The sequence below is a fragment of the Xenopus laevis genome, chromosome 5L (assembly GCF_017654675.1).
Source record: "Xenopus laevis strain J_2021 chromosome 5L, Xenopus_laevis_v10.1, whole genome shotgun sequence".
NCBI classification, from domain to species: domain Eukaryota; kingdom Metazoa; phylum Chordata; class Amphibia; order Anura; family Pipidae; genus Xenopus; species Xenopus laevis.
This window is the reverse complement of record NC_054379.1, coordinates 108,443,934-108,684,060: the sequence shown is the minus strand read 5'-3', so window position 1 is coordinate 108,684,060 and position 240,127 is coordinate 108,443,934. Positions and strand designations below refer to the sequence as shown.

The following is a 240,127-nucleotide window of genomic DNA, read 5'->3' as shown; positions in this document are numbered from 1 at the left end:
ATTGCATTTGCTGTTAAATCCATAAACATTTTGTCAACCCACATGGCAGATCAATGATATATAGGTTATTTAACTCAGGGGTTCCCAACCTTTTTTGGACAGGAGACCGGTGCCAAAAAGTTTTTTTTTGCGAGGACCGGGGAGGTGGGGTCGGGGATGTTGTTGGCTGGGTCAGCGGGGTTGGGAGTGGGGTCAGCGGGGGCAGGTTTGGGTCGGCGGGGGTTGAGGGAGGGGTCGGCAGGGGTCATGACAAGGTGGCGGGGGTCAGGTGGGGTCGGCAGCAAAATTGGATGTGCTGGTATACAATTTTGGTGCACTGGGCTCGGCGCCCAGTGAGGGAGTGTCCGCGGCCCGCTTTTGGCCCGCGGCCCGGAGGTTGGGAACCCCTGATTTAACTACTAATGATTCACAGTGTTTAGATCACTTCTAACAAGTATTTGTGACCCTAGGACCTTCTTACTTCAAAGACTCAGAGGCTTAAAGGGGACCAGTTACTAATCCAAATCTTTTTCCATGGTATTAGTCAAACCAAATAAACTTAAATTATTTAAAGTGTGTTTCCTTCAGTCTTGGAATTCACAGTCACACAAAGCAGACAGCCACAATTTAGTGGATACTGCTATTAAGGCAAGCTTTGCATCTTCCCAAAATCTTGTTCATGTGCCAGAGTGAGAGACCTGATACTCATGCCCATGCACTGGCTACACAATTATAGGAAGTGAGGAGGGAGGGGGATTTTATGGAGGACATTGACTTTTGTCCTCTATCCCTAAGGCATAGAGGAGGGGCAGGTAATATATGATTGACAGCTACGATTTTAAATACCTTTATAACAGGTTTGGGTGCTTTATTTAAAAAAAGAATAGGTATATCATTTTTCATTTGAAAAGGACTTTTATTAAACAAATTCGATGAACAGACAGCACCACACTTGAGATAAATTCTTAAAAGGCCTTTATTCCAAAAGGGCTTATTTCAGGATAAACAAATAGCAGCGACGTTTCAGGCTCACAATCGCCTTTTTTCAAGCTACTGGATGCAAATTAGTGCAAGCATTTTATACCTTCTGACACACCGCCATCTAGTGGCTAATCAAAATATCAAGACACAGCTTTGTGTTAGCATAGGACGGGGCCACGTTGGAACCAATTGCCGTTCCCCTTATCTGAAGAAAGAAATCATTTTGAACCATACATAAGCACTGTAATATGAAATTTTTTTGGGCACCATCCATCGATACATCATGCATCAGTTCGAGGTGGACAGCCTCCACACCCCCATCATGTGGGATGGAGGTGTAGAGACTCTCCACATCAAGTGTGACCAAGAGCGCCCCCTCTGGAATTATTCCAATATTTTTTATTTTACTCAAAAAGTCGCATGTATCTTTAAGATAGGACCTATGTTGTAAGACATATGTATTGATCAGGCGGTCCACAAAAATAGATAAGGGTGAGAGCACCGAATCTGTACAGGACATTATTGGTCGACCTGGTGGAGACTCCAGTCTTTTATGTATTTTGGGCAACGCATAAAAGACTGGAGTAACTGGATTATCCTTTTTCAGAAATCTGGCCAACTGTGTGTCTATGACCTTAAGGTCCAATGCCTCACACACCAAATTATGAACTTTGTTCTGGATATCAAACAGCGGATCATGATTAAGGGGTTTATAAGTGCTAGTATCCGACAACTGTCGTTTAACTTCCTGCATATAAGCCACTTTATCCATTATAACGATTGCTCCCCCTTTATCCGCAGGTTTGATAACCAGCTCCTCATTTTGACTCAGTTCCCGCAGTGCCCTGTATTCAGTGGAACTCAAATTATACGGATATACATGAAAATCACCCTTCCTATATTGACTTTCAAGTGTTGCAACTAGTGATGGGCGAATTTGTGCTGTTTCGCTTCGCAGAAAAATTACCGAATTTCGCGCGAAATTCGCGAAACGGCGCCTCGTATTTGACGCCGGCGGCCGTTTTTTCGACGCCGGCACCCGTTTTTGACGCCGGCGCCCGTTTTTTCTCCGCGGGCGTTTCGCGATTTTTTTTCCGCGGCGTTTCGCGAATTTATTCGCTGGCGGCGAATCACGCAAATTCGCCGTGAATTCGCGCCTGGCGAATAAATTCGCCCATCACTAGTTGCAACATCTCTTGTAACATTAGTTATAAAAGCATCAATAAAAACATTGTCAACAGTGGGGATATACTGGCTCAAAGGACTTTTATTATACATATTTCTATGTCTCGGTGACAGGTCCCTTTTAAACTTTTCGATCCCAATAGGGTAATCCTTTTGATTTGGTAATTCTAAAAGAACAAAACAAGATCATTACCAAAACCCATTTCAGATCAGTAGATAGTAGATCAGTAGATAGCAATTCTTCAATTTTTACTAATAGTCACCATATTAAATATCCCCGTTTCTGCCTACCGAAAGTTCGTTAGTACACTTATGCTTAGGTCAATTGGAATAGGGTGGGTACATATAATTCATATATATATATGTTTTTATTAGAGATATGGCCACGTATTATTAAAAATGTTCAAGGAAACAAAATAAAGGCAAAAGAGATCCTCTATTGTCCTAGACATGAGCCCACCTTAAAACAAGTGTAGCATGCCCTTCTAATGGTTAAAAAAATAAAAACACTTTTAACACACAGTTATAACTTTTAAATACAATCCCACTTTAAAATATCAAAAAGCAGCGTTTTTTTTATCATTTTTATAACACTTTAGCATAAAGGATATGATGTCACTGACATAAGATTGAGGAGTATGTTGCTTCATCTTATCAGTTTGCCAGGTCTAAGCTGGCGAAGGGAACTCTGGCGAAATGGGTAGCGTTATGGAAAATTTTCATTTTAATGAATTTACTGAGTAACAATCATTTGCCGTAACAAAAATGCCTTGTGCCTTATCTATAACCCGATCCATAACCCGCTGACCATCAAGAAAGAGAAAGTGCTGTTGCTGTAAACAGGAAGTGGCATCATCAGAAGTGGAGGTGGAGGAAGAAAAAAAAGTTCTAAATATGTGAAAAGGAATAAAATTTGCTATAGATAAGGCCCATGACCCAACCTGCATACCCACCAACCAGAATCTTTACCCACACCCAAAAGTCTTACCCACAAACCTGCAGATTACCCTCTTTTTTTGGGGTAACCTGCGGGTACACATTCCACTGCAGGACTCTACTTCAGGGTTCCCACAGTACCCTGTGTCAATCACTGCAGCACAATTGTGGCAAAATAATATGGTGCAAATGCCTGCTTATATAGTCCCCACATAATGACATCCTGAAGGACATTGTCAATTATGCAAAACATATTATGCAGAATATAAATGCCATGCTTAAAGGAATTGTTCAGTGTAAAAATAAAAACTGGGTAAATAGATAGTAAAACATGTTTCTAATATAGTTAGTTAGCCAAAAATGTAACGTATAAAGGCTGGAGTGATTTGATGTATAACAAGTCAGTCAGGACACTACTTCCTGCTTTTCAGCTCCCTTGGTTTACACTGACTGGTTACCCTGGCTACCAGGCAGTAACCAATCAGAGACTTGAGGGGAGGCCACATGGGTCATATCTGTTGCTTTTGAATCTGTGCTGAATGCTGAGGATCAATTGCAAACACACTACCATGTGGCCCCCCTTCAAGTCGCTGACTAACTCAGAGTTATAGAGCTGAAAAGCAGGAAGTTGGATTCTGGCTGTTTTATTAGACATCCAGTCACTCCAGCCTTTATATATTACATTTTTGGCTAACTAACTATATTAGAAACATTTTTTATTTTGCACAGCCTATCTATTTACCCAGTTTTTTTTCACACTGAACTATTCCTTTAAATTAAAACCTACAGTGGTGAAAGTTATTTGTTCTGCAAAGGCTCACCTTGGGGATTTCTGAGTTAACAGGATCTTCTCTAAAGAGCATTCAAATATTACCTGTTATATTGCCCATTATCAACCCTCATTGTTAGTACTGGAGCCCCTTGCGTAATAAAACTGGTTAAAGTGGTCATGCAAGCCTACTGAACTATACAGAACAATAGTAGCCAAAAAAGTACAGCTATTAAGGATCAGTGGTGTAACTAGATGTTACTGGGCCCAACAGCAAAATAATTTGAGGGCTCCCAAAATATCCAGAGGTTGTCCTGTTTTACCAATATATAGTTAAGGAAATATCCTTTTTTTTTGTGATTTGTTATTCCTTATTCTTCTCCCTGCAGCAAAGCTTGTCAGTGCTATGTTGAGTGTGATGGGAGAACGAGGAAGTATCTTGAATTAACAATACAGTAGTAACTGTGTGCTACATTAAGAAACATTGAAGCATATATATAGGATTTCACTTGAATTACCTTTAAAATACAGTATACTGAGATTATGGATTATTGTCAGCATTCAAATCTACATCCACATTACTAAATACGCACTTGATGAGTACCCAGATATTTAGCATATTATGCACAGTTCCCTGTATCCCTCAGTTGTATTCTTACGGGATTCTGAATAAAGAAAAAGTGGAAGAAAAGGATCGCTCTGTGGTGCTCGCGCAGAAGTACTGGGCCAGGGTATCAGGTAAGTGATAATAATCACTGGGGAGGGGGTTCTAAAATTTAGCCAGTGATTGACAGTTTCCTTCTCCTTTAATTCAAATAATGCTTTCTGAAATATGCTTGCATTTATGTTGCATTACCTAGAATTAATTGATTTTGTTACCAGAACAAATTCTAATTCACTAATGAGGGCTAAACATTGGTAGCTGCTTAAAGTTGTATCAATCACCAGACATAAGCATAATAATTGTGCCAGTGGAGGCTTTTTGTAACATCATGTCATTATGGGCATCAGGTGGGCAGTACACTGGCATATAACACACCCTCTAATTGTGCACAGATCTAGTATCTGGAATCCTCAAAACCTGGGGTTTTCCTAAAAAAGGATCTTTTTGTAATATAAATCTCCATACCCACTGGGACACTAGGGGTCCACCCAAAAACCTTAGACCAGGGGCCCACCAAAAAACCTAGACCAGAGGGCCCACTCTCAGTACAATTATTCTTCCTTTCCTTACTAAAACTCTATTCTCCTAGTCTCTTTTCTTTACATACTATAATCCATTATTCAATCTATTTAGTTTCTTTTTCTCAAAGAAATAGGAAATGACCATGGAATAGGCCAAAGTTTTAGCAGCATTGAGGCCCCACTGACACCTGGACCCACCGGGACTTTTCATGGTATACCAGTGCCAGGCTGACACTGACCATACCTTAAGTCTGCTAAAAAAACAATAAACATTAAATAAACTCAATGGATATATTTATCAAAGAGTGAAGTTAGAGATCGCTACAGTCCTCTAGAGTGAAATTCCGCAACTCTCCATTAATTTCTATAATATTTTGAAAGGCGTATTTATCAAAGGATTAACTTTCACTTTCACCAATTGATAAATACTTTTTTAAAATCCCATAGAAATTAATGTGGTGGAATTTCACTCTAGAGGACTTTGGCGATATCTAACTTCACTTTTTGATAAATATACCCCAATACGTTTGTCTTGCTCCCAATTGGGATTCGTGCAGTTTAGATAGGATTGAGTCAGTGATGTAACTATAGAGGAAGTGTGCCCAAAAGCAATGCCCCTTACTGTTCATTAAAAAAAGTACCTGCTCACAGAGTCTGGCTGCGCTTTGCAACTAGCACCAGATTGGAAATCTAGCACTAGTCACATAACCCATAAGTATATGTAAAAAGCAGAATACCAATGCTTATTACAACTCCAAATACACCCCACTTTACAACCCTTAAATAGTACAGCCTTGCATGATAGGTTAATTCAAAACATGGGTTGAAACATAACCCAGGGTTGCGAGAGAACCTTTGGGCAATAGTACCATGTATCTCATGAACTCCTGTTAAAGGCAAAATCTGATAACACTTTCTAGAAAAGTCAGGGATGGACAATTTTATAGAGGTATCCAAGTAGCACTCCCAGGAATTGGCTTTGAGACCCATAGCTAGAGTCAGCCCCAAAAACCTTTTTAATTTCATTGATATAAGTGGGATGCCACGTCTGAGCTTAAGCATTTGGGCATAGAGAGGCCATGCACTGTGCAGCAGCCTCTTCAACGGATTAAAAACCCTTTGCCATCAAAATATATACAGACTAATATATTTACCCTAGTCTAAAGAGCCCACAATCAGTGACAAAAAAGAAAATCACATAATCAGTGAGTTTATGGTATCATAAGTAGCGAGAAAAAGGTTTGCAAAGACATATTACTTGTTTTTTGTAAATTCTTTATTTGTCAAACATTATTTAGTTGGGGTACAGCAATAAAAAAGGGATTAGGGGAAGTAAAAATAAGCAATTGTACACATATATCTGATCAAGTATGAAGCCATTTCGGTTGGCAACAAGTTACAGTATATATGAAAGTGGGTTTCATATAACAACTGTAATCTTACAGCATGTAAATAATTGCAATTGGTCAGCACTGACTAAACTTTAATTGATTAATTGCAGGTGCACGTACGTGTAGCGTTGTTCACTTCAACTCGATAATATAATTCAAATAGAAGTCACAACACCATCAGTGGAAGTAAAGTATACTTATAAAGCCTTTTATTGATTACACAGCTTGGATCTCCAATAAGCTAGTTGGAGATCCAAGCCGTGTAATCAATAAAGGCGTTTTAAGTAGACTTCCACTGGTGGTGCTGTGACTTCTATTGGAATCTTACAGCATGTAAACACAATACATTAAAGGAACAGTCACATAAAAAATTAAAGTGTTTTAAAGTAATAAAAATATAATGCAGTGTTGCCCTGCACCGGTAAAACTGATCTGTTTGCTTCAGAAACACTACTTTTGTTTACATAACTAAGCTGCTGTGTAGCAATGGTGGTAGCTATTCAAAGGCTCCAGTTATACAACAGAACATAATGGTATTATATATAAACCTGTGCCATATAGCCTTTTTTCAATTTCCACCATTGCTACAAAGCAGGTTGTTTATATGAACTATAGTAGTGTTTCTGAAGCAAACACATCAGTTTTACCAGTGCAGGGCAACATTACATGATATTTTCATTACTTTAAAATACTTTAATCTTTTGGTGTGTAGAAATGCTACTATAAATGCTATAATAGAAATGCTACAAAATACTGTAGTGAGAAGTGCCTGTTGGAAGCACTATAGTTATTCACCAGTAAACATCAAAACAAAACTTAAATTTAGCTTTCTTTGTTTATTAGATCAGAAATTGGTAACAAATCATCATAACAAATAATACAATATCTTTAAAAGATACATGAAGTGCCTTAAAAGTTTATGGGGAATCCTTCTGAAAAATGTCACATTCAATTTATGCTACTTGTCATGCTCCAGCACTTAGAGGTAGATTATTTATTTTTGCAGAGCAGGGATACGTTCTAAATCTGACATGGGTGGACTTTGTATTTTCACTTACATATTACCTTGGATCACAGTGACCTAGATCTACATTAAGCTCTACAAGGTAGGAATCACAGGCCTATGATATGTTCAGTAAGATTCACTTATTAATAATGTGTTCAGGTTTCCCCCAAAAAACAGTTCTAAATATCTTTAGCTTCTGCTGTTGCATTGTCTCTGAAGAACAAGGCATATAAGTAATAAACATGAACTGCATTAAGGTTACATTCTCATGCCCGGGGCAAGATGGTTTAAACTGAAGGCAGGAAGTCTGATACAGAAGCTCATATGTACACAACAGAAGGAAATAAATGCAGTGTTTCTTTTGACAGAGGACTCAAAGCAGCATTACTTGGAGGGTTTACTAGTATATTTATATATACCTTTCTGATAAGGCTTACTTAGTTTTAACCTTTCCTTCTCCTTTAATGCTGTAAGCTCAGTAGCAGAATGTCTTTGCAACAAAGCTTTCATGAGCAAAGGTTTAGGCAGTATGCTGATTTAAGGAGACTGGCTATTGTTGATCTTGAGGACAAATACTTTATTATATAATTTAATATACTATTTGTAGGATATTTTCCGCATTTCCTTCAATGTGACTGTTATTTTCTGTCCAGGAAAGGTTTCGCTTAAGAATTCTTGTACCTAAAATAAAACACAGACACATTATGTAATTTATTTATAGCCTATAACGTCCAAATAAATAGGAAATATTTATCTATTCCTTACCTGTTGAATAATTTTATTTTGTATGTTGCTATCATTTGTAGAGTAGGTCATTGATAAAAACATGCTGCTGGAGTCTGCAATAAAGAATAAAAAATCATTTAAACTGGAATATATGTGTTTTTTTAATTTACTTTTTATCAATTAAATGCCAACAAAAAGTGTAAATATTTCACTTGTGCTGGACTGTTATTTGTATGAAAACATTTTTACTAGACTTTGCTAAATGTATCACTTTCTTTTACCTAAACTGTATTCCAATCCTAGTAGTATTGCCTACCAACTAGGTATTTCACTCTGGCCATATCTAATGTAGCTTACTCCAGGGAGGTGCTAATTACACCGTGTGGCGTAGTGCAGATTTTCAGATGATGGGGGGGATTCATGGCATTATAATAGAGTTGCCATAATTACAACATTCCCTGTTCAAACCAGACACATATGAAAACAAGAATAGGATGCCATGCAATAATGAAAATATTACACCAAATCCTAAATCTAAAAAATGTCTAGTAATCTAATAGTCTATAGTCTGTAAGTCTATAAACTAGAAGTTGTATGTAGTATAGTGTCAGTGGTTAGGCTCTAACTAGATTTAGAGACTTTTATTTTTCACCAATATTTCTTGTTTTCTAATGTTATTTATGTGCAAATATTAGCTGTTGTAAATTAATATATAGCATTTAAGAATACATCAATGTAAAGAAAATCACAATGCATAAAGCTGAAAATGAAGTTATAATATCATGCGTGGATGAAATGAGTTCAGAGTGAAGACACAGGATAAGGAAAGGGGACAGAGAACTATAGTTCTTAACACTATAGGTAGTGTTTATTAATGTCCAGATGCAAGTTCTAGAGCATGGTTTGGAAAATCACACCCCTTGTTGCTGTACATTGCACCTCTTGTTATCAGCCGGACACTTTGAAAGCTTTGCTATAGGCACCTTGCACATGGTGGGGCTCACTAACTTCTGTGTCTATGACCCCCTAGGGTGTGTCCAAGTGAATGTCCACATAGAATTTGGGCAGCACTATATTCATGGAAGAGGCAAAAGTATCTGTGCTCGATTCTGGAACAAAAACCATGAACCTATGGACACTGATACATTGTTGTATTTTTCTCTCTGCCCCATGCTTTATAAACAGGGTACCATATGTTAAATTAAAAATGATATATCCTTTCAAATCTAAGGGGTATATTTATCAAAGAGTGAAGTTAATAGTGAAGTTCCGCCACTAGAGTGAAATCCCGCCACTTCCCATTCATTTCTATGGGGTTTTTAAAATCCCATAGAAATGAATGGAGAGCTGCGGAATTTCACTCTAGTGGCGGAACTTCACTCTTTGATAAATTTACCAATAAATGTGTAGCACTATGCAAACTATGCAAGTACATAATCAAAGGTAACTACAAAAAAAATCAACAAATTATTTGAATTTTGTGTCAGTGAACTGAAACTCTAAAGTGAGTTACTGAAAGTGCATTTAGTTAAAGAGACATCACTGGATACTACTATTTCTGACTAAATTAACCATAATATGTGTGTTTTTTAAATATATTAAAGAAAAGAGACCGTAAGTTTTGCTAGGGTAGAGATTAGTGATGAGCACGTTTTTTCACAAGTCATGGATACATGGCGAAATTCAAGAGGCCAAGACTAAATTGACGCCAAGACAAAAAAGTTGCCAAAAGAAAAAAACGCCCATTGACTTTAATGCATTTGGACAAAAAAATTCGCTATATACGAAAAAACTCCCACTGACTTTAATTCATTTGGCACAAGAAAAAACACCCATTGATTTAAATGCATTTGGAGCAAGAAAAATTGTGCACATTTCAAAATTTTGTTTTACAGTTTTGCTAATTTTTTCACAGTTTCTTAAATTTTCAGTCTAAATGAAATGTGACTGATTCACTCATCACTAGTAGAGACTGTATGCAAAACAATCTTTGCAAAACACTGCAGAATATGTGGGACTATATGATAATTATAGCGATAACTGCAAATGTCAATGGAAGGAAGCAGCAACAACAATGTACTTAACAGAAATATTAGCTTGATCAGGCTAACAGGACCGGACTTCTAGTTTACAGAATGTGTTCCCAGTTACAGTCTCTGGTTAAAACTTTTGAAACTGCAGTATTTAACACTTTCACATATTCTAAATGTGTTAGTTAAATATTCTTAACAAGTAAAGAATAAAAATAAAATTCAAGAACTGGCCATATTAAATAAGAAGAACATTTTTATCTGTAGTCACTAGAACATTCAACTTGCCTGTTGTTGTTGAGTTTGCAATTTTCTGGCCATTCATGTTCCCAGCTGTGGCAAAGACTGTGAATGTATAATAATTTCCAGGTATCAGTTGATCCACAAGGGAAAAATTGGTATTCACTGTTATTGGTTCCTTCCGTGGAGTGCCTGAGACTTGGATGATATAGGAACTGATATTTCCTAATGGAATAGGCCAGCTTAGATACACTGAGGTGGTAGAGACGCTGCCTATGTTCAAGCTTGTAATTGCTGAAGGAACTGGGAAATAAAAGAATCATGCATTTTAGTACAGATTGTGATTATTGCCATGTATTTATAAAGCACAAACATATTGCCCAGTGTTGTACAATACTAAAATGGGATGAAACAGAATTATTTTAAAAAAGCCATGAAAGGTGTTTTATACATCTATGCCTGAATACCTAATCTTCTCTTTTAAAGGCAATGATTAAATGACTGCCTTTGTCTGTTTTATTCTTCTTAGATTAAGCACAAAACAAAAACTGTGGTACTGTGTTAGCCAGTAGCAAAAATAGGTATTTTGCCTGACAAATCGGCCTTGGTGCTCCGAAAGCTTGCAATGTATTTTTATTGTTAGCCATAAAAAGTATCACTTCTACAATACTTTTTGTATTTGTTTTTGTTTTTTATTTATTATTCTTAGAGAACCTGATTTAAACACAAAGACAAGGGAAATCATTTACAAAGGTATCATTCTCACTCTCATGATGCATAATAGCCAGTTCTATCCCATCTTACTCAAATACTAATTTTAAAGTCTCTTTAACAAAAACCATAGATAGCAATGCATATACATATACAGCGCATATAAGGGTTCATTTGCAAAACCGATTATTACGCAAAATTCCATTTACATGCACAAATCACTTATTTTACCCACAATGCAGTGTTTTCCCTAAAATGTTAACTTAACTGCAGTCACGCACTAAATTGCATCTATCACATTCATTTGTGAATCCTAGCAGTTGCTGTTCACAGTTGGTACAACATTACTCTCTCAACAACAAGAAAAAGAGTTAACACTAGGATGTGATGGAATCGATTTCAGGGCTCCCTGCTGACACCGTTTGGGGGAATGTTTCTTCAGACAGGTTGACCAACAAGCACATAGACATTGCATGGGTGGCTATCCAAGGTGGACTACTCCTGAGAACCAACATGTATGCCAGTAACCTGTGCAGATACTGGCATTGCCCATGGCACATCATCCATTTTTGAACAATTTTTGGGATTTCCCATTTGCACAGGCTGTGCTTGATGCCTTGGAACATGCCCAGTTTGTCACCATGCGGTGTTGTATGGACTGTTTCAGGGCACCCATATGAAAAAGGACAATCCTGGAAGCCTGGCACCTATACTGTTTTTAGGAGGTTTTGTGGGTTTTCGGAATTACCTTATTTTAAGGCGAGAGAGGATGACATTGCAGGACTTCTGCAGGCTTATTATAAGAGTCTACAACATCAGAGTCAACCTTGAGGAAGAAGAGGACTAAACACCCTCGCCTTCTCCCACCTTCCCCTCACTGCACTTTTATGTGGAAAAAAAACTGTGGCCTAGTGTATTCCACTACCCTTTCCCCACTCACCACTCCCCCATAACTTTTTCCTCTACTCTGTAGTTTTCCTTTACTCTGTAGTTTGTAGTTTTACTTTAATTGCAAAGAATTGCATATTACGAAAAAACTCTATGGGGGAAATGTAATAAAATTCACAAAATTCAAAAACTTTGCGAATAAAAATGTGCATGTCGCAATGTTCTATTCTTCAGTAGGCTTTTATTTAATTGGCAATCTTAATTGCGCATTGTGAACCTTTAACACTTGCTCTGAAGTTTCATTAAATATTTTGTCAGAAAAAATGTTTGCAAAATGTTATTACATACACTGCGCAAACTATAAAATTGGCAATTGCTATCCTACTGTCCCACTGTCAATATTACATCCCCCCTATGTGCATAGATTCCTGTAAAGTCTTTGTTTTATATTTTTTTAATAAATAGTAAAGTATATTTTCTCAATTAGAAAAAAAAATTGCTTTTTTAATATACTTACTTGTAAATGTTGAATTCTGTGTGTTTGTACCATTCAGATTCCCATTTGTAACAAAGACCACAAATGTGTAAAAATTTCCAGGTGTCAACTTATCCCCAATGAAAGAATTTGTATTCACTCTCATTGGTTCCTTTGATGGCGTCCCTAAGACTTGGATGATATAGGAACTAATATTGCCTAATGGAATAGCCCAGCTTAGAGACACTGAAGTGGTGGTGACGTTGTCTATGATCAAACTTGAAACTGCTGAAGGAACTGGAAGATAAAAGAACCATACATTTTAGTACAAACTGAACATTTGGTCTAGTCTGTCAGGCACTGGAAATGGATTATTTTAAAACACCAAAAAAGAAGTACAAATTTTACTTTAAAGGACAGAAAAAGGTAAAACACTGAGGGGTGCCAATATGTTATTCACTGAGCAATATTTTTTCCCAGGCCTATGCATCTCTTATTTAAAGATAAACAGCCCCAGGAAAACACAGCACCCCATTTGTTTATAATAGAAAAGGGCCACGGGGGGGGGGGTAAAAAATAATGACCTCTTGTGCTTTTAACATTATTCCTGTGCTTTAAATTCAATAATTAAACTGCTGCCTCATCTGCTTTATTATTCTTGGAGAATGGCATATTGTAGTTTATTAATCAAACTTGATTACAACAAAAAGACAATGGAAACCACCCTTGCCTTCTCCCACCCTCCCCTCACTGCACTTGAATGTGGAAAATAAAGCTGTGGCCTAGTGTATTCCACTACCCTTTCCCCACTCATCACTCCCCCATCCCTTTTTCCTCTTCTCTGTAGTTTTATTATTGTAAACAATTGCATATTATAAAAAAACTCTATGGGGGAAATGTAATAAAAAAGACAATGGAAACCACTTAAAAAGGTGTAAGTCTCCCAACACATAATCAAAGGTAACTAAAGAAAAAACAGCTTATTACAGCTTAAAACAGTCCTTATTTAGTCAATGAATAAAAAAACAAAATTCTTAATAACACCTGATTTAACTAAATTTCTACTGTAGTTCACAGAATGTATTCCCAGCTCACCAAGTCTCAGGTTAATGAGGCTGCAACAATAAACAGACTTGTACTCTGATAAACTTTAATCACTCTTTACTGTTGTACTGCAAGTTGGAGTGATATCACCCCCTCCCTTCCCCCCCCCCAGCAGCCAAACAAAAGAACAATGGGAAGGTAAACAGATAGCAGCTCCCTAACACAAGATAACAGTAGGGATAGGTGAATTTTTTTCGCCTCGTTTCGCCGAAAAAAGGACGCCCATAGACTTGTATGGCGGCGTGCATCAAAAAAAAAAAAGACGCGCGTCAAAACAATTTCGTCTGCGACATTTTGCCGGCCGCAAATTTTTGGCGAAACAAAACGGGTCAAATTCGCCCATCCCTAGATGACAGCTGCCTGGTAGATCTAAGAACACCACTCAATAGTAAAAACCCATGTCCCACTGAGACACATTCAGTTACATTGAGAAAGAAAAACAGCAGCCTGCCAGAAAGCATTTCTCTCCTCAAGTGCAGGCACAAGTCACATGACTGGGGGCAGCTGGGAAATTGACAAAATGTCTAGCCCTTGTCAGATTTCAAAATTGAATATAAAATCATCTGTTTACTCTTTTAAAAAATGGATTTCAGTGCAGAATTCTACTGGAGTAGCACTATTAACTGATGTGTTTTGAAAAAAACATGTTTTTTCCGATGACAGGATCCCTTTAAATGTATGTTTTCATGACAGTTCTCTTTTCACAAGTGGAGTAACAGCCTTGATAGTATTCCCACATTTTACCTTGAAGTGAGGTACCCAGCTGTACCCAGGAAGAAATGGGGTGCAGTCCCAGTATTAAAGATTTTGCTCACTTGGGGGTTGTCTAACATATTGTCACCCACACCCCAGTAATTTTAAAGGACTAAATCCTAAAAATAAACATGTGTAGAAATGCCATATTTTATACCATATACTGAACTTATTGAACCAGACTAAAGGTTCAGCATATCTTTAGTATTAATTATCCAGGCCTTTAAAATTGTCACAGCAGTTTCTCATCTTGGATTTTGTTAGGCTTGTCAGTGATACACACATGCTCAGTGTTCTTTGAGCAGCTGTTGAGAAGCTTAGAGGTCATGCAACCAATCAAGCAGAAAATTAGGTTTTCCTGTCAAATAAACTAATGCTACAGGGCTGATTATTAAATTCTGATGCTATTTGTGCTGTTTCTGGACCTCCATGTACCAATAATCTGAATTATTTACTAATCAGCCTTATATTATATTTATATTGTAAAAAAAATCATTTGCATGAAGCACTCACAGCATACAAGAAAAAATATTTATTATTCCATTAGGTTACCAAAGACCGCCAATAAACTCACAAATCGAATGTTTTCTAATTTACGAAAAAACTTGAATGTAAATCACTTGAATCAGTGTAATTGGGGTGAAAAACTCAAAGACTCAATTTGATCAAGTTTTCGGCAGAAAAAAATGTGAGTCGATTGATAACGTTTTCAAATGAAAACCATCGAAAAAACCTGAACACCATGAAGGCTACAGACATTTTCAAGTGGTTCAAGGAACCTATGCCATTGACTTCTACATGACCATGACAGGTTTTCTGAAAACTACTCTTGAAAACTCAAATCTTTTGTGGAAAAAACAACCTTTAATAAATAACCTCTATAATGTACAAAATTTCTGCCCTGCTTCTTTAGTTAAGTTATAGTTCTCCTTTTACATTATTCTTCTCCTTTAGATCAGTAATGAAATGACTGCCTTTGTCTGTTTTTATTCTTAGAGAATGGCATAAACTGTAGTTTTACTTCTCAAATCTGATTTTAACAGACAATGGAACTCATTTATGAAGGTGTAATTCTCCTGATGCATAATTTCAGTTCTATCACATCTCATTGTAAGACCCATTTTAAAGTCAATGGACCAGACACCATAAAGAAGGTATATAAGGGCTCATTTATGAACACAGGTTATTGTGTAAAAGTTTGATTTACATGCACAAATCACTGTATTTTACCCATAATTTACATGTACAAATCACTTTATTTTACCCACAACACTATGTTGTGTCTACTACATTTATTTGTGAATCCCATGTGTTGCTGTTCACATTTTCAGAGTGGGTAAGGCATTTCTTTCTCATCACCAACAGAAAGAACTACTGATAAGTAGCACCCATGATGCAATGCACTTGGGGAACCATGTAAATATTGCCTGGTCCAGGCTGGCAATAGTTCCTGGGTTCGCTATTATCCATATGTATAGTTACTTATAATGAATCTGAACAGGCTGAAGGGATGCATTGTCACTTGATTTGCTGCAAAGCTCCTAAAACCTCCAAATACTAGAGCAAATAGTTGCCTAGATTTATTAAGCATCAATACAGTTTAAAAAGTGGTAGCCATGATTACTTATAGGTAAAAAGTTACATTGAAGCATATTTTATGTATTTTGAAGGAGTTTCCAAATACTATCTAAATTATGCAAATCTTTTTCTCATATGCACTTTACATTTGAAACTGTCTATATTTAAGGATGTTTTTAGGTACAGTAACTAGACCTTTTTTTTTAAATATACTTACATGTAGCTGTAGAACTCTGTATGTATGTACCATTTTTATTCCCATTAGTAACAAAGACCACAAATGTGTAATAATTTCCAGGTATCAGCTGATCCACAAAGAAAGAATTTGTATACACGCTCAGTTCTTTTGTTGGAGTCCCTAAGACTTGGATGAAATAGGAACTGATTTTTCCTAATGGAATAGGCCAGCTTAGAGACACTGAAGTGGTGGTGACATTGTCTATGATCAGCCTTGCAATTGTTGAAGGAACTGGAAGATAAAAGAATCATTCATTTAAGTACAAACCAAACTTTTTTTTTGTATGATAGATGGGGGATAAATGTTAAATGGGGGAAGGGGGTACAAAAAGAAAGAAGAGGTGGTGGGAGCAATATATAGTACCAAATATAAAATGCAAGCATCCTAATTCTTAACATAGTTATAACTAGCCATCCAAAATGCTTTACCAGCTACACAATATCTATATATCAACAAAACAGTAAATTAATTTTAAATAAATTTGTGTACTAATGGTACATTCAGGAAAGACCACTTATGATCAGTGACCTTAAGGTACATTTGCTAAGCTTTGCTAAGGGCAAATTTAGAACCTTTACTAAGATCCAAATGGCTACGGTAAATTTTAATAATGGGTGTGAATTATGTAGTATCTTGTGATGTATTTTATCTATGCAGGGTAAGTGAAGCAAATGTGTAGCAGTGGATTGTTGTTCAATTTCTACTCAATCTTTATTATACAAATGATAGGACCAATCAATCATCCTGTTTAGAATTGCCACTTTGAGATATCGTACACAATCCAGGAGAGCTAGGCCTCCTTCCCCCTTTTTCCTGTGCAATACAGAGGTTTTAATTCTTGGGGGGGGGGGATGGCTAGTCCAGATTAATTTGGTAATAGCAGATTGGAAGGTCTGGAATCATGTGCTGGGTTAAAGCAAGGGAATACACTGTAACAAATATAAAAAACAAGGCATTACATTTATTTTTATAACATTGATCCTGGATATTGGCTGTTTGGGCCACTTCTGTCGTCCCTTATTTAATTTTATGTATAGGATCTTCCAGTTAGTGTCAACCCATTCATCATAATCTTTAGTGATAAAAATTCTCAGGAAAGTCAAGTGTCTATTCATCCAGCTGTATGGGACATTTTGAGAAAGTCCCTGGATTGTAAATGGGGAGATTGAGATATTTAAGGCTAAGGATTTACTATAATTAATCTTAAATTTGCTACTCTCGCCAAATATGTCAAGTCGTTTATTAAGGTTTGGGATCATCTGTGTATGCAGCAACTTTGTATTGTCTGTTCCTTATGCTGACCCCAGAAATGTTTGGTTGTAAGCAAACCTTTTAATAAAGGGCTCGAGAGCCATGACAAATAATGTGGGTGAAAGAGGGCAGCCCTGTTGGGTGCCGCTTTTGTTTTTTATATAGTCTGAAAGCATTCACTAGTCTGAAAGCATTTACTCTCACATGTGCCACAGAACTATGATACAAAGATTTTATCCACTTACAAATTCATTCTCAAAACCCATATTTAGTGAGACAGTTTAACATACAGTATATGCCCAATTGACCCTGCATCTTAGCACCAGTTGATAGTAACATGAGGGGAATTTTCTTTAGCACATAGTGTAATTATTGCCATGTATTTATAAAGCACCAACATATTCCCCAGTGCTGTACAATACTAAAATGTGATAAAACAGCATCATTTTAAAAAGCCATGAAAGGTGTTTTATGCCTGAATACTCATTCTTCTCTTTTAAAGGAATTGTTCAGTATAAAAACAAAACTAGTAAATAGATAGGCTGTGCAAAATAAAAAATGTTTCCAATATAGTTAGTTAGCCAAAGATGTAATGTATAAAGGCTGGAGTGATTGGATGTCTAACATAATAGCCTGAACACTACTTCCTGCTTTTCAGCTCTCTTGGTTTCCATTGACTGGTTACCCTGGTGACCAAGCAGTAACCAAACAGTAACTTGAGGGGGACCACATGGGCCGTAACTGTTGCTTTTGAATCTTAACTGCTTGCTGAGGATCAATTGCAAACTCATTGAACAGTTATGTCCCATGTGGCCCCCTTAAGGTTGCTGACTTTCACAGAGTTCCCTCAAGTCACTGATTGGTTACTGCCTGGTAACCAATCAGTGGAAACCAGGGAGCTGCAAAGGAAGGAAGGAGTGTTCTGTTATGTTACACATCCAGTCCTCCAGCCTTTATACATTACATTTTTGGCTAACAAACTATATCAGAAAAAATATTTACTTTGCACAGCCTATCTTTTTACCCAGTTTTTATTTTTTTTACAGAACAATTACTTTAAACAGTGCATATAAGTGTTGTTTTGCAAAACCGATTATTGTGCAAAATTCCCTTTATTTTACCCACAATGCAGTGTTTTCTCTAGAATTTTAACATAACTGCAAGAAAAGGACAATCCTGGAAGCCTGGCACCTATAAACTGTTTTAAGGAGGTTTTGTGGATTTTAGGAATTACCTTATTCTAAGATGAGAGAGGATGACATTTCAGCACTTCTGCAGGCTTATTATAAGAGTCTACAACATCAGAGGCAGCCTTGAGGAAGAAGAGGACTAAACACACTCGCCTTCTCCCACCCTCCCCTCACTGCACTTTTATATGGGAAATAAAGCTGTGGTCTAGTGTATTCCACTACCCTTTCCCCACTTACCACTCCCCCATCCCCTTTTCCTCTCCTCTGTAGCTTTATTATTGTAAACAATTGCATATTACAAAAAACTCTATGGGGGAAATGTAATAACATTTGCAAGTGCAAAACTTTGCGAATAAAAATTTTCATGTCACAATGTACTATTCTTTGTTATGCTTTTATTGCATTGCCAATTTTAATTGCTTATTGTGAACCTTTAACACCTGCTCTGAAGTTTCAATTAAATATTTTGTCACAAAAAAACGGTTTGTGAATGTAAAATTTTATTACATACACTGCGCACTATTGCAAACTATGAATTTCGCAATCACTATCCTACTGTCACATGAGGGGCAATGTGTTCGCAAGGTGTTCGCAAAGGCAAAATGAGAACATTTATTCTCATAGCAAACGTATTGCAAACGATTTTTGCATTACCGACCAATTTTACATCCCCCCTATCTGCATAGATTCCTGTAAAGTCTTTGTTTTGTATTTTTTAATGAATAATAAAGTATAATTTCTCAATTAAACAGAGCTCTTTTTGATATACTTACATGTAAATGTTGAATTCTGTGTGTTTGTACCATTCAGATTCCCATTTGTAACAAAGACCACAAATGTGTAAAAATTTCCAGGTGTCAACTTATCCACAAGGAAAGAATTTGTATTCACTCTCACTGGTTCCATTGATGGCGTCCCTAAGATTCGGATAATATAGGAACTAATATTGCCTAATGGAATAGGCCAGCTTAGAGACACTGAAGTGGTGGTGACGTTGTCTATGATCAAGCTTGCAACTGCTGAAGGAACTGGAAGATAAAAGAACCATACATTTTAGTACAAACTGAACATTTGGACTAGTCTGTCAGGCAGTGGAAATGGATTATTTTAAACCACAAAAAGAACATATTTTACTTTGACGTAGCAATATTTTCTAGCTTTTCTGTTGTAATTTTCTGTTAACAAGGACATAAATAGGTATAAACACTAAAAACTCTGGGCTCTCTGCCAAAAAGCCACTTATTTTAAGGGCAGAGACACACTGGCAGATTCAGGGAGATTATTCGCCGGGCGACAAACTGTGAAAACTTTAGGGGACTTCGAAAAACGAAGGGCTCCAAGTGTGTTCCCACCAGCGATTTTCATTCTAGCCATTGTCATGTATTTATAAAGCTCCAACATATTCCACAACCCTGTACAATACTAAAATGGGACGAAGTTTGTATAAAATGTATGTTTTCATGACAGTTCTCTTTTCACCAGTGGACTAGAGGAACTGCCTTGATATTAGTCCCACATTTTACTTTGAAGTGAGGATACTTTTGTAGCTGTTCCCAGCTGTACCCAGGAAGAAATGGGGTGCAGACCCAGTATTAAAGATTTTGCTCACTTGGTGGTTGTCTAACATATTATAAACCACACTCCAGTATTTTTAAAGGACTGAATCCTAAAAATAAACATGGCTAGAAATGCCATATTGTATACCATATACTGAACTTATTCAGTGGCACACACATGCTCAGTGTTCTTTGAGCAGCTGTTGAGAAGCTAAGCTAAGAGACCTTTTTTTAAAATATATATTTACATGTAGCTGTAGAATTCTGTATGTATGTACCATTCTTATTCCCATTTGTAACAAAGACCACAAATGTGTAAAAATGTCCAGGTATCAGATGATCCACAAAGAAAGAATTTATATTTATAATGATTTCCTTCTCTGGAGTCCCTAAGACTTGGATGATATAGGAACTGATATTTCCTAATGGAATAGGCCAGCTTAGTGACACTGAAGTGGTGGTGACACTGTCTATGATAAGGCTTGCAATTGTTGAAGGAACTGTGCAATATAGAGGGTTTTTTTTGGGGGGGGTGACTATCCTACAGTCACATGAGGGGCAAGGTGTTCGCAAAGGCAAATGTATCACTTTGTGAACATTTATTCTCATAGCAAACGTATTGCGAATGGTTTTTGTGTTAACAACCAATATTACATTCCCCCTATGTGCATAGATTCCTGTAAAGTCTTTGTTTTGTATTTTTTTCAATAAATAATAAAGTATATTTTCTCAATTAAAAAAACAGAGCTTTTTTTAATATACCATATATACTCGTGTATAAGCCGACCCGTGTATAAGCCGAGGTACCTAATTTACCTAAGAAAACTGGAAAAATTTATTGACTCGTGTATAAGCCTAGGGGCTGATTGAAAATCAATCTGTACCTGCACCCACTGAATAACAATGAAAGGTAGGCCTGCCCACAGTTTAAAAAAAAAAATTGTAAGCACACCAGTCACAGTAAAATAACTTATAACTCAACCAGGGGCAGAGAGATGGAGAGATGCAGCAACTACATACGAGGCTCCTTCTGCGGCCCCAACAGTGTGCAGGAGTCCTGATGCGCTATGGGAGAGGGAGGTGTGTTGGGGCCGCAGAAGGAGCCTCGTATCCGGTGAGGGATTGGCTACAGTATCCGGTGAGGGATTGGCTACAGTGTGTGCGTATGACCCGCGTATAAGCCGAGGTCGAGTTTTTCAGCACATTTTGGGTGCTGAAAAACTCGGCTTATACGCGAGTATATACGGTACTTACATGTAAATGTTGAATTCTGTGTGTTTGTACCATTCAGATTCCCATTTGTAACAAAGACCACAAATGTGTAAAAATTTCCAGGTGTCAACTTATCCACAAGGAAAGAATTTGTATTCACTCTCACTGATTCCTTTGATGGAGTCCCTAAGATTCGCATGATATAGGAACTAATATTGCCTAATGGAATAGGCCAGTTTAGAGACACTGAAGTGGTGGTGACGTTGTCTATGATCAAGCTTGCAACTACTGAAGGAACTGGAAGATAAAAGAACCATACATTTTAGTACAAACTGAACATTTGGTCTAGTCTGTCAGGCACTGGAAATGGAAATTTTACTTTGAAGTAGCAATATTTTCTAGCATTTCTGTTGTAATTTTCTGTTAACAAGGACATAAATAGGTAAAAACACACATGCTCAGTGTTCTTTGAGCAGCTGTTAAGAAGCTAAACTTAGAGGTCATGCAACCCATCAAGCAGAAAATGAGGTTTGCCTGTCAAATAAACTAATGCTACAAGGCTGATTATTAAATTCTGATGGTAATTGTGCTGTTTCTGGACCTCCATGTACCAATAAAATGAATTATTTACTAATCAGCCTTATATTATATTTATATTGTAAAATAATTAATTTGCAAAAGCACTCACAGCATACAAGAAAAAATGTTTACTATTCCATTAGGTTACCAAACACCTATTTTAAAGTCAATGGACCAGACACCATAAAGAAGGTATATAAAGGCTCATTTATGAACACAGGTTATTGTGTAAAAGTTTAATTTACATGCGCAAATCACTTTATTTTACCCACAACACTATGTTGTGTCTACTACATTTATTTGTGAATCCCGTGTGTTGCTGTTCACATTTTCAGATTTGGTAAGGCATTTCTTTCTCAGCACCAACGGAAAGCAATAGCACCACTGATCAGTAGCACCCATGATGCAACTCACTTGGGGAACCATGTAAATATTGCCCAGTCCAGGCTGGCAATAGTTCCTGGGTTCGCTATTATCCATATGTACAGTTACTTATAATGAATCTGAACAGGCTGAAGGGATGCATTGTCACTTGATTTGCTGCAAACTTCTGAAACGTCCAAGTACTACAGAAAATAGTTGCCTTGGTTTATTAAGCATCAATACAGTTTAAAAAGTGGTAGCCATGATAACTTATTGGTAGTGATGGGCGAATTTATTCGCCAGGCGCGAATTCGCACGATTTGCCGCCAGTGAATAAATTCGCGAAACGCCTGCGAAAATTCGCAGCGCCGGTTTTTGACGCCGGCGTCCGCTTTTTCGGAAAAATTTTTTTTTGACTCCAGCAAATTTTTTCCGCTAATTTTCGCGGGCGTTTCGCGAATTTGTTCGTCTCGAAAACGAGACGCCGGCGTCATTTCGCGAATTTTTCGCTGTTTCGCGAATTTCGCGCAAAATTTGCGAATTTTTCGTCTAAGCAAAACGGCGCAAATTCGCCCATCACTACTTATTGGTAAAAAGATACATTCAAGCATATTTTATGTATTTTAAGGAGTTTCCAAATACTATCTAAATTATGCAACTTTTTTCTCATATGCACTTTACATTGGAAACTGTCTATATTTAAAAACATTTTTAGGTGCAGTACCTTTTTTTAAAAAAATATACTTACATGTAGCTGTAGAACTCTGTATGTATGTACCATTTTTATTCCCATTAGTAACAAAGACCACAAATGTGTAATAATTTCCAGGTATCAGCTGATCCACAAAGAAAGAATTTGTATACACCCTCAGTTCTTTTGATGGAGTCCCTAAGACTTGGAAGAAATAGGAACTGATATTTCCTAATGGAATAGGCCAGCTTAGAGACACTGAATTGGTGGTGACATTGTCTATGATCAGCCTTGCAATTGTTGAAGGAACTGGAAGATAAAAGAATCATGCATTTTCGAGAGTCATGACAAATAATGTGGGTGAAAGAGGGCAGCCCTGCTGGGTGCGCTTTTGATTTTGATGTAGTCTGAAAGCATTCACTAGTCTGAAAGCATTTACTCTCACATGTGCCACAGGACTATGATACAAAGATTTTATCCACTTACAGATTCATTCTCAAAACCCATATTTAGTGAGACAGTTAAACATACAGTATATGCCCAATTGACCCTGCATCTTAGCATCAGTTGATAGTAACATGAGGGGAATTTTCTTTAGTACATAGTGTAATTATTGTCATGTATTTATAAAGCACCAACATATTCCCCAGTGCTGTACAATACTAAAATGTGATAAAACAGCATCATTTTAAAAAGCCATGAAATGTGTTTTATGCCTGAATACTCATTCTTCTCTTTTAAATGAATTGTTCAGTATAAAAATAAAACTGGGTAAATAGATAGGCTGTGCAAAATAAAAAATGTTTCCAATATAGTTAGTTAGCCACAAATGTCATGTATAAAGGCTGGAGTGATTTGATAATAGCCTGAACACTACTTCCTGCTTTTCAGCTCTCTTGGTTTCCATTGACTGGTTACCCTGGTGACCAAGCAGTAACCAAACATGGGCCGTAACTGTTGCTTTTGAATTTTAACTGCTTGCTGAGGATCAATTGCAAACTCATTGAACAGTCATGTCCCATGTGTCCCCCTTACAGTTGCTGACTTTCACAGAGTTAGAGAGCTGAAAAGCAGGAAGTTGTGTTCTATTCTGTTCTGTTACACATTGAGTAACTTAAGCCTTCATATATTACATTTTTGCCTAACTAACTATATTAGATACATTTTTATTTTGCACAGCCTATCTATTTACCCAGTTTTTATTGTGTCTTACATAACAGAACAGAACACTACTTCCTGCTTGTCAGCTCTCTAACCCTGGGTTAGTCAGTGACACATGGGACATAACTATTAAGTGAGTTCGCAATTGATCCTTAGCATTCAGCTCAGATTCAAAAGCAACAGATATGACCCATGTGGCCTCCCCTCAAGTCATTGATTGGTTACTGCCTGGTAACCAATCAGTGGAAACCAGGGATCTGCAAAGGAAGGAGTGTTCTGTTATATTACACATACAGTCCTCCAGCCTTTATACAGTACATTTTTGCCTAACTATATCAGAAACATTTTTTATTTTGCACACCCTATCTTTTTACCCAGTTTTTATTTTTTTACTGAACAATTACTTAAAACAGTGCATATAAGCGTTGATTTGCAAAACTGATTATTGTGCAAAATTCACTTTATTTTACCCACAATGCAGTGTTTTCTCTAGAATTTTAACTTAACTGCAAGAAAAGGACAATCCTGGAAGCCTGACACCTATAAACTATTTTACCGAGGTTTTGTGGATTTTAGGAATTACCTTATTCTAAGATGAGAGAGGATGACATTTCAGGACTTCTGCAGGCTTATTATAAGAGTCTACAACATCAGAGGCAGCCTTGAGGAAGAAGAGGACTAAATTTGCCTTCTCCCACCCTCCCTTCACTGCACTTTTATATGGGAAATAAAGCTGTGGTCTAGTGTATTCCACTACCCTTTCCCCACTTACCACTCCCCCATACCCTTTTCCTCTCCTCTGTAGCTTTATTATTGTAAACAATTGCATATACAATTGCATACAATTGTATATGCAATACAATTGCATACAAAAAACTCTATGGGGGAAATGTAATAACATTTGCAAGTGTAAAACTTGAATAAAAAAAAAAGAATAAAAATTCGCATGTCACAATGTACTATTCTTTATTAGGCTTTTATTGCATTGCCAATTTGAATTGCTCATTGCAAACCTTTAACACCTGCTCTGAAGTTTCATTAAATATTTTGTCACAAAAAAATGTTTTGCGAATGCAAAATATTATTACATACACTGCACACTATTGCAAACTATAAAATTCGCAATCACTATCCTACTGTCACATGAGGGGCAAGGTGTTTGCAAAGGCAAAATGTATCACTTTGAGAACATTTATTCTCATAGCAAACATATTGCGAATGATTTTTACATTACCGACCAATTTTACATCCCCCTATGTGCATAGATTCCTATAAAGTCTTTGTTTAATGAATAATAAAGTATATTTTCTCAATTAAAAAATCAGAGCTTTTTTTAATATACTTACATATAAATGTTGAATTCTGTGTGTTTGTACCATTCAGATTTCCATTTGTAACAAAGACAACAAATGTGTAAAAATTTCCAGGTGTCAAATTATCCACAAGGAAAGAATTTGTATTCACTCTCATTGGTTCCTTTGATGGCGTCCCTAAGACTTGGATGATATAGGAACTAATATTGCCTAATGGAATAGGCCATCTTAGAGATACTGAAGTGGTGGTGATGTTGTCTATGATCAAGCTTGCAACTGCTGAGGGAACTGGATGATAAAAGAACCATACATTTTAGTACAAACTGAACATTTGGACTAGTCTGCCAGGCAGTGGAAATGGATTATTTTAAAACACCACAAAAAGAACATATTTTACTTTGAAGTAGCAATATTTTCTAGCTTTTCTGTTGTAATTTTCTGTTAACAAGGACATAAATAGGTATAAACACTAAAAACTCTGGGCTCTCTGCCAAAAAGCCACTTATTTTAAGGGCAGAGACACACTGGCAGATTCAGGGAGATTATTCGCCGGGCGACAAACTGTGAAAACTTTAAGGGACTTCGAAAAACGAAGGGCTCCAAGTGTGTTCCCACCAGCGATTTTCATTCTAGCCTGCGGAAGGCAGGGGAAGGCAGTTGGGGGAGATTAGTTGCCCCAAACTGCTGAGCTGTCAAAATCGTGACTGACCCACAGAAAACAGGACAGTTGGGAGGTATGTCATTGTCATGTATTTATAAAGCTCCAACATATTCCACAACCCTATACAATACTAAAATGGGACGAAGTTTGTATAAAATGTATGTTTTCATGACAGTTCTCTTTTCACCAGTGGATTAGAGGAACTGCCTTGATATTAGTCCCACATTTTACTTTGAAGTGAGGATACTTTTGTAGCTGTTCCCAGCTGTACCCAGGAAGAAATGGGGTGCAGACCCAGTATTAAAGATTTTGCTCACTTGGTGGTTGTCTAACATATTATAAACCACACTCCAGTATTTTTAAAGGACTGAATCCTAAAAATAAACATGGCTAGAAATGCCATATTGTATACCATATACTGAACTTATTGAACCAGACTAAAGGTTCAGCATATCTTTAGTAATTATTATCCAGTCCTTTAAAGTTGTCACAGCAGTTTCTCATCTTGGATTTTGCTAGGCTTGTCAGTGGCACACACATGCTCAGTGTTCTTTGAGCAGCTGTTGAGAAGCTAAGCTTAGAGGTCATGCAACCCATTAAGCAGAAAATGAGGTTTGCCTGTCAAATAAACTAATGCTACAGGGCTGATTATTCAATTTGGATGCTAATTGTGCTGTGTCTGGACCTCCATGTATCAATAACCTGAATTATTTACTAATCAGCCTTATATTATATTTATATTGTAAAATAAATCATTTGCGAAAGCACTCACAGCATACAAGAAAAAATATTTATTATTCCATTAGGTTACCAAAGACACTGACCCGTTTCATCCATTTTTGGGCCGTCGTTAGGATGCATCTGAGATTGTTGTCAATAATAGACAGCAGCACAGAGCATATGCATTGAGTCAGCAGATGGGGAGCTACTGGGGAATATTTGGAGGCAAACAGTGGTTCCTTTGGGCTGGTATAGACACCCAAATCATACACGGTTATTTATCAAAAGTCGAGTTTGTGAGGTTTATGAGGTTTTTTTATACAGCCAATAAAATCACAACTCAAATGTTTTCTAATTTATGAAAAAACTTGAATGTAAAACACTAAAATCAGTGTAATCGGGGTGAATAAGTCAAATACCCAAATTGATCAAGTTTTCGGCAGAAAAAAACGTACATTTATCGAATTGATTGAGTTTTCAAATGAAAACCACAGAAAAAATCCTGAACACCATGAAGGCTACAAACATCTTCAAATGGTTCAAGGAACCTCTGCCATTGACTTTTATATGACCTTGACAGGTTTTAGCTGGAGTATTCCAACTAAGGGGTATAATAAATCTCAAAAAATGTTAGTTTCTTTTTTACCCCAAAATTAGAGTTTTTCTGCAAACTACTCTTGAAAACTCAAATTTTTCAGGGAAAAAACAACTTAACCTTTAATTAATAACCCCTATAATGTACAAAATTTCTGCCCTGCTTCTTTAGTTAAGTTATAGTTCTCCTTTTACATTATTCTTCTCCTTTTAAATCAACAATGAAATGGCTGCCTTTGTCTGTTTTTATTTTTAGAGATGGCATAAACTGTAGTTTTACTACGCAAATCTGATTTAAACAGACAATGGAACTCATTTATAAAGGTGTAATTCTTTTGACAAATAATTGGTCAGTTCTATCACATCTCATTGTAAGACCTATTTTAAAGTCAATGGACCAGACACCATAAAGAAGGTATATAATGGCTCATTTATGAACACAGGTTACTGTGTAAAAGTTCGTTTTACATGCACAAATCACTTTATTTTACCCACAACACTATGTTGTGTCTACTACATTTATTAGTGAATCCCATGCATTGCTGTTCACATTTTCAGAGTGGGTAAAGCATTTCTTTCTCAGCACCAACAGAAAGCATTAGCACCACTGGTCAGTAGCACCCATGATGCAACTCACTTGGGGAACCATGTAAATATTGCATGGTCCAGGCTGGCAATAGTTCCTGGGTTTGCTATTATCCATATGTATAGTTACTTATAATTAATCTGAACAGGCTGAATGGATACATTGTCACTTTATTTGCTGTAAAGCTCTTGATAACTGATTGTGGTAGCAATGATTACTTATAGGTAAAAAGTTGCATTCAACCTCATATTTTATGTATTTTAAGGAGTTTCCAAATACTTACTAAAGTATGCAAATCTTGTTCTCATGTGCACTTTAAATTGGAAACTTCCTATATTTAAGGACATTTTGCGGTGCATTAACTAGACCTTTTTTTAAAATATATATTTACATGTAGCTGTAGAATTCTGTATGTATGTACCATTCTTATTCCCATTTGTAACAAAGACCACAAATGTGTAAAAATGTCCAGGTATCAGATGATCCACAAAGAAAGAATTTATATTTATAATGATTTCCTTCTCTGGAGTCCCTAAGACTTGGATGATATAGGAACTGATATTTCCTAATGGAATAGGCCAGCTTAGAGACACTGAATTGGTGGTGACACTGTCTATGATAAGGCTTGTAATTGTTGAAGGAACTGTGCAATATAGAGGGTTTTTTTGGGGGGGGTGACTATCCTACTGTCACATGAGGGGCAAGGTGTTCGCAAAGGCAAATGTATCACTTTGTGAACATTTATTCTCATAGCAAACTTATTGCGAATGGTTTTTGCGTTAACAACCAATATTACATTCCCCCTATGTGCATAGATTCCTGTAAAGTCTTTTTTTAATATACTTACATGTAAATGTTGAATTCTGTGTGTTTGTACCATTCAGATTCCCATTTGTAACAAAGACCACAAATGTGTAAAAATTTCCAGGTGTCAACTTATCCACAAGGAAAGAATTTGTATTCACTCTCACTGATTCCTTTGATGGAGTCCCTAAGATTCGGATGATATAGGAACTAATATTGCCTAATGGAATAGCCCAGCTTAGAGATACTGAAGTGGTGGTGACATTGTCTATGATCAAGCTTGCAACTGCTGAAGGAACTGGAAGATAAAAGAACCATACATTTTAGTACAAACTGAACATTTGGTCTAGTCTGTCAGGCACTGGAAATGGAAATTTTACTTTAAAGTAGCAATATTTTCTAGCTTTTCTGTTGTAATTTTCTGTTAACAAGGACATAAATAGGTAAAAACACTAAAAACTCTGGTTTCTCTGCCAAAAAGCCTCTTATTTTATGGGTAGAGACACACTGGCAGATTCAGAGAGATTAGTTGCCCAGCAACAAACTGTGAAAAAATGGGGTTCAGACCCAGTGTTAAAGATTTTGCTCACTTGGTGGTTGTCTAACATATTATAAACCACACTCCAGTATTTTTAAAGGACTGAATCCTAAAAATAAATATGGCTAGAAATGCCATATTGTATATCCTATACTGAACTTATTCAGTGGCACACACATGCTCAGTGTTCTTTGAGCAGCTGTTGAGAAGCTAAGCTTAGAGACCTTTTTTTAAAATATATATTTACATGTAGCTGTAGAATTCTGTATGTATGTACCATTCTTATTCCCATTTGTAACAAAGACCACAAATGTGTAAAAATGTCCAGGTATCAGATGATCCACAAAGAAAGAATTTATATTTATAATGATTTCCTTCTCTGGAGTCCCTAAGACTTGGATGATATAGGAACTGATATTTCCTAATGGAATAGGCCAGCTTAGTGACACTGAAGTGGTGGTGACACTGTCTATGATAAGGCTTGCAATTGTTGAAGGAACTGTGCAATATAGAGGTTTTTTTGGGGGGGGGTGGGTGACTATCCTACTGTCACATGAGGGGCAAGGTGTTCGCAAAGGCAAATGTATCACTTTGTGAAAATTTATTCTCATAGCAAACGTATTGCGAATGGTTTTTGCGTTAACAACCAATATTACATTCCCCCTATGTGCATAGATTCCTGTAAAGTCGTTGTTTTGTATTTTTTTTAATAAATGATAAAGTATATTTTCTCAATTAAAAAAACAGAGCTTTTTTAATATACTTACATGTAAATGTTGAATTCTGTGTGTTTGTACCATTCAGATTCCCATTTGTAACAAAGACCACAAATGTGTAAAAATTTCCAGGTGTCAACTTATCCACAAGGAATGAATTTGTATTCACTCTCACTGATTCCTTTGATGGAGTCCCTAAGATTCGGATGATATAGGAACTAATATTGCCTAATGGAATAGGCCAGTTTAGAGACACTGAAGTGGTGGTGACGTTGTCTATGATCAAGCTTGCAACTGCTGAAGGAACTGGAAGATAAAAGAACCATACATTTTAGTACAAACTGAACATTTGGTCTAGTCTGTCAGGCACTGGAAATGGAAATTTTACTTTAAAGTAGCAATATTTTCTAGCTTTTCTGTTGTAATTTTCTGTTAACAAGGACATAAATAGGTAAAAACACACATGCTCAGTGTTCTTTGAGCAGCTGTTAAGAAGCTAAACTTAGAGGTCATGCAACCCATCAAGCAGAAAATGAGGTTTGCCTGTCAAATAAACTAATGCTACAAGGCTGATTATTAAATTCTGATGGTAATTGTGCTGTTTCTGGACCTCCATGTACCAATAACCTGAATTATTTACTAATCAGCCTTATATTATATTTATATTGTAAAATAATTAATTTGCAAAAGCACTCACAGCATACAAGAACAAATGTTTACTATTCCATTAGGTTACCAAACACCTACAGTATTTTAAAGTCAATGGACCAGACACCATAAAGAAGGTATATAAGGGCTCATTTATGAACACAGGTTATTGTGTAAAAGTTTAATTTACATGCGCAAATCACTTTATTTTACCCACAACACTATGTTGTGTCTACTACATTAATTTGTGAATCCCGTGTGTTGCTGTTCACATTTTCAGAGTGGGTAAGGCATTTCTTTCTCAGCACCAACAGAAAGCAATAGCGCCACTGATCAGTAGCACCCATGATGCAACTCACTTGGGGAACCATGTAAATATTGCCCAGTCAAGGCTGGCAATAGTTCCTGGGTTCGCTATTATCCATATGTACAGTTACTTATAATGAATCTGAACAGGCTGAAGGGATGCATTGTCACTTGATTTGCTGCAAACTTCTGAAACCTCCAAGTACTACAGCAAATAGTTGCCTTGGTTTATTAAGCATCAATACAGTTTAAAAAGTGGTAGCCATGATAACTTTTTGGTAAAAAGATACATTCAAGCATATTTTATGTATTTTAAGAAATTTTCCAAATACTATCTAAATTATGCAACTTTTTTCTCATATGCACTTTACATTGGAAACTGTCTATATTTAAGAACATTTTTAGGTGCAGTACCTTTTTTTTTAAAAAATATACTTACATGTAGCTGTAGAACTCTGTATGTATGTACCATTTTTATTCCCATTAGTAACAAAGACCACAAATGTGTAATAATTTCCAGGTATCAGCTGATCCACAAAGAAAGAATTTGTATACACCCTCAGTTCTTTTGATGGAGTCCCTAAGACTTGGAAGAAATAGGAACTGATATTTCCTAATGGAATAGGCCAGCTTAGAGACACTGAAGTGGTGGTGACATTGTCTATGATCAGCCTTGCAATTGTTGAAGGAACTGGAAGATAAAAGAATCATGCATTTTCGAGAGTCATGACAAATAATGTGGGTGAAAGAGGGCAGCCCTGCTGGGTGCGCTTTTGATTTTGATGTAGTCTGAAAGCATTCACTAGTCTGAAAGCATTTACTCTCACATGTGCCACAGGACTATGATACAAAGATTTTATCCACTTACAGATTCATTCTCAAAACATATTCCCTAGTGCTGTACAATACTAAAATGTGATAAAATCATTTTAAAAAGCCATGAAATGTGTTTTATGCCTGAATACTCATTCTTCTCTTTTAAAGGAATTGTTCAGTATGAAAATAAAACTGGGTAAATAGATAGGCTGTGCAAAATAAAATATGTTTTCAATATAGTTAGTTAGCCACAAATGTCATGTATAAAGGCTGGAGTGATTGGCTAATAGCCTGAACCCTACTTCCTGCTTTTCAGCTCTCTTGGTTTCCATTGACTGGTTACCCTGGTGACCAAGCAGTAACCAAACACATGGGCCGTAACTGTTGCTTTTGAATCTTAACTGCTTGCTGAGGATCAATTGCAAACTCATTGAACAGTCATGTCCCATGTGTCCCCCTTACAGTTGCTGACTTTCACAGAGTTAGAGAGCTGAAAAGCAGGAAGTTGTGTTCTATTCTGTTCTGTTACACATTGAGTAACTTAAGCCTTCATATATTACATTTTTGCCTAATTAACTATATTAGATACATTTTTTATTTTGCACAGCCTATCTACTTACCCAGTTTTTATTGTGTCTTACATAACAGAACAGAACACTACTTCCTGCTTGTCAGCTCTCTAACCCTGAGTTACTCAGTGACACATGGTACATAACTATTCAGTGAGTTCGCAATTGATCCTTAGCATTCAGCTCAGATTCAAAAGCAACAGATATGACCCATGTGGCCTCCCCTCAAGTCATTGATTGGTTACTGCCTGGTAACCAATCAGTGGAAACCAGGGAGCTGCAAAGGAATGAAGGAATGATTTTGCTCACTTGGTGGTTGTCTAACATATTATAAACCACACTCCAGTATTTTTAAAGGACTGAATCCTAAAAATAAACATGGCTAGAAATGCCATATTGTATACCATATACCGAACTTATTGAACCAGACTAAAGGTTCAGCATATCTTTAGTAATAATTATCCAGTCCTTTAAAGTTGTCACAGCAGTTTCTCATCTTGGATTTTGCTAGGCTTGTCAGTGACACACACATGCTCAGTGTTCTTTGAGCAGCTGTTGAGAAGCTAAGCTTAGAGGTCATGCAACCCATTAAAGGAGAAGGAAAGGTTAAAACTAAGTAAGCCTTATCAGAAAGGTCCATCTAAATATACCAGTAAACCCCCAAAGTAATGTTGCTCTGAGTCCCCTGTCAAAAGAAACACAGCATTTCTTTACTTCTATTGTGTACACATGGGCTTCTGTATCAGACTTCCTGCCTTCAGCTTAAACCTCATTGCCCTGGGCAAGAGCATGCTCAGTTTGCTCCTCTCCCCCCACCCCTCCCTTCTCTACTGTAATCTGAGCCCAGAGCAGGGAGAGACTCAGGCAGGAAGTGATGTCACACCACATTAATACTGAAGCTCCTATTCTAAACAAACAGAGAGTTTCTAGAGCTTTTTACTCAGGTATGGTAAAATATTCTACAGAATAAATATAGCATTCTAGCTTGCACTATTGCAGCAGCTAATCTATTGGCAATAAAATGCCTCCGTAGCATTCCTTCTCCTTTAAGCAGAAAATGAGGTTTGCCTGTCAAATAAACTAATGCTACAGGGCTGATTATTCAATTTGGATGCTAATTGTGCTGTGTCTGGACCTCCATGTATCAATAACCTGAATTATTTACTAATCAGCCTTATATTATATTTATATTGTAAAATAAATCATTTGCAAAAGCACTCACAGCATACAAGAAAAAATATTTATTATTCCATTAGGTTACCAAAGACACTGACCCATTTCATCCATTTTTGGGCCATCGTCAGGATGCATCTGAGATTGTTGTCAATAATAGACAGCAGCACAGAGCATATGCATTGAGTCAGCAGATGGGGAGCTACTGGGGAATATTTGGAGGCAAACAGTGGTTCCTTTGGGCTGGTATAGACACCCAAATCATACACGGTTATTTATCAAAAGTCGAGTTTGTGAGGTTTATGAGGTTTTTTTATACAGCCAATCAAATCACAACTCAAATGTTTTCTAATTTATGAAAAAACTTGAATGTAAAACACTTAAATCAGTGTTATCGTGGTGAATAAGTCAAATACCCAAATTGATCAAGTTTTCGGCAGAAAAAAACGTACATTTATCGAATTGATTGAGTTTTCAAATGAAAACCACAGAAAAAATCCTGAACACCATGAAGGCTACAAACATCTTCAAATGGTTCAAGGAACCTCTGCCATTGACTTTTATATGACCTTGACAGGTTTTAGCTGGAGTATTTCCAACTAAGGGGTATAATAAATCTCAAAAAATGTTAGTTTCTTTTTTACCCCAAAATTAGAGTTTTTCTGCAAACTACTCTTGAAAACTCAAATTTTTCAGGGAAAAAACAACTTAACCTTTAATTAATAACCCCTATAATGTACAAAATTTCTGCCCTGCTTCTTTAGTTAAGTTATAGTTCTCCTTTTACATTATTCTTCTCCTTTTAAATCAACAATGAAATGGCTGCCTTTGTCTGTTTTTATTTTTAGAGATGGCATAAACTGTAGTTTTACTACGCAAATCTGATTTAAACAGACAATGGAACTCATTTATAAAGGTGTAATTCTTTTGACAAATAATTGGTCAGTTCTATCACATCTCATTGTAAGACCTATTTTAAAGTCAATGGACCAGACACCATAAAGAAGGCATATAATGGCTCATTTATGAACACAGGTTACTGTGTAAAAGTTCGTTTTACATGCACAAATCACTTTATTTTACCCACAACACTATGTTGTGTCTACTACATTTATTAGTGAATCCCATGCATTGCTGTTCACATTTTCAGAGTGGGTAAAGCATTTCTTTCTCAGCACCAACAGAAAGCATTAGCACCACTGGTCAGTAGCACCCATGATGCAACTCACTTGGGGAACCATGTAAATATTGCATGGTCCAGGCTGGCAATAGTTCCTGGGTTTGCTATTATCCATATGTATAGTTACTTATAATTAATCTGAACAGGCTGAAGGGATACGTTGTCACTTGATTTGCTGTAAAGCTCTTGATAACTGATTGTTGTAGCAATGATTACTTATAGGTAAAAAGTTGCATTCAACCTCATATTTTATGTATTTTAAGGAGTTTCCAAATACTTACTAAAGTATGCAAATCTTGTTCTCATGTGCACTTTAAATTGGAAACTTCCTATATTTAAGGACATTTTGAGGTGCATTAACTAGACCTTTTTTTAAAATATATATTTACATGTAGCTATAGAATTCTGTATGTATGTACCATTCTTATTCCCAAGTGTAACAAAGACCACAAATGTGTAAAAATGTCCAGGTATCAGATGATCCACAAAGAAAGAATTTATATTTATAATGATTTCCTTCTCTGGAGTCCCTAAGACTTGGATGATATAGGAACTGATATTTCCTAATGGAATAGGCCAGCTTAGAGACACTGAAGTGGTGGTGACACTGTCTATGATAAGGCTTGTAATTGTTGAAGGAACTGTGCAATATAGAGGGTTTTTTTGGGGGGGGTGACTATCCTACTGTCACATGAGGGGCAAGGTGTTCGCAAAGGCAAATGTACCACTTTGTGAACATTTATTCTCATATCAAACGTATTGCGAATGGTTTTTGCGTTAACAACCAATATTACATTCCCCCTATGTGCATAGATTCCTGTAAAGTCTTTTTTTAATATACTTACATGTAAATGTTGAATTCTGTGTGTTTGTACCATTCAGATTCCCATTTGTAACAAAGACCACAAATGTGTAAAAATTTCCAGGTGTCAACTTATCCACAAGGAAAGAATTTGTATTCACTCTCACTGATTCCTTTGATGGAGTCCCTAAGATTCGGATGATATAGGAACTAATATTGCCTAATGGAATAGCCCAGCTTAGAGATACTGAAGTGGTGGTGACATTGTCTATGATCAAACTTGCAACTGCTGAAGGAACTGGAAGATAAAAGAACCATACATTTTAGTACAAACTGAACATTTGGTCTAGTCTGTCAGGCACTGGAAATGGAAATTTTACTTTAAAGTAGCAATATTTTCTAGCTTTTCTGTTGTAATTTTCTGTTAACAAGGACATAAATAGGTAAAAACACTAAAAACTCTGGTTTCTCTGCCAAAAAGCCTCTTATTTTATGGGTAGAGACACACTGGCAGATTCAGAGAGATTAGTTGCCCAGCAACAAACTGTGAAAAAATGGGGTTCAGACCCAGTATTAAAGATTTTGCTCACTTGGTGGTTGTCTAACATATTATAAACCACACTCCAGTATTTTTAAAGGACTGAATCCTAAAAATAAATATGGCTAGAAATGCCATATTGTATATCCTATACTGAACTTATTCAGTGGCACACACATGCTCAGTGTTCTTTGAGCAGCTGTTGAGAAGCTAAGCTTAGAGACCTTTTTTTAAAATATATATTTACATGTAGCTGTAGAATTCTGTATGTATGTACCATTCTTATTCCCATTTGTAACAAAGACCACAAATGTGTAAAAATGTCCAGGTATCAGATGATCCACAAAGAAAGAATTTATATTTATAATGATTTCCTTCTCTGGAGTCCCTAAGACTTGGATGATATAGGAACTGATATTTCCTAATGGAATAGGCCAGCTTAGTGACACTGAAGTGGTGGTGACACTGTCTATGATAAGGCTTGCAATTGTTGAAGGAACTGTGCAATATAGAGGTTTTTTTGGGGGGGGGTGGGTGACTATCCTACTGTCACATGAGGGGCAAGGTGTTCGCAAAGGCAAATGTATCACTTTGTGAAAATTTATTCTCATAGCAAACGTATTGCGAATGGTTTTTGCGTTAACAACCAATATTACATTCCCCCTATGTGCATAGATTCCTGTAAAGTCGTTGTTTTGTATTTTTTTTAATAAATGATAAAGTATATTTTCTCAATTAAAAAAACAGAGCTTTTTTAATATACTTACATGTAAATGTTGAATTCTGTGTGTTTGTACCATTCAGATTCCCATTTGTAACAAAGACCACAAATGTGTAAAAATTTCCAGGTGTCAACTTATCCACAAGGAATGAATTTGTATTCACTCTCACTGATTCCTTTGATGGAGTCCCTAAGATTCGGATGATATAGGAACTAATATTGCCTAATGGAATAGGCCAGTTTAGAGACACTGAAGTGGTGGTGACGTTGTCTATGATCAAGCTTGCAACTGCTGAAGGAACTGGAAGATAAAAGAACCATACATTTTAGTACAAACTGAACATTTGGTCTAGTCTGTCAGGCACTGGAAATGGAAATTTTACTTTAAAGTAGCAATATTTTCTAGCTTTTCTGTTGTAATTTTCTGTTAACAAGGACATAAATAGGTAAAAACACACATGCTCAGTGTTCTTTGAGCAGCTGTTAAGAAGCTAAACTTAGAGGTCATGCAACCCATCAAGCAGAAAATGAGGTTTGCCTGTCAAATAAACTAATGCTACAAGGCTGATTATTAAATTCTGATGGTAATTGTGCTGTTTCTGGACCTCCATGTACCAATAACCTGAATTATTTACTAATCAGCCTTATATTATATTTATATTGTAAAATAATTAATTTGCAAAAGCACTCACAGCATACAAGAACAAATGTTTACTATTCCATTAGGTTACCAAACACCTACAGTATTTTAAAGTCAATGGACCAGACACCATAAAGAAGGTATATAAGGGCTCATTTATGAACACAGGTTATTGTGTAAAAGTTTAATTTACATGCGCAAATCACTTTATTTTACCCACAACACTATGTTGTGTCTACTACATTAATTTGTGAATCCCGTGTGTTGCTGTTCACATTTTCAGAGTGGGTAAGGCATTTCTTTCTCAGCACCAACAGAAAGCAATAGCGCCACTGATCAGTAGCACCCATGATGCAACTCACTTGGGGAACCATGTAAATATTGCCCAGTCAAGGCTGGCAATAGTTCCTGGGTTCGCTATTATCCATATGTACAGTTACTTATAATGAATCTGAACAGGCTGAAGGGATGCATTGTCACTTGATTTGCTGCAAACTTCTGAAACCTCCAAGTACTACAGCAAATAGTTGCCTTGGTTTATTAAGCATCAATACAGTTTAAAAAGTGGTAGCCATGATAACTTTTTGGTAAAAAGATACATTCAAGCATATTTTATGTATTTTAAGAAATTTTCCAAATACTATCTAAATTATGCAACTTTTTTCTCATATGCACTTTACATTGGAAACTGTCTATATTTAAGAACATTTTTAGGTGCAGTACCTTTTTTTTTAAAAAAATATACTTACATGTAGCTGTAGAACTCTGTATGTATGTACCATTTTTATTCCCATTAGTAACAAAGACCACAAATGTGTAATAATTTCCAGGTATCAGCTGATCCACAAAGAAAGAATTTGTATACACCCTCAGTTCTTTTGATGGAGTCCCTAAGACTTGGAAGAAATAGGAACTGATATTTCCTAATGGAATAGGCCAGCTTAGAGACACTGAAGTGGTGGTGACATTGTCTATGATCAGCCTTGCAATTGTTGAAGGAACTGGAAGATAAAAGAATCATGCATTTTCGAGAGTCATGACAAATAATGTGGGTGAAAGAGGGCAGCCCTGCTGGGTGCGCTTTTGATTTTGATGTAGTCTGAAAGCATTCACTAGTCTGAAAGCATTTACTCTCACATGTGCCACAGGACTATGATACAAAGATTTTATCCACTTACAGATTCATTCTCAAAACATATTCCCTAGTGCTGTACAATACTAAAATGTGATAAAATCATTTTAAAAAGCCATGAAATGTGTTTTATGCCTGAATACTCATTCTTCTCTTTTAAAGGAATTGTTCAGTATGAAAATAAAACTGGGTAAATAGATAGGCTGTGCAAAATAAAATATGTTTTCAATATAGTTAGTTAGCCACAAATGTCATGTATAAAGGCTGGAGTGATTGGCTAATAGCCTGAACCCTACTTCCTGCTTTTCAGCTCTCTTGGTTTCCATTGACTGGTTACCCTGGTGACCAAGCAGTAACCAAACACATGGGCCGTAACTGTTGCTTTTGAATCTTAACTGCTTGCTGAGGATCAATTGCAAACTCATTGAACAGTCATGTCCCATGTGTCCCCCTTACAGTTGCTGACTTTCACAGAGTTAGAGAGCTGAAAAGCAGGAAGTTGTGTTCTATTCTGTTCTGTTACACATTGAGTAACTTAAGCCTTCATATATTACATTTTTGCCTAATTAACTATATTAGATACATTTTTTATTTTGCACAGCCTATCTACTTACCCAGTTTTTATTGTGTCTTACATAACAGAACAGAACACTACTTCCTGCTTGTCAGCTCTCTAACCCTGAGTTACTCAGTGACACATGGTACATAACTATTCAGTGAGTTCGCAATTGATCCTTAGCATTCAGCTCAGATTCAAAAGCAACAGATATGACCCATGTGGCCTCCCCTCAAGTCATTGATTGGTTACTGCCTGGTAACCAATCAGTGGAAACCAGGGAGCTGCAAAGGAATGAAGGAATGATTTTGCTCACTTGGTGGTTGTCTAACATATTATAAACCACACTCCAGTATTTTTAAAGGACTGAATCCTAAAAATAAACATGGCTAGAAATGCCATATTGTATACCATATACCGAACTTATTGAACCAGACTAAAGGTTCAGCATATCTTTAGTAATAATTATCCAGTCCTTTAAAGTTGTCACAGCAGTTTCTCATCTTGGATTTTGCTAGGCTTGTCAGTGACACACACATGCTCAGTGTTCTTTGAGCAGCTGTTGAGAAGCTAAGCTTAGAGGTCATGCAACCCATTAAAGGAGAAGGAAAGGTTAAAACTAAGTAAGCCTTATCAGAAAGGTCCATCTAAATATACCAGTAAACCCCCAAAGTAATGTTGCTCTGAGTCCCCTGTCAAAAGAAACACAGCATTTCTTTACTTCTATTGTGTACACATGGGCTTCTGTATCAGACTTCCTGCCTTCAGCTTAAACCTCATTGCCCTGGGCAAGAGCATGCTCAGTTTGCTCCTCTCCCCCCACCCCTCCCTTCTCTACTGTAATCTGAGCCCAGAGCAGGGAGAGACTCAGGCAGGAAGTGATGTCACACCACATTAATACTGAAGCTCCTATTCTAAACAAACAGAGAGTTTCTAGAGCTTTTTACTCAGGTATGGTAAAATATTCTACAGAATAAATATAGCATTCTAGCTTGCACTATTGCAGCAGCTAATCTATTGGCAATAAAATGCCTCCGTAGCATTCCTTCTCCTTTAAGCAGAAAATGAGGTTTGCCTGTCAAATAAACTAATGCTACAGGGCTGATTATTCAATTTGGATGCTAATTGTGCTGTGTCTGGACCTCCATGTATCAATAACCTGAATTATTTACTAATCAGCCTTATATTATATTTATATTGTAAAATAAATCATTTGCAAAAGCACTCACAGCATACAAGAAAAAATATTTATTATTCCATTAGGTTACCAAAGACACTGACCCATTTCATCCATTTTTGGGCCATCGTCAGGATGCATCTGAGATTGTTGTCAATAATAGACAGCAGCACAGAGCATATGCATTGAGTCAGCAGATGGGGAGCTACTGGGGAATATTTGGAGGCAAACAGTGGTTCCTTTGGGCTGGTATAGACACCCAAATCATACACGGTTATTTATCAAAAGTCGAGTTTGTGAGGTTTATGAGGTTTTTTTATACAGCCAATCAAATCACAACTCAAATGTTTTCTAATTTATGAAAAAACTTGAATGTAAAACACTTAAATCAGTGTTATCGTGGTGAATAAGTCAAATACCCAAATTGATCAAGTTTTCGGCAGAAAAAAACGTACATTTATCGAATTGATTGAGTTTTCAAATGAAAACCACAGAAAAAATCCTGAACACCATGAAGGCTACAAACATCTTCAAATGGTTCAAGGAACCTCTGCCATTGACTTTTATATGACCTTGACAGGTTTTAGCTGGAGTATTTCCAACTAAGGGGTATAATAAATCTCAAAAAATGTTAGTTTCTTTTTTACCCCAAAATTAGAGTTTTTCTGCAAACTACTCTTGAAAACTCAAATTTTTCAGGGAAAAAACAACTTAACCTTTAATTAATAACCCCTATAATGTACAAAATTTCTGCCCTGCTTCTTTAGTTAAGTTATAGTTCTCCTTTTACATTATTCTTCTCCTTTTAAATCAACAATGAAATGGCTGCCTTTGTCTGTTTTTATTTTTAGAGATGGCATAAACTGTAGTTTTACTACGCAAATCTGATTTAAACAGACAATGGAACTCATTTATAAAGGTGTAATTCTTTTGACAAATAATTGGTCAGTTCTATCACATCTCATTGTAAGACCTATTTTAAAGTCAATGGACCAGACACCATAAAGAAGGCATATAATGGCTCATTTATGAACACAGGTTACTGTGTAAAAGTTCGTTTTACATGCACAAATCACTTTATTTTACCCACAACACTATGTTGTGTCTACTACATTTATTAGTGAATCCCATGCATTGCTGTTCACATTTTCAGAGTGGGTAAAGCATTTCTTTCTCAGCACCAACAGAAAGCATTAGCACCACTGGTCAGTAGCACCCATGATGCAACTCACTTGGGGAACCATGTAAATATTGCATGGTCCAGGCTGGCAATAGTTCCTGGGTTTGCTATTATCCATATGTATAGTTACTTATAATTAATCTGAACAGGCTGAAGGGATACGTTGTCACTTGATTTGCTGTAAAGCTCTTGATAACTGATTGTTGTAGCAATGATTACTTATAGGTAAAAAGTTGCATTCAACCTCATATTTTATGTATTTTAAGGAGTTTCCAAATACTTACTAAAGTATGCAAATCTTGTTCTCATGTGCACTTTAAATTGGAAACTTCCTATATTTAAGGACATTTTGAGGTGCATTAACTAGACCTTTTTTTAAAATATATATTTACATGTAGCTATAGAATTCTGTATGTATGTACCATTCTTATTCCCAAGTGTAACAAAGACCACAAATGTGTAAAAATGTCCAGGTATCAGATGATCCACAAAGAAAGAATTTATATTTATAATGATTTCCTTCTCTGGAGTCCCTAAGACTTGGATGATATAGGAACTGATATTTCCTAATGGAATAGGCCAGCTTAGAGACACTGAAGTGGTGGTGACACTGTCTATGATAAGGCTTGTAATTGTTGAAGGAACTGTGCAATATAGAGGGGTTTTTTTGGGGGGGGTGACTATCCTACTGTCACATGAGGGGCAAGGTGTTCGCAAAGGCAAATGTACCACTTTGTGAACATTTATTCTCATATCAAACGTATTGCGAATGGTTTTTGCGTTAACAACCAATATTACATTCCCCCTATGTGCATAGATTCCTGTAAAGTCTTTTTTTAATATACTTACATGTAAATGTTGAATTCTGTGTGTTTGTACCATTCAGATTCCCATTTGTAACAAAGACCACAAATGTGTAAAAATTTCCAGGTGTCAAATTATCCACAAGGAATGAATTTGTATTCACTCTCACTGATTCCTTTGATGGAGTCCCTAAGATTCGGATGATATAGGAACTAATATTGCCTAATGGAATAGGCCAGTTTAGAGACACTGAAGTGGTGGTGACGTTGTCTATGATCAAGCTTGCAACTGCTGAAGGAACTGGAAGATAAAAGAACCATACATTTTAGTACAAACTGAACATTTGGTCTAGTCTGTCAGGCACTGGAAATGGAAATTTTACTTTAAAGTAGCAATATTTTCTAGCTTTTCTGTTGTAATTTTCTGTTAACAAGGACATAAATAGGTAAAAACACACATGCTCAGTGTTCTTTGAGCAGCTGTTAAGAAGCTAAACTTAGAGGTCATGCAACCCATCAAGCAGAAAATGAGGTTTGCCTGTCAAATAAACTAATGCTACAAGGCTGATTATTAAATTCTGATGGTAATTGTGCTGTTTCTGGACCTCCATGTACCAATAACCTGAATTATTTACTAATCAGCCTTATATTATATTTATATTGTAAAATAATTAATTTGCAAAAGCACTCACAGCATACAAGAACAAATGTTTACTATTCCATTAGGTTACCAAACACCTACAGTATTTTAAAGTCAATGGACCAGACACCATAAAGAAGGTATATAAGGGCTCATTTATGAACACAGGTTATTGTGTAAAAGTTTAATTTACATGCGCAAATCACTTTATTTTACCCACAACACTATGTGTGTCTACTACATTCATTTGTGAATCCCGTGTGTTGCTGTTCACATTTTCAGATTTGGTAAGGCATTTCTTTCTCAGCACCAACAGAAAGCAATAGCACCACTGATCAGTAGCACCCATGATGCAACTCACTTGGGGAACCATGTAAATATTGCCCAGTCCAGGCTGGCAATAGTTCCTGGGTTCGCTATTATCCATATGTACAGTTACTTATAATGAATCTGAACAGGGTGAAGGGATGCATTGTCACTTGATTTGCTGCAAACTTCTGAAACCTCCAAGTACTACAGCAAATAGTTGCCTTGGTTTATTAAGCATCAATACAGTTTAAAAAGTGGTAGCCATGATAACTTTTTGATAAAAAGATACATTCAAGCATATTTTATGTATTTTAAGAAATTTTCCAAATACTATCTAAATTATGCACCTTTTTTCTCATATGCACTTTACATTGGAAACTGTCTATATTTAAGAACATTTTTAGGTGCAGTACCTTTTTTTTAAAAAAATATACTTACATGTAGCTGTAGAACTCTGTATGTATGTACCATTTTTATTCCCATTAGTAACAAAGACCACAAATGTGTAATAATTTCCAGGTATCAGCTGATCCACAAAGAAAGAATTTGTATACACCCTCAGTTCTTTTGATGGAGTCCCTAAGACTTGGAAGAAATAGGAACTGATATTTCCTAATGGAATAGGCCAGCTTAGAGACACTGAAGTGGTGGTGACATTGTCTATGATCAGCCTTGCAATTGTTGAAGGAACTGGAAGATAAAAGAATCATGCATTTTCGAGAGTCATGACAAATAATGTGGGTGAAAGAGGGCAGCCCTGCTGGGTGCGCTTTTGATTTTGATGTAGTCTGAAAGCATTCACTAGTCTGAAAGCATTTACTCTCACATGTGCCACAGGACTATGATACAAAGATTTTATCCACTTACAGATTCATTCTCAAAACCCATATTTAGTGAGACAGTTAAACATACAGTATATGCCCAATTGACCCTGCATCTTAGCATCAGTTGATAGTAACATGAGGGGAATTTTGTTTAGTACATAGTGTAATTATTGTCATGTATTTATAAAGCACCAACATATTCCCTAGTGCTGTACAATACTAAAATGTGATAAAATCATTTTAAAAAGCCATGAAATGTGTTTTATGCCTGAATACTCATTCTTCTCTTTTAAAGGAATTGTTCAGTATGAAAATAAAACTGGGTAAATAGATAGGCTGTGCAAAATAAAATATGTTTTCAATATAGTTAGTTAGCCACAAATGTCATGTATAAAGGCTGGAGTGATTGGCTAATAGCCTGAACCCTACTTCCTGCTTTTCAGCTCTCTTGGTTTCCATTGACTGGTTACCCTGGTGACCAAGCAGTAACCAAACACATGGGCCGTAACTGTTGCTTTTGAATCTTAACTGCTTGCTGAGGATCAATTGCAAACTCATTGAACAGTCATGTCCCATGTGTCCCCCTTACAGTTGCTGACTTTCACAGAGTTAGAGAGCTGAAAAGCAGGAAGTTGCGTTCTATTCTGTTCTGTTACACATTGAGTAACTTAAGCCTTCATATATTACATTTTTGCCTAATTAACTATATTAGATACATTTTTTATTTTGCACAGCCTATCTACTTACCCAGTTTTTATTGTGTCTTACATAACAGAACAGAACACTACTTCCTGCTTGTCAGCTCTCTAACCCTGAGTTACTCAGTGACACATGGTACATAACTATTCAGTGAGTTCGCAATTGATCCTTAGCATTCAGCTCAGATTCAAAAGCAACAGATATGACCCATGTGGCCTCCCCTCAAGTCATTGATTGGTTACTGCCTGGTAACCAATCAGTGGAAACCAGGGAGCTGCAAAGGAATGAAGGAGTGTTCTGTTATATTACACATCCAGTCCTCCAGCCTTTATACAGTACATTTTTGCCTAACTATATCAGAAACATTTTTTATTTTGCACACCCTATCTTTTTACCCAGTTTTTATTTTTTTACTGAACAATTACTTAAAACAGTGCATATAAGTGTTGATTTGCAAAACTGATTATTGTGCAAAATTCACTTTATTTTACCCACAATGCAGTGTTTTCTCTAGAATTTTAACTTAACTGCAAGAAAAGGACAATCCTGACACCTATAAACTATTTTACGGAGGTTTGTGGATTTTAGGAATTACCTTATTCTAAGATGAGAGAGGATGACATTTCAGGACTTCTGCAGACTTATTATAAGAGTCTACAACTTCAGAGGCAGCCTTGAGGAAGAAGAGGACTAAACTTGCCTTCTCCCACCCTCCCTTCACTGCACTTTTATATGGGAAATAAAGCTGTGGTCTAGTGTATACCACTACCCTTTCCCCACTTACCACTCCCCCATACCCTTTTCCTCTCCTCTGTAGCTTTATTATTGTAAACAATTGCATATACAATTGCATACAATTGTATATGCAATACAATTGCATACAAAAAACTCTATGGGGGAAATGTAATAACATTTGCAAGTGCAAAACTTGAATAAAAAAAAAGAATAAAAATTTGCATGTCACAATGTACTATTCTTTATTAGGCTTTTATTGAATTGCCAATTTGAATTGCTCATTGCAAACCTTTAACACCTGCTCTGAAGTTTGCGAATGCAAAATATTATTACATACACTGCACACTATTGCAAACTATAAAATTCGCAATCACTATCCTACTGTCACATGAGGGGCAAGGTGTTTGCAAAGGCAAAATGTATCACTTTGAGAACATTTATTCTCATAACAAACATATTGCGAATGATTTTTACATTACCAACCAATTTTACATCCCCCCTATGTGCATAGATTCCTGTAAAGTCTTTGTTTAATGAATAATAAAGTATATTTTCTCAATTAAAAAAACAGAGCTTTTTTTAATATACTTACATGTAAATGTTGAATTCTGTATGTTTGTACCATTCAGATTTCCATTTGTAACAAAGACAACAAATGTGTAAAAATTTCCAGGTGTCAAATTATCCACAAGGAAAGAATTTGTATTCACTCTCATTGGTTCCTTTGATGGCGTCCCTAAGACTTGGATGATATAGGAACTAATATTGCCTAATGGAATAGGCCAGTTTAGAGATACTGAAGTGGTGGTGATGTTGTCTATAATCAAGCTTGCAACTGCTGAGGGAACTGGAAGATAAAAGAACCATACATTTTAGTACAAACTGAACATTTGGACTAGTCTGCCAGGCAGTGGAAATGGATTATTTTAAAACACCACAAAAATAACATATTTTACTTTGGAGTAGCAATATTTTCTAGCTTTTCTGTTGTAATTTTCTGTTAACAAGGACATAAATAGGTATAAACACTAAAAACTCTGGGCTCTCTGCCAAAAAGCCACTTATTTTAAGGGCAGAGACACACTGGCAGATTCAGGGAGATTATTCGCCGGGCGACAAACTGTGAAAACTTTAGGGGACTTCAAAAAACGAAGGGCTCCAAGTGTGTTCCCACCAGCGATTTTCATTCTAGCCTGCGGAAGGCAGGGGAAGGCAGTTGGGGGAGATTAGTTGCCCCAAACTGCTGAGCTGTCAAAATCGTGACTGACCCACAGAAAACAGGACAGTTGGGAGGTATGTCATTGTCCTGTATTTATAAAGCTCCAACATATTCCACAACCCTGTACAATACTAAAATGGGACGAAGTTTGTATAAAATGTATGTTTTCATAACAGTTCTCTTTTCACCAGTGGATTAGAGGAACTGCCTTGATATTAGTCCCACATTTTACTTTGAAGTGAGGATACTTTTGTAGCTGTTCCCAGCTGTACCCAGGAAGAAATGGGGTGCAGACCCAGTATTAAAGATTTTGCTCACTTGGTGGTTGTCTAACATATTATAAACCACACTCCAGTATTTTTAAAGGACTGAATCCTAAAAATAAACATGGCTAGAAATGCCATATTGTATACCATATACCGAACTTATTGAACCAGACTAAAGGTTCAGCATATCTTTAGTAATAATTATCCAGTCCTCTGGATTTTGCTAGGCTTGTCAGTGGCACACACATGCTCAGTGTTCTTTGAGCAGCTGTTGAGAAGCTAAGCTTAGAGGTCATGCAACCCATTAAAGGAGAAGGAAAGGTTAAAACTAAGTAAGCCTTATCAGAAAGGTCCATCTAAATATACCAGTAAACCCCCAAAGTAATGTTGCTCTGAGTCCCCTGTCAAAAGAAACACAGCATTTCTTTACTTCTATTGTGTACACATGGGCTTCTGTATCAGACTTCCTGCCTTCAGCTTAAACCTCATTGCCCTGGGCAAGAGCATGCTCAGTTTGCTCCTCTCCCCCCACCCCTCCCTTCTCTACTGTAATCTGAGCCCAGAGCAGGGAGAGACTCAGGCAGGAAGTGATGTCACACCACATTAATACTGAAGCTCCTATTCTAAACAAACAGAGAGTTTCTAGAGCTTTTTACTCAGGTATGGTAAAATATTCTACAGAATAAATATAGCATTCTAGCTTGCACTATTGCAGCAGCTAATCTATTGCCAATAAAATGCCTCCGTAGCATTCCTTCTCCTTTAAGCAGAAAATGAGGTTTGCCTGTCAAATAAACTAATGCTACAGGGCTGATTATTCAATTTGGATGCTAATTGTGCTGTGTCTGGACCTCCATGTATCAATAACCTGAATTATTTACTAATCAGCCTTATATTATATTTATATTGTAAAATAAATCATTTGCAAAAGCACTCACAGCATACAAGAAAAAATATTTATTATTCCATTAGGTTACCAAAGACACTGACCCGTTTCATCCATTTTTGGGCCGTCGTCAGGATGCATCTGAGATTGTTGTCAATAATAGACAGCAGCACAGAGCATATGCATTGAGTCAGCAGATGGGGAGCTACTGGGGAATATTTGGAGGCAAACAGTGGTTCCTTTGGGCTGGTATAGACACCCAAATCATACACGGTTATTTATCAAAAGTTGAGTTTGTGAGGTTTATGAGGTTTTTTTATGCAGCCAATAAAATCACAACTCAAATGTTTTCTAATTTATGAAAAAACTTGAATGTAAAACACTTAAATCAGTGTTATCAGGGTGAATAAGTCAAATACCCAAATTGATCAAGTTTTCGGCAGAAAAAAACATACATTTATCGAATTGATTGAGTTTTCAAATGAAAACCACAGAAGAAATCCTGAACACCATGAAGGCTACAAACATCTTCAAATGGTTCAAGGAACCTCTGCCATTGACTTTTATATGACCTTGACAGGTTTTAGCTGGAGTATTTCCAACTAAGGGGTATAATAAATCTCAAAAAATGTTAGTTTCTTTTTTACCCCAAAATTAGAGTTTTTCTGCAAACTACTCTTGAAAACTCAAATTTTTCAGGGAAAAAACAACTTAACCTTTAATTAATAACCCTTATAATGTACAAAATTTCTGCCCTGCTTCTTTAGTTAAGTTATAGTTCTCCTTTTACATTATTCTTCTCCTTTTAAATCAACAATGAAATGGCTGCCTTTGTCTGTTTTTATTTTTAGAGATGGCATAAACTGTAGTTTTACTAAGCAAATCTGATTTAAACAGACAATGGATCTCATTTATAAAGGTGTAATTCTTTTGACAAATAATTGGTCAGTTCTATCACATCTCATTGTAAGACCTATTTTAAAGTCAATGGACCAGACACCATAAAGAAGGTATATAATGGCTCATTTATGAACACAGGTTACTGTGTAAAAGTTCGTTTTACATGCACAAATCACTTTATTTTACCCACAACACTATGTTGTGTCTACTACATTTATTAGTGAATCCCATGCATTGCTGTTCACATTTTCAGAGTGGGTAAAGCATTTCTTTCTCAGCACCAACAGAAAGCATTAGCACCACTGGTCAGTAGCACCCATGATGCAACTCACTTGGGGAACCATGTAAATATTGCATGGTCCAGGCTGGCAATAGTTCCTGGGTTTGCTATTATCCATATGTATAGTTACTTATAATTAATCTGAACAGGCTGAAGGGATACGTTGTCACTTGATTTGCTGTAAAGCTCTTGATAACTGATTGTGGTAGCAATGATTACTTATGTAGGTAAAAAGTTGCATTCAACCTCATATTTTATGTATTTTAAGGAGTTTCCAAATACTTACTAAAGTATGCAAATCTTGTTCTCATGTGCACTTTAAATTGGAAACTTCCTATATTTAAGGACATTTTGAGGTGCATTAACTAGACCTTTTTTTAAAATATATATTTACATGTAGCTATAGAATTCTGTATGTATGTACCATTCTTATTCCCAAGTGTAACAAAGACCACAAATGTGTAAAAATGTCCAGGTATCAGATGATCCACAAAGAAAGAATTTATATTTATAATGATTTCCTTCTCTGGAGTCCCTAAGACTTGGATGATATAGGAACTGATATTTCCTAATGGAATAGGCCAGCTTAGAGACACTGAAGTGGTGGTGACACTGTCTATGATAAGGCTTGTAATTGTTGAAGGAACTGTGCAATATAGAGTGTTTTTTTTGGGGGGGTGACTATCCTACTGTCACATGAGGGGCAAGGTGTTCGCAAAGGCAAATGTACCACTTTGTGAACATTTATTCTCATAGCAAACTTATTGCGAATGGTTTTTGCGTTAACAACCAATATTACATTCCCCCTATGTGCATAGATTCCTGTAAAGTCTTTTTTTAATATACTTACATGTAAATGTTGAATTCTGTGTGTTTGTACCATTCAGATTCCCATTTGTAACAAAGACCACAAATGTGTAAAAATTTCCAGTTGTCAAATTATCCACAAGGAAATAATTTGTATTCACTCTCACTGATTCCTTTGATGGAGTCCCTAAGATTCGGATGATATAGGAACTAATATTGCCTAATGGAATAGCCCAGCTTAGAGATACTGAAGTGGTGGTGACATTGTCTATGATCAAGCTTGCAACTGCTGAAGGAACTGGAAGATAAAAGAACCATACATTTTAGTACAAACTGAACATTTGGTCTAGTCTGTCAGGCACTGGAAATGGAAATTTTACTTTAAAGTAGCAATATTTTCTAGCTTTTCTGTTGTAATTTTCTGTTAACAAGGACATAAATAGGTAAAAACACTAAAAACTCTGGGTTCTCTGCCAAAAAGCCTCTTATTTTATGGGTAGAGACACACTGGCAGATTCAGAGAGATTAGTTGCCCAGCAACAAACTGTGAAAAAATGGGGTTCAGACCCAGTATTAAAGATTTTGCTCACTTGGTGGTTGTCTAACATATTATAAACCACACTCCAGTATTTTTAAAGGACTGAATCCTAAAAATAAACATGGCTAGAAATGCCATATTGTATACCATATACTGAACTTATTGAACCAGACTAAAGGTTCAGCATATCTTTAGTAATAATTATCCAGTCCTTTAAAGTTGTCACAGCAGTTTCTCATCTTGGATTTTATTAGACTTGTCAGTGGCACACACATGCTCAGTGTTCTTTGAGCAGCTGTTGTGAAGCTAAGCTTAGAGGTCATGCAACCCATTAAGCAGAAAATGAGGTTTGCCTGTCAAATAAACTAATGCTACAGGGCTGATTATTCAATTTGGATGCTAATTGTGCTGTGTCTGGACCTCCATGTATCAATAACCTGAATTATTTACTAATCAGCCTTATATTATATTTATATTGTAAAATAAATCATTTGCAAAAGCACTCACAGCATACAAGAAAAAATATTTATTATTCCATTAGGTTACCAAAGACACTGACCCGTTTCATCCATTTTTGGGCCGTCGTCAGGATGCATCTGAGATTGTTGTCAATAATAGACAGCAGCACAGAGCATATGCATTGAGTCAGCAGATGGGGAGCTACTGGGGAATATTTGGAGGCAAACAGTGGTTCCTTTGGGCTGGTATAGACACCCAAATCATACACGGTTATTTATCAAAAGTCGAGTTTGTGAGGTTTATGAGGTTTTTTTATGCAGCCAATAAAATCACAACTCAAATGTTTTCTAATTTATGAAAAAACTTGAATGTAAAACACTTAAATCAGTGTTATCAGGGTGAATAAGTCAAATACCCAAATTGATCAAGTTTTCGGCAGAAAAAAACATACATTTATCGAATTGATTGAGTTTTCAAATGAAAACCACAGAAGAAATCCTGAACACCATGAAGGCTACAAACATCTTCAAATGGTTCAAGGAACCTCTGCCATTGACTTTTATATGACCTTGACAGGTTTTAGCTGGAGTATTTCCAACTAAGGGGTATAATAAATCTCAAAAAATGTTAGTTTCTTTTTTACCCCAAAATTAGAGTTTTTCTGCAAACTACTCTTGAAAACTCAAATTTTTCAGGGAAAAAACAACTTAACCTTTAATTAATAACCCTTATAATGTACAAAATTTCTGCCCTGCTTCTTTAGTTAAGTTATAGTTCTCCTTTTACATTATTCTTCTCCTTTTAAATCAACAATGAAATGGCTGCCTTTGTCTGTTTTTATTTTTAGAGATGGCATAAACTGTAGTTTTACTAAGCAAATCTGATTTAAACAGACAATGGATCTCATTTATAAAGGTGTAATTCTTTTGACAAATAATTGGTCAGTTCTATCACATCTCATTGTAAGACCTATTTTAAAGTCAATGGACCAGACACCATAAAGAAGGTATATAATGGCTCATTTATGAACACAGGTTACTGTGTAAAAGTTCGTTTTACATGCACAAATCACTTTATTTTACCCACAACACTATGTTGTGTCTACTACATTTATTAGTGAATCCCATGCATTGCTGTTCACATTTTCAGAGTGGGTAAAGCATTTCTTTCTCAGCACTAACAGAAAGCATTAGCACCACTGGTCAGTAGCACCCATGATGCAACTCACTTGGGGAACCATGTAAATATTGCCTGGTCCAGGCTGGCAATAGTTCCTGGGTTTGCTATTATCCATATGTATAGTTACTTATAATTAATCTGAACAGGCTGAAGGGATACGTTGTCACTTGATTTGCTGTAAAGCTCTTGATAACTGATTGTGGTAGCAATGATTACTTATAGGTAAAAAGTTGCATTCAACCTCATATTTTATGTATTTTAAGGAGTTTCCAAATACTTACTAAAGTATGCAAATCTTGTTCTCATGTGCACTTTAAATTGGAAACTTCCTATATTTAAGGACATTTTGAGGTGCATTAACTAGACCTTTTTTTAAAATATATATTTACATGTAGCTGTAGAATTCTGTATGTATGTACCATTCTTATTCCCATTTGTAACAAAGACCACAAATGTGTAAAAATGTCCAGGTATCAGATGATCCACAAAGAAAGAATTTATATTTATAATGATTTCCTTCTCTGGAGTCCCTAAGACTTGGATGATATAGGAACTGATATTTCCTAATGGAATAGGCCAGCTTAGTGACACTGAAGTGGTGGTGACACTGTCTATGATAAGGCTTGCAATTGTTGAAGGAACTGTGCAATATAGAGGGGTTTTTTTGGTGGGTGGGTGACTATCCTACTGTCACATGAGGGGCAAGGTGTTCGCAAAGGCAAATGTATCACTTTGTGAACATTTATTCTCATAGCAAACGTATTGCGAATGGTTTTTGCGTTAACAACCAATATTACATCCCCCCTATGTGCATAGATTCCTGTAAAGTCTTTGTTTTGTATTTTTTTTAATAAATAATAAAGTATATTTTCTCAATTAAAAAAACAGAGCTTTTTTTAATATACTTACATGTAAATGTTGAATTCTGTGTGTTTGTACCATTCAGATTCCCATTTGTAACAAAGACCACAAATGTGTAAAAATTTCCAGGTGTCAACTTATCCACAAGGAAAGAATTTGTATTCACTCTCACTGATTCCTTTGATGGAGTCCCTAAGATTCGGATGATATAGGAACTAATATTGCCTAATGGAAAAGGCCAGTTTAGAGACACTGAAGTGGTGGTGACACTGTCTATGATCAAGCTTGCAACTGCTGAAGGAACTGGAAGATAAAAGAACCATACATTTTAGTACAAACTGAACATTGGGTCTAGTCTGTCAGGCACTGGAAATGGAAATTTTACTTTAAAGTAGGAATATTTTCTAGCTTTTCTGTTGTAATTTTCTGTTAACAAGGACATAAATAGGTAAAAACACACATGCTCAGTGTTCTTTGAGCAGCTGTTAAGAAGCTAAACTTAGAGGTCATGCAACCCATCAAGCAGAAAATGAGGTTTGCCTGTCAAATAAACTAATGCTACAAGGCTAATTATTAAATTCTGATGGTAATTGTGCTGTTTCTGGACCTCCATGTACCAGTAACCTGAATTATTTACTAATCAGCCTTATATTATATTTATATTGTAAAATAATTAATTTGCAAAAGCACTCACAGCATACAAGAAAAAATGTTTACTATTCCATTAGGTTACCAAACAACTACAGTATTTTAAAGTCAATGGACCAGACACCATAAAGAAGGTATATAAGGGCTCATTTATGAACACAGGTTATTGTGTAAAAGTTTAATTTACATGCGCAAATCACTTTATTTTACCCACAACACTATGTTGTGTCTACTACATTCATTTGTGAATCCCGTGTGTTGCTGTTCACATTTTCAGATTTGGTAAGGCATTTCTTTCTCAGCACCAACAGAAAGCAATAGCACCAATGATCAGTAGCACCCATGATGCAACTCACTTGGGGAACCATGTAAATATTGCCCAGTCCAGGCTGGCAATAGTTCCTGGGTTCGCTATTATCCATATGTACAGTTACTTATAATGAATCTGAACAGGCTGAAGGGATGCATTGTCACTTGATTTGCTGCAAACTTCTGAAACCTCCAAGTACTACAGCAAATAGTTGCCTTGGTTTATTAAGCATCAATACAGTTTAAAAAGTGGTAGCCATGATAACTTATTGGTAAAAAGATACATTCAAGCATATTTTATGTATTTTAAGAAATTTTCCAAATACTATCTAAATTATGCACCTTTTTTCTCATATGCACTTTACATTGGAAACTGTCTATATTTAAGAACATTTTTAGGTGCAGTACCTTTTTTTAAAAAAATATACTTACATGTAGCTGTAGAACTCTGTATGTATGTACCATTTTTATTCCCATTAGTAACAAAGACCACAAATGTGTAATAATTTCCAGGTATCAGCTGATCCACAAAGAAAGAATTTGTATACACCCTCAGTTCTTTTGATGGAGTCCCTAAGACTTGGAAGAAATAGGAACTGATATTTCCTAATGGAATAGGCCAGCTTAGAGACACTGAAGTGGTGGTGACATTGTCTATGATCAGCCTTGCAATTGTTGAAGGAACTGGAAGATAAAAGAATCATGCATTTTCGAGAGTCATGACATATAATGTGGGTGAAAGAGGGCAGCCCTGCTGGGTGCGCTTTTGATTTTGATGTAGTCTGAAAGCATTCACTAGTCTGAAAGCATTTATTCTCACATGTGCCACAGGACTATGATACAAAGATTTTATCCACTTACAGATTCATTCTCAAAACCCATATTTAGTGAGACAGTTAAACATACAGTATATGCCCAATTGACCCTGCATCTTAGCATCAGTTGATAGTAACATGAGGGGAATTTTGTTTAGTACATAGTGTAATTATTGTCATGTATTTATAAAGCACCAACATATTCCCTAGTGCTGTACAATACTAAAATGTGATAAAATCATTTTAAAAAGCCATGAAATGTGTTTTATGCCTGAATACTCATTCTTCTCTTTTAAAGGAATTGTTCAGTATAAAAATAAAACTGGGTAAATAGATAGGCTGTGCAAAATAAAATATGTTTTCAATATAGTTAGTTAGCCACAAATGTCATGTATAAAGGCTGGAGTGATTGGCTAATAGCCTGAACACTACTTCCTGCTTTTCAGCTCTCTTGGTTTCCATTGACTGGTTACCCTGATGACCAAGCAGTAACCAAACAGTGATTTGAGGGGGGCCACATGGGCCGTAACTGTTGCTTTTGAATCTTAACTGCTTGCTGAGGATCAATTGCAAACTCATTGAACAGTCATGTCCCATGTGTCCCCTTTACAGTTGCTGACTTTCACAGAGTTAGAGAGCTGAAAAGCAGGAAGTTGTGTTCTATTCTGTTCTGTTACACATTGAGTAACTTAAGCCTTCATATATTACATTTTTGCCTAACTAACTATATTAGATACATTTTTTATTTTGCACAGCCTATCTATTTACCCAGTTTTTATTGTGTCTTACATAACAGAACAGAACACTACTTCCTGCTTGTCAGCTCTCTAACCCTGAGTTACTCAGTGACACATGGGACATAACTATTCAGTGAGTTCGCAATTGATCCTTAGCATTCAGCTCAGATTCAAAAGCAACAGATATGACCCATGTGGCCTCCCCTCAAGTCATTGATTGGTTACTGCCTGGTAACCAATCAGTGGAAACCAGGGAGCTGCAAAGGAATGAAGGAGTGTTCTGTTATATTACACATCCAGTCCTCCAGCCTTTATACAGTACATTTTTGCCTTACTATATCAGAAACATTTTTTATTTTGCACACCCTATCTTTTTACCCAGTTTTTATTTTTTTACTGAACAATTACTTAAAAGAGTGCATATAAGTGTTGATTTGCAAAACTGATTATTGTGCAAAATTCACTTTATTTTACCCACAATGCAGTGTTTTCTCTAGAATTTTAACTTAACTGCAAGAAAAGGACAATCCTGACACCTATAAACTATTTTACGGAGGTTTGTGGATTTAAGGAATTACCTTATTCTAAAATGAGAGAGGATGACATTTCAGGACTTCTGCAGGCTTATTATAAGAGTCTACAACATCAGAGGCAGCCTTGAGGAAGAAGAGGACTAAACTTGCCTTCTCCCACCCTCCCTTCACTGCACTTTTATATGGGAAATAAAGCTGTGGTCTAGTGTATTCCACTACCCTTTCCCCACTTACCACTCCCCCATCCCCTTTTCCTCTCATCTGTAGCTTTATTATTGTAAGCAATTGCATATACAATTGCATACAATTGTATATGCAATACAATTGCATGCAAAAAACTCTATGGGGGAAATGTAATAACATTTGCAAGTGCAAAACTTGAATAAAAAAAAGAGAATAAAAATTTGCATGTCACAATGTACTATTCTTTATTAGGCTTTTATTGCATTGCCAATTTGAATTGCTCTTTGCAAACCTTTAAAGGGCCAGTAACATAACAAGTTTTTTTTTTGAAAATTCGTTAATATACAACAACAAAAAAACACCAACACAAATTAAATTTTAAAATAGCAAAGCCTTTATTAAAAAACAACTTGCAGAATGTCCACTTCCTGTCCTCTTCAGAAACGCTGAAAAGGCGACCATCCATCCTGCAGCAATCGATTTCTCCTCCCTGGCTTTTCAAGTGACAGCATGCGGCTTCTTCTCCTCCTTGATTCGGGGCCCAGCAGATTCTCGATGAAGAAAGAAGACGACACCCTGGCTTCCGTGAGTTCGCTGTTGTGCAGGAGCAAGGAAGGGGGAAGGGTCGCTATTGTGCAGGAGCATGGCTGTCTGCTCAGGGGCAGCCATATGCGGGAACGGAGTCTCTGAAGGCACAAGGGAAATCCCCAGCCGGCCCCAGCCCTCCCCTCTGCCCTCTTCCCCAGCTCTGACGAGGAGCCATCGCTGGGGAAGCTGCGCACAATGCTGCCAGTAGAGACACATGCGCTCGTGCTCTATAGGCAGCTCTGGAATGTACCGCAGCCTCCCCAGAAATTTAAACTATGTTCCTTCATGGGGCAGACTCTGTTCCTGCGTATGACTGCCCCTGAGCAGACAGCCATGCTCCTGCACAACAGCGACCATTCCTTGCTCCTGCACAACAGCGAACCCACGGAAGCCAGGGTGTCGTCTTCTTTTTTCATCGAGAATCTGCTGGACTCCGAATCAAGGAGGAGAAGAAGCCGCATGCTGTCACTTGAAAAGCCAGGGAGGAGAAATCGATTGCTGCAGGATGGATGGTCGCCTTTTCGCCGTTTCTGAAGAGGACAGGAAGTGGACTTTCTGTAAGTTATTTTTTAATAAAGACTTTGCTATTTTCAAATTTAATTTGTGTTGGTGTTTTTTTTTTTTTGTTGTATATTAACGAATTTTCAAAAAAAAATTTTTTATGTTACTGGTCCTTTAACACCTGCTCTGAAGTTTCATTAAATATTTTGTCACAAAAAAACGGTTTGCGAATGCAAAATATTATTGCGTACACTGCGCACTATTGCAAACTATAAAATTCGCAATCACTACCCTACTGTCACATGATGGGCAAGGTGTTTGCAAAGGCAAAATGTATCACTTTGAGAACATTTATTCTCATAACAAACATATTGCGAATGATTTTTACATTACCAACCAATTTTACATCCCCCCTATGTGCATAGATTCCTGTAAAGTCTTTGTTTAATGAATAATAAAGTATATTTTCTCAATTAAAAAAACAGAGCTTTTTTTAATATACTTACATGTAAATGTTGAATTCTGTGTGTTTGTACCATTCAGATTTCCATTTGTAACAAAGACAACAAATGTGTAAAAATTTCCAGGTGTCAAATTATCCACAAGGAAAGAATTTGTATTCACTCTCACTGGTTCCTTTGATGGCGTCCCTAAGACTTGGATGATATAGGAACTAATATTGCCTAATGGAATAGGCCAGCTTAGAGATACTGAAGTGGTGGTGACGTTGTCTATGATCAAGCTTGCAACTGCTGAGGGAACTGGAAGACAAAAGAACATTTTAGTACAAACTGAACATTTGGACTAGTCTGCCAGGCAGTGGAAATGGATTCTTTTAAAACACCACAAAAAGAACATATTTTACTTTGAAGTAGCAATATTTTCTAGCTTTTCTGTTGTCATTTTCTGTTAACAAGGACATAAATAGGTATAAACACTAAAAACTCTGGGCTCTCTGCCAAAAAGCCACTTATTTTAGGGGCAGAGACACACTGGCAGATTCAGGGAGATTATTCGCCGGGCGACAAACTGTGAAAACTTTAGGGGACTTCAGAAAACGAATGGCTCCAAGTGTGTTCCCACCAGCAATTTTCATTCTAGCCTGCGGAAGGCAGGGCAGGGGAAGGCAGTTGGGGGAGATTAGTTGCCCCAAACTGCTGAGCTGTCAAAATCGTGACTGACCCACAGAAAACAGGACAGTTGGGAGGTATGTCATTGTCATGTATTTATAAAGCTCCAACATATTCCACAACCCTGTACAATACTAAAATGGGACGAAGTTTGTATAAAATTTATGTTTTCATGACAGTTCTCTTTTCACCAGTGGACTAGAGGAACTGCCTTGATACTAGTCCCACATTTTACTTTGAAGTGAGGATACTTTTGTAGCTGTTCCCAGCTGTACCCAGGAAGAAATTGGGTGCAGTCCCAATATTAAAGATTTTGCTCACTTGGTGGTTGTCTAACATACAGTATTATAATCCACACTCCAGTATTTTTAAAGGACTGAATCCTAAAAATAAACATGGCTAGAAATGCCATATTGTATACCATATACTGAACTTATTGAACCAGACAAAAGGTTCAGCATATCTTTAGTAATAATTATCCAGTCCTTTAAAGTTGTCACAGCAGTTTCTCATCTTGGATTTTATTAGGCTTGTCAGTGGCACACACATGCTCAGTGTTCTTTGAGCAGCTGTTGTGAAGCTAAGCTTAGAGGTCATGCAACCCATTAAGCAGAAAATGAGGTTTGCCTGTCAAATAATCTAATGCTACAGGGCTGATTATTCAATTTGGATGCTAAGGGCTCTTACACATGAGCGTTCCGACCTGCGCTCCCCTGCGTTTCGTTTTTTGGCGTTCAGCCGCAGGGGAACGTAGGAATAGACGCAAGTCATTATTTGAAATGGGGCTGTACTCACTCAGGCGCGTGTAGGCGCCGAAAGCAGGAAAAATGCAGCATGTTGCGTCTGAACCTGCGTTCGGCGCCTACACGCGCCTGAGTGAGTACAGCCCCATTTCAAATAATGACTTGGGTCTATTCCTGCGCTCCCCTGCGGCTGAACGCCAAAAAACGAAACGCAGGGGAGCGCAGGTCGGAACGCTCATGTGTAAGAGCCCTTATTGTGCTGTGTCTGGACCTCCATGTATCAGTAAGCTGAATTATTTACTAATCAGCCTTATATTATATTTATATTGTAAAACAAATCATTTGCAAAAGCACTCACAGCATACAAGAAAAAATATTTATTATTCCATTAGGTTACCAAAGACACTGACCCGTTTCATCCATTTTTGGGCCGTCGTTAGGATGCATCTGAGATTGTTGTCAATAATAGACAGCAGCACAGAGCATATGCATTGAGTCAGCAGATGGGGAGCTACTGGGGAATATTTGGAGGCAAACAGTGGTTCCTTTGGGCTGGTATAGACACCCAAATCATACACGGTTATTTATCAAAAGTCGAGTTTGTGAGGTTTATGAGGTTTTTTTTACACAGCCAATAAAATCACAACTAAAATGTTTTCTAATTTATGAAAAAACTTGAATGTAAAGCACCTAAATCAGTGTAATCGGGGTGAATAACTCAAATACCCAAATTGATCAAGTTTTCGGCAGAAAAAAACGTAAATTTATCGAATTGATTGAGTTTTCAAATGAAAAACCACAGAAAAAATCCTGAACACCATGAAGGCTACAAACATCTTCAAATGGTTCAAGGAACCTCTGCCATTGACTTTTATATGACCTTGACAGGTTTTAGCTGGAGTATTTCCAACTAAGGGGTATAATAAATCTCAAAAAATGTTAGTTTCTTTTTTTACCCAAAAATTAGAGTTTTTCTGAAAACTACTCTTGAAAACTCAAATTTTTCAGGGAAAAAACAACTTAACCTTTAATTAATAACCATTATAATGTACAAAATTTCTGCCCTGCTTCTTTAGTTAAGTTATAGTTCTCCTTTTACATTATTTTTCTCCTTTTCATCAACAATGGCATAAACTGATGGCATAAACTGTAGTTTTACTACGCAAATCTGATTTAAACATACAATGGAACTCATTTATAAAGGTGTAATTCTTTTGACACTTTGGGGCAAATTCACTAAAGTGCGAAGCGCCTAACGCTAGTGCAAATTCGCCAGTGTGACGTCATTTCGTTACTTCGCCGATTTACTAACAGGTGCTGGCGTAAATTCGCTAGCGAAGTGGACTAAGGGACTTAACTACATTAATTCACTAACTTGCGCATTTTACTGAACATTATCTCTTGCGCCAGACTTGCCTTCGACACCTCAGACCAGGCGAAGTGCAATAGAGTAGATAGGGATTGCTTCTAAAAAAACCTGACATTTTTTCTAAGTCCCAAAAAACGCTGGCATCTTTTCCTTTTTTAAGGGTGATAGTACAAGATTGTAAATTTTTTTGGGGTACCCTCCTTCCCCCCTACATTTCCTAACATATGGCACCTAAACTATACAGTGGCCACATGTGTAGGGCAATATAACAACTCTATTTTATTTTATGAAGCTTTCGCAGGCTTGTGTAGTGTAATGTATTTGCTGCTACATGTACGTCCATTGTAATTTAACTTGGTGCCGTATGCAAATTAGGCATCGCTAGCGTAACTGTGCTTTCCTTGACGAATTAACACTAGTGCAACTTCGCTACCTTTCGCTTCCCTGAGCGCAACTTCGGATTTTAGTGAATTAGCGGCGCCCTGGCGAAACTTCGCCTGGCGAAGTGCGGCAAAGTGGGGCAAAGCCTGCGCTAGCGTAACTCCACAGGTTAGTGAATTTGCCCCATAATTGGTCAGTTCTATCACGTCTCATTGTAAGACCTATTTTACAGTCAATGAACCAGACACCATAAAGAAGGTATATAATGGCTCATTTATGAACACAGGTTACTGTGTAAAAGTTAGTTTTACATGCACAAATCACTTTATTTTACCTACAACACTATGTTGTGTCTACTACATTTATTTGTGAATCCCATGTGTTGCTGTTCACATTTTCAGAGTGGGTAAGGCATTTCTTTCTCAGCACCAACAGAAAGCATTAGCACCACTGATCAGTAGCACCCATGATGCAACTCACTTGGGGAACCATGTAAATATTGCCTGGTCCAGGCTGGCAGTAGTTCCTGGGTTTGCTATTATCCATATGTATAGTTACTTATAATTAATCTGAACAGGCCGAAGGGATACTGTACATTGTCACTTGATTTGCTGTAAAGCTCTTGATAACTGATTGTGGTAGCAATGATTACTTATAGGTAAAAAGTTGCATTCAACCTCATATTTTATGTATTTTAAGGAGTTTACAAATACTTACTAAAGTATGCAAATCTTGTTCTCATGTGCACTTTAAATTGGAAACTTCCTATATTTAAGGACATTTTGAGGTGCATTAACTAGACCTTTTTTTTACATGTAGCTGTAGAATTCTGTATGTATGTACCATTCTTATTCCCATTTGTAACAAAGACCACAAATGTGTAAAAATGTCCAGGTATCAGATGATCCACAAAGAATTTATATTTATAATGATTTCCTTCTCTGGAATCCCTAAGACTTGGATGATATAGGAACTGATATTTCCTAATGGAATAGGCCAGCTTAGTGACACTGAAGTGGTGGTGACACTGTCTATGAATAGGCTTGCAATTGTTGAAGGAACTGTGCAATATAGAGGTTTTTTTTGGGGGGGTGACTATCCTACTGTCACATGAGGGGCAAGGTGTTCGCAAAGGCAAAATGTATAACTTTGTGAACATTTATTCTCATAGCAAACGTATTGCGAATGGTTTTTGCGTTAACAACCAATATTACATTCCCCCTATGTGCATAGAATCCTGTAAAGTCTTTGTTTTGTATTTATTTTAATAAATAATAAAGTATATTTTCTCAATCAAAAAACAGAGCTTTTTTTATTATACTTACATGTAAATGTTGAATTCTGTGTGTTTGTACCATTCAGATTCCCATTTGTAACAAAGACCACAAATGTGTAAAAATTTCCAGGTGTCAACTTATCCACAAGGAAAGAATTTGTATTCACTCTCACTGATTCATTTGATGGAGTCCCTAAGATTCGGATGATATAGGAACTAATATTGCCTAATGGAATAGGCCAGCTTAGAGACACTGAAGTGGTGGTGACGTTGTCTATGATCAAGCTTGCAACTGCTGAAGGAACTGGAAGATAAAAGAACCATACATTTTAGTACAAACTGAACATTTGGTCTAGTCTGTCAGGCACTAGAAATGGATTATTTTAAAACACCAAAAAAAGTAGTACAAATCTTACTTTGAAGTAGCAATATTTTCTAGCTTTTACTGTTGTAATTTTCTGTTAACAAGGACATAAATAGGTAAAAACACTAAAAACCCTGGGCTCTCTGCCAAAAAGCCTCTTATTTTAAGGGCAGAGATACACTGGCAGATTCAAGGAGATTAATCTGAACAGGCTGAAGGGATGCATTGTCACTTGATTTGCTCCTGAAACCTCCAAGTACTACAGCAAATAGTTGCCTTGATTTATTAAGCATCAATACAGTTAAAAAAGTGGTAGTGATGATTACTTATAGGTAAAGAGTTACATTCAAGCATATTTTATTTATTTTAAGGAGTTTCTTAATACTATCTAAATTATGCAAATCTTTTTCTCATATGCACTTTGGAAATCTACATTGGAAACTGCCTATATTTAACAACATTTTTAGGTGCAGTAACTAGACCTTTTTTAAATATACTTACATGTAGCTGTAGAACTCTGTATGTATGTACCATTTTTATTCCCATTAGTAACAAAGACCACAAATGTGTAATAATTTCCAGGTATCAGCTGATCCACAAAGGAAGAATTTGTATACACGCTCAGTTCTTTTGTTGGAGTCCCTAAGACTTGGATGATATAGGAAGTGATATTTCCTAATGGAATAGGCCAACTTAGAGACACTGAAGTGGTGGTGACATTGTCTATGATCAGCCTTGCAATTGTTGAAGGAACTGGAAGATAAAAGAATCATGAATTTTAGTACAAACCAAACTTTTTTTTGTATGATAGATGGGGGGTAAATGTTAAATGGGGGAAGGGGGTACAGAAAGAAGAAGAGGTGGTATACTAATGGTATATTCATGAAAGACCACTTACGTGACCTTAAGGTATATTTGCTAAGCTTTGCTCGCGGCGAATTTAGAACCTTTACTAAGATACAAAAAGGTAGATTTTAATAATGGGTGTGAATTATGTAATATTTTGTGATGTATTTTATCTATGCAGGGTAAGTGAAGCAAATGTGTAGTAGTGGATTGTTGTTCAATTTCTACCCAATCTTTATTATCTAAATGATAGGACCAATCAATCATCCTGTAAAGAATTGCCACTTTGGGATATTGTACACAATCCGGGACAGTTAGGCCTCCTTCCCCCTTTTTCCTGTGCAATATAGAGGTTTTAATTCTTGGGGGGAGGGGCTAGTCCAGATTAATTTGGTAATAGCAGATTGGAAGGTCTGTAACCATGTGCTGGGGTAAGGCAAGGGAATACACTGTAACAAATATAATAAACAAGGCATTACATTTATTTTTTATAACATTGATCCTGGGTATTGGCTATTTGAGCCACTTCTTTAGGTCCTTATTTAATTTTGTGTATAGGATCTTCCAGTTAGTATCAACCCATTCATCATAATCTTTAGTGATAAAAATTCTCAGGTAAGTCAAGTGTCTATTCATCCAGCTGTATGGAACGTTTTGAGAAAATCCGTGCATTGTAAATGGGTTGATCGAGATATTTAAGGTTAAGGATTTGTAACCTTAAAATTTCCAAAATATTTCAAGTAGTTTATTAAGGGTTGGCATCAGTTGATTTTTTTTTAACTTAGCATAATGAAGGATATTAATCAATTTGTTTGTATTATCCCTTGCTTCTCTCTCAGGTAGAAAAACCAGCCTGGCCAAGGCCAATTAAATATCCTAAAATAGCTTGTATTCTGGTAGCTGCTATTTTCGCTAGGAATTTCACATCCACATAATTAGTGAAATGCGCCTATAGCCTTCTTGGTCTGCCTGATTTTTGTTTAAGAGAAGGGATATACAGTATGGACTTCTAAAGAGTGGTATGAAAACTGGCCAATAGTCTGTAGCACATTGAAAGCATTTGTTATATAGGGAAAATGTAAATCTGCACATTCCTTATAATACAGGGTCATTAAACCGTTCAGTCCTGGACTTTTGCCAGATCGGGAGATCATCACTTTATAGACTTCCACTGAGAAAATATCTGCTTCCAGTTTTTGTGCCACCGATAATTGTGGTATTGGGACCTTGTTAAGAAACTCAGTGGTGGCTTCCGAGTGAAAAAGGCCCCTCTAATTTAGTTCTTTATATCTATGGAATTCTTGTGCCATTTGAGGGCTATGAAATAACTTTTCTCCTGTGTTATGTTTTCTGGTGACGTGAGATCTCAGAAGACAAGCTAATAATTTAACACATTTGTCACTATGCTCATAGAAACAATGTCTCATTCTCATAATAACCCTTTCTATAAATAGATTGTGGTATTTAGCCAGATTTTTACATAACGCAGCTACTTTTGAGGAGAGTACCAAAGTGAGGGGTAAATTTATAGACTATTTCAATCTGTTGGATTTCAGTTAATAACATACTATGTTTAGCTCTATAAGTGAAGCCCCATATGTTCCATTTAAAATTATATATCATTGTAAAGCTCAAAAGATAAACTTGTGTATTTGGAAAAGATCTACTGGTTATTACCAGACTGCACTGCAAAACACAGAATATGTTTGAATAATGATTATAGTGGTAAATGCAAATGCCGACAACAATAATGTTGTATGTGGCAGAGATATTAGTTTGACTATAGTGCATTAAGATATTTTTTTCAGCTTTCACATGGTTTCCCATTTATTTGGACACTCTCACGTTTTCAGAAACCATCATTTAGTCAATGACTTAAAAACAAGATCACAGAATGTGTTCCCAGTTCACAGTATCAGGCTAATACTTTTGATGCTGCAGTATTAAACACTTTAGCATATATCCTAATGTGTCAATTGTTAAACAAAAAAAAAAATTAATCTGAAGAACTATTAGAAGAGCAATATTACATGTAGTCACTAGAACTCTTTAAAATTTAACTTGCCTGCTGATGTAGAAGTATGTGTTTTTGCTCCATTCTTATTCCCAGCTGTGGCAAAGACTGTGAATGTATAATAATTCCCAGGTATCAGCTCATCCACAAGGGAAGAATTTGTATTCACTGTCAGTTGCTTTGATGGAGTTCCTGAGACTTGAACAATATATGAACTGATATTTCCTAATGGAATAGGCCAGCTTAGAGACACTGAAGTGGTGATGACACTGTCTATGATCAATCTTGCAATTGCTGAAGGAACTAAAAGATAGAAGAACCACGCAATTTCATTCATATTATTATTATTGGCAAGTATTTATAAAGCATTAACATATTCCCCCCTTTTTTACCATTAGACTAGAGGGACTGCCTACTGTACATAGGTCTAAATTTAACAAAACATAATAATTTTAAAAGGCCAAGAAATGTGTTACATGCGCTGTACATGATTATTCATTAGCTGATAGTAGCACCACATTTTACATTAAAGTCATGATATTTTTTACAGCTATTCAATAAACATGAACTGCCTGAGGGAGAAAGGGGGTGTTACCCTTAAAGATTTTTTTCACTTGGGGGTGCCAATATGTCACCCACTCCCCAGTACTTTTAACATTATTCTTCTACTTTAAAATCAGTATTGAAATGGCTGCCTTTGTCAACAGAGAATGGTGTAAACTGTAGTCTTACTTTTCAAACTTGATTTGAACACAAAGACAATGGAATTTATATATATAAAGGTATAATTCTCCTGATGCATAATTGACCAGTTCTAACACACTTCATTGTAAGACCTATTTTAAAGTCACTTGCACAAAATATGTTACACACATGGGGAGGTTATGGCTTTGGGTGGACCTTGTGACTGGGGCTGGCGGTCCCAGGGGATGTGGGGACCCCTGGGGGCAGCCCCGGTTGTCCGGGACCCCCCAGTCCAACGCTGTGCAGGCACACGCTAAGTTGACTGTTTACTTTTCAGAGTGCATAAGCCATTACTTTCTCAGTACCAACAAAGCATTAGCATCACTGGTCAGTAGCATCCCTGATAAAACTCATTTGTGGAACCATGCAAATTCAAGATTCAAGAAAACTCTAGTCAATACAACTACAGTATATACTTAAGGAAAACAGGAACTGTGAATGAGCCACTGAAGCAGTGCTAGCTGCAAAAAGTGTTTATTCCAACAACATGTTTCGGGCACACAGGCCCTTTATCAAGATAAAGGGCCTGTGTGCCCGAAACATGTTGTTGGAATAAACACTTTTTGCAGCTAGCACTGCTTCAGTGGCTCATTCACAGTTCCTGTTTTCCTTATGCATATTGCGATTACACCTGTGGCAGGGGTGTGTACTGGAGAATTGAGCCTATAATTAACCCACACTTAGCCACCTTTACTCGTTACAGTATATACTTGTTACAGTGTATTGAAATTCCGTTCCACTTAAGCCCCCAAGGTGCAAGATATCAAAACAATATACTGTATAATTAAGAAACATCTCAATAAATAAATAAATAGAGTGTCTAATGGTAATATTACAATATAAAAGAGTTACAATATTCTAAAAATTTGCCAGGAATATATGGTCTCTATTTACCACTGTAAATTTTCTTCCAGGCAACTACAAAATCTAATTCTCACAATAATTTTTCTTTATCTACGTACAACGCTCCTATTTGTACCATCCCTTTTTTGTTCAACTGTAATCTATACTCAATATGTCCAAAGTGACATGTGTATATTATACTGTTGATGATCATTTAACAATAAAGAAATACTACTGATTTCAGGATGGCAGTAGTTCCAAGGTTCACTAATATCCATACATGCAGTTACTTACAAAGAATGGTATGGGATCTGTTATCCAGTATGCTTGGGACCTGGGGTTTTCTGGATAATGGATCTTTCCATAACTTGGATCTTCATCATTTAAACATTAAAGGGGTTATTTATTAAAGTCCGGATGCTAAAAATTTTAGTTTTTTTACTGTAAAATCCAAAATTTTTAGTGGGAAAAAAACTAGAATTTTTCAAGAATAATTATACCCCAAGGATGGAAAAAGTTAAAATCTGAAAAGTCCCTATCCTATTTCTGTGGTCTGTGCTGGAATTAGCTTGAAAATCCAACTATTTTGGGCTTTTTGGGTAAAAATCTGAAAAATTCAAAAAAAATAAAAAAAATAGTATCATTCGGATTTTCGCTCAATTTTATTGAGTTTTCCCCCAATCTGATTAAACTGTGCTTTTTAATAATAAATAAAGGTCAAATCGTGGATTCTACTTTTGTCAGACTATTTTAAATAAAATAAGAAAAATTTGGATTTTAATAAATAACCCCCTTAATGAATAGGATTGTTTTGCCTCCAATAATGATTAATTATATCTTTTAATGTATAGTTTGGATCAAGTGCAAGGTACTGTTTTACTATTACAGAGAAAAAGAAAATAATTTTTAAACATTTAATTGTTTGGCTAAAATGAAGTCTGTGGGAGATGACCCTCCTGTAATTTGAGCTTCATGGATAACAGGTTTCTGTATAATGGATCCCAAACCATACCACACATTGGTGCAGCAACTATTCAGCTCGGGTCACTGATGGAAGCATCTAAGCAATTTGCTTATATTTAGAATCAAATAGAAACATAATTGTGGCAGAAATAGCAATACGATTAAAAAACAAAATGAAACACAACTGTCTATACTAAACAATTTTAGGTGCAGTAACTAGACCAGTTTTATTATACTTACATGTAAATGTAGAATACTGTGTGCTTGTACCATTCATTTTGTCATTTGTAACAAAGATCACAAATGTGTAATAATTTCCAGGTATCAGATTATCCAAAAGGGAAGAATTTGTATTCACTATCAGTTCTTTCGATGGAGTCCCTAAGACTCGGATGCAATAGGAACTGATGTTTCCTAATGGAATAGGCCAGCTTAGAGACACTGAATTGGTGGTGACATTGTCTATGATCAGGCTTGCAATTACTGGAAGAACTGAAAAATAAAAGAATAATGCATTTTAGTACAAACTGAACATTTTGACTGCTCAGTCAGCCTATGGACGTGAATCATTTTTTAAAAAAAAAAATCAAAGAAAGGCATTCCATAAAGCTTTATTGAACATTAGTAGAAAGGAGTACCACAGTTTACCCTGAAGTCGTGATGTTTTATATCTGGGTTTGTTCCAATTTTCTGTTTGAAGGACAAAAAATGTAAAAAGACTGAGATGGTGTCAGTTTGTTACCCACTTCCCAGTGAGCAATATTGCAACTTTTTCCTGAGGCCCAAGTGTGATATATTTGCATAAGTTGTGTTAATTTTTATAAAGTTAATTGCTTTTGAAAGGATATTAGAATGTTGAGGGTTTGGGCATAGTGAGAGAATAGTGTGTGAAGAATAAAGATGGTGACCTGATAAACCATGCACATCTTTTATAAATATATTTGGCAAAAACTTTAGTTTTACTACTCAAACTTTATCTAAACACAAATATAATTGGAATTGGAATGGAATTTATTAATGTGTAATTCTCTCAAGGAATTATTGGCCAGTTCTATCACACCTCACTGTAAGACCCATTTTAGAGACCCCATCGCTAGCAGCAACATTCAACAGCAGGGGCTTAACTTTGGGAGTCTGGGCAACCCTGCAAAAAAAAAAAATCCCCCCCCCTGCCAGTCCACTTTTACCCCTAGACTCTCATGTGGCCAGGGGTCTACTTCCTCTGTAGTTACACCACTGTTAAAGAGGGTCCATAAGGGTCATTAACATACAGAGATTATTGTATGGGGTTTACAAATGCAAATCACTTAATTATACCCAAAATACAGTGTTTCCTCTAGAAATCCAGCTCAAAGGGGAACCGTCACCTGAAAAAACTATTCCAAATCCTATTTTATCACATTAGTCAAGGGAAATAAACTTTAATTACCCTATATAAATTATTTGAATCTAGTTTTCTTTGCTCTGGAAATTCATAATTATAGCAAGCAGGCAGGAGCCATATTGTGGACACTGTTATTAAGGCAAGTCCTCCATCATCTCAGAAACTTGTTTGTGCACAAGAATAGGGGACCGGATGTCCATCCCCATGCCCTGGTCACACAATTAAATGGTAAAGAGAGCTGGGGAATGTGGGGAGAGTTGTGACATCTAGTAAGTGCTGAATGGAAAGTGAAAGTAATTGCCTGCCCCACCTCTATGCCTAAGGTATAGAGGAGGGGCAGGCAATATTTGATTGACAGCTGAGATTTTTAAATGAGTTTACAACTATGAATGATTTAATTAAAAAAAAGATTTTTGATTTCATGTTTAATATGAAAAGGACTTTTATTATACATCTTTTTATGTCTATGTGACAGGTCCACTTTAATTGCTGTCACATGCTAATTTGCATCTACTGCAACTTGTGAGGAGATGTTCTAGTACGCGTAAATGTGTGAAACCCACCAGCCTCAGATTTTCAGAGTTTATGACATTACTTCTTCAGAACCAATAAAATCTATTCAATGATGCAACTCTTTTAAGGAACCATGGAAATACTGTCCGGTCCAGCCGGCAATAGATTCAGGATTTCTTCACATAAATGTATGCAGTTACAATGAATCTAAACAGGCTGATGAGATGCATTGTTGCATGATTATGGGTGCAAGTACCTTTGTGAACAGCATCAAGGTATGCTCAACTTTGCCTCCAAAATAGCTATTTGCAGTTTCATTTGGATTTGTAAATGACCACTAAAACTTCTCAAGTACTAATATAAACAGTTTACTTTTTTTTTACTTTTTTTACAAATCAGTAACAATTGTTTATTCTTGGTAAAAAGTTCCAAGTTTATCCCCATATTTTATTTTCTGCGTGTCAACAATTTGTTCAGTGCATATAATTATCCAGATCTTCTTCCCAATATGCAATTTTCATTTTGAACAACGATTCGGAAGGGTGCCATTGCTCAGTAAAGAAACTCCAGCTTCTTCTGATACCAACATTTACTTAATTACTAAATAAAAATATCCTTGGCAACACTTAACTGAACAGCACTTCTGGTATACAGAATGTCTGCCCAGTTCAGCCTGTCTCAAGCTAATACTTTCTTAACTTCTGTATTGCAAATTTGCTTGCCACTCCAAAATGCATGTATAAAGTAGGTATCAGATTATCTGGAATGGGATTGGGATATAGGATTCTCTTGATAAGGACTATTTCTGAAATTTGAATCCCCATACCTTAAAGGGGTGGTTTACCTTTAAGTTAACTTTAGTTGTTATAGAATGACCAATGTTACGCAATATTTCAATTGGTCTTTGTTTTTTTTGTAGTTTTTTAATAATTTGCTTTCTTCTTCTGGGTCTTTCCAGCTTTCAAATGGGGATCACTGACCCCATCTAAAAACAAATGCTCTGTAAGGCTACAAATGCACTGTTATTGCTTTTTATTACTCATCTCTGTATTCAGGTCCTCTCCTATTTATAATTCAGTCTCTTATTCAAATCAATACATGGTTACTAGGTTAATTTGGACTCTAGCAACCAGATTGCAGAAATTGCATCCCGGAGAACTGCTAAATAAAAAAATCCACAGATAATAAAAAATTAAAATCAATTGCAAATTGTCTCAGAATATCACTCTCTACACCATACTAAGGGGCCGATTCACTAAGCTCGAGTGAAGGATTCGAATGAAAAAAATTCGAATTTCAAAGTATTTTTTGGGTACTTCGACCATCGAATTGGTTAAATTCGTTCGAATACGAACGAAATCGAACGAATCGAACGAAAAATCGTTCGACTATTCGACCATTCGATAGTCGAAGTACTTTCCCTTTAAAAAAAACTTTGACCCCCTACTTCGGCAGATAAAACCTACCGAAGTCAATGTTAGCCTATGGGGAAGGTCCCCATAGGTTTGCTAACCTTTTTTTGATCGAAGGATTTTCCTTCGATCGTTGGATTAAAATCCTTCGAATCGTTCGATTCGAAGGATTTAATCGTTCGATCGAACGAAAAATCCTTCGATCGATCGAACGAACGTTTAGCGCTAAATCCTTCGACTTCGATATTTGAAGTCGAAGGATTTCAATTCGAGGGTCGAATTTCGAAGTATTTTTAACTTCAAAATTCGACCCTTAATGAATCTGCCCCTAAATGTTTACTGAAAGGTGAACAACCTCTTTAAGTTTACTTAAAGCCATTTAAATATTTAATAAACACAATCAAATTATTTTGCTACTAATATGATTTTTGCAGCTTAGTTAGACTCAAGTGCAAGGTACTGTTTTATTATTTTAAACAAAAAGGACAAATATTAAAATATCACAATTATTTACTTTAAATGGTCTTCCTGTAATTCTCAGTTTTCGGGATGATAAGTTTACATTTTCATTCCATTCCTGCTAGGGTCATTGATGAAAAAGTGTAACTAATTTGCTTAGAATTATAAAATATAAATATAAAATATATTAAAATATAATTGTGTCTTGAATTACATCTTGAAAACAACAGTGAAAAAAGAAAATGACAAAATAACCATATTAGAAGAACATTATTAGTTGTAGCCACTACACCTTAACATTTAACTTACTTGTAAATGTAGAATTCACAGTTTTGATGCCATTAATGTTCCCAGCTGTTGCAAAGACTGTGAATGTATAATAATTTCCAGGTATCAGCTGATCCACAATGGAAGAATTTGTGTTCACTGTCAGTTGCTTTGATGGAGTCCCTGAGACTTGGATGATATAGAAACTGATATTTCCTAATGGAATAGGCCAACTTAGAGACACTGAAGTGGAGGTGACACGGTCTATGATCAAGTTTGTAATTGCTGAAGGAACTGGAAGATAAAAGAATTATCCACTTTAGTATATAGAAAGCATTTGATAGAAAGGTTTTCTTCCCATTTTCTGTTTAAAGGAAAACAAAAGTTAAGTACACTGAGGGGTTTCCTGATTTGAATTTACTCCCCATTGAGCAATACCACTCAGGGCTATGCATCTCTTCTATATAGATAAACTGCCCTAGGAAGCACAGCACACCATTTGTGTATTACAGTAAAGGTGCACTGTCATGTTGTTAAAATAGTAAGATAGTAAGTTAGGTTGAGAAAAGACACATGCCTATCATGATCAACCTTTTAAAGGAGAAACAAACCTGTACTAGAAAAAAACCTTACCCCCTACCATGCATTGACCAACCTCCCTCCTCCCCCACAGCCTAACTGCCCCACCCCGGGCCAATGCCCCTAATTTTTTACTTACCCCTCAGTGCAGATCTGGCCTCTGGAGTTCATAGTTGATCCTTTATACATTACAGTTTTGGCTAACTAACTATATTAGAAACATTTTTATTTTGCACAGTCTATCTATTCACCCAGTTTTTCATTTTTACACTGAACAATTCCTTTAACTTTATACTTTAAAGTAAATAATGAAATGTCTGCCTTAGATTTTTTCATTTAATTCTTAAAGAATGGCATAAACTGTAGTGTTATTACTCAAACTTGAAACAGAAAGACATTGGGACAGGTCATAACTGGACAGTTCTATCAGACCTCACTTTAATTTTAACGTTTCTAGACCAGACGTTATAGCAAGCAGCAATGCTAAAGAGGGTTCACTTATAAACATGGGTTCATTTATAAACACAGAGTATTGTTTACACTTAAATTTCCAAGGGAAATGCACAAATCATGTTTCTTTAACCACAGTGTATTTGGCAACAAGTTATGAAGTTTTACATTTCAGGTTCGGTGTCATTACTAGGCTCCTCAGGCCTTTCAGCTTAAGTTAGTGAAGCCTCATGTGAATTTTCTAACTCAGACTGGGTTTTGGGGTGAAAAACCTCAGCAATTTTTGTAAGTTGCAAATGGATTTTTGTAATGAATAAAAAACTTTGGCACCTTAAAAGCTGTTCAGCCAGCGAGGTGTAGTCACTAGATATCTTTAAAATGTAACTTACCTGTAAATGTAGTATTTTGTGTTTTTGTACCATTCATATTTCCATTTGTAGTAAAGATCATTAATGTGTAATAGTTTCCAGGTATCAGCTGATCCACAAAGGAAGAATTTGTATACACCCTCAGTTCGTTTGATGGAGTCCCTAAGACTTGGATGATATAGGAACTGATATTTCCTAATGGAATAGGCCAGCTTAGAGACACTGAATTGGTGGTGACATTGTCTATGATCAAGTATGACATTACTGGAGGAACTGGAAGATAAAACAAAAATGAATTTTAGTTCATACTGAGCATTATTCTTCCCCTGAGTGAGTAAGATTGCTTCTTGTTTACCAAAGTCGGTGCACCTCTTCTATAAAAACAATTACTAGCTCAGAGAGCACAGAATTAGGTGTGTTGTACTAGAGAAAAATGTTAGCAATCTGGCTCATTGAGGGGTAATTACCCATAATATTCCTGTAATGAATAGAGAGCTTTCCATTTTTACAATGGCATAAACTGTCATTTATTTTTAAAATTTGATTTACACATGACAATGTTTAAAGCTTACTTATAAGGGTGTTTTTTTCCCAAATGTATAATTTGCCAGTTCTATCACAGCCCAGTGTAAGAGCCAGTTGATACTAATGTGAATTGGTGATAGGAAAATCTACAAGTCACTTTGGCTTTCCAAAATCACTCAAAGTTTCATTGCAATGAAGTCCCTCCAGTGATTCACTTTATTGCTGGTTGGAAAGCCTTCAGAGGAGATTATTTATCTGCAGTAGAGAAGATTAATTATTGGAGGGATTAATCTCCTTGTTTGTCAGTGCTAGTGATGGGTGAATAAATTCGCCTGGCACGAATTTGCGGCAAATTCCCGTGTTTCACAACCGGCAAATAATTTTGTGAATCACCCTCGAAAATTCGCTGGTGAAAATTCCGATTCTGATTTTCACGATATATTCATGAAAAGGTTCAAATTGCTCGATTTTTTAGTGAAAACGTTCTAATTGCTCTATTTTTTCGTAATTTCATGATTTTTCGCAAATTTTTCGCCGTTTCGCGAATTTTTCGGCACAGTAAAATTTGAGAGATTTGCCCATCACTAGTCAGTTCCCTAATAGCAAGCAAAGAAATGTAAAGATACATGATCAAATATGAAAAATGTAAACCAGTGTTCTTTCGGTAAACAATTTAAAAAAAATGCAACTTCAAGAGGGAAAACTTCTAAGAATGAATTTTTGAGATGGAGTCATTTACATGCTTATACGGTATTTTAATGTAACTAAATTTTCTCATCTATTCACACTGCACATTATCCATTTCATTAATAAAAACAGTGATTTGCTCCTTTTTTACCAAAACTCATTCTACAGCCCTTCTGCAATGTATCTTAATGGCGTATCCTCACCGAAGCACTGAAAAATCTGTGAATAGCGCTATATGTGACGCTTGACCATATATACTGAATGATCCAACTGTGGCAATACCAATATGTATTGTGCACTGTGGCATTATAACACACTGTAATAAAAGTCAGCAACTGGAAAATATTTGCAGTGCAATGCAATACGCAGTATATGTAATAAAACTTCTTACTGAAAAAGTATGCCTTAAAAAGTGTGAAATGCTCAATTAAAATTTGCATTACAAAAACCATCTAAGGAAGAATATTACATTGAGAAATGCAAACATTTGTTATTACAGTATATGTGCAATTTTTTTCCTCTTTGTGAATTTTATTACATTTCCCCCTAAGTCATATGACCTAACTTTTACATTGTTGTGGAAAAATTGGCAAATAAATATTAATAGAAAAAAAACTATATGGCTTCTGTAATCGAAATATTAGTAGGTAGTGATTTTTATAAATAGAAGACCAAGTAAATGTAGAATGTCAACAGCAATGACATAAAAATTAAAATAAATACTTACTTGTGTACACTGAAATCTGACCTCCATAACCATGTAACACCTTATTCCCTTGGTAAGCAGATAACTGAATTATATATAGATTGCCTGGTATCAAATTTTCAAGCAAAATTTCATTAGTAGAATGTGATTTATTCCAGGGTGGTGAACCAATCACATTTATTGTATAGGATATGTTGGTCTCTGATAGAGCATCCCAAAACAGTTTCATGGAGTTAGTTGATATATTTGTACAGCTGAGAGTATCTGATACTGTGCAAGACAAAAATAAAGAATATTGACATTTTACTCTCTATGAACAAGAAACAATGTCCATATAATTTGGTTAGAATTTGTCAAACTAGGTAAAGCATGTGTCACTAGTTTTGAAGTAAAGCAGCAAATTTTATCCAGTTATCCAGATAACTGATTTTTTCGTAATAGTCTGGTTTAGTTTCCAATAATAATTAATTATATTTTAGTTTGGATCAAGTACAAGGTACTGTTTTATTATTACAGCGAAAAAGGAAATTATTTTTAAAAATAAAAGATTATTTGGATAAAATGGAGTCTATTCATTCGAAGCACCTACGCTGCTTAAAATGAAAGTTCTTTTCCTCTAGTCCAGTGCTGTTCAACTTCTGTGGTACTGAGGGCAGGAATTTTTCTGGCTTACATGGTGGAGGGCCGATAATGGAAGTCAAAGTTTACCACTCCCTATTTTAAATCACAACCACTTTAAGCCACACCCATGTTAACACAAGAACTTTTAAGTCCACATAAATGGTGGTAGCACATCAAAAAAACAAATGATTGGTGCTCACTGCAGGGATAGCACTCATCAATCATATGTGAAAAATGTAAGTCATATTAAAACATACTCTCAAATCCTTATGCTTCCTCCTCTCCTGTGGATAACACAGCAACCCCCCCATGCATGATTAACCCACCTTAGTGGCACCTTTACAATAATTTCCAAATGATAATAAACCCCTAGAACAAAGCCTACTAGGTTCATGTCTCACAGGTAGCATAGAGAAGGCAGAATAGGGCAGGCAGAGTATGGCACACACTGGCAGCACAGGGCAGGAAGAGTATGGCACACACAGGGAGCACAGGGCAGGCAGAGTAAGGCATACAGTGAGCATAGGACAGGCAGAGTATGGCACACACAGGGAGCATTGGGCAGGCAGAGTATGGCACACACAAGGAGAATAGAGCAGGCAGAGTATCGCACACAGAGGAAGCATAGGGCAGGTAAAGTATGGCACACACAGGGAGCATAGGACAGCCAGAGTATGGCAGACACAGGGAGCATAGGGCAGGCAGAGTATGGCACATACAGGGAGCAAAGGGCAGGCAGAGTAAGGCATACAGGGAGCATAGGACAGGCAGAGTATGGCACACACAAGGAGAATAGAGCAGGCAGAGCATCGCACACAGAGGAAGCATAGGGCAGGTAGAGTGTGGCACACACAGGGAGCATAGGACAGCCAGAATATGGCAGAAACAGGGAGCATAGAGCAGGCAGAGTATGGCACACACAGGGAGCATAGGGCATTCAGAGTTTGGCACACACAGGGAGCATAGGGCAGTCAGAGTATGGCACACACAGGGAGCATAGGGCAGGCAGAGTATGGCACACACAGGGAGAATAGGGCAGGCACAGTATGGCACACAAAGGGAGCATAGGACAGGCAGAGTATGGCACTCACAAGGAGAATAGAGCAGGCAGAGTATCGCACACAGAGGAAGCATAGGGCAGGTAGAGTGTGGCATACACAGGGAGCATAGGACAGCCAGAGTATGGCAGACACAGGGAGCATAGAGCAGGCAGAGTATGGCACACACAGGGAGCATAGGGTAGGCAGAGTATGGCACACACAGGGAGCATAGGGCAGGCAGAGTATGGCACACAAAGGGAGCATAGAGCAGGCAGAGTATGCATGCAAGGTGCATAGGGCAGGCAGAGTATGGCACACACAGGGAGCATAGGACATTCAGAGTTTGGCACACACAGGGAGCATAGGGCAGTCAGAGTATGGCACACACAGGGAGCATAGGGCAGGCAGAGTATGGCACACACAGGGAGCATAGGGCAGGCAGGGTATGGCACACAAAGGGAGCATAGGGCAGGCAGAGTATGGCACACACAGGGAGTATAGGGCAGGCAGAGTATGGCACACACAGGGAGCATAGGGCAGGCAGAGTATGGCACACAGGGAGCATAGGGAAGGCAAAAATACAGAAAGGTAGACCTATCAGGACCACTATAAGATCAACAGTTCACACTGTGCGACATAACGTGACACAATGGTGGTGCCCCTCCAGCAGTTTGCATGAAGTGTGAATAGGTGAACAATGTGAGCACTTTCAGTCTGCGAATGAATACAGGGTTTTAGGAGTGTGAACAATAGAGGTGTTAAAGGTGTGAACAATACAAGTCTGATTTTGAGGTGTAAACAATGCAGGCCTTTCCAGGAACCTATAAAGAGTACTGTATATATAATAAATGTCTAAGATACAGTGGTTCACCGAGAAATCCCCACACTCAAAAACTAAGGGGGACATGGAATACTAGGGCTTCCTCTCATGGAAAAAAATAATAACAAAGCAATGTGTCTCAATAGGAACCTATAATAAATAGAAGTGATAGTAATAAGGTTGTCAGTAAATCATATACTTTTATTCTACAGTAATAGCAAGTAGTGGCTGGCCAGCCTACTCAAATAATGATTCATGAAATATTATTAAAAAAACAGGGGTCTCTACTGAATATGCTTCTCCATATGAGCACTTTTTTTTTTTTTTTTTCAAATTTCTTTTTTTATTGCTTTTCAAACAAACATACATCCACATCACAAGTGCATCAGATTTTACAACGTCCATTCGTTATCTAGTATGCAAATATGACAAAGAATAGCTAGTTCAACGCATATGTCAGAAATATACTATGGACACAAATTGAATCATAAGCCTTTGCATAGAATGGAAAACGTCAGAATACCTGGATGTCAACTATCCTACAAACAAATAAAAGAACGTAATACCCATCAGCATTGTTGAAGATATTATTCCACCATTACTTCCCTGGCTAACTTGGGGGGGGGGGGTAAATCAAGGGGAAAGGGGGTTGTGGGTTCCCTGGGGATTAGTTAAATGACAGTCTAGAGCAGGCAGGTGCTCAGAGATCCAGGGTGACCAGATTTTCTTAAATTTGTTTGGGCAACCTCTCTGCAAATATAATAGTTGGTACGGAGGGACAGCATCATTGACCATCTGTATCCAATGGAGTTTTTGAGGGGGGAGAGCCGATTTCCACCTCATAGCAATGAGTCGTTTTGCCTGTATAAACAGGAAATTAAGGAGAGTCTGCTCTGCAGTGGCAGGGGTAGTGTCCTCAACTTGGTTTAACAGAACCGTTTCAGGGTTGAAAGGGACAATAAGCGCTAGGACAAGACCTATTTCCTCTATCACTTTTCCCCAAAATCTCCTTATTTTTGGGCAAAGCCACACCATATGTATGAAATTCGCTGGGGAGTGAGAGCATTTAGGACAAACGTCTGGTACATTAGGGTGTATGACATGGAGCCTATGGGGCGTCAAATAGGACCTATGAAGGAACCGAAACTGAATCATTTTATCTTTAGAGCTAACAAGTTTTGAACTATGCGATTCCAGAATAGTTTTCCACATATCAGTGGTGAGCTGCGGAACATCCTGTAGCCATTTGTGGTATAAGTTACTTAGTATAGGGTCCTTAGGGGTATTCAAAAGGGCATAAAATTGGGAGACTGGCTTGGCAAGATCTGGAGTAAATGCCAGGACCTCCAGTTTTTGGGGTGAAGTGTCTGGGCGGACTGGTCCGAACTGTGTAGTAATGGCCTGGCGCAGTTGCAAAAAACGGAAAAACATCTTATTAGGCATACTGAAAGTAAGTTTCAACTCGTCAAAAGTAAGCAATTCGCCCTGTGCCATGACTTGCCCTAGGTATTTTATGTTATACCGGGCCCAGATTGTAGGGTCCGGTATAGTCCGTAATTGTGGGAGTTGGGGGTTAAACCAAAGAGGCTGGTTAGGTGAGAATTGATTTTCATGCTTCGGACAAAGTTGTAAGGCAATTTTCCAAGTTCTGACCGTGGCTGTCATTAGTGGAGTGGGAGACTCGTAGTCTTTGCTGCCCCGGTACAACATATTTTTAAGAGCTTCATAAGAGCCAGCTATTTGGGCTTCTAGATTAGTAGTGGCGTTTTGAGTGGAGGGGACTATCCACCACCAGGCAGTAACCAGTTTGGTGGCAAGGTAGTAGAAATATAGGTTGGGTGCTGCCAGTCCTCCCGAGGCCACTGGGAGTTGCAAAGAGTGCATTGCGATTCTAGGAGTCGCTGCTGCCCAGTACAAGGAAGTAGTTAAGGAGGTCAATTTGCGAAAGAAGCTCTTAGGAATTACTATAGGGGCCTGCCGAAAAAGGTATGTGAACTTTGGGAGCATGACCATTTTAAATAGATTCACCCTACCTAATAGAGTTAAGGGGAGAGCGTTCCAAACTTTGGATTTGTTTTCCAGTGTTAGCAGTAGGGGGGTTAAGTTCAACTCAATAAATTTATCCAATTGGCGATGTATGTGCACCCCCAAATATTTAAATGTATCAACCCATTGTAGTCTCACTTGCACTCTCCGGTGATCAACTCGGAAGGAGTCTATGGGAAAGATAACTGATTTTGCCCAGTTTATTTTCAATCCGGAGTATGCGGTATGCCGGTCTATCACCGTTAGGGCAGACGTAAGGGCTTCATAAGGGTTCTCTAGAAATAGGATGGTGTCATCCGCATACATCGCCACTGTTTCAGTGATAGGGCCCAGTCTCAGCCCCTTGACACCCACCGTAGTTTTTAGTAACCAAGCCAAGGGCTCCATTGCCAGTGCAAAGAGTAGTGGGGAGAGGGGGCAACCCTGCCTTGTACCCCTACCGAGCGAAACCGATGCAGATACGTTGTGATTGGTTTTTATACAGGCTTTAGGAGCATGATATAAGGCATCAACCCACTTTATGAAATTGGGTCCTATACCCATTTTTGCCATGGTGACCCTGAGAAAGCTCCACTCAATAGAGTCGAAAGCCTTCTCGTTGTCAAGAGCGGCTAACACTCTATGCCCCGAGTTGTCATGTTGGACTGCTATATTTGTGAAAACACGCCTGACATTAATGTCTGTGGTGCGGCCCAGTACAAAACCCGTTCCATATGAGCACTTTAAATGCAAAATATACAGTATTTTATAGATGGGGATTGGTTTTCTCGTTAACTAAAGGTGACATTTTTGCTCACAGGAATTAAAATGTGTAAATTCTTCTGAAATGGGAATATGCAAATTAGGATTTGGACCTAATATTTTGTAGACAGATTATTTGAATTATTTGAAAACATCAAGTTATTTCTGAGATTTTTTATCCATTTTAGGATTTTGAAGCTTGTGCATGTGATTTCAGAGAATTTGAAGTAGTCACTACATATTATATTCAGTTTTACTTAATATTAAGTACAATTCCTTGGTAAAGATTAATGTCATCCAAAACAACTGCCTAGCTTGCACAACTGCTTACTACATTATAGATAATGCTTGTATGGGTTCTTCAGTGCATTTACATAATATAGACAGTAGACATGCTCAGCTGAAGAAATAAAACGCTACAGTCAGTCTCAATAGCAAAAATCATTGTAAATCAATCAAAGGACAATTTTCAAGATGATGTGACATAATTAGGAATTTCTGGTTCCATTGTTTTTCTGTTTTTCCGAAGGGTATTTTAAAGCTACCATAAAAATTCATATGTAGTTAAGGTACAATAACAAAACAATACAATAGAATGTAACTATATTGAAATACTTACACAAAGCCGAAAACTCAAACTTGCTTCCTTGCTGGGACCCAGCAACTGCAGAAATCCCCACTGTGTACTGATAACCAGTGTTTAAATTTGAAATATTTACTGATTCTGATTCCACATAAAGTTGTTGAGGCAAATCCCCTCTTACTTCTACTAGATATGATGTTCTGTTGCCTTCTGTTAGCTGCCAACTCACATATAATGAGCTGTTACTTAACTTATCTATTTTCATGATGTTGATGTTACCAGGTACTGGGGTTAGAAAAATATAAAATATTAGTCCAGAGAAAAATGGTTCATTCAATAAACTTTTTCATATATACATATCCCAAACATGTGAAGCTCTATATATATATATATATATATATATATATATATATATATATATATATATATATATATATATATATATATATATATATATATATATATATACACATTATATAATTTGTCATTCACATCAATCCCTCTTCCAGTATTCAATCCTGATGTCGCTCCTGTCTCCGTCGGCTTCATCTCTAAAAATGGCAGCGCCCATGACCCACGTGGGCTGACGCCAGCGCCATGACATCAGCGTGATTGCACGAACTTTGAATCACTGATTGGTTACTAAAATTGCCCGATGGTGTTAAATGAGCCCCACGGTTTTCAAATCATCCTTATCACTGGAAAAGCAGCCAGCATTAATATAAATGGATGGCTGGTACTAGCTGGGTTTAAAGGCACAGTCTTGTTTATTTTTAGGTGTATAAAACAATGGCAAATTCTTGTTCTTCAAACTATGAGTGTGGTTTATGAACAGGGCCCTCATGGCCCTCCCCCCATGGCCCAGACCTGCTACCCCGATCTGCCAGCCCCTAAAGAATGCGGTGCATGCCAGAGCACCGCATGCCAGCATTCGCACATGCGTGTGGGGGGGGCCCAGAAGTTTGGAACCCTGTGGGCCCCCAAAGCTCCAGTCTGACCCTGTGTATAAACATTCCATTCTTGAATTTGGATAAAACAAAGTCAGAAAACACTAGTGAGTACTGATGAGCGAATCTGACTCTTGTCGCTAAAAGATTTGCAAAATGGCAAAAAAGTTGTAAAATGCATTGAAGTCAATTACCATTTTTTTTTACTGCGTACTGAACATTTTTTTTACTAACTGCCTTTTTTATTCATGAAGTTTTTTTTTTCACAATCAGGTTTTTAATAAAAACAATGAAAATGCTTGCCAGGATGTAGGTGGCGAGATTTTTCATTTTTTAATGTCCTAAAAAAAGGTTACATTCAGTTCAAGATCATGTGCTTTTTGGTCACATGATTTTTAGTGACTTGCTTGTTCTGCTAGAGTAGATACAAATGCAAAATTATTTGCTTAGATTAAAATTATTATGGCAAGAAATTACAACAGAGATTACAAACAGCAGAGAAAAAGAAACTGAAGAGGTCCATGTTTCTAGGGCATTTCAACTGTAATCACTAGACCTCTTTAAAGGAGAACTAAACCCTAAAAATTAATATGGCTAAAAATGCCATATTTTATATAGTGAATTTATTATACCAGCCTAAACTTTCAGCTTCTCGATAGCAGCAATGATGTAGGACTTCAAACTTATCATAGGGGATTACCATCTTTGAAAGTGTCTGTGACATGCTCAGTGGGCTCTAAGCAGCTGTTGAGACGCTAAGCTTAGGGGTTGTTGCAAATTTAATATCAGAAAATGAGGTTTGTCTGTAATATAAACTGATGCTACAGGGCTGATAATTAAATGCTGATGCTAGTTGCACGGGTTTCCAGCAGCACAGAGCATGTGCTATAAGTCAGCAGAAAAACAGATGGGGAGCTACTGGGGCATCTTTGAAAACACAGATCTTCCCTGCTAAAGGGCTGTGGTTGTCTTGGGCTGGTACAGAAGCCCAAAACATAATGTACAACATTTCTACCCTACTTCTTTATTTAAGCTTTAGTTCTCCTTTAAAATTCTTACCCGTAAATGTAGAATTCTTTATCTTTGTGCCATTCAAATTCCCGACTGTGGCAAAGACTGTGAATGTGTATTTATTTCCAGGAATCAGCTGATCCACGAGTGATGCCTTTGTATTCACTATCAATTCCATTGAGGAAGAACCTAAGACTTGGATGATATAGGAACTGATATTTCCTAATGGAATGGGCCAGCTTAGAGACACCGAAGTGGTGGTGACATTGTCTATGATCAAGCTTACAATTGCTGAAGGATCTGGAAGACAAAAGAACCATACATTTTAGTATATACTGAGCATTTTGTTTCTCAGTCTTACCAAAAATACCTGGATTATTATAAACAAAATGCCACTCCAAAATGTATGTCCTCTACATAATATGCTTTGCCTTAAAATACAATTTAAAAACAATGGAGATAATGAAACTAAAAACTGGCTATACTAAAGGGCATTTTTAGGTGTAGTAACTATACCTTTTTAATATACTTACATATAAATGTGTAATTCTCTGTTTTTGTGCCATTCATGTTCCCAGCTCTGGCAAAAACCACAAATGCGTAATAATTCCCAGGTGTCAATTCATCCACATGGAAAGAATTTGCATACACTGTCAGTTCCTTTGATGGAGTCCCTAAGACTTGGATGATATAGGAACTGATATTTCCAAATGGAATAGGCCAGCTTAGAGAAACCAAAGTGGTGGTGACATTGTCTATGCTCAAAATTCCAAGTGCTGAAGGAACTGGAAAATAAAAGAACCATGCATTTAGCACATACAGAGGGTTTTGTCTTAGCAAGACAATAATATATGTATTGAAAAAACTCATAGAACTTCTCTTATACCTCTCTGTGTTAGGCATGTCCTACATTTTGTTTTCCAGAAATACAATAGAAAATGGGTATCAAATATCAAGTATTTTCTCTCATTTAGGTAATAAAATGCTTTGGGTCAAACTCATGTCCACCCACAGCTCTCTTGGACAGCCTGGGGAAGCAGTTAGCAAGATTTGAAGAATGGCAGGCTGGCACTAGAATTTTTTAAAATCTCCATTAAAGCCATTATATGGTTAGTAATGGGAAGGAATGTGATTTCAGGTTTTGGTGTAAAATCTACATACAATTTAATAATAATTTGAGGCACCAGAATTTCTCCTACTCCTAGATCCAGTGCATTCCATGCTCTTTAATATATTCTTCATTTCAAATATGCATATACGATATACTCTCTCTCTCTACCATGCATTGGTGAAGAGTCCATTAAAGAGTGACTTAAACAAGGAGATGTTGTGTTAGCTATAGGGAAGATAACCATTCCAGGTAGTGTAAGGCAAAAACATAACTAGAGGTAAGTACAGCCACAGTAAACTGCTTATCCTTTGTATCTCTAATTGGTCTAATTACAAGGCTGAGTAGAACCAAAATTCTGAATAAGTTAATGTAACTGTTTTTAGATGAAGATACCTCACAAGATGTTGGTGTACCTGATGACATTGGGACTAATGCATGTGTGTTTTGTTACAGGAGACTCAAAGCTCCCAGCACAGATTGCTCTACAAAACTATTTGCAACCACCATTTAGTCATTGACTGAGAAAAGGCTTTGGTGAGACCTGACTAAGCAGCAGCTATGTTTTATATAATGCATGTCTAATACCCAGTCTGAGATTCATTCATTGCAAGATTCCTTGTTAAACAATTGAACATATGCGGAGACGTGGCAAAGTTAGATGACCTACAGTAACTGAAAACTTCAAAATGCTTTTACGCTACATTGAAGACAATCACTGTTCTGCTTACATGAATATCAAAAGTGTAAATATTTGTATTATCCTTAGAATCTGATTAAAACCTTTTATTGCATACATTTAAATTCCATTAAAAAACAACAGACAAAATGAAAACGGAAGACTTGGCCATAATGGAAGAGCATTGTTAGGCATAGTCACAAGACCTTTTAAATATGCCAACCTGTATTTGTAGAATTCTGTGTTTTTGTACCATTCATATTCTCATTGGTAGCAAACACGGTGAATATGTAATAATTTCCAGGAATCAGCGGATTCAGAAGCAAAGAATTTGCATTCACTTTCAGTTCCTTCTGTGGAGTCCCCAATACTTGAATGATATATGAACTGATATTTCCTAATGGAATCAGCCAGCTTAGAGACACTGAATTGGTGGTGACATTGTCTATGATTAAGCCTGGAATAACTGGAAGAACTGGAAGATAAAAGAACCATGCATTTTAGTATATATAGATAGTGATGGGCGAATCAGACCCCAATTTGAAAAAAAGCAGAATTCTCCAAATGCATTGAAGTTAATGGGTGCTAGACTTTTTTTTTACTATACATAAGAGTCTATTTTTCTGTAATGAAACCTGTCAAAAAACTTTGCAAATCACTATATACTGAGTATTATGTTTGCTCTGCCTTAGAAAAACATGCATTTTAAAAAAGTATGTGCAGACAATTTGAAGTTTTTAATGATCTTTTTTGACAAACAACTATAATTAAAGAGAAAATTATCACCTACATGGATATTTTACTGAAAACAAGTGTGTATTCATTTCAGCTACATGAAAGCAGACACACATGCACAGCAAAATGAAACTGAAGAACTGGCCATATTAGGAAGGTCTTTTTAGATGTAGTCAGACTTCTTTAATATACTTACATGTAAATGTAGAATTTGAGGTTTTTGTGCTGTTTATATTTCCATTTGTATCAAACACTATGAATGTATAATAATTTCCAGGTATTAGCTGATCCACAAGGGAAGAATTTGTTTTCACTATGAGTTCCTTTGATGGAGTGCCTATGACTTGGATGATATAGGAACTGATATTTCCTAATGGAATAGGCCAGCTTAGAGACACCGAAGTGGTGGTGACATTGTCTATGATCAGGCTTGCAATTACTGGAAGAACTAGAAGATAACACAAAGGACATGCATTATTAGTACATTCAGAGCATTCTATCTGCTCTGTCATAGCTAAATTACCTAGAAAACCACAGAAAGTTGTTTTGCACAGCTCTGCCTGAATATTTACTAGATATTAGTACAATTTGTACACCCTAAGTAATGATGCTGGTACAGCAGTTTCTAATCCCATTCACTAAAGGGGAAGTAAAAGTGAAATCCCTGGGGGATGCCACGTTAGACACACCCCAGTAATTATAATCACTTAGCCAATACATGGGTTGGTGCTCCTGTTGACAGAAATTGCACTGGCCAGGGGAACTTCTAAGTGAGCATGACAGTTATGATGGGTGAACCTTAAGGGTTTCACTAAGTATAAACTTGGCAAAACTGCAAAAATTTTGAACAAAAAAAAAGTGACTATGCACCAGAGCATTACAGTATAGTATACTTCAATGAACAAAGGTGTTGTGCATGAGAGTGAACAAAATAAGTAATGGTCAAACTATAAATACACTCATATGATGAGCTAACCTTGAGGGTTTAATTTTGCATAAACTTGGCAAAACCACAAAATTTGCCAAGAGAATGTGGTTATGGCGTTTTTAGCTCTGCAATATATTATATATTGCCCTACATTGTTAGATAAGCTCCTTACCAGTTATCTAAATGATGAACAATATCTACAAAAGAATCATTTAGTTCTTTCTACTATGATATGACTGTTCTTCGTAAAATTATACAATTGAGATATACGTTCTCCAAGTTGCCCAGTTGCTGCATATCAGGTTGACCAAAATTCCCTTTTAATTTGCATTGGATTATGCAATGTAGTGAATAGAATTTTCTTGTCAAAGTGAAAACATATCTAGTTTGTCAGAAGGCATGTTAGATAATCTGAAGTCAGCACAAAGAAGAATCTGATGAGATCAAACTTGAGTGTTTTGGTCATCAGGCTAAATTCCATGTTTGACATAAGCTAAACACTACACACCATCACTACTGTGGAGCATGGTGATGCCAAATTCAAGCTGTAGGGATGCTTCTATGTAGCAGGCCCTGGAAGGCTTGTGAGGGTAGAATGAATAATGCAAAATACACTAAAATCCTGAAGATAATGGGTCCCTTGGGAGTAATATTTTTTGACCCCAAGCATAAAGTCAAAACTACACAGGAAGTTATTGTCCCAGAATGAGAACAGATCTCATAATTTCATTACCTAGTTGTGCAAAGATATTATAATGTGATAAAATATTACAAACCTGGACTCTAGCCAGTTTAAAGTAAATAAAATAGCTTTTGTCTTACTGGTTGCTCATGGAGGATTCACATGAACAACAGTACCAGGTAAGTATTAATATAGGTGAGTAATAAGCCTTGGAAAGGTTACCAATCCAGAGAACCAGGGGTTCAATGCAGTGAGTAGGAGCCTGGAGCTGACAAGCTGGCATGAGAATGTCTTGAGGTCAGGTGCAGTGGAATAGATCCGGGGCATCTAAAATAGCAAAGCCCAGTTGGGTAAAGAGGCAGAAGTTTGGCAGCAGAGCTGAGCAAGCCATAGTAGCAGAGAGGCTAAATAGAATCTTGATTGTGCTGATGTTGAATGTCAGATATATTAATCTTGATGCAAGAAAGGTTGTTGGGGGTTGGCAAAACTGACTGCATGGCAAAATTCTAGTGTCTTGAAAAAAAGGTTCATTCAACCATAATAACTAGAGGTAACTACACAAAAAACACAGAAAAATGCATCTCTGTCGACTGGTCAAAATAGACAACAAAATTGTTGATTGGAAACTGAAGAACCCTAATTCAGTGTTCTGATTCTTGATAAAAATGTAATAGTGAACTGAGACTCTACACTCCACTAGGGCAGAGACTGATGCATATAGAAATAATGATTAATTATTGTAATTTGGGGTGCACTGAATCAGTATTTTTATTTTGATAAATACTGAGTTTTCCACAAAAGATGCAGCCAAATCCTGAAACGAAATCCAAACACTAATTTGTATATCCATACTTTTAAAAAGCAAAAATTGCATCACTCAAAAATAAATCACATTCAGTTTTCCAGAGGTTTCAATTTACATGACTTTATGGGTTTGGATTTGGTTTGGCTAAACATGGAAGGACTATTTCTCAAAATTAAAATTTGTTGGCTGCCTGATCACAAGATGGGGATTAGTTGGCAACTTACTGTATACAATATGCCAAGTGCCACCAGTTCTACTGAATAGCCTGGGTGAACACCCAGCAAGAAGAGAACAGCTGACTGGTACTAGTAAGACACTTCTTTACATTTCCATTAAAGTTTCATATAGTTAGTAATTGGAAGCAATGAGATGTCAGCCAACCAACCATCTATGCAAGGAGACATTATTTCATGCATTTTTGGAGATGTGTCCATACTGTCAGCTTTCAACTCTAGTCTAGACCTTTTACCTGCTAACTTGTTAGTGAAACAATTAGGCAACTGCCCACACCTGGCCATTAAACAGCCTGTCAGTCTACTGTCCAACTGCTTTTGGTCCCTTGAAAAGTAGGGGATTAGATATAAAATATGTTGTTTATTTTACCCTTAAAGATGTCAGTCTGCATTTTCCTCCAAATTCATTATATAACTTCAACTACAATATTATTTGGTCAAAAAAAATTATAGAACAATAGGGGTCATATACACAAAAAAATAAAGTGCAATCTGGCCTGGATTTGTGGAAAGGCAACCAAGGCCCGGGCCTAGGGCAGCAGGATTTTAGGGGGCGACATGCTGCCCAACCACACCCTTATTGGTTCAAAAACACTGGGGATGTGCAGGAGATAAAATTGCTTTTTAAATTTCCTGTGCACCAATCCCCATTGTGGCAATGGGCCTAGGGATGCTCGATACAAATCCGGACCTGAGTGCCATTCAGATGAGCAAGTTTGGGAGGCACAGGAGGTACAGCCACAATGGAACCCTGTTCTTGTGCTGTGCTCTGTGAGGAGTAGAGTGCAGCATTCTCCAGAACAGGGTAAGGGATGGGGAGGTCATCAGAAGTCGCATGTACATTAGAGGTGTGCCTCAGGGGTAGTGAGGCAAACAAAGAAAAGATGGCGGTGGCAATGCAGTGGTTCAAGAATGGGGGAGAGGAGCATTTTTATTGAGTCTCATGGGTTCATTCTCATTTAAAAGGTAATTGTGGCAGATATTGTACTACAGTTTAAAAACAACAAAGAAAATGTAAATTGGCCATATTATTTTTAGTTGTAGTCACTAGGTCTCTTAAAGGTTCATTAATATATTTACCTGTAAATGTAGAATTCTGTGTTTTTGTGCCATTTATATTCCCATTTGTAGCAAACACCATGAATGTATAATAATGTCCAGGTATCAGCTGATCCACATGGGAAACATTTGTTTTCACTATGAGTTCCTTTGATGGAGTCCCTAAGACTTGAATGATATAGGAACTGATATTTCCTAATGGAATAGGCCAACTGAGAGACACCGAATTGGTGGTGACATTGTCAATGTTCATACTTGCAATTGCTGGAAGAACTGGAAAATAAAGAACCATGGATTTTAATAAAAATAAAGTATTTTGTCTACTTTGTTTTAGCCAATGTACAACAGCCTAGAATATTTAGAAAAAAAAACAACAAAAAGGTGTTTCACACAGCACGCAGAATTTGTTTATTATTTAACCCAAGTTAGTAGGTGGGGTCACTTCCCATCCACTGATAATAATTGGGCAAGCTAGGTGGCTAAACTGTTACCCAAGGCTGGTGCATCTCTTAAAAAAATGAATGCACCAGCACTGGCCCAGGACTCTGCTAACTTGGGGTGCCTAGAAAACTAGAACCCCTCAGTGCCATTATCTTTTCTTTTCCTTTAAAATGAACAATTAAAATACTGCCTTTCTTGTGATAATTTATTTACATATACAAACACAGAGGCTCATTTATAATGGTAGTGTTCTCCCAACAGGTAATCAGTTATCTTATAGGTGTGTATGATGCATTTCAAGGCCTGTTGCAAAACAGACACCATATTTAGCTAATAATCAAAGATCTCATACAGAGTCTTAGTTAAAGCGTTAGAGACTTTTGAAATAACCCTCTTCACATAACCCACACTGTAGTATTATATAAAGAACCTGATATCAATAAAATATTAACTTTAAAAATAATACTATTATTAAAGCTTCTCATAGAACCTCCCTGATACCTGTCTGTGTTACAGATTAGTTGTGATCATGTGCTAATGCCCATTTCCCTGAAGCATAGTATGATCTGGGCAACAAATTGAACCTCTGCAGTAATATAGGAAAATATAACAATTTACATTAACAATGTTGTATCTACTTTTGTAGTTTGTATGTTTACAGCCTTGCAGGTATGGCATATCACTAAGTGCAGAAATAGGTACACGTATGTGGAAATGAGAGAATATGATGTTGGTTCATGACCCATCAAATGATGATACTTTTATAGCTGTTTCTGCCTCCATTCATTGATTAAAATACAAACATTTAAAATGGCTGGAGCTGTCAATTTGTTAAGCTATTTACAGTGAGAAAAATTGCTTACTTTTTACTGCGGGCAAGTTGACTTCTTTAAAAAATAAACCAGACAAGGTACTTATGGAAAAAGGGGGGTCAGTTAATTTTTATAGAAGAGGTACAGTGGCCTAGGCAAAAAGTTTAGCAATTTTGGTTACTGAAGGATGCATGACAAACTGGCACCCCTTCAATGTTTTAAAATGTTTGTGTCTTTTAATGCAAATAATAAAAATCTTGCCTTCCCAGTTTTACTGTTCTGATATATGACTTTGTTCAACTCATTCAGCCATTTATGAACAAGTGGAAATGCAAGTTATTCTGTTGTTTTTGTTTCCAAATCTCTATACATATTATAATTTAATACTGTACATGAAATTAAACTGATATTTTTCATGTCCCATAAACCTAAATTACTTGAGCATGTCTCCTTATCTGTGCAGTAGATGATGTGCCAGCATTAAGACCAGGACAACCGTTTACTTATTACATAGGTACATGATTGAAATTTGTTTAAACCAAATGCATTTTATTTTTAGTAATGATAAGTGGATCTGTCCCATTGACAAAATGCGCCACAGGCTAAGTGTGTTTTTTCATGGCAACTCTTTTTTTTTCCACTGCAACTTTTTTGTGTGCGAAATACATTGAAATTTAGGGATGGTGTTTTGCATTGATGTTTCAGTGGCAACTTTTTTGTAGTGGCAAAAATACACTGGGGGTTATCTGCTTTTTGAAGACTTTTTTTTTCATGCTAAATGCATTGGGGTTAAAGGACGGTTTTGCGATGACAAAATGTGGAATTTAACCATGAATCCATAACTGGCAAAATAATTCAGCTCATCGCTAATATTGAACAATATTATTACTTTAAATAATTTTTATTCGCGTTCATTTTTATGCGCGTGCCGATTTTGACAAGTAACAATTTTTTTGTTGCGGTGGATTTTTTGCCGGAGAATATTTGCCGCAGTTTAGAGAATTTATTCGCGGGCTGTGAAATGCAGAATTTATTTGCTCAAATCCATGCCTGGCTAATTTATTCACCCGTCACTACTCTGGACTCTAAAGATTCTATATTGTTCATTTATTTTAAGATCCCTGATTGTTATAAAATGATTACTAATATAATATATATTATATAAAAGATTGTCATTGTTTCATAAAAATACCAGTTTTATTTAATAGGCATTTTAATAGGTTGAACAAACGGATTATATAAAGGTGTAATCACAGTCTCTTCTTTAAAGGAGACCTGTCACCCAAAAAAATATTCTAATTCCTATTTTATCATGATAGTCAAGCATAATTAACTTGAATTACACTGCATACATTATTTAAATCTTGTTTCCATCAGTCTGGGAACTCATAATTATAGCAAGCAGGCAGGAGGAATTTTGTGGACACTATTATTAAGACAAGCCTTGCATCATCTCAGAATCTTGTTTGTGCACCAGAATGGGGGACCTGATGTTTATCCCCATGCCCTGGCTACAAAATTAAATGGTGAAGAGAACGGGGGAATGTGGGGAGAGCAGTGACATCTAGGAAGTGCTGAATGGAAAGTCAAAGTAATTTCTAGCCCCTCCTCAATATTTGATTGACTGCTGAGATTTTTTTAAATGAGTTTACAACAGCTATGAACGGTTTAATTAAAAAAAGATATTGCATTTCATGTTTAATTTAAAGAGGACTTTTATTATACAGCTTTTTTATAAATTATAAAAATAAATTATTATTAGGATTGTTGAAATGATTCTTTTTCTCAAACAGATTTCACCTCTTGTGAGATCCAATATAGTTATGTATGCAGTGGATTAATTAAAAAGCACATTTTAATATTAATTATTGATAAAAGAAAATTAAAACAGAAGGTTCATATTTTGGATTCACCATTTTAAAAATGTTTAAAACATTAAATGTGCTATTTTACATCAAAGTAAGTTTAAACAGATTAATCAATGTGCTGAAATATAAATAACAATTAAAACAAAGGTCAAGTTAATTTGCATTTATCAATGGTGTATTATAGCTTAGCACTGTGATGCTTATATCAAATTGAAGTTTGCCTTTTCAAAGCAGTCAAATAGATTCAACAGATTTATGGACTGAACAGAGCACCTGACTGTTAGGAAAATGTTTCTGTAAGGCAGGTATGTTTTAATAACTTATTCCTATAATTTATGACAACATATGTCTGCTAGGAACCCCATTGGTTTTGATTACACGCTATGATGACTGTGTAAAAAAAAAACATGTTAGTAATGAACAATAGATGTTATGATGAAACATCATTAGATAGTATGACTGAAATCTTCAAAATGAATGTGAACCTCAAAACCGAATACTATATATTTGGAGACTGTTCTTCTAAATACAGTGATGCTAATTTTAAAATAATGTGCTTATCCTTAAACTCAGATTAAAATGTGGGAAATGAGAAAATAATTTAAAAACATTAGAAGAAAACAAACTGAAGAACTGCACATATTAGAAAGACCTTTTAGATGTACTCATTGGAGCTTTTTAACAGTTAATTTACCTGTTAATATAGATTTCTGTGTGTTCATATCATTCATGTCCCCAGCCTTGGCAAAGACCATGAATGTGTAATGACTATGAAGATTTTCATTCATCCAGGTCATAGTATATCTAGTATAGGTCAATCTAAAAACAACTGGACTTGCTGCTCGGATGAGTAGTGAAACGTCTTCATTGATTACTCAGCAAGTCCAGTTGTTTTTAGATTGACCTATACTAGATATGAATGTGTAATGATTTCCAAGAATCAGTCGATTCATAAGGAGTCAGTCTCTGCTGGGATTCAAACCAGGGACCTTTGGATTACTGGCTTGATGCCTTAACCGTTTGGCCAGGTGAGCAGCCTGTAGTGTTGCTCACTATATGTTACCTGGCCTCTGAAGCCCCAGCCCGGCTGCAGCCTGATTGTTCGCAGTCAGCCAATCAGGGCTGACTCTGCCCTATATAAGGTCAGCCCTCCTTGCCAGAGCATTTGGTTCCCATCCTAGCAGTGCGGCATTGTCCCTAGCTATGGGTTCCTGTTCTAACTTCCTTCCTATTCTGCCTTGCCTTATCTTGTCTTGTCTGAACCCTTCCCTGTCTTGTTCTGCCTAGCTCTGAACCTTGTCCTGTCTTGATCTGCCTTATAGTCCCCTTCCAGTTCTGTGCCAGTTCTGCTTTAAACTTGATATTTCCTTGCTTTAACCTGCTGTGACCTTGCCCTGCCTAGCTTGCCTTGCTTTTCTGTATCTTCTCTGCTCCTTACTTCTAACCTGATCTTGCCTTAACCTTATCCTGCCTTGACCTTGACCTGGCCTTGCCTTTCTAATTCCTACTTCCTGTCCCTGCCTTGTACCTTGTAACCCCTCATCTTGCTCATATTGCCCTGCCTTTTCCAGGCCTCTCCTGCTATCCGCTCCAGTCCTCTACTGTTATCTTCTCCAGTCCTCTCCTGCTTTCTGCTCCAGTCCTCTCATTATCCAGTCATTTCCTGCTATCTGTTCAAGTCTCCTCACGCTATCTAGTCCTTCAGTTCCCGATCTCAAGTCTGCTCCTGAGCTATACCTGCACCATCTTGTCCTATACTTCTACTCTGCTCCTGTCTCCTGATCTGATCTATGCCCGCAACGTCCTGTCCCATCCAGTCTGTTCCTGTCCTGACCTTTGCCCTCTTCATCCTGTCTAGTCCAGTACTGACCTTCGCCCTCTTAATTCTGTCTAGTCTAGTCCAGTCCTGACCTTCTCCCTCTCCTGTTCCGCTCTGCACCTGTTCCAGTCTGACTCAACGCCCTCTTCAACCTGTATCTGCCTTCCCTTTACGTGTTCCTTAGGCACATACAGCTCCTGCCTCAAGGACTCACCCTTCCCTCATCAGTCTCCACAGTACCCCCTGCCTAATTCTTGACAGAAGGGAAGCATTTGTATTTACCATTAGTTCCTTCATTGGAGTTGGATGATATAGGAGCTAATATTTCCTAATGGGATATGCCAGCTTAGAAACACTGAGTTAGTGGTGACTGTGTCTATAGCCAGGCTTACAATTACTGAAGGAACTGGAAGAAAAGTGAACCATGCATGTTAGCATAGGTAGCAGAAGATGGTTTTGGCTGGTGGGGGGCAGAATAAGGAGTATAGCGTAGCGTGCCATGGCAATATTTTTACCATGCCCCTTTTGGCCACTCCCTTTGGACTCCACCCACTTGTCCATGTGTTTTCACTGAATTTTCAGGAAAATCAAACCATAGCAGTGGGGGCAACATTTGCTTAAAGTCTGGCACTGCAGGCAGGGGGTATTAACACCACATGTATAATTTTAACTGAGAGTTGTGAATGCTGGCACTATAAGCACATTATGTGGAAAAAGGGGAAAACAATGCTGGCACCTAAAGTACATTACATGCAGATACTCAAAAGACATATAAAGGAGCAGTAGGTACTGCTCACCCAAGAACATAATATAGAGAACTTCAGGTACCGCAAGCACTATAAAGTACATTATATAGTAAGGAGTAGAGGGCATTGGCACACCAAATACATACATAGAAAGCAATGGACAATGGCACCACGAGCATAAAATACAGAGAATACTGGCAGTCAAAGCACAATATACAATAAAACAAAGTGGGTATAAGTACAAGAGTATATTATACAGTAAGGATCAGCGAGCACAGGTACTCCAAGCCTATTATAAGTTCTAGCACCTCCAAATGCACTAGCACAATAGCAATTTCATGTATATATACCCCCAGACTAATAGCTGAATGGCACAATGCCTATTCCATGTATACATACCTCCAGAATTCATAGCATAATGGCACAATGGCAATTCCATGCATAACTACCACCATAATTGATAGCAGAATGGCACAATGGCCATGTATAAATACCCCCAGACTAATAGCTAAATGGCACAATGCCTATTCCATGTATAAATACCTCCAGAATTCATAGCATAATGGCACAATGGCAATTCCATGCATAACTACCACCATAATTGATAGCAGAATGGCACAATGGTCATGTATAAATACCCCCAGACTAATAGCAGAATGGCACAGAGGAAATTTCATGTATGAATTCCCCCCAGACTAATAGCAGAATGGCACAGAGGAAATTTTATGTATGAATTCCCCCAGACTTATAGCTGAATGGCACAGAGGAAATTTCATGTATAATTACCCCCAGACTAATAGCTGAATGGCACAGAGGGCATTTCATGTATAAATACCCCCAGACTAATAGCTGAATAGCACAGATGATATTTTATGTATTAAAATCCCCAAATTAATAGCTGAATGGAACAGAAGTAATTTAATTTATAAAATACCCTAGACTAATAGCTGAATGACACAGATGCAATATCATGTGTAAATACCCAAGACTAATAGCTTAATGGAACAGAGGCAATTTCATGTATATGTAGGAGAGCTGTGTACACTCTGTCTTGATTTTGTGCAAGCAGGGAGTAGCCCCACCCTTTGTGAACTGACAGGAAGAGGGAGAGAGAGCTGCTGGGAATAAGGAAGTGCTGCTGGGAGATAGAATCAGCAGAGTACAAGTAAAGTGTACATACTCCCAGAGTTTGTGTGTGGGAACCCCAGTGGCAGAGATTTTTAAAAGATCCGATCGTTCATCATGAGACCACGACTATCTCAGAACGATTGTACAAATTGTCCATAAACTGAAAAGACCAATTTGCCAGGAAAACAAAGGTTAGCTGCCTGCTTGGCCCTGTAAACATAGATAGATAGCACTGGGACCGACAAAGATTTTTTAACCTGCCCAATCAATTTCCTGACAGATGTCAGCCGAAAAATGGTAAGATGTTCGATCCTTCGAATCCCACTAACCGCATGATAATTTCGGAATATTGGTCGGACTTCACTAAAATCGGTCGTTTGGCAAGAGAAATCTTTGCGTCTATGGGGACCTTAAGGCTGTTCCCATACTTCTGGGAACAAATGGCAGTGAAGTCCGGGCTACTTTTCACCCTTCAGTGACTGGCATAGGAGCTCCTATGAACACTGATAATAGTTCAAAGATTGCATGCAACAGCTTTGGAGTTACCTACAAGTATGGATTGTTACGCCATGTTGCTGGCAAAACTGTTGAGCTCCCTCTGGGGTCCATTAGGACTGTGAGAGCACTAACTGATTTAAAACCGGAGATGATGCAGGGCTACAGATGTGTGCTGGTTGAAAGTCCCCCAGAGGCTCTGGCCTAGAATGGAGGGCAAGTTGTTCCTGAGAGAAAGGAGTGGGGAAAGAAAATACCTCTGTTGTTCAAGTGACTATTCAAAATCTTTCTCCATATGCTGTGGTAATCTGACCTAAACAGGAGTTGGCATACTGCTACCCCGTGCATGAGATTTATGACTTTGTTGATGTTCAGTCCACTCCCGTATCTGCTTCTGTGTCAAATTTAGCATTGGATTTTGGGGATTCCCCTGTTTCTGAGGAGTGGAAGCAGAGACTGAGTAATGATTTACTAGCACGTAGACAAGTCTTTTCAACAGATGAAATGGATGTAGGGTGTGCTAAGAGTACACAGCATACCATCTACTTATCCAACCCCACTCCATTTAGGGAACGGCTGAGGAGAGTCCCTCCTAATGACCCAGATGATCTCCGGCACACTTTGCAGGAGATGAAGGGGCAAGGAATTATTGTTGATAGTCAGCACCCTATGCCTCCCCAATAGTCATTGTGAGGAAAAAGGATGGCTCAATACATTTGTGTGTGGACTATTGTACTTTAAAAAGATGCACGGTACCCAACCAGTATACCCTACCTCATATTGAGAAGACTCTGGAAGTCCTTAATGGTAGCAAATGGATTACTGTTATGGACCTACATTCTGGTTATTATGGCACCTGAGGATTAGGACAAGACTGCATTTATATGCCCCTTAGGATTTTATCAGTTTACCAGGATGCCCCAAGGTATTTGCCCCAATGTCTCTGCAGAAGGGATAGGAATGGATCCTGCCAAGATAGAAGTGGTGGCAACCTGGCCCAAACCCCAAAATGTCAGTGAGCTGAGATCATTTCTCGGTTTTGTGGTTACTACAGGTAGTTTGTAGAGGGGTATTTAAGAGTGGCTCACCCTTTAAATGAATTGCTGAAGCTTGCTAATGTGCACAGCTGCTAAAACTCATTTTGGTGATAGGTGGGGTTCAGTCTGTGAGGAGGCCATTGTTAAAGAAAAGACTGAAAGAAGCTCCTGTATTGGCTTATGCTGACCCTTACAGGCCATATATCCTCCATGTTGATGCCAGTTAAGAAGGATTGGGAGGTGTCCTTCACCAGAAATACTCAGAAGGGCTGTGGCCAGTGGCCTATATTAGTAGGAGTCGGACACCCAGTGAAAATAATTATCCTGTACATAAACTGGAATTCCTGGCTCTCAAGTGGGCCCTTGCAGACAAGTTGCATGACTACTTGTATGGAGTAGAGTTTGAAGTAATAACAGATAATAATCCTCTTGTATATATTTTGACTACTGTTAAACTTGATGCCACAGGACACTGATGGTCAGCGGCACTGTCAAACTACTCTTTTACCCTCAAGTTCAAACCAGGGCCTAAGAATATCGGAGCAGATGCCCTCTCTAGAGGACTGGGCCTGCCTGCCCTGGAAGATGAAGGGGAGTGGGAAGAGATACCTAGCCCAGGTATGAAGGCCTACTGTGCTATAGCTGCTGTAGTGGATGACAATGTGGCTTTTTCTGAGTTGAAAGTTGTGGATTCTGTTGGTGGAGGGCCGGAGTCTATACCACCTATGTACTGTTATTCAGTTGACCTAGTAAGTGGAGACTCCAAGTTCATCAGTCATAAGGACATGGTTCAAAGCCAGAAAACTAATCCTGTGATAGGGCCCCTATGGAGAGCTGTTAATGCCAGAAATCCTGCTTTGCTCAAGAAGAGTTTGCCAGGAGGGTATGAAATTTTCCAGCGTGACTGGGGGAAGTTCTGTGTGGAACAAGGACTGTTATACCTGGTGACATAATATCATAATGACCCTGGGAGGCGGCAGTTAGTGTTGCCCCATAAGTTCAGGAACATGGTGTTAAGGAGTCTGCATGATCACCATGGACATCTTGGAGTGGAGAAGACTTTTGGATTGGTCCAAGACCTCTTTTCCTGGCCTAGAATGAAAGATATGGTTACTAGTTACTGTAGAAAGTGCCTAAGATGTCTGCAAAGGAAGACACTTCCAGTCCTTCCATGCCCCCATGGGTCACCTGAAGAGTTCAGAGCCCATGGACTTAGTGTGTATGGATTTTCTTTGTTTTGAGAATGATTCAAGGGGCATCAGCAATGTGTTGGTAGTCACAGATCACTTTACCTGGTATGCTCAAGCTTTTCCCACCAAGGACCAAAAAGCCTCTACAGTAACCAAAGAGAGGAGAAATTTTTCATTCACTTTGGTTTTCCAAATAGACTACATTTTGATCAAGGCAGAGACTTTGAGAGCCGGCTCATTAAAGAGCTTTTGCAACTGAAAAAGAAAAGAGCAGAACTACTCCCTACAATCCTCAGGGAGATGCCCTCCCTGAAAGATTTAATAGAACATTTTTGGATATGCTATACTATGGAGGATAAAAGGAGCTTGAGTAAGCATGTGGAGGCTATGCTGCATGCCTATAACAGTACATGGCATGATAGCACTGGTTTCTCTCCATATTTCTTGATGTTTGGGAGGGAGCCACGGTTGCCCCTTGATATTCAGCTATGTGTATCTACAGATGGATTGAGACATCTGGACCACTTTCAGTATGCTTTCTGGTTCAGAGAAAGTTTGGCTACTGCCTACCACTTAGCTGAAGAGAATGTTAGCAAGTTGAATGCCAATAACAAAAGAAGGTTTGATCTTAAAGTCAAGTACAGAAAGTTGTTTCCATGTGACAAAGTGTTACTGAGGAATTTAGGATTTCCTGGGAAGCATAAACTGGCTGACTGCTGGAGACCTGAACTGTTTGATGTGGTGAGCAAGCTGCCTGGGATTCCTGTGTACACGATAAAAGGGCCAGAGAGTTGAGTAAAAGCCTGGAATAGGAATCACTTACTTCCTGTACCTCAAGTTAGTGATGTCTCTATGGGTGTTGACATTGAGGATCCAATGGAGGGTACATCTGACTTCCACAACACCACTGAAACTCCACCTCCAGTTCAACAGACCCCTCTGAATACGCAAAGGTCTAAACCTATTGAGAGTGACAGTGATGTAGCCAGAGTGACTCTCTTTTTTCTGATGATTGGTCTAATCCTGTCAGGGATAATTGGAATCCTGCATCCCCAGAGTTTGTACCGAGGACTGAGACTCACCAGAGGTCGTTGCCGAATGATGGAAATTCTTCTAATGAGGATTCATCTAGAGGACTACCCCAGAGAGAGGTGAGGAGGGGTGCAAGGGTATGACAGCCCCCACCTATACTGACTTATGATATACTGGGAAATCCTTCTTATGCAATGCATACTGGACTTTACAATGCCTGGGTGGGGGCAGTGTCCAATTTGGAAAATATGCTGCCAGTGTTTGCACCACCAGGACTATACTGTTATTGACTTGGTTTATATAATGAGCCTTGGTAAGTATACTGTTGAGTATGTTGCATGCAGTTCATTTTCAGCTAGTATCTATGTTAATAGGCACTGTGATCTAAAGTAGGCCCAGAAAATTTTAGTTAAAGTGTACCTGCTCTTCCATATAGGCACAGGACTCCTGTAGTGGCACACACAAATAAATGCATGCTAGATCTCATGCAGTAGCAGAAGAGGGCTATATATAAAATTCCCTAGATTAATAGCTGAATGACACAGACGTGATATCATGTATAAATACCCAAGACTAATAGATGAATAGCACAGAGGATATTCATAGCCCCCCCAAGTATGCACACAGCAAGATAAGCCACTTATTTTACATACCTTACATACATAGCGTACAGTACACACATAACTTACAGTACATACCTTTGTACCCCTTTGTTTCACATTCCATCTGCCCAAAAAGAGAATATAATGAGCAGACAAGGGATCATCGCCTGCCACCATGGCTAACCCCTGCAGGAATGACACCCAGGCAGCTCAGGGTGACCCCCAGGCATCTGTGGGACCCCAAAGAGCCGACATGCAAGGCTGTCACTTGAAGAAGCAGCAGCTCCCACTGACAAAAACCTTTTTATATATTATACTGTATATTATAAATATATCCTATAATATTATCAGACACTTTATTTTTTGATTATCTACTTTATCTATGTATCATCAATTCCATAAACATTGTATATCAAAGAGGAAATTGTATTTTAGCAACAGTACTGAGGGCAATGCTTGAATTAACAATGGCACAAAATCTAAATGCCTTTAGTATATTAAAGGATTGATAGTGCTCTGACTTTCCTACATAGATAATTATGATGATGATAAAGCTAAATATCAGTATTTGGTAAAATAAATTTGATATTATTCCCATGGATACTCACTTGTGTAGATAGATGTATTTACACTGTGTCCTCTCACATTACACTCTCCTACAGCAGCACTTACAATGAATATGTAAAAATTTCCCGGTGTTAAGCCATCAATAGTAGTAAAATTAGAAGTCACATATTTACTAAGGTTTGAATTTCCAAAGACTTCAATCAGAAAAGAACTAGAATTTCCTTCTGGTGGTTCCCACTTCAGAGTTATAGAACTTGTCGTGATTTTGTATGCAGTCAGGTCCTTTACTTCTCCAGGTTCTGAAACCAGTGAATTGTGTTAGGACAGAATTACAAGAAAATATGCAAGATAAGCATCCTGGGTTTGCATACGCAAAGATTAATGTATAGATAATTTAGAGAATGCAACCATCATAAAATACTTTCTTCTACACTGGAGCTTCAGCATATGTTACTTTGCCTTTCTTCATTGAGCTACTCACTTGTATAGGTAGATGTGTTGGCACTTTCTCCTTTTATGTCACTATCTCCAACCAAAGCAGTTACAATGAATGTGTAATAATTCCCAGGTATCAGCCCATCAATTGTTGTGTTGTTTAACGTAACATTTCTGCTAAAGGTTGCATTTTCCAGGATAAGGATCAGATAAGACCAGCAATTTCCCTCTGGTGGCTGCCAGCTCAAGGATACAGAAGTGGTACTGATGTTGTATATGGCCAGGTTCTGTACTCTTTCAGGTTCTGAAATTCATCAAAATATTGGTAATTAATAGCCCCAGTGCACACTCCATAGCTCATTTGAGGAATGCATCCTATAATATTATCAGAAACTTTATTTTTTATTATCTACTTTATCTATGTATCATCAATTCCATATACATTGTATATCAAAGAGGAAATTGTATTTTAGCAACAGTATGAGGGCAATGATTGAATTAACAATGGCACAAAATCTAAATGCCTTTAGTATATTAAAGGATTGATAGTGCTCTGACTTTCCTACATAGATAATTATGATGATGATAAAGGTAAATATCAGTATTTGGTAAAATAAATTTGATATTATTCCCATGGATACTCACTTGTGTAGATAGATGTATTTACACTGTGTCCTCTCACATTACGTTCTCCAACACCAGCACTTACAATGAATATGTAAAAATTTCCCGGTGTTAAGCCATCAATAGTAGTAAAATTAGAAGTCACATATTTACTAAGGTTTGAATTTTCAAAGACTTCAATCAGAAAAGAACTAGAATTTCCTTCTGGTGGTTCCCACTTCAGAGTTATAGAACTTGTCGTGATTTTGTATGCAGTCAGGTCCTTTACTTCTCCAGGTTCTGAAACCAGTGAATTGTGTTAGGACAGAATTACAAGAAAATATGCAAGATAAGCATCCTGGGTTTGCATACGCAAAGATTAATGTATAGATAATTTAGAGAATGCAACCATCATAAAATACTTTCTTCTACACTGGAGCTTCAGCATATGTTACTTTGCATTTCTTCATTGAGCTACTCACTTGTATAGGTAGATGTGTTGGCACTTTCTCCTTTTATGTCACTATCTCCAACCAAAGCAGTTACAATGAATGTGTAATAATTCCCAGGTATCAGCCCATCAATTGTTGTGTTGTTTAATGTAACATTTCTGCTAAAGGTTGCATTTTCCAGGATAAGGATCAGATAAGACCAGCAATTTCCCTCTGGTGGCTGCCAGCTCAAGGATACAGAAGTAGTACTGATGTTGTATATGGCCAGGTTCTGTACTCTTTCAGGTTCTGAAATTCATCAAAATATTGGTAATTAATAGCCCCAGTGCACACTCCATAGCTCATTTGAGGAATGCATCCTATAATATTATCAGAAACTTTATTTTTTATTATCTACTTTATCTATGTATCATCAATTCCATATACATTGTATATCAAAGAGGAAATTGTATTTTAGCAACAATACTGAGGGCAATGCTTGAATTAACATTGCCACAAAATCCGAATGATCTTCCTTTCTTGCCTTTAATATATTAAAGGATTGATAGTACTCTAACATTCCTACATAGTTTATTAGGATGATGATGATAAGGCCAAATACCAGTATTTGGTAAAATAAATGTACTATTATTCCCAGGGATACTCACTTGTGTAGGTAGATATATTTACACTGTCTCCTCTCACATTACGTTCTCCAACACCAGCACTTACAATGAATATGTAAAGAGTTCCCGGTGTTAAGCCATCAATAGTGGTAAAATTAGAAGTCACGTTTTTACTAAGGTTTGAATTTCCAAAGACTTCAATCAGAAAAGAACTAGAATTTCCTTCTGGTGGTTCCCACTTCAGAGTTATAGAACTTGTCGTGATTTTGTATGCAGTCAGGTCCTTTACTTCTCCAGGTTCTGAAACCAGTGAATTGTGTTAGGACAGAATTACAAGAAAATATGCAAGATAAGCATCCTGGGTTTGCATACGCAAAGATTAATGTATAGATAATTTAGAGAATGCAACCATCATAAAATACTTTCTTCTACACTGGAGCTTCAGCATATGTTACTTTGCCTTTCTTCATTGAGCTACTCACTTGTATAGGTAGATGTGTTGGCACTTTCTCCTTTTATGTCACTATCTCCAACCAAAGCAGTTACAATGAATGTGTAATAATTCCCAGGTATCAGCCCATCAATTGTTGTGTTGTTTAACGTAACATTTCTGCTAAAGGTTGCATTTTCCAGGATAAGGATCAGATAAGACCAGCAATTTCCCTCTGGTGGCTGCCAGCTCAAGGATACAGAAGTGGTACTGATGTTGTATATGGCCAGGTTCTGTACTCTTTCAGGTTCTGAAATTCATCAAAATATTGGTAATTAATAGCCCCAGTGCACACTCCATAGCTCATTTGAGGAATGCATCCTATAATATTATCAGAAACTTTATTTTTTATTATCTACTTTATCTATGTATCATCAATTCCATATACATTGTATATCAAAGAGGAAATTGTATTTTAGCAACAATACTGAGGGCAATGCTTGAATTAACATTGCCACAAAATCCGAATGATCTTCCTTTCTTGCCTTTAAAATATTAAAGGATTGATAGTACTCTAACATTCCTCATAGTTTATTAGGATGATGATGATAAGGCCAAAAACCAGTATTTGGTAAAATAAATGTACTATTATTCCCAGGGATACTCACTTGTGTAGGTAGATATATTTACACTGTCTCCTCTCACATTACGTTCTCCAACACCAGCACTTACAATGAATATGTAAAGAGTTCCCGGTGTTAAGCCATCAATAGTGGTAAAATTAGAAGTCACGTTTTTACTAAGGTTTGAATTTCCAAAGACTTCCATCAGAAAAGAACTAGAATTTCCTTCTGGTGGTTCCCACTTCAGAGTTACAGAACTTGTCGTGATGTTGTATGCAGTCAGGTCCTTTACTTCTCCTGGTTCTGAAACAGCGATTTGTGTTAGTGAAAAATTAAGTATACAAGATAGGGATCATAGGTTTAATACTAAAAGACTACAAGACAGATTTGTAAGAGAATACTGGTAACATGTAACACACATGGACATATCTCTGTGTTGCTCGGCTTCTCTGTGTAGCATTACTTACTTGTGTAGGTAGCTGTGCCTGCACTTTCTCCCTTTATGTCAGTATCTCCGACAAGGGCAATTACATTGAATGTGTAATAATTTCCTGGTGTCAAGCTATCAATTGTTGTGTCATTTAAGGTAACCTTTTTGCTAAAAGTTGAATTTTTCAGGATAAGGATCAGATAGGACCTGCTATTTCCTTCTGGTGGCTGCCAGCTTAGTGATACAGAAGTGGTACTGATGTTGTATATGGCCAGGTTCTGTACTCTTTCAGGTTCTGAAATTCATCAAAATATTGGTAATTAATAGCCCCAGTGCACACTCCATAGCTCATTTGAGGAATGCATCCTATAATATTATCAGAAACTTTATTTTTTATTATCTACTTTATCTATGTATCATCAATTCCATATACATTGTATATCAAAGAGGAAATTGTATTTTAGCAACAATACTGAGGGCAATGCTTGAATTAACATTGGCACAAAATCCAAATGATCTTCCTTTCTTGCCTTTAGTATATTAAAGGATTGATAGTACTCTGACATTCCGACATAGTTTATTAGGATGATGATGATAAGGCCAAATACCAGTAGTTGGTCAAATAAATGTACTATTATTCCCAGGGATACTCACTTGTGTAGGTAGATATATTTACACTGTCTCCTCTCACATTACGTTCTCCAACACCAGCACTTACAATGAATATGTAAAAATTTCCCGGTGTTAAGCCATCAATAGTGGTAAAATTAGAAGTCACGTTTTTACTAAGGTTTGAATTTCCAAAGACTTCAATCAGAAAAGAACTAGAATTTCCTTCTGGTGGTTCCCACTTCAGAGTTACAGAACTTGTTGTGATGTTGTATGCAGTCAGGTCCTTTACTTCTCCTGGTTCTGAAACCAATCAGCGATTTGTGTTAGGGAGAAATTAAATATACAAGATAGGGATCATAGGTTTAATACTAAAAGACTACAAGACAGATATGTTAGAGAATATTGGTAACATGTAACACACATGGACATATCTCTGTGTTGCTCGGTTTCTCTGTGTAGCATTACTTACTTGTGTAGGTAGCTGTGCCTGCAATTTCTCCCTTTATGTCAGTATCTCCGACAAGGGCAATTACATTGAATGTGTAATAATTTCCTGGTGTCAAGCTATCAATTGTTGTGTCATTTAAGGTAACCTTTTTGCTAAAAGTTGAATTTTCCAGGATAAGGATCAGATAGGACCTGCTATTTCCTTCTGGTGGCTGCCAGCTTAGTGATACAGAAGTGGTACTGATGTTGTATATGGCCAGGTTCTGTACTCTTTCAGGTTCTGAAATTCATCAAAATATTGGTAATTAATAGCCCCAGTGCACACTCCATAGCTCATTTGAGGAATGCATCCTATAATATTATCAGAAACTTTATTTTTTATTATCTACTTTATCTATGTATCATCAATTCCATATACATTGTATATCAAAGAGGAAATTGTATTTTAGCAACAATACTGAGGGCAATGCTTGAATTAACATTGGCACAAAATCCAAATGATCTTCCTTTCTTGCCTTTAGTATATTAAAGGATTGATAGTACTCTGACATTCCTACATAGTTTATTACGATGATGATAAGGCCAAATACCAGTAGTTGGTCAAATAAATGTACTATTATTCCCAGGGATACTCACTTGTGTAGGTAGATATATTTACACTGTCTCCTCTCACATTACGTTCTCCAACACCAGCACTTACAATAAATATGTAAAAATTTCCCGGTGTTAAGCCATCAATAGTGGTAAAATTAGAAGTCACGTTTTTACTAAGGTTTGAATTTCCAAAGACTTCAATCAGAAAAGAACTAGAATTTCCTTCTGGTGGTTCCCACTTCAGAGTTACAGAACTTGTCGTGATGTTGTATGCAGTCAGGTCCTTTACTTCTCCTGGTTCTGAAACCAATCAGCGATTTGTGTTAGTGAGAAATTAAATATACAAGATAGGGATCATAGGTTTAATACTAAAAGACTACAAGACAGATATGTTAGAGAATACTGGTAACATGTAACACACATGGACATATCTCTGTGTTGCTCGGTTTCTCTGTGTAGCATTACTTACTTGTGTAGGTAGCTGTGCCTGCACTTTCTCCCTTTATGTCACTATCTCCGACAAGGGCAATTACATTGAATGTGTAATAATTTCCTGGTGTCAAGCTATCAATTGTTGTGTCATTTAAGGTAACGTTTTTGCTAAAAGTTGAATTTTCCAGGATAAGGATCAGATAGGACCTGCTATTTCCTTCTGGTGGCTGCCAGCTTAGTGATACAGAAGTGGTACTGATGTTGTATATGGCCAGGTTCTGTACTCTTTCAGGTTCTGAAATGCATCAAAATATTGGTAATTAATAGCCCCAGTGCACACTCCATAGCTCATTTGAGGAATGCATCCTATAATATTATCAGAAACTTTATTTTTTATTATCTACTTTATCTATGTATCATCAATTCCATATACATTGTATATCAAAGAGGAAATTGTATTTTAGCAACAATACTGAGGGCAATGCTTGAATTAACATTGGCATAAAATCCAAATGATCTTCCTTTCTTACCTTTAGTATATTAAAGGATTGATAGTACTCTGACATTCCTACATAGTTTATTAGGATGATGATGACAAGGCCAAATACCAGTATTTGGTAAAATAAATGTACTATTATTCCCAGGGATACTCACTTGTGTGGGTAGATATATTTACACTGTCACCTCTCACATTACGTTCTCCAACACCAGCCCTTACAATGAATATGTAAAAATTTCCCGGTGTTAAGCCATCAATAGTGGTAAAATTAGAAGTCACGTTTTTACTAAGGTTTGAATTTCCAAAGACTTCAATCAGAAAAGAACTAGAATTTCCTCCTGGTGGTTCCCACTTCAGAGTTACAGAACTTGTCGTGATGTTGTATGCAGTCAGGTCCTTTACTTCTCCTGGTTCTGAAACCAATCAGCGATTTGTGTTAGGGAGAAATTAAGTATACAAGATAGGGTTCATAGGTTTAATACTAAAAGACTACAAGACAGATATGTTAGAGAATACTGGTAACATGTAACACACATGGACATATCTCTGTGTTGCTCGGTTTCTCTGTGTAGCATTACTTACTTGTGTAGGTAGCTGTGCCTGCACTTTCTCCCTTTATGTCACTATCTCCGACAAGGGCAATTACATTGAATGTGTAATAATTTCCTGGTGTCAAGCTATCAATTGTTGTGTCATTTAAGGTAACCTTTTTGCTAAAAGTTGAATTTTCCAGGATAAGGATCAGATAGGACCTGCTATTTCCTTCTGGTGGCTGCCAGCTCAAGGATACAGAAGTGGTACTGATGTTGTATATGGCCAGGTTTTGTACTTTTTCAGGTTCTGAAATTAATAAGAAAATTGGTTATAGTAATGCAATATTTGCTCACACTCCTGTACCTTAACAAAATATGATGTTTTCCTGATAAAGTAAAACAATGGAGATTGATGGCAACACACCCATCCAAACTCTTCAGCAGCTTGGAGGAATACATCCTATCATATAATCAGATATTTAATTCTTTATTATCTACTACTTTGTCCATGCAATACCCCACATAATGTTGGGGCCTCGAGCAGTCGCTTCCAACAAATTATTCTGTTTTTAAAACTTGACTGAGATAAGAACAGTGTTAGAAAATAATGAAATTCTTCAAGCTTCCAGGGTTACTCCCAGGGCCAGATTTAACAACATTCAACAAGTTTCTTTTTAATCGTAAACTCTTCATAGGTAACTTTTCAACTATATTAGAAATCAATTTGTTTTTAAAAATTAAACATAACTTGGATTGAAAATGATGCGTAGAATGTGCTCATGTAATGTCATTCAGTTGTTGTCTTTGTGAAATAATACAGTTGTGAGTTTTACATTTTTAACATATAAAAAGCACACATTCAAGATTTTTTCATTTCTATATTTTAAGATTTTTAGAGCAAAGGAAAAAACAAATTAATATTTTGATAAATCTGCCTTTAAAAATACATTACAGATATTTTAGAGACTACTAGTAACGTATAACACTTATTTAAAACATAGTCCCATGCCTATACTGCTTCCAACAAGAGCAGTTACAATGAATGTATAATAACCTCAGCCCTTCAATTGTTGCATTGTTTAAGGCAACTTTTCTGATAAAAGTTGAATTTTCCAGGATTTGGATCAGATAAGACCAATACTTTCCCTCTGGAGGCTGTCAGCTCAGGGATACAGAAGTGGTGCCGATGCTGTATATGGTCAGGTTCTGGACCTCTCCAGGCTCTGACATGGAATGCAAAGATTTTTCTCAAATGCTTTAGCTCTTATTTATATTAGTACACATTTATGAATAAATACTGACAGCGTTGTCCTACAGTTGTGTGATTTTTCTTTGATAGCTCATTCTTTGAATTGACTTTGTTTTCAATCAAAATGTTAATAAACGATAAGGGCGTTGTGTCCATAGAATTGTACACAAGATGAAGGTATTCAAAGTGTGCCAATAATTTGACTTGAATCAGTATTACATAGTAAGTAAGGTTGAAAAAAGACACACATCCATCAAGTTCAACCTTTATAGGGTTTTTCTTTTTGTTTTGTTTTTTTATTTGCCTAACTGCTAGTTGATCCAGAGGAAGGCAAAAAAAAAGCCACCTGAAGCTTCTCCAATTTGCCTCAGATGGGTACAAATTCCTTCCTGACTCCAAAATGGCAATCGGACTAGTCCCTGGATCAACTTGTACTATGAGCTATCTCCCATAACCCTGTATTCCGTCACTTGCTTAAAAGCAATCCAACCCCTACTTAAAGCCATCTAATGTATCAGCCTGTACAACTGGTTCAGGGAGAGAATTCCACATCTTCACAGCTCTCACTGTAAAAAAAACCCTTCTGAAAATTTAGGCGGAACCTCTTTTCTTCTAATCGGAATGATTAAAACATGTTTGTTGAGATTTAAAATAAAACAAGTTAAAACAGAGAGACATTTGCGTATACTCACTTGTGAATACAGTTATTCTAGAAGCATCTCCTTGTACATCAAGCCCAGTTATTGGCACAATCATAAATGTGTATAGATTTCCAGGTGTGAGTCCTTCAATTTTCACTGACTCTGAGTTTGTTGTCAGATTTTGCCATTCTGTATTTCCTGTCACCTCAATCTTATAGAAACTGAAATTGCCTACTGGCGGAAGCCATCTCAGATCCACAGAATGAGTAGATACATTCCCATATTGGGTATCGGTGACTGCATTTGGTCCTGAGGGAGAAATAAAATTCACACACATTTTAATGTCAATGAGAAGGACATTTGTGAGTGAAAACCTTAACAAAAAAAACCCCCTTTTATTTCCAACTTGTATGCACAGTAGCAGAAGCTACTGTGAAAAATGTTGAACACATTTGTTTTTAATTCCTATAGTTGTTGAACAATTTTCCACATATTGTTAAATGTCAACTGCCTGTAATCATTGGCACTAGCAATAAACTTTTCTTGTGGGGGTGTTAGCAATTTTGATTATTTTGTTTTGGGCGAAACTTTAACAATCTGTTTGTGAGCCGTGAGCATAAACTCTACGTAAACTCAAATTGCTCCCTGAATGTAGCCAAAGGTTTCATGTTTTATACTGCACTCAAAAAAATGTTTAAAGTCACAGTCTTAAATTTTAAGTTTCAGTTGCTTTGAAGATAAATAGTAAATCCTTCCCCTTGAGTTGGAGTACAGCAGAAGGCTAGCAAAATGCGGTATCTGTGAAAAGCTTGGGCACAAAAATACCGCCATATTCACTAGATTAGAAGTAACATGCATTTCTACTTCAATAGAAAATGAATTCCATCAGCAATAAAAAAAAAACTATGCACACCATCTTACTATGGATAGCTCTCAACTAAAGCAAATGACTGTCCTTTAGGCGGCAGTGGTGATTGGAGCTGCAGTCCAAAATAGCAGAGTTGAGGTCAGTTTGCATCTTTGATGTAAACTTTCAAAACACAAAATGACTTCATAGAAATTCATGGGAAACGTTACTTACTTGTATAGAGTGGGATTTCACCACCATAGCCATAAATTAACATGTTTTCTTTATAGGCCAAAATTTGTATCCTATAGAAATTTCCTGGTGTTAAGTCATCAATAAATACTGTTGCATTAGTCAAAGTGAGATATCTTGTTGGGGATCCATAAACAGAGATGTTATAAGAAATGTTCAGGGCTATAACAGGTTCCCATGTTATCAGCGCAGAGGTATTGGAAATATATGTAGCACTGATGTTCTGCGACACTAGAAAAATAAATGGCATAGGGAGAAAAGGATGATAGCATCCGTTCATGTATATAGCGTCATGTTTTCAGTCATGTCAGTAGATATGATGTAGGTTTTAGTATAGTTAAAAAAAAGCAGAGATATGACAGCATATGTTATTCCATGCCCTATACTTACAAAGTACTGAAACATCAGTGCTGGTTCCCTGTAGGTCATTCTCCCCAACAACAGCAGCAATTCTAACAGTGTACTGATTCTTGCTGGTTAGGTTTGTGATAATCAAAGACTCTGACATTATACGGAACATCTGAGATGGATCGCCCACCACTTCAACCAGGTAAGAGCTCCTGTTCCCTTCTGATAGAAGCCAGCTCACATTTATAGAGCTGGTGCTTACTTTATATACTTCTTTCAGGATGACACTACCAGGCCCTGCAAGCAAAATATGAATATATTCAATATGTTGTCACACAAAACACATAAGCACATCCAATATGCTCTATAAAACCATATATAGTATATCATACAAAGTACTAATTAAGAATTTTCAACTTCACATTACTTGGTTGCCAATACTGTACCATAACCACAAAACCCCTGTGATCTTAATTAAAAAAAACGGAGACACCTTTGGCTGTACCCCAAATTTATCACGTTATACATATCACACCCACCATGCCCACTTAACTCCCTTCTTCATCTCCATAAATCCCTTTCAAAAGGGACACCTAGGAAAGTCTTTAATAAATTAGATATATCTATCTTCTGGATTATAAAACAGCAAAACATCAATATCATTAAACTATTAAATCATGCCCACAGCAAATAAATTCAATTATACTGAAATGTAGCAAGCCCATGATACAATGTAGACTTGTTAAGATATCTAAAGAATGGGTTAAATAGCTGCTGAAATTGATGGCAAGGCTTACTGAGCTTATAGTGGAAAAATGAAAGGGGGGATGAATAAAACGTACAGTTCAGAAAAATATCAAATATGTTAAGAAAAACAAAAAGGAATCATTATTTCAGAGAAAAAATAACAACCATAAGATCTGTATGAACAATTTCTGCCTACTGTTACTCACTTGTACAGAAAGAACTATTTGCACTTTCTCCTTTGATATCACTATCTCCAACAAGAACCGTAACCTGGAAAATGTAACAATTTCCAGGCAATAGGCCATCAACTGTAGTAAACTCTGATGTGACTTTTCTGCCAAACGTTGAATTTCCAAGGATTTGGACCAGATAATACCAGTAGTTTCCCTCTGGTAGCTGCCAGGTTAGGGATATAGAAGTGGTACTGATGCTGTATGTGGTCAAGTTCTGGACCTCTGCAGGTTCTGAAATGGATCACAGAATTTTACTTAAATGTTTTATTTGTATTAGTACGCATTTATAAATAAATAAGGACAGCTTTGCCCTGTGCAGTAAGTTGAAAGAGATTTGATCCATAAGAGGCATTGCCTGTATTTCAAAAAAGAAATAATGTTTCGACAACAGCGCTGAAACTGGTGGCACGAAAAATAATCTCCCTTCGATGACTTCCGTATCTTGGAAGAATGGCAACATCCTGACATTCCTATATGGTTTATTATCATTATAAAAAGGACAATTTTCTTTAATCCCATACCCAGAGCAGTACTCTTTAGTACAAGCATATTGCTATGATTCCCAGGTATACTAACTTGTGTAGTTAGATGTATTTGTACTGTCTCCTCTCACATCACTTTCTCCAACGAGAGCAGTTACAATGAAGATGTAATAATTTCCTGGTGTTAAGCCATCAATAACAGTAAAATTAAAAGCCACATATTTGCTAAAGTTTGAAGTTCCCAGGATTTGGATCAAAAAAGAACTAGTATGTCCCTCTGGTGTTTCCCAGCTCAGAGAGATAGAGTTAGTTGTGACATTGGATGTGGACAGGTTCTTCACTTCTCCGGGTTCTAAAACCAATCAGTAAATTGTGTTAGGATAGAATTACAAGAAAAGTATGTACAGGTATTTTAGAGAATGTAACCATCATAAAATACTTTCTTCTACACTGGAGCTTCAGCCTATGATACTTTGCCTTTCTTCATTGAGCTACTCACTTGTATAGGTAGATGTGTTGGCACTTTCTCCTTTTATGTCATTAACTCCAACCAAAGCAGTTACAATGAATGTGTAATAATTCCCAGGTATCAGCCCATCAATTGTTGTGTTGTTTAACGTAACATTTCTGCTAAAGGTTGCATTTTCCAGGATAAGGATCAGATAGGACCTGCTATTTCCTTCTGGTGGCTGCCAGCTCAAGGATACAGAAGTGGTACTGATGTTGTATATGGCCAGGTTCTGTACTCTTTCAGGTTCTGAAATTCATCAAAATATTGGTAATTAATAGCCCCAGTGCACACTCCATAGCTCATTTGAGGAATGCATCCTATAATATTATCAGAAACTTTATTTTTTATTATCTACTTTATCTATGTATCATCAATTCCATATACATTGTATATCAAAGAGGAAATTGTATTTTAGCAACAATACTGAGGGCAATGCTTGAATTAACATTGGCACAAAATCCAAATGATCTTCCTTTCTTGCCTTTAGTATATTAAAGGATTGATAGTACTCTGACATTCCTACATAGTTTAAAGTGGACCTGTCACCTACACATAAAAAAACTGCATAATGAAAGTCCTTTCCAAATTAAATATGGAACCCCAAAAAATTTTTTCATTAAAACATCCATACCTGTTATAAAGGTGTTTAAATATCGAAACTGTCAATCAAATATTACCTGCCCCGCCTCTATGCCCGTGGCATAGAGGAGGGACAGTCAATTACTTTCACTTTCCATTCAGCACTTCCTACATGTCACTGCTCTCCCCACATTCCCCCTTCCCTCCTCAGTCTCTATAATTGTGTAGGGCACTGCACATGGACATTAGGTCCCTTATTCTGGTTCATACACAAGATTTTGGGGTGATACACAATTTCCCTTAATAGCCGTGTCCACAAAATGGCAGCTGCCTGCTTGCTGTGATTGTATAATTCTAAAACAGAAGGAAACAAAATTTAAATAATAAATACAGTGTAAGTAAAGTTTATTTTGCTCAATTAACATGATAGAAAAGAATTTGAAATTATTTCTTAGGGTGACAGGTCCCCTTTAAGGCTAAATAGGATAAGGCTAAATACCAGTGTTTGGTAAAATAAATGTACTATTATTCCCAGGGATACTCACTTGTGTAGGTAGATATATTTACACTGTCTCCTCTCACATTACGTTCTCCAACACCAGCACTTACAATGAATATGTAAAGATTTCCCGGTGTTAAGCCATCAATAGTGGTAAAATTAGAAGTCACGTTTTTACTAAGGTTTGAATTTCCAAAGACTTCAATCAGAAAAGAACTAGAATTTCCTTCTGGTGGTTCCCACTTCAGAGTTACAGAACTTGTCGTGATGTTGTATGCAGTCAGGTCCTTTACTTCTCCTGGTTCTGAAACCAATCAGCGATTTGTGTTAGTGAGAAATTAAGTATACAAGATAGGGATCATAGGTTTAATACTAAAAGACTACAAGACAGATATGTTAGAGAATATTGGTAACATGTAACACACATGGACATATCTCTGTGTTGCTCGGTTTCTCTGTGTAGCATTACTTACTTGTGTAGGTAGCTGTGCCTGCACTTTCTCCCTTTATGTCAGTATCTCCGACAAGGGCAATTACATTGAATGTGTAATAATTTCCTGGTGTCAAGCTTTCAATTGTTGTGTCATTTAAGGTAACCTTTTTGCTAAAAGTTGAATTTTCCAGGATAAGGATCAGATAGGACCTGCTATTTCCTTCTGGTGGCTGCCAGCTTAGTGATACAGAAGTGGTACTGATGTTGTATATGGCCAGGTTCTGTACTCTTTCAGGTTCTGAAATTCATCAAAATATTGGTAATTAATAGCCCCAGTGCACACTCCATAGCTCATTTGAGGAATGCATCCTATAATATTATCAGAAACTTTATTTTTTATTATCTACTTTATCTATGTATCATCAATTCCATATACATTGCATATCAAAGAGGAAATTGTATTTTAGCAACAATACTAAGGGCAATGCTTGAATTAACATTGGCACAAAATCCAAATGATCTTCCTTTCTTGCCTTTAGTATATTAAAGGATTGATAGTACTCTGACATTCCTACATAGTTTATTAGGATGATGATAAGGCTAAATACCAGTGTTTGGTAAAATAAATGTACTATTATTCCCAGGGATACTCACTTGTGTAGGTAGATATATTTACACTGTCTCCTCTCACATTACGTTCTCCAACACCAGCACTTACAATGAATATGTAAAGATTTCCCGGTGTTAAGCCATCAATAGTGGTAAAATTAGAAGTCACGTTTTTACTAAGGTTTGGATTTCCAAAGACTTCAATCAGAAAAGAACTAGAATTTCCTTCTGGTGGTTCCCACTTCAGAGTTACAGAACTTGTCGTGATGTTGTATGCAGTCAGGTCCTTTACTTCTCCTGGTTCTGAAACCAATCAGCGATTTGTGTTAGGGAGAAATTAAGTATACAAGATAGGGATCATAGGTTTAATACTAAAAGACTACAAGACAGATATGTTAGAGAATACTGGTAACATGTAACACACATGGACATATCTCTGTGTTGCTCGGTTTCTCTGTGTAGCATTACTTACTTGTGTAGGTAGCTGTGCCTGCACTTTCTCCCTTTATGTCACTATCTCCGACAAGGGCAATTACATTGAATGTGTAATAATTTCCTGGTGTCAAGCTATCAATTGTTGTGTCATTTAAGGTAACCTTTTTGCTAAAAGTTGAATTTTCCAGGATAAGGATCAGATAGGACCTGCTATTTCCTTCTGGTGGCTGCCAGCTCAAGGATACAGAAGTGGTACTGATGTTGTATATGGCCAGGTTTTGTACTTTTTCAGGTTCTGAAATTAATAAGAAAATTGGTTATAGTAATGCAATATTTGCTCACACTCCTGTACCTTAACAAAATATGATGTTTTCCTGATAAAGTAAAACAATGGAGATTGATGGCAACACACCCATCCAAACTCTTCAGCAGCTGGGAGGAATAAATCCTATCATATAATCAGATATTTAATTCTTTATTATCTACTACTTTGTCCATGCAATACCCCACATAATGTTGGGGCCTCGAGCAGTCGCTTCCAACAAATTATTCTTTTTTTAAAACTTGACTGAGATAAGAACAGTGTTAGAAAATAATGAAATTCTTCAAGCTTCCAGGGTTACTCCCAGGGCCAGATTTAACAACATTCAACAAGTTTCTTTTTAATCGAAGACTCTTCATAGGTAACTTTTCAACTATATTAGAAATCAATTTGTTTTTAAAAATTAAACATAACTTGGATTGAAAATGATGCGTAGAATGTGCTCATGTAATGTCATTCAGTTGTTGTCTTTGTGAAATAATACAGTTGTGAGTTTTACATTTTTAACATATAAAAAGCACACATTCAAGATTTTTTCATTTCTATATTTTAAGATTTTTAGAGCAAAGGAAAAAACAAATTAATATTTTGATAAATCTGCCTTTAAAAATACATTACAGATATTTTAGAGACTACTAGTAACGTATAACACTTATTTAAAACATAGTCCCATGCCTATACTGCTTCCAACAAGAGCAGTTACAATGAATGTATAATAACCTCAGCCCTTCAATTGTTGCATTGTTTAAGGCAACTTTTCTGATAAAAGTTGAATTTTCCAGGATTTGGATCAGATAAGACCAATACTTTCCCTCTGGAGGCTGTCAGCTCAGGGATACAGAAGTGGTGCCGATGCTGTATATGGTCAGGTTCTGGACCTCTCCAGGCTCTGACATGGAATGCAAAGATTTTTCTCAAATGCTTTAGCTCTTATTTATATTAGTACACATTTATGAATAAATACTGACAGCGTTGTCCTACAGTTGTGTGATTTTTCTTTGATAGCTCATTCTTTGAATTGACTTTGTTTTCAATCAAAATGTTAATAAACGATAAGGGCGTTGTGTCCATAGAATTGTACACAAGATGAAGGTATTCAAAGTGTGCCAATAATTTGACTTGAATCAGTATTACATAGTAAGTAAGGTTGAAAAAAGACACACATCCATCAAGTTCAACCTTTATAGGGTTTTTCTTTTTGTTTTGTTTTTTTATTTGCCTAACTGCTAGTTGATCCAGAGGAAGGCAAAAAAAAAAGCCACCTGAAGCTTCTCCAATTTGCCTCAGATGGGTACAAATTCCTTCCTGACTCCAAAATGGCAATCGGACTAGTCCCTGGATCAACTTGTACGATGAGCTATCTCCCATAACCCTGTATTCCGTCACTTGCTTAAAAGCAATCCAACCCCTACTTAAAGCCATCTAATGTATCAGCCTGTACAACTGGTTCAGGGAGAGAATTCCACATCTTCACAGCTCTCACTGTAAAAAAACCCTTCTGAAAATTTAGGCGGAACCTCTTTTCTTCTAATCGGAATGATTAAAACATGTTTGTTGAGATTTAAAATAAAACAAGTTAAAACAGAGAGACATTTGCGTATACTCACTTGTGAATACAGTTATTCTAGAAGCATCTCCTTGTACATCAAGCCCAGTTATTGGCACAATCATAAATGTGTATAGATTTCCAGGTGTGAGTCCTTCAATTTTCACTGACTCTGAGTTTGTTGTCAGATTTTGCCATTCTGTATTTCCTGTCACCTCAATCTTATAGAAACTGAAATTGCCTACTGGCGGAAGCCATCTCAGATCCACAGAATGAGTAGATACATTCCCATATTGGGTATCGGTGACTGCATTTGGTCCTGAGGGAGAAATAAAATTCACACACATTTTAATGTCAATGAGAAGGACATTTGTGAGTGAAAACCTTAAAAAAAAAAACCCTTTTATTTCCAACTTGTATGCACAGTAGCAGAAGCTACTGTGAAAAATGTTGAACACATTTGTTTTTAATTCCTATAGTTGTTGAACAATTTTCCACATATTGTTAAATGTCAACTGCCTGTAATCATTGGCACTAGCAATAAACTTTTCTTGTGGGGGTGTTAGCAATTTTGATTATTTTGTTTTGGGCGAAACTTTAACAATCTGTTTGTGAGCCGTGAGCATAAACTCTACGTAAACTCAAATTGCTCCCTGAATGTAACCAAAGGTTTCATGTTTTATACTGCACTCAAAAAAATGTTTAAAGTCACAGTCTTAAATTTTAAGTTTCAGTTGCTTTGAAGATAAATAGTAAATCCTTCCCCTTGAGTTGGAGTACAGCAGAAGGCTAGCAAAATGCGGTATCTGTGAAAAGCTTGGGCACAAAAATACCGCCATATTCACTAGATCAGAAGTAACATGCATTTCTACTTCAATAGAAAATGAATTCCATCAGCAATAAAAAAAAAACTATGCACACCATCTTACTATGGATAGCTCTCAACTAAAGCAAATGACTGTCCTGTAGGCGGCAGTGGTGATTGGAGCTGCAGTCCAAAATAGCAGAGTTGAGGTCAGTTTGCATCTTTGATGTAAACTTTCAAAACACAAAATGACTTCATAGAAATTCATGGGAAACGTTACTTACTTGTATAGAGTGGGATTTCACCACCATAGCCATAAATTAACATGTTTTCTTTATAGGCCAAAATTTGTATCCTATAGAAATTTCCTGGTGTTAAGTCATCAATAAATACTGTTGCATTAGTCAAAGTGAGATATCTTGTTGGGGATCCATAAACAGAGATGTTATAAGAAATGTTCAGGGCTATAACAGGTTCCCATGTTATCAGCGCAGAGGTATTGGAAATATATGTAGCACTGATGTTCTGCGACACTAGAAAAATAAATGGCATAGGGAGAAAAGGATGATAGCATCCGTTCATGTATATAGCGTCATGTTTTCAGTCATGTCAGTAGATATGATGTAGGTTTTAGTATAGTTAAAAAAAGCAGAGATATGACAGCATATGTTATTCCATGCCCTATACTTACAAAGTACTGAAACATCAGTGCTGGTTCCCTGTAGGTCATTCTCCCCAACAACAGCAGCAATTCTAACAGTGTACTGATTCTTGCTGGTTAGGTTTGTGATAATCAAAGACTCTGACATTATACGGAACATCTGAGATGGATCGCCCACCACTTCAACCAGGTAAGAGCTCCTGTTCCCTTCTGATAGAAGCCAGCTCACATTTATAGAGCTGGTGCTTACTTTATATACTTCTTTCAGGATGACACTACCAGGCCCTGCAAGCAAAATATGAATATATTCAATATGTTGTCACACAAAACACATAAGCACATCCAATATGCTCTATAAAACCATATATAGTATATCATACAAAGTACTAATTAAGAATTTTCAACTTCACATTACTTGGTTGCCAATACTGTACCATAACCACAAAACCCCTGTGATCTTAATTAAAAAAAATGGAGACACCTTTGGCTGTACCCCAAATTTATCACATTATACATATCACACCCACCATGCCCACTTAACTCCCTTCTTCATCTCCATAAATCCCTTTCAAAAGGGACACCTAGGAAAGTCTTTAATAAATTAGATATATCTATCTTCTGGATTATAAAACAGCAAAACATCAATATCATTAAACTATTAAATCATGCCCACAGCAAATAAATTCAATTATACTGAAATGTAGCAAGCCCATGATACAATGTAGACTTGTTAAGATATCTAAAGAATGGGTTAAATAGCTGCTGAAATTGATGGCAAGGCTTACTGAGCTTATAGTGGAAAAATTAAAGGGGGATGAATAAAACGTACAGTTCAGAAAAATATCAAATATGTTAAGAAAAACAAAAAGGAATCATTATTTCAGAGAAAAAATAACAACCATGAGATCTGTATGAACAATTTCTGCCTACTGTTACTCACTTGTACAGAAAGAACTATTTGCACTTTCTCCTTTGATATCACTATCTCCAACAAGAACCGTAACCTGGAAAATGTAACAATTTCCAGGCAATAGGCCATCAACTGTAGTAAACTCTGATGTGACTTTTCTGCCAAACGTTGAATTTCCAAGGATTTGGACCAGATAGGACCTGCTATTTCCTTCTGGTGGCTGCCAGCTTAGTGATACAGAAGTGGTACTGATGTTGTATATGGCCAGGTTCTGTACTCTTTCAGGTTCTGAAATTCATCAAAATATTGGTAATTAATAGCCCCAGTGCACACTCCATAGCTCATTTGAGGAATGCATCCTATAATATTATCAGAAACTTTATTTTTTATTATCTACTTTATCTATGTATCATCAATTCCATATACATTGTATATCAAAGAGGAAATTGTATTTTAGCAACAATACTGAGGGCAATGCTTGAATTAACATTGGCACAAAATCCAAATGATCTTCCTTTCTTGCCTTTAGTATATTAAAGGATTGATAGTACTCTGACATTCCTACATAGTTTATTAGGATGATGATGATAAGGCCAAATACCAGTATTTGGTAAAATAAATGTACTATTATTCCCAGGGATACTCACTTGTGTAGGTAGATATATTTACACTGTCTCCTCTCACATTACGTTCTCCAACACCAGCACTTACAATGAATATGTAAAAATTTCCCGGTGTTAAGCCATCAATAGTGGTAAAATTAGAAGTCACGTTTTTACTAAGGTTTGAATTTCCAAAGACTTCAATCAGAAAAGAACTAGAATTTCCTTCTGGTGGTTCCCACTTCAGAGTTACAGAACTTGTTGTGATGTTGTATGCAGTCAGGTCCTTTACTTCTCCTGGTTCTGAAACCAATCAGCGATTTGTGTTAGGGAGAAATTAAGTATACAAGATAGGGTTCATAGGTTTAATACTAAAAGACTACAAGACAGATATGTTAGAGAATACTGGTAACATGTAACACACATGGACATATCTCTGTGTTGCTCGGTTTCTCTGTGTAGCATTACTTACTTGTGTAGGTAGCTGTGCCTGCACTTTCTCCCTTTATGTCACTATCTCCGACAAGGGCAATTACATTGAATGTGTAATAATTTCCTGGTGTCAAGCTATCAATTGTTGTGTCATTTAAGGTAACCTTTTTGCTAAAAGTTGCATTTTCCAGGATAAGGATCAGATAGGACCTGCTATTTCCTTCTGGTGGCTGCCAGCTTAGTGATACAGAAGTGGTACTGATGTTGTATATGGCCAGGTTCTGTACTCTTTCAGGTTCTGAAATTCATCAAAATATTGGTAATTAATAGCCCCAGTGCACACTCCATAGCTCATTTGAGGAATGCATCCTATAATATTATCAGAAACTTTATTTTTTATTATCTACTTTATCTATGTATCATCAATTCCATATACATTGTATATCAAAGAGGAAATTGTATTTTAGCAACAATACTGAGGGCAATGCTTGAATTAACATTGGCACAAAATCCAAATGATCTTCCTTTCTTGCCTTTAGTATATTAAAGGATTGATAGTACTCTGACATTCCTACATAGTTTATTAGGATGATGATGATAAGGCTAAATACCAGTGTTTGGTAAAATAAATGTACTATTATTCCCAGGGATACTCACTTGTGTAGGTAGATATATTTACACTGTCTCCTCTCACATTACGTTCTCCAACACCAGCACTTACAATGAATATGTAAAGATTTCCCGGTGTTAAGCCATCAATAGTGGTAAAATTAGAAGTCACGTTTTTACTAAGGTTTGAATTTCCAAAGACTTCAATCAGAAAAGAACTAGAATTTCCTTCTGGTGGTTCCCACTTCAGAGTTACAGAACTTGTCGTGATGTTGTATGCAGTCAGGTCCTTTACTTCTCCTGGTTCTGAAACCATTTGTTAGGGAGAAATTGATCAGCGATTGTGTTAGGGAGAAATTAAGTATACAAGATAGGCATCATAGGTTTAATACTAAAAGACTACAAGACAGATATGTTAGAGAATACTGGTAACATGTAACACACATGGACATATCTCTGTGTTGCTCGGTTTCTCTGTGTAGCATTACTTACTTGTGTAGGTAGCTGTGCCTGCACTTTCTCCCTTTATGTCACTATCTCCGACAAGGGCAATTACATTGAATGTGTAATAATTTCCTGGTGTCAAGCTATCAATTGTTGTGTCATTTAAGGTAACCTTTTTGCTAAAAGTTGCATTTTCCAGGATAAGGATCAGATAGGACCTGCTATTTCCTTCTGGTGGCTGCCAGCTCAAGGATACAGAAGTGGTACTGATCTTGTATATGGCCAGGTTCTGTACTCTTTCAGGTTCTGAAATGCATCAAAATATTGGTAATTAATAGCCCCAGTGCACACTCCATAGCTCATTTGAGGAATGCATCCTATAATATTATCAGAAACTTTATTTTTTATTATCTACTTTATCTATGTATCATCAATTCCATATACATTGTATATCAAAGAGGAAATTGTATTTTAGCAACAATACTGAGGGCAATGCTTGAATTAACATTGGCACAAAATCCAAATGATCTTCCTTTCTTGCCTTTAGTATATTAAAGGATTGATAGTACTCTGACATTCCTACACAGTTTATTAGGATGATGATGATAAGGCCAAATACCAGTATTTGGTAAAATAAATGTACTATTATTCCCAGGGATACTCACTTGTGTGGGTAGATATATTTACACTGTCTCCTCTCACATTACGTTCTCCAACACCAGCACTTACAATGAATATGTAAAAATTTCCCGGTGTTAAGCCATCAATAGTGGTAAAATTAGAAGTCACGTTTTTACTAAGGTTTGAATTTCCAAAGACTTCAATCAGAAAAGAACTAGAATTTCCTTCTGGTGGTTCCCACTTCAGAGTTACAGAACTTGTTGTGATGTTGTATGCAGTCAGGTCCTTTACTTCTCCTGGTTCTGAAACCAATCAGCGATTTGTGTTAGGGAGAAATTAAGTATACAAGATAGGGTTCATAGGTTTAATACTAAAAGACTACAAGACAGATATGTTAGAGAATACTGGTAACATGTAACACACATGGACATATCTCTGTGTTGCTCGGCTTCTCTGTGTAGCATTACTTACTTGTGTAGGTAGCTGTGCCTGCACTTTCTCCCTTTATGTCACTATCTCCGACAAGGGCAATTACATTGAATGTGTAATAATTTCCTGGTGTCAAGCTATCAATTGTTGTGTCATTTAAGGTAACCTTTTTGCTAAAAGTTGCATTTTCCAGGATAAGGATCAGATAGGACCTGCTATTTCCTTCTGGTGGCTGCCAGCTTAGTGATACAGAAGTGGTACTGATGTTGTATATGGCCAGGTTCTGTACTCTTTCAGGTTCTGAAATTCATCAAAATATTGGTAATTAATAGCCCCAGTGCACACTCCATAGCTCATTTGAGGAATGCATCCTATAATATTATCAGAAACTTTATTTTTTATTATCTACTTTATCTATGTATCATCAATTCCATATACATTGTATATCAAAGAGGAAATTGTATTTTAGCAACAATACTGAGAGCAATGCTTGAATTAACATTGGCACAAAATCCAAATGATCTTCCTTTCTTGCCTTTAGTATATTAAAGGATTGATAGTACTCTGACATTCCTACATAGTTTATTAGGATGATGATAAGGCTAAATACCAGTGTTTGGTAAAATAAATGTACTATTATTCCCAGGGATACTCACTTGTGTAGGTAGATATATTTACACTGTCTCCTCTCACATTACGTTCTCCAACACCAGCACTTACAATGAATATGTAAAGATTTCCCGGTGTTAAGCCATCAATAGTGGTAACATTAGAAGTCACGTTTTTACTAAGGTTTGAATTTCCAAAGACTTCAATCAGAAAAGAACTAGAATTTCCTTCTGGTGGTTCCCACTTCAGAGTTACAGAACTTGTCGTGATGTTGTATGCAGTCAGGTCCTTTACTTCTCCTGGTTCTGAAACAGCGATTTGTGTTAGGGAGAAATTGATCAGCGATTGTGTTAGGGAGAAATTAAGTATACAAGATAGGCATCATAGGTTTAATACTAAAAGACTACAAGACAGATATGTTAGAGAATACTGGTAACATGTAACACACATGGACATATCTCTGTGTTGCTCGGTTTCTCTGTGTAGCATTACTTACTTGTGTAGGTAGCTGTGCCTGCACTTTCTCCCTTTATGTCACTATCTCCAACAAGGGCAATTACATTGAATGTGTAATAATTTCCTGGTGTCAAGCTATCAATTGTTGTGTCATTTAAGGTAACCTTTTTGCTAAAAGTTGAATTTTCCAGGATAAGGATCAGATAGGACCTGCTATTTCCTTCTGGTGGCTGCCAGCTCAAGGATACAGAAGTGGTACTGATGTTGTATATGGCCAGGTTTTGTACTTTTTCAGGTTCTGAAATTAATAAGAAAATTGGTTATAGTAATGCAATATTTGCTCACACTCCTGTACCGTAACAAAATATGATGTTTTCCTGATAAAGTAAAACAATGGAGATTGATGGCGACACACCCATCCAAACTCTTCAGCAGCTTGGAGGAATACATCCTATCATATAATCAGATATTTAATTCTTTATTATCTACTACTTTGTCCATGCAATACCCCACATAATGTTGGGGCCTCGAGCAGTCGCTTCCAACAAATTATTCTGTTTTTAAAACTTGACTGAGATAAGAACAGTGTTAGAAAATAATGAAATTCTTCAAGCTTCCAGGGTTACTCCCAGGGCCAGATTTAACAACATTCAACAAGTTTCTTTTTAATCGTAAACTCTTCATAGGTAACTTTTCAACTATATTAGAAATCAATTTGTTTTTAAAAATTAAACATAACTTGGATTGAAAATGATGCGTAGAATGTGCTCATGTAATGTCATTCAGTTGTTGTCTTTGTGAAATAATACAGTTGTGAGTTTTACATTTTTAACATATAAAAAGCACACATTCAAGATTTTTTCATTTCTATATTTTAAGATTTTTAGAGCAAAGGAAAAAACAAATTAATATTTTGATAAATCTGCCTTTAAAAATACATTACAGATATTTTAGAGACTACTAGTAACGTATAACACTTATTTAAAACATAGTCCCATGCCTATACTGCTTCCAACAAGAGCAGTTACAATGAATGTATAATAACCTCAGCCCTTCAATTGTTGCATTGTTTAAGGCAACTTTTCTGATAAAAGTTGAATTTTCCAGGATTTGGATCAGATAAGACCAATACTTTCCCTCTGGAGGCTGTCAGCTCAGGGATACAGAAGTGGTGCCGATGCTGTATATGGTCAGGTTCTGGACCTCTCCAGGCTCTGACATGGAATGCAAAGATTTTTCTCAAATGCTTTAGCTCTTATTTATATTAGTACACATTTATGAATAAATACTGACAGCGTTGTCCTACAGTTGTGTGATTTTTCTTTGATAGCTCATTCTTTGAATTGACTTTGTTTTCAATCAAAATGTTAATAAACGATAAGGGCGTTGTGTCCATAGAATTGTACACAAGATGAAGGTATTCAAAGTGTGCCAATAATTTGACTTGAATCAGTATTACATAGTAAGTAAGGTTGAAAAAAGACACACATCCATCAAGTTCAACCTTTATAGGGTTTTTCTTTTTGTTTTGTTTTTTTATTTGCCTAACTGCTAGTTGATCCAGAGGAAGGCAAAAAAAAAGCCACCTGAAGCTTCTCCAATTTGCCTCAGATGGGTACAAATTCCTTCCTGACTCCAAAATGGCAATCGGACTAGTTCCTGGATCAACTTGTACTATGAGCTATCTCTCATAACCCTGTATTCCCTCACTTGCTTAAAAGCAATCCAACCCCTACTTAAAGCCATCTAATGTATCAGCCTGTACAACTGGTTCAGGGAGAGAATTCCACATCTTCACAGCTCTCACTGTAAAAAAAACCCTTCTGAAAATTTAGGCAGAACCTCTTTTCTTCTAATCGGAATGGTTAAAACATGTTTGTTGAGATTTAAAATAAAACAAGTTAAAACAGAGAGACATTTGCGTATACTCACTTGTGAATACAGTTATTCTAGAAGCATCTCCTTGTACATCAAGCCCAGTTATTGGCACAATCATAAATGTGTATAGATTTCCAGGTGTGAGTCCTTCAATTTTCACTGACTCTGAGTTTGTTGTCAGATTTTGCCATTCTGTATTTCCTGTCACCTCAATCTTATAGAAACTGAAATTGCCTACTGGCGGAAGCCATCTCAGATCCACAGAATGAGTAGATACATTCCCATATTGGGTATCGGTGACTGCATTTGGTCCTGAGGGAGAAATAAAATTCACACACATTTTAATGTCAATGAAAAGGACATTTGTGAGTGAAAACCTTAACAAAAAAAACCCCCTTTTATTTCCAACTTGTATGCACAGTAGCAGAAGCTACTGTGAAAAATGTTGAACACATTTGTTTGTAATTCCTATAGTTGTTGAACAATTTTCCACATATTGTTAAATGTCAACTGCCTGTAATCATTGGCACTAGCAATAAACTTTTCTTGTGGGGGTGTTAGCAATTTTGATTATTTTGTTTTGGGCGAAACTTTAACAATCTGTTTGTGAGCCGTGAGCATAAACTCTACGTAAACTCAAATTGCTCCCTGAATGTAGCCAAAGGTTTCATGTTTTATACTGCACTCAAAAAAATGTTTAAAGTCACAGTCTTAAATTTTAAGTTTCAGTTGCTTTGAAGATAAATAGTAAATCCTTCCCCTTGAGTTGGAGTACAGCAGAGGGCTAGCAAAATGCGGTATCTGTGAAAAGCTTGGGCACAAAAATACCGCCATATTCACTAGATCAGAAGTAACATGCATTTCTACTTCAATAGAAAATGAATTCTATCAGCAATAAAAAAAAAACTATGCACACCATCTTACTATGGATAGCTCTCAACTAAAGCAAATGACTGTCCTTTAGGCGGCAGTGGTGATTGGAGCTGCAGTCCAAAATAGCAGAGTTGAGGTCAGTTTGCATCTTTGATGTAAACTTTCAAAACACAAAATGACTTCATAGAAATTCATGGGAAACGTTACTTACTTGTATAGAGTGGGATTTCACCACCATAGCCATAAATTAACATGTTTTCTTTATAGGCCAAAATTTGTATCCTATAGAAATTTCCTGGTGTTAAGTCATCAATAAATACTGTTGCATTAGTCAAAGTGAGATATCTTGTTGGGGATCCATAAACAGAGATGTTATAAGAAATGTTCAGGGCTATAACAGGTTCCCATGTTATCAGCGCAGAGGTATTGGAAATATATGTAGCACTGATGTTCTGCGACACTAGAAAAATAAATGGCATAGGGAGAAAAGGATGATAGCATCCGTTCATGTATATAGCGTCATGTTTTCAGTCATGTCAGTAGATATGATGTAGGTTTTAGTATAGTTAAAAAAAAGCAGAGATATGACAGCATATGTTATTCCACGCCCTATACTTACAAAGTACTGAAACATCAGTGCTGGTTCCCTGTAGGTCATTCTCCCCAACAACAGCAGCAATTCTAACAGTGTACTGATTCTTGCTGGTTAGGTTTGTGATAATCAAAGACTCTGACATTATACGGAACATCTGAGATGGATCGCCCACCACTTCAACCAGGTAAGAGCTCCTGTTCCCTTCTGATAGAAGCCAGCTCACATTTATAGAGCTGGTGCTTACTTTATATACTTCTTTCAGGATGACACTACCAGGCCCTGCAAGCAAAATATGAATATATTCAATATGTTGTCACACAAAACACATAAGCACATCCAATATGCTCTATAAAACCATATATAGTATATCATACAAAGTACTAATTAAGAATTTTCAACTTCACATTACTTGGTTGCCAATACTGTACCATAACCACAAAACCCCTGTGATCTTAATTAAAAAAAACGGAGACACCTTTGGCTGTACCCCAAATTTATCACGTTATACATATCACACCCACCATGCCCACTTAACTCCCTTCTTCATCTCCATAAATCCCTTTCAAAAGGGACACCTAGGAAAGTCTTTAATAAATTAGATATATCTATCTTCTGGATTATAAAACAGCAAAACATCAATATCATTAAACTATTAAATCATGCCCACAGCAAATAAATTCAATTACACTGAAATGTAGCAAGCCCATGATACAATGTAGACTTGTTAAGATATCTAAAGAATGGGTTAAATAGCTGCTGAAATTGATGGCAAGGCTTACTGAGCTTATAGTGGAAAAATTAAAGGGGGGATGAATAAAACGTACAGTTCAGAAAAATATCAAATATGTTAAGAAAAACAAAAAGGAATCATTATTTCAGAGAAAAAATAACAACCATAAGATCTGTATGAACAATTTCTGCCTACTGTTACTCACTTGTACAGAAAGAACTATTTGCACTTTCTCCTTTGATATCACTATCTCCAACAAGAACCGTAACCTGGAAAATGTAACAATTTCCAGGCAATAGGCCATCAACTGTAGTAAACTCTGATGTGACTTTTCTGCCAAACGTTGAATTTCCAAGGATTTGGACCAGATAATACCAGTAGTTTCCCTCTGGTAGCTGCCAGGTTAGGGATATAGAAGTGGTACTGATGCTGTATGTGGTCAAGTTCTGGACCTCTGCAGGTTCTGAAATGGATCACAGAATTTTACTTAAATGTTTTATTTGTATTAGTACGCATTTATAAATAAATAAGGACAGCTTTGCCCTGTGCAGTAAGTTGAAAGAGATTTGATCCATAAGAGGCATTGCCTGTATTTCAAAAAAGAAATAATGTTTCGACAACAGCGCTGAAACTGGTGGCACGAAAAATAATCTCCCTTCGATGACTTCCGTATCTTAGAAGAATGGCAACATCCTGACATTCCTATATGGTTTATTATCATTATAAAAAGGACAATTTTCTTTAATCCCATACCCAGAGCAGTACTCTTTAGTACAAGCATATTGATATGATTCCCAGGTATACTAACTTGTGTAGTTAGATGTATTTGTACTGTCTCCTCTCACATCACTTTCTCCAACGAGAGCAGTTACAATGAAGATGTAATAATTTCCTGGTGTTAAGCCATCAATAACAGTAAAATTAAAAGCCACATATTTGCTAAAGTTTGAAGTTCCCAGGATTTGGATCAAAAAAGAACTAGTATGTCCCTCTGGTGTTTCCCAGCTCAGAGAGATAGAGTTAGTTGTGACATTGGATGTGGACAGGTTCTTCACTTCTCCGGGTTCTAAAACCAATCAGTAAATTGTGTTAGGATAGAATTACAAGAAAAGTATGTACAGGTATTTTAGAGAATGTAACCATCATAAAATACTTTCTTCTACACTGGAGCTTCAGCCTATGATACTTTGCCTTTCTTCATTGAGCTACTCACTTGTATAGGTAGATGTGTTGGCACTTTCTCCTTTTATGTCATTAACTCCAACCAAAGCAGTTACAATGAATGTGTAATAATTCCCAGGTATCAGCCCATCAATTGTTGTGTTGTTTAACGTAACATTTCTGCTAAAGGTTGCATTTTCCAGGATAAGGATCAGATAGGACCTGCTATTTCCTTCTGGTGGCTGCCAGCTCAAGGATACAGAAGTGGTACTGATCTTGTATATGGCCAGGTTCTGTACTCTTTCAGGTTCTGAAATTCATCAAAATATTGGTAATTAATAGCCCCAGTGCACACTCCATAGCTCATTTGAGGAATGCATCCTATAATATTATCACAAACTTTATTTTTTATTATCTACTTTATCTATGTATCATCAATTCCATATACATTGTATATCAAAGAGGAAATTGTATTTTAGCAACAATACTGAGGGCAATGCTTGAATTAACATTGGCACAAAATCCAAATGATCTTCCTTTCTTGCCTTTAGTATATTAAAGGATTGATAGTACTCTGACATTCCTACATAGTTTAAGGCTAAATAGGATAAGGCTAAATACCAGTGTTTGGTAAAATAAATGTACTATTATTCCCAGGGATACTCACTTGTGTAGGTAGATATATTTATACTGTCTCCTCTCACATTACGTTCTCCAACACCAGCACTTACAATGAATATGTAAAGATTTCCCGGTGTTAAGCCATCAATAGTGGTAAAATTAGAAGTCACGTTTTTACTAAGGTTTGAATTTCCAAAGACTTCAATCAGAAAAGAACTAGAATTTCCTTCTGGTGGTTCCCACTTCAGAGTTACAGAACTTGTCGTGATGTTGTATGCAGTCAGGTCCTTTACTTCTCCTGGTTCTGAAACCAATCAGCAATTTGTGTTAGTGAGAAATTAAGTATACAAGATAGGGATCATAGGTTTAATACTTAAAGACTACAAGACAGATATGTTAGAGAATACTGGTAACATGTAACACACATGGACATATCTCTGTGTTGCTCGGTTTCTCTATGTAGCATTACTTACTTGTGTAGGTAGCTGTGCCTGCACTTTCTCCCTTTATGTCAGTATCTCCGACAAGGGCAATTACATTGAATGTGTAATAATTTCCTGGTGTCAAGCTTTCAATTGTTGTGTCATTTAAGGTAACCTTTTTGCTAAAAGTTGAATTTTCCAGGATAAGGATCAGATAGGACCTGCTATTTCCTTCTGGTGGCTGCCAGCTTAGTGATACAGAAGTGGTACTGATGTTGTATATGGCCAGGTTCTGTACTCTTTCAGGTTCTGAAATTCATCAAAATATTGGTAATTAATAGCCCCAGTGCACACTCCATAGCTCATTTGAGGAATGCATCCTATAATATTATCAGAAACTTTATTTTTTATTATCTACTTTTTCTATGTATCATCAATTCCATATACATTGCATATCAAAGAGGAAATTGTATTTTAGCAACAATACTGAGGGCAATGCTTGAATTAACATTGGCACAAAATCCAAATGATCTTCCTTTCTTGCCTTTAGTATATTAAAGGATTGATAGTACTCTGACATTCCTACATAGTTTATTAGGATGATGATAAGGCCAAATACCAGTAGTTGGTCAAATAAATGTACTATTATTCCCAGGGATACTCACTTGTGTAGGTAGATATATTTACACTGTCTCCTCTCACATTACGTTCTCCAACACCAGCACTTACAATGAATATGTAAAGATTTCCCGGTGTTAAGCCATCAATAGTGGTAAAATTAGAAGTCACGTTTTTACTAAGGTTTGAATTTCCAAAGACTTCAATCAGAAAAGAACTAGAATTTCCTTCTGGTGGTTCCCACTTCAGAGTTACAGAACTTGTCGTGATGTTGTATGCAGTCAGGTCCTTTACTTCTCCTGGTTCTGAAACCAATCAGCGATTTGTGTTAGGGAGAAATTAAGTATACAAGATAGGGATCATAGGTATAATACTAAAAGACTACAAGACAGATATGTTAGAGAATACTGGTAACATGTAACACACATGGACATATCTCTGTGTTGCTCGGTTTCTCTGTGTAGCATTACTTACTTGTGTAGGTAGCTGTGCCTGCACTTTCTCCCTTTATGTCACTATCTCCGACAAGGGCAATTACATTGAATGTGTAATAATTTCCTGGTGTCAAGCTATCAATTGTTGTGTCATTTAAGGTAACCTTTTTGCTAAAAGTTGAATTTTCCAGGATAAGGATCAGATAGGACCTGCTATTTCCTTCTGGTGGCTGCCAGCTCAAGGATACAGAAGTGGTACTGATGTTGTATATGGCCAGGTTCTTTACTTTTTCAGGTTCTGAAATTAATAAGAAAATTGGTTATAGTAATGCAATATTTGCTCACACTCCTGTACCGTAACAAAATATTATGTTTTCCTGATAAAGTAAAACAATGGAGATTGATGGCAACACACCCATCCAAACTCTTCAGCAGCTTGGAGGAATACATCCTATCATATAATCAGATATTTAATTCTTTATTATCTACTACTTTGTCCATGCAATACCCCACATAATGTTGGGGCCTCGAGCAGTCGCTTCCAACAAATTATTCTTTTTTTAAAACTTGACTGAGATAAGAACAGTGTTAGAAAATAATGAAATTCTTCAAGCTTCCAGGGTTACTCCCAGGGCCAGATTTAACAACATTCAACAAGTTTCTTTTTATTCGAAGACTCTTCATAGGTAACTTTTCAACTATATTAGAAATCAATTTGTTTTTAAAAATTAAACATAACTTGGATTGAAAATGATGCATAGAATGTGCTCATGTAATGTCATTCAGTTGTTGTCTATGTGAAATAATACAGTTGTGAGTTTTACATTTTTAACATATAAAAAGTACACATTCAAGATTTTTTCATTTCTATATTTTAAGATTGTTAGAGCAAAGGAAAAAACAAATTAATATTTTGATAAATCTGCCTTTAAAAATACATTACAGATATTTTAGAGACTACTAGTAACGTATAACACTTATTTAAAACATAGTCCCATGCCTATACTGCTTCCAACAAGAGCAGTTACAATGAATGTATAATAACCTCAGCCCTTCAATTGTTGCATTGTTTAAGGCAACTTTTCTGATAAAAGTTGAATTTTCCAGGATTTGGATCAGATAAGACCAACACTTTCCCTCTGGAGGCTGCCAGCTCAGGGATACAGAAGTGGTGCCGATGCTGTATATGGTCAGGTTCTGGACCTCTCCAGGCTCTGACATGGAATGCAAAGATTTTTCTCAAATGCTTTAGCTCTTATTTATATTAGTACACATTTATGAATAAATACTGACAGCGTTGTCCTACAGTTGTGGGATTTTTCTTTGATAGCTCATTCTTTGAATTGACTTTGTTTTCAATCAAAATGTTAATAAACGATAAGGGCGTTGTGTCCATAGAATTGTACACAAGATGAAGGTATTCAAAGTGTGCCAATAATTTGACTTGAATCAGTATTACATAGTAAGTAAAGTTGAAAAAAGACACACATCCATCAAGTTCAACCTTTATAGGGTTTTTCTTTTTGTTTTGTTTTTTTATTTGCCTAACTGCTAGTTGATCCAGAGGAAGGCAAAAAAAAAGCCACCTGAAGCTTCTTCAATTTGCCTCAGATGGGTACAAATTCCTTCCTGACTCCAAAATGCCATCTAATGTATCAGCCTGTACAACTGGTTCAGGGAGAGAATTCCACATCTTCACAGCTCTCACTGTAAAAAAAACCCTTCTGAAAATTTAGGTGGAACCTCTTTTCTTCTAATCGGAATGATTAAAACATGTTTGTTGAGATTTAAAATAAAACAAGTTAAAACAGAGAGACATTTGCGTATACTCACTTGTGAATACAGTTATTCTAGAAGCATCTCCTTGTACATCAAGCCCAGTTATTGGCACAATCATAAATGTGTATAGATTTCCAGGTGTGAGTCCTTCAATTTTCACTGACTCTGAGTTTGTTGTCAGATTTTGCCATTCTGTATTTCCTGTCACCTCAATCTTATAGAAACTGAAATTGCCTACTGGCGGAAGCCATCTCAGATCCACAGAATGAGTAGATACATTCCCATATTGGGTATCGGTGACTGCATTTGGTCCTGAGGGAGAAATAAAATTCACACACATTTTAATGTCAATGAGAAGGACATTTGTGAGTGAAAACCTTAACAAAAAAACCCCCTTTTATTTCCAACTTGTATGCACAGTAGCAGAAGCTACTGTGAAAAATGTTGAACACATTTGTTTGTAATTCCTATAGTTGTTGAACAATTTTCCACATATTGTTAAATGTCAACTGCCTGTAATCATTGGCACTAGCAATAAACTTTTCTTGTGGGGGTGTTAGCAATTTTGATTATTTTGTTTTGGGCGAAACTTTCATGTTTTATACTGCACTCAAAAAAATGTTTAAAGTCACAGTCTTAAATTTTAAGTTTCAGTTGCTTTGAAAATAAATAGTAAATCCTTCCCCTTGAGTTGGAGTACAGCAGAAGGCTAGCAAAATGCGGTATCTGTGAAAAGCTTGGGCACAAAAATACCGCCATATTCACTAGATTAGAAGTAACATGCATTTCTACTTCAATAGAAAATGAATTCCATCAGCAATAAAAAAAAAACTATGCACACCATCTTACTATGGATAGCTCTCAACTAAAGCAAATGACTGTCCTTTAGGTGGCAGTGGTGATTGGAGCTGCAGTCCAAAATAGCAGAGTTGAGGTCAGTTTGCATCTTTGATCTAAACTTTCAAAACACAAAATGACTTCATAGAAATTCATGGGAAACGTTACTTACTTGTATAGAGTGGGATTTCACCACCATAGCCATAAATTAACATGTTTTCTTTATAGGCCAAAATTTGTATCCTATAGAAATTTCCTGGTGTTAAGTCATCAATAAATACTGTTGCATTAGTCAAAGTGAGATATCTTGTTGGGGATCCATAAACAGAGATGTTATAAGAAATGTTCAGGGCTATAACAGGTTCCCATGTTATCAGCGCAGAGGTATTGGAAATATATGTAGCACTGATGTTCTGCGACACTAGAAAAATAAATGGCATAGGGAGAAAAGGATGATAGCATCCGTTCATGTATATAGCGTCATGTTTTCAGTCATGTCAGTAGATATGATGTAGGTTTTAGTATAGTTAAAAAAAAGCAGAGATATGACAGCATATGTTATTCCATGCCCTATACTTACAAAGTACTGAAACATCAGTGCTGGTTCCCTGTAGGTCATTCTCCCCAACAACAGCAGCAATTCTAACAGTGTACTGATTCTTGCTGGTTAGGTTTGTGATAATCAAAGACTCTGACATTATACGGAACATCTGAGATGGATCGCCCACCACTTCAACCAGGTAAGAGCTCCTGTTCCCTTCTGATAGAAGCCAGCTCACATTTATAGAGCTGGTGCTTACTTTATATACTTCTTTCAGGATGACACTACCAGGCCCTGCAAGCAAAATATGAATATATTCAATATGTTGTCACACAAAACACATAAGCACATCCAATATGCTCTATAAAACCATATATAGTATATCATACAAAGTACTAATTAAGAATTTTCAACTTCACATTACTTGGTTGCCAATACTGTACCATAACCACAAAACCCCTGTGATCTTAATTAAAAAAAACGGAGACACCTTTGGCTGTACCCCAAATTTATCACGTTATACATATCACACCCACCATGCCCACTTAACTCCCTTCTTCATCTCCATAAATCCCTTTCAAAAGGGACACCTAGGAAAGTCTTTAATAAATTAGATATATCTATCTTCTGGATTATAAAAAAGCAAAACATCAATATCATTAAACTATTAAATCATGCCCACAGCAAATAAATTCAATTATACTGAAATGTAGCAAGCCCATGATACAATGTAGACTTGTTAAGATATCTAAAGAATGGGTTAAATAGCTGCTGAAATTGATGGCAAGGCTTACTGAGCTTATAGTGGAAAAATGAAAGGGGGGATGAATAAAACGTACAGTTCAGAAAAATATCAAATATGTTAAGAAAAACAAAAAGGAATCATTATTTCAGAGAAAAAATAACAACCATAAGATCTGTATGAACAATTTCTGCCTACTGTTACTCACTTGTACAGAAAGAACTATTTGCACTTTCTCCTTTGATATCACTATCTCCAACAAGAACCGTAACCTGGAAAATGTAACAATTTCCAGGCAATAGGCCATCAACTGTAGTAAACTCTGATGTGACTTTTCTGCCAAACGTTGAATTTCCAAGGATTTGGACCAGATAATACCAGTAGTTTCCCTCTGGTAGCTGCCAGGTTAGGGATATAGAAGTGGTACTGATGCTGTATGTGGTCAAGTTCTGGACCTCTGCAGGTTCTGAAATGGATCACAGAATTTTACTTAAATGTTTTATTTGTATTAGTACGCATTTATAAATAAATAAGGACAGCTTTGCCCTGTGCAGTAAGTTGAAAGAGATTTGATCCATAAGAGGCATTGCCTGTATTTGAAAAAAGAAATAATGTTTCGACAACAGCGCTGAAACTGGTGGCACGAAAAATAATCTCCCTTCGATGACTTCCGTATTTTAGAAGAATGGCAACATCCTGACATTCCTATATGGTTTATTATCATTATAAAAAGGACAATTTTCTTTAATCCCATACCCAGAGCAGTACTCTTTAGTACAAGCATATTGATATGATTCCCAGGTATACTAACTTGTGTAGTTAGATGTATTTGTACTGTCTCCTCTCACATCACTTTCTCCAACGAGAGCAGTTACAATGAAGATGTAATAATTTCCTGGTGTTAAGCCATCAATAACAGTAAAATTAAAAGCCACATATTTGCTAAAGTTTGAAGTTCCCAGGATTTGGATCAAAAAAGAACTAGTATGTCCCTCTGGTATTTCCCAGCTCAGAGAGATAGAGTTAGTTGTGACATTGGATGTGGACAGGTTCTTCACTTCTCCGGGTTCTAAAACCAATCAGTGAATTGTGTTAGGATAGAATTACAAGAAAAGTATGTACAGGTATTTTAGAGAATGTAACCATAATAAAATACTTTCTTCTACACTGGAGCTTCAGCCTATGATACTTTGCCTTTCTTCATTGAGCTACTCACTTGTATAGGTAGATGTGTTGGCACTTTCTCCTTTTATGTCATTAACTCCAACCAAAGCAGTTACAATGAATGTGTAATAATTCCCAGGTATCAGCCCATGAATTGTTGTGTTGTTTAACGTAACATTTCTGCTAAAGGTTGCATTTTCCAGGATAAGGATCAGATAGGACCTGCTATTTCCTTCTGGTGGCTGCCATCTTAGTGATACAGAAGTGGTACTGATGTTGTATATGGCCAGGTTCTGTACTCTTTCAGGTTCTGAAATTCATCAAAATATTGGTAATTAATAGCCCCAGTGCACACTCCATAGCTCATTTGAGGAATGCATCCTATAATAGTATCACAAACTTTATTTTTTATTATCTACTTTATCTATGTATCATCAATTCCATATACATTGTATATCAAAGAGGAAATTGTATTTTAGCAACAATACTGAGGGCAATGCTTGAATTAACATTGGCACAAAATTCAAACGATCTTCCTTTCTTGTCTTTAGTATATTAAAGGATTGATAGTACTCTGACATTCCTACATAATTTACTAGGATGATGATAAGGCTAAATACCAGTATTTGGTAAAATAAATGTACTATTATTCCCAGGGATACTCACTTGTGTGGGTAGATATATTTACACTGTCTCCTCTCAAATTACGTTCTCCAACACCAGCACTTACAATGAATATGTAAAGATTTCCCGGTGTTAAGCCATCAATAGTGGTAAAATTAGAAGTCGCGTTTTTACTAAGGTTTGAATTTTCAAAGACTTCAATAAGTAAAGAACTAGTATTTCCTTCTGGTGGTTCCCACTTCAGAGTTACAGAACTTGTTGTGATGTTGTATGCAGTCAGGTCCTTTACTTCTCCAGGTTCTGAAACCAATTAGTGAATTGTGTTAGGACAGAATTACAAGAAAGGTATGCAAAATAAGCATCCTGGGTTTGCATGCGCTAATATTACTGTACAGATATTTTAGAGAATGTAACCATCATAGAATACTTTCTTCTACACTGGAGCTTCAGCCTATGTTACTTTGCCTTTCTTCATGGAGCTATTAACTTCATCTATGTCACTATCTCCAACCAAAGCAGTTACAATGAATGTGTAATAATTCACAGGTGTCAGCCCATTAATTTGTGTGTTGTTTAACATAACCTTTCTGCTAAAGGTTGCATTTTCCAGGATAAGGATCAGATAAGACCAGCAATTTCCCTCTGGTGGCTGCCAGCTCAAGGATACAGAAGTGGTACTTATGATGTATGTGGCCAGGTTCTGTACTCTTTCAGGTTCTGAAATTCATCAAAATATTGGTAAAACACTGGAGATTAATAGCCCCAGTCCCCACTCCTCATTTGAGGAATACATCCTATAACATTATAACTTTTATCTACTTTATCTATGTATTATCAAATTCCACCTTGCCAGGTTTTGGATAAAAAATAAAATAATCAATTTTAAACTGATGCTATCCCCATTATTCAACATTGCTTATTATTAAGAGTATCATATATGTGGTATTTATTAATTAATATGTCATAAAATCCATATATATGTGTATACAATTTATATATATTTAACTTAATTTAACTTAATTTAATATAAATTAATGGAATGTTTCTTTATGTAAATACTCGTGTATGTCGATATGTCAGAGTACTTGACTTCCACCGAGAGTTGAGACAAGGAAAGTTTATGCTCCGTACTTTACTTCACCTGAAAGTGTTGAGAACATGAAAGTATATGCCCTGTACTTGACTTCACCAACAAAAGTTGAGGCTAAGAAAGGATATGCCCTGTACTTGACTTTACCAACAAGAGCTGAGACAATGAAAGTATGTGCCTTGTACCTGACGTCACCAGCAAGAGTTGAAAGATTATGCCCTGTACTTGACTTCACCACCAAGTTGAGAGCAGGAGTATATAATTCCCAGGTATCAAGCCTATAGCTTTTCCTCTATTTGACTGAATTTCATAGATTTGAATCTGAAACACTTGAATTTTCATTGGTATCTGCTATCAAAGAGTTACTGTTGTAGAGTTGATCATGCAGAAAAAAGTCTCTAAAGCGCTTAAGGTACTTCAATGGATACACCACACCACCTTGTTGTAAAATGATTTCTATTAAAATCTTATTAATCGTATTGTCCTATATTAAGTTAAAATATTATATTTAAGCAATATGTCCAATATCATTAGATATGAAATATCTGTCCTCATTGGAGTTGTGAAAAAATTTTGACTAAGCCAAAAGTTTTTCCATTCCTAGTACTGACAGCCACCTCTCCTGTGCCAAGTGCCATAAGCAATGTTGGCATCCATTAAGCACTAAAATCTTATCTAAAATTTTGGTGTTTATGCATTCATTGGTGACCCTCTCCAGAAGGTAGGTCAAAGCATTTTGATGCTACCAAGAAGAGTTCTGTTTTTACTTAATATTAATAATGAATAAATCTAAAGATCAAAGAATAATTCCTATGTGATCTTGACCTGAAATATGTGTAAACTTCATGCAAGAAACTAGAATTTATCCATGTTCTCATGAGGAAGGGTTGCATCCAGCTGGGAAATTCTTGAAGTCACGTGGATGAAAATGAATCATCAGAGGAAAAACAATAAGTGGAGAGTACAAGCTGTCCTTCAGAGCAAGAACTGGTAACAGCAGCAACATGGTTACTGGTACATTTGAAATTGCTAGCTCCAGCACAAGAAAAAGAGTTATTATCAAGCTGTATACATTAAACATACACGTAATCTCCTTTTAACTCCCTCATAACTATGAGTATTAACTAAAGTTATTCTTTATATTAAAAAGCTATTCTAAAGCTTCTCTCTCCCTCCCTCCCTCTCTCTATATATATTTAGTAGTATACATGAGTTTATGTCCTTTATTTACTATGCATTTTCAGTCCAGTTCAGTATAAAGTTTGTTTTAAACATGTACACATACTTTGCTTTACTTTTATTTTACTGATTCAACTGTTGGCAAATATTATAATCTCTATGTTTGTAGGTCCTACAGTAAGTAAACAGGAGTTATGTGCAAATAGACATAAAAATAAACTCTCTCAAGATTTTTCCATAGGCAGGGCAAAGTTGAGATTTATAATATATGTGATATAAGCATCAGTAATTAATAAGCAGCATGATGTCACTAATTACAATAGTGCTGTCCAACTTCTATGGTACAGAGGGCCAGAAATTTTTCTGGTCTACATGGTGGAGAGCCGATAATAGAAGCCAGTGTTAACCATTCCCTGTTTTTAGACAACACCCACTTAAAACCACACCAATGTTACCACAAGACCATGTCCACATTAATAGCACATCAAAAAACCAAATTGTTAGTGCTCACTGCAGGATGTCACTAATATGTGAAAAAAGTTGTCATATTAAGACATACCCTTAAATCCATATACCTCCTCCTCCCCTGTGTATAATACAGTACCCCCAGCATATGATTAAACACCTTAGGGGCCCCTAACAATAATTAAAATAATAAAAATGCTTACAAACCCCAAGAACAAATACCAGGCTTATGTTCCATAGGGATCATAGGACAGGCAGAGTATGGCACACACAGGGAGCATATTGCATGCAAAAGACAGGGAAACCTAGCAGGACCACTCTAGAATGTACTACATACAGTGACACAGTGCTGGTGGCCTGTTAGCATTTTGAATAAGGTGTAAACAGGTGAACAATGTGGGCAATTTCAGTCTGGGTCTCAGTGTGAACAGTACAGGGCTGTAGGGATGTGAACAATAGATGTGTCACAGGTGTGAACAATGCAGGGCGATTACATGTGTAAAGAATTACAGGATTACAGGGTGAATTTGAGGTTTAAACAATGCAGGGGGCAGGTAATCTCTGTAGTCATACTTTTTAAATTTTACACATGGTAAGCAAACACAGCAGGCAGACTTTTATGTGGAGGGTCACATAAGGGGGGCCACAGGCTGCCAGTTGGACAGCCCTGCCTAAGAACATTTTCATCAGCAACAGCAGAGATTGGGAACATTCATAAAGACTGTTTTTAACAGATAAATTATACTTTGAAAACCAACAACACTTTAGGCACATTGCAATTTACCCTGCAAGTTGCCCCTTACTCTTAATGCAGCACTGCCTATGTTCATGTAGCTGCAAATTATTTTATTGTTTCAGTGCAAAAAAAGAAACATAACACAGCTTACTTGTATTGGTAGATATCACTGAGCTCATCCCTTGTACATTAGTTTTACCAACAACAGAAGTGACCAGGAAGGTGTAATAATTTCCAGGTATCAGCTCTCCAACAGTAACAATACTTGAAGAAATTGTCATGTTAAAAGTTAAATTTCCCAGGATCTGTATGAGGTATGAATCGACATTTCCCTCAGGTGGATTCCAGCTCAGAGTCACAGAACTGGTTGTTCTGTTAAGTATATTCAGATCTATGGGTGCTCCAGGTTCTATACGGAAAAAGTAAATTTACTAATTTGAACCAGTAACTTCTCATTCTAAAATGTTTAGGGAAAGTAAAAATGTAGATGTGCCACATTATTACCCACAATGTATAATGCTCATTACCAGAATACAAGCATAACAGCACACACCACAACTTGCAAGTCATTTACCAATATGGATGTAACTTAGATAGGCATGTGGGCTATGTGCATTATATCTGTGAAACGTACTTATCTGTTATAGTGATGAGTTCTAGAACAAGAAACAGAGCAAGACTGCAACAATAAATGTGCCATGGCAAAGGGGGGTACTTAATGCTGAATGACTCTATTGACTTAATAATGGTTTGGTGACCTGTTAAAAGCAAAATTATTTTTGGTTGCTATGAGTTACTGAACCCAGGCAAACTTTTGTGTTCTATTATATATTGGACCAATTAATAAAATTTTTGAATTCCATTGTTTCACAATTTATCACAATTTTTAGGTAGGTACCAGCTTCATTTTACCTGTCTCTTTAATTCCAGTAGAGTAGACTGAACGTGTAATCAGTTGAATCTTACAAAATTTGGTGCAAGCAAACTGATTTTAGTATTACTTTTTTACTGCAAATAGAAAATGTTTTTTACTTGCTTTTGATAATAAGAGTTTGCTTTTAATTCTGTTTTTATGCCTGCTTCAGGCTTTCTTATATAAACCTAAAGTTTACATGTGAAAATTCAATGGCAGGGACTTCATTGCTTAGTTCAAATGCATAATGACTGCAGCTATATCACATAACTGACAACTACCCAAAGCCAATGTAGAATGCAGCAAGAATACACCTGATACAGATAAACCTAATATCCACTTCATTTTGTTTTTATATTATTGGAAACCCCCATGGCACTGGGCCAATGAGCTGAGTTAAGAAACCCAGCAGCAGAAAGAAACCTCAGGTGGCAAAGGGACTAGGACAGCACATGGAGACCCCCTTTAATGTATATTAAATCTAGGAATGATATGAGAAACAACAATATTGTTGTTGCATGTTCTTGCATTTGTTGTCTGGTTTTACTTATAGTAACTGTTGCTTCCCTATAAAGAGCATTCAACAGGAATGTACATACATCTCCTGGTTTCATGTCTCAAATTTCTGAAAAAATTACTCCACTTTCATCTTAGTGAGGGTAAAATTTTTTAGTTGAATCAGAAGAGACACATACGGGGGCTATTTTATTATTGGTTGGTATATTTTATGAAGTAACAATTTCCTGATTGAGTCATTCCAGCTAGGAAAACAAACGAATGAATGCTTTCTGCTCACAAATGATTTGTATCTCATATCATTTGTATCTGCATTAATTCTCACCACTACTGCTGACCTCAAAACAAAGTAGTTCTGATTAATTAATGTATTTTCTGTGATAAATGAGTCAATTCATTAAAAGGCTTTTCTGACTTGCAGCAAGGAAAGTGTTATTAAATGAGGAAATTTATCAATATGCTTGAAATCTTTCTTGATTTTTCTAGATTCTTGAGTTCAATATTTGACAAATCTGCCCCCAAACAGGTACATAACCTCCAGAATCATACAAAAAATACAGTGTTTATTTCACACCTGGTTATGAAAATAATCTCTATAGCATTCATAATTTTCTCTCAAAACAAACAAGAGAAGTAAAACACAGGGTGGTTATGTGATATGGTACCATTGACTCAGATAAAAATAGACTACATTGGCCTTTGAACTGGATATTGAAGACCTAGATTTATTCAATCCGCACCAAAGCACCTCAAAGGAGAAAAGAATATCTTTGGGACAATATTTATCTGGTTATATTTAGTGGTTATCTAGGAAATGCACTGTCTCCTAGCTTGGCAACTGTTATTAAACAGAAAGGTTGCAGCCTTTGTGATGGATATGTGAACACTAGTAATGATTTGATCTCTTTCAAAACAAAAACTTGAGTTTCTACACAGAAATTAGATTAAATTCTGATACCCTAGTGGCTCCAACATGTCTGTTAATACCACCAAAAGAACAATAGGCAGAGTTGGCTGGGGAAGATAATCCTGTCACCTAGGCTCTAATACGTCTATACTCGCCACTTTTAGAACAATAGGGGTTTACTGGGAGGTTGGGCCAAAAGGGGCATAAAAGGAGCCACCAGGAGAGACTTAGAAGTCAGTCTTCAGGGACAAGGGGGAAAAGGACTCCTGCATGTCAGGCCTACCGGTATACTACTGTTCAGCCATTATTTACTTGGAGTCTTCTTGGGACTTTGAATGGATTTATGTGAGACTCTAGAACTGCATTGTTGTTTTGTATAGGAGGATTTGTATCTTCTGTTTTGCCTTTGGACCTTATAAAATAAATTAGAAACTATCATGTGGTTGCTCTCCTGTTTGTTCTACATGCTTTGGATATGTCATTTTCGAGACATTTGGTGGCAAGCGACGGGATACAAGGCATCTTAAATGGGATTTCACAAACCCAGTTATGAAGCATGGAACAAGAGCTGGCTGTCTGACTGTCCTTCAGGGATTATGCATTAAATGCGGACTCAACTACATTGGGTTTACAAGATACCAAATGGCTGCCATTATAGGCCAGCATGCAAGGACTCATCACCCAGACCAATCAGATGTGAATATCCTTCTAAAGCTTGAGAGAGAGCATTCAGTGTCCTCTCTACTTACTCCACAAATTGGGGAGGAGTTGAATCTTCATCTTGCCACCTCAGAGGACTTAGAGATAGAGGCTGCAGTGCAGGGTGCATCCCCTGATCCACTAGATCAGGGATCCCCAACCTTTTGAACCCATGAGCAACATTCATAAGTAAAAGGAGTTGGGGAGCAACACTAGCATGAAAAATGTTCTTGGGGTGCCAAATAAGTGCTGTGATTGGCCATTTGGTAGCCCCTATGTGGATTGTCAACCTACATTGAGGCTCTGTTTGGCAGTGCACCTGGTTTTTATACAACCCAAACTTGTCTCCAAGCCTGGAATTTGAAAATAAGCTCCTGCTTTGAGGCCACTGGGAGCAACATCCAAGGGGTTGGAGAGCAACATGTTGCTCACGAGCTACGGGTTGGGGATCACTGCACTAGATGATCCCATAATGGATCTTTATCATTCTCTGTTGGTGATTCTGGGGACTGATCTGACTGTGCCGAGAGACTGAAACTGTTAAAACTGAACATCCAGGAAAGTCAAGCAAGGACCTCACATAGCCAGGAGATGCATAACCAGGGAGCAAGTCCAGAAATTCCAAAACATGTGGTAAAGTTAACACATGCCACTTTCCCTTCTTTTAATGAGGACAAAGAAAGTATTGATGCTTATTTAAGGACTTTTGAAATCATGTGTGAAAATTATGAGGTCCCTAAGACTGAGAGGACAAAAACATCAATTGCCATACTTATTGGTAAGGCAATTGATGTTTCCCGAGAAATGCCGTACCCACAATGAACTGACTATGATGAAGTTAAATGGGTAGGGATGGGCGAATTTGACCTGTTATGTTTCAACAAAAATTTGCCGCCGACGCCCATTAAAGTCTATGGGCGTCAAATTTTTTGTTGCGCATCGAAATTTTTTTGATGCACGTCTTTTTATTTTGTCGCACAACGACATACAAGTCTATGGGCGTCATTTTTTCTGCGAAACAAGGCAAAAAATTCACCATCCCTATAAATGGGTACTTTTTTAACAACTATGCCATCTCATCAGAGACCTACCGGCAGACATTCAGAGCTCTAACCAAGGACCCCACAGACACTCACTGGGTCTTTGCTAACTACATACAGTGCACCTTTGACCAGTGGCTAAAATCTAGTGGAGTGCAGTCTCTTGAGGACCTATGCCAGCTTTGTTTAATGGAACAGTTTTTGGAGCTACAGTATGTTCCCCTGAAGTTCGTGAGTTGGTTTGGGACTGATCCCCTGGTACCCTAGAAGAAGCTGCTAGACTTGCAGATAAGTATGTGGAAAGTCATATGCAGTTAATACAGGGTAGTCCAGTTCTACCGGCTCATATACTTCAGCCTGTACACCAAAGCTATCTACAGGACACTCGCAAATGAACTTCACCTCCCCATCACCCAAACGGACACCAGCCAAGGAGTTGCACCATAAAACTAAGAAGTGTTTCAGGTGTGGCTCTGGTTCACATTTACAGGCTACATGTTTACTACCACCCAGGGTATCTATACCAAAACAATCTCAGCGTGTTGCTTTGGTAACAACTGAAATGGCTGAGATTGTGCTTCAAATAATATGTTGGTTTCCAAACCCATTGGGGAATATCTTGTTATGGGTTTGCAAAGAGCTGACCAAATGAAACAACCATGCCACGCACCAACACGGAAATCCAGTTTACAGAACTCTAAAGTTTATGTTGGAAATCTTGGCTGGTATGGCAACAAAGCTGAATTAGCACAGGCTTTTGGGGTCTATGGACCTTTGCAACGGATTTAGATCGCTCAGAAACCCCCTGGCTTTGCATTTTTTAGAGTTTGAGGACCCTCAAGATGCAGCAGCTGCAGTTCAAGGGCTTAATGGGAAAGTTGAATTCTCCATTAAACAAAGTCTCAGGAAACATATGAATATGCCTCTACAGACCCTTGCAACAAGGAACTACAGGCATCGCAGGAATCCACTGAAGGTTTTACAGTTTTCCCAAGCAAGTTTGATTGACAGTGTGTCTGGGCCTCTCCCTACTGAGGGGAGCCCCATAAATGCACATCCTCTGAGGGGAAGCCATATGATGGATATGTGAACAAAAACTTGAGTTTCTATACAGAAATGAGATTAAGTTCTGATACCCTAGTGGCTCCAACATGCCTGTGCATACCACCAAAAGAACAATAGGCAGAGTTGGCTGGGGAAGATAATCCTGTCACCTAGGCTCCAATACATCTCTACTCACATCTTTTATAACAATAGGGGCTCACTGTGAGGTTGGGCCAAAAGGAGCCACCAGGAGAGACTTATAGGCAAATTTATCAAAGAGTGAAGTTCCGCCACTAGAGTGAAATTCCGCAGCTCTCCATTCATTTCTATGGGATTTTGAAAGGTGTATTTATCAATGGGTGAAAGTGAAATTTCACCCTTTGATAAATATGCCTTTAAAAAACCCATAGAAATGAATGGGAAGTGGCGGAATTTCACTCTAGTGGTGGAACTTCACTCCTTAGACGTCAGTCTTCAGGGTCAGAGGAAAGGACTCCTGCACATCAGACCTACTGCTGTACTACTATTCAGCCATTATTTACTTGGGACTCTTCTTGGGACTTTGGATGGACTTATGTGAGACTCCAGAACTCCATTTGTTGTGTTGTATAGGAGGATTTGAATCTACTATTTTGCCTTTGGACCTTACAAAATAAATTGGAAACTGCCATGTGGTTGCTCTCCTGTTTTTTCTACATGCTTTGGTTATGTCACTTTCATGACAGCCTTCACCTATTTTACTTTCCCTTTATCATTTTAGATACTGTAATTTATTGTTTACGATAACCATTGTGATAGTTTTACTGATACCTGTAATGAAAAGTTACCACTGAGCCAAGAATGTCAAATCTACTATAAAGGTGAGGTCTTATACCCACAATAACATTTTTAGGCAAGGATTCAATGTGCCTAAAATTCAGACCCACACACTGTTTTCTCCTCGCTGTTCATTTTACTAACATACTATTAATTTTTTCATTTAAATAGATTAAATGTAAAGATGCTTACCCAAGTATGTAGCTATGGCCATTTGGTTCCCTTCTATAAGGGAGTCACCAGCAACAGCAGAAATGTAGAATGTATAGAAATTTCCTGATATTAAATTGTCAACTGTAATATTCTCTGAATTCAAGCTGCCATTAAAAGTTGGAAATTGTGCAATCCTAAGCACATAAGAACTAAAGTTTCCTTCAGGTGGCTGCCAGCTTAGAAAAACAGCATGCTGGGTAACACATAAAATAGTTAAGTTCTTGACTGTTCCAGGTACTAGAAAGAAAATAAATAATAAATAATAAAATATAACCAACAGGACTATTCATGGTATCTCCTAATAGTATAAATAAATATCAGTATGAAGATAAATAAGGCTCCCTCAACAAAACAGTCTATGCCAAGATGTCAGTCTTAATGTAGTTATAATCATTTACTTAAATACATAACATTGTAGAGAAGCTTAGCCATGTAAGTAGATATGGCTGTGCTGTTCCCCTCTGCAAAAGAGTCCCCAACAACAGCAGAAATATAAAAGGTATAGAAATTTCCAGGTACCAGACTGTCAGTTGTCACATTCTCTGCATTTAAACTGCCATTGAAATTTGGAAATTGTGCAATCCTAAAAATGAAAGAGCTAAAGTTTCCTTCTGGTGGTTGCCAGCTTAGAGAAACAGTATGCTCAGTGACACAAACAATTGTCAAGTTTTTGATTACTCCGGGCACTTAAAAGAAAATAAATATAGTGTTAATATAACAGGATCCAGTTATAATTTTGTTTTGTATGTCTTCAAATATGTAGAATTCCAGAAAGTCTAAAGTTGAAAGTATAGATACAGTTGACTTCACGATGGCCTCAAATATCTTGCATAATTATCCAGTTGTTCAAAAAAAATATATGCATGTATTAATTATAGTTATTCATCTTTTACTTATAGTAGAGGTGCTTACCCATGTAGGTAGAGATGGCTGTGCTGTTCCCCTCTACAAAAGAGTCACCAACAATAGCAGAAATATAAAATGTATAGAAATTTCCAGGTATCAGATTGTCAGTTGTTACATTCTCTACATTTAAGCTGCCATTGAAATTTGGAAATTGCGCAATCCTAAACATGTAAGAGCTAAAGTTTCCTTCTGGTGGTTGCCAGCTTAGAGAAACAGCATGCTCAGTCACACAAACAATTGTCAAGTTTTTGATTCTTCCAGGCACTTGAAAGAAAATGAATATAGTGTTAATAGTAGAATCCAGTTATGAATTTGTTTTGTACAGTATGTCTTCAAATATGTATAATTCCAGAAAATGTACAACTGAAAGTATAGAGTTGACTTCATGCTGGCCTCAAATATTTAGAATAATTGTCCATGTATTTAAAAAAACATATTTGTATGTACTGTATATTTCATAATTATAGTTATTCATATTTTACTTATAGTAGAGGTGCTTACCCATGTAGGTAGATATGGCTGTGCGGTACCCCTCTACATAAGAGTCACCAACAACAGCAGAAATATAAAAGCTATAGAAATTTCCAGGCATCAGATTTTTTTTTTAAGACATCAATCATGTAGAGTTCTTAAAAATGTAAGGTGGAAGGTACAGATATGATTGACTTCATGATGGCTTCAGATATCTTATAAAATTGTTTTCAAATTGTATTCAAAACATATTCATGCATATATTAAAGTAATTATTCATCTTTAACTTTTAACATTTATTGAAGAGGTGCTTACCCATGTAGGTAGAGATGGCTGTTCGGTACCCCTCTACAGAAGAGTCGCCAACAACAGCAGAAATATAAAAGGTATAGAAATTTCCAGGTATCAGATTGTCAGTTGTTATATTCTCTACATGTAAACTGCCATTGAAATTTGGAAATTGTGCGATCCTATAAATGTAAGAGCTAAAGTTTCCTTCGGGCGGTTGCCAGCTTAAAGAAACAGTATGCTCAGTGACACAAACAATTGTCAAGTTCTTGATTCTTCCAGGCACTTAAAGGAAATGAATATAGCATTAATATAATAACAGGAACAAGCAGAAAACTTGTTTGAAAGTCTTCAATTATGTAGAGATAAATGTGGAAGGCACAAATAGAGCACACTTCAAGATGGCTTCAAATATCTTGTAAAAATGTCCCAATATAAGCAAGCTGTATGTTTCAATTTCTGTTATTTAAAATAAATGAAGTTGTATTTTTAAAAGAAAATCTAGCAGCATAAGCTTGTCAGAGGAAGGTTGAAGCTGTAGTTCCCATTATGCCATTATGTTTATCACAAAAGACAGAACTGGAATCCCAAACATATTATAGCTTTAACCTTTTTTTGTTATGAGTACATTTATTAATTTAAAACCTTTCAATATCACTGAATACAGCGAAAAAGTGATATCACATTGTGACACTGGAAAGGGATGACTATAATAATACTATTCTACAGTGGAATATTTATATTTTATTAAAAGTGATCAATGATGCATACTAATGTATCAATTTTGTTGACAAAAAAAGATTTTTGGTTGATAAATCCATGTCCACTGAACTGTCAACTGTTTTACATTAGTATCGAGTTTCATCAGATGACAATTTGCATGGCCTGTCCCATTATTCTAAATAAATATTAATACGCAGACAAATTAAACCTGACTACACAGATATGTTCTCAGTATTTGTAATAAAATAATTTCAATATAAACCATGCTTATAGTTTAATTTCCAAACATCATAAAAGAGATTTGGGATATTAAGGGGCAGATTTATCAAGGGTCGAATTTCGAAGTAGAAAAAACTTCGAAATTCGAATATCGAATAGAATCTTCCGACATTCAAATTTGAAGTTGGAGGATTTTATACATTCTACTTTGAATTGAACAATTCGAACGATTTTATCGTACGATCGTCCGATTTTCCCAAAAAATCCTCCGACTTAAAAAACTTAGCAAAACACACAGGAGGTCCCCCATAGGCTAAACAGTAATTCGGCAGGTTTAAGTTGGCGAAGTATTGAAGTTGAAGTTTTTTTTTAAAGAGACAGTACTTTGATTATGGAATGGTCGAAAAGTCGAACAATTTTTACTTCGAATCGAAGTCAAAGTAAATTTGAGTCATAGTATCCTATTCGATGGTCGAAGTATCCAAAAAATTATTTTGAATTTTGAATTTTTTCACTTCGAAAATTCCCTCAAATTCACTTTGACCCTTGATAAATCGGCCCCTTAATGTATTTTTAGTAATCTTGGTTCAGTAAGACATATCACAGCTAAAATAGCACCTACTTGTATATGTAGATATCGATGCACTGTCTCCTTGTATGTTTGATTCCCCAACTAGAGCCATAATAAGGAAGGTATATATATTTCCAGGTGTAAGTCCTTCAAAGCTAACCATATTAGATGATACAATTCTGCTTGAGGGTGAATTGTCAAGAATCTGAACCAATGAAGCACTTGTGTCTAAAGGCACTGTCAGGCTAAATGATGTATTTCCCTGAATCTGAATGAGGAATGAGCTGCAGTTCCCATCTGGTGGATCCCATTTCAAGGACAAAGATGTATAGCTGATATTGTATGAAGCCAAGTTTTTCACTTTCTCAGGTTCTGCAACAAGACCAAGACAGAAATGTCTATTTAATGGAATAATGGCACCCAACATATTTTCTACTCTCTGCAAAGTTATTTAACCTATTAGTGAAGGGTCTTCCTATTCCTTATCTACCACATAATAATTAAGGTTTAATAATTAAATATGAATTGATTTGTAATTTCTATTTAATAAATAATGATGTTATTATTAGACACTATTGGCAACGAATAGGCACAAGAAAGCTGTAAAGATATTCAGAAAACTTTGCTCTGTTTTTGTTTACCACTGCCTTCTAGTTTATAAAATTGTATCTGTAACTTTTTTTAAAGAAATACAGATTTATTTAAACGGTAAACTGTTAAACAGAGGAGCAGTGCCTTAATATCTCCACCAGGTTGAGCATTTCCTATTCTTGTCAAATTAAATTTTGAGTATTTCAGGTCTTTCCAAGAGCATGGCTGCAATGAACACCATAGAACTCATTGACCAAGTGCACTTCGAAATAAAGCATATAGAACAGTGTCCTCCCCATGAAAACAGCACTGCCTTTAGCAAGTGGAAAAATGTAGGGTCCCCTCTCCCACCCACTATCCATCCCATAAGTTGTGTGTCATTCAAATATATGTTAAGAAACGCTGGTGAGTGTAACAAAGCTGTCATTCCCCTTCATGGATAAATTTAAATTGTTTTCACTACTCAATGGCAAAGAATTTGAGTTTCTTATGTATTATACTTAAGGTCTACAAAGGCATATGAAGAGATTTATATATGCGAATGGCACAAGTGCAGAAACACTAAGACACAGATTTATTAATTTGACCCTAGGTAAATGTGCCCCAGAATGTATAGAAATTTCCAGGTGTCAGATTGTCAGCTGTTACATTCTCTACATGTAAGCTGCCATTGAAAGTTGGAAATTGTGGGATCCGAAACACGTAAAAGCTAAAGTTTCCTTCAGGTGGTTGCCAACTTAAAGAAACAGTATGCTCAGTGACACAAACATTTGTCAAATTCTTGATTCTTCCAGGCACTTGAAAGAATATAAATATTGTGTTAACATAATACAGCAGCAACTTGTTTTATAGGTCATCAATTATGTAGACTCCAGAATGTGTAAAGTAAAAGGTACACATTTTAATTTCATGATAGCTTCAACTATCTTGTCTACTATCTTGTATGCAGGTATTGAATTTTTTAGCGTTCCAGGTATAAAGTAAAACGTACAGTGAAGAAACCACAAGTTATTTTCCATAAATTCAAATCTTAAATTTTAGTTTGAATCCCTCTCATATTATATTTTTATAATTTCAGGTACATTATTCCATTTAATACATAAGTGACTGCCATTGGAAAAAATATGATTATAAAAATATAATCATCTATATTATAAAATTAATAGATGAGATTTTAAGATGCAATTCAATTCTGAAAAACTTATCTCACTGTTTGTCACGTGAAAATTCTATTGAAGTCTATGGGAAAAAACTGGAAGTGAATTTGGAGAAAAGTTTTTTCTCTTTGAATTGAATATTGTCCATGAGTTTTAACATGATAAACCATGATAACATTTTTCGCTGAATTGAATCTGGCCCATAGCTAGTATAACATTTCAGAATGACATGTTAAGGCTTTATATACCAACTGCTCCCATGAGAATATGCATTATAAAGTACAATGTACAAACTATGTAAATGTATTAAGAGAAGCTTAAATTTCATTGGCTCACTTAACAGCTATATTTCTTTTAGCATATTCATTGGAACTATTTTCACGTTTACACACATCATAAAAAATAGATATAGCCACTTATTTGAATGTAGTGTTAATATTGGTGGAACAGTAAATCTTTTAAAAAAGGCACCTACTTGTATATGAAGATAACGATGCACTGTCTCCTTGTATGTTTGATTCTCCAACAAGAGCCGTAATGAAGAAGGTATACATATTTCCAGGTGTAAGTCCTTCAATACTAGCAACTTTTGATTTTATAATTCTGCTTGAGGTTGAATTGTCAAAAATCTGAACCAATGAATCACTCGCGTTTCTTTCTGAAGGCACTGACAGACTGAATGATGTATTTCCCAAACGCTGAATAAGGAAAGCACTGTAGTTTCCATTTGGTGGATCCCATTTCAGGGACAAAGATGTACTACTAATATTGTATGAAGTTAGGTTCTTCACTTGTTCAGGTTCTGCAATAAAATCATGGAAAGAAATGTATATATTTATTGCAAAAATATTTCCCTTGATTTTTAAAATGTTTTTTTTTAAATGAAACAACTAGTGATGGGCGAATTTGCGCCGTTTCGCCATAAAATTCGAGAATTTCACGCGAAATTCGCGAAACGGCGAAAAATTTGCGAAATCGCGTTTTTGACGCCGGCGCCCGTTTTTTTCGGCGAATCGCGCAAATTCGCCGCAAATTCGTGGCTGGCGAATAAATTCGCCCATCACTAGAAACAACTGTAAACTTTAACAACCTAAAAATATATATACAGTACACTGTTTCTATAATATGGAATTCATGTCAAACTAATCCATTGTGCTCACTGACTTTGGGCCTGCTGTACTTTGTACAGAAAGTAGAATTCCACTCCTGCCAATTACATGTTATTTTCACAGGTCATTACCAATGTAAAATCAGATCCTGCTTTGTACATTTCCACGTGTCCCCTAAAGATTAATTGGCATGTATGATTGCTTCATGCAGAAACTCATTCCCACACAAGAGTTTTATAGAAAATTATGAAAATGATCTATTAAGCTTAATATATTTCCAAAATGCATATCTAGAAGAAGGAAAACAACCAAAAAAAACTGCTGAACTAAAATACTGAAAATATATGAAAAATAATGTAATCATTTATTTTGTAATTTAACATGGTGCACACGTGCAGTGGTCCCAACACCATTCCATGTTTGTCACCAAAAGTTGCCAGGAGCTGCCAGTCAAAGGGACATTAGTAGGAGCACCATATCAAGCCTTTCTGAGCTATAGGTAGCTTGTTTCCCATTATTTTGAATGGTAAGTAGTCACATGCAGAGAAAAACATTTTGACTGTTGGGTTCTCATTGAAGGTTAAAATACCATGCACACAATAAGGTAAATGTTTCCTATCCCACACTGGCTCTATGCATACATTTAAATGCATAGGGGAATGGCAGCATTAATATTTTGTTTTTTGCAGATGTAAGAAGTTACAAGTTTAGTGAGTCTAATCCTAGACAGACATTATTGTGTTTTCATTATGATGATGATTATTATTATTATTATTATTATTATTATTAAACATGCATATTTATGAAGCCCCAAACATTCCACAGCACTGAACAGTTATCAGGGTATATACAGTGAACATTTCATCATACAGTCATTATTATGGAAAACTGTAGGTGTATTGGTGTGGTCCTCGTCTGATTTTCAGACCTGCATTCTTAATATCTGGATGATTCTTTACTAGCTATTGGTTGAGTAGGCCTGTCAGTGGACCCTATACATAAGCTTCACAATAGTTTAAAATTGTGAGATAGCACCCTCCTCCTAGTTTACACTACATTTATTATTTTTAGTTAATAGTCTTAATTTTTTTAATGAATTTACTAAATATTAGAAATCTACTTGAAGGAGTCAGGGAAACATGGCACTTGAGAAAAGTGAAGGGCAGGGTTAAAGTGTGCAAAAAAAAGTATGGTGTTTATTTGCACTTTGTATCCTGCCCTGCAGTTTGTAAATTACCTCTATAGAGTTAAATTAACTATTGCATGCCTGTAATGCTGCCATATTTTTGAATAGTTGAACATTTTACAATAATAATTAATACTTTATTGATCTTAATTGTATTATAGTTAGTGTAAAAATGCTTATTCATACAGGGAGATTTCTTGGTGCTGTCCCCCTCTGCAAAATATTCACCAACAGCAGCAGAAAAATAGAAAATATAGAAATTTCCAGGTGTCCGACTATTAATTGTCACAGAGGTTAAATTCAAGATAGCATTGAAGGTTGGAAATTGTGAAATCTTAAACATGTAGGAGCTATAGTTCACTTAAAGTGTCTGCTAGCTTAGAGAAACCGTATGCAGGGTGGTACATGCAATTGTTAAGCTCTTGATTTTTTCAGGCATTTAAAAAAATATTAGTAATAGAATAGCAAGCCACAGCAGCAAATTTTTTGTAAATGTTGTATTGTGTAGCAGACGTGAAAATGATGAGTAGAATGTGCTAATATAATGTGATTCAGTTTCTGTCCTTATTAAATAATCCAGTTGTGAGTTTTAAATGTTTAACATATGAAAAGCACAAATTCAATATTTTTTCATTTCTATTTTTTAAGATTTCAAAATAGCAAAAGTATATTTTGATAAATCTGCCTTTAATAATATATTACAGATATTTTAGAGACTACTAGTAACATAAAACCTAGTCCCATGCCTATACTGCTTTGACTTTGTTTACTGGGGCTACTCACTTGTGTAGATAGATGTGTTTGTACTTTCTCCATTTATGTCACTATCTCCAACAAGAGCAGTTACAATGAATGTGTAATAATTTCCAGGTGTCAGCCCATCAATTGTGGTGTTGTTTAATGTAATATTTCTGATAAAAGTTGAGTTTTCTAGGATTTGGATCAAATAAAACCAGTAATCTCCCTCTGGTGGCTGCCAGCTCAGGTATATAGAAGTGGTATTGATGTTGTATGTGGCAAGGTTCTGTACTCTTTCTGGTTCTAAAATTGATGAAAAAGTTGGTTAGAGTAACTGAATATTCACTCATGATTCTGTATTTTTATAAAATATTATGCTTTCCAAATAAAGTAAAACAATGGAGCTATGACTATAGTGACTTTACCATACCTACTCTTCAGCTGATGGAAGGCATAAATCTTATAATTATGTGGATACCACTTACACTATTATTTATCATCTATTACTTTAAACATGAAAAATTATGCATCGCATTGGGGACGTAAGCAGTGCTTCCAACGAATGAACCTTTTATAGCAAATTGACTGAGATGAGTCTTTACAATAATTCAAGTATTCTGATGTAAAAAAAAAAAAACAACTGTGACTATTTTTAATTTGAGCTTCCTAAATTTGAATGTTCAAGATTTATTAAGCTCATATGTGTAGTCAGAGGGAGGTGGCTTTTCCCAAACAATCTTTTATTGCAACTAGACTAACATATGAACTGTGTTTTTCTCTTCTTGGAAGTGGGCTCCTAGATAGAATTTAAAGTTAATGCAATCTTCTTCCTGCTAAAATTACACTGTTATAGGGGAAACGTGCAGGAAAAAATATTTTTAAGCTTGCCATTTTGGGATTCCTGGCATCAATAAACAATATTAATGGATTCTGTGCACATTAATTATTTAATTTATATATAAAGGACCCTATGGTCTAGTTATTTTATATGCATAAACTTAATGTGGTACAATGTTGTACAATGATTTTGAGCTTATTCCCTAAGATACTCACTTGTGTAGGTAGATGCGTTTCCACTTTTTCCCTTTATGTCACTATCTCCAACAAGAGCAGTTACAATGAATGTATAATAACCTCCCGGTGTCAGCCCTTCAATTGTTGCATTGTTTAAGGCAACATTTCTGATAAAAGTTGAATTTTCCAGGATTTGGATCAGATAAGACCAATACTTTCCCTCTGGAGGCTGCCAGCTCAGGGATACAGAAGTGGTGCCGATGCTGTATATGGTCAGGTTCTGGACCTCTCCAGGCTCTGACATGGAATGCAAAGATTTTTCTCAAATGCTTTAGCTCTTATTTATATTAGTACACATTTATGAATAAATACTGACAGCGTTGTCCTACAGTTGTGTGATTTTTCTTTGATAGCTCATTCTTTGAATTGACTTTGTTTTCAATCAAAATGTTAATAAACGATAAGGGTGTTGTGTCCATAGTATTGTACACAAGATGAATGTATTCAAAGTGTGCCAATAATCTGACTTGAATGAGTATTACATAGTAAGTAAGGTTGAAAAAAGACACACATCCATCAAGTTCAACCTTTATAGGGGTTTTCTTTTTTTCTTTTTTTTATTTGCCTAAGTGCAAGTTGATCCAGAGGAAGGCAAAAAAAAGCCATCTGAAGCCTCTCCAATTTGCCTCAGATGGGTAAAAATTCCTTCCTGACTCCAAAATGGCAATCGGACTAGTCCCTGGATCAACTTGTACTATGAGCTATCTCCGTTAACCCTGTATTCCCTCACTTGCTAAAAAGCAATCCAACCCCTTCTTAAAGCCATCTAATGTATCAGCCTGTACAACTGATTCAGGGAGAGAATTCCACATCTTCACAGCTCTCACTGTAAAAAAAAACCCTTCCGAAGATTTAGGCAGAACCTCTTTTCTTTTACAAGAAAAGTATGTACAGGTATTTTAGAGAATGTAACCATCATAAAATACTTTCTTCTACACTGGAGCTTCAGCCTTTGTTACTTTGCCTTTCTTCATTGAGCTACTCACTTGTATAGGTAGATGTGTTGGCACTTTCTCCTTTTATGTCAATATCTCCAACCAAAGCAGTTACAATGAATGTGTAATAATTCCCAGGTATCAGCCCATCAATTGTTGTGTTGTTTAATGTAACATTTCTGATAAAGGTTGCATTTTCCAGGATAAGGATCAGATAAGACCAGCAATTTCCCTCTGGTGGCTGCCAGCTCAAGGATACAGAAGTGGTACTTATGATGTATGTGGCCAGGTTCTGTACTCTTTCAGGTTCTGAAATTCATCAAAATATTGGTAAAACACTGGAGATTAATAGCCCCAGTCCCCACTCCTCCTCATTTGAGGAATACATCCTATAATATTATCACTTTTATTATCTACTTTATCTATGTATTATCCAATTCCACCTTGCCAGGTTTTGGATAAAAAATAAAATAATCAATTTTAAACAGATGCTATCCCCATTATTCAACATTGCTTATTATTAAGAGTATCATATATGTGCTATTTATTAATTAATATGTCATAAAATCCATATATATGTGTATACAATTTATATATATTTAACTTAAATATAAATGAATGGAATATTTCTTTATGTAAATACTCGTGTATGTCAATATGTCAGAGTACTTGACTTCCACCAAGAGTTGAGACAAGGAAAGTATATGCCGTGTAATTGACTTTGCCAGCAAGAGTTGAGAACATGAAAGTATATGCCCTGTACTTGACTTTACCAACAAGAGCTGAGACAATGAAAGTATGTGTCTTGTACCTGATGTCACCAGCAAGAATTGAAACTAGGAAAGATTATGCCCTGTATTTGACTTCATCACCAAGTTTAGAGCAGGAGTATATAATTCCCAGGTATCAAGGCTATAGCTTTTCCACTATTTGACTGCATTTCATAGATTTGAATCTTAAGCACTTGAATTTTCATTTGGTATCTGCTATCTAAGAGTTACTGTTGTAGAGTTGATCATGCAGAAAAAAGTCTCTAAAGTGCTTAAGGTACTTCAATGGATACACTACACCACCTTGTTGTAAAATGATTTCTATTAAAATCTTATTGTCCTATATTAAGTTAAAATAGTATATTTAAGCAATATGTCCAATATTATTAGATTTGAAATATCTTTCCACATTGGAGCTATGAAAAAATTTTGACTAAGCCAAAAGTTTTTCCATTCCTAGTATTGACAGCCATCTCACCTGTGCCAAGTGCCATAAGCAATGTTGGCATCCATCTAAAATTGTGGTGTTTATACATTTATTGGTGAACATTTTGATGCTACCAAGAAGAGTTCTGTTTTTACGTAATATTAATAATGAATAAATCAAAAGACCAAAGAATAATTCCTATGTGACCTTGACCTGAAATATGTGTAAACTTCATGCAAGAAACTAGAATTTATCCATGTTGTCATGAGGAAGGGTTGCATCCAGCTCGGAAATGCTTGAAGTCACTTAGATGAAAATGAATCATCAGAGGAAAAACAATAAGTACAAGCAGTCCTTCAGAGCAAGAACTGGTAACAGCAGCAACGTGGTTATTAGTACATTTGAAATTGCTAACTCCAGCACAAGAAAAAGAGTTATTATCAAGCTGTATACATTAAACATACAAGTAATCTCCTTTTTAACTCCCTCATAACTAAAGCTATTCTTTATATTAAAAAGCTATTCTAAAGCTTCTCTCTCTCTCTCCCTCCCTCTCTCTATATATATTTAGTACTATACATGAGTTTATGTACTTTATTTACTGTGCATTTTCAGTCCAGTTCAATGTAAAATTTGTTTAAAACACATACACATACTTTGCTTTACTTTACTTTTACTGATCAACTGTTGGCAAATATTATAATCTCTATGTTTGTAGGTCCTACAGTAAGTAAACAGGAGTTATGTGCAAATAGACATACAAATAAACTCTCTCAAGATTTTTCCATAGGCAGGGCATAGTTGAGATGTACAATTTATAATATATGCGATATAAGCATCAGTAATTAATAAGCAGCATCATGTCACTAATTACAAAAGTGCTGTCCAACTTATGGTATCGAGGGCTGGAAATTGTTCTGGTCTACATGGTGGAGAGCCGATAATAGAAGCCAGTGTTAACCATTCTCTGTTTTTAGACCACACCCACTTAAAACCACACCTATGTTACCACAAGACCATGTCCACATTAATAGCACACCAAAAAACCAAATTGTTAGTGCTCACTGCAGGATGTCACTAATATGTGAAAAAAGTTGTCATATTAAGACTGTAATAAAAATACCTGGTGGTCTAGTGGTACGGCGGCGTGGACTTTCGTCTTCGTGAGGGTAAAATTGTTTAGCTGAATCAGAAGAGACACATACTGGGGCTATTTTATTATTGGTTGGTATATTTCCTGATTGAGTCATTCCATTCCATTCTGCTATCATTTGTATCTGCATTAATTCTCACCACTACTGCTGACCTCAAAACAAAGTAGTTCTGATTAATTAATGTATTTTCTGTGATAAATGAGTCAATTCATGAAAAGGCTTTTCTGACTGCAAGCCAGGAAAGTGTTGATGACTGCTAGCCAGGAAAGTGTTGATGACTGCTAGCCAGGAAAGTGTTGATGAGGAAATGTATCAATATGCTTGAAATCTTTCTTGATTTTTCTAGATTATTGAGTTCAATATTTTAAATCTGCCCCCAAAAATGGGTACATAACCTTCAGAATCATACAAAAAAATCATTAAAAAAATATAGTGTTTACTTCACACCTGGTTATGAAAATAATCTCTATAGCATTCATAGTATTCTCTCAAAACAAACAAGAGAAGTATAACATAGGGTGGTTATATGATACTGTACCATTAATACAGATAAATATAAACTACATTGGACTTGAACTGGATACTTAAGACCTAAATAGACACCAAAGCACCTCAAAGGAGAAAAGAATATCTTAGGGACAATATTTTTGTAGTGGTTATCGAATCCTAGCTTGGCAACTGTTATTAAAGAGAAAGGTTGCAGCCTTTGTGATGGATATGTGAACACTGATAATGATTTGATCTCTTTCTAAACAAAAACTTTAGTTTCTATACAGAAATTAGATTAAGTTCTGATACCCTAGTGGCTCCAACATGTCTGTGAAAAATGATCATGTCACCTACGCTCCAATACATCTATACTCACCACTTTTAGAACAATAGGGGTTTACTTGGAGGTTGGGCCAATAGGGGCAAAAAAGGAGCCACCAGGAGAGACTTAGAAGTCAGTCTTCAGGGATAGAGGAAAGGACTCCTGCACATCAGACCTACCACTGTGCTACTGTTCAGCCATTATTTACTTGGAGTCTTCTTGGGACTTTGAATAGACATATGTGAGACTCCAGAACTGCATTGTTCTTTGGTATGGGATGATTTGTATCTGCTGTTTTTCCTTTGTACCTTTGTAACAGCAAAGCCTAATTTATTACCCAAGTAAAGTGTGCTATGTAGAGTTTTCAAATTGTCATGTTTTTTCCCACTATGTAGCATTCACAACTGAACTGAGTGTCCTGATGTGAATGATAACATGACTGTCAATGGCAGTAAGCCAGATGGAGTGACTGTGGAGGAGAGTGAAGTCTGTTTAAAACTTCTTCTTTAAGACCCATGTTATGAATTGAGTATAGTGTGAAGAATAAAGTGACTGAGAAAACTCTCAAAAGTAAAATTTCTGTAGCTAATAAAAAAATAATGACCTTTTGTATAGTGTTTCCTCAGTGAACAGCTCAGCTTGAAACATTATAAAACAAACAATATGTTTTTCTTACTTGTGTAGGCAGATATTTCTGAACTGTTGCCTTGTATATTTGCTTCTCCAACAAGTGCACAGACCAAGAATGTATACAAATTCCCAGATTGTAGACCTAATATTTCAGCAGAATTTGCAGCCACTTTCAGCTCAAAGGTAGTATTCTGGAGAATTTGGATCAGAAATGAACTTGTATTTCCCAGAGGAGAAAGCCAGTTGAGAAGCACAGAACTTGTAGTGATGTTACTAACAGTCAGATTCACAACTTCTCCAGGATCTTAAAAAAAGAAATAAAAACATTTTCAAACTTAGTCTTTTCATTCTTTAATGTAACCTATGTATTCTTCATGCCTTTCAGATCCTATATTGTTCACACCTGTAAGGATTTCTATTGTTCACACCTGTAATACCATGCATTGATCAAACTTCAGACTGTCAGCACCCACATTGTTTAACAGTTCACACTTTAGACAGAAGGTATTAGAAGCACTGGCATTTTGTCATTGTACATAGTACAGCATGTACTGTTCATCTTAGAGTGGTCTTGATATGTTTCGATGTCTCTTTTCCTGCTCTGCCTGCGACTGTTCTACCCTACCTGTATCTGCCATACTCTGCCTTTCCAACTCTGCAATATGTGTCATACTCTGCCTACCTTATGCTCCTCTTGGGTGCCATACTCTGCCTGTCCTATGCTGCCTGTTTGTGCCATATACTGCCTGTGTGTGCTCTGCTTTGCCTGCCCTACTCTCCTTGTGTGTGTGACATAATCTGCCTGCACTATGCTCCGTGTGTGCAATACTCTGCCTGCCCTATACAACCTGTGTATGCCACACTCTGCCTGCCCTATACTACATGTGTGTCATACTCTGCTTGTCCTATACTCCCTGTGTGTGTGTGCCATACTCTGCCTGCTCTCTTTGGGGCAAATTCACTAAGCCGCGAAGCGCCGAACGCTAGCGTTAATTCGCTAGCGTTTGGCATTTTCGCTACTGCGCAAATTCACTAACGAACGCTGGCGTAGTTTCGCTAGTGTTACTTCGCAACCTTACGCCAGGCGAATTTTCGCTAGCGACGAAACTACGCAAATTCACTAACTTGCGCAGTGTACTGAACGCTACCTTTTACGCTAGACTTCCTTCGCCACCTCAAGCCTGGCGAAGCGCAATAGAGTAGATAGGGATTGTTTAAAAAAAAGTCAGTTTTTTTTCAAAGTCCCAAAAAAACGCTGGCGTGTTTTCTACATGATGGCTGATAGGCTGAAAAAGATCAAAATTTTTTTGAGGCTCCCCTTCCTCCCCCCTACATTTCCTGACTCATGGCAACTTACCTAGACAGTGGGCACATGTGTAGGGCAAAATAAAAATTTTATTTGCTGATTTGAAGGTTTTCTAGGCATTTGTAGTGCAGATACGTGTTCCTCCATTGAAATTTGAATTTCGCGCCGTATGCAAATTAGCCTTCGCTAGCGTAACTTCGCTTTATATAGCGAATCAACGCTAGCGCAACTTCGCAACCTTACGCTACAACTGTGCGCACCTTCGGATTTTAGTGAATTTGTGGAGCCCTGGCGAAACTACGCCTGGCGAAGTGCGGCAAAGTGCGGCGAAGTGCGGCGAAGTTGCGCCTGGCGCAACTTCGCATCTTAGTGAATTTGCCCCTTTGTGTCTGCCATGCTCTGCCTGTGGAAGGTAAACCTGGTGGGGCTTTGTTAGTATTAATCATGCAATAGGGATTGCTGTGTTATCCACAGTGGAGTAGGAATATTGATTTAAGGATAGTATTAATATGACTTAATAAACTTTTTTCACATATGAAAACTGTTATCCCTGCAGTTAGCACTAGGTGTCCCTTCACTGCAACATTAATAAATTATGAAACAAAAGTGTGATTTATAAAAACCTCGGTACTTGACAAATGATTTAAAAAATTCAATATTACATAAATGTTTTTTTTAAACTACTAAATACTAAATACAAAAAAATAAAAAATTATAAAAACTACTGATTGCTAAATAATGGCTAATGGTTTTCTATTTTGTAACATAATATTTGTATTTACTTAAAAGTATTAATAAATGTATTTCTTGTAAAGATACTTACATGTGTAGGTAGATATGGAGGTGTTATACCCCTCTATCAGAGATTCGCCAACAGCAGCAGAGATGTAAAATGTGTAGAAATTTCCAGGTGTCAGACTGTCAATGGTAAGAGATGCTAAGATCAAGTTTCCTTTGAAAGCTGGAAACTGTAAGATCCTTATTACATAAGAACTTGAATTTCCTTCAGGTGGCTCCCAGGTTAGGGAGACAGTACGTTGGGTGACACACACAACTGCCAAGTTCTTGACCTTCCCCGGCACTGTATGTAAAACATCAATATACATTTTTATATATTCCAGATAAATACATTGTTCTTGTCTGGATCAACAACATCTTATTCTTTAAAACATGTGGAAATATCAGTTAATTATATCTTATAATATATCTATAACAAGTAGTATATACACTAGATAGACTAAAAAGTAGCAGTTGTGTACAAAATAAAGTAAATATGTATTAGTAATATGTAACAGGAAAGCCTAATTTATTACCCAAGTAAGGTGTGCTATGTAGAGTTTTCAAATTGTCATGTTTTTCCCACTATGCAGCATTCACAACTGAACTGAGTGTCCTGATGTGAATGATAACCCGACTGTCAATGGCAGTAAGCCAGATGGAGTGACTGTGGAGGAGAGTGAAGTCTGTTTAAAACTTCTTCTTAAAGACCCATGTTATGAATTGAGTATAGTGTGAAGAATAAAGTGACTGAGAAAACTCCCAAAGTTAAAATTTCTATAGCTAATAAAAAAATAATGACCTTTTCTATATTGTTACCTCAGTGAACAGATCAGCTTGACCTGGCTACAACATGTAGGTCTCCATAAATGTATTTCAATTATTATTAATGATTATTTATTTAAGAAACATTATAAAACAAACAATATGTTTTTCTTACTTGTATAGACAGATATTTCTGAACTGTTGCCTTGTATATTTGCTTCCCCAACAAGTGCAGAGACCAAGAATGTATACAAATTCCCAGATTGTAGACCTGAAATTTCAGCAGAATTTGCAGCCACTTTCATCACAAAGGTAGTATTCTGGAGAATTTGGATCAGAAATGAACTTGTATTTCCCAGAGGAGAAAGCCAGTTGAGAAACACAGAACTAGTAGTGATGTTACTAACAGTCAGATTCACAACCTTTCCAGGATCTTAAAAAAAGAAATAAAACATTTTCAAACTTAGTTTTTTCAACCTTTAATTTAACCCATGTATTCTTCACACCTTTCAGACCCTGTATTGTTCACACCTGTAAGGACCTCTATTGTTCACACCTGTAATACCATGCATTGATCAGACTTCAGACTGTGAGCACCCACATTGTTCAACAGTTCACACTTAAAAGAGACTGTTGTAGAAGCACTGGCATTGTGTCACTGTACATAGTACAGAATGTATGTTCATCTGAAGAGTGGTCTTGATAGGTTTGCCTGTCTCTTACCCTGATCTGCCTGTGACTGCTCCACCCTACCTGTATCTGCCATTCTCTGAGTGTCCAACTTTGCCTGTGTGTGCCATACTTTGCCTGCCTTATGCTGCCGTGTGTGCCATAATCTGCCTGTCCTATGCTGCCTGTGTGTGCCCTTCTTTGCCTGCCCTAGTCTGACTGTATGCCCTACCTTGCCTGCCCTGAATCCCTTGAGTGTGCCATACTTTACCTGCCATATGCTCCCTGGGTGTGCCATACTCTGCTTGTTCTATACTGCCTACATGTGCCATGCTCTGCTTGTCCTATACTGCCTGTGTGTGCCATACTCTACCTGCTCTGTTTGTATGCGCATGCTCTGTGTATCAAATGAAAACCTGTTGGGGGTTTGTTAGTATTTTGAAGTACTTGTTAAGGTGACTCCAGAAAGCAGAAGGTACAGATAGAGCAGCCTTCAAGATGGTTTCTAACATTTTGCTAACTTGTCCCCATTAAGAAAACTATCCGCTATAACTTCTGTTGCTAATAAAAAAAAACAATGCCTTTTTCTACAGTGTTACCTCAGTGGGCAGTTACCTTCAGCTTGACCTGGATACAACATGTAAGGTCTCCATAAATGTATTTCAGTTATCATTAATACTTATTTAGATAAGAAATCAACATTATCAAATAAACCATTTGTTTTTCTTACTTGTGTAGGCAGATATTACTGAACTGTTGCCTTGTATATTTGCTTCCCCGACAAGCGCAGAGACCAAGAATGTATACAAATTCCCTGATTGTAGACCTGAAATTTCAGCAGAACTTGCAGCCACTTTCAGCTCAAACTTAGTATTCTGGAGAATTTGGACCAGAAATGAACTTGAGTTTCCCAGAGGAGAAAGCCAGTTGAGAAGCACAGAACTAGTAGTGATGTTACTAACAGTCAGATTCACAACCTCTCCAGGATCTTAAAAAAAGAAATAAAAACATTTTCAAACTTAGTCTTTTCAACCTTTAATGAAACCCATGTATTCTTCATGCCTTTCAGACCCTATATTGTTCACACCTGTAAGGATTTCTATTGTTCACACCTGTAATACCATGCATTGATCAAACTTCAGACTGTCAGCACCCGCAATGTTCAACAGTTCACACTTTAGACAGAATGTATTAGAAGCATTGGCATTGTGTCATTGTACATAGTACAGTATGTACTGTTCATCTTAGAGTGGTCTTGATTTGTTTCGATGTCTCTTTTCCTGCTCTGCCTGCGACTGTTCTACCCTACCTGTATCTGCCATACTCTGCCTTTACAACTCTGCAATGTGTGTCATACTTTGCCTACCTTATGCTCCTCTTGGGTGCCATACTCTGACTGTCCTATGCTGCCTATTTGTGCCATACTCTGCCTGTGAGTGCTCTGCTTTGCCTGCCCTACTCTCCTTGTGTGTGTGACATAATCTGCCTGCACTATGCTCCATGTGTGCAATACTCTGCCTGCCCTATACAACCTGTGTGTGCCATGCTCTGCTTGTCCTATACTCCCTGTGTGTGCCATACTCTGCCTGCCCTATACTACATGTGTGTGTGATACTCTGCTTGTCCTATACTCCCTGTGTGTGCCACACTCTGCCTGCCCTATACTACATGTGTGTCTGATACTCTGCTAGTCCTATACTCCCTGTGTGTGTGTGCCATACTCTGCCTGCTCTCTTTGTGTCTGCCATGCTCTGCCTGTGGAAGGTAAAGCTGGTGGGGCTTTGTTAGTATTAATCATGCACTAGGGATTGCTGTGCTATCCACAGTGGAGTAGGAATATTGATTTAAGGATAGTATTAATATGACTTAATAAACTTTTTTCACATATGAAAACTGTTATCCCTGCAGTGAGCACTAGGTGTCCCTCCACTGCAACATTAATAAATTATGAAACAAAAGTGTGATTTATAAAAACCTCAGTACTTGAAAAATGATTTAAAAAATTCAATATTACATAAATGGTTTTTTTAAACCACTAAATACAAAAAAATAAAAAATTATAAAAACTACTGGTTGCTAAATAATGGCTAATGGTTTTCTATTTTGTAACATAATATTTGTATTTACTTAAAAGTATTAATAAATGTATTTCTTGTAAAGATACTTACATGTGTAGGTAGATATGGAGGTGTTATACCCCTCTATCAGAGATTCGCAAACAGCAGCAGAGATGTAAAATGTGTAGAAATTTCCAGGTGTCAGACTGTCAATGGTAAGAGATGCTAAGATCAAGTTTCCTTTGAAAGCTGGAAACTGTAAGATCCTTATTACATAAGAACTTGAATTTCCTTCAGGTGGCTCCCAGGTTAGGGAGACAGTACGTTGGGTGACACACACAACTGCCAAGTTCTTGACCTTCCCAGGCACTGTATGTAAAACATCAATATACATTTTTATATATTCCAGATAAATACATTGTTCTTGTCTGGATCAACAACATCTTATTCTTTAAAACATGTGGAAATATCAGTTAATTATATCTTATAATATATCTATAACAAGTAGTATATACACTAGATAGACTAAAAAGTAGCAGTTGTGTACAAAATAAAGTAATATGTAACAGGAAAGCCTAATTTATTACCCAAGTAAGGTGTGCTATGTAGAGTTTTCAAATTGTCATGTTTTTCCCACTATGCAGCATTCACAACTGAACTGAGTGTCCTGATGTGAATGATAACCCGACTGTCAATGGCAGTAAGCCAGATGGAGTGACTGTGGAGGAGAGTGAAGTCTGTTTAAAACTTCTTCTTAAAGACCCATGTTATGAATTGAGTATAGTGTGAAGAATAAAGTGACTGAGAAAACTCCCAAAGGTAAAATTTCTATAGCTAATAAAAAAATAATGACCTTTTCTATATTGTTACCTCAGTGAACAGATCAGCTTGACCTGGCTACAACATGTAGGTCTCCATAAATGTATTTCAATTATTATTAATGATTATTTATTTAAGAAACATTATAAAACAAACAATATGTTTTTCTTACTTGTATAGGCAGATATTTCTGAACTGTTGCCTTGTATATTTGCTTCCCCAACAAGTGCAGTGACCAAGAATGTATACAAATTCCCAGATTGTAGACCCGAAATTTCAGCAGAATTTGCAGCCACTTTCATCACAAAGGTAGTATTCTGGAGAATTTGGATCAGAAATGAACTTGTATTTCCCAGAGGAGAAAGCCAGTTGAGAAACACAGAACTAGTAGTGATCTTACTAACAGTCAGATTCACAACCTTTCCAGGATCTTAAAAAAAGAAATAAAACATTTTCAAACTTAGTTTTTTCAACCTTTAATTTAACCCATGTATTCTTCACACCTTTCAGACCCTGTATTGTTCACACCTGTAAGGACCTCTATTGTTCACACCTGTAATACCATGCATTGATCAGACTTCAGACTGTCAGCACCCACATTGTTCAACAGTTCACACTTAAAAGAGACTGTTGTAGAAGCACTGGCATTGTGTCACTGTACATAGTACAGAATGTATGGTCATCTGAAGAGTGGTCTTGATAGGTTTGCCTGTCTCTTACCCTGATCTGCCTGTGACTGCTCCACCCTACCTGTATCTGCCATTCTCTGAGTGTCCAACTTTGCCTGTGTGTGCCATACTTTGCCTGCCTTATGCTGCCGTGTGTGCCATAATCTGCCTGTCCTATACTGCCTGTGTGTGCCCTTCTTTGCCTGCCCTAGTCTGACTGTATGCCCTACCTTGCCTGCCCTGAATCCCTTGAGTGTGCCATACTTTACCTGCCATATGCTCCCTGGGTGTGCCATATTCTGCTTGTTCTATACTGCCTACATGTGCCATATTCTGCTTGTCCTATACTGCCTGTGTGTGCCATACTCTACCTGCTCTGTTTGTATGCGCATGCTCTGTGTATGAAATGAAAACCTGTTGGGGGTTTGTTAGTATTTTGAAGTACTTGTTAAGGTGACTCCAGAAAGCAGAAGGTACAGATAGAGCAGCCTTCAAGATGGTTTCTAACATTTTGCTTATTTAGATCAAATTGGGAGCAGAAGTAGTAAATACTATTAATAAGCATGTTGGAGACCTCTAGTGACCAAAAAGAGGCAAAACCACAATCTCAATAATTTCTCCAAAACATGCTATTCAATAAAAAAATATATTTTATTCACATCAGTAGTTAAAAAACATGTATAGTAATCCCTCTAACGCCTAACGCGTTTCATGCTTACCCAGCACTTAGTCATAGGCAGAATCCTAACTATTCTAACATTTTGCTAACTTGTCCCCATTAAGAAAACTATCCGCTATAACTTCTGTTGCTAATAAAAAAAAACAATGCCTTTTTCTACAGTGTTACCTCAGTGGGCAGTTACCTTCAGCTTGACCTGGATACAACATGTAAGGTCTCCATAAATGTATTTCAGTTATCATTAATACTTATTTAGATAAGAAATCAACATTATCAAATAAACCATTTGTTTTTCTTACTTGTGTAGGCAGATATTACTGAACTGTTTCCTTGTATATTTGCTTCCCCGACAAGCGCAGAGACCAAGAATGTATACAAATTCCCTGATTGTAGACCTGAAATTTCAGCAGAACTTGCAGCCACTTTCAGTTCAAACTTAGTATTCTGGAGAATTTGGACCAGAAATGAACTTGAGTTTCCCAGAGGAGAAAGCCAGTTGAGAAGCACAGAACTAGTAGTGATGTTACTAACAGTCAGATTCACAACCTCTCCAGGATCTTAAAAAAAGAAATAAAAACATTTTCAAACTTAGTCTTTTCAACCTTTAATGAAACCCATGTATTCTTCATGCCTTTCAGACCCTATATTGTTCACACCTGTAAGGATTTCTATTGTTCACACCTGTAATACCATGCATTGATCAAACTTCAGACTGTCAGCCCCCACAATTTTCAATAGTTCACACTTTAGACAGAATGTATTAGAAGCATTGGCATTGTGTCATTGTACATAGTACAGTGTGTACTGTTTATCTTAGAGTGGTCTTGATATGTTTCAATGTCTCTTTTCTTGCTCTGCCTGCGACTGTTCTACCCTACCTGTATCTGCCATACTCTGCCTTTACAACTCTGCAATGTGTGTCATACTTTGCCTACCTTATGCTCCTCTTGGGTGCCATACTCTGCCTGTCCTATGCTGCCTGTTTGTGCCATACACTGCCTGTGTGTGCTCTGCTTTGCCTGCCCTACTCTCCTTGTGTGTGTGACATAATCTGCCTGCACTATGCTCCGTGTGTGCAATACTCTGCCTGCCCTATACAACCTGTGTGTGCCACACTCTGCCTGCCCTATACTACATGTGTGTCATACTCTGCTTGTCCTATACTCCCTGTGTGTGTGTGTGCCATACTCTGCCTGCTCTCTTTGTGTCTGCCATGCTCTGCCTGTGGAAGGTAAACCTGGTGGGGCTTTGTTAGTATTAATCATGCACTAGGGATTGCTGTGTTATCCACAGTGGAGTAGGAATATTGATTTAAGGATAGTATTAATATGACTTAATAAACTTTTTTCACATATGAAAACTGTTATCCCTGCAGTTAGCACTAGGTGTCCCTTCACTGCAACATTAATAAATTATGAAACAAAAGTGTGATTTATAAAAACCTCGGTACTTGACAAATGATTTAAAAAATTCAATATTACATAAATGGTTTTTTTAAACTACTAAATACTAAATACAAAAAAAATAAAAAATTATAAAAACTACTGATTGCTAAATAATGGCTAATGGTTTTCTATTTTGTAACATAATATTTGTATTTACTTAAAAGTATTAATAAATGTATTTCTTGTAAAGATACTTACATGTGTAGGTAGATATGGAGGTGTTATACCCCTCTATCAGAGATTCGCCAACAGCAGCAGAGATGTAAAATGTGTAGAAATTTCCAGGTGTCAGACTGTCAATGGTAAGAGATGCTAAGATCAAGTTTCCTTTGAAAGCTGGAAACTGTAAGATCCTTATTACATAAGAACTTGAATTTCCTTCAGGTGGCTCCCAGGTTAGGGAGACAGTACGTTGGGTGACACACACAACTGCCAAGTTCTTGACCTTCCCCGGCACTGTATGTAAAACATCAATATACATTTTTATTTATTCCAGATAAATACATTGTTCTTGTCTGGATCAACAACATCTTATTCTTTAAAACATGTGGAAATATCAGTTAATTATATCTTATAATATATCTATAACAAGTAGTATATACACTAGATAGAATAAAAAGTAGCAGTTGTGTACAAAGTAAAGTAAATATGTATTAGTAATATGTAACAGGAAAGCCTAATTTATTACCCAAGTAAGGTGTGCTATGTAGAGTTTTCAAATTGTCATGTTTTCCCACTATGCAGCATTCACAACTGAACTGAGTGTCCTGATGTGAATGATAACCCGACTGTCAATGGCAGTAAGCCAGATGGAGTGACTGTGGGGGAGAGTGAAGTCTGTTTAAAACTTCTTCTTAAAGACCCATGTTATGAATTGAGTATAGTGTGAAGAATAAAGTGACTGAGAAAACTCCCAAAGGTAAATTTCTATAGCTAATAAAAAAATAATGACCTTTTCTATATTGTTACCTCAGTGAACAGATCAGCTTGACCTGGCTACAACATGTAGGTCTCCATAAATGTATTTCAATTATTATTAATGATTATTTATTTAAGAAACATTATAAAACAAACAATATGTTTTTCTTACTTGTATAGGCAGATATTTCTGAACTGTTGCCTTGTATATTTGCTTCCCCAACAAGTGCAGAGACCAAGAATGTATACAAATTCCCAGATTGTAGACCTGAAATTTCAGCAGAATTTGCAGCCACTTTCATCACAAAGGTAGTATTCTGGAGAATTTGGATCAGAAATGAACTTGTATTTCCAAGAGGAGAAAGCCAGTTGAGAAACACAGAACTAGTAGTGATGTTACTAACAGTCAGATTCACAACCTTTCCAGGATCTTAAAAAAGAAATAAAACATTTTCAAACTTAGTTTTTTCAACCTTTAATTTAACCCATGTATTCTTCATGCCTTTCAGACCCTGTATTGTTCACACCTGTAAGGACCTCTATTGTTCACACCTGTAATACAATGCATTGATCAGACTTCAGACTGTCAGCACCCACATTGTTCAACAGTTCACACTTAAAACAGACTGTTGTAGAAGCACTGGCATTGTGTCACTGTACATAGTACAGAATGTATGTTCATCTGAAGAGTGGTCTTGATAGGTTTCCCTGTCTCTTACCCTGATCTGCCTGTGACTGCTCTACCCTACCTGTATCTGCCATTCTCTGAATGTCCAACTTTGCCTGTGTGTGCCATACTTTGCCTGCCTTATGCTGTTGTGTGTGCCATAATCTGCCTGTCCTATGCTGCCTGTGTGTGCCCTTCTCTGCCTGCCCTAGTCTGACTGTATGCCCTACCTTGCCTGCCCTGAATCCCTTGAGTGTGCCATACTTTACCTGCCATATGCTCCCTGGGTGTGCCACACTCTGCTTGTTCTATACTGCCTACATGTGCCATACTCTGCTTGTCCTATACTGCCTGTGTGTGCCATACTCTACCTGCTCTGTTTGTATGCGCATGCTCTGTGTATGAAATGAAAACCTGTTGGGGGTTTGTTAGTATTTGGAAGTACTTGTTAAGGTGGCTCCAGAAAGCAGAAGGTACAGATAGAGCAGCCTTCAAGATTGTTTCTAACATTTTGCTAACTTGTCCCCATTAAGAAAACTATCCGCTATAACTTCTGTTGCTAATAAAAAAAACAATGCCCTTTTCTACAGTGTTACCTCAGTGGGCAGTTACCTTCAGCTTGACCTGGATACAACATGTAAGGTCTCCATAAATGTATTTCAGTTATCATTCATACTTATTTAGATAAGAAATCAACATTATCAAATAAACCATTTGTTTTTCTTACTTGTGTAGGCAGATATTACTGAACTGTTGCCTTGTATATTTGCTTCACCGACAAGTGCAGAGACCAAGAATGTATACAAATTCCCTGATTGTAGACCTGAAATTTCAGCAGAACTTGCAGCCACTTTCAGCTCAAACTTAGTATTCTGGAGAATTTGGACCAGAAATGAACTTGAGTTTCCCAGAGGAGAAAGCCAGTTGAGAAGCACAGAACTAGTAGTGATGTTACTAACAGTCAGATTCACAACCTCTCCAGGATCTTAAAAAAAGAAATAAAAACATTTTCAAACTTAGTCTTTTCAACCTTTAATGTAACCCATGTATTCTTCATGCCTTTCAGACCCTATATTGTTCACACCTGTAAGGATTTCTATTGTTCACATCTGTAATACCATGCATTGATCAAACTTCAGACTGTCAGCACCCGCAATGTTCAACAGTTCACACTTTAGACAGAATGTATTAGAAGCACTGGCATTGTGTCATTGTACATAGTACAGTATGTACTGTTCATCTTAGAGTGGTCTTGATTTGTTTCGATGTCTCTTTTCCTGCTCTGCCTGCGACTGTTCTACCCTACCTGTATCTGCCATACTCTGCCTTTACAACTCTGCAATGTGTGTCATACTTTGCCTACCTTATGCTCCTCTTGGGTGCCATACTCTGCCTGTCCTATGCTGCCTGTTTGTGCCATACTCTGCCTGTGTGTGCTCTGCTTTGCCTGCCCTACTCTCCTTGTGTGTGTGACATAATCTGCCTGCACTATGCTCCGTGTGTGCAATACTCTGCTTGTCCTATACTCCCTGTGTGTGTGTGTGTGTGTGCCATACTCTGCCTGCTCTCTTTGTGTCTGCCATGCTCTGCCTGTGGAAGGTAAACCTGGTGGGGCTTTGTTAGTATTAATCATGCACTAGGGATTGCTGTGCTATCCACAGTGGAGTAGGAATATTGATTTAAGGATAGTATTAATATGACTTAATAAACTTTTTTCACATATGAAAACTGTTATCCCTGCAGTGAGCACTAGGTGTCCCTCCACTGCAACATTAATAAATTATGAAACAAAAGTGTGATTTATAAAAACCTCGGTACTTGACAAATGATTTAAAAAATTCAATATTACATAAATGTTTTTTTTAAACCACTAAATACAAAAAAAATAAAAAATTATAAAAACTACTGGTTGCTAAATAATGGCTAATGGTTTTCTATTTTGTAACATAATATTTGTATTTACTTAAAAGTATTAATAAATGTATTTCTTGTAAAGATACTTACATGTGTAGGTAGATATGGAGGTGTTATACCCCTCTATCAGAGATTCGCCAACAGCAGCAGAGATGTAAAATGTGTAGAAATTTCCAGGTGTCAGACTGTCAATGGTAAGAGATGCTAAGATCAAGTTTCCTTTGAAAGCTGGAAACTGTAAGATCCTTATTACATAAGAACTTGAATTTCCTTCAGGTGGCTCCCAGGTTAGGGAGACAGTACGTTGGGTGACACACACAACTGCAAAGTTCTTGACCTTCCCAGGCACTGTATGTAAAACATCAATATACATTTTTATATATTCCAGATAAATACATTGTTTTTGTCTGGATCAACAACATCTTATTCTTTAAAACATGTGGGAATATCAGTTAATTATATCTTATAATATATCTATAACAAGTAGTATATACACTAGATAGACTAAAAGTAGCAGTTGTGTACAAAATAAAGTAATATGTAACAGGAAAGCCTAATTTATTACCCAAGTAAGGTGTGCTATGTAGAGTTTTCAAATTGTCATGTTTTTCCCACTATGCAGCATTCACAACTGAACTGAGTGTCCTGATGTGAATGATAACCTGACTGTCAATGGCAGTAAGCCAGATGGAGAGACTGTGGAGGAGAGTGAAGTCTGTTTAAAACTTCTTCTTAAAGACCCATGTTATGAATTGAGTATAGTGTGAAGAATAAAGTGACTGAGAAAACTCCCAAAGTTAAAATTTCTATAGCTAATAAAAAATAATGACCTTTTCTATATTGTTACCTCAGTGAACAGATCAGCTTGACCTGGCTACAACATGTAGGTCTCCATAAATGTATTTCAATTATTATTAATGATTATTTATTTAAGAAACATTATAAAACAAACAATATGTTTTTCTTACTTGTATAGGCAGATATTTCTGAACTGTTGCCTTGTATATTTGCTTCCCCAACAAGTGCAGAGACCAAGAATGTATACAAATTCCCAGATTGTAGACCTGAAATTTCAGCAGAATTTGCAGCCACTTTCATCACAAAGGTAGTATTCTGGAGAATTTGGATCAGAAATGAACTTGTATTTCCCAGAGGAGAAAGCCAGTTGAGAAACACAGAACTAGTAGTGATGTTACTAACAGTCAGATTCACAACCTTTCCAGGATCTTAAAAAAAGAAATAAAACATTTTCAAACTTAGTTTTTTCAACCTTTAATTTAACCCATGTATTCTTCACGCCTTTCAGACCCTGTATTGTTCACACCTGTAAGGACCTCTATTGTTCACACCTGTAATACCATGCATTGATCAGACTTCAGACTGTCAGCACCCACATTGTTCAACAGTTCACACTTAAAACAGACTGTTGTAGAAGCATTGTGTCACTGTACATAGTACAGAATGTATGTTCATCTGAAGAGTGGTCTTGATAGGTTTCCCTGTCTCTTACCCTGATCTGCCTGTGACTGCTCCACCCTACCTGTATCTGCCATTCTCTGAGTGTCCAACTTTGCCTGTGTGTGCCATACTTTGCCTGCCTTATGCTGCCGTGTGTGCCATAATCTGCCTGTCCTATGCTGCCTGTGTGTGCCCTTCTTTGCCTGCCCTAGTCTGACTGTATGCCCTACCTTGCCTGCCCTGAATCCCTTGAGTGTGCCATACTTTACCTGCCATATGCTCCCTGGGTGTGCCATACTCTGCTTGTTCTATACTGCCTACATGTGCCATACTCTGCTTGTCCTATACTGCCTGTGTGTGCCATACTCTACCTGCTCTGTTTGTATGCGCATGCTCTGTGTATCAAATGAAAACCTGTTGGGGGTTTGTTAGTATTTTGAAGTACTTGTTAAGGTGGCTCCAGAAAGCAGAAGGTACAGATAGAGCAGCCTTCAAGATGGTTTCTAACATTTTGCTAACTTGTCCCCATTAAGAAAACTATCCGCTATAACTTCTGTTGCTAATAAAAAAAAAACAATGCCTTTTTCTACAGTGTTACCTCAGTGGGCAGTTACCTTCAGCTTGACCTGGATACAACATGTAAGGTCTGCATAAATGTATTTCAGTTATCATTAATACTTATTTAGATAAGAAATCAACATTATCAAATAAACCATTTGTTTTTCTTACTTGTGTAGGCAGATATTACTGAACTGTTTCCTTGTATATTTGCTTCCCCGACAAGCGCAGAGACCAAGAATGTATACAAATTCCCTGATTGTAGACCTGAAATTTCAGCAGAACTTGCAGCCACTTTCAGTTCAAACTTAGTATTCTGGAGAATTTGGACCAGAAATGAACTTGAGTTTCCCAGAGGAGAAAGCCAGTTGAGAAGCACAGAACTAGTAGTGATGTTACTAACAGTCAGATTCACAACCTCTCCAGGATCTTAAAAAAAGAAATAAAAACATTTTCAAACTTAGTCTTTTCAACCTTTAATGAAACCCATGTATTCTTCATGCCTTTCAGACCCTATATTGTTCACACCTGTAAGGATTTCTATTGTTCACACCTGTAATACCATGCATTGATCAAACTTCAGACTGTCAGACCCCACAATTTTCAACAGTTCACACTTTAGACAGAATGTATTAGAAGCATTGGCATTGTGTCATTGTACATAGTACAGTATGTACTGTTTATCTTAGAGTGGTCTTGATATGTTTCAATGTCTCCTTTCCTGCTCTGCCTGCGACTGTTCTACCCTACCTGTATCTGCCATACTCTGCCTTTACAACTCTGCAATGTGTGTCATACTTTGCCTACCTTATGCTCCTCTTGGGTGCCATACTCTGCCTGTCCTATGCTGCCTGTTTGTGCCATACACTGCCTGTGTGTGCTCTGCTTTGCCTGCCCTACTCTCCTTGTGTGTGTGACATAATCTGCCTGCACTATGCTCCGTGTGTGCAATACTCTGCCTGCCCTATACAACCTGTGTGTGCCACACTCTGCCTGCCCTATACTACATGTGTGTCATACTCTGCTTGTCCTATACTCCCTCTGTGTGTGTGCCATACTCTGCCTGCTCTCTTTGTGTCTGCCATGCTCTGCCTGTGGAAGGTAAACCTGGTGGGGCTTTGTTAGTATTAATCATGCACTAGGGATTGCTGTGTTATCCACAGTGGAGTAGGAATATTGATTTAAGGATAGTATTAATATGACTTAATAAACTTTTTTCACATATGAAAACTGTTATCCCTGCAGTGAGCACTAGGTGTCCCTTCACTGCAACATTAATAAATTATGAAACAAAAGTGTGATTTATAAAAACCTCGGTACTTGACAAATGATTTAAAAAATTCAATATTACATAAATGTTTTTTTTTAAACCACTAAATACTAAATACAAAAAAATAAAAAATTATAAAAACTACTGGTTGCTAAATAATGGCTAATGGTTTTTGTATTTTGTAACATAATATTTGTATTTACTTAAAAGTATTAATAAATGTATTTCTTGTAAAGATACTTACATGTGTAGGTAGATATGGAGGTGTTATACCCCTCTATCAGAGATTCGCCAACAGCAGCAGAGATGTAAAATGTGTAGAAATTTCCAGGTGTCAGACTGTCAATGGTAAGAGATGCTAAGATCAAGTTTCCTTGGAAAGCTGGAAACTGTAAGATCCTTATTACATAAGAACTTGAATTTCCTTCAGGTGGCTCCCAGGTTAGGGAGACAGTACGTTGGGTGACACACACAACTGCAAAGTTCTTGACCTTCCCAGGCACTGTATGTAAAACATCAATATACATTTTTATATATTCCAGATAAATACATTGTTCTTGTCTGGATCAACAACATCTTATTCTTTAAAACATGTGGGAATATCAGTTAATTATATCTTATAATATATCTATAACAAGTAGTATATACACTAGATAGACTAAAAAGTAGCAGTTGTGTACAAAATAAAGTAATATGTAACAGGAAAGCCTAATTTATTACCCAAGTAAGGTGTGCTATGTAGAGTTTTCAAATTGTCATGTTTTTCCCACTATGCAGCATTCACAACTGAACTGAGTGTCCTGATGTGAATGATAACCCGACTGTCAATGGCAGGCCCGGACTGGCAATGTACATGTTCGGGCAATTGCCCGATGGGCCGTTCATCTCATGGTTAAAATGGGCCGGCTCGCTCGCAATATTGGCTCCGCCTCCGCTCCAATCGTAGCTTTAGACTTCAGCTCCTGCTTGCTTCTTCCGTCTCCAGGCTACGTTGGGGAGAGCAAGCAGGGGGCAGGAAGTCCGTTATTTCATTTGATTTAGTAGGAAGTGCTGGAAGCACAGAGAGCCTCGCAGTGGGTTTTTTTTTCTCTCTTCGTTCTCTCCACCCCCTTCCTTGTATAATCATTCTCCTTCCCGGCCAGGCACGCAGCCTGACATGACATATGGAGCTGCTTCTACATTAGGGGAGGGGCGTCCCTGAAACATTACACTGCAGGTGCGAGTGCATGGAGAAAGTTTTTCTCTAAGAGAGGTCTGTGTGTGTCACTCTGTGAATGTCTCTGTCTGTGTGTGTCTGTCTGTGAGTGTCTCTGTCTGTGTGTCTGTCTGTCTGTCTGTGTGTGTCTCTGTGTGTGTGTGTCTGTCTGTGTGTCTGTCTGTGTGTCTGTGTGTGTCTGTCTGTGTGTCTGTCTGTGTGTGTGTGTGTGTGTGTGTGTGTGTGTCTGTCTGTCTGTCTGTGTGTGTGTGTCTCTCTGTGTGTGTGTCTGTCTGTTTGTGTCTCTGTGTGTCTGTTTGTCTATGTGTCTGTCTGTCTGTCTCTGTGTGTATGTGTCCCCATACAACCTTTTTGTGCCTGAGATAACTGGTAGGCATGCTGACTGGCACAGTCCCTGGGCTGGACTGTGTGTTTTAGACTTTTTTTGTGGAGCTATCACATGATTTTGCTGGAGTTCTTATTATTATCATTGTTGTTATTTTTTTTTTGGGGGGTGGGGGGCTGTTCGGGTCCCATGAAGAGAAGGCATCTGTCTTCTTGCTTGATTAGGTAGATTTTATGTGCCTGCTGCCTTACAGCCCATTGTGATCATGCCTCTGCTCCCCAACCCAGAAGTGCAGCAGATCGTAAAATCTACAATCTGTGGCACTTGAGTCCCTTTATCCGCAGATCGTAGATGCTACGATCTGTGATGCTTAAAGGGTTAACCCAATATATAGGCGTGGCTATCATCGCGTTTCCATGTGGGCTGCTTTGATTTTTTTGCCCGGGCTGCTTTATACTCCCAGTCCGGCCCTGGTCAATGGCAGTAAGCCAGATGGAGTGACTGTGGAGGAGAGTGAAGTCTGTTTAAAACTTCTTCTTAAAGACCCATGTTATGAATTGAGCATAGTGTGAAGAATAAAGTGACTGAGAAAACTCCCAAAGTTAAAATTTCTATAGCTAATAAAAAAATAATGACCTTTTCTATATTGTTACCTCAGTGAACAGATCAGCTTGACCTGGCTACAACATGTAGGTCTCCATAAATGTATTTCAATTATTATTAATGATTATTTATTTAAGAAACATTATAAAACAAACAATATGTTTTTCTTACTTGTATAGGCAGATATTTCTGAACTGTTGCCTTGTATATTTGCTTCCCCAACAAGTGCAGAGACCAAGAATGTATACAAATTCCCAGATTGTAGACCTGAAATTTCAGCAGAATTTGCAGCCACTTTCATCACAAAGGTAGTATTCTGGAGAATTTGGATCAGAAATGAACTTGTATTTCCCAGAGGAGAAAGCCAGTTGAGAAACACAGAACTAGTAGTGATCTTACTAACAGTCAGATTCACAACCTTTCCAGGATCTTAAAAAAAGAAATAAAACATTTTCAAACTTAGTTTTTTCAACCTTTAATTTAACCCATGTATTCTTCACGCCTTTCAGACCCTGTATTGTTCACACCTGTAAGGACCTCTATTGTTCACACCTGTAATACCATGCATTGATCAGACTTCAGACTGTCAGCACCCACATTGTTCAACAGTTCACACTTAAAACAGACTGTTGTAGAAGCATTGTGTCACTGTACATAGTACAGAATGTATGTTCATCTGAAGAGTGGTCTTGATAGGTTTCCCTGTCTCTTACCCTGATCTGCCTGTGACTGCTCCACCCTACCTGTATCTGCCATTCTCTGAGTGTCCAACTTTGCCTGTGTGTGCCATACTTTGCCTGCCTTATGCTGCCGTGTGTGCCATAATCTGCCTGTCCTATGCTGCCTGTGTGTGCCCTTCTTTGCCTGCCCTAGTCTGACTGTATGCCCTACCTTGCCTGCCCTGAATCCCTTGAGTGTGCCATACTTTACCTGCCATATGCTCCCTGGGTGTGCCATACTCTTCTTGTTCTATACTGCCTACATGTGCCATACTCTGCTTGTCCTATACTGCCTGTGTGTGCCATACTCTACCTGCTCTGTTTGTATGCGCATGCTCTGTGTATCAAATGAAAACCTGTTGGGGGTTTGTTAGTATTTTGAAGTACTTGTTAAGGTGGCTCCAGAAAGCAGAAGGTACAGATAGAGCAGCCTTCAAGATGGTTTCTAACATTTTGCTAACTTGTCCCCATTAAGAAAACTATCCGCTATAACTTCTGTTGCTAATAAAAAAAAACAATGCCTTTTTCTACAGTGTTACCTCAGTGGGCAGTTACCTTCAGCTTGACCTGGATACAACATGTAAGGTCTCCATAAATGTATTTCAGTTATCATTAATACTTATTTAGATAAGAAATCAACATTATCAAATAAACCATTTGTTTTTCTTACTTGTGTAGGCAGATATTACTGAACTGTTTCCTTGTATATTTGCTTCCCCGACAAGCGCAGAGACCAAGAATGTATACAAATTCCCTGATTGTAGACCTGAAATTTCAGCAGAACTTGCAGCCACTTTCAGTTCAAACTTAGTATTCTGGAGAATTTGGACCAGAAATGAACTTGAGTTTCCCAGAGGAGAAAGCCAGTTGAGAAGCACAGAACTAGTAGTGATGTTACTAACAGTCAGATTCACAACCTCTCCAGGATCTTAAAAAAAGAAATAAAAACATTTTCAAACTTAGTCTTTTCAACCTTTAATGAAACCCATGTATTCTTCATGCCTTTCAGACCCTATATTGTTCACACCTGTAAGGATTTCTATTGTTCACACCTGTAATACCATGCATTGATCAAACTTCAGACTGTCAGCCCCCACAATTTTCAACAGTTCACACTTTAGACAGAATGTATTAGAAGCATTGGCATTGTGTCATTGTACATAGTACAGTATGTACTGTTTATCTTAGAGTGGTCTTGATATGTTTCAATGTCTCCTTTCCTGCTCTGCCTGCGACTGTTCTACCCTACCTGTATCTGCCATACTCTGCCTTTACAACTCTGCAATGTGTGTCATACTTTGCCTACCTTATGCTCCTCTTGGGTGCCATACTCTGCCTGTCCTATGCTGCCTGTTTGTGCCATACACTGCCTGTGTGTGCTCTGCTTTGCCTGCCCTACTCTCCTTGTGTGTGTGTGACATAATCTGCCTGCACTATGCTCCGTGTGTGCAATACTCTGCCTGCCCTATACAACCTGTGTGTGCCACACTCTGCCTGCCCTATACTACATGTGTGTCATACTCTGCTTGTCCTATACTCCCTCTGTGTGTGTGCCATACTCTGCCTGCTCTCTTTGTATCTGCCATGCTCTGCCTGTGGAAGGTAAACCTGGTGGGGCTTTGTTAGTATTAATCATGCACTAGGGATTGCTGTGTTATCCACAGTGGAGTAGGAATATTGATTTAAGGATAGTATTAATATGACTTAATAAACTTTTTTCACATATGAAAACTGTTATCCCTGCAGTGAGCACTAGGTGTCCCTTCACTGCAACATTAATAAATTATGAAACAAAAGTGTGATTTATAAAAACCTCGGTACTTGACAAATGATTTAAAAAATTCAATATTACATAAATGTTGTTTTTTTAAACTACTAAATACAAAAAAATAAAAAATTATAAAAACTACTGGTTGCTAAATAATGGCTAATGGTTTTCTATTTTGTAACATAATATTTGTATTTACTTAAAAGTATTAATAAATGTATTTCTTGTAAAGATACTTACATGTGTAGGTAGATATGGAGGTGTTATACCCCTCTATCAGAGATTCGCCAACAGCAGCAGAGATGTAAAATGTGTAGAAATTTCCAGGTGTCAGACTGTCAATGGTAAGAGATGCTAAGATCAAGTTTACTTTGAAAGCTGGAAACTGTAAGATCCTTATTACATAAGAACTTGAATTTCCTTCAGGTGGCTCCCAGGTTAGGGAGACAGTACATTGGGTGACACACACAACTGCAAAGTTCTTGACCTTCCCAGGCACTGTATGTAAAACATCAATATACATTTTTATATATTCCAGATAAATACATTGTTCTTGTCTGGATCAACAACATCTTATTCTTTAAAACATGTGGAAATATCAGTTAATTATATCTTATAATATATCTATAACAAGTAGTATATACACTAGATAGACTAAAAAGAAGCAGTTGTGTACAAAATAAAGTAATATGTAACAGGAAAGCCTAATTTATTACCCAAGTAAGGTGTGCTATGTAGAGTTTTCAAATTGTCATGTTTTTCCCACTATGCAGCATTCACAACTGAACTGAGTGTCCTGATGTGAATGATAACCCGACTGTCAATGGCAGTAAGCCAGATGGAGTGACTGTGGAGGAGAGTGAAGTCTGTTTAAAACTTCTTCTTAAAGACCCATGTTATGAATTGAGTATAGTGTGAAGAATAAAGTGACTGAGAAAACTCCCAAAGTTAAAATTTCTATAGCTAATAAAAAAATAATGACCTTTTCTATATTGTTACCTCAGTGAACAGATAAGCTTGACCTGGCTACAACATGTAGGTCTCCATAAATGTATTTCAATTATTATTAATGATTATTTATTTAAGAAACATTATAAAACAAACAATATGTTTTTCTTACTTGTATAGGCAGATATTTCTGAACTGTTGCCTTGTATATTTGCTTCCCCAACAAGTGCAGAGACCAAGAATGTATACAAATTCCCAGATTGTAGACCTGAAATTTCAGCAGAATTTGCAGCCACTTTCATCACAAAGGTAGTATTCTGGAGAATTTGGATCAGAAATGAACTTGTATTTCCCAGAGGAGAAAGCCAGTTGAGAAACACAGAACTAGTAGTGATGTTACTAACAGTCAGATTCACAACCTTTCCAGGATCTTAAAAAAAGAAATAAAACATTTTCAAACTTAGTTTTTTCAACCTTTAATTTAACCCATGTATTCTTCACGCCTTTCAGACCCTGTATTGTTCACACCTGTAAGGACCTCTATTGTTCACACCTGTAATACCATGCATTGATCAGACTTCAGACTGTCAGCACCCACATTGTTCAACAGTTCACACTTAAAACAGACTGTTGTAGAAGCACTGGCATTGTGTCACTGTACATAGTACAGAATGTATGTTCATCTGAAGAGTGGTCTTGATAGGTTTCCCTGTCTCTTACCCTGATCTGCCTGTGACTGCTCTACCCTACCTGTATCTGCCATTCTCTGAATGTCCAACTTTGCCTGTGTGTGCCATACTTTGCCTGCCTTATGCTGCTGTGTGTGCCATAATCTGCCTGTCCTATGCTGCCTGTGTGTGCCCTTCTCTGCCTGCCCTAGTCTGACTGTATGCCCTACCTTGCCTGCCCTGAATCCCTTGAGTGTGCCATACTTTACCTGCCATATGCTCCCTGGGTGTGCCACACTCTGCTTGTTCTATACTGCCTACATGTGCCATACTCTGCTTGTCCTATACTGCCTGTGTGTGCCATACTCTACCTGCTCTGTTTGTATGCGCATGCTCTGTGTATCAAATGAAAACCTGTTGGGGGTTTGTTAGTATTTGGAAGTACTTGTTAAGGTGACTCCAGAAAGCAGAAGGTACAGATAGAGCAGCCTTCAAGATGGTTTCTAACATTTTGCTAACTTGTCCCCATTAAGAAAACTATCCGCTATAACTTCTGTTGCTAATAAAAAAAACAATGCCTTTTTCTACAGTGTTACCTCAGTGGGCAGTTACCTTCAGCTTGACCTGGATACAACATGTAAGGTCTCCATAAATGTATTTCAGTTATCATTCATACTTATTTAGATAAGAAATCAACATTATCAAATAAACCATTTGTTTTTCTTACTTGTGTAGGCAGATATTACTGAACTGTTGCCTTGTATATTTGCTTCCCCGACAAGCGCAGAGACCAAGAATGTATACAAATTCCCTGATTGTAGACCTGAAATTTCAGTAGAACTTGCAGCCACTTTCAGCTCAAACTTAGTATTCTGGAGAATTTGGACCAGAAATGAACTTGAGTTTCCCAGAGGAGAAAGCCAGTTGAGAAGCACAGAACTAGTAGTGATGTTACTAACAGTCAGATTCACAACCTCTCCAGGATCTTAAAAAAAGAAATAAAAACATTTTCAAACTTAGTCTTTTCAACCTTTAATGTAACTCATGTATTCTTCGTGCCTTTCAGACCCTATATTGTTCACACCTGTAAGGATTTCTATTGTTCACACCTGTAATACCATGCATTGATCAAACTTCAGACTGTCAGCACCCGCAATGTTCAACAGTTCACACTTTAGACAGAATGTATTAGAACCACTGGCATTGTGTCATTGTACATAGTACAGTATGTACTGTTTATCTTAGAGTGGTCTTGATTTGTTTCGATGTCTCTTTTCCCGCTCTGCCTGCGACTGTTCTACCCTACCTGTATCTGCCATACTCTGCCTTTACAACTCTGCAACTTTGCCTACCTTATGCTCCTCTTGGGTGCCATACTCTGCCTGTCCTATGCTGCCTGTTTGTGCCATACTCTGCCTGTGTGTGCTCTGCTTTGCCTGCCCTACTCTCCTTGTGTGTGTGACATAATCTGCCTGCACTATGCTCCGTGTGTGCAATACTCTGCCTGCCCTATACAACCTGTGTGTGCCATACTTTGCTTGTCCTATACTCCCTGTGTGTGCCATACTCTGCCTGCCCTATACTACATGTGTGTGTCATACTCTGCTTGTCCTATATTCCCTGTGTGTGCCAGACTCTGCCTGCCCTATACTACATGTGTGTCTGATACTCTGCTAGTCCTATACTCCCTGTGTGTGTGTGCCATACTCTGCCTGCTCTCTTTGTGTCTGCCATGCTCTGCCTGTAGAAGGTAAACCTGGTGGGGCTTTGTTAGTATTAATCATGCACTAGGGATTGCTGTGCTATCCACAGTGGAGTAGGAATATTGATTTAAGGATAGTATTAATATGACTTAATAAACTTTTTTCACATATGAAAACTGTTATCCCTGCAGTGAGCACTAGGTGTCCCTCCACTGCAACATTAATAAATTATGAAACAAAAGTGTGATTTATAAAAACCTCGGTACTTGACAAATGATTTAAAAAATTCAATATTACATAAATGTTTTTTTTAAACCACTAAATACAAAAAAAATAAAAAAATTATAAAAACTACTGGTTGCTAAATAATGGCTAATGGTTTTCTATTTTGTAACATAATATTTGTATTTACTTAAAAGTATTAATAAATGTATTTCTTGTAAAGATACTTACATGTGTAGGTAGATATGGAGGTGTTATACCCCTCTATCAGAGATTCGCCAACAGCAGCAGAGATGTAAAATGTGTAGAAATTTCCAGGTGTCAGACTGTCAATGGTAAGAGATGCTAAGATCAAGTTTCCTTTGAAAGCTGGAAACTGTAAGATCCTTATTACATAAGAACTTGAATTTCCTTCAGGTGGCTCCCAGGTTAGGGAGACAGTACGTTGGGTGACACACACAACTGCCAAGTTCTTAACCTTACCAGGCACTGTATGTAAAACATCAATATACATTGTTATATATTCCAGATAAATACATTGTTCTTGTCTGGATCAACAACATCTTATTCTTTAAAACATGTGGGAATATCAGTTAATTATATCTTATAATATATCTATAACAAGTAGTATATACACTAGATAGACTAAAAAGTAGCAGTTGTGTACAAAATAAAGTAATATGTAACAGGAAAGCCTAATTTATTACCCAAGTAAGGTGTGCTATGTAGAGTTTTCAAATTGTCATGTTTTTCCCACTATGCAGCATTCACAACTGAACTGAGTGTCCTGATGTGAATGATAACCCGACTGTCAATGGCAGTAAGCCAGATGGAGTGACTGTGGAGGAGAGTGAAGTCTGTTTAAAACTTCTTCTTAAAGACCCATGTTATGAATTGAGTATAGTGTGAAGAATAAAGTGACTGAGAAAACTCCCAAAGTTAAAATTTCTATAGCTAATAAAAAAATAATGACCTTTTCTATATTGTTACCTCAGTGAACAGATCAGCTTGACCTGGCTACAACATGTAGGTCTCCATAAATGTATTTCAATTATTATTAATGATTATTTATTTAAGAAACATTATAAAACAAACAATATGTTTTTCTTACTTGTATAGGCAGATATTTCTGAACTGTTGCCTTGTATATTTGCTTCCCCAACAAGTGCAGAAACCAAGAATGTATACAAATTCCCAGATTGTAGACCTGAAATTTCAGCAGAATTTGCAGCCACTTTCATCACAAAGGTAGTATTCTGGAGAATTTGGATCAGAAATGAACTTGTATTTCCCAGAGGAGAAAGCCAGTTGAGAAACACAGAACTAGTAGTGATGTTACTAACAGTCAGATTCACAACCTTTCCAGGATCTTAAAAAAAGAAATAAAACATTTTCAAACTTAGTTTTTTCAACCTTTAATTTAACCCATGTATTCTTCACGCCTTTCTGACCCTGTATTGTTCACACCTGTAAGGACCTCTATTGTTCACACCTGTAATACCATGCATTGATCAGACTTCAGACTGTCAGCACCCACATTGTTCAACAGTTCACACTTAAAACAGACTGTTGTAGAAGCACTGGCATTGTGTCACTGTACATAGTACAGAATGTATGTTCATCTGAAGAGTGGTCTTGATAGGTTTCCCTGTCTCTTACCCTGATCTGCCAGTGACTGCTCTACCCTACCTGTATCTGCCATTCTCTGAATGTCCAACTTTGCCTGTGTGTGCCATACTTTGCCTGCCTTATGCTGCCGTGTGTGCCATAATCTGCCTGTCCTATGCTGCCTGTGTGTGCCCTTCTCTGCCTGCCCTAGTCTGACTGTATGCCCTACCTTGCCTGCCCTGAATCCCTTGAGTGTGCCATACTTTACCTGCCATATGCTCCCTGGTTGTGCCACACTCTGCTTGTTCTATACTGCCTACATGTGCCATACTCTGCTTGTCCTATACTGCCTGTGTGTGCCATACTCTACCTGCTCTGTTTGTATGCGCATGCTCTGTGTATCAAATGAAAACCTGTTGGGGGTTTGTTAGTATTTGGAAGTACTTGTTAAGGTGACTCCAGAAAGCAGAAGGTACAGATAGAGCAGCCTTCAAGATGGTTTCTAACATTTTGCTAACTTGTCCCCATTAAGAAAACTATCCGCTATAACTTCTGTTGCTAATAAAAAAAACAATGCCTTTTTCTACAGTGTTACCTCAGTGGGCAGTTACCTTCAGCTTGACCTGGATACAACATGTAAGGTCTCCATAAATGTATTTCAGTTATCATTCATACTTATTTAGATAAGAAATCAACATTATCAAATAAACCATTTGTTTTTCTTACTTGTATAGGCAGATATTACTGAACTGTTGCCTTGTATATTTGCTTCCCCGACAAGCGCAGAGACCAAGAATGTATACAAATTCCCTGATTGTAGACCTGAAATTTCAGCAGAACTTGCAGCCACTTTCAGCTCAAACTTAGTATTCTGGAGAATTTGGACCAGAAAAGAACTTGAGTTTCCCAGAGGAGAAAGCCAGTTGAGAAGCACAGAACTAGTAGTGATGTTACTAACAGTCAGATTCACAACCTCTCCAGGATCTTAAAAAAAGAAATAAAACATTTTCAAACTTAGTTTTTTCAACCTTTAATTTAACCCATGTATTCTTCACGCCTTTCAGACCCTGTATTGTTCACACCTGTAAGGACCTCTATTGTTCACACCTGTAATACAATGCATTGATCAGACTTCAGACTGTCAGCACCCACATTGTTCAACAGTTCACACTTAAAAGAGACTGTTGTAGAAGCACTGGCATTGTGTCACTGTACATAGTACAGAATGTATGTTCATCTGAAGAGTGGTCTTGATAGGTTTCCCTGTCTCTTACCCTGATCTGCCTGTGACTGCTCCACCCTACCTGTATCTGCCATTCTCTGAGGGTCCAACTTTGCCTGTGTGTGCCATACTTTGCCTGCCTTATGCTGCCGTGTGTGCCATAATCTGCCTGTCCTATGCTGCCTGTGTGTGCCCTTCTTTGCCTGCCCTAGTCTGACTGTATGCCCTACCTTGCCTTCCCTGAATCCCTTGAGTGTGCCATACTTTACCTGCCATATGCTCCCTGGGTGTGCCATACTCTGCTTGTCCTATACTGCCTGTGTGTGCCATACTCTACCTGCTATGTTTGTATGCGCATGCTCTGTGTATGAAATGAAAACCTGTTGGGGGTTTGTTAATATTTGGAAGTACTTGTTAAGGTGGCTCCAGAAAGCAGAAGGTACAGATACAGCAGCCTTCAAGATGGTTTCTAACGGGGGGGCGGGGCTTGCCGGCTATCCAAGATGGACGCGTGAGCACTGCGCTCCGTCTGTAAGGAGTATGCTTTGAGGGAAGCAGGAGCGTTCTCACTCCTCTAGCTGCCTACAATTTACATCCTTGGTTCGCTTAAATGAGGAGAAGCCAGAGGACGCATTCGAAGCAGCAGAAACGGGTCACAGCCTTCTTCAATCCGGCCAAGACTCCCTCGCCGACAGCCAGCTCTATTGCGGCGGCCATCTTGGAGCCGTTGCGCAGTTCACCTGACGCTGCTTCACCAATGATGGAAGCTAACCCAGCGACCCCAGCTCCTGCTACGGCGGCCGAAATTAAAGAGATGCTCCTCGATGTAAAGCAAGCAATCCGTGAGGATCTCAAACAGCTCTCGGAGGATCTTAAAAAAGACATCGCCGACCTGGGTGACCGTACGGCGCATCTCGAAGAAAAGCTGGGTGAGTTGGCTGAGGCCCATAATGATCTTACTGACTGCCAAACTAAACACCAAACTGAACTTGATCGTCTTTCAAGTAAAGTCATAGACTTAGAAGACAGATCTCGTAGGAACAACCTACGTTTTCGGGGAATCCCTGAATCTATTTTGCCTAAAGATCTGGAAAACTATGTCACTGACTTGCTTAAAATAATCTTGCCGGATTTGCACGCACTTGAATTGGCTATTGATCGCATACATCGGGTCCCGAAACCCAGAATGGCCCCAGAGAATGTTCCCAGAGATGTCCTTGCCAGATTTGTTTTCTATCAAACTAAAGATAAACTTCTGTCTCTGGCTCGAAAGAAAGATAAATGGCCGCAACAGTTTCAACAGATTGAAGTTTATATGGACTTGGCTCCAGCTACCTTACTTAAAAGGAAAGCCTTTGCCGATGTTACTAAACTTCTCCGGAACAACAATATTCCGTATCGCTGGGGTTTTCCTGTTAAATTGATTGTTCTACGTAACGGGACTCCTACGACCCTGTCTACAGTGACGGAAGCTAAAAAAGTTTTGGCACGATGGGATTTACTCTCGCTTCCGGCTAACGAGGAATTGCTGCAAAGGCACTCTCCCTCACATTCGCCTAAGAAAATGCAAACAGAGTGGCGGAAAGTTTGATGTCTTTCCTTATTTTCTCCGTATACTGCTTCCCTCCTAAGATAGCTAAGTATATTTGCTATTTAGTTCTCCTTGATTGACAGTCCACGGTTGATCTCTCTCCTCCCCCCGAGGCTCCACGAGATCTACAGTTGAGCCGATTGGTGGTTTCCAGCAGATAACCACAATTTCTCCTTGTTGTTTCACTATGCAATACAGGAATGATTTGCATGTTGATAATTTTGTTATGCTGTTTCTTTTACACGGTAGTACATGGCACTGTTTGGTTCAGGTTATATTTGTTTTTGTTTCTATGCTTAGGGTAAGCGTGCACACCTTTTATCACAATGGTAAGATTTTATTCGATAAATTGTAGGGGGCTTAACTCCCCGAATAAGCGTAATCAGGTACTTAACGATGCCTATAAAGCTAAAGTCGACATATTGCTCTGCCAAGAAACTCATTTCTGCAAATCTGCCCCCCCGAAATTTTTTAATAAAAAATTTCCACACCATTATCATTCTTATAGTACGACTAAATCCAAGGGGGTATCGATCCTTATCTCTTCCAGACTCCCATTTCAGTTTCAGGGTGTGCACGTTGACTCTGCTGGCAGATACTTAATGTTGATATGCACCCTTGGTAATGTGACGTATTCTATTATTAATGTTTATGCTCCTAATGTGCATCAGATTAGGTTTCTTGGTAAAGTTCTCCCTAAACTGCTTCAATATAAAACCGGCAAAATAATAATAGGTGGGGATTTTAATATGATTTCGGATCCAGATGTTGATATACTAAAGGGTACGGGAGGCTCCGTAGCTAGTTCACAAAGACAACGTATTAGCCGATTTAGGGACCTAATCCATTCCCATGGGATGATTGATGTGTGGCGAGCAAAAAATCAGAAAGCTAGAGAATATACCTATTTTTCCCCCCGCTTTCACACCCATACCAGAATAGACACCTACTTTTCGGACCCCCAGACTACTGCTCAAGTTACGAAAGCATGGATAGGGTTGCGGACGTGGTCTGACCATGCTCCTGTAGGACTTGAACTCCCGGATAGCAATTCCCTATATGATAAGTTGCCATGGAGATTGAACGACAGTTTGCTCCTAAGGGATGACAATAAGCTTTTGATTGAACAGGCCCTCCTTCAGTATTTTTCGATTAATAACAATGGCGATGTGGGGCCACAAGTAGTTTGGCTAGCTCATAAGGCGGTTCTTAGAGGGGAATTTATTTCTTTGGCACGTAAGGTTCGGAACTTAAGAGGCGAATCCCAATTGCAGCTTGAAACGAAACTGTATGATCTAGAGAGGCAACTTCACCAACGCAATGACCCCCTTTATTTACACGAAATAGCAGATACCCGAAAAAAACTTAATGAGATTTTGGCTGCCAAAACAGCATACCGCATTAAACTCCTTAAAAAATTGTATTATACTAAAGGCAATAAAGCAGATAAACTGTTGGTAGCTCAACTTAAGCAACATCAGGCCCATAATAGAATTACTCATATTACCAGTGGAAGGGGTAGGTTGACGGATCCCAAGCTAATCGCTAATGAGTTTGCTAACTACTATTCTAAACTTTACAATTTGAAGGATGACGACTCCCTCCCTAAACCTACTTTGGCTAATATTCAGGAATTCTTCAGTAAACTTGCTATCCCACGCCCCACTCCCGTTCAATTAGAATCACTGAACGACAAAATTTCGCTAGAGGAAATTGTAACAGTTATCAAATCCTTAAAGACTCATAAAGCCCCGGGACCTGATGGGTTTATTAACGCCTATTATAAAACCTTCTCGGATATACTTGCCCCACAATTATTACAGTTGTTTAGACACATTATGGACAAGGGTACGATACATAAAGAATATCTCCAGGCCCAAATGGTCACCATTCCCAAACCAGGGAAACCACTTGATCAATGCCAAAACTATCGCCCGATTGCGCTCCTGAACACTGATCTCAAGATTTATGCTAAGATTCTGGCCCTTAGACTTAACCAAATTCTCCCTTCTTTGATAAATCCGAATCAGGTTGGTTTCATCCTTCATAGACAAGGTTCGGATGGCACACGTCGGTTTCATGATCTTATACATGTTATTAGAAAACAAGGCTCTCCAGCTATTTTATTGTCCTTGGACGCCGAGAAAGCATTCGATAGGGTGAACTGGCATTATCTTGCGGAGACTCTCCGGCAATATCATCTGGGTCCGAACTTTATTAAAGCTGTGCTTCCCCTTTATTCCAGCCCTACAGCCAGGATCTGTACGGCGGGCGCCCTATCGAATGCTTTCTCTGTCACTAATGGCACAAGGCAGGGATGCCCACTATCCCCTTTGATATTTGCATTGATGGTAGAACCATTGGCTCAAAGGATCAGAGAGGATGTTAATATTACAGGAGTGCAATCTAAGTCAAAACAACATAAGATTGGTTTGTTTGCGGACGACGTTTTACTCTCACTTACAAATGTTGCTGTTTCTCTCCCTAATCTCTTTAAAGTTTTAGCTGAATTTCAGAGTGTGTCCTGGTATAAAATTAATCACTCTAAGACCCAGGCTCTCCCCTTTAATGTTCCACATATGGCGCTGCAAGGCTTGCAGCATGTGTATGACTTTGATTGGAGGGAGTCCTCTATAACGTATTTAGGCATTAGACTTCCTAAAGACCCGGCTAACATTTACAAATTGAACTATCAGCCCCTCCTGAGACTCACGGAATCGGAATGTGAGCGATGGAGAACAACATGTGTTTCTTGGCTGGGGAGGATAGTTACAATAAAAATGAACCTCCTTCCTAAGATATTGTATCTTTTTAGGACTCTCCATATAGCCCTACCTACTCATTTTTGTCAGACGATACAGAAAGTCCTCAATCGGTTTATTTGGGCATGTAAACCCCCTAGAATAGCTTTCCAATGTGCACAATTTCCAAGACGCTCTGGAGGGCTTGGCATTCCGAATATTAAACTGTATTATCACGCATCCATATTAGAAGTGATTGTTAGATTGCATTCCCCACCTGCTTTACGAGATTGGGTTGATTTGGAAGCAGACTATGCTGAAGATGGCAGGTTGACACAGCTGTTCTGGCTTCCCCAGCATTCTCGGCCCCCTAACTTAGGGTTATTACCAACGACCACAGTCCTCCTACGTATTTGGGATGTTTTAAATAAAAATCGAGGGCTCACCACTTTTCCTTCCCCGCTCACCCCTATATTGGCATTGAAATACGTTATTCCTAATGTTAATTTGCATCTCTGGGACTCTAAGGGTATCTCTACTATTGGTCACCTATATTTTGTTTCCTCCTTGTTGAGTTTTGATGATCTCGTTAATAAATATCAGCTCCCTCGAAATCAATGTTATGCTTATCTTCAAATTGTTCATTTGTTGCAATCCTACATTCCCAACGTTAAAACCATGAGGCCTCGTACCAGAATTGAATACCTTTGTCACGCAGCATGGAATGGTAGAGCGATTATCTCGGACTGCTACCAACAGCAATTGCAGTTGCCGGAAGACTTTAAATTCCCTTATATGCTAAAATGGGAGGAAGACTTACAAACCCAATTTACGTCACATCAATGGCAACGATGCCTCACGGCTTCGAAAGGGGCCTCATGTTGTACTAATCATGTGGAAACTCATACGAAAGTAACACACCGTTGGTACCTTACTCCACAACGAATAGCTAAAATGTCACCCCACTACTCTCCGCTTTGCTGGAGGAACTGTGGTGCGATTGGCTCCCTTCTGCATATGTGGTGGTTGTGTCCTACAGTTCAACCATTTTGGGCTGCAGTGTTTGCTCTGGTTAAAGGTAGACTGAACTGTGACCTGCCCCTCCAGCCCCAAATAGGACTATTGCAGATTTACCCTGATAACTGTTCTTATGATAACCCGAAATTACTATTTCACGTGTTTAATACTGCGGTCACGCTAATTGCGCAGACATGGAAGCTGAATGTGACCCCTACCGTATCTTGTTTACTGCAACATCTGGACTCAAGGGAACTTATGGAACGCATGGCAGCAGATTCTGTGGATGCTAAGCTTAAATGTGCTCAAATCTGGGACCCGTGGCACCCCATTACAGCTGATTGATTCATTGTCTTTGAATGACTCTGCTTCTGAGATTTCTCACAGCCTACTGAATGCCCTGTTCTATTGTGATTATCTACTTGCCTGAGTGTTTGCCATGTACTGCCGTGTATTATTTTATTTAATTTTCTTTCTCTCTTTTGTTTGTATTCTTTTTCTACTTTGGTTTTGCTATTCTTATCTTTTATTTTCACTGTGTTACCTCAATCTGTATAGCATGCGATGTTGATATGTAGGCTTTTTTGTGAGTTTCTTCAATGCAACGTATCACTGTTATGTATGCCTTTATTACACAATAAACCTGCAAATTGAAAAAAAAAAAAAAGATGGTTTCTAACATTTTGCTAACTTGTCCCCATTAAGAAAACTATCCGCTATAACTTCTGTTGCTAATAAAAAAAACAATGCCTTTTTCTATAGTGTTACCTCAGTGGCCAGTTATCTTCAGCTTGACCTGGATACAACATGTAAGGTCTCCATAAATGTATTTCAGTTATCATTAATACTTATTTAAATAAGAAATCAACATTATCAAATAAACAATTTGTTTTTCTTACTTGTGTAGGCAGATATTACTGAACTGTTTCCTTGTATATTTGCTTCCCCGACAAGCGCAGAGACCAAGAATGTATACAAATTCCCTGATTGTAGACCTGAAATTTCAGCAGAACTTGCAGCCACTTTCAGCTCAAACTTAGTATTCTGAAGAATTTGGACCAGAAATGAACTTGAGTTTCCCAGAGGAGAAAGCCAGTTGAGAAGCACAGAACTAGTAGTGATGTTACTAACAGTCAGATTCACAACCTCTCCAGGATCTTAAAAAAAGAAATAAAAACATTTTCAAAACTTCGTTTTTTCAGCCTGTTATTTAACCCATGTATTTAACCTCTATTGTTCACACCTGTAATACCCCACATAGATCACACCCCAGATTGTCAGCACCTACATTGTTCACACAGACCCTCTTTAGGAGAAGCACTGGCATTGTGTCACTATACATAGTACAGTATGTACTGTTCATCTTAGACTGGTCTTGATAGGTTCCCCCGTCTCTTACCCTGCTCTGCCTGCGACTGGTCTACCCTACCTGTATCTGCCATACTCTACCTTTTGAACTCTGCTTGCTTGTGCCATACTCTGACTTCACTATGCTTCCTGTATGTGTCATACTCTGCCTGCCCTATGGTCCCTGTGTGTGTTCCATACTCTGCCTGTCCTATACTGACTGTTTGTACCATACTCTGCCTGTGTGTGCAATACTCTGCCTGTGTGTGCCCTGCTTTGTCTGCCCTACTCTCCTTGCACTACTACTCTACCTGCACTATGCTCCCTGTGTGCGCCATACTCTGCCTGCCATATTCTCCTTGTGAGTCCCATACTCTGCCTACCCTATGCTCCCTGTGTGTGCCATACTCTGCCTGCCCTATGCTCCCTGTTTGTGCCATACTCTGCCTGCCCTATACTATCTGAATGTGCCATACTCTGCTTGTCCTATATTCCCTGTGCTTGTCATACTCTGCCTGCTCTGTTTGTGTGTGTCATGCTTTGCCTGTGGGAGGTAAACCTGGTGGGGCTTTGTTACTATTAATCATGCACTAGGGATTGCTGTGCTATCCACAGGGGAGTAGGAATATTGATTTAAGGATAGTGTTAATATGACTTAATAAACTTTTTTCACACATGAAAACTTTTATCCCTGCAGTGAGCACCAGGTGTTTCCAGACTGCAACATTATTAAATTATTAAACAAACGTGTGATCTATGAAGACCTCAGTACTTGATTTTTTTTTGATTTTTTTTTTAAAAATTACTAAATTAAAAACAACTAAATAAAGACTACTTGTTGCTAAATGATGGCTAGTGGTTTTCTATTTTGTAACATAATATTTGTATTTACTTAAAAGTATTAATAAATGTATTTCTTGTAAAGATACTTACATGTGTAGGTAGATATGGAGGTGTTATACCCCTCTATCAGAGATTCACCAACAGCAGCAGAGATATAAAATGTGTAGAAATTTCCAGGTGTCAGACTGTCAATGGTAAGAGATGCTAAGCGCAAGTTTCCTTTGAAAGCTGGAAATTGTAAGATCCTAATTACATAAGAACTTGAATTTCCTTCAGGTGGTTCCCAGCTGAGGGAGACAGTACGCTGGGTGACACACACAACTGCCAAGTTCTTGATCTTCCCAGGCACTGTATGTAAAACATCAATATACATTATTGGGTATTCCAGATAAATAAATTGTTCTTGTCTGGATCAACAACATCTTATTCTTTAAAATATGTGGAAATATCAGTTAATTATAACTTATAATATATCTATAAAAATGATAATATATATATATATATATGTTATATGCTAAAAAAGTAGCAGTTATGAGCAAAATAAAGTGAATATGTATTAGTAATATGTAATGGGATAGCCTAATTTATTATCCAAGTTAAGTGTGCTATGTAGAGTTTTCAAATTGTCATAGTTTTTCTCCCACTATGCAGCATTCTCTCTAGAATTCCTGCCTTTTTTACAAAATAACATGCAAATTATGGTTGGCATTATTATGGTAAGAATGCTGTGCCATCACTTCCATAGCAACAGTACATGTGACATTAATAGACTTTGAATGTAACATTTCACTAAATAGTAAGTGCTCTCAGATACAGGATATAACTTCATTCCCATAATATTGAGGTTCATGTTCATGTGTTCCCTTTGACTGTATGAAAGGCTAACTGCAAACATTTTTGAATGTATACATACAAGGCCTTATTTACAAACATAGGTGCTAAAAGTAAAGTTGCCCATAGCAACCAATTAGCAATTTCTATTATTCAGTTTCCTACCAGTTTTAAAATGAAATCAACTGCACAGGTATAATTTAACACTGGTTTTAGTAATTCAGCTATACAAATGTTAAGGGGCCTAAAGAGCTATGGCAAGTAACGTGAACATTCATAATAGAATCAGTACATAGGGTGGTTGTTAATGGTACATTCTCTGTTTGGAGAAAGGTTGTTAGTGGGGTACCTTATCGCTCGGTATTGTGTCTACTTTTATTTAACTTGTTCATTAATGACTAAAGGTGGCCATAAGGATCTCGACCTGATATGCCCACATTAAAGTGGGCGATCGTTTGGCCCTAGGGCCTGTGTATCGGCCCGTGTATGGGGGCATTTAGGGGAGGGTATTGTAAGTAAGGTATCAGTGTTTGCAGATGACACAAACACAAAACTACCCCAATTTATTCTACCCAGGATGCAGCATCCTTGCAACAGTATCTTGACAAACTGGAAATCTCGGCAGCTAAGTGGCAAATGAGATTCAATGTTGATAAATGTAAATTCATGCACCTGGGATGTAACAATATCCAAGCCACTTATATCCTTAATGGGACTGCACTAGGCAAATCCATTATGGAGAAAGACCTTGGAGTCCTTGTAGATGATAAACTTGGCTGTAGCAAGCAATGCCAGTCAGCAGCATCATGGGCAAATAAGGTCTTGAGCTGTATTAAAACGGGCATAGATTCAAGGGAGGAGAGGTTATTCTTCAACTTTATAGAGCACTGGTAAGGCCCCATCTAGAACATAACATACCATTTTGGTCTTCAATGCTCAAACAGGACATTACTGAATTAGAGAGGGTACAGAGAAGGGCAATTAAGCTGGTAAAAGGTATGGAAAATTATAGCTATGAGGAAAGACTGGCCAAATTGGGGATGTTCACGCTGGAGAAGAGGGGCTTAAGGGGTGATATGATAACTATGTATAAATAGGGGATCATGTAATAATCTGACACAAGGTCACCCCTTTCTGATTAGAAGAAAAAAGGTTCCGCCTGTGAATATTTTACAGTGAGAGCTGTGAAGATGTGGAATTCTCTCCCTAAATCAGCTGTACAGGCTGATACATTAGATAGCTTTAAGAAGGGGTTGGATGGCTTTTTAGCAAGTGAGGGAATACAGGGTTATGGAAGATAGCTCATAGTACAAGTTGATGCAGGAACTAGTCAGATTGCCATTTTGGAGATAGGAAGGAATCCCCCCCCCCAAATTGGAGAGGTTTCAGATGGGTTTTTTTTTTTTTGCCTTCCTCTGCAATTAGGCAGGTTAAAAAAAGTTAAAAGGTTGAAATTGGTGGACATGTCTTTTTTCAACCTAACTTACTATGTTACTATGTAGAATCCCCCAAATAAATTCTTCAGTGCCAGACAATTTCAGTTTATGAAAACGCCTCATATCATTTTAGTTTTATGGTACACTATGGATTGAATTTTTTTTGTAAAGCATAATTCTGATGATTAACTTTTACAAAATCTTCAGTATCTTTTTTAACTAGTAGTAAAGAAGTGGTTTTATTTATGTGTGTATTGTTTTATTGTACTATACTATAGTGAACTATTTTAATATGGTTATTGCTAACTTGGTAATTTATATTAAATAAAGTTATTTACACTTGATGTCAAGGTATTATTTCTTTAGTATTTACTGGCACAAAATGAATATCCAAAACTGAGCTATATCTTTACTTCCTTAGCCTACCAATCATATAGGAAGCAAAACATGTTTAATCATTCCCACAAATCAGTTCATTTGATCACACTTTTTATTGGCTTAACACAATAAGTCATTAACTTTAAGCCTACCTAAATAATGTTTGACCCAAAACTTTGTATATTACATAGAGACCCTGAGGTTTAGGTATGATTACTCAGGCAGTTCCCCTATGTAGTTTGTACACCTAAGTGGTCCTTTGATTACCCAGGAAGCTATTATCCTTTTCCCTGGGTCCATTGTAAATTGATCTGGTTATTACTTGCCCTGTAGGTGGCAGTGTCTAAAAGTATAAAAACACACATGCTCAGGGCTTAGTTTCTGTTCCCACCTTGCAAGGAGGTGGTTGCAGGAGTGGGTCTGGGCAGATGACAGACCCTTAAATAGAGAAAGTTTGGTTAGAGTCAGAAGTAATAGTCGATATAGGAGTGAAAGTTAGAGGTAGGGTATTTAGTGAGCAGCTTTCTAGCTTCAACAAAGAGAGTTGGGGTTAGTACCCTTGCAATGAGTAAGCGCCACACAGGGACACAAGTGGGTGAGCTCAGAAGCAGGGAAAGTGCCAAGGAGCAAGATACCCCTGGGATACCTAGTGTTGGGGAAAATCACCAAGACATGTTGCACTACCCCACTGTGAGGGATCTACTTGTAATATGTGTGTGTGAAGGATTTCCATTGTCTGCACTGAATGTATTTGAAGATTGTATTGTTTGATTGTTGTGACCAAGATCCTCTGCTACTGTTCACTAAATAAGTTATTGGTTTGAAACAACCCTCTGGATTGCTGTTCCTTCATCCTCGTTTATCTGAACACCAAGAAACAGGATTTATCAGAGGGTAAGGTACTTAAAGAGACACACACACACACACACACACTGGTGGGATTTGCATTGAGTTGCTCACAGCCTAAGGGTATCCAGGTTCAGCAAGTCAAGAACAATATTAAAAGGTACCTGTACTAAAAGATATTTCCACTGGTGACCCATTTGCAGTTATGATGACAGTGTAGTAGTTTCCAGGTATCAGGTTATTCAGAATGGCTTCTGTTAAGGGGATAGTCATTTCTGATGAGGGAGATCCAAAGACAAACACATGGTATTCACTTGAACCAGTCAGTGGTGGGCTCCATCTCAAAATAGCACTTGAGCTCAGAACCTCTACAACAGTCAGGTTTTGTATGGGAGAAGGATCTGAAATTAACCCACATAGGCAATGAATATGTATATGTAACAGAACAACCAACAATATTGGATAAACGGATCTTTTTATATGCCTAACTTTAGCTTTAAAAAATATGTGATACATTATGTATTTTACTGTCTCATGTCAGTGCTGAGGTCATAGACATAAATGAGAAGTATAGATTTTTTTTAGTATTTTATGTCTAGCACAGACTCCATGTGACCAGTTGCGCTACATTGACTAAAGAAGAAAGGATTCCTTTGCGATATATTGATATCTAAATAAAAAATCTCAAAACAAAACAGCAATTGCATAGTTCTTGTCAATTAAGTTTGTTTTCGACATGCACACATACACACACACAAATGCACACATCAGAACCTTTGGCTGGTATTTTTTAAACTAAATATTTAACTTAAACACTGGTACTTACTCATATTCATCTGATTCATTTTTCTTCTTCAAACCCTTCAGAAAAATTGTATATTTTTCGCAATAATTGAAATAACATGTCAGTTAAGAAAACTGGAGTTAACTTTAAAACTGTTTGGGAAATTAAATATTAATAAAAGATCTGAATACTTGAAAAACTGGTTGCAAGAAAGCCTTGGAACAAATGCATGGTAAAGAGAAATAATGCAACAAAACCCCCTATTGATAACACCATGAACTTTATTAGTTATATCAATCATGACAAAGGGTAAAGTGGTTGGGCTTCAGACATAAGCTTCATATGATGACCAAGGAATCAACCACCAACGTATCTGTAAAAATGGAGAGAGATAATTAGAACTGATAGAAGTGCACATTAATCAATCTAGTAAAATCAAGTATCACTAGAATGCAACATATTATGCCTCATTTGTCTATGTGTTTTCATGGTGCCATTCTACTTTTTACTCATAAAAACTTGTCTCATTTTAATAGGGGAATACAATTTAAAAAAAGAAAAAAAGCATGTAATTGCGTATGAAATCCATATATATATTAACAGAGTAGAAAAGTTTTGGAGACATTTTTAGCATTGTGATTGACATAAGAAACAGTAACTTTGAAACCTCTTTATATGTTTCCTTTTTTTAATTTGATATATTTAGCAACAAGGAACTACCCAAATTGATAAAATGGACAGTGTTGCTACTTATCCTTGTGTGTCAGCTGTTCAGCAGGAGGCTACCAAGCTGTGTTTAAGCAACAGGAGCAGGGATATTGCGAATGGCGGATGCAGTTCCACAAAGACTGGGAGAGAGTATGTGTTCCAGGTGTGGTAACAATGCCAGTGGGGAGTGATGAAAGCCCCACAGGTGAAAAGTGAGTGTTACAGAGTGCTGCAGGGTCTGCAAGAGAGGCAGCGAAAATAAAAAGTAAGTAAGCAGTGTAAAGTTTCAGCAACAGCTGCAAAAGTCGGCTAAGGAAAGGCCAGCAGCTTAGCTTGTTGCTGAGTGTGGTGAGTTGCTGGGAGCAGAGGAGGCTCCCATAAAGTCTTCAGAGAGGGAGACTCATTTTTTCTGTGTGCCACTGAGAGCATTGTAGAGGCAGGTTGTCTTAAAGGTACAAACAAAGTAAAGTGTGACAGATGAAGTTGGATGGAGAAGCCATGCTAGAGATAACATAGAGTTGGCAAATGTGTGTCCCATGCTGTCCAATGTTAAAATGGCCTGAGGTTAGAAGGCCAACTAAAGAGAGTATTCATTGCTATGAGGAAGTCACAGAGGAAATAACCCTGTAACGTGGAGTAAAGGTTCCAAAGGTCAAGTGTGCTCCAGTCCAAGTTTTGAAAGTTCCAGAGGTGTCTAGTAAGTCTTGGGGTAAAGTGATCTGAAGAAGTGAGACTGTAATTTAAAGTGACTTTAATGTTCAAGGTGAAAAAAGTTTAAACATAGGACTGTGTTAAATTCAGAAAGACCTTATAGCAATTGGCCTAGAGACTGGCTGGGTAAGCTAGAGCAAGGAAGGCCATTGCATTTAAAAGGACTTGAAGAATCTAATTATGCTAATTTACTATGTGTAAAGAGCAAGTGTGCCGCTATGTTGTCTAGTGTTATGCTCATAGTACAAAGAATGAGGGAAATCACAACGGGGAACACCTGAAAGCAGAACAGCAGTGTCTGCAAAAAAAAAAAAGAAAAATATACAAGTATTTTGCTACCTAGGGGGTTAAAGCAAAGGGGCAATAAATCTCTTTTGAGTGAATGTGATTCCACAAGGGAGTGTCTTTGTTCTCAGGTCATGCTGTGGATGCTTGCCCCGGGCTGCTGCTACATTTGCCCAAATAATGGAGGCAAGTGACCGGTACTTAAAAAGTAAAGGGGGGGGGGGATTCCCAATCCACTGATAGCGAGCTCTTAGAGACAAGTGGATGTATTGAGCTCACTGAATGGGAACAGAACTGAGTGTTCTGATGTGAATGATAACATGACTGTCAATGGCAGTACTCCAGATGGAGTGACTGTGGAGGAAAGTGAAGTCTGTTTAAAACTTCCTCTTAAAGTCCTATGTTGTGAGGTTCTGGATACCCCACATCCTATTTGCAGTGAGTATAGTGTGATGAATGAAGTGACTGAGAAACCTCTTAAAGGTGAAGTAAAATTCTCTAAGACTGTTGAGCAAGAAAGCGTAGGATGGCATGGTATATGGTAGAACTTATATGAACAGACATTAATATTTTGAGTTAATCTGCAGACTACTTCAGTCCTCATATGTTTCTACTCTGTTTCTCTTCAGTCCGAATGAAATAAACACAATCTGCCAATTTTTTGAGAATACCACTGTCTATGTCAGTGATACAAAGCAAGAAGCCCCAGGTCCATACCTACAATAGGGAATCCACCCACAAGCCTATTTATGCACATATTTTATGAGCCACTTGGATACTATGGGCCAAATTTAGCAATTCCAAATCACATTTTTAAGTAAAAAAAAATATTTTCAAAAAACTTGAATATAACTTTGTAAACCTGGAACAAACCAAAAAGTCTGAAAAACACACACTCACAAAAGACAGATTTCTGTAACAAAGTTTCTTATGCCAGGGGGTCTATATGGCTCAACCTAAGAATGCCAATGAAGGCAGAATACAGCTCCCAGAACCAAGGGGAAAAAGCAAAAACCAAACATAAAAATAACTTGCAACTCAAATCTTATTCTTAAAACCAGCAAAAGTTTATTTAAGTCATAATGTTGCTCTGTCTAGGCAGAATACCATGCAGTCTGTAGGTATTTTTTAACTCCTTAGGAGTCATGGGGTAAAAAAAACTCAATTGTAGGTAAAATTGTACTCAAAATTGCAAATGACTCCTAAAAAATGCAACTTGTCCTTTGGTAAAGCATGAGATATGCCTCTAGAAACAGAATTGTATACTTTGTCTCTTTTTGGCCACCCTAAAACACACATAACTTATACTTAGTATTTGAATACATACCTAGTTCAAGGTTTAAGATGTTACACGAGATGAAAGCCAATCATTTGTGCAGCCTTGCCCTAGCAACACTGCCAGTATAAGCCTATAAAGGAACACAATAATAATTTCCAGTTATTAATCAAGCCAATAAAAAATAAAATGTAGGAAAATTTTTTGTATGTATGTATTTGTTTAATCCATACCTTTTGGACATGGGAGCGCATTTTGATGAATTCTTGTGGAAGCAAATATATGTAGATGTTATCCTTTCTTGTGTGTACAATAAATAATAACTATACACTCACATGATTTTAAAGGTTTTCCTTTATTGTTTTATTTAAAATACAGACCCTGAATACTTATAGACATTATACATGAAGAGTCAGCAGCTCTTAGGAGCCCCAAAGAGAACAAGGCAGTCCCACAGAGCAATGCCCAGGGTGTTTACTCCTGCTAGAAACCCTTTAGAAACAGCTCTGTGGAAACCATAAAATAGGCAAAAGGGGTAGAGCAGCTTGGCCATCCCTGGATCCTGGTCCATAAGGCAAGGCTGAAAGACATATTCATAGAGAAAGACTAAAAAACAGCTGTAATTGTCAGATTGCACAAGATAATTTATTCTTTTTCCTGGAAAAAAAAATATAATTTAGTATTAGATTTATTATAGTGGGATGTCAAACATATAGCTTTTAGTTAGGATTGAAACCAAGAACTTGAGTGATTCATCATTTAGCTTAGCTTTAACAAAACTAGTTACTTTTGTATCCTGACTATTGATCCCAGGTTAATTAAAACAGACCATGTGTAACATTGCAGGTTCACTGTAGAATAAAGTTCAGGTAATTTCTAGTTGAAAATAAAGTATCTGAAAGGCCAAGTAAAACACTAAACTACAAGTACCTAAGGCTAAAGGCTTGAATCTGCTTTTGTGCGGAGTGAATATTAATGTGGAAACACACAGGCCAATGCCATGGCTATCATAGTAGATACAGAAGGGAGTGGATGGGATTGTACAAGCACAAGCTATGGCACATGCAGCATTAACTGTTACTAGTGGTGCAATAAAAATGCAGCTATATACCCAGGTGTTTCTTACATTCCTTTGTTTCTACTATAATTATGTTCTTCAGGACTGCCTATATCCTAAAACTGCACAAGGTGAGGCCTCACATATACCCGATTCCAACATATACTGGGAATATTCAGAAACAAAGCTGAGAGCCAGTTATGTTTTGGAATGCATAGGATAATTGTAATAGCAGTAGCATCCGAAGTAGCATTACAGTATTAACAGTAGGTAAATCCAGGCATACACATATGTAAAATGATTTAAAACTGTTAAGGTTGCTTTATATAATACATAGTTGAGTTGTAATTAATTGCCACTAATCGGTACTTAGTTGTAATCACAAACATAGTGCTAGGTCAGTTATTCATATCTCAGATTATACACAAACTAAAAAAGTTGCACAGCTCTGGAACACTGAAAGCAAAATCACTGGACACTGGATATATTTATAATCCATCATTACAGTGTACCAGAGCATTGTTCGAATGTAAACGAAAATATATGCTTACAGTCAGTAACAGAAGTAGCTCACAGATATCAGTGTTATCTGGCAATAACCCTAAAAACAAGTATTATTCTAAGGCAGGCTAAGCACTGAGTAGAGCAAGACAATCTACTTGAAGAATGAAAAAGTTATTTCAGATATATTCACAAATGTGCTTAAATACAGTATCCTTTGGCACCATTTGATCCAAGAGCAGAACTTGTTAACCTGTATAAAATAAACACTATTAGATGTATGTCAGGAGTCAGTCCTCGTCTAAACCATTTCATCTCTTTCAGGGTTTCTCCAGACCTGCAAACAGAAATCATGCATATGAGAAATAAGCAGGAATCAGTAGATCATTTGCATTTCAGTAAACATGCAGCCAATTTACTTGAAAGCAAATTAAAGGGGTTGTTCGCATATAAATGAACTTTTAGTATAATATAGAGAGTGATATTCTGAGGCCATTTGCAATTGGTTTTAATTTTTATCATTTGTGGATTTTAGATTATTTAGAGGGTCCAAATTACCCTAGCAACAATGCATTGATTTCAATAAGAGACTGTAATAATAACAAGTAGTAATAGCAATACATTTGTAGTCTTACAGAGCATTTGTTTTTTAGATGGAGTCAGTGAACCCCATTTGAAAGCCAGAAAGAGTCAGAAGAAGAAGGCAAATAATTATCTATAAAAAGAAAATAATGAAGACCAATGGAAAAGCTGCTTAAAATCAGCCATTCTATAACATACCAAAAGTTAACTTAAAGATGAACCACCCCAATACATGATGTAGATAATACAAAGACATTGACTGTAACCTAAGCACCCTATTTGTTGCTAGACAACACTCAATAACAAATGTTTTTCTTGCATGGACAGTACTGTACAATTTTATACTGACTACATATGCTTGCGAGAGACTATGGGGCAAATTCACTAAGATGCGAAGTTGAGCCAGGCGCAACTTCGCCGTGCTTCCCCACACTTCGCCAGGCGTAGTTTCGCCAGCACTCCGCAAATTCACTAAAATCCGAAGTTGCGCTCAGGGGTAGCGTAAGGTTGCGAAGTTGCGCTAGCATTGATTCGCTATGTAAAAGCGAAGTTACGCTAGCGAAGGCTAATTTGCATACGGCGCGAAATTCAAATTTCAATGGAGGAATACGTATCAGCACTACAAATGCCTAGAAAACCTTCAAATCAGCAAATAAAAATTTTATTTTGCCCTACACATGTGCCCACTGTCGGGTAAGTTGCCATGAGTCAGGAAATGTAGGGGGAAGGAGGGGAGCCCCAAAAAATTTTTCGATCTTTTTCAGCCTATCACCCATCATGTAGAAAACACACCAGCGTTTTTTGGGACTTAGAAAAAAAATTGACTTTTTTTGAAACAATCCCTATCTACTCTATTGCGCTTCGCCAGGTCTGAGGTGGCGAAGGAAGTCTAGCGTAAAAGGTAGCGTTCAGTACACTGCACAAGTTAGTGAATTTGCGTAGTTACGTCGCTAGCGAAAATTCGCCTGGCGTAAGGGTGCGAAGTAACACTAGCGAAACTATGCCAGCGCTCGTTAGTGAATTTGCGCAGTAACGAAAATGACAAACGCTAGCGAATTAACGCTAGCGTTCGGCGCTTCGGCGCTTAGTGAATTTGCCCCTATATCTCTTGTGTTTTTCTGTTTTTAGGTATCTTATTGGCTAAGGTTCCACCTACACACATATGTGAATCTTAGCTCTTATATTAATAAAAGTGAGGCAAGTCAGCTACCCTCCTTCTATCTTCTTATTAATTCTATGGTTGGCACACAGGGGGTCATTTATAAAATGATATAAAGCACTTATTTAGTTGTATATAGTTGTTTTGTAAATGGTTTCCCTTAAATGTCTAAATCTTGCACTGCTGTGCCCATCTTTCTTTTATTGTGAATCACAGTAAATTGCATTGCATACAAATATTTGCAAATGAGATGGGTGTTTGCATGAGCACACCCATTGTGTGTGTTTGTTGTGCACAAACATAGTGTCAGCGGTAATTTTGCAAATACAATTTTGCAATTAGTAAAATTTGTTTAGCAAACATTTTTCCTCCACAAAAGTTGTTGTGTAACTCAAATGAGTGTGTGCAATTATTCCATATTTAGGAAGCTCCTAAGGAAAATCGTGTTGCAAATAAAAATTCCAATTATGCTTGCATTTGCAATGCAATGCAATGTGTGGGGTCTTAAATCAGGGCATAGGAACTAAAAAAGTTAACTAAAAAATTCCAACGTGCTCTAAACAGTATGGTTTATGGCGGTTTTATTTTCTTGCATATTCCATAGTAGACTTTGGAATTTGACTCTAAAAATTACACAGTACACAAAAAAGCACACTTTCAATATTAATGGACAAGTAACACAAAATAAAAGTGTTTCATAAGCATTAGAGTATAATATACTACCCTACTCTGGTAAAAATGTGTGTTTGCACAAAGGTTATAGAAATAAGCTGCTATGTAACCACATGGGCAACCATTGAATCTATACAGTGCTGCTTGCAAGTAGAGCTATATAGTTAAAAATATGCATACATACAAAATATCCCTAAAAAAAGTCTTTACATGTTGAAAGTAAAAGTTTAGAAAACATCTATACCAAATGCCAATGACATTTTAAGTAAATCCAAGGAAACTGTAGCACACTGATCCAGTTTTTAAATTGCAAAGTTGATTTATTGAGAGGCTTGATTAAGAAGGCTCGATAAAGGGCACAGTGTGGTCCGAAATGTTACTTTGTCTACTAAGAGCCAATCACTTTTGCAATTTAAAAACTGGATCAATGTGCTACAGTTTCCTTGGACTTGTATATGACTTGCTCTGACCCTGAGCAGGGGGTCTGATAGACTGTTTAGCACCTGCTACCCGAGAGGGTACTTTACAACAGGTAATGCACTCTATTTTCATGTGGAAAGACATTTTAAGTGACATTTTAACAAAGTATCACTATGTACTAAAATGCAAAAAATGTCATATTTTTACATATTTTAGCTGAGGAAAAACCTATCACACAAACTGCCAAACAAATGCGAATGTCATTGCACCTCCTGGCACTGTGCTGTGCACTGGATTCATCTGGATCAAGGCATTCCTTCGGCAGAAGTGTTCAGTGAAAGACTTAAGGGGCATTCTCTTGCTCCTCTTAGTACTTGTGCACTTTTCCCAAATGTTTTACTTGAGGTTCTATGAGTCTCTCAGAAATAATTCACAAACCACACTTAGGGGCAGATTTATCAAAGGTCAAATTTCAAGTGAAATATACTTCGAAATTCGACCATACTTGGACTTCGAAAATCGAAGCCGAAGTTTTTTTTACCGAATTTTACAGTTTTGTGGTCAAAGTAAAATCGTTCAAGCGAACGATTAAATCGTTCGAATCGAACGAATAAATCGTTTGAATCGAACTAATAAATCGTTTGAATCGAACGAATGAATTGTTCGGATCGAACGATTCGAACGATTTTACTTCGACTACAAAAAACTTAGAAAAATGCATTAGAAGGTCCCCATAGGCTAACATAGCACTTCGGCAGGTTTAATTTGGCGAAGTATTGAAGTCGAAGTTTTTTTAAAGAGATAGTACTTCGATTATCGAATGGTTGAATATTCGAACGATTTTACTTCGAATCGAAGTCGAAGTAAATTCAAAGTCATAGTATCCTATTCGATGGTTGAAGTATCCAAAAAATTACTTCGAATTTGGAATTTTTTTACTTCGAAAATTCCCTCGAATTCACTTCGACCCTTGATAAATCTGCCCCTTAGTACACAGAGCATGCAATTATTACCAATGAGATAAGTAAAACTATTAATATTAGTAATACAAAACAATCAGGAATGCATCAGCAATATAACTGTGATTGCATCAACCAGCAATGAATGAGGAGATAATCAAGAATGCCTTAATTAGAAATATAACAGTGATTGTATGAATCGGTAAATAATCAAGTAATCAGCAATATATCAGTAGTTACTAGGGATGTAGCGAACGGCGGAAAAAATGTTCGCGAACATATTCGCGAACTTGCGTCAAAAATGCGAACGGTTCGCGAACGTCGCGAACCCCATAGACTTCAATGGGAAGGCGAATTTTAAAAGCTAGAAAAGACATTTCTGGCCAGAAAAATGATTTTAAAGTTGTTTAAAGGGTGCAACGACCTGGACAGTGGCATGCCAGAGGGGGATCAAGGGCAAAAATGTATCTGAAAAATACATTGTTGACACAGCGCTGCGTTTTGTGCTGTAAAGGGCAGAAATCACACTACGTCACTCAGGTGATGTTTCTGGACACGGAATGTGAAAAAGCTCACACAGCTAGGTGGCACTTGGTTAAAGACTGGGCAAACAATGCCTGCAAGGGCAACGTATACAGTAGTGGATACGGAATATATTATTGCTGCTGTAAAAACATCACTCAGGTGATGTTTACGGACACGGAATTATTATTGTTATTATTTAGACAGAATGTGAAAAAGCTCACACAGCTAGGTGGCACTTGCATACCTCCCAACTGTCCCTCTTTTGACCACTCAACCCCCTGTCCCTCTTTTGTACTGGAAAGTCCCTCTTTTCTCTGCACTGAACGGCCAGAAAAAAAACAGTTTCTAACTTAATTAGCTTTTGGCAGAGAGCTCAGAACAGCTAACAGGTGCAAATAAGATACTTTGTAACAATTTTGACTCTGGTTGGTGCTGGTAGTGGTGAACTACTAGGAGGAGCAGCACACCAGTCCCTCTTTTCTCTGAACTGAACAGCCAGAAAAAAAACAGTTTCTAACTTAATTAGCTTTTGGCAGAGAGCTCAGAACAGCTAACAGGTGCAAATAAGATACTTTGTAACAATTTTGACTCTGGTTGGTGCTGGTGGTGGTGAACTACTAGGAGGAGCAGCACACCAGTCCCACTCCCCAACACAGCTAGACTAATAGCACTGGGCTCTTACAGTAGCAAAGTAAAAAAACAAAAAAGAAAATAAAAGCAGTCCTTACAAGGACTATTGGGTTACAGGCAGCAGTCAGCAGATGAGAGATCAGCAGCAGGACAGCTGCCCACAGCAGCTACATACAGAGCACTGCAGTAGAAGGTAGATTACTAGCCAGCAAAGCTACCTAACCTAAAATGTCCCTCAAATCCCTGCAGAGTTCTGTCCCTACAATACAGAGCAGTATCAAGTAGATTACTAGCCAGCAAAGTTACTATCAACTGTCCCTCAAATCACTAAACAGCTCTCTCCCTACACTAGCTCTTCCAAGCACACACAGGCAGAATGAAAAAACGCTGCAGGGCTTCAGTTTATATATGGAAGGGGAGTGGTCCAGGGGGTGTGGGGGTGGTCCAGGAGGGAGAGCTTCCTGATTGGCTGCCATGTATCTGCTGGTCTGGGGTGAGAGGTCAAAAATAAGCACCAGCTAAGGCGAACCCAAATTGGCGAACGTCACGCGACGTTCGCGAACATTCGGCGGACGCGAACAGCCGATGTTCGCGCGAATTAGTTCGCGGGCGAACAGTCCGCGACATCCCTAGTAGTTACATCAATCAGCAATACATCATCGTTTGAGTCAGCATTAACATCTGTACCAAGCGACTGGGAGATCTCAATTCAGCAGAGACGTCTCAAGTGGGAATCAAGGGCCCTGGGCAGTATGCGCTCTACTCCACAGGAGAGGTCTCAGTGAACAAAATGGAGACCCCCAGTCCAAAAACAATGAGCTCATACATTAAACCACTAGGTCCATAACAGATCTTGCTTCCCATGTATTCATCATGCTTCCAACAAGAAAAGATTGTATCATTTATTAGTATTTGAATACATATTATGCCCCTGGCTATAATGAAGGAAGTTTCTATGAGTTCTTTCAGAACTCAAAAACATATTAGGAAGTAAGAGAAGTCATAAACATATTAGGTCATTGACTAATTGAGTTCAATAGTTGCTCTCGCATAAAGCTTCCTTATACAAGGTTATACAACTGTCTTGTATACCATATTGGGTTCAGCAGTTGAACAGTTCTTTGTCTTATATTTCTATCAAAGTCGTATATTTGTATCAACATATTATTGATAAAATTCCTCTCATTACACCAAGAATAGTAAATGACCCCATTTATATTATGTCTGCAAAGTCTTCTTCAATGTTTCCATTTAGAAAATAAGTATTTTTCCCTCCTCTACTGATAAGTGTTGGCGGTGTGGGACAGGTGTAGGGACGTTTAAACACATATGGTTTTCCTGCCCGAAAATTACTAAGTATTGGGAGCAAATCTGTACCCTTATCTACAATATTACAGGCTTCAAATACGGCCATGATGACCACACTCTATTATTATTTCACTTAGACAGGAAATCCAATAGTTTAATTCCAGATATCCTCTCTCAACACCTACTAAGGGCAGCTATATCCCTTATCCCCAAGAATTGGAAGTCACTAGACCCCCCCACTACTCGGGAATGGACCAATTTAGTAGAGGAGACTAGGAAACTGGAAGAGATCACTGGGTTGGTACAAGACTCCCTGAACCGATATAGGATGACCTGGTTACCTTGGTTAGAATTTAACAACTTGATCTGAAAATCTCCTTTGTCTTACCCTGCTAAGGATGCTCCCCAATAGCTATACTGTGCTCACAATTCCCAGTCTAGGATTTCATTGTTGTAACTGACTCGTTGTACTGGAGAAATGACTCGTTAATAACCCTGTAATTATTATTATTATGGAAGTGTAAATGTGAATTTTTATTGTCCTCCCCCCCCCCTTCTTTCTTTCTTTCTGTATCCCCCTTCCCCCCCTCTCTTTTGAAAACTTCAATAAACAGAGATTTGGAAAAAAAAAGAAAATAAGTTAATTTTAAATATTTGCAGGTGGGGTAAGATAAAAGTTGCACCGTTTGACGCCACCTAATAACCAAAACCAACAGCCAGCTGAATGGCTGCTTGTTTTACTACACTTGGTGCTAACTATATATTTTTTGTACCCTTTAAAGTTAGTTTTCAGGTGTTATTGTCTATAACATTCGGGACACACAGCAAAGACTGATTTGTGTGCACAAATACAGCACTGACGATTCACTATTTTTTTTAGCTTATATAGAAAGTTCCCTGGCATGCACCCAACTTTTATGCAATAGCTTTTATTCTCATTTACAAAGGAGGGCTTTTACAGTAGCGCTTATTGTAAATAATTTAGTAAAACTCTAAAGGAATTCTTGTTCCAGTATTATTTATCTGTTGTGGCCACAATTAATTATTTACCCTTTTGTGATCGGGAACTCTGACACACACCTACGGGATTACAATATGTCACACACTGTGTCTTTTCTGTTTTGCAAAGGAAAATTTAGCATGCAGCATCTTTAGTATCACAGGTGGCTCTACACAATAGTTACTGCATTCTGCTTCACTCATGAAGTGCATTTGTATGTTACTCTTTTATAGGGATGTAGCGAACCGCCGAGTATGTGTTCGCGAACACCGGCAAAAAATGCGAACAGTTCGCGAACTGTTCGCGAACTTCGAACATCCGAAAATCGTTCGATTCGAACGATCGTAGGATTTTTAATCGTTCGATCGAACGATTTTCGTTCGAATCGAACGAAAATCGTTCGATTTTAGCGATCGAATGGTCGAATGGTCGAACGATTTTGACGCGAACGCCTATTGGCGAACGCCGCGCGACGTTCGCGAACTTGCGGCGGACGCGAACAGCCGATGTTCGCGCGAACAAGTTCGCCGCAGAACAGTTCGCTACATCCCTACTCTTTTATAAGCCAGGTGTAAAATGGCAAGAAAAAATTGGTGCACAAAAGTCAGCCCAAAAATTAGCATATACAGTACCACTAGAACACATTTGTTACTATGCCGAACATTCAGCACATCTATAAACAAACAGAAAAACAGCATTCCGTTTATACCCCAATATGAAACTATAAAAATTACATTTAAAAAATGCACATGACTTTTAGTTCTCAATGGGGGGGCCTATTTATCTCATTTTCGTGGTTTTAGTGTTTTTTGAAAGCACGGCTCTTAGGGGGTTATATACTAAACTCCGAATGTAAAAATCACAAAAAAAAATTAAAAAATTCAGAATTTATTAAACCCTAAGGGATGAAAAAGTCTGAATCTGAAAATCCAGCATCTCAGACCTGTCGAGGATGCATATAAGTCAATTGGAGAAGTCCCAATAATTTTTGATGTGCGCTGGGTTTCATGCAATACCCTGAGTTTTCAAGTGAAAATTCAGAGAAATCGTGAAATTTGTGAAAATCAAATAAAAAAATCCAAAAAATTTTGAAAATCAGATTTTTTACCACAAAGCAAATTTTTGGGAAAATGCTATAATATATAAACGTAAAAACCCCGAGCGGATATGATCGGAGTTTTTTTAGCAGAAAATATTGAGATAAATTCGGACTTTGATAAATAACCCCCTATAACTGCGAATGTCATGAAATTTATTAAAAAATCTGAATAAAAAAAAGTGTGAACCGAAAATTACGCTGAAATCAGCACTAAAAAATATGAAAAATTCGGGGTTTTCAGACAATTCCTATAAAAATATATGAAAACCTCAAAAATCCGAATTGATTTAAAGGGGACCCGTCACCCAAAACAATTATTCCAAATCCTATTTTATCATGTTAGTCAAGCAAAATTAACTTTTAATTACACTGTATAAATTATTTGAATCTTGTTTCCATCAGTCTGGGAATTCATAATTATAGCAAGCAGGCACGAGCCACAATTATATAGTAAAGAGAGAGGGGTAATATGGGGAGAGGAGGGGCAGGCAATATTTGATTGACAGCTGAGATTTTTAAATGAGTTTACAACAGCTATGAACACTTCAATAAAATAAAGAATTTGGATTTCATGCTTATTTTGAAAAGGACTTTTATTACACAGCTTTTTATGTCTGGATGACAGGTCCACTTTAAAGAGGTCCAAAAACATCAGCGCAGCTTACACGGACTTCTATAGAACCTCAACAACTTTTACCTGGCAAAGTTTTGTATAAAAACTTTTCCTGGTTTTTACATTACCTACATCTCAAGGGAATTTTTGGAGATTCATGGAATAAAATTGAAATTTGATTGTTAGTTTATGACCCCCTTAGAGATTAAGAATACACTTCTCAGATATACACATACAGATAGCATATGTATATAAATGCTTATATAGTACAGCTATTGGATCCGTTATGTGGAAACTCATTATCCAGAAAGCTCAGAATTACCGAAAGGTTGTCTCCCATAGACTCAATTTTATCCAAATAATCCAAATTTCTTAAAAATGATTTCCTTTATCTCTGTAATAATAAATCAGTAACTTGTACTTGATCCCAAATAAGATATACTGTAATTAATCCTTATTGGAAGTAAAACCAGCCTTTTTGGTTTATTAAATGTCAACATGATTTTCTAGTAGACTTAGGTATGAAGATCCAAATTACAGAAAGATCCGTTATCCGGAAAGCCCCAGGTCCCGAGCATTCTGTATAACAGGTCCCCTACCTGTATATACAAAGGTTGATGCCACTGTTTTTCTGTTTGTTTATAGATTTATAGCCAATTATTTATATATTTCCCTTTTTACATTATAGCACCTCCATAAGTTCTTGCACTAATTGAATATTTAATTGATTGAATATCTACTCTTAATATATTGTGTAGCACAAGTTTAGTTTTTTATACCTGTATAATGTGAAGCACACTCAGGAGCAAAGGAGCCCTGTAGATTACACCTGCCAATGACTAGACTCCTAGCTTCCCATTCCACACTTCATTACTGCAGTAATAAGCACAAGTTGCATCATTCCTATTATGGCATTACAGAGCTGTGGTTGCCTTAATTTACAGTGGAATGTATTGTTTGAGGAGAGGAAGGGAGGTAAAACATACTGAGACAAAATCAGGCATGATCACCAAATCATTGCTTCTAGTCTGTGGAATTAGAACTTAAAGCAGGCTGTCAAGGGATGCTGGGAGTTGCAGGCCAGTAGAAAAGTGACAGACTGGACATACCGCTATTGGAAAAGGTATGACTTAAAAATAAGAATGTGTGTAAGTGGTTCTGCCAGTTTTACCTTCCTGCTCTGGGGGTGTTGTACCTTGTTGAACCTGTTCAGGCTATTTGCATATAACAGTTCTATGCAGAATGGAAAAGGAACAGAAAGGGCTGTATTCACTTTTCTTACTTTTACTTTTTTTTTGTTTAAATAACACCTTCAAATATCTTTTTATTCTAAAAGCATAATACCACATTGGATTTGTTTCTGGTGCAAATAGGAAATGTTACATTCATCAGCTGCTAAAAGAGCTTGGCCTGTTGTGCTATAAGGTCCATTGAAAAATGTGTATGTTAATAAAAATGAAGGAGTCAAGAATTCTGGTGAGCTCTAGGGTTAATTTCCACAATTCAGATTTCAAAACCAAATAAATAGCCTTGTTTTCATTCTGTTCAAATCCTGCTTTGAACAATGGAGAAATATTGTTACTTGTAATTGCTTAGGATACAGGTGTTATCACTGAAGGGCAGATGTGTCAAAATGTGATATGAGGAAGTGAACAGACTTCGAGATAAAAGTTAAGAAAAATGTTGCTGGAACTGACATATGCATATTAGGATTTGGATTCGGTTCGGCCAGGCACATCCCTACTGCTTTTTAAAATAAGATGTGGTGAAAAGCCTTGTTTTCCTCAAAAAATGATAAATACCCAATGTGACCACGGAGCAAAAAAAATGGGAAAAGGTGGCAAAATGGTTCTTCACATACAGTATGTTTGAATAGGCCACTTGATAAATTCCCTTGAGCATTCTTTAAAAGGGAATTGTGTTTGCTGTAACCAGGTACCCCTTTTTATTTGAATTATATTTCCTCATTCTAATATTTTGTTCCTGCAGCAACAACTGCACAGCTAAGCATTCTAAATGGTTTACTCACAATGAAATCAGTTTTTCAGAGTAGGGTAATCAGTCTGTGGCTCACAAATAAAACATTAAGGTCCTCACTTGCTAATCCCACAGGCACAAGTGCTAGATAGTGATGGGCGAATTTATTCGTCAGGTGCGAATTTGCAGAGAATTTTGCGTGATTCACCGGCGTCAAAAATGAGATGCTGGCGCCATTTCGCAAATTTTTCGCCATTTAGCGGGAAATTCCTGGATTTTTCGGCTAATCGAAATGGCGCAAATTCGTCCATCACTAGTGCTAGATGCCCAAGTGGTGAAAAAACTACAGATAATTGAGAGACTGTAGTTAAACACACCATATGTCAATTGCCATAAATACAGTGCACTCATTAAATTATAGCCTTGAAACTGCACAAAGACTTTCAAACAAAACAGTAATATCTAATACACCTCTCATGCACATTATTAACCCACACATTACCCATTATGTCACAGTAAACAAATACTGTTAAGTTCATATTGTGATCCACACATGTAACATTACATTCTTCAACTAATATGAAACATAAAGGCCCATTTACATCTGCAAGGGCAGTGAGCAAAGAGCAATATTGAGGGCAATCACCGTTATTTTCCACTTTGCCGCATTTGCCCCAGAATTCCAGCAACATGTCTTGAGAAAGGTCAAACATTGACAAATAAAACTTCAATTTGCTTGATCTCATTATGTGTGTGTATATATATATATATATATATATATATATATATATATATATATATATATATATATATATATATATATACAGTCCAGAAGTTCTTGACGCACACCGTAATTCATGATTCTAGGTCGATACCTGGGTGCTATCTTCACTGGCAAAATTATCCAAATAGCAAAAAAGAAAAAGATGCACACCAGGATTTGTATACGAAAAATTAAAATTCCATATTTATTGATTTACATTAAAATTCGGCCAACGTTTCGGTCTGCTCCTAAGACCTTTATCAAGACCATGTTCTTAGTAAATCCACCATGTTTAAATAGCTAAAAACATGTCACTCACCCAGTTGTGCACACCCCCGCAATCATGTGACTGTAAGAAAATCCAGCACCAGATAAATGAAACAAATTTGTGTAGTTACTGCAAAGTAAAAAAACTTTTGTTACACATAGATTGATACAAAATAAAACAAAACATACAGACCAATCAATGTGGAAACATTTTAGAACTTAATGGCAACTATGTAGCAAATAGATCATGATTAACGCTGATTTAAAAAGCATAAGAAAGAGCAGTATTCATTCAATCCTGCAGGGGCAACAGTGTTGAGTTTACGGATCCAAAAGGTTTCACGCTGCAGTAGCAATCTAGATCTATCACCACCTCGCGTCAGCGGTGGGATATGGTCGATAGCTATGAACCTAAATGTGGGCAATCTATGGCCTTTTTCCAAAAAATGTTTAGCCACAGGTTTGGTGGTATGGCCATCTCTAAAGGCTGTACTAATGGCCGAACGATGCCCATCCATCCGTAGCCGCAATGTTTGGTCAGTTTTGCCTATGTAGGATAACCCACAAGGGCACGTGATCAAATATATCACATGGGTGGTGGTACACGTAATGTGATGTCTAATGTTTAGTCGTTTGCCAGTTTGAGGATGAAAAAAGGATGTACCCGGACTCATGTATCTGCAAGATGTACAATTTGGACATCTGAAGCAGCCGGGTTTTAATGTACTTAGCCAACCCCCAGGTTTCTTGGAATAGCACATTATCGGATCACTCTTAACCAATAGGTCCCTTAAATTGATACCCCGTTTGTAACACAACATTGGGGGCCCTGATGCCACTTGTCTCAAAGACTTATCCGCCTCAATAATTTTCCACTGATCCCTTAGATGATTACTGGCCACATTGGCACATGTGTTATAGGTGGTTGTAAAGGTAAGTCTGGGCTCCTTTTGTAGTGGCTTACCTGAATCAGCTATCCTTTGTCTAGCGATAGAGAGGGCCTCTTGTAACAGTCTATCCGGGTAGCCACGCTCCTTAAAGCGGAGCCACATCTCCTCAAGCTGACATTCGGCAGCACATATGTCAGAATTATTTCTAAGTACCCTACAAAATTGAGAAATAGGAAGGGATTTTTTCATTGAGGGTGGATGGCAACTATCATAATGAAGAAGTGTGTTTTTGTCAGTAGGTTTTCTAAAAAGAGTGAAATCTAGTTGGTTATTGTGCAACCTCAATTCAATGTCCAAGAACTGGATTGTATTGGGATGTATTGTATAAGTGAATCTAACCGGACTATCCAATGCATTAAGTTCATTAACCATCTCAATGAATTCATCCTGGGACCCACGCCAGATGATCAGCATGTCATCGATATAGCGTTTGAAGAGAAAAAAATTTTCAGCAAACCATGGAATTATGTGGCATTGCTCATACTGGTGCATGAACAGATTAGCGTAGGCAGGCGCCATGGCAGCCCCCATAGCTGTCCCAGATGTCTGTAAATAAAAATTATTTTCAAAACGGAAATAGTTTAAAGTTAATGACAATTCCAATAATTCTAATACAAAGGAAATCGGTGGACCACTGTATGCTGTCGATTCCAAAAGAGCATGTTTAATAGCAGCTAAACCTGCCGTATGGGGAATGATAGTATACAGGCTTACCACATCCATGGTCGCCAACAAATATGGCACATCCTGTATACAGGATACATTTTTAACACATTCCAGGAGGTGGGGCGTGTCACGTAGGTATGTGGGGGTGGCACAAACTACAGGTTGTAGTAAAGTGTCCAAATAGATCCCTATTGGGTGTAATAGTGAATCGCGGCCAGAAAAGAGTGATCCGATAATGTGCTATTCCAAGAAACCTGGGGGTTGGCTAAGTACATTAAAACCCGGCTGCTTCAGATGTCCAAATTGTACATCTTGCAGATACATGAGTCCGGGTACATCCTTTTTTCATCCTCAAACTGGCAAACGACTAAACATTAGACATCACATTACGTGTACCACCACCCATGTGATATATTTGATCACGTGCCCTTGTGGGTTATCCTACATAGGCAAAACTGACCAAACATTGCGGCTACGGATGGATGGGCATCGTTCGGCCATTAGTACAGCCTTTAGAGATGGCCATACCACCAAACCTGTGGCTAAACATTTTTTGGAAAAAAGCCATAGATTGCCCACATTTAGGTTCATAGCTATCGACCATATCCCACCGCTGACGCGAGGTGGTGATAGATCTAGATTGCTACTGCAGCGTGAAACCTTTTGGATCCGTAAACTCAACACTGTTGCCCCTGCAGGATTGAATGAATACTGCTCTTTCTTATGCTTTTTAAATCAGCGTTAATCATGATCTATTTGCTACATAGTTGCCATTAAGTTCTAAAATGTTTCCACATTGATTGGTCGGTATGTTTTGTTTTATTTTGTATCAATCTATGTGTAACAAAAGTTTTTTTACTTTGCAGTAACTACACAAATTTGTTTCATTTATCTGGTGCTGGATTTTCTTACAGTCACATGATTGCGGGGGTGTGCACAACTGGGTGAGTGACATGTTTTTAGCTATTTAAACATGGTGGATTTACTAAGAACATGGTCTTGATAAAGGTCTTAGGAGCAGACCGAAACGTTGGCCGAATTTTAATGTAAATCAATAAATATGGAATTTTAATTTTTCGTATACAAATCCTGGTGTGCATCTTTTTCTTTTTTGCTATTTATATATATATATATATATATATATATATATATATATATATATATATATATATATATATATATATATATATATATATATATATATATATATATATTAAAGTATTTAGGAGCACTCCTAATTTATTTATTCAAGATTTCACATAATCCCCCACATCTACGAGTTTTTGTTCTCCTTGAACCGTGATCAGCCCTAATTTATTTTTGAACTTGAAAGGTAAATATAATTCATCTGGCAGAAACATATCATCCTTTCGGTGGTGTAACTAGAAGCCATCAAGCAACCCCCCCCCCCCCCCCAATTTTTAATGAAGGAGAAAGGCAGTGTTTCATGCACTCAATAAGTAATACCGTCCCTTATTTCTCTTTTAACACCGTTGGTAGTTACTTGGGTTCAAATAACCTCTTGACTGTTCCCAAAGTAAAACATAGATTAGACTGAACCCTCTTACAGTACAGATGGTTGATAACTGCACAACCTTATTCTTCACAAACACATTTTGGGTGCCATTGGTTCTTAAGCATCTGGTGAGACAGATCATTATTTTAACCTTGTTCACTATAAAAAATGAATGCAATGGTACTCATTAATGGTGCCTATTATAAGGAAATATTTAACTGGCGATTGTGTCTCCTGCCACATGGTCCTGCTACATGTATCCATTTAACATCTATTTCCTCCCCAGCTTCTGTGATACACACTATGAACTGATTATATATATATATATAACCCTACATTATGCACTGTACTAGTCATTGTAAGAAAATACTTGAAATCTATTCACAATGCTTATAGTTTAACTGGAGCTCCATGAAAACACAATAAAAATCTCCTTATAATCCAGAAATTAAACTGCACGTGTTTCCCATGGGAATTAACAACACACATGAGATAAAATAACTTTTGTTTACATTTACTTTGTTCCCCCTCTAATGAGTCCTCTTGACACAAGGGGGCAAATTCACTAAGCGCCGAAAATACTCTAGCGCCGAATTCGCTGCACTTCGCCAGGCGAAGTTTCGCCAGGGCGCCGCTGATTTGCTAAAATCCGAATTTGTGCTCAGGGAGGCGAAAGGTAGCAAAGTTGCGGTAGCGTTAATTTGTCAAGCAAAGCGAAGTTACGCTAGCAATGCCTAATTTGCATACGGCGCCAAGTTAAAGTACAATGGACGTACATGTAGCAGCAAATATATTACACTACACAAGGCTGGGAAAGCTTCATAAAATAAAATAGAGTTATTATTTTGCCCTATACATGTTCCCACTGTATAGTTTAGGTGCCATATGTTAGGAAATGTAGGGGGGAAGGAGGGTACCCCCCCAAAAAAATGTTGTTCTTTTTTATCTTATCACCCTTAAAAAAGTAAAAGACGCCAACATTTTTGGGACTTAGAAAAAATTTCAACTTTTTTTGAAGCAATCCCTATCTACTCTATTGCACTTCGCCTGGTCTGAGCTGGCGAAGGCAAGTCTGGCGCAAGAAGTAACGTTCAGTAAAATGCACAAGTTAGTGAATTAGCGTAGTTATGTCCCTTCGCCAAAGCGCAACTTCACATGGCGTAAGGGTGCAAAGTAGCACTAGAGTAGGTCCACTTCGCTAGCAAATTTACGTCAGCTTCCGTTAGTAAATCAGCGAAGTAACAAAATGACGTCACTCTGGCGAGTTAGCCGCTTCGCGCTTTAGTGAATTTGCCCCAAGGACTACATATGGGCTACACAGTAACACAAATTGTCAGGCACAGCCTGTGTATGTCACAGGTAATGTGTGTATTACACAGGTAATGACCATCTTAATATGATAACTTGTATCCTCAATATCCACTTAAAAGTTATATATAATATTCTGCAACTATTCCATATTTCCTGCTTGCATGGACACCTTGTAAGTCTGACAATCCAAACATCCAAGCAAAAGGCAAATATGATGTACTTGAACTAAAATCACACTCATCTTTGAGGCTCAGCATGAATTAAATGTTCCTACCCAGTGAATGAGTAGCATAGCAAATCAGGTACATATACTGAATTATTAACAGAACACACATCTTTTAAAAGCGCTGATCTCTTACCTGTAGTCACACAAATCCATGCTCTGCATTCTGCTGCCAGCTAGAAGTGGTAATCCCCAAGTTTCATTAGCAAATAGGCAATATGTGAGTCTGAAGCCACTAATATGTTCCTGGTTCACTGCAGTTTTAGGGGTGGAGTTTGACATTTTGCATTGCTCAGACCTAAAGCCTAGGTGTGCCGCTGATCCTTGTAATTCTATCTGCTTAAATCTATACCTATTAGGGGAATTGTACCTCCTTCAACCACAGCATTTTATGAACACTGTAACAAAGAATTCTATAATGCAGTGGACATTAAAAATGTTTAGCATTTCATTTCTTATTTATTAATTTCAATTGCCATTGTCACTTGAGCTCACTGATTGCTCTGATCTTCTCTGAAAAACAATTATGTCGTCTATAATAAATGATTCACTAGTTCAGTTAGAATACAGATTATTTTAGGACTATGCCCATGTTGGCCCTCTAATAGCCACTACATATCTGCTATTTTGATTGCAGTGGGAAATTAACGCTTGGAGTTCATGGATTATAGTAATGAAAGATGCTTCAAAGCCCTTAATATCTTCAGGGCAGATTTATTATCCTGAGTACCATGAGATGTTTTAACTCGCACAAACAGTAGAATTTAGGGCAACACTTTCTGCCAAAAATTATATGGTTATATTATATTATATATTAATGGTTTTTAGAATCTCAGAGCTGCTGAATAAGTTTACTATGGGAAGGTTGCTAAATAACTAAAACATATTTCCTTCTAAATATTTTGCACGCAAATACCAAAAATACCAGATTCTAGAAATTATTTACAAATTGGAAAAATACAAGCCCAGAGCAAAATGCCATTTGTACTTAAATCTGCATGAGAAAAACACTCAAACTTTAATAAATCTGCCCCTATAATAAGGCAAAAGTCTTTTTTTCTTAGCTGATAAGTAAATATTTTTTTTTTTCAAACAGATAAATTGATTTGCAGCAATGCTTTCCAAAAATAAAAACTTCTGACCTTAAAAAAACTCTCAATAGTTTTCAATATCTACGCAATACATGCCCTACCTCACGCATAAATGTTCTTTAATATTTAAAACAAGTCTTTACAACTCTCTCTGCAAGAGACTTCAGTTTACTGTAATTGTATTGCCTGTGCAAATGTTTATATGACTATAAGCATGCATAGTAACCAGCACCTATTTAGAAACATAAAGGCTGTCAGTCGCCTCATTTCAAATTTGTAGAAATGATTTGTTTACTCCTGCTTGAAATGCCCTGAGCATAGAAGAATCTGTTCTGGCCAGGATCTAAGTCATTCTGTTCAGGGTTAAATAAAGCAGTTTTACCTGTTTTGCATTTGCATCTAGTCTATTTGTTTTAAATGTAATTATGGTTTCTTGTAAAAAAAAAAAAAAAACTAAAGCTGAACAAAACATTTTACAGCAACTGTTCAAAAAGCACATCCACACAGCACCGATAAAGTAATGATAACAAGACTAGCCACATTTTTATTATTATGCTAGTCATCTGCACAAATCATCAGTCCCTAAATGCTCTAAAGAAAATATTCAGATAAGAAAATGGTAACAATAATGTAATAATCTGGGCTCATAACTATAATAATTTTTTTAAATGCTCTTTTAATTTCAGATACAAACAGATAAAGCAACAGCATAGACTCTTCTTTAAGGGGCAGATTCACTTAGGGTCGAATTTCAAAGTTAAAAATACTTCGAAATTCGACCCTCGAATTGAAATCCTTCGACTTCGAATATCGAAGTCGAAGGATTTAGCGCTAATCCTGCGATCGATCGATCGAAGGATTTTTCGTTCGATCGAACGATTAAATCCTTCGAATCGAACGATTCGAACGATTTTAATCCAACGATCGAAGGAAAATCCTTCGATCAAAAAAAGGTTAGCAAACCTATGGGGACCTTTCCCATAGGCTAACATTGACTTCGGTAGGTTTTATCTGCCGAAGTAGGGGGTCGAAGTTTTTTTTAAAGGGAAAGTACTTCGACTATCGAATGGTCGAATAGTCGAACGATTTTTACTTCGAATCGTTCGATTTCGTTCGAATTCGAACGAATTTAACCAATTCGATGGTCGAAGTACCCAAAAAATACTTCGAAATTCGAATTTTTTTCATTCGAATCCTTCACTCAAAGTTAGTGAATCTGCCCCTAAGTGTCAGCAGCTTTTTAACACAGGCTTTCTTCTTTTTTTGTATACAGATTTTTTTCTTTGTCTCCTGATTTAAAGTGAACTGCATTCTGTTGCTTGTTTCATTCTTGGAGCTTTACTTGGAAAGTTTATATTATATAAATGTATCATTAAAAAATGGATAATTCAATGAATTTGAAAGGACAGAGACTCAACTAGCTCAGCTTTAATGCTTTAAGCTGGTAGTTTATTTAACATAAATATGGAGCCCAGATATTGTATAGCATTAACTCCCAAGATTGAATTCCTTGCAAACAGGGTCATAGCCAGTTATGATGTACCCTTATATGTTGGCACTTGATATATAAATATAATACTGTACAGGTATATGATATATTATTCAGAATGCTATGGACCTGGGGCTTTCCAGAAAAGGGATTTTTCTGTAATTTGGATCACCATACCTTAAGGGGCACTAAAGGGCGAACTTTCCCCAGCGAAGGCTCAACCACACTTTGCGCCACTTTGCCAGGTGTAAACTCGTTACCACTACACTAATTCACTAACACACAAAGTTGCTTCTCTGTAGCCGAATGCTGGTGAAGTATTGCTATTGTTAATTTGTCAGTACGAGCATTTCATAGCGATCTTTCACTAATGTTCGTCTTTCTGCCTAGGGGAATTTCATTGTACTCTTACGCTTAGGTCAATTTGAATAGGGCGGGTACATATAGACATCTTGTTGGTGCAAATGCTTGAAGTGGCTACTTATTATTACAAATGTCCAAGGAAGCAAAAAAAATGCCCTAGACTACCATTGACTTCTACATGATCTTGACAGGTTTAAGCTGGAGTACTTTATGATTCAGCTTTTTAGCCCAAAAAAAATGTGAGTTTTTAGTGAAACTACCCTCGCAAAACTTGAAATTTTCAGGAAAACACAACTGGACCTTTAATAACTAACCCCCTAAGATAAAAGGGAGTGAATCTGAACTTAAAACAATGAAGAGAGCATTGCAAGAAATAGAACAGATATAGTACAGCACTATGTATACAGGTAGTGATGTGTAAATCAAAACACACACATATATATATATATATATATATATATATATATATATATATATATATATATATATATATATATATATATATATATATATATAAAAGTGACATTTGTACCGCACTCAATGGGAATACTTGTTAAAAAAAACAAGATTTATTTGAAAAAATCTGATGTTTCAAACACCAACTGTGCTCTTTCTCAAGGATATATATATATAGCGAGCGCTTAAAGAGTTTATGCAGTATTATAGGTTATTGTACTGAGGCAAACTATGCCCACCTTACTGTGCCGTGAGTGGAGCCAAGTAAACATTGTGTGATAAAGTTAGGAAACTAGTCATAAAAAGTCATAGCAATGTTATTAACATTGATAGAAATAATCTATAGATTAATATAGCCTATGAAATGTGCATGTATATAGAGGTATGGCAGAAGAATAAATATTATTTAATACTATTATACAGAGAGGCTAGCGAGTATGTTTAGTATGAAGGTTATTGGGTACAAGTTAATAACAGTAGTGGAGAAGGGTATAGCACACCAAAGGACCAGAATAATGAAAAAGCTAGTTGATTTACAGATATCAGGATGATAGAGAAGATAGTAAGTACAGGTATGGGATCCAATATACAGAAACCCATTATCCAGAAAGCTTTGAATTATGGAAAGGCCATCTCCCATAGACTCCATTTTATCCAAATAATCCGGTAAACAGTACATTATACTTGATCCAAATTAAGATATAATGAATCGATATTGGCAGCAAAATCAGCCTGTTGTGTTTATTTAGGGGCTGATTCACAAAGGGTTGAATATCGAGGGTTAATTAACCCTCGATATTCAACTGGGAATTAAAATCCTTCGACTTCGAATATCGAAGTCGAAGGATTGTAGCGCAAATAGTGCGATCGAACGATCGAAGGATTATAATCCAACGATCAAAGGAATATCCTTCGATCAAAAAAAACTTAGGAAAGCCTATGGGGACCTTCCCCATAGGCTAACATTGAGTTCGGTAGCTTTTAGATGGCGAACTAGGGGGTCGAAGTTTTTTCTTAAAGAGACAGTACTTCAACTATCGAATGGTCGAATGATTTTTAGTTCGAATAGTTCGATTCAAAGTCGTAGTCGTAGTCGAAGGTCGTAGTAGCCCATTCGATGGTTGAAGAAGGCCAAAAAACACTTCAAAATTCGAAGTTTTTTTACTTCAAATCCTTCACTCGAAGTTAGTGAATCGGCCCCTTAGTGTTTACATGATCTACTAGACTTAAGGTATGAAGATCCACATTACAGAAAGATACGTTTACAGATCTGGAAACCCCCAGGTTCAGAGCAGTATAGTGATGATAGAAAACCAAGGCTATAGGATATAAGTGTAAGTCTGTAGGTAGAATGAAATATATAACTATTCAGCAGGTAGTGTGAGTGATTTAAAAAACAGAATAGAATCTGGATGTGAAATGTGGAAAAACAGGATAGAAAGTTTGCTGGAGGTGTTATAATACCACAGATGTATGTAACCGCAGAGACTACACAATACATTATGGCATGGCATGGTGACATAACTTTATTTGATCCCTGACAAAAGTTTGTTTAGCCCTGAATGTGAAATAAAAATAGGGAAATAAGCAGGAATAATAAGAGTAACAGAGCAGAAGTGAGTAAACAAACAGGATATAGACTAGATTGCCATAGGCAGGTAGGAGCTGTATACATTAAGATCAGAAACTGAATGGAAACAAAAACTCCTCAACATCCCTGTCACTTTTCAAACAATGATAAAAGGCAAATCCAAAGAAATGATAGCACCTAGGTTCTTATACTATTTTCTGGTGGAGATGCACCTGCCATTACCACTGTTGCAAATGAGTCGCTTCAATGGGAAATGAATGACACTGATGTTTCAGTGATGTTTTAATGAAGTTTCATCACATACAATGAACAATGGCACAAATTATAAAGTGTGCAATCCTTTTAGCTCATGTATGCGTGATAAATACGTTTATTTCCTGATTTGCAAATTAAATACACAGAACCAAAAATATGTTTGCACAAAGGAAAATAGCTCAAGTTGCATACTATTCATATGCATATTTATATGTGTAGGCCTATAGTAAACTGAGTGGCCCCATTGCTATGAGCTTCACCCCAATAATGAGCTCCAGCTGAGACCTTAATTCCCAGGGGTTTAGCCCTCGCAACGGTATGGAGGCATGGTGTTGCACAACTGTAAATTTATTCAGTGCACATTAAAGTGGGTGCCATTTTCTGCGCATGCGCTGAAATGGACAGAATTTGGCAAAGCGCTGGAAGAAGACATGAAGACCCAGAAGATGGATGCGGTGAACTCCGATTCTGTGACTCTGCACCGAGGGGTAAGTAAAAAGTTAGGGGCATTTCCTGGGGGGGCAGCTAGGCTGGGGGGAGGAGGGTCTACGTGGGGTGGGTGGTAGGGTTTTTTTTTGATAAAGGGTATGTTTCTCGTTTAACAACAATAGAAAACAGCATGGCGAATTGCATCTGAAAATTACACTTTCCCCACAGCAAATAAATGTAGCAGAAAAGTTTTGCCCACCACTAAACTTTAAAACATTTGCCTGCGGTGCAATGGGAATGTGACTGCAAAATTCATATAGATAAAGCAAGAGGACCTCTACACAGATTAATATCTTTAATATATTGATTAATGGGTTGAGTGTAGAGGTCCTCTTGCTTTGCACCGCAGCCAAATGTTTTAAAGTTTAGTGGTGAGCTGTTGAAGACATTTTCGGGGAATGTAAGGTGTTTCGCTAGGGCAAAAAACCTTGCAAAGATGCTTGCGAACATTAGCGCCCATGTTTGCATCCTGTTTGACATTACAGACCTCAACAACATCATCGCAAAGTTTGCGACCAAATGGCTTTTGCAAACGATCGCATTGTATGTAATAAAATTTTGCAATTGCAAAGTGTTTCTTTGACAAAATATTTAGTGAAACTCCAAAGCAATTGACGTTGCGACGTTTAACCTTTCCTTAGCGATAATGTGCAATGTAATATTCTGCAGTAAATGAGCAGTGGTAAACATTTGTAAAGATGCCTTTTTAAATAACGCTTACGACTTTTAATTTCATTCCCCTTTTTATGCATTTAGCTACTGAAAAAAAGGAGAAGGAAAGTCTTCTTGCACTTGGGGTGCCAAATGATTGATACAATGATTGTATTGACTTACCTGAAACCCTGGCCCGGTGCTCCTATCAGCAGAAAACTGCACCAGAACCCGGGGTTATAACAGTGAGCACCACGGAGTGATCCTCTTCCGTCTTCCTCTTCCTTCGAGCGGATGCAGATGTGCAGTAGAACAAAAAGCCGAACTTTAGCCTAACTAAAAAGTCGTCTATTTAGTTCAACTGCGTATGTGTTTGCCTCGGGAAATTTGAAGACAAAAGAAGACAGAAGTGGATCACTTCCTGGTGCTGACTAATATAACCCCGGGCCGGTGCAGTTTTCTGCTGATAGGAGCACCAGCCTGGGGTTTCAGATAAGTAAATACAATCACTTGGGGGTGCCTAACATTTGCCACTCCCAAGTGCAAGATGACTTTCCTTCTCCTTTAAACAAAACTGTGATTGTTTGTCCATTATATATAGATAATGGTTTGAGTACAGAGGACCTCTTGTCTTTGTCTGCAAATAAATGTACATTTTAATTTAAATAGTATGTATGCGTGCATTTAAATGCAGTATGCAAAGAAAAGCACGTGCCCAGGTTCTCTTCATGACAATTTCTGTCAAAGGGAAAAAGAAAATAAAGCTGAAGAACAGTCATAACGTCTAACACGGTTTACAGAAAATGATGATAGAATAAAGTTGGAAACGTTTCAATAAATGAATAGAATGAACAAATAGCACGTGGACACAAAGTTTCATGGATGTACTATAAGCAAACCAGGATGTATAACAGAGGGAACAATTTTTAAGCTCCATTTAAAACTCTACAAACTTGGGCAATATTATATTTACATGCTTTTCTGCATGTGACTGCATGCTATGTTTCAGAGAAAAAATATCACTACTAATTCAAAAGTGGCAGAATATTTAACTGAATATTCAGGACACAACACTATTAATCTGTCATAAGTCTTCTCATCTGCTGCACCATGAACTTTACGTTTTCCTTCCAAACAACTGCTGTCAAGTGCTAAAATGAATTAAAAAAGGGGTCAACACCACTCATTTTTTTCTTCATCCTAAAGTATCACAGAGGGAATTGAGGCACTGAATTTAAAACTTACAAGCACTTCAATATTCTATTAAAATAGAAAATAAATTCCAGAATGCTCATACTTTGCAGAGCCAGGGGCATTTTGGAGCTTAATGCTGCCTTGAGGCAGCATCTTGTTGTTTTATTCTTGGAATTCACAATCACGAAAAACATGGCAGGTGCCATTTTGTGGACATTGTTATTGAGGCAAGCTTTACATCATGCCAAAATCTTATATGTGCACAAGTAGGTTTAACCTAATACCCATGCCCATGCACTGGCTACACAATTAGATGGTAACATGGGAGGGGAAAATGTGGGGAGAGCAGTGACATCTAGGAGGCGAAGAATGGAAAGTGAAAGAAATTGCCTGCCCCACCTCTATGCCTAAGGCATAAAGGCAGGTCAGGCAATATATGACAGCTGACACTTTAAAACAAGTTTATAACAGTCATGGATGTTTGAATAAAAAAAAAGAATTTGAGTTTCATATTTAATTTGACAAGAACTTTTGTTAGACAGCTTTTTATGTCTGGGTGACAGGTCCACTTTAAGTGCAACTGCAAAATAGAAATTTCCTATCCATTTCACACTTGAAGGCAGATTTATCAATTTTCAAGTGTGAGGAGAAAAAAAACAATTACATAAAGAAAATTGTGACAATAACTTTTTTACATGACTGCATTTTTAATTCTCGAGCACCAGCCAATTTTAGCGCTAAAAAATGTTGCACACAATTGAAAAGTCCCATTGCTCCATTACTTTTCAATGAGGCTGAAAATCTCACTGTTATGATAACCTGGAAAAAAATAATAAACCCTGGCACCCTTATATTTGCTGGTTTACAAAATTCACACATTTTCAAATTATTTGAGTTTTCTATAAATATTTTTGAGTCTATTCACAATCTAGTTTTTTATGTGTAATTGTGCGAAACAGAATTCTGAATCTTGATAAATCTGCCCCTAAAAGTTAAATTTGAGATATGTGCCATCAAGTGTTTTAAGTGTGCATCAAGTGTACTGCTGTGCCTCCTGGTGTGTATTCTAATTAGTATCTTACATCTGCATTCATAGAACTGTAGACAAATGCTTAAATGGGACAATACTGGGGAAATACAGTATCTTGAATAATGACAGGGTCAGCACTCTTAAGAACTAAACCTATTTTATTGAGAAACAGACTGGCAAGGCACAATAATATTATCTTAAGCTTTAAATGCATATGGGTGCTAAACCTGCTGTTATTCAAGATAATTCTACATAGTAATGTCTTGCCGGTTTTTGCGAATTCCCATTGAGAATAAATTTTCGAAAATGGCTCACAAATGAGACGGGTGTTTGCGTGAGTGCGCCCACTGTGCAAGGTTGTTGTGCATGAAAATACCATTGACAGTAACTTAAATTCGCAATCTGCATAACTGTTTTGCGAATATTTTCTCCGCCACCAAAGCTGTGGAAAATTCAAACGCAGATTGTGCACATAATATTTGCAATTTGCGCCATATTCAAAAACAGGCCCGGATTTGCGGCAAGGCCGCATAGGCCCGGGCCTAGGGCGGCAAAAAAATAGGGCCGGCATGCCGCCCAGCCGCCGCTCAACTACACCAGCTGCGCCGGCGTTTTATCGCCGGCGCGCTGGGAAGGCGGGCGCTAGGACCGCGCGGCCGCCTGATCGGACTGCGCGGCCTAGGGGCGCCCAGAAGTGAAATCCGGCGCTGTTCAAAAAGCTCTTATAGACATTTGCAGTGCGAAAAAAAATTTGCAATTCTGTTTGCACACTCTTATTCAGCATTATAAATGTAACCATGTGCATGGCAAATATATTCACTGTGCCAACCAAACTGCACTACACAAACTTTATAAATGAGCCCCAGTGTGTTTTCTTGTATGAACTATGCAGGGGAATACATTGGGAATGTTTGTGGCTTACAGATTTTTAAGGTTCTGACACAAGCGGCCGACCGAAAGAAAATAAACTATCCCTGCCAATTGCAGTTGGATCTTTGCTTAGAAGTTCACATGCAAATAGGGGCATTTGACCACTGCTTGATGTGATGTCACATGTACCAATAGCCTTAAGGGGAACACCTCAAACACATAATTAGCCTGTCTGCTTTTATGTAGTCAGTAAGACAATCAATATTAGGTCTTGATTTGATCATAGATGAAAGCCAGATATGGTTCTGCATTAAAAGGGATGCTGCTGGGATGGTAAGAAAGAACTTTAGATGGCCAGTGAGAATACAAAGTAGCTCTTTAGACTGTCAGTAACAGCCAAGCCTACATAATGTAGTTTAAAGACCCTTAGTGCTTGTTTGCTTACCAGCTAGTTCTGAGATTAAAGCCCTGCATGAAACTCTAGCCTTATACTACACTGACAAGCAAGGAGGACAATAATGGGATACTGCAACATCGGGTTTTAGATAAAATCGTTCTTCTTTATTGTATTTGAATAAAAACATGCAGCATAGAACTGGAGCATTTCGGAAGCTTCCACAATAATAAGCATACACTAACAAGGTGTGATATGTACCACATTCTGGGCACACATAGACAAAAGTTATTTGTTGTTGTTCAACAACAGTCAAACAATTCACCAAAAACACTGTTAAAAACACATTTAATATAAAAAGTAAAGGATGTTACAAAATTGTATCATTTATAAATATTTGTAATTTTACAGAGGCTAACACTGCTGTTGTTGTACAAGGTATATTTAACTTTAAGGTTGTCCCAAAATGATAGGGGGGGACTTGTTGGAAGGGGTACTGATATCACTGAAAAAAACAGCCAGGTAAAAGCTTTGATAGGTTAGGCTTCAAAGTAAAAAAAATTATCCTGTTGATCATGAAGCTTCTTTCAATTGCCAATTCAAATGCTTGAATGAAACCAATCACAAAGAGTTTGCAAATCTCTATGACTTTCCTTACCTACTAGGAAGAATAAGCCTCCAAATCCACTGCATGGAACTGTTATGAACATCATCCGCAGTGGTATTTCTGGAAACATGATGACATTAGACCTGATAAGAGTTCCCCAAACTTCAAAGTCCTCTTTTGGTTCCACCCCCTTTCAAAAATCAGCTTCCTCTGAGGATTGGATCGGTTAAAAGGCGTCAGGCGGAAGTGACGTCACAGCAAGCTGTGGGGAAACAACACGAGGGAGAACAATGCCGGCAAATTCCTCCTTATTCCAACTAATGCTACCTGCTAAAGTCTTGCGTATATGTGACCAAAACTCATGGAACAAATATTTTAATGTTTTTAAGTTCTTTTTAATAAATCAGTATTATACTATGCAACTTCTGTATCCCTATTTTGGAGCCTAATAGTGACCTGTGGAGGAAGGGAGAATACTGGTAGTTAATACTATATGTGCTAACCTTACTACAGTCTTGTAAGTAGGCATTTTTACAAAACCTTGGTGAAGGTCTCAGAAAACACTTGATCCAACTCTTCACACATCTGGAATATAAGGAAAAATCACTACAGCCCTTTTCTTTTTTTTTCCCAACGAGGTGTTCCAGAAATAACTAAAAAAATACTACACTATATTTCTGTATATGTTTTATGCTTTCTCCGTTTGCTTTACGCATTGATCCAAAGGGGTTTTTTGAAACATTTTATTGAAAAGGTTTAATAAGCCTTTTTAAGAAAATGTTTTTGAAAAATAATTTTTTACACCTTTTTAAAACATACTGTAATGAGGGATTATCTCAGGAAGGCATGCCTCCAAACTTAATTAAAGCCAGAGGGTCTGGCATGTCATTGAGACTTTACACTACCATCATTAAAGAAAGTTTCTGGGTAAAACTGGTACTGATAAGGGATCCGCCAGAGGCAAAAGCTAGTACTCTGTACAGCAGTAGGAAGTTTGGGGCATTCATATTTGTATTAAACTCAATTCTAACTACAGAATGAGATATATTAATTATATATTAATACCAGGGGTTCAATAAGGATCAACCCAGTTATACTGTGTGTAGTAACAGACAAGCATGCAAAGAACAGCTACCAAGAAAGAAATTAGGCTTTGAGGTTTACTAAACAGACTATCTAATCAGAATGATGCAAAGGTCTTGCATGTTTGCTCTATGGGAAAATTTGAATTTTAATTAGGAGATAAGCTTTTCTCATCAAATTGAATCTGGTTCTTTAACTATATTTATTTTTCTATATGTGCACCACATTCCATATGTATTCTCTTTCCCTTCTTCTTTTTTTTAGCTTTATGAAAGCTACATACAATAGTGGTATTCTTAAGAATGCTTCATTGTCATTGATCTATAGTAAAGTCCAAGAATCTTTAAGTTCCATTTCTGCTACAGGTTTTCTATTTCTTTTTTTTCTACTATATAATGCACGCAACATAAAAATAGAAACATGTTTAGGGCTGAAATGTGGCTACATGAACTGATTATTCCTGATTTCTACAATACAGAATAACCAATTCATAACAATTCTTGCTTTAGTTTTTTGTAGAACAATAGTAGTTGAAAAACACAGTCATGGCTTTCTGTGCCACTTCAGCTTTTGTGGAACTACTACCATCTCTCAATATGCTTAGGGAAAACTGGGAGTAATAATTCAACATCAAATTCTTCACACATGAAGGGGCCCATTTACTAAGGGTTGAATTTCGAAGTGAAAAAAACTTCGAAATTCGACCATCGAATTGCAATAGTTCGATATTCGAAGTCGAACTTAAAGTTTTTTTGATCGAATGTGACCATACGTGATCAAAGTAAAATCGTTCGATTAAATCCTTCGATTTGAATGATTCAAACAATTTAATCGATCGATTGAACGATTTTCAAAAATATAACTTTGACTTCTAAAAACTTAGCTAAATGTTGGCTATAGGTTCTAGGAGGTCCCCATAGGCTAACATATTTCGAATGGTCGAATATTTTAAGTTTTTTCAATTAGAATCGAAGTCGAATTTGGCCTATTCAATGGTCGAAGTACCCAAAAATGACTTCGAAATTTGACGTTTTTGAATTCGAAAATTCACTTCAAATTCACTTAGACCCTTAGTAAATGTGCCCCGTAATGTAAAGGTAATTAAGGTTGCATGATCCTTTTACAAGAATACTAAATTATTTTCATTTGCAATGTAACTGTAGAGTAGATTGCAATAAAGTGTTTTTTCTAATTCATTCTAAGACCAGTTTCAGCGTTACCATGTTTATAAGGGTAACTAAAGGTTTTTTTTTGGGGGAAGATCTGAAACAAAAGAAATTAGCTACAGTTCCTCCTATACCGCCCTCTAATGAACATACTGTAGGACCAGCAGAACAGGTTTGACTACAATCCAGAAAACACTAGAAGCATCTCTTTAACAATCGTTTTACTAAATTACAAAGAAAAATTGACAGAATATAAAAGACAGATAAAGTGGGTGTTTTTTTAAGCACTGCTAGCATTCTTGCAGAGGCCAGCTTCTCCCTAAGAAGTACATACTTTGGGTGCCTGCAGTGTTGGACTGGGGTGTCTGAGGCCCAACTGGGCTTTTGTTTCTCTTGGCTCCCCCCACCCCGGGCCCCCCACCCCTAGTGTAAGAACCAGGTGTTCTAGCAGACTAGACAAGTCTGACAGCTGGTGCCCCTTCCATCTCTTAGGATTTCATTATCTTTTAATTCCATTTATTACAAGTTCTTCCGATCCCCACTACTTTTTTCCTCTCCTCCATTAATTTCTTTCCATTTATTTTATTCTTTCTTACTTTCAATATTTTCTTCTCCTTCACTGATCCTTTTTAATTATTTTTAACATTATTTAACGTTTTCTATGCACTTTGCTACTCTTTATCTTTTCATTCTCTTCCCCTCACTACGGGGGTTATTTATCAATGTCCGAATTTATCTCAATATTTTCTGCTACAAACTCCAATCAAATCTGCTTGGGTTTTTTACGTTTATTTATTATTACATTTTCCCGAAAATTTGCTTTGCAGGAAAAAAATCTGATTTTCACAATTTTTTTGATTTTTCACCAGAAAACTCATATTTCTTATGCTTTTTGCCCGAAAACTCTGAAAACTTCGGGGTATTGCACAAAAATCATTGGGACTTCTCCCATTGAATTATATGCAACCTCGACAGGTCTGAGATACTGGATTTTCTGATTCAGATTTTTCCATCCTCGGGGTTTAATAAATTCCGAAAAATTCATGATTTTTTAAAAGTCTGAATTTATTGAAAAAAAATCACGGATTTTTCGTGATTTTTGCATTCGGAGTTTAGTAAATAACCCCTTACATGTGCAGTTCTCCCACATGAACTAAAAATTTACAATTCTTCCACCTTCACCCACTTTTTTGTTATAATATTATCTAAACCCTAAGCTTGTGTCTAGAGTCTAGTACTTTCTCCACTCTGCCCTCTTCTTCAGACTTGACATGCTTGTAATTTGCAGTCACAGTTTGACCTATGTAGTACAAGGATTCTACGCTACACTACAATAATTCAGCCCTTATTTATACTCAGCCTATTTGACCTACATTATCTTGTATCTTGTACCATATCTGCTTGTGTCTTGCAGATCCCCTCGTATATGAATTTGACACCTTACATATATATTGATATTCATTTTTGTTGGTCATTTGACCTATGAGCTGAATGTTATATATTGCTATATAATGATATATATATATATATATATATATATATATATATATATATATATATATATATATATATATATATATATATATATATATATATATATATATACCAGAGAACACCACAGCTTTATTTTAATCAGCTTGAAAAAGGAACTAAAATGTTCTGAAATCTTGCTATGATTATATTAGTTAGCCAATAAAGGTATCACCTTTACACCACTTTTATTTTTTATTTCAAAAGGGTTGCCCTATAACTATGTAGTAACCTGTAGACACTGTACAAAAGAGATGAACCCAGCCAAATTCTTTCAGTCACTGAGCTATGTGGATGGGTTGCTTCTGGCTGAACTCTGGCCCTGACACTGATTAGTCACTGCACGACAGCAGAAACTCCGTACCAATCTGCTCCATGACTCCAACAGTGTATGACTGTGGCCAGAGTTCCGCAGAGGGTTACAAACCAAAAGTATTGCACTGAATGGGTTTGGTTGGAAAAGAAGGCACACGGAAAGATAAAGGACTTACCACATTACTCATACGCAAAACTGCCCCTCACAGTCATCCACTTGTTCTGGCCCTGCCTGCCCCAGTCTTAAACACTTATTTTATCAAACGCGACGCTAGCCTCACCTCCCACGTCTTCTCTTACTTGCGGGAGGAGTGCTCAGAGTTTCTGGAGCAGGTAGTGGGCCTGGGTTGGCGGGGCCGTCAAGGACTGGGACCCACCGGGTTTTTTCAAGGACTGGGACCCACCGGGTTTTTTCCTGGTGTCCCGCCAGCCCAGTCCTTATACTATATAAGAAGCCTCTATTCCTGCTCGTTCCTGCCAGTTCCTATCCTAACACATAAAATTCTAAAATACTGAAAAAATGCTATTCAACTGATCTGAAGGAGGTGTTGGTGGATAAGTGCACATAATATATAAGTAATAACTTCTTGCTTATATTGAGTTGGTAAGAGGTCATTTAATAAAGTAAATATGTAATACATAAATCATTGCAGGCACATAATAAATCATGAATATGATGAATATGATGAATATGATGAACATTTCCACTGTTTTTTTTTTAAACTAACAATGTGTTGGTCCAAAATGAATTATATTCATATTGAGTTATATTTTCTGTAATTGTTAAAAAAAACATTGTTATATTCAAAAGTGTACAGAAGAAATCCAGTTTTACACTGTTCCCTATTCAAAAGTGAATACTGATCAAATTAGGGTTCAATAATGCCCTAATGAATGTAAAGAGACAAAGCAAAATCTTTAATGTTCTACATACATTCATTTAAACAGGAAAATTAGACTTCAGTAGTCATTTTGCCCCAGCAAGAATCCCCAGTAAGAATCCCTAATAAGCCTTCATGAATGGTCATAGCTAACAGGAAGTCTTCCACTCATGTGCTTCAGGTAATAAGGTCCTGCCGTTGTAAACTTGTTTGTTTGCGGAGGTTAAATCTGAAATCACAAATACAAAATCACATTAGAGGAGGCAAAGTCATTTGGTGTCTTGTGAGCAACCTGTTGCCTTTTCTTCTTTTTTATGTCACCCTCTGCTTTTCTGCCCTTCTGATTCTAAATTGATTGTGGCCCCCAACTTCTATACTGTGTGTTTGAGGGGAATATATATTATTTAGCAGTCATACTTCCATTTTTATTCTGAATTATAAAATCAGGTCTTTAAAGCTGAATTTATTTTTAAATTTTTTTTTAAAAGGGTTTAAGAAGTTAAATATTGTAACATTTGCGGGAACTTGACCTACATATTACTTTGACAGTTTCTTGCAATGGAGGGTCAAGAATGTGGAGGTAAGAAAAGTGAATTTTTTTCACATGAATATAGTTTTGTTTCTTTGTGGCCCTGCTCTCAAATTATACCAGTAAAATACTGAGTACAGAAAATATGTTCATAAATAGAAACAGCAAATTTTGGATCTGTTATTCCAAATGCTTAGGACCTGGTTTTTTTTGGGATCTTTCCATAATTTGGGTCACCATACCCTAAGTTACCATGAAGTACAAGTTGTAGTTTTATTAATAGAGAGAAAAAGGATTTTTTTTTTTTTTTTAAAAAAGAATGATTTCAGAAAAATACAGAAATTTCAGCACACCACAGCAAACATATCCACAATAGAGAAGAAAAAACTAGAAACATAGTGTTTAGTAATACACAAACCATTTATTCTAATATTATGAATTGCAAAAATGTTTTCATTAGTCCAGTTGCCAAGGGGTTAAGTTTCTTTAGATGTTTGGCACTGAAGGGAAAAATGTATGGCATTTACAGTAGTGTTTCTGTTAGTAGATACCTTCTTTATCTGGTATGCATGCTGGAGGTATTTTAACAGAACCTTAGCTGATTTGGCTGTAATTCAATACATTTAATTTCAATACTTGCAGAAAGTGACACAAAAATTATATGATTAGTCAAGTGTTCACACAAAAGGGAGTGCTAGAGTCAGAAATGGTAATTCTACCTGATCACATGTCATTTGAGATATTTAGTATAATACTGTATATACATATTGGTTCAAAAATTTCAATTCCAGTTTGGCAGTAACTGGTTATTTTTGTAATTGGTAGGAAGTTAGGAACTCAGGCTTTTATTAAAATGACTGTTGTTGAAAACATAGCTGCTGCTGGTTAGAGGGCTTCCAGTAGTCTACATAAGATGATGTCTATTACAAATTAAATTGAGGGCATTGTAATTCATACTCAATATTTATAACAGATAGCAGATTTATCAAGGGTCGAATTTTGAGTTCATGGAAGTTATTTAAAACCCCCATGAACTAAAAATTCGACCAACTGCAATTTAATAAAAAAAATCTATTTTATTGAACTCGGGTGAATAGGATCGACCTGCAAATTCGAATCGAATTAGAATCAAATTCAATTTGAGTTTTTTTCTCCGAAATAAAACTCGAATGTCAGGAAGGCTGCAAGCAACTCCAAATTGATCCCAGGACATCATCCATAGGCTAAAACAGCAATTCGGCATGTTTAATATGGTGAATAGCCAAATTCTTAAAGGGCCAGTGTATGATAAAGTTCAAAAACGAATTTGAATTTACATTTTAACAATGCCCTAGTCGAATTTGACCGTTTTGTCCATAAAAAAAACTAAAAATTTGAATTTGAAAATTTGAAATTGAAATTAAAAAATTTGAATTTTCACTTCGATCCTTGATAAATGTGCCCCATAGAGTCCATTTTAAGCACAAAAAAAAGAATTCTTCTCTGTAATAACCAGTACCTTGTACTAAGCTGCAAGAATCCAAATCAGTGGAAATGGCCTCAGCCCCCATGCCTTTTCTAGAAGATGATGCAGGTAGCCAGCTGGGGAGCCAAGGAGGCAAGAGAATTTTTTCGCAGCAGCAACCCACCTACTCCCCCCCCCCCACCCAAAATCATCTTCTGCTGCACCTGGTGGAAAAACAATCCAGTTGGCTTTATTTCATTTTTGTATGATTTTTAGCAGACTTATGGTATGGAGATTAAAGTTACGGAAAGGACCCAAGCACTCCGGACAACTGATCCAATACCTAACTGAAAATAGATGCTAAGAGGGTATTCCTGGGTTTCGGTAAGAATTACTGTTTAAATAACCTAAGAATGGCTGGTTAGTGCATGACCATAATGTTACTGTTAGGGATCTATCTATGAAGGCTTTGATTTTTTTTTCTGGTCAAGATGCTATCAATCTGATTTTTTGATGAATTAGGTAAATTTGTGGATGGGAGTTAGATTGACTTAGTTTTAATGAAAAAATGGGAAAAATTCCAGTCTTAGCAAAGTCTTAATGAATAAATATTTAGATATTTGAGATTATTTTGCATATACAGTTTATTGTGTCCACATAGAGTAAATCTCGAAAAGTGACAACAGTCTTTACAAATAAACATATGGCAGTGTGTTGTGTTATATAAAATGTTTGGGGAGGCACATACAGGGGGTTATTTATCAAAGGTCGAGTTTTATAGATTTGTGAGTTTTTTATACCTTGAATGAACTCTCTGAATTAAGAAAAAACTTGAATGGAAAAAACTTAAATCAGTGAATTTAGGGTGAAAACCCTGAAAACTGGAATTAATCGCGTTTTCTGCAGAAAAAACGTAAATTGCTCGAATTAACGGAAATCAGTTTAAAAATCTTTGTTTAAAACTAAAAGGTGCAAAGTTTTAAACAATTAGGTTTTTACATGGAGGGAGGATTTGGCTAACTGCACCTGTGTTTTACAAAACATTAACCTATGTATTATAATGGCTAATGTACCCATACATTGTGGAGTATTTATTATCATTGGAGACAATCATCACCGATGCTGTTGCCCATAGCAATCAATCAGATCTTTGTTTTCTAATTTATAGGTGACTAATAATTGCTGATTGGTTGCTATGGGCAACATCACCGGTGATGTTAATACAGTAAATACACCCCCTATATGTTAACGCATATTAGATAGTCGTCTTGGTGTTATGTGCCCTGCAGCCCTGAACTTCTGTATGGGCAAATCACTCTTTGGAGTCTTCTGATATTGCTATAAAGTAGGGAATACATTATCAACAATATGTATAAACATTATGAGAGTCAATACGAACCAAAAACCAAAAGTAACCTTCTTCTTCTTCTTTTTCTTCTTTTTGTTTTTCTTTTTTATGATGATTGTAGAATACTGGTTCTTGCTAGTTTTAGCTGTCTGGCAGATCACCATGGTTGAATTTATGAATGACATTTGTGATGAAATTGATCCTCCAGAAATAAGAATAAGAAGAATAATGGATGGCTGATGAGGGCTTTGTCGGCTTACTAAGTTTTTGTGTCCATTGCAATCTTTTCCAGGAGAGAGTTCAACAGCTGTACCATTTTCTACTTTTCTTGGAATTTCTGCATTCATCAAAATATTTAGTATAACAAAAGTATCAGAAGTTGAAGTATACATGAACAAATTGCAACATAAAATATAACATTTGAAAGCCTAGGTAACAACATTTTTTTTCAATACATGCCAAGGGCCTGATTTTGTGGGTATGACATTTTTTTTTCAAAACACTAATGCTAATTATCAGCCCGCCTTTAGGATAGGATTTACTAATTCGGGAGATTAAGAAAAAAAAACTAAACTTGACTAGTCTATTTAAGAAAAAAATGTAATGGTTTAACTGTAATTATAGCTACATTATTCATTTTGGGTTCAAAAAAGTCCAAAGCCCTTCAAGTTTAGCCAATCCAAATGAATCTCAGTGCACATACAGTATATACAAATACTACATACATACTTATCCATATATACACTTACACATATCAACTGTATATATACAGATTACTAACTGTAGACCTTGTACCAACATAGTGGATATTAAGTTTGCTGAAGAAATCATCCAAGCCACACTCTCCAGCTCGTTACTATCCTTCTTAAATACTGGGGCCCAAAACTGCAATGCCCTTTTATTATTTGCTATAGTAACC

General features: G+C 37.1%; 2 protein-coding genes across 6 annotated transcripts; both read right to left on the bottom strand.

Annotated features, from left to right (window-relative positions):
* Positions 1-6,293: 6,293 nt before the first annotated feature.
* On the bottom strand, positions 6,294-198,886 carry LOC108705322 (titin). Its single transcript, XM_041563241.1, has 109 exons — positions 198,635-198,886; positions 195,070-195,327; positions 193,689-193,946; positions 186,945-187,202; positions 185,722-185,979; positions 184,842-185,099; positions 183,413-183,670; positions 182,190-182,447; positions 181,310-181,567; positions 179,972-180,229; positions 178,754-179,011; positions 176,683-176,940; positions 175,340-175,597; positions 174,121-174,378; positions 173,243-173,500; positions 171,966-172,223; positions 170,744-171,001; positions 169,852-170,109; positions 168,508-168,765; positions 167,034-167,291; positions 166,154-166,411; positions 164,716-164,973; positions 163,492-163,749; positions 162,598-162,855; positions 160,515-160,772; positions 140,712-140,969; positions 137,133-137,390; positions 136,519-136,776; positions 136,114-136,371; positions 135,511-135,768; positions 134,600-134,854; positions 134,192-134,440; positions 133,237-133,494; positions 131,444-131,701; positions 131,017-131,274; positions 130,403-130,660; positions 129,976-130,233; positions 129,361-129,618; positions 128,956-129,213; positions 128,353-128,610; positions 127,442-127,696; positions 127,034-127,282; positions 126,004-126,261; positions 124,112-124,369; positions 123,663-123,920; positions 123,049-123,306; positions 122,622-122,879; positions 122,005-122,262; positions 121,561-121,818; positions 120,944-121,201; positions 120,517-120,774; positions 115,236-115,493; positions 114,622-114,879; positions 114,195-114,452; positions 113,059-113,316; positions 112,654-112,911; positions 112,051-112,308; positions 111,140-111,394; positions 110,732-110,980; positions 109,702-109,959; positions 107,810-108,067; positions 107,383-107,640; positions 106,766-107,023; positions 106,339-106,596; positions 105,725-105,982; positions 105,298-105,555; positions 104,681-104,938; positions 104,259-104,516; positions 103,643-103,900; positions 103,203-103,460; positions 102,586-102,843; positions 102,146-102,403; positions 101,547-101,804; positions 101,107-101,364; positions 89,350-89,601; positions 85,818-86,069; positions 85,110-85,361; positions 83,633-83,884; positions 83,148-83,399; positions 81,178-81,426; positions 75,312-75,560; positions 73,394-73,645; positions 72,018-72,269; positions 68,181-68,432; positions 65,442-65,693; positions 63,032-63,283; positions 62,216-62,470; positions 57,774-58,028; positions 54,343-54,594; positions 53,002-53,256; positions 49,960-50,214; positions 46,151-46,405; positions 43,739-43,990; positions 42,398-42,652; positions 38,253-38,504; positions 36,910-37,164; positions 35,648-35,902; positions 31,504-31,755; positions 30,162-30,416; positions 28,900-29,154; positions 25,525-25,779; positions 23,075-23,326; positions 21,427-21,681; positions 19,390-19,644; positions 16,155-16,406; positions 12,545-12,799; positions 10,477-10,731; positions 8,198-8,271; positions 6,294-8,113 (listed from the first exon to the last, which is right to left on the bottom strand). Exons 1-109 carry the CDS (start codon positions 198,741-198,743, stop codon positions 8,030-8,032), a joined length of 27,420 nt encoding a protein of 9,139 aa, XP_041419175.1. The 5' UTR covers positions 198,744-198,886; the 3' UTR covers positions 6,294-8,029.
* A 3,684-nt stretch (positions 198,887-202,570) lies between these two features.
* On the bottom strand, positions 202,571-222,306 carry LOC121393785. Of its 5 annotated transcripts, none has more exons than XR_005961353.1 (4): positions 216,731-217,651; positions 215,819-215,896; positions 204,046-204,129; positions 202,571-202,891 (listed from the first exon to the last, which is right to left on the bottom strand). XR_005961353.1 is itself a non-coding variant. In XM_041563244.1 (3 exons), exons 1-3 carry the CDS (start codon positions 220,712-220,714, stop codon positions 202,861-202,863), a joined length of 261 nt encoding a protein of 86 aa, XP_041419178.1. In that variant the 5' UTR covers positions 220,715-222,306; the 3' UTR covers positions 202,571-202,860. The 5 variants fall into 5 exon arrangements, 3 of the variants coding, with proteins under 3 accessions (XP_041419178.1, XP_041419177.1, XP_041419176.1); XR_005961354.1 differs by having other exon boundaries at positions 202,571-202,814; XM_041563244.1 differs by lacking the exons at positions 215,819-215,896; positions 216,731-217,651 and adding an exon at positions 220,569-222,306.
* Positions 222,307-240,127: the final 17,821 nt, after the last annotated feature.

Bases quoted from the DNA above. Each gene is read 5' to 3' on its own strand.
- LOC108705322 (XM_041563241.1), bottom strand. From the start codon at position 198,743: ATGACTATCCCCTTAACAGAAGCCATTCTGAATAACCTGATACCTGGA. The intron at 182,448-183,412 runs GTAAGAAAAACA...TCTTTTTTTAAG, and splicing joins AGTAATATCTGCCTACACAA to ATCCTGGAAAGGTTGTGAAT. The intron at 136,372-136,518 runs GTGAGTAGCTCA...GATTGGTTTTAG, and splicing joins CAACACATCTACCTATACAA to AACCCGGAGAAGTGAAGAAC.
- LOC121393785 (XM_041563242.1), bottom strand. From the start codon at position 217,439: ATGGATGTGGTAAGCCTGTATACTATCATTCCCCATACGGCAGGTTTA. The intron at 215,897-216,730 runs GTAAGCCACTAC...TTTACTTTGCAG, and splicing joins ACAAAGGATAGCTGATTCAG to TAACTACACAAATTTGTTTC.